The 253,134-nt window shown below is 39.7% G+C and overlaps 2 protein-coding genes across 8 annotated transcripts; both read right to left on the bottom strand.

The window, feature by feature from the left end:
• Window positions 1–14,191: 14,191 nt before the first annotated feature.
• Window positions 14,192–128,859, bottom strand: FLT4 (fms related receptor tyrosine kinase 4). The gene is made up of 30 exons (XM_083352287.1): window positions 128,706–128,859; window positions 88,850–88,946; window positions 84,790–85,061; window positions 75,514–75,626; window positions 74,165–74,327; window positions 72,544–72,683; window positions 70,883–71,054; window positions 68,577–68,694; window positions 66,749–66,903; window positions 66,067–66,229; window positions 62,055–62,193; window positions 52,429–52,537; window positions 50,150–50,509; window positions 48,417–48,563; window positions 46,302–46,433; window positions 45,886–45,992; window positions 44,882–45,017; window positions 44,188–44,292; window positions 40,188–40,301; window positions 38,993–39,081; window positions 36,879–37,035; window positions 34,832–34,926; window positions 33,295–33,417; window positions 32,025–32,136; window positions 31,109–31,208; window positions 30,750–30,855; window positions 22,504–22,643; window positions 20,948–21,068; window positions 18,351–18,436; window positions 14,192–14,528 (listed from the first exon to the last, which is right to left on the bottom strand). Exons 1-30 carry the CDS (start codon window positions 128,827–128,829, stop codon window positions 14,309–14,311), a joined length of 4,215 nt encoding a protein of 1,404 aa, XP_083208413.1. The 5' UTR covers window positions 128,830–128,859; the 3' UTR covers window positions 14,192–14,308.
• A 31,999-nt stretch (window positions 128,860–160,858) lies between these two features.
• Window positions 160,859–183,346, bottom strand: LOC310635205 (nuclear factor 7, brain-like). 7 transcript variants are annotated; one of them, XM_083353898.1, is made up of 9 exons: window positions 183,119–183,346; window positions 181,899–182,173; window positions 179,729–179,824; window positions 174,600–174,833; window positions 170,283–170,302; window positions 168,785–168,897; window positions 168,356–168,687; window positions 164,892–164,935; window positions 163,824–163,992 (listed from the first exon to the last, which is right to left on the bottom strand). In XM_083353898.1, the coding sequence occupies exons 2-9, from the start codon at window positions 182,169–182,171 to the stop codon at window positions 163,956–163,958; spliced, it is 1,149 nt and encodes a 382-aa protein (XP_083210024.1). In that variant the 5' UTR covers window positions 182,172–182,173; window positions 183,119–183,346; the 3' UTR covers window positions 163,824–163,955. The 7 variants fall into 7 exon arrangements, with proteins under 7 accessions (XP_083210025.1, XP_083210022.1, XP_083210023.1 ...); XM_083353899.1 differs by lacking the exons at window positions 163,824–163,992; window positions 164,892–164,935 and adding an exon at window positions 160,859–160,952; XM_083353896.1 differs by lacking the exon at window positions 164,892–164,935 and having other exon boundaries at window positions 163,811–163,992.
• Window positions 183,347–253,134: the final 69,788 nt, after the last annotated feature.

Here is a 253,134-nt window from a genome sequence, read left to right as displayed (position 1 = left end):
AAAAACTTCCAGTGTTAGAGCATTCACAGCTTCTGGAAGCAGGTTGTTCCACTGGTTAATTGTTCTAACTGTCAGAAAGTTTCTCCTTAGTTCTAGTTTCCATCCGTTGCTTCTTGTCCTGCTTTCAGGTGCTTTGGAGAATAGCTTGACTCCCTCCTCTTTGTGGCAGCCCCTGAGATATTGGAACACTGCTATCATGTCACCACTTGTCTCTCTCTTCATTAAACTAGACATACCCAATTCCAGAAACTGTTCCTTATATTTTTAGCCTCCAGTCCCTAATCATCTTTGTTGCTCTTCTCTGTACTCTTTCTAGAGTCTCAACATCTTTTTTACATTGTGATGACATAATATTGATAGTGTCAGTTTATAATATCTAAAATTTCCCTTTCCTCTCATCGGGGAGGGTTCTTGGCTTTGGGCATTTGTTTTTCCATGAAAGTAGTGTTAAGGTCATAAAAAGAGGATAAAGTCTCACCCAGTTCCATCCACATTGCTCTAAAATAGCTAGTTAGTGATTATCTTTGGTTGTCAGCAGCTTCTGACTGGCCACACGAATGTAGCCAGTCTTTCCCCCGCCAGTTTGGAGGGCTTCCTTGGATCCAGGAGAAGGGCTGCTGCCCCTTTGCATTCGATGAGGGTCCTCTCCTTCTTCATTGCCTCTCCGGGGCAACTTTTGACCCTTTTTTAGGGTCCCCAGTGGGATGAAATCGAACATGGAAGATGGAGCCCCATCTTCCTGTGCCCATCACCCCGCGATGCCTAACCGGAAATCCGGACAACATCTTAACCCCATCTTAACATGTATAGATCAAAATGTAGAACTGAGCATTATCAGCATATTGATAAATTCTGATCTTTATCAATAATTGATGTCCCTCAGTGGCTCCAGAAGCTCTACAAGGACCCTAGGATTCAACTACTCCACTACCTACTGGAACTATTCTGACAGAAATTAGCAGAACCATTCTAAACAGTGTTTTTCACTCTAAAATTCTAGAATTCATAGAGAAGGACACCATGACTGATAGTATCAAAGGCAGCTGAGTGACCAAGGAGGTTCAAGAGGACTGCACTCCCGCTATCCTGCTTCAGCCACAAGACATCAACATGAGGGACCAGTATGATCTTGATACTCTATCCAGGCCTAAATCTTCTCCCAGAAAGGTCTGGGTAATCTCTTCCATATTCTTTCTTGGCTGTTATGAAAGCTATGAAAGAAAGTTGGTGACTAGTTGATGGTTTCCAAAGTACCTATGTCGAGTGATGTCTTCATGAATACACAATTGCCTCTTTGAGGGTTGGTGATATCATTTGCCACAGCTCTAAGTCAGGTTTTTATCACCTCCCTGGAGGTTTTTGCCAACAAAAAAATATAATGTTCTGGAAGTAGGGTCATACTTATAAGATACTTGGAGCAGGTTATATTTTTAAGAGTAGAGATGTAGTGGTTAAGCATTAGGCTGAAATGAAGAGACTGTGAGTTATAGTCCTGCCTTAGACACAAAGCCAGTCTCTTTGTTCAACCTTAGGAAGGAGGACCTGGCAAGCTACTTTTGAAAAATGCTGTCAAGAAAACTGCAGGGAACAGTTGGCAGGAGTCAAAACTGACTTGACAGAACAATTCTTTTTCTCTGTCACTGCTGCACTGATGCCAACCACCAATCAGCTGATTGGCACACAGGGAGCAGCCACTCAAGTCCATACCCACCACTAACTGCTTCATTATTCAGCAGCACTGCCCTTATTGCTTGTACCTGGGCAGAGTTAATGTCTTCAGGGCTAACAGATTCAAACCATTCTAAATAATCTCATAGGATGAGATTTTCTTCAGCTCAGTTTGAGCTACACAGTTAGTGTCTAACCTTGAATGGACCTAAGCAATATCCACTGAATGCTCTGCTAAACTCTTTACAGCCACTTTTTACAGCTTGATACTCTGGTGCATCCTTTCACCAAAAGTTCAAGGTTACTTTTTAAAGAAAGCTGCCAAATAGCATCTGAAAATGTAAAAAGAGTAGAGAAGTATCGACATTGCATTGCTCTTAACCCCACAGAACAGCTTGAATCTGAGCTCTTACTCATGCTTAGTAAATTTCATTCCTTGTCTTCTGCCATCTGCCATTGTCACTCTAGGTGTTCCTTTGCAGCATCTACCAGAACTTCAGTAAACCAAGGAGCTCCTTTAAATCAGTGAGCTAGAAAAAGCTACTCAGGTGCATTCTTGTCCCAGGCTGCTGCTATCTCTGCATTCCAGCAAGCGCACCAGGAGTCAGCACAATTGCCTACCAAATTCTTGGGAAATTCACCAAATTCACCACAGAGCACCTGAAAAGGTTCTTTTCAGCTCCAGGTCAGCCAAAGAATGATTTAATCCTAACAAAAATGAATATTAATTCTCCAAATTCAGGTCCTGTTGCCTCTGAGGTAAAAAGCAAATCTATTCTGCATGTCTTATGAATTATTGGTGCTGGAAGGGATTGATTTATATAATTTAGAGGCACTCAACTCCAAAATGACCCTGGCTTACACTTCAAAAAAAAGAAGAAGGAAAAATTAAAAAAGCAGAGAAATGAAGGATACAGAGGCACATAACTTCTAACAAAAAAAACAACAACAAAAACATCCAGAGGAGCTCAACCGCCACTCTGCCCCAAGGCTTGGGAGACAGCCAAATTTTCAGTCATTTTCTTAATGTCATCAGGATAGGAGCTGTCTAAGTCTCTCTGGGGAAATGCTGTTCCAGATGCAGGCACCACAACAAAGAAGCACGTTTCCTAAGTCCTGATAAAGATTAAACAGTTTAATCAAAGGTACCTGAAGCACATCCACTTCTGCATGAACACACTTTACTTTTTTGGAAAATCTGCAGGCTAACATATTGTATCTCATCAAATAGAACGCATATGTTTTGTACCTAGAAACACTCAGAAAATATTCTTACTCTTCATTTACTCTTTATTCCAAATAAGGAAGAAAAATGTCATTTTCTTGGATCCATTTTCTTCCATGAATCCCTGTTCAACCTGCTGCTTCTCTCCTGCTTAGCCTGGCTTTATATGGTATATATTTAAAATGTGCCATCCAAGAATCTGTCTTTAAGATCTTTTCTCTGACTTGCATAAGGTCAGATTCTCTGTGCCTCATCTTTAGTATTGTTTTCACGAAACATGAATGCATCAAAATATGCTGATATCACAATGTTGGGATACTTGGTAGTTATAAAAATGGTTTGTTTTCACCATGATTTGCTCAATATAACTGTGGCTGAATGGTCAAAAGCTATGGCTCAGAACCACATTGGCCTTAGCTGATTGTACAAACTACGCCACTAAGTTGGGTTATACTTGCCTAAATGCAGAAAGATTTTTAAAAATGAGTTTCAGTTCTTGCCTAATTATGGATAATGCATAACTCATTTTAACCAGGTGGTTGATCTCTGGTGGACAATCCCATTCATAGTGAAGCCACACTGAATTAGAGAAGCTTACTTACAAATATGTAGATTTATTATTGTAATCTGAAGCAATCTTGTGGTACATAAGGCTCACATAAGAAAAGTCTCGTAATGACATGGGATAGCTACCAGCCTGCAGCTGTATATCTGAAACAATTAAATGGCTATAAATATGCTTAAAAACAGAATGCGTTAGTGTGGATTTTAAGGCCTTCCAGCTCCAGAAATTTCCCTTCTTTAACTCTGCCTGAGCTTCACTTCCATTTGGAATTGGTGCGTAATTTGGGAATCCTGCAGGACTCATTGCTCCTGCTGAAAGATGAGGTGGCACCTATGGCTAGGGAAGCCTTTGCACAGGTTCATGTTCATCTTATGTACTAATTGTGTCTGTTCTGGATTAAGAGGCTTTGCTTACAGTGTCTCTCATTCCTTAATCACTTCCCATGTGAGTCACTGCAGTGGACTTTACATGGGCCTGTCCCTGAAGAGAATTTGGAATCTGCAGCTACTATAGTCCAGAATGCAGTAGCAAGGGCAGTTTCTATGAGCTGCAGTGGCTCACCGTAGCCTCTCAGGTGTGATTAAAATTGTGGGTTATCACCTATATTGTAAATCTTACATATGGGGTTTTGTATCAGACCAATCCATTTGCACAACCACCTGTATTCCATTATCTCTGCCCAATCCATCAAGTCTAGCAGTGAGGGTATATTTCGGATCCATTTCAAGCTCCCCTTGTTAGGGATTTAGTTGAGGGTGAGCATGCGGACCTGGCTTGCATCACGGAGACTTGGTTGGGCCCAGACAGTGGGGTCCCTTTGGTTGACCTTTGCCCACCAGGCTTCCGGGTGCTACACCAGCCTCGAGCTCAGGGTAGGGGTGGGGGTGTGGCGGTGATCGTTAGGGAGACCTTATGTCCGCGGGAGGCCACCGTTCCTCAGATAGTCGGGTGTGAGTCTCTCTTTATGAGATTTGGCTCTGGGGCGCAGTTGGGCTTGCTGCTCGTGTACATTTCGCCTAGTCGCGTAGCGGCAGCCCTGCCCGAGCTGCTCGATATCCTCTCGGGGTTGGTGGTTGAGTTCCCCAAACTTATAGTTTTGGGAGACGTCAACCTACCATCCCTGGGAGGTTCATCTGAGCTTGCTCGGGAGTTCATGGCTTCCATGACGGCCATGGACCTGACGCAGGTAATTTCTGAACCAACTCATGAGGGAGGCCACACCCTTGACCTGATTTTCTTATCTGGACGGTGGTTGGATGATCTTGGTGGGGGCTTTCCATTTATTATGCCCCTGTCATGGACCGATCATCACCTCCTGCGGCTGGTCTTCCATTTTGCCACCCCCCGCCGTGGGGGTACGGAGCCAACTAGATGGTACCGCCCCAGACGCCTAATGGATCCTGATAGATTCCAAGCGGCGCTGGGGTCCCCACCTGCCTCCATTGCTCACAGCCCGGCGGATGCCTTAGTGGAAGCCTGGGAAAGGGCAGCCACTGAGGCACTCGACTGGGTTGTACCCTTGCGGCCCCTGACCCGGCGCAGATCCCAGCGAGCTCCATGGTTCTCTGCGGAGCTCCGGGAGATGAAGCGTCGGAAACGGGGCCTAGAGAGCTGCTGGAGGTCCAGCCGATCTGAACCCGACCGATTGCGGTTAAGAACCTACATTAGGTCTTATCTCGCTGCGATGAGGGAGGCGAGGTGTAATTACTTCTCCACCCTCATCGCGTCCGCAGATAATCGCCCGGCCGCCTTGTTTAGGGTGACTCGCTCCCTTCTTAATCAGGAGGTGAGGGAGGATCCCTTGCAGGGTCGTGCCGAGGAGTTTAGTCAACATCTGTCGGATAAAATCGCTCGGATTCGGACCGGTTTGGACTCCAGCTGGGCAGAGTCTGGCGATCAGGACGCGGGCGGTCTTGTCAATGTTATCTGGGAGGAGTTTGATTCTGTGACCCCTGATGAAGTGGACAGGATTATGGGGAAGCTGAGTTCCACCACATGTTTATTGGATCCGTGCCCTTCTTGGCTGGTTTATGCAGCTAGGGAGAGGACACGAGGCTGGCTCCAGGCGGTTATATCTGCTTCTTTGAGCGAGGGTTATTTCCCCACCATCTTGAAGGAGGCGGTGGTGAGACCTCTCCTCAAGAAGCCTGCCTTGGACCCAGCTGTATTGAACAACTTTAGTCCAGTCTCCAACCTTCGCTTTCTTGCGAAGGTTGTTGAGAGTGTGGTGGCGCATCAGCTCCCTCTGGTCCTGGATGAAGCGGATTATCTGGACCCTTACCAATCGGGTTTCAGGCCCGGGCACAGCACGGAGACGGCATTGGTCGCTCTGGTGAATGATCTCTGGAGGGCTTGGATAGGGGATATTCCTCTGTCCTAGTCCTATTAGACCTCTCGGCGGCTTTCGATACCATCGACCATGGTATCCTGCTGCAGCGTCTCAGGGGATTGGGAGTGGGAGGCACGGTTTTTCAGTGGTTCTCCTCCTATCTCCTGGGACGCTCGCAGTCGGTGTTGGCAGGGGGGCAGAGGTCGACCCCTAGGACTCTCGCTTGTGGAGTTCCTCAGGGGTCGGTCCTCTCGCCTCTCCTGTTCAACATCTATATGAAACCGCTGGGTGAGATCATTCGTGGTTTTGGAGTTGGGTATCATCAATATGCTGATGATACCCAACTTTTTATTTCGACCCCAAACCACCCCAGTGATGCCCTCGCTGTGATGTCCCGTTGCCTGGAGGCGGTTTGGGTCTGGATGGGGAGGAACAGACTTCAACTCAACCCTGACAAGACTGAGTGGCTGTACATTCCGGCTTCCCGGGACACCTGGGATGTTCCATCTCTTTCTATGGGGGGTGAGCTTTTACCCCCTGTGGATAGGGCTCGCAACTTGGGAGTCCTCCTAGATTCACGACTCACTTTGGAGGATCACATAGTGGCCGTGACTAGGGGGGCTTTTGCCCAGGTTCGCCTGGTGCGCCAGTTGCGGCCCTATCTGGACCGGGAGGCCTTATGTACGGTCACTCATGCGCTCGTGACCTCTCGCCTAGACTACTGTAATGCTCTCTACATGGGACTTCCCTTGAAGACTACTCGGAGGCTCCAACTGGTACAGAATGCGGCCGCGAGAGTTGTCTTGGGAGTTTCCCGGTACTCCCATGTTACACCTTTGCTCCGTGAGCTGCATTGGTTACCAGTTGTCTTCCGGGTAAGGTTCAAGGTTTTGGTTATGATCTTTAAGTCCCTACATGGCATGGGTCCGCGATACCTCGAGGACCACCTGCTGCCGGCGTCGACTCCCCTCCGCCCTGTGCGCGCCCACAGAGAGGGCCTCCTCAGGGTGCCTCCTGTCAAGGAATGTCGACTGGTGGCCCCCAGGGGGAGGGCCTTCTCTGTGGGTGCTCCGGCGTTATGGAACCAACTGCCGGTTGAGCTCCGGATGGCATCAGACCTCCGATCCTTCCGTCGCGGGTTGAAGACCCATTTATTTGAACTAGCGGGTCTGGCCTGATGGGGGTACATGGGTTTTTTATAGGCTTGTTTTATTATTCTTGTTTTAACTTGGGCATTGATTTAATTGTCTTTTAATGTTTGTATTGTTATTTATATTTATGCCCTGTGAACCGCCCTGAGTCCCTTTGAGAGAAGGGCGGTATAAAAATCTCAATAAAATTAAATTAAAATATAGATCCAGATTGCCCAGGTCTTGTTAGCTTTTGTAATGCTTTAAAACCTGACAAGCTTTACTAGTAATTTGTTCTTTTAGATATCGGGGTTTTTTTTGTTTTAACATTAGATATCACATATTATATCTTGTGTTTTTAATTCTTGTGCAGGTCCAGAGTCACTGTTGTGAAATAATAGAAATAATTTAAATAAATAATACATAAAATTCTTACTCTTTGGTTGGCCTCCCACATTGTGTTAAGTCAGAGTTTTCCAATTTTGGTTTAAATCAAAAGTAATCAAACTAATTTGCAGCTTATGAAATGTAAAGCCAGTTTTTAATTACACTTACCCAGCTAACAATGCAGAGAGCAGATTAAAATATGTTTAGAACAGGCTGTAGCTGAAACTGTCTAGACAGGTTTCAGAATAGAACAAAATCCTGAACGATAAAAAAATAGTAAGAAATAAGACAATTACAAAAATTATTTCTCCGCCTGGTTTGTTTAGGCATTTGTTTCAGGTATTAAAAATTATTTGTGCAAAACTTTCCCCCTTTGCTTTTCTTTCACATTCCCCAAATGATTTTCTGTAACAACTTTCCTTCATTCCCAATGCAAGAAACCTACATTTCATGATGTCCCCTAATTTTTAACCCAGTTAAAATACTAATGTGCTTTCCTTGCTACTACCCATGCACCAGCAGCTTCTTTAATTCACATATGAAAGGGAAATATTGTACTTCTAGTTGATTTTGGGTAAAACCCTATACAATCTTCTGAGTGAAGTTTTTTTTATTAATAATTTGGATTACCTTGTGAAAACATACTTAGGTAAAGCTGGCTTGCTGCATCTCTCACTAAAGTGTAGATTGAGTTGACTATGTGCTTCAGAATGCATAAATAAATGTCAGAATTCTGGTCAAGGAAAGCTAAAAGTATAGGATAGATCAGCTTTCTGGAAGCAGCTTTCCAAGATTGCCCATAAGGACACCATGGCACTACATCTCTAAAATCATTCTGTTATTGCAGAGTTATCATTGATAACCCTGAAGAATTATTGTTTAAAAAACACATATGGAAGTAAATACAGAACATTCTCAAGCTGATCTTTGTGTTCTATTAAAATAAAGGTTTTAGACTGTGGATTGGTGCTTCATAAGAAAAAAGTCTTGGATAGTCACAAGCCTAATACAGGTAGTTTTTGACTTATGACCATGACTGAGCCTAAAATTTCTGTTAAGTGAGACAGTTAAGTGAATTTTGCCTCATTTTACCACCTTTCTTGCCACAGTTGTTAAGTGAATCACTGCAGTTCTTAAGTTAATAACACAGTTCTGAAGTGAATCTTGGCTTTCCCATTGACTTTGCTTGTCAGAAGTTTCCACAGTGTCCCTGGGACACTGCAAATTTCATGAGTCAGTTGCTAAGCATCTGAATATTGATCAGATGAGAATGGGGATGCTACAATGGTCGTAAGTGTGAAAAATGGTCATAAATCACTTCTTTTTCAGTGCTGTTGTAACTTTGATTGGTCATTAAATGAACTGTTGAAGGTCAAGAACTACCTTTATCAGAAAGCGTTTCTTGTATATTTTATATTAGGACTTGAGACAAGAAGAGAATTATTTTTGTCAAAAGAGTTTCTGAAATCGTAAATGATAATGTGTAAATAGCTCATTATGCAAAAATAATTCTTGATTTATGCTGGTTCATATTTTTGTCAGGTCAAGGATCATTTATACATTTCAGCTGAATAAAAAACTATTATCCCAATCAGAGAATAAAAATTATTTTGGTGAGCTAAATTGATCTAGAACATTTTAAAGGATTTTTGTCATCTAAAGTGAGGTTGGAAAATTCATTAGTGAGATTTGGTTCCATATACTTTTCTATAAAATAAATGAATATTACCATTACATTTTATTTCTTGAATATTTGGAATTTTTTTTTGTCAAAGGAGAGTTTTACATGATGCCTCATTTTCTTTTTGTATCATTTGAGTTCTAGAGTCTATACAAAGTTTAATTATTTGCCTATGCAGTTCTCCGATTATCTCAAAATGATGTGAATCTTTTCAAAGAAAATGCAAAATGTAGAAATGCCACAGCAACTTTTAGTGACTCAATACCACTAAATTAAAAACTTGAAGCTGTACTTCATAGAAGAAACGGGCTGTTTCCTAGAATTAACAACAGCACAAGTGCATATCAAATAAGAGGTAAGTTACAAACCAATTATCCTATGCCATCTCATGCCTCCAAAAGATATACTTCTGCAAAATGACTCAGCCAACCAGCAACGTCATGGTTTCAAAATATATCAAAGCCTGGGAAAAAAATGATGTGGATCTGGAAGATTGTACAGGTAGTCCTTGACTTACAAATGTAATAGAGCCTGCCAATTACATTTGTAACCTGAGGAATTCGTTAATGAGATCATGTTAATTGAATGTGATCCCTCCCTGATTTACCCAATGCATTTGCTAATTGAATGCTCAGGTTGTTAAGTGCAAGAGGTATCTCAGGGTGGAGAAGATAATGGGGGGCCTAGTGCTTCTGCCCACCTAAGGCATCCCTCAACCCACTGAGATATTTCATGCTTCCCCCTCCCATCCTGCCCCACTGGTTCTCCATAGGCCCTGGGACTGTGGAGACTCACCTTTTGAAGATCTCGATGATCAGGTGAGTTATGTCCTCTCCCGCCTCTCTGCCACGGTTTCTTTACCGGTGTCCCTACAGGCTCCTGTCATCTTTGGTGCAAAGAATGGAGGCCGGGAGGGGCATGCGTGCTGCTTCTGGCCTCCATGCTTGGTGGCAAAAGCCTTGAGGAAAGCAAGCCGAAGCCTTCAGGGACACAATCTCTTGCCCTCCTGGCTTCTGCAAGCTTTTTGCTAAGTTTTTGCTGCCAAGAATGCAGGCAAATTTTGCAAAGACAACCGGAGCCTTCAAGGATGCTATCTGTCACACCTGCAGGCTTTGGCAAGGAAATGGCAAATGGATGGAAGGCCTGAAGAAATGTCTATGGAGATTCTCAGTCATCCAGGTCATAGTTATCCCAAAGATGTTTTTCACGAGGCAACTGGACTTTCTTGTTTTTCCTTGAAGATGTTTTGCTTCAAAGGGGTGGGGTGATGCTATAACTTCAAATGGTCACTGTGAACTGTTGTAACTCGAGGATTACCTGTATATTCTTTAAAAGTACGCTTTGAAGGACATAAACACACACACACTCACACAGAGACTTGTATATACTGTATGTATACAATGTAAACAATTGTAGAACTGAGAATTTGAACAGAATTATAACTAACAAAAATAATAAATGTAAAGAAAAGGATTTCTAGTTTTGGTAATCTCTGCATACTTTCATTTTTATAATTGTTTTAATGAGCTACTGTTCTGAGAGAAGTTCTTGAGAGTCAATGTATGTGCACCTAATTGCATGTTGAAGTAAAAATTGGATAAAGCAAAGCTAGATTAATTAATTGCATCAAGAGAGGATATAGGATTTTTATCCCTTTGGAGAATTCATAGATACGAATTACAGTTGTTTCTCAGTATTTGAATATTTTATATTGTTGTATTGTAATTTTTTTCAGTTTTGACTTTATTATTAGAGGTTTGCAAACTAGTTAAAGTCAGATTATTTGGAGCAGTATACAAGCCTAGTGAACCACCTCCTCCTCCTCCCTCATCTTTTTCAGTAAATATACAAAACAGGTATGTTCATAAACATATTGTTAGTACACAGTGAGGCAAAATTGAAGAGTAATGAATTAGGGAGGGTCAAGTCAAACTTTGTATTAACTATGTGCCACAGACAAGGAAAGAGATCCCTATTGGGAAGGGAGTTGGCAAGCAGATAAGCAACTTTGAAAATATTATGTTATGTATACTCTGCTTCTTTGTTCACAAATTGGTTGAAATAAGAGACATAGTTGTTACAAATTCCCAATTTATCAGGATTTTCCTTATCATGCAAAATGGCATGTTTGCTATCTCTATTATCTTACCTTTTTTTGTGTGTGGGCAGTAGGTTTGCTTCCAGACAAAGCACTTACCTGTCTCTACTCTTTTTTTCTTTACTGAAGAAGCTTATTTCAATCAGGCAATTTAATTATAGGCTTAATTTTTCTGGCTGCCCACGTTCCATGACTGAATTTTGGAAATGTAGTATACCAATTTCCCCCATTTTTAATAAATGTAAATGTCAGATAAAAAATGAAGTTTGACAGTCATGCATGACATCTTGGGTTCAGAGTGCTATTCAGCATTTTCTGCAATGTTTTGGGGTCTTAAAGAATGGTTTCTTGGTGTGCATGTGTGTGTGCAGATATACAGAGTATTGTATTCTAAAACAGGGCTTTTCAACCTTTTCACCCATTGTACCACTTTTAGGATATGGCAACATCTGAGTACCACCAGTTGCCTAGCTCCAGCCATCTCTCACTTAGGCTTGTGCGGTGCTACCACCGGTTCAGCTCATTCCCCTCCCCCACTACCACTTTTCTAGGATGGTCACGTACCACCTGCCAGGTGCCAATGTACCACAAGTGGTACCCGTACCACTGGTTGAAAAGCCCTGTTCTAAAACAAACAATAGTCCAATATTACATGGAAAAAGGTCTAAAGAGCACGATATCTAAAGCTAAGTGAGGGACGTCATTCACAAAGCGATTTTCTATAGTGGGAAATTTTCAAATAATTACACCGGGTAGCTGAAATTCCAAATGACTTAATCCTTAAAATTAGGTGAAACAGCGCCAATAATATAAGTTACAAATGAATTCTGAAAAAGCATGTAACCCAGTAATTTCAAAATATCCTTCATTTGTACATTTTGAAGAAACATTAGTATTCAGCTAAATGAAGAAGCTGTAATCTCATCTTTCTGCTTCCCGTTACTGGCTGCTAGAGTAGATCAGATTATGAGTGTTTTTGCATGCAGGTTATGTACAGAAAACATAGGAAACTTTATTTGCATGTGAACATTACAGTGTTTGAAATGGATCTGTTCTGTGTTGCTGTCAACTGTTTAATTCAATGGAAATTCAGGTAACAGGAAGGAATTCTGCATTTCTTCAGTGACGTCTTTCCCACTGTATCATTTATATGACATTTTAAATTTCATAAACTCTTTGACAGAAAGTATTGTTTAAATCAATCTTTCTGTACAGAATGACAACCTTTTAAATCTTCTGGAAATAATTAAGGTCACAGTTATATTCTTGTATACATAAGAAATGTAATAAACAATATATCACTGAGAGAACTTGCACAAAATACAAAATGATGTAGAAAAGACATAGAGAAAAAGTTACAAAAAAGTAAAACCATAAAACTGCCTTATGGAAGATACACACACACACACACACACACACACACACTCTACAAAAATATGCCCAATATGGAAAGTAAAATAAGCAAAATTCAGGTTTTTTTAAACAGAAGCCTGGCCTGCAAGCAGAAATTATTTGATGTTGAAACACTATCAAGAGTGGCAGCAAAGACTGTCCATGATTCAAAAAGGAAGTATACAGGCTGATCAAAACCCATTTATAATGCCTTCATTAATATTTTTGTAATGTTTTCTTATAGCAATATCCTTCAGAACTGGAGCATAGATAGGAAGACTGGTAGATTATGTAAGGCATCATGAACAAGCATATCAGATTGGATATATCCGCATTGTTCCTACAAATGTGAAAACAAAAGTGTCCAAGCAACAGCTTCCAAGTAAAAATAGGAAATTTAGCAGCGCTAAAGTTTGTGTCTTTGATAGCAGGCAAGCACCTGCATATGCTCAGATATTCCCAAATTCTAGTATCAGAATAAATAATGCAAATTAGACAAATCTACATAAATTAATGTTTGAAATATTTATTCTGAGTGTAAAATTTGGATTTTTCTGTCAGGAATAGGACATATTATTTTGGAAAGCATACATAAATGAATAGAAATAGGAAAGAAAACCTACAAATGACAAAGGAGGAGAGAATTACAAGTTCATCAGATTCCTGCTGAGTGCTGCCATATTTTTCCCTATTATCTTAACAAAGAACTATATCTCTTGTTCTTAAGTAATATATAGATTTTACAAGGACAATACCAACTTTTCGGTAGGATCATAGATTATATTAATTTTCTGATCCCTTAACAGAAGTTACAATCAAAGAAAGCAAAAGCATCAAACCCAGAAAGGTAGATGTTTAGATGACAAAGATCCAGTACAGAATACTTTAAAAGATTCAGATTTGGACACATAAATGGATTGTGAATTTTTAAAATTTCATTCTCTATTTTTAGACATATATCGGTTATGCAATTTCTGTTTCTCAGTGAAAGTTGTATAATTCACATCAGGCCTCAAATGTTATGTAAACTCAGACAATTGTATTTTATTCAATAAATAATGGTTAAACAAACTATAGTTTCTTGCAGCATGTGAAACTAATGAATGAAAATAAAATTCCCTTAAATTACCAAATTTCCTAACACACATACATAAATGAAATATTTCCCTTTGGCATTGTAGCAGTTTCCACATGTCTAAAACAGGGAAAGTATGGAAAATATTCAAGCTGGGGGACTACCTTGGTGTCTAATATAAATGAAATAAGTCTATGTAAGACTTAAATATAGTTACACCTTGAGTTGTTTATAGGAATGTCTATATCAAGTGAAGGATTATCCAAATTTGGGAATGTTGCTGCTTCACCATTGCCTACATTAATTTAATGGTTCTTTATTCCACCTCTCCTAATAGAGGGGAAAACAAGAGCAGAAACAAACAAAACTGCATATCAGGAAAAATGCTCAGCTGAGACACATCTATTTTTATCTGACCTGAAATAAAGCTCATTATGGCAAACTATTTCAATGGAGGCGGAATACTGAGCAGTGATTGAAGCTCTCAAAACAGATCCCACAGAACTGCATCTGAGATCTCATCCTTAAAAGATCATTGGAGCAAGGATTTTCATTCATGTCAAAGGCAAGACTAGTGTTTAGTATGAAAGGCACAGCATCCATCTTCTTAACCAAGGAGCTCTCCATCTGTTCCACAGGAATCACCCTTGTGGTTTCTTCTAGGGCAAAAATATGTATTCTTCACTGAAGGGTACACTGGTACAGAAAGAGAAGAAGTTGCGTCTCTCAGCAAGGTGTGTCCATGACTGTCTTCCCCTTTAGCATTGGTCTGAAAAGAATGAAGCATGAAGGAGGGAGGGACTGGTGCCTTCAGCTGGTGGAGTGCAGCTGCCTTCCTCAGACTGTTCCGATAGTTCCCCGTATTCACTATTATAAAAAGTCTGACCCCGGAGCTCTGAATGATACAATGGCCGACCTCTGCCCCTTGGTTTGGATTGATCCACTGTTGGGTCTGCGCTTTGATTGGATCCTTTACTACTGTTGGAGAAAAAAGGCCAGGAAATCAGTTCCAACAAAGACATATTCTAACTTAAGCTTCCTCAAAAAGCTTCTGAGCAACAGAAAGGTCAAAACAAGAACAAACCATTTTGCAGACCGGTTGGTCTGGAAGATGTCTAAATTTAGATAAGAAAAAGAAGGAGGTTACAAAGTACAAAGGTTATAAAGATCTTTCCAAAGCCATGCTGTAACAAGCCGTAACTGGAATATTTTTCCAGTTACATCCATGTCAGCTACAGCCTTAAGCAATATTCTGACAGCTTTTATGACTACCTTTTCATCATTTTTTGGGAGGATAACATTTATAGCATTTGTTTAAGTTCCACTCTTCAACAAATCAAAATCATTTCCATAAACATGCCATAACTTTTATCTCTAACTCCATGTATCCTGCTAGGTCTTCTTGTTTAGCCTTTTTTATTCACGATTCTTTCCATCAAAATTACTCTGCATTTTCTCTCTTTCTTTTTACTACATCTGTTCAATAATCTTTCCATGTTATGTATACCTTTCAACCTTATTTTTTTTGTAGCACTAATTCTTTTATATGCATGCTTTTTTAACTGCAACCTGTTTCACCAAATGGCCTTCTGCACCCTTCCCATTATCATAACTCCATGCACTTCTGTGGCATTCTGTAACTTTTCATGATTTTATTTTATGGTTTGTGATTTTATTATTGGTTTTATTGTTAGCCACCCAAAGTTATGTTGAGGATGGACAGCCATACAAATCTTTTAAATGAAAAAAAAATCTATTCCGGGAAGCTTCCACATCCATGGTCCTTACATCCACTATTCACTGTTGGGAGATTAATGCAGTTTCTGGTATTTTGATATAAGACTCAATTTACTTTCTACTTGTTTAATTTTATTCCTTTTCACAAGAGCCATTCTTGACATTCAAAAAAAAGCCTATCTACATTCTTACCAGCTCTTATCAGCCTGGTATCATTCACTAATTCTCTCACATTTTCATCATAAACTTATTTTGTCAATAAATCAAAACCTTAGATTTATATTCATTATCTTGCCATGTCTACGTATGAATAGACTTATGCTTAAGCCACACATTCCAAACAGACTTTTTTCCTAAGCACATACTCATCAAAGAATCACTATTCTCTTCATAAATGGCCCAGTCATTTTTTCTGTATCACAATAAATACTGTCTAAACAATTTTAGTAATGTATCACCACTTCTTAAAATAAAATCAATGATCTCTTCTTCCCATATCCCATCTCTTATCTATAAATACATCCCTAAAGCCTCATCATTTCAGTCCTGATCAGCAAAAATTCATTAAGTTGGTTGGTAATGAAAAATTGTGTACTTTTACTATGATCAAATAAACTAACATTATATTGCTTTGTTTTAGTTTTAACAATTTTGATCTTTAATCCCTTCAAATATTCTAAAATTTGATTTCTTTCCTTTTTTTCCCTTTGTCCCTTCTTACAAAATTCTTCAAAGTATTAACAATTATTATAAATCCAATATAAGGAAATTATCAAGGTCACTCTTGGTTTGTTATTAGTGTATCCCTTTTACTGTAAGTATTAAGATATCAGCCGGTGTAGTTTATATGTTCAGTATAGCATCTTTTTCCATATCATTTTTAAATCCTATTTTAAATCAGTTTCAATCTTGTCAGGTTAAACTTGTTTCTCCTTCATACCTTCTTTTAAACAGAATATTATTCAAAGCAGACACTCTTAAAATTAAGTTTAGATCCATTGTTCAAAAATATCCTTCAAAATATCTAATATTAAAATATTTTGCTTCATTCTCTATCAGTAAGTCAATTTTAGTATTAGATATTTTGAAGGATATTTTTGAACAATGGATCCAGAAGTTAATTTTAAGAGTGTCTGCTTCTTCTCCAATTTTTTAAAAATTGTTCTTTTTTATTACAAAAGTACAGAAGAAAACAGTAGAAAAATAGGAGAGGAAAAAAGGAAGGGAAAAGTGTGGGGCAAAGGGAAAAAAGAAAGAGAAGGCATTGACTTCCGATTCCCTTTGATGCAGTAGAATGAAATAATAACATCAAACCTCAACTTCTTACTTTTACATAATAATATAAACGAGCCATTTCTACAACAACAAATATTTGGAATTAAAAAGAACCGGTCTACTTGTTGGCTTTTCATTCCACTGCTCTCATTGGCTCTGCTTTTAATGGAGCTCTTCAGTTTGCCATTTCCCCCGCAAGAAATCACATCTTATACGTCTTTATCAACTTCATTCTACAGGATAGACTAGTTTATTCAAATACTTCACTATTTTCTTAGTGCCATAAGTATATAATTTTCTTTTCTCCCTCCCTCCCTCCCTCCCTCCCTCCCTCCCTCCCTCCCAACTTACAGTTTTTTTCATATGCCATAGTCATCACCAGATAGACCAGTGGTTATTGACTTCCACTATCCACTATGGCTTTGATCCAAACCCAGAACAGGATCATTCCATTTAAAAATCATGCCTTTGCTTGTTGTGTAAATGGCATCGTTTTCTGAGATTAGGGTTTCTTTCTTTGATTCTCATGTTTGTCCACTTCTAGAGCTCTTCTGCTGAAAGCATTAGAACTAACTAGTGGAAAGGAAGTGGGCAAGCGGGAGAAATCAAAAGGATTTTGCACAGCAGTAGGGAATGGCACAAGCAAAGATGCCTAATTTCATTTCTGGTGAAAGAGTTTATGCAAACTCTTGTCAATTTTTAAATATCCCCTCTGAACTGTGTCCCTCAGTCCACAGGCCAGGGAGCTTCTAAGCTCTTCAGTTCATAAATAAGTCAGTGTCTCCATAGTATTCCATCAGTATTAACCCTGATTTCTTGCCCCTGGATAGGTTTTCTGTATTAATAAAGAGCCTGACTGCAGATGCAATAAAGAGATCTGATCTTTTGGCCAGGATGAAGTTTTTCTATATTCCTGAGAAAGGAGAGCACTTGTGCTGCAAATATATTCTATTTTGTTATTATTGATTTGGTCAAATTAAACATGTTTAAAATTTATTTCAAAGGAATACTAATTCAATTATTTCTACTGAAAATACTGAGTCCAAAGAATATCTATATGCAGATAATGTAAATATGTGTGCGTGTATATGTGTATGTGTGTATAAAATTCTTTCTCCACACACACACGTATTCTGACTATATGTGCTTTGTAAAACAAGATCACGACTAGAAACAAAACTCTAATATACCCTAATATAAATAAAATCAACCCCCTCTAATCAAAACAATTCTAGTTTTCAAGGGCAGTGTAAAAGAATGGCGCCTTGGCAGATTACAAGCAGTTCAAAATATGAAAGATTGTTCCACAGGATGGGAACTACCTTGAGAAAGCTCTGCCTTGTGCTCTCACACCCAAGGATTTCAGTGCAGTAGTCATAGCTACTATCTAATCGGTTTGTTACATACACACAACCACACTGCACAAAGTACAGCAAAGGTGCTACTACCCAGGAAAAGTTCAACCTTTTCCCTGCGGTTTTATCCTGAGCACTGAAAACATGTCCCGTGTCCCCAGGAATAGCAGTGCCATCTGTGTTGCCTTTAAGCAGTATTCACGATGACTTCGTTTTCTTTGCAGAATTCAAATACCATAGCTCTTTTCAAAAACCGTTCCATTCAATCACAAGTTTGCTTTAAGTGCGCCTTTAGCAATGCTGCCACAAGCACCAGTTTTCAGGAGGACATATATTTTGGGTCTCCTAGTCCACTGGCAGAAAGCATCATCGGGCATTTTGGATTACCGAGAAGAGAGAGAAAATCAATTGGGAGAGCAAGATAATGAAGTACCTGAATGCACCTTCTTTTCTGTGTCTGTTTTCTATCCTTTCAAACTCCTCTGACGCCAAAACCATCCCACTGTCTGTCTGATTATCCTGCAAGAAGTAAAAGCAATTGTTAAATGCATACACAACATACAGAATGCAATTATCTGTTTCTTTTTGCACTTTTGCACATCTGCTAATGCAGTTCTCTCTCTCTCTCTCTCTCTCTCTCTCTCTCTCTCTCTCTCTCTTAAAAAAACATATTAGGGAAATGTTATACACTGGGAAAATCATTCCCAATATATAACTTATCATATTTGTGCATATGCAAATGACAGATTTCAATGCAGACTTTATAGAGAAATAAGATGGAATAATTTTGTTCTTAAAAACAATCAGAAAAAGTGCACAGAGTCTCCCAAATCTAGGGAAAAAACCATTTATCCCTAGAGATGCCCACATTGGTCTCTGTATATGTTTCCAAACTGCAGAAATGGCAAAGTGACTGGCTATAACTTGGTGGAACAATTGCTGATGGACATTGATGAATACTTGAGAAGAGCACATGATGAAAATTATACTGTAAATTTGTGGTGCATGTACCATCATTTTTTCATCATTGTGGATTGTATCACACACTTAATGCTGATGAACAGGAGCAGAAGCTTAATTCTTCCATTATCTATTGATATTTCCTCCAAATTTATTTTTTGTAAGTATTCTATGAAAGGTGGCAACACATTACAGGACAGAAATTATAGGCACTGGAAGGAACAAGTACCTTTCGTAGCTGTGATTCTACCTTATGAAAATGCCCTATCATTCCTCTATTCACATTGTCTTGGCTAAGCCTCTCAGGGGGGAAAAATGTGAACCTTCCCAGGGTTTTTAATTCTCTGTCTAAAAGGAACCATTTTTTGCAGCTTTGGGATTACAAATCGGTGAGAAAACTCATTGTCTGAGGGTTTCTTGCAAGTAGGTGAATACACATGCACACATGCATATGTGCACGCACGCACACACACACACACACACACATTATTTAGATATATCCCTGCATATGCATTGTCACTGACAGACAAGACACATCCAAACATTTTGCAATTTCTACCACTCCCAAAGCACTTAAGATAATTTTGTGGTGCCAGAGGAGCATGTGTAGAATGGAAATGGTGAAGATGGACTCTTGTGCATCATCCTCTGCATGTAGATTATTCTCCCAACCAAATAGCTGTCAAGTGTGCCAGGAAACTGGCATATCAGTTTGGTCTAGAGCAGAGGTCCACAAGTTATAAAAAGGCCATCATTCCCCACTCTTGGTCTAGGCAACAGGCTACAAAATGATAGACCATGATTTCAACTCCCTCTTTAGCCATGAAAATTGGCTGGATGACTTGGGCCCAGCCCAACCCATCTCACAGGGTTGTTGTAGCATGGAAAACAGGAAGAGGAGGAGGGTGTGTTGAATATGTTTGCTTCTTGAATTATTTGTAAAAACAGTAAATACAGAACACAAGCAAAAGAACAAACAAATGGAGCAAAAGAACAAACAAATGGAGAAGAGTTATATATGTTTCCATCCCCATTTTCAATTGTGCTGTCTACTGAGGGAAGAGTCTACTGGGATAATGTTACCATGATACTCATAAACCAGAAAGGCATCCTGGAAGATGTGGGTCCTGAAGTTATTATTTCATCAGCACTGAAATCATATATTCCACGCTTTCTGGCCAAAAGTTAACCTTTTTTTAATCCCCAAAGTGCAATTGTGTCTAGTTGAATATAATGGGCCTGGTTAATGCATCTCTTCTTTATTTAGAAAGCGTCTTGGCTACCCAGACAAGCTAGTTGCAATTTATTTGAGTATTGCCTTATGGCAGAAAATGAAACGTGCGCATATATCATTTGAATAAATCTTTAGACTGTTGTACAAATATCTGTCACAGCAGATGGCAGCACCTAACTGATCTTGACTGATTTAGAGAAAGCTAAGCAGAGTCTGATCTTGGTTGTATTAGGATGGGATATCCCAGGAGTAAATTGGGAAGTCAAGGCCAGGAAGAATGCAATAGCAAGCTAATTTATTTATTGATTTGATTTGTATAGCTGCCCATTTCATATATGTGACTACATAAAATAGATAAATAAAATTCATAATGTAAAATTAAAACATATAGCAACTGAGCTTCATAAAATAATTGTCAACAAATCTAGGAAACGGGGATCTATCACAATTCAGTATTTAGGACCTTGTGAAAGTCCAACATGGTGGTGGTGGTGGAGTAACATAATCTCAGGTGTAATGAGGTATCACAGGGCAGGCACCGTGGCAGAAAAGGACATCTTCTTAAGCACTACCAACTGACATTCCATTGTTGATGGCACCAGGAGCATGCCTCTTCTATTGGACCAGATGGGACAGGTAGAAACAGTTGGGGAAGAGATGGTTCCATAAGTAGCTGAGTCTAAAGCCAGCAAGGGTATTGTTTTATATTGTTGAATATTTCTATGTAGTCAAAAGGAGTCACTCAATTTGAAGACATCTTTACTTTTGCAGAAAAATAAGTACAAAGTAAATGGCTTTTGCATTTCCTTTTCTTACTTTTAAAAGTATCTACTCACCGGATGTGCTTTATACATAGTTTGTGTCATAGGAAATTCTTCAAAAGTCTTTAATCTGGATGGACATCTTATTTGATTCCCGCCAGTCAAACAGCCAGGGAAAGACACACAATTATAATATCTAGGAGAGAAAAATCAGAAAAGATATAGAGTTCAGCTATGGTAGCCTTCATTTTATGTTCTTCCTTTGAATCAAACGCTTAATTACAGATACTAACTCTGCAGCAAATTATCAGCTTCGGCTGAAGGAATTCTTTCTCCAGGTTGCAAGATGTACCTGTACACCACATAATTATGTTTGCGGCAATCCCCTTTTTATGAAGTATACAACCTTAATGTGCTTAGGATCAAGAAAGGAAGATCAGCATGGAAGAATCAGTGTTTAAACTTCCCAGCTTACCAGGAGAAGAGCAAAACATTTTGAGCAGAAAAATGAATGACAGAGAAGTTTTAAAACCTCCCTCCTCCCCTAGCTACTCCTCCAAGGCTGCTTTTCATTTTAAAATATATGAATATATGAATTAGTATTCCAACTCGTATTATTTGTCCATCTTCTTTATCTTTATCTTTATTAGACTTATATACCGCCCTTCTCCCGTAGGACTCAGGGCGGTGCACAAGGTTTTTAAAATAACAATACAACAATTACAAAAATTAAGAACAGTTAAAATGATTACATTTAGACCTTGAATAAATATAAAACCCCAATTAAAATCCAATTAAAACCCCAATTAATACTCTCAGTCCAGGCCAGAAAGCTCAAAGAGTCAAGTCTTCAGGTCCCGGCGGAATGAGCGAAGGTCAGGGGCAGTCCTAAGCTCTATATGGGAAGCTGGTTCCAAAGGGCAGGCGCACCCACAGAGAAGGCCCTCCCCCTGGGTATTATCCGCCAGCAATCTTTTACCTAATACTGAATTATCTATATGTAATTGTATAGATAAACGATATTTCAGTCAATTGCCATCTAATATTGGATAGAGATGCCAAGGATTTTATGTCATACTTTTGGCATGCAAAGGATTATTTTACTTGTCATGATCCCCTTCCTTATATTAGGACACTTTCATACATGTTTTCAGCACCTCAGGTGTCTCTTGTTGATCTTCTAACAAATGACATAGAAAATTAATCTCTTGGCACTGGGAACATATAATCCTTTGACTGGAAATAGTGAATTTCTTTTTCTGGTAATGATTCTTGTCACTTTGTACTTTCAGTTGGCAATTTCCTTCTTAGTGCTTGAGGTAGCCATCTTTACTAATACAGGGAAAATATTCAGTGTCCCACAGGAAGTAGGACATGATAACTGTTGACTTGCTACAAAAGCACCCCTCTGCATATACATAACCCAAGTAACTGTGGGGTGTATTTTAAATAAACAAAATTAAAAAGTCTCCTTGGAAATGTTTCAGATGTGATTGGTAGTATTGAGGAAAGTTTTAATGCTATGAGAAAGACACACAATCCTTCTAAAATCTTTGTTCAAATGTTGGCTGACTTTTGGCTATTTCTGATTTCCTGTCATTTTTTTCAAAAACCAGTACCAATTTACTTACCTTGCTGCTACATTGTGACAGTGTATCTTCATGTCAAATTCTTCTTCATCAGAATTCTGCTGGATGGAGGAAGCCACCTGGGAGAAGCCATCATCTTCAGAACTCTGAGAGTCATTTAATGGTATATAATCTTTCCCCTCCTAACAGAATCCAGATAAATGTTTATGAGCAATGAGGATAGAAGATTTTACAAACAGGAAGCACAATAATGGATATAAATACAATTTCAGTATCCTCTTAGTATCTTTAATAAGATGTAATTGAAGAACTTATGAAGAAGAAAAGAGTTGCTTATGCTTCTGTGAAATATAACAGACAGAAGAATTTTCTGAGGAAAGTAATTTAAACAATAATTTATCTCATAAAGATGATATATAGCTTTTAAAATTTAATTATTTGTATAATTTGGTATCAATTCCTTGGAATTTCATTTCTGGGAGGGGCCATAATATAAAATACCTAAAAAAAGCAAGACTAGAATATACAATGTATATCAATTTCTAGTTTTAAGCTTCGTAACATTTGAAACTAAGGCATTCCATCCCAATCTTGTATTAACTGCTGATAGAACAACTAAAATTTGTTGATAATGATCTTAGTTGACAGATTGAAAATAATTTTGCAAGAATTTATTCATGAGGACCAATGTGGTTGGTCTGGATATTTTGGAATATTTGGAACAAGATACCAAAAACATGCTGCACTGATCTTTTTAGATGCAGAGAAGGCTTATGATAATTTGAACTGGGCTTTTTGTTTACTTAATTTTTTAAAAAATATGAATTTTGGAGAGAACTTTACAAAACGAGTGAAATTGATTTACATTTCCTGGACAAAGAGCACAATAATTGTTAATACAGATTTAACCTGCCTTAAGTTGATTTAACCTGTTATTTTTATTTCAGATAGTATCTGTTTTGACAACTGATGTTTCATTTAAACAATGGCAGAAGTACGTATCTAAAATTGTATGGCGGTAGGGAACCCCCCTCCCAAAATAAGGTATTTCAAGATGGAAAGGAAATAGGAGGATTTCTACCAGATTTAAAATTATAGATTCAAATTGTGCTGCTGAGAAATAGTAGGTATTGAAATTAGAAGCTGAATTTTGGGTGGTATGGATAACTGTGAAATGACAAAGCTATGGTTAATGTAGATTTTAAGAATTATTACATGTACCATTTTGAGAAAACGGAATAAATACAAATTTAGGTCGTGCTCCAAAATATCTTTGTAACTCTCAATACAAAAAGCATTTTGTAGTCAAGAAACTATAAAAAACATAAATGTTTAACTCACTGTAATACCAGTATTTTAGAATGTTCCCAAGGGGAATGTAAAATAAAATCAAGAGAAGACTTTATAATGAAAAAACATATTTGTCAATAGTTTTCCTATGTACAGATATCAAAAAGATTTAAAGTGAATAAAAGATCTTATGTTTTTGAACAATGGAAGCTGGAGTTTGAAAAGAAATTAGGTACTAATGAAGAATATGTTATTGCTAAAATGTACAAACTTTTGCCGAAATTTGAGACAGAAGACGTGAAAGTATCTATGATAAAATTTATATTTTTTATTATAATATTCAAATGGACCAATGTGAAATATGTGGTTGAAAGGATTGAAATTCACAGTGTGTTTTAGTCTTAAAGAGAATTTGTATAAAATGGGGCATCATTGATTGTTTTCACCAGAGAATTTTTTTTAGAATGTGTAAAGGTACTCAAATTTATCTTGGAAATGTGAGCAACATGCAAGAAAATTTTATTATGTCGTTTGGATATATAAAAAAGCCAAAAAACAAAAAAAAAGATACAAATGCATACACCAATTCAGAAGATTTTAAAGACCAATATACAATTAAAACCAGTGGCTTTTCTTTTGGGACTCATAGAAGACAGCTAGAAAAAAAGACATAGAACTAGGCTGTGATATATGACAACTTCAGTGAGATTATTAGATGCTCAAAAGTAGAAAGCCTTAGTATACCAACAACAAAACAACGGTTGGTGAGGATGATGGAATTTGCAGAGATGGCTAAATCAACTTAATTGATTAAAGCAGGGCTTTTCAACCTTTTCACCCATTGTACCACTTTTAGGATATGGCAACATCCAAGTACCACCAGTCACCTAGCAAGTGTCAAAAACTTGATGACCAAAAAAAAAAAGGAAAAAAGTGATAAAGTACAGGTAGTCCTCGACTTACAACAGTTCACTTAGTGACTGTTCAAAGTTACAACGGCACTGAAAAAAGTGCCCCCCAAGCCACAGCTGAGCAAGACATCTGCCTGCCCGCACAGCGGCACTCTTCCTCCTGTCCGAGGTTTTCATTGTTGTGAACATTTCTGTTGAGGATTGGCAGCAGGGGTGGAGTGGGGGGTGGGTGGGTTTGGTTTTTATTTCCCCCATCTGCTGGGTGGTTGCAGCAGGTTTTGATCACTTCACATGACCCTGGGACACTGTGTCCGTCATAAATATGAATCAGTTGCCAGGCATCGGAATGTAAATCACAAGACCCTGGAGATGCTGCAACATTCCAGCTGATCGGTGCTTCTTCTTGGCTCAGAAGCGCCAGGATCAGCACCGAGGTCCAGCTGGAGCCTGGTGCTGATCCTGGTGCTTCCGCTGAGCCCTGACAGCCCTGCAGCTCCAGCCATCTCTCGCTCAGGCTTGTGCGGTGCTGCCATTGGTTTAGCTCATTCCCCTCCCCCGCTACCACCTGCCAGGTGCCAATGTACCACAGGTGGTACCCGTACCACTGGTTGAAAAGCCCTGGATTAAAGAAAAGATAACATACATTTATGACTGATTGGAAACCCCTTATAGGTTATTGCATGAAACGGAAAATGTGTACTTATGACTTGTAATTTTGATGATTAGAAAAAAGTTTAGATAATAGAAAAAAGTGAGAGGTTTTTTTTTTGTAACCATAGAGTTAGAGATAATTTTGTAATCATACTTGTATTTGCTGCAAAGGAAATCAGAAGCTTCTTTCTATTTCATTTTATCTTTTCTTTCTGCATGTTTGTTTTTCTCTTTTCTTCTTTGTTTTCTTTATTCTTTATTATATTACTTTTTGTTAGCTTTTATTTTCTCTTTAAAACTTTTAATAAAATTTACATAAAATATCATCTATCAGTTGAGAAGGCTGGTAAAATCACAATGAAGAGAGAAAGCATGTAAATTCTTTTGTGATACAAATAAGCCACCCAGTATGATGACATATAGCATCTGGAGTGGGATGGGAAGAATATCAAAAACAGGGTCACAAAATCTGTGACTTGTAAGTCCAGGGGGTTATCACTAGAAAACATACTGCATGATCTGATGGAAATAAATAATGTGGGTACATGAAGAGGGGAGTGGAAAAAACCCCCTACAAATAGTAGGCAGTCTTTTAAAATCATTTCCAAATCGCAGTATCCATGTAAGTGGCTCAGCCAGAAAGTAAATAGATTACAATAATAAAACTATAAATTATACAACTGAACCTATTCAGAAAACCTGTCATCCATGGATAGCAATCTGGAATACTGTAACAATATCAAAAATAATACTAATAACTTGGGTGGATTTATAAAAACGGAAAACTGTCTAGTAAGTTTCAGAGGCTTCAAAATAGCATTACTCTAGTATCATTCAACATTTCTGATGCCAAGTACAGCCTAATGCAATTCTTATCCTCTGTCTGCTTCCAGTTGCACGTTCTGCAGTATATAATAAACAACTATAATCCGAAACTAAATATTGAGTATAGCCAAGATACAGTCAATGCATTTCTGGTCATGATATTCTTGCACACAATTTACTAATACAAGGTCTAATTGTTTTCTGACTTTCTTAGCATGGAAGGAATCAACCTAGTACTACCACGAGTTAATTTTTCACTTTGTGCTTGCCTTCTTTGCACAAATCATTTTAAAATATGTGTATTTTAAATACATCCCCTTCATGGATTACTGCCTTGTCGTGGCGAAGGGGCTTGCGTAATTCAATGAAGCTATGGGCTATGCCGTGCAGGGCCACCCAAGACGGACAGGTCATAGCAGAGAGTTCTGACAAAACGTGATCCACTGGAGAAGGAAATGGCAACCCACTCCAGTATCTTTGCCATGAAAACCCTATGGACAGTACCAAAAGGCAAAACGATATGACGCTGGAAGATGAGCCCCTCAGGTCGGAAGGCGTCCAACATGCTACTGGGGAAGAGCAGAGGGCTAGTACTAGTAGTGCCAGAAAGAATGAAGCGACTGGGCCAAAGCCGAAAGGACGCTCAGCTGTGGATATGTCTGGTGGTGAAAGGAAAGTCCGATGCTGTAAAGATTTTTTCTCCATAGGAACCTGGAATGTAAGATCCATGAATCAAGGAAAGCTGGACGTGGTCAAACAAGAGATGACAAGACTAAACATTGACATCTTAGGTATCAGCGAACTAAAATGGACAGGAATGGGTGAATTTAATTCAGATGACCATCAGGTATACTACTGTGGGCAAGAATCCCTCAGAAGAAATGGAGTAGCCTTCATAGTCAATAAAAGAGTAGGAAAAGCAATACTGGGATACAATCCTCAAAATGACAGAATGATCTCAGTTCGAATCCAAGGCAAACCATTCAATATCACAGTAGTCCAAGTCTATGCCCCAACCACCAGTGCTGAAGAGGAAGAAATTGACCGGTTCTATGAAGCCCTACAGCACCTTATAGAACTAACACCCAGAAATGATGTCCTTATCATCATGGGGGATTGGAATGCTAAAGTAGGAAGCCAAAAGATAACTGGAATAACAGGCAAGTTTGGCCTTGGAGTACAAAATGAAGCAGGGCACAGGCTGATAGAATTTTGTCAACAGAATACGATGGTCATAGCAAACACTCTTTTCCAACAACCCAAGAGACGGCTTTACACATGGACATCACCAGACGGTCAACACAGAAATCAGATTGACTATATGCTCTGCAGCCAAAGATGGAGAAGCTCTATACAGTCAGTAAAAACAAGACCAGGAGCTGACTGTGGCTCAGACCATGAGCTTCTCCTTGCAAAGTTTAGGCTTAAATTAAAGAAAGTAGGGAAAAGCGCTAGGCCAGTCAGGTATGAATTAAATCATATTCCTGTTGAATATACAGTAGAGGTGACAAATAGATTTAAGGAATTAGATCTGATAGACAGAGTGCCTGAAGAACTATGGACAGAGGTTCGCAACATTGTACAACAGGTAGCAACCAAAACCATCCCAAAGAAAAAGAAATGCAAGAAAGCAAAATGGCTGTCTGAGGAAGCTTTGCAAATAGCTGAGGAAAGGAGGGAAGCGAAAGGCAAGGGAGAAAAAGAAAGATATGCCCAATTGAATGCAGAATTCCAAAGAATAGCTAGAAGAGATAAGAATGCCTTCTTAAATGAACAATGCAAAGAAATAGAAGAAAACAATAGAATAGGGAGGACCAGAGATCTTTTCAAGAAAATTGGAGAGATGAAAGGAACGTTTCATGCAAAAATGGGCATGATAAAGGACCAAAATGGCAGGGACCTAACAGAGGCAGAAGAGATTAAGAAGAGGTGGCAAAATTACACAGAAGAATTATACAAGAATGAGCTTAACGTCCCTGATAATCACAATGAGGTGGTCACTGACCTCGAGCCAGACATCCTAGAATGTGAAGTGAAGTGGGCCTTAGAAAAGCTGAGCAACAACAAAGCTAGTGGAGGTGACAGTATTCCAGCTGAGCTATTCAAAATCTTAAAAGACGATGCAGTAAAAGTGCTACACTCAATTTGCCAGCAAATTTGGAAAACTCAACAGTGGCCACAGGATTGGAAAAGATCAGTTTACATTCCAATTCCAAAGAAAGGCAGTGCCAAAGAATGTTCAAACTATCGCACCATTGCACTCATTTCTCATGCTAGTAAAGTTATGCTTAAAATTCTACAAGCTAGACTCCAGCAGTATGTGGATCGAGAACTACCAGAAGTACAGGCAGGATTTCGAAGAGGCAGAGGAACTAGAGATCAAATTGCTAACATACGCTGGATCATGGAGAAAGCTAGAGAGTTCCAGAAAAACATCTACTTCTGCTTCATTGACTATGCTAAAGCCTTTGATTGTGTGGATCATAACAAACTGTGGCAAGTCCTTAAAGAGATGGGCATACCAGACCATCTTATTTGTCTCTTGAGAAATCTATATGCGGGCCAAGAAGCAACAGTGAGAACTGGACACGGAACCACTGATTGGTTCAAAATTGGGAAAGGAGTCCGGCAAGGCTGTATACTGTCGCCTTGCCTATTTAACTTATATGCAGAGCACATCATGAGAAAGGCAGGGCTAGATGAATCAAAAGTTGGAATTAAGATTGCCGGAAGAAACATCAACAACCTAAGATATGCAGATGATACCACTCTAATGGCAGAAAGTGAAGAAGAACTAAAGAGCCTGGTGTTGCGGGTGAAGAAGGAGAGTGCAAAACTTGGGTTGAAACTAAACATTAAGAAAACCAAGATCATGGCATCTGGCCCTCTCAATTCCTGGCAAATAGATGGGGAAGAAATGGAGGTAGTGACAGATTTTATTTTCCTTGGCTCCAAGATCACTGCAGATGGGGACTGTAGCCAAGAAATTAAAAGACGCTTGCTCCTTGGGAGGAAAGCCATGGCAAATCTAGACAGCACACTAAAAAGCAGAGACATCACCCTGTCAACAAAAATCCGTATAGTCAAGGCTATGGTCTTCCCAGTTGCAATGTATGGCAGTGAAAGCTGGACCATAAGAAAGGCTGAGCGCCAAAGAATTGAAGCCTTTGAACTATGGTGCTGGAGAAGACTCCTGCGAGTTCCTTGGACTGCAAGGCGATCAAACCGGTCAGTCCTAGAGGAGATCAACCCTGACTGCTCTTTAGAAGGCCAGATCCTGAAGCTAAAACTCAAATACTTTGGCCACCTAATGAGAAGGAAGGACTCACTGGAGAAGAGCCTAATGCTGGGAAAGATTGAGGGCAATAGAAGAAGGGGACGACAGAGAATGAGGTGGCTGGATGGAGTCACTGAAGCAGTAGGCGTGAGCTTAGATGGACTCCAGAAGATGGTAGAGGACAGGAAGGCCTGGAGGAACATTGTCCATAGGGTCGCGATGGGTCGGACACGACTTCGCAACTAACAACAACAACAAAAATTTTAAATACATATACTGTATATGTATCAATGTAAAATACGTATTTCTACCTGAGGTCTGCCTATGGCACACAGCAGTCTAGACTGAATAGGATATTTGTGGGATATGATAAGCTGCATTTGTTAAAAGGGCCAGAGCAAAGAAGGTTCTATACCAAAATGGCTGGAGCATAAAGTGGTTTCTTCCAAACTGATGGTTTTGCCTAGTTTGCAGCAATATATTAAACAGTTTTTACTTCTAGCTTTTTTAAATATAAGGACTATGAAAACATTATGTGTCTGTCCAGTGACATTTCATTGAGAGCTATAACATTGCATTGGAAGGTATGCCACATATTATGTAAAGACAGACTCGCTTGAACATGGGAGGTTTCTAAATATGATAAAATAAAAATAAAATGTGTGTCATTCTCACAAACTAATAAGCAGCCTACATGCCAGACCACACTAGGTACGTATGTTTACTCAGTAATAATAACATCTGCCTGCAAGCAAGAACAGGAAAGACCAAAAAATAGAAAAAGTAATGGAAAATGAAGATGCTGAAGATCTCTGAGACTTTAGAATTCAAGCAGATAGGCACCTGTGACATAACATCCCAGACTTAAATGTTGATAAGAAAGATAAAAAAAGTCTTGATAGTGGATGGGGCAGTACTTGGAGACTGCAGAATAGAAGGGGAAAAAACTGGAGTAAATTAACAAAATATAAAGACCTGCAAATAGAAACAAAATGATTGTGGCAAAAGAAAACAAACGTAGTGCCAATAGTAATAGGTGCTTTGTGTGCAATCCCAAAACAACTGGAGCACCACTTGAATACCACCAGCACTGATAAAATACCATGAGTCAATTGCAAAAGGCAGAATTACTTAGAACAACTTACATCCTGTAATGACACCTTTGATACCATTAAACATCAACATAGGATCATCCCAGGTCCCTGAGAAGGACTTAATAGATGGAGAAAAATGCCAAATCCATTCTGAACATCTGGCTGACTGTGCGACAAAACCATAATAATAAACTCTTTCCAGATATTGCTTTTGTGTTCTGATAATAATTGGAAACTGACCTGCTGAACATTCTCTTGAAGAAGATCTCCCAGGATCTCAACCAAATCAGAGAACGTTGGCCTTTCTTTGGGATCTCCATACCAACAATTCAGCATTATTCTGTAACTGCAAAGAATCAATTTTTGCATAGGGTTAATCAGGTAGAGACGAAATGGAAAAGCTCTATAAAGGAAAAACCCAACCATAAGCTGGATGCTATACTTGAGACCAGTTGTGTTACTACAAAAGAGATGTAAGCAGTTAAGACTATAATTCACCTCAGTCTCCCAAACAAGAAGCTCTGAAACCTCCCGCAGATCTATAATTTGTTGATTTAGTAACTTCATTGTTGGCTATATATTGAAGTACTTTGACTCACATTTCTGCAGTAGCATATTCTGGAGCTCTCATCCTGGTGCCATCTTTTAGTCTTTGGCAAAATTCCTCATTGATTTGTACTCCAGGGTAAGGGGAGGCTCCTGATGAGGACGCAGTGGTATAAAGAGAAAGAGGAAGAAAAAACATATAGATGAATTCTTGCAGCTGTACCTATCTACTGTTTTGATACAATGCTGTACAGTAAAATACAGGCATTTTTTAAATTAGTTCTGTAATGGAACTTATTTCACAATGATCGTTTTGCAGCTACTCAGAAGCCATTAAACAAGCTAAAACATCCTCTATGAAAGGGTCAGAATCACAAGATTTGTTTGCGGTTGTTCAATAACTACTCAAGACATTTTCAAGCCTTAATTTCTAAAATTGGCATATGGGAACGTTACAAACATTCTCAGAATTAAAAGTAAAGTGCACTTCAAACTAAGTTTGACTCCTAATGACTTTATGGATTATCCATGTAATTTCCTTGGCAAGAATATTAAAAATGGCTTGTCCCTGTCTTGCACAATGTTTTTTAATTTCAAAATCTAGCTTATAGTGCTGGTACCTCTTATTGGTCTCTCATCCAAACACTGACTCTGCTTAGATTTTTGAGATCAGTTAAAATCAGGTTGCTATTTTAATTATAGCCGGACCATTATTAAAACCAGGCTTATTATTTTTGAGATAACAGATCATTGACATATGCAGCATCCAGTCATAAGTTTTGCAATTATGAAACAAGTAGACTGGCAGATGATTTTTGCAATTGATCACTTAACTGTAGCAAATACAGGTGGTGGAACACCCCCCTCCCTGTCCCTGAAATATGGGGAATCTTGCAGTCTACTTTTAGAATTGTATGCTCATAAAAACCATAGCTAATACCACGAAGAGTCCAAATATTTAATACTTACCTAAAGAGAAAATCTCCCACAAGAGGACTCCAAAGGACCAGACGTCACTCTGAGTAGTGTAAACTTTATCAAAGATGCTTTCTGGAGCCATCCACTTGAGTGGAAGACGGGCCTATAGGACAGCGATATCAAGCTGCGTTATATATTACAGTGCAAGAAAAACAATATTTTTTTAAAAAACAACAACAGGACAGTCTCCAGAGATTCTATAATACTGTTTGAAGATGGACAGAAAATATGATAAATAAGAAATCTTCATTTTCAAATAACAGGAAGTTGCAATCTGGTATAATCTGATCTGCCTAGATACTATAGCTGCATTTGCTGTGAGTTCCAGAACAAGGCAAATTTGGCTCACATTTAAATTCAAACAGTACCGATTACAAAAAAACAAAACAAAAAAAACAAAAAAAAACCAACCCAGAAGTATTTCAAGATGATGTTTAAATGTTATTTACTTGTTCCCTCCGAGCAGTTTTGTAAACTATGGAGTTGCAAGAAAAAAAGTCATATCTTCTACTTCGTCTTTTTTTTTTAAAAAAAAGTACCAAGAGGCTTTTATTGATAAATGGAGATCATGCTTGACTCCCAGACTGCATCGAAGCCCTGCTAAAGGCTATGGAGTGGTGGGAAGCAAAGTGGCTTCCAGTTGATGTTGACTTCCAATTCACATCAGCCCCAAACTGATGTGAATTGACAGTGGCCAGGAATTGTGGTACGGCAGCTCAGAAATACCCATGAGGGCTACAGATTCTTCAAAGCAGGCATATTTTCCATCTTGTATACAGAATCAAATATTTAGTTTATATCAAGAAGTTACACTAGATCAGGGGTCTTCAAACTTGGCCATTTATGGCTTGTGGACTTCAACTCCCAGAATTCCTTAGCCAGCATGCCTGGCTGAGGAATTCTGGGAGTTGAAGTCCACAAGTCATAAAAGGGACACGTTTGAAGACCCCTGCACTAGATAAAACATTTGTCTGCCTCATTCCTTTAGGAATCGTTCTTGGGACAAACATTTCCTCTGCATTGGGATGCCCAAAGGTCATGGTAAAAAATAAATAAATCCAACATCCATAGAGGCAATATCTTCATTGGTCTAATTAACTATCTACACAATAGTACTCATTCCACTATAAATTTTGGATTTTTCCCCTCTCGTGTTTGACATACCTATATTGATTTTCATACCATAACACTGAAAGATACTGACTAGCAACTAACTTCTGAAACCAGTTCCTTTTTATCCCAAGTACAATCCAGAACTCACACTGCCCTTCCTGACATAGTCAGGGTCCTTGTAGATATCCCGAGCCAGACCAAAGTCACAAATCTTCACCACATTGTTCTCTGACAATAAGATGTTCCGAGCTGCTAAGTCTCTATGGATACACTACAGGAAAATGGAGAAGGGAGCAGGGAGAAATCCCAAATAAATTAAATTTTAATACAAAAGGAAAAGGACAGAAAAACTGAAAAAAAGAAAAATGTTTAAATCTTTTTTCAGGCCTCTACTCTCAATGAAGTATACTAGTAAAAGAAGAAGTAATCATTTCCAGAAAGTAGTAAACACCTTATGTTCTCTCTCATTTATTTGCAAAACCATAGATATGACTGTAAGAAAAAAAAAAGTAAGAAATGCTATTCTGGATCAGATCAAAGGCAATCTGGTCCAGTATCCTGCATCTCAGGGTAGAATGGCAGGTGCTTCCAGAACTGCATAAGCAAACATAAGTAAACCTTGCTCTTAATAGCTTTGGGCCAGGGGTAGGCAACCTCGGCTCTTTTATGACTCATGGACTTCAACTCCCAGAAATCCTGAGCCAGCTGGCTCAGGAATTCTGGGAGTTGAAGTCCATGAGTCATAAAAGAGCCGAGGTTGCCTACCCCTGCTTTAGGCTGTCTCTGCTTGACCAAGCAAATGAAACAAAGTGGCACAGGTGGGACCTATAATAACACTGCAGCATGACGTACCCCTGTTCAAGCTGTGCATTTCAAGGATGTTCCATTTCCCATTGCTACTTACACATTTTAGAAAACAGCTGGACAAATGATAAAAAGTGCCCAACTGACTATTTCTATGGGAGAGCAGTGTTGGCTGCTCTTGCTTTAGGCATCAATGCTCCACCATGTGAACCAATAGACGCACAGAAAAATGTCCTGACACCTCACATGGATGGGTTTCATTGGTCAAGCTGTCTGCTGAGTAGTCATGTCTAAAAATGTATTTCCCAACTGAAAGTTAGTTCAGAAGGGGGACCAATGTTGAACTGCAATTTACTGGTTAAGTTCTCTCACTTCATTTTGCGGATCCTGACCGGCTCAAGGTTGACACCATCCTCCTAAGGTCAGTAAAATGAGAAGATTGTTAGGGGCAATGTGCTGATGTGGCAAACCTCTCAGAGTCTGTAAAGCAATGTGATACAGTATATAAGTCTAAATGCTATTGCTATTGCTATCAGGCCTTACATGTGATCTGTACAGTGGGTAGGAAAACAGTGTCTCTCCTTTATTGGATAACTCCTACCCAATCTATAAATCAGTATTGGTTGAACAGATGGTTCAACCCATAGTCAGGCTTTTTGTCAAAATTTGCATCCTACTTTTGCTCCATTCCTGCTCTCACACCATAAGGAAAACAGATTTGCTTCCAGACAGTGGAATCCTCTGCTTTCCCTATCTTTTCCCAAAGTTTCTCTATATTTGTTTTCATCCTGCATCATCCTGTGGATTATTGATATTTCTCCCCAATCATAATTACCAAGAGAAGAAACATATTGAGATGGATGGACAGATAGATCACTTACCTTTCTAGAGGCTAGAAACTCCATTCCACGAGCAACCTGAAAGCTGTAGCAGATCAGATCTTCCATTGTCAGAGGGCTTTGCCATAAATCATCCACTGTATAAAAGTACAAGTAAGAAGGTTACATTCTGTAGGCTGGCAACGGAAAAGAAAAGGTTGCTTTTCCTCAGGCAACAGGATATATACTGTACCACAGCATCTGGAGGAGTGGGGGAGATGTCTCACAGAAATTTTGCTAAGTAGAAAAAGATAGTGCAGGGGTAGGCAACCTTGGCTCTTTTATGACTCGTGGACTTCAACTCCCAGAATTCCTGAGCCAGCTTGACTGGCTCAGGAATTCTGGGAGTTGAAGTCCACGAGTCATAAAAGAGCCAAAGTTGCCTACCCCTGAGATAGTGGAATAAGTGGGATCAATGACTATTGTCCAGGACAAAGTTATTGTTGATTATTTGTTAGTTAAAACAAACTAGGTGGCTGACAACCAAAGAACAAAAGCATCCTGTCATACAGCATCACAGTCTGGTTTGGAAGCATCACTGCTTCAGACAGGAAGTAGGTGGAGAGAGTGGTGAGGAGTTATTAGATATCTATCCATTAATTTAGGTAGATCTTTTATCTGCCAGGACTCAACAGTTTAATTATGAGTTAAACATGAGTTCTGTCAAAGAAATTGAAACTGAATTGAGTATGTCTTTTGGGGAGGTTTTCGGCATCTGTTTCCTGATTGAAAAAAGAAATACATGAGCAGTGAGATAACAAAACTGCTTGCCTGCAGGAAAGCTGTGTGTTTCTTTTTGCCCAGGTGATGCAAATGATTAAGCCATGGAATGATACTGATCTTTTATAGAATCATATATCTTTGCCATGTGTTCTTAGCTAAAATGATAAATACTGTATTTCTGGAAAGTTTTTTATATTCATGAAGTAACAGAAAGTGGTGCGCCCGGAAAGACGGGAGACTGTTTTGATAAAAGAGAACTGTCTCATACAAAATATTTGGGTCTCTAAGAAAGAATGGGGAGGGGCAAAATGTTGGATTCCTATGTTTGAAACAATATGAAAGCAAATATATTTTTATGACTGCAAACCAGCTTCTTATTTAATGAGTATGTTAGCATAATGATTATAATTACTATTCATATTGGTGAAATTTCTCAAAGATATATTTGAATAAAGTTGCTTCAGTTCTACAACTAGTAATAATAGTATTCATTAATAAAAACTATTATCAAACATAATTATAAAACAGGATGAGCACAGAGGTCTTTGTCAACATTATGCATATACTCTGATCCAAATAAACACACACACACAAACAGATTTTTTTCTCAAATTAAGAATACAGAAAGAAGCAAAGGATTATCCACAAGATATTTCTGAAACTACATTTAATACATACAGTATATCTTAAATTCATTCAGTGCTCAATATTCTGAATTAATCTGTTTTTTTCCTAATTCTGTCTCTTTCAAATACCTTGTTCAAATATTGTTTCTGGTTGTGCTGCCCCTGGAATTCTAAATCTTTTTCCTCTGAATTTTGAAGACATATTTAATAAAAAATAAGGAGGGCTTTCAAGGCGATACTATCAAAAGCTCTGAGGAAGCACATGCAGTCAGTTTCATGAAATCCTCAATCCTATTACAGGCATATCTTCAGTCATTTTTATTTGACGGCATACACTATATAAATTACATAGCACATAAATCCTGGGTTTTTCTTGGCTTTATTGTGACCTAATTCTTATGAAGAAAATCTTTAAATAATGACTCACTATTTCTCCCTATCCTATAAACTGCCAAGAACTCATACTACCATTACCATCTACCCTGATGGTGAATAGTCCAGTTCTTCAGGCTCCCTATGCAAAGCATATAAAACATCGAGTTTCTTGCTTGCCCATTTTTTTCTAATAGCTAAGGTTAGGATAAATAGTAACCACATTAATTACCATTAGCTTTCAAGATTCATTAGGACCATGATTTAAGAAACCCTGCACAATTAATTATAGTCCTCTGAAGGAAAAACAGTCAGACACTATTTTTTACCTTCTTGTATGAAATGTGTTGATGATGCGGTCTGACTCTTGCTCATTAGAAGTCTATTAAGAATTGCACTGTCACGGGTGCAAGACCGGCTTCTTTTGTCTGCTCGAACTGCTTCCACAATGGAACGAACTTGGATGCGCAACCTTGGGGATTTTTCCTGGGAGGATGACCAGATGACAAAAGTTACTATTAGGAGACAAATTACTCAGTGATTCAGACACTAGGGAGATTTCTTCTTATATTAGATCAAACAGTCTAAACACGTTAAACTTTATTTAGCATATAGAAAGGTAGAGCAAACATGGGGATAGCAGATATACAAGTCACAATACAGACGAGCCATACAGCTTAAAAGGTGGTGGTGAAAATAAGAAATCCCTATGTGTATCTTATAGTGCATTTATATGCCAGTCCCAAGCCCAGACAAATGGGTAGGGCTAGAGAAAGACCTGGTGGCCTATTCCTATTATTATGTGTGTGGCAGCAGTACAAAAAGCTAATAAAATCCTTGGTTGTATAAACAGAGGCATAGAATCAAAATCACGTGAACTATTAGTACTGCTTTATACTGTAAATCTTTAGTAAGGCCACTCCTGGAATACTGCATCTAGTTTTGGACACCACATTATAAAAAAGATTTTGAGACTTTGGAAAAAGTGCAAAGAAGAGATGAACTAAGATGATTAAAGGCCTGGAGACTAAACATATGAAGAATGAGGGTGAAGGTTCGTTTTCTGAGCTTGTGGGTTAGGAACTTTTAGGAAATTCCAGGTTGCTTCTTTCCTTGATTAATTTCCATCCATTGTTTGTGCCCTGCCCTGCCTTACCCTCTGGTGCTTTGGAAAATAAGTTGCCCCCCCTCTGAAATACTGGAATACTGCTATCATGTCCCCCCCCCAGTCTTTCTTTTCTCTAGACTGGCCATCCCCAAATTCTGAAACTGTTCTTCTTCATATGCAATAGTGGTGAATATCTGTAGCTCGGGTGTAGGATGAAGATGAAGATTCATTCTCCAAGCTTGTGGATTGGTTTCTGAATGTTTCATCACCAGGCTAGGTAATATCTTCAGCAGAGTTTAGGGGATGTCAATGTTCTTCTGTTTATAAGGGTTTCAGTTGTGGATGGGTCAAGTGAGGGTCTGTGATGGGTCAGGTATGAGTCATCAATCGATCCACCAGAATCAATCAGAATAGAGCTGGGAGGGACCTTGGAGGTCTTCTAGTCCAGCCCCCGGCTCAACGACTCTTGTGATGGGTCTTGTGATGGAGAGTTTACCTCAGGTGAGGGTCATTGGGAGGTGAACTGCTGGTGGAAGGGGGAGCTTGCATGGATTGGTTGAGGGTTGATGCTGTCTCTGCCTGGCTTTGCAGTTGATTTGGATTCTGAGGGGTTCATAGGCTGGTTATAGGTCAATGTGTTTATTGATAGAATTGCTTGTGGAGTGCCAGGCTTTGATGAACTCACGAGTGTGGCAGGTGATAGTGTAGACAATGATTTTAGTGTTGTTCCAATCGAACTGATGCTGTTCAGTGTTGGTGTGGGTAGAGATTAAGGATTTGGGGTCATGGCATTTGATTGCCAGCCAGTGTTCGTGGATCCTGATTTTTAATTGATGTTTGTCCCACATAGAATTCGATTGGAGCAACACAAAAATCATTGGCCGTGCTACCACCCATCATGCTCGTGAGTTCAAATACATACTGCTTTTGAACCTGATTGAGGAAGAGGGCAATTTAAAACATTGGAGCAGTAAATGAAAAAAAAAATTGTGTATTCTTCTTGCTTCCATAAGCCGTCCTACTTTGCCACATCAGCTGATTTTTCTTTTTGCCAGATTCCCAGATTATGCAAATCACAACTAGGGAAGGCAATTTGGAAGTGAAAGTTATGCTTTCTCAATAGAGAAACATCATTATTATCATAATCACTATTCTTCCAACAGGACAGTCACAAAGTATGTCCTACTCACGTAGTTAGTTTCCCATACGAATATCAAACAACAATTTATACATGCAGCATGCTTCCAATTTCATTGTTACATTTTCTTCAGAAAATCATCATTTTCTCAAAAAGTGGGCATTACAAACAGTGCTAAGAAAACACCAATTACATACCCTGTAAGGGCTGAATCCTTCCCGTTTGGTTCGCAAATAATTGGAGAGGTTTCCATATTTGCAGAATTCAACAATTACCATGAGGGGACCTGCAAAAGAAAAGCCAATGGAGAAAGGAAGGAAGGGAATTTACACAGAAAATGTCAATCATCCAGGTCACGGTGCTGGACTTTTGCTTCTCATCCAAGAAATTTCTTCAGTTCAATTTCAGAACTGAAGAAACTTCTTGGATGAGAAACAAAACATTTTCAAAGAAAAAAAAGCAAGGAGGTCCAGTTGCCATTCAGAAAAAGCATCTTTGGAGCACAGAAAAAGTTATAAACTGTAACTGTCTTTCAAGGGGGTGGTCAGTTGGTTGAGTTAAATATTACCAATAATAGTTAGCAGCAACTCTGCAGAGTTTCAGTTTCAATGATTTATTTATTTAAAATGTTTACATAGCCACCCATCTTATGGCAACTCCTGGTAGGATCTTATATCTAAAGCAATTATTTTACTCTTGAATAGAGCAGCGGTCCCCAACCTCTCCAGCTTGGTGGTCCAGCCTGATTCAGCGAGGGGGCATGTAAGTGCCAGGCGCACATGTGTGTGCACAGCTCTATTTGTGTGAGTGGCCCGCCATGCTCTCCACGCATGCGAATGGAGCTTTCCATGCGAGAGGAGGATGCTTGTGCTCGCATACAAAGCTCCACTCGCACGAGCAGCAGGCACTTGCGCTCGCACACGAACCTCCACTCGTGTAAGCGGACGGCGCTTGAGCGGAAGGTGTGTATGCCCACGCACAACGCTCCACTTGCAAGAGTGGATGGTGCTCGCATGCAAAGCTCCATTTGTGTGGGTGGACCTTCACGTATGCGTGCTTGCCTATTTCTCCCAGCCCGATTTCAAACAGGCTGCATCCCAGTAGTGGGCCGCAGTCCAGGAGTTGGGGACCCATGGAATAGAGGATACTACCCATCAAATCTTCATAAGTGCAATATTTGACATTTATGGAGATTCTCAGTCATCCAGGTGACTGAGAAAGTGCTTTTTCAAGAGGCAACTGGACTTTCTTGAGAAAGTCCAGTTGCCTCTTGAAAAAGCACCTTGGAGACAATATTTGACATCAGAACATGTGCTTAATCAAACAAAAGGATTTTGTAGCATTGCTTTTATTTTTCCCATTTGGCACTCAATACTGATGAAGCATATTTACCGTTAGGTTTGGTGCAAGCACCCAGGAGATTTACCACGTTCAGATGGTTTCCTATGTGAATGAGGATCTTCAGTTCTGACATGAGAGCCTTGTGCTCACTTGCAGTAGCTCCCTCTGAAACAAGTCTGGCTTCAGTTATACATAATCAGTATTAGTCTTTCAATCATGCAAAGCTATTTATATTTTAGTTTCAGACGAAAGGATAAAAAACTTCTGCATTATACAGGGAGAACAATTCATAGCAAACAAAAGATCCCTCTCTTCATGCATCCTGTTTTTAAAGCAGGTCTTTGCAACTGCATGCAACTTATTGAAATAAGGCCATTCATTTATATGGACATTGTGCCACTACAACAAAGCCTTTTTCATACAGATATTTTACTCTTGCATCAGAACCTTAAATGCATGTACTTGGGACTAAGCCCCACTATATGAGTTGGGATTTGCTTTCAAAAATAGAGGATTGCACTGGAAAACCACCCTAGCACTGAGATCTGTACTTGTAAAAGCAGTTTACCTGATGGTAGTTATTTACTGCAGCACAAGTCAATAGAAATAAATGTGTGTGTGTGTGTTCTGATTCTGAATTTAGCCACCACCTTTGCTAATCCTCCTAAATGGATTTTTCTCATGCATCAATGACTCTTCACAGGCAAAAGTGTTTTTCCTCCCATTACCTAATACTGCTCTAATGATGAGTTCCTTTGACCTGAATGAAAACATTACTACATCGAGACTGTTGTGCATATCTTTGTTCCATATTTATAGGAAAAATAGGGACATTTACAAATTTCCGTAAAAATTAATTAAGCATGCAAGTTCATGATATTCTCAGTGTAAAAACATGTTTGTCCCTGGGCTATAAAATATTTTAAAGAAAATATATACTGTACATTTACTTACTTTTAAATTAAGTACTTTAATATTTAGAAATAAGGAGGAAAAAATTGTCCTACGGAACCTCACCCACAAAAGTGAAGGAGTGACAAAACATGTGTTTTGAATATGTTTTTTATGCTCTTAAATTACTTTTTAAGCTTTTGTTGGGCACTTCACAAAGAATTTAAAAGGGTTGCCTGCTATCCTTATTAGGGTTGACCAAAGGGACACTTATGATATGATATGCACACTATTGTCCCATCTTGATTTTTTGCTTTTAAGTTTCTTAATTGTGGTTTGGGCAAGATTAGTACAGTTTAAGGTTGTGAATGTGAATCTGAATTATAAGCCAATACTTTAGAATTTATTATTATATGAAACAGTATATAATGTTACTCTTTTATAAGGGAAGGCATCTGTCATCCTGGATTTACTATCTTGGATTGATGAAATATGGTCACTTGGTGCTTATGAACTGAATATATTGATATAATGGAAAGACTGATCAATATTATTCTGTGTGATTGAGGTTTAATGCTGTGTTGTTTTCTCTCTATATATATGATAATAAAATTCTGAAGCATATTGCTTCAACCTAAGGCCATGATAAATATATTATGACAACTCAATACCTACAGGGGCAGCTACAAATGGATGGATGCATAAATAAATTGAAATGATTACTTCAAAATCTAGTTCCATATCAATACTATTTATAAAGACATCAAATTTCAGTTCAGATCTCTGTGACTCAGTAGCAATTTGCCACCATCTGAGCTCTAATTTCAAATCAAAGCAAAACTAATCAAAATAATCACTTATTATGTATATAATGCCAGTCATCAATAATAAATAAAAATTATATCAGCTAACAGGTAAACACCTGTAAAAGTTTGATTTAATTTCTGATTATTATTATTTTTTGCATAGAGGTGGAACATTAACAGAACAGAAGCTCGAAGTAGAGTCTAAATTGTCCACACAGCTTGGAATTCTAACTATAAACCCTAGGACATAAAAAAATAAAATAAAAAATTCTTCTGATACACACTGAAGCAGATAGAATAAAAACATCTTCCTGAGTCATAATCTAGCAATGCTGGTAAACAGTACTCTGTTTTTTCCCCAACAACTGCTGTACAAAAGATGACACTTGAACCTGAGCAAGACCATAATGTTCTACTGAAGCAGATGCTGATACTACAAACACTGAATTGCAGTATGTCTTATTTATTCTCGACGACTGAAAGTTCTGAGTTGATGATGCTAACGCTGTCCATACTATCCCAGACACAATCTTCGATCATGGAAGATGCATCAGCATTTTATGGTCAACTCTAATATAATATATAATATTCAGCGCTTAGCTCTTTCCCACAGAGACTAGCAGTGTTACTTTAGTGCGGATTTTGGACTTGATTCTCTACATGACCTCTTTCAACTCTATGATTGGTTACTAATTAGTATTAGTAAATTTTGTAATAATAAGAGCGGTTAATGCAGGCAGACAAGATGATTCTTTCACAAAGAAGCGCTCAAAACTCCCAGAAAAATTAGAAGTATCGCAGCAAGGAGAAAAGTAGCCCTCTGCTGACTCTTATCTACAGTAGCAATAACGCTTTTCTAATTTCAGTGGAACAGCAACTATTTCTGTACAGTGGAGAGAGAATGGCTTTAAGACCAAACGCCAATTACTAAAAGGGCCTGATTCTGTTGTAACAGCTATTACTCAATGCTTAGCATTTTGAAATATTTTCCTTGGTTTTCCCTACCCTAATTCACTTTGAGGTTAGTTTTAGAATCCCCACAGAGAATTAAAATGAACAGAGATGTAAAAGCTGCAATTTAAAATGTTAAGTTGATTAGAAAAACCTGTTAGCACTTTCAAGTGCCATAAGCCTTTTTATAAAAGGAGATTCTCCACCGCTATCAATATTCCATTATAGTGCTTAGGGGCTGAAAACATTAATCAGTTGTATTAACAGCTAAGCTACAAGTAAGATATTCTGTTCTGTTAATTAAAATATTAAAATCCCTTGTCTCCAACCATCTTTCCTTCATGTTTTTTTAAAAAACTTTTAACCTGCCAACAATTATTTCTGGTGGTTTTACGGCATACAAACCTTCAATGTACACTATGCCACATTTAGGATTTTGAAAAACAGAAAAGGATTTATCTAGTTCACCTGCTCCTGAGCAGACAGGTCCAAATAGAACACAATGTTTGATCTGTGGCCCCAGAACTGCTCGACGCTCCTCAGAAGTCAAGTCTCCCTGTTGGTGTAATTCAGGGTCTTCAAACTTGGCCCTTTTATGACTTGTAGACTTCAACTCCCAGAATTCCTCAGCCAGGCATGCTGGCTGAGGAATTCTGGGAGTTGAAGTCCACAAGTCATAAAAGGGCCAAGTTTGAAGACCCCTGGTGTAATTGAATGACCATTTCTCTCCATTCTGAGATGGGAAATACTAGAACACCTAATATAAGCATATAAGTTTAAAACTATGACACTCAAGTTGGCTAATAATTTAGTACTTGCCTGATGGTAAGCTACACTCACTTCTTGTTCAGAATCAGACTATGTGTTTAAGGAATTGCTCTCAATTGAAGTGTTTTGCTGTCTGAAATCTAGCACTGTAAAGTGTGATTTCCACAGCGTTCTGGGACATGAACATTATTTTACCTTGTAGAAATGATGAACTCGTGTTTTTTTAATGAAACACCCAGTAATCATTATCCAAACATCATCCATAGTATTACTTATTTCAATTAATTCATTTTATTAGGTATTTATAAGTTGATTAGTTGGCTACAAGTGACTGCTTCCTGACCAATAATTGAGAGCTCAGTTAGGGAGAATGTTTAACAGATATGAAAAGATTATTATAGTTAGATGCCAAAAAATGGAATGTTCACAAAAAAGATAGCCAAAGATTATTTTAGTCCAGTAAGTTCAGATTTGTGACTTTTCTTGATCAAAGCACAGTTGAATATTCAGGAAGTGATAAATGATCGTTAAAATCATGGGAAAATTGTCTTCCAGAGACAACTACTAGCTTGATGGTTATTTCCAGATAGAACACCAATATGCTCATATTTATATAATCTATTTATTTTGCCTACCTTTCAGCATTTTAACTGCCACAGTTTCACAGCTATTGCTTTTGTTAATTCCAAATGCAGAGGCTTCCATTACTTTCCCAAAAGCCCCATGGCCTAGGACTTTACCTGAAAAAAAAGGAAAAAAAGAGGGTGCAAAGCAGGCTTAAAAAAAATCTAGATTGCATTTGGAGGAATTTATGTAACTATTCACAATAACTTGAATGAGACCCACACAAAACAGGAAATCAAGACAACAAAGAAATAAAGGTATGAAAAGGAAGAAGAAATAATGGCATTTTCACCATTTACAGGTGGTGTTGCCTTTTCAAAGTAAGGGTAAGGAGAGGAAGTGAGAAAGAGGCAGTGTCAACAAAGCAAAAGGAAGGAAATCGCTAGCTGAAGCAGGATGTCATGTCTTGCTTTTGAAAAGAAAATAGGTACCAGAAAAGTGAGGGCAACTTTTTGAATTAGACTGGAAAAGATAATTGCTGTATCCACTGTCCCTATACTTTCTGGTAGATCTACCATGTTGTATGCATACTGCAATCCAGAACACAATGGATGTTGGGTTGGGGCAACAAAAACTGTAGATCCTATGAGCTGCTATTACAGTACAACTCATACATACCATTATCAGCAATCAGAGCCCCCATGATTGCTAGAAAGTGTTTACAACTATTCCTCTCCCACCAGCAAGCACAATGTTTCTGTGTACCTAATCGAAGTCTCTCCCGAGGAAATTCCCATTTGTTGGAATCATAGGGCAGGTATTCACACTGTTCTTCCAAAGGGACTTCATTTGGATTCATGATAATGGAAAGATAGCCCGTCTTGATATCAGCATGAGCAGGCTGCAACACAAAGAAAGCTACTAGATTGTGGTCATTTTGCAAAGGACGTGTGTCATTGTTTAGTTTTCTTAGAATCCTGATCCTTGACACTGGCTCTGTTTGTCTTAGCAAAAAGAGAAAAATGGTTCTGACATCCAGTCACTCTGTATAACATCTGCTAGAAAACGATTCATTGTGCAAAACGTTTTTCCTATCAGTGTGCTACACTGCATGAGCAAATGATAGACTAGGGGGTTCTATTTGGTTCTTTTCCACAGCAAGGCCAACATTATTCAGTCATGGCTGCCAGCCATTTTTTTTCCTGATAAAAAGCAGATAGTTCTTGCCTGAAGGGGAAAAAAACATAACAGTACTGGAATGGGACTACAGAAATTGTTATCCTATGTTATCTTCCCCAACGTGATGCCATTCAGATGTATTTCCCATTAAGTATAGTAAAATACAAGGGACGTGGTGGCTCAGTGGGTTAGGATGCTGAGCCTGTCAATCAGAAGGTCGGCAGTTTGGCGGGTTGAATCCCGAGTGCCGCGTAACAGAGTGAGCGCCTGTTACTCGTCCCACCTTCTGCCAACCTAGCAGGTCGAAAGCACATAAAAATGCAAGTAGAAAAATAGGGACCACTACGGTGGGAAGGTAACAGCGTTCTGTGCGCCTTTGGTGTCTAGTCATGCCGGCCATATGACCACGGAGACGTCCTTGTACAAGCGCTGGCTCTTTGGCTTTGAAACGGAGATGAGCACCGGCCCCTAGAGTTGGAAACGACTAGCACACATGTGCGGGGGAACCTTTACATTATAGTAAAATATGATTCTGTTTGCTACTACACCAAATCAAGCTTGTTAGATGGAGAATGGAAAAGAAGTCTTACTCTCTTAATATTACAGAAGATGAGGATCAAGAGAATCCAGAAGAAGATGGCGATAACCCCAGTTCCGATTAAAATTACAATTTCCACATTGGTTCTGTCATCTGAGCCTATATGTGAGGAAGAATATGAACAAAAGAAATAGAACAAAGATTATAATAAGTATATTACAAATCAAGAATACATGCAGAGAGAGCCAAGAAGGAATTGTTGGAAATTTTATATATTTTCTTTTGATTGGGCTAGTTAGGAATAACTTTTTAGGATGTTAATGATGGAGAATGAAAATTGTTTTACTGCATCAGCATGGCAAAAGGACTTTCTTTCTTCCAAATTGTTTACCTTTCCTCTCCTGATACTTTCTTTCCATATATACCTCTCTCTCTATAAAATCAGAGGACTGTAATTAGTAATAGTACCTTCCACAGAAACGCTGGCGGAGGAATTCACACAACCTTTGGCATTGCAGACACTACAAAGGTAAAGACCAGCATCTTCTTCTCTCACCCTTTGGATACTGAGCCTCTGATTGGAATCTGCCAAGTCAATCCCTGAAACATGAGGGAAGAGAAATGTATTCAGTTATGCATAATAGCATGTAAACTGACACCAGTCCCTTTGACCTTCATTCCTGAATTTATATACTATTTCAGGCAGCTGATTTTAAGCAACACTGTTCATTGTTGGATCTTTCCTTCCTTCCTTCCTTCCTTCCTTCCTTCCTTCCTTCCTTCCTTCCTTCCTTCCTTCCTTCCTTCCTTCCCTCCCTCCCTCCTCTCTCTCTCTTTCTCAAGTTTATATAGCTGCCAATCTCATGAATGTGACTTTGGGTGGCATACAATAAAAACCAAACAATTAAGAAATAAGTATAAGTAAAACAATGGGAGGGTATCTTCAAGGTCCTACATGTAACATAGTCATTTCATGGACTCCCTAAGTCCAAATTTAAGTTAATTTTTGAAAAATCAGTAGTTGAGTCCAATCTCACTTGGGGATGGGGTGTGTGTGTGTGAGGGATATAATGTTCCACAGGGCAGCTGCTTGCCTCCCCTGTCCTGTCAGATGCCCCTCCTGCTTAATCTGATGAGATAGGTAAATGTATCTAGGAAAGGGGGTCCCTAATATAACTTGGTTCCATGCCACAAAGGTTGCAAAGGTCAAAACCAGGATCGTGAACTGAACCTTAAGCAGACTGGCAACCAATGCATCTTTGGAGCAGTGGTATAACATATACAATGCTGGAAGCACGCCTAACTACGTGCAATGCCACATTTTGTACCAGTTGAAGCTTTAAAGCTCCAGATATTCTTCAAGGGCAGCCCCATGGAGAGTGCATTATAATTGTCCAGTGCTTCCAAAACTTTTTCCTTCATTATCCAAAACTGCTAATCAGAAAGTTCTTTTTACTTAAGTAAAATCTTTTAAGTCAATTTAAATATCCAGTTTGTTGTGAATGGATAATAGGTTTGTGTGTCCCTTAAAAACCCCTCACTTTTACGCAGGTTTGGGAAACACTGAAATAGTCTGTTTAGGATGTGACCACAGCATGAATAACTGAGACAAAACCTTATTATTATTATTAGTAGTAGTAATAGTAGTAATAGTATTATCTTTACTATTGGCACTTGGACAGTTTTAAAAACATATGTTCCCATACTAAAGTAATATCTATAAAAACATTAAGATCCATCCATTTGGATGTAGTCAGGAAACAATTCATTTAGAAGATAGCATTTTTTTAAAAAAAATATAGTAATATGCACGTAATAAATTACATTCATAATGTGAGGCTCTATTCTCAAATGATCAGAGGAAAACAACCTGAAAAAAACTGCCAAAGTGAGAATAAACGGAATCTGGATCTTGCATCTAAAAGAGGAGGTCTTTCTCAAACTTGGTGCAGATTTATTTTCTGTTTTGTCTATAGATCACGTACCCTGAAAGCATCAGGTTGGTGAATGCTGCTTTTATGCATGCCAATAGTCTATTTGGATTGCTGCCCATATTTTAAGCATGGACATTAATGTGTTTGTGGGAAAGGGGAGGTTCAGGGCAACTGAAGGAATAAATTTTGAGTTGCCTGTTTGTTGCTTGGAGGTAGACGCACACTCTTCACAATAATTTATAATTTCTGCTGTTTGTTCAGATTCTACCTACTAATTAAAGATTTTTTCTATACATTATTGTATAAAGCTACAGGTATAGGCAAACCATTCTGAGGATACACGGTAGCACCAGATGTCTGTCAGTCCATCCCTCACTCACCCACCCATTCATCCAATCTTGAAAGATTTGAAACTTTCAAGCTTCTGCACTCCCAGTCATAGCTGGGCAATTATTTTGGCCATGAACGTTCCGTTCCTTAAACCAGGGGCCTTCAAACTTGGCCCTTTTGTGACTTGTGGACTTCAACTCCCAGAATTCCTCAGCCAGGCATGCCTGGCTGAGGAATTCTGGGAGTTGAAGTTCACAAGTCACAAAAGGGCCAAGTTTGAAGGCCCCTGCCGTAAACCCATAAAACTAACCAACCATACCTGAGACTTTTTCAACCAGCTTTTCATCTTTATACCAATTGATGTTTGGAATGTGTACACCATCCACCTTGCAGCGCATCTCTATAGAATCACTCACATTTACCAGGATGTTTGACAGATTCTGTTTCAACCTGGGCATCTCTAAAGCTAAAGCAATAATATTAAGAGAACATAGATGAAATGCAAGAAGTGTGGGAATAAAGAACAGGTACCCTGTATGGTGGGAGCTGAACACTTCCTTGAAGACAGCATGTTACAAACTGCGTAAAAGTAGAAAATCAAAAATGAACCTTGGCCGTGGCAAATCAAAGGAAAGATTGCTCTTATTCCATAAAGCATTTGTGCCATTTCTAGTATACTATGTGATAAAAAGAGGCCAATTAAAATAAATTTCAGGTGATCAAAATCTTAATTTGCTTTGAAAGCCAGTGGAAATATAACATTCCTGAACCCTGTAACAGGGTGGATTTTTCTTTCTACTAATCTGTATAGCATTTTTTCCCTAAAAACTGGAATATCTGGCTGATTCTAATTATCCATGCATCACCCCCCTGGCATTCTTTCAATCTCAATATGTAATTTTTCCTCTCCCAAACTCCTTTTGGGATTGCTTTTTTGGTGACTGTTGTTCCTGTGCACAACTGGCTTATGTTGCTCCAATCTAGTAGTAACATTATAATTGTTACCAATGCAAGTGGCAAGAAAACAGAACCTGTTTTACAATATTTTCCCTTATCTTCTCTTTTCACCAAAGAAATTCGCAGGGAGGAAATCCATGGCTGCTCTTTTTTCACTGTGCAACATGAACGCACAGAGGAAAATTAAAAAGTCATTGGATTCTTCTGCATGCCTAAGCATCGGTTATCCAACTTTAAAAGAAAGCGAGAAAAAAAATGGTATTTTCTTCTTTTCCCCCTGCAATTACTGCCTTATAGGCAACCTATAGCATGTGCACATGCTATAAATACAAATTTTGAAATACATACCACATATTTCTCTCTCATACATGAATAGTGTCCATTAATGATAATGCAATATTATCGTTATCATGACAAAGATTGAGCTGATTTCACTGTTTGTGATTTCTTAATATAATAACATATGTTGACTCACATCTTATAAGTGTATATTTTCACCAGGGTTTCCTCCTTCAATTAGGATTGATAATCGACTTTGGATTGTGATTTTGTGAAGCAAAAATTCTGGGTTGTCACTAACATTATCAAAGAAGTTATCGTACTTAAGCTTTTTATGAAATAAGATTTGAATAAGAAATTTAATGAGTCTATTACCAAGCAAGTCTCCTCAGAAAAATCTGAATTTAAATGACTGCCAATGCATTTTGGGAAATGGTATAATTCTGGACTTTTAAGATCACATCAATTCGCAAGACTTGCTTTGAAATAATCAGGGAGACATATACTGTACTTGGACAGCATTTTATTTGTCATTTCAGCCGTTACTTTTTTCCTCAGCATATCTACTTGCTATGAGGCCTCAGATTATTTCCATCATCAGAAATCAAATTCCATCTGCCTCAAGTCTCCAAGAATCATCTATGTTCCATAAAGAAGTATTTGGAGAGAGATTGGTAAGCCAAAGGTTATCTTCTGGCCATTTCAATCCCGAATGAATCTGATTGGTTAGAATTCTCCACAGTGTTATCTGTGGCTAATACATCTTTCAGCATAACAAGGTTTTCCTGTAAACATGACTTTCTCAGTGGTCCTTACCATGTACAGAGATGTATCTTTTGTGGCAGTGTTTTTCATTGTTTTCTCTGTTTTGCACTTCACATACATAGTCTCCTTCATCTTCTAGAGAGATACTTGGGATGGTGAGTGTCAAAGCAGCATAATTGGAGTTAGGTTTGAAATTCAGTTCACCTTGCAGCTTCATTGCATAGTGGTGGACATTCTTGCAATCCAGGACCAGAGGGTTGCCCTCTTCATAATTTAATCTTGAGAGATTGAGCCGGTACCACTGCAGGTTTTCATAGGTGTAGTTATCGGCATTGCAACTTAGTGTCAGGTCTTGTCCCTCAATGGGCTCCTCAGAAGGCTCGGACTCAATTTCAAATCCATTTGGTATGGCTGCCAAGAAAACAAGAAAAGAAAACAAATATTCAATCACTAAAACAGTTGTGGGTTCACTAATTCTGCTTACATAATACTGCTGCCCTTATTTATTTTATGTTTCATGTTTTACCATTGTAGCAAATCACTTAGCATTTTACACATTTATTTTACTACATGACCAACCAAAGATCTCTGAAATATGGGCCTCAAATATTCTGGTTGCACTTGGCTTTGCTTTGTACTTGTACACACACACACACACACACACACACACACACACACACACACACGGGGGGGGGAGAGAGAGAGAGAGAGAGAGAGAGAGAGAGAGAGAGAGAGAGAGAGAGAGAGAGAGAGAGAGAGAGAGAGAGAGAGAGAGAGAGAGAGAGAGAGTTGTGGAGTCCTTGGTGCTCTGAACTTGGTTGTTTGCTTGCAGACATTTCATTAGCCAAGTAGGTAACAACATTAATGCTAGTAAGTGTAGGGTTTGCTTCTTGATTATATACAGTAGTTTGCTCCGCCAGTGTTGGTGGAGATGTGGTTTTCTCCTTGATTAGGGTACTGTTTTCTATTTAATTGTATAATGTTAATCCCACCTGATCTGGGTATTAGGGAACAAATCCCACACTCACTAGCGCTAGTGGTTTTTGTCGGGTAATTAGTTGTTTACAAGCAATCAGCCAAGCTCACAAAACATCAAGGGCTCTGCAGTTCAAGCCTGAGCTATATATAGTCTTGTCTGTTGGAAAGATAGAATTGAAATAAATGATCCATAAACAACTCTAATCCAGGCAATGATGAATGAATTACTGTTATATAGCTACAGCTTCACATTGAAATAATGTCAAGTTCTGTGAAACTAAAGGGAAATCCATTTACAGGCATTATAGGGTAGTACTGATTAATAGTTCAGATTAAAATCAAGTCCTACTAACTCATTGGCTAAAATCATATAACATGCTTATCTCAAATCCTAATTATGAAAACACAGTGGTTGTATTCACATAATACTGCAAGCCCAAAGTTCATTTATGGCTTAACATGATTGCCTGCTCAGTTAACATAATGGCGAGCTTTCCACTGCACTCTAAAACAGAAACCATTAAACTACATTTTAGCTTAGCTTAGTGGTTGCACGAACTGCTGTCTGTCTGTCTGTCTCACATTTGTTCCATTAGTAAACAAAGATGTTTTCTAGAAATCCTAGGGGTTCAGTGAGCAAATTTCAAAAGGTCAGCTTCTAAAATCGGAATTATGGAGTTTCTATTCAATAGGCAAGGCACTAGGTGGTGCTACTGTACCAGAAACGCTTGGGAATTGGCAATACCAGCTTTTTAAGATAGATAACCCGATTGTGTGTGTTGATAGAAGAGCAAATCTTCTCTTTCCTTGCTCTAAAACAGGGCTCTTCAAATTTGGCCCTTTTATGACTTGTGGACTTCAACTCCCAGAATTCCTCAGCCAGTGTGCCTAGCTGAGGAATTCTGGGAGTTGAAGTCCACAAGTCATAAAAAGGTCCAAGTTTGAAGGCCCCTGCTCTAAAACATCTGTTTGCTTTTCTACTTCACATGACTTTCAATGTATAAAGCCTTAGAATATTTTGTTATAGATGTTTTCGTTCAGATAAAGCACTTTAAAATACAAACTGCAAACTCAAATGTATAGATTTTATAAAACAAAATTTTCAAAAGTCCAAGTTTTAAAATGAAAATTTCAACAAATTTTGGTTCTGATAATGATTTGGACTAGCAAATAATAAATATATGTTTTAACACTCTGAATTGCTTAATCATGAAGACACAATACCAGACATACTTTGATAAACAATCTCCATTCAGTGGTTTCAAAGAGTTTAAGGAGTCTTTAAAATACTTTAAATCCTTTAAATGTTATATAACAGGTTGTTTAAGTGAATTCTGTTTTAAGATACTCACTTGTTACATAAAAGTAAATCAATCGTTCATCACGACCTACTTTGTTGGAGGCTACACACTTATACATGACAGAAACATTGGCTTCTTGGATGATTAAGTTGCTGATGGTCTGGGGGGAAAAGAATATGAAGAAATATTTTTTAAAATATTTTTTATCTTGTCTTTATTATTAGTTTTTATTTTTTATTTTATTTATTATTAAATTTATATGCCATCCATCTCACTGTTACAGTGACTTTTGCGGCTTAAAGCATAATAATAAGATAACACAGAAAACAAAACAATTGAAATTAAGAAATACAGTATTAATAAAGGATAAAAAACCAAAAGGATGGGCAACATGGGGTGGGGATCTGCTAACTCATCAGCCACCCTCATCATAGTATACTCCTATGGGGCACCTGGTTAACTAGCAGAACCAGGTCTTAAGGCTCTTTCTGAAGGCCAGGAGTTTATAAAGAACTCAAAGTGGCATATGTACCTAAAATTTCTTCCTTCTCCTATTTTCGTCACAATAACTCTGGGAAGTGAGTTGGGCTGAGAGAGAATGACTGGCCCAAAGTCACACAGGTGGCTATCATGATTTAAGGTGCGGCTAGAACTCGCCGTCTCCCCTGATGCCTTAACCACTAGATCAAACTGTATTGTAACTTCAAGTTTTTAACTTGGAAAGATATAGGGCTTTCACCATTTCTTACACATTTTTAAAGAAGAAGTACATCAGATGGTTGAAAAAGAAAAAATGGCTTTGGAAGAATATCTGTAGGACAATGATGAAGATGCACTGAAATTAGTATATCAGTATATCAGGAAAGCTTACTGACTACTGGAGAGACCAAACTGGCCTACAAGAAAGACCAAATGAAGAACAGAATAGAAGCATGGGAAGACAAAGCACTACATGGCCAGCCCATTAAAAAAATAGCTGGGAAAGCAGCTGTCAATGGCTAAGAGCAGGAAAGTTGAAGAAAGAGACTGAGGGACTAATTCTGGCTGCACAAGACCAAGTCTTAAGGACAAATGCATACAAAATCAAAATTGAGAAGACAGCAACAGACAGTAAGTGCCGCCTATGCAAAGAAGCTGAAGAAACAGTGGACCACCTAGTAAGCTGTTGCAAGAAGATTGCACAGCCTGACTACAAGCAGCGGCATGACAAAGTAGCAACAATGGTGCTACTTTGGAAGATCTGCAAGAAATATCATTTGCTGTAAGCAAGAACTTGTGGGATCATAAAATAGAAAAAACTCATAGAAAATGATAAAGTTAAACTGCTCTGGGACTTCGGAATTAAAAAAAGACAAGCACCTGCAACATAACACCCTGGACTTAACAATTGTCAATAAGAAAGACAAAAAAGTCTGGATAGTTGACGTGGCAGTACCTGGAGACAGCAGAATAGAAGAGAAAGAACTGGAGAAGATAACAAAATACAAAGTCCTACAAATAGAAATAGAAAGACTATGGCAAAGCCAAGGAGGATAGTACCAATAGTAATAGGCGCCTTGGGTGCAATCCCAAAATAACTGGAGCACCATTTGAACACCATTGGCATTGACAAATTCGCCGTAGTCAATTGCAAAAGGCGGCCTTACTAGGAACTGTTTCCATCCTGTGACAATATATGTGTTGTGATTCAGGGTCAGCCTGTGGGTTCGGCAGTTGGGTCGGATGACTCAGATGAGGGGGAGGAGGGGGGTGTTGAAGACCTTGCTGATGATAGCCCTCAGGCAGGCCCCTCCCACTTGGTCACCATGGAGACCCAGCTGTGTGAGCCTGACAGTGTGGATGAAGATGACCCACAGCTGGCCCTGTTCAAGGACGCCCGACGCAGGAGCCAGTCAAGTAGGAGTAAGCAGAGGAAGGCAATGGGGCTTCTCAGAAGGAGGGAGAGAGAAGCCACGCCCTGAACTCTTTATAAAGGACTTGTGTGGGGAGGGCTGGTTTGCTGAAAGCAACCGCTCAGATAGTGTTTCAAAGCTCCGGTATCTTGGTTCGTGTCTTGTTTGTTTTTGTAATAAATTTGGCAGACGTATTCCAGCCTCTTGCCGTCTGTAAAGGGGTTGCCTTTTCTGCAAGGCCGGTAGCAGGCTGGTACAGAACAATATGTAATACCATCAAACATGCACATCTCCCTATCCCAGGTCCTTGGTAAGGACTCGATAGGTAGGTAAAAATGCCAAATCCAGTCTGAACATCTGGCTGACTGTTGTTGTTGTTGTTGTTATTATTAATAATAGTTGGAATTTTTTATTGCTCAGGCCCAGAATGAACTTCTGGAAGCGACATCCACACAGAGAACTGGTTGTTCACATATTTGAATCCCACCACTGACATTAATCATTTGTTAAATTTATATGGTTGTCCATCTCAAAATACATTACTCTGGGCAGCTAACAACACTTAAAAAAATAAAAGCAATATAATAAAATTATTTGAGGGATAATCTGTAAGCCAGAAGTTTACTCCCTTTCTTTCCATTCCTCCAAAGAAATATACCTTTCATTACATCACACTAATAAACATATTTTCTTCTATACCACAGTATTAACAATGTAATATAATGTCAAAATAAAACAATAAGACTGGAAAATCCACATACTAATAAAATTCTCCTGTTTGTCTGATTGTCATCTTCAATTAGCCAAAAGAGTGCATCATATGGGAAACAATTTTAAAGCCAGGTACCTTAAGTGGAGTTACTTAAATAATGTGTCCAAATCCAAAAAGGACCCATTACTCCTGTGGAACTGAAATCTGAAGGAACTTCAAACCAACTGTATTCACAAACCTATAACCATTAAGATCTGGTATGCTGCCATGGTCAGCTGTGGTCAGGTGATTGTGATTTCTAATCCTGTCAGCATCCCACAAGTAAAGTCAGTGGGGAAGCTGGCAGGAAGTCAAAAGCTGATCCTGGTCCCACTGCTTTTTCCCCCATCTGTGGTCATTCTGTTTAGGTAAGGAAACAGCTATGAAAGAATGATCCAGCAAGTCATGGGTCATCTTGTTATAACTTAAAAACAACTGCAAACTAATTTTGGCCAAATTGTTAAAAACTATTTTTCCTTTCTATTTTGTAAAAAAACCCACACGAATAAACAAGTCCTAACAAATAAAGAACCTCAATGCAAATGTTGGAAAACAATTTAGATCATCAAGCTATTGCTAGAGATTGGGTGTAGTTTTCTCCTTTCAAGGTCATATACTATTTTTTATACAATGTTATGCCTCCAAGGTCCTGATGTCTTGCTAAATTGCAAATGTGTGCATCAGAATTGCAAGATATTTTCAAATCTTTATGCATCTGCTTTTTTTCACTTTCTGTCGGTACAGGATGGAAATGTAGACACTACAATATGCCAGCTAATTATTTGGGACAAATAAAAAATTGAGAAGAGAAATGTAGCAAATGACTATTCAAAGTAGTATTTCCAAATCCACTTCTTTTTTTCTTCAGATAAACGTTGGAAAACTCGGCATAAATCAATTTGAATTTTCCTTGGCATAATTCAAATCGAAGCAGAACAAGAACATGGTTTTTTCCTTCCTATCATCATTTCTCACCTTTTTGTGAGGAATTCATGACTGTAGTACTTGAACAGGAAGTAATCATGGAGGGACATATGAAAACAGGAAGTGACTTGAGGAAACTGTTCTTTTGCCTGCATCACTAACCTGGGCACAGCTTGGTAGCTGACACTGTCACCTAGAATAGGAAACTACTCACAGAAAGGCATGCATGATCCTAGCGCTTTATTATATTTACCAGCATAGTGGAAAGAAACATGCTGGCTACTTTTTTAGAAAGTAATAGATAAAATTAAAGATAAAATTAAAACCTCCCTAAAAGAAATGATGGTTGACGTCCATTGGAGATTCACTGGAATGTCTCATATTCCAAAATAACACCTCACCAACAAACCATTTGTTCAAAAATATATTGGCCAAGATGATGGCAAATTAAAATCAGTTTTAAGGCCGATGTACATTAAGCTTATGTGTAAGTGCGATATATAGAACAGTGGAGAATAATAGACAGGAGGAAGTGAAGAGCTGTTGCCTGTGCTTTTCACTCCTTAAGTAAACAGAAAATAATTTTCTGTATATAATAGATTTGCTTACGTTGTATTTGCCATAGAATTCTATTGTATTGAGGAAGCAGGTTACAACTCAGTGAATATATATGCTGCAAACATAAAGAAATGGAGGTAGTGACAGATTTTATTTTCCTGGGCTCCAAGATCACCGCAGACTGGGACTGAAGCCAAGAAATTAAAAGACGCTTGCTCCTGGGGAGGAAAGCCATGGCAAATCTAGACAGCACACTGAAAAGCAGAGACATCACCCTGCCAACAAAAGTGCGTATAGTCAAGGCTATGGTTTTCCCAGTTGCAATGTATGGCTGTGAAAGTTGGACCATAAGAAAGGCTGAGCGCCAAAGAATTGAGGCCTTTGAACTATGGTTCTGGAGAAGAGTCCTGTGAGTCCCTTAGACTGAAAGGTGATCAAACCAGTCAGTCCTAGAGGAGATCAACCCTGACTGCTCTTTAGAAGGCCAGATCCTGAAGTTGAAACTCAGATACTTTGGCCACTTAATGAGAAGGAAGAGCCTGGCGAAGAGCCTAATGCTAGGAAAGATTGAGGGCAAGAGAAGAAAGGGACGAGAGAGAATGGCTGGATGGAGTCACTGAAGCAGTAGATGTGAGCTTAAATGGACTCCAGAAGATGGTAGAGGACATGAAGGCCTGGAGGAACATTGTCCATGGGGTCGCGATGGGTCAGACACGACTTCGCCAGGCCTTCAATACTATTGCCATGGTATCTTTCTGGATCAGCTATGGAGCTGGGCACTGTTTTCCATTCTTCCTCAGTTATGCGGTTCCAGTTGGTAGTGACTTGTCAGCCTTTCAAGGTAGACCAGCTAGGAAACCAAGTTATGAATACTAATACTACTTTTATTATAAGCCACTGGGGAATAGCCAGCCGTTTGATGTCCAGAATCATCAATATGCTGATGATTCTCAATTGTACATCATGACTCCAGATCACGCTGGAGAGGCAGTTGAAGCTTTGTCCTGTGGACTAAAGGCTATGAAGATCACAATGGGGAACAGCTTGAACTAAATTCTGACAAGGTAGAACTCCAGTTTGTACATTAGGGTTCTTCTCTGTCCCGTTCGTCTCATACGGCTCTCTGTTGGGAAATTTCTGTTGGTGCAAAATGTAGTAGCTCAAATGCTTACAGTTCAGCACATATTACTCCTGTTTTGCAGAGTCTGCACTAACTTTCTATTAACTTCTTTAACAATAGAGCAAACTGTCCACTACTTTTCTATAAACATTTGGATATCTTATGTGCCCCCATCCATTTTATTCTTCTTGCAAATGATAATAATGGCCTACTGGGACTAGCATGACTGATTAGAAATCAGCAGATAATATTACAATATTTTATAGAGATGGGACAATTGGAGAAATTTCTACAAACTGTTCCTGGCCAAGGACCAGTACTAGTGTTTGCTAAACAAATACCTAGACAAACAAATTCCTAAATAAATTGTTGTGAGCCACCTAGAGTCATTATGAGAGGCAGCTATGTTAAGTCTTGTAAAATGAATGAATGAATGATGATTAAATCCTGCAATAATAAATTAGCAGATCCATCCCTATCTTGGTCTTTGACAAATTTATTTTCAGATCCACAATCTTTATTACTTTATACAATATATCGAACATTTGCTGTGAATCATTTGAATTCTCCATCTTATGCCTGGCTCTTCCATTATCACTATTCACCAGAGCACAAATTTTAATGAGCATCAATGTCCCGTTCATATTTTTGTGTCCGCAACAATTTAGAGCACACCAATTCATTTTTTTCTTTACACAGTATATAATGCTTGAGTAATTCCTAAAGCTCACAAAATGTTATTGAAAGTATATTTGAAAGAAACTATGTTAAGAGGAAGTTAAACATGTTAAAAAAGATGTGTTAGAATTTATTGATTTTATAAATATTCTTAAAGAAAAAAATAGAGTTTTAAAATGGATGTAATTTTTTTCCCTTTAAAGAATCTGAAAGTATAGTGAATTTTCCTAAGTACTTAGGAAGTACTTTGACTTATATACTGCTCCTTAGTGCTTTATAATACTCTCTGGACATTTTTCAGAGTCAGCATATTGCTCCAACAATCTAGATCCTTATTTTACCAATCTCAGGTATATAATTTTATTTTCCACAGTGACAAAAAAAGGAGAGATGGTTAAATTGATTACCGGTACTTTATTACAAGAAAATAATATATCTAATTTTGTTTTATTTGGAAACCACTTCTGGATTTTGTGCTTGAGATGGAAAAAATAAAACTTTGATTTTGGTTTTGCTAATTAAACAGACTTGTTGTTACAGAAATAGCTAGTATATATTATTGCATAAAAATAAAAAGTCGGGGTTGTAATTTTATTATCTTCTACTGTGCTAAACAGAATTGGAAGTCAATGGCATTTTTCCTTCCCTTCTACCCTACATTTTTTTTCTTTTTTCCCTTTTCCCTTTCTTTAGTTCCCATTGTTTTTATTTTTCTTTGTATTTTACACTCTTAGAAAGTAATAACATTTTGATACAAAAAAAAAGAAAAATAATATTTTGAAAGTGGCACTTTAGGAGACCTGGAACTGTTTTATCAGAAAAATCTATTCTCAATGTCTTTTTTTAAATTAATGCACAGAGGTGTGGAAAGAGCAACAGAAAACTGGCAACTGAAGAATTTAACTAAAGAGTAGGTACTATTTTTCTGGCTCAACTTAGAAGAGATAAGCAGAACGTTTGTGTAACATAAGGCAGTGCCAATTTCAATAATCCTGGTACTAGATAATACCAATACTAGATAATTATATAGCAATACAGATTTTAAAGGGATTAAAAGACAAAGTCATCCTCCCACTGAATTTAACTCCTGTTGATACAACCATGTCATTTCATCATTTAATTTAAAATGTGGGTGATTTTTAAAAATGTTTTGTTGGATATTATTTCAACACTAGCTCTTTTTAAAGAACAGCAATTCCTGGCTTACTCATTTTTAAATGGAACATTCAAATGAGGAAGTTTATTGAGATTCCAAAGTACATAATGGTGCTTTGGCTCTGGTGTGGCCACCTCTCTCTATCTATTGGCTGCGCTGATGGGTGCCTGTAGATGTATTGACCCAGGGGATACACATCTGAATAGAGTCACTGCTCCCTTACTTCCTCCTTCGTTCAGATGCATGCTTTCCTGAGCTCATGGGGCCACCACTGTCTAAGCATAGGAATAGGCATAGTTTCTTTAAGAAGCACCTTACAAATACAGAGGTGATGACACTAGGTCTGAGACAATTCTGCCTACTCTGGATAAAAATTCTGCACATTTCTACCATATTTTTCAAAAGTATTAATAATAATGATTATAATAATTTATTAAATTTATATGCTCTGGGGAGCTTACCCCCCCCAAATGAAATTTACAATAATAGACAAAAGACATATAAGGGATGACAACGATGACAAAAAAGAAAAAAACCCTGACAGGAATAAAAAGGAATCGAACCCATACAATCCAAATAGGGCTTCACTCAGGCCTTCAAAGGCCTGGGCAAAAGGCTAAGTTGGGGCCTGAAGACCTGGCTCTTCGAGCTCTCGGGCCCAGACTGAGGAGAAATTTTTAATTTGGGGTTCTTTTTAATTGAGTACAGGGTCAATTTAATATTTTTTAATTTGGTTCTTAATTTTTGTATTTTGGATTTTAATTCCCTGTAAACCGCCCTGAGTCCTCAGGGAATAGGGCGGTATATAAATATAACTAAATAAATAAATAAATAAATAAGTCTTCATAGCTCTTTGAAACATTAGCATGAAAGGAATCGTCTGGATCTCAGAGGAACCTCATTATAGAGTGCATGTCTTGCTAACAGAGAAAGCTTGTTTCTGGAGTCCTGATAGATGGCATTATTTAACTGAAGGAACTGGAAATGCATCAACCCTGCCAAATCAAATTGGCCAGGCAGATACTATGGGAAACAGGCAATCCCTCAGTAAGTTATGCCATGTAAGGCTTCTTAGGTAATAATTGGCACTTTGAACTGACCCAGGAAACAAACTGACAACCGATACAGGTCATGAAGCAAAGGTGTTACATGGGCATCCTGAAGTGTACCCATCACTGCCTGTGCCACCACATTCTGGACCAACTGAAGCTCATTTCAGTGGCAAGCCTATGTAGAATGTGCTACAATAATCAAGTCATGAGGTGACCAGGGCGTGCGTGATCTTCTAAAGAACCCTCAGTCTAGGAAAGGCCCAACTAGTGCATCAGATGAAACTGTACAAAAGCCTTCCTGGGCACAGTTGCTACTACTTGCTAATTGAGCTGTGAGTTAGACAAAACCCCAGATTGTGTACCACTCTTAAATGGGGGAACTGAAATTCTATTCATGTTCAGAGATGGAATGTCCCCAGATCTCGGTAGCCCAAACACACAACCACTTGGTCTTCATTGGATTGAAATGGACGTGGTTTCTCCCTATCCAAACCAGCAAAAGTTTTAGGATATGAGTTTTCTCACTGTTGAAAGGTATAATTGGGTAGCATTAGCCCTACTAATGCTCTATATTTTTTCTTTTACATGCAACATTTTTCATACTTTCCCTTGCCTTTTCTCTTATCTAGTTTATATTATTTCATATTTATCTTTTATTACTTTGTAAATCTTTAATTAAAATTATATACATAAAAAGCAAAGCCATCTCAGTACTCAGTATAATCAATTTCGGTCAGTTTGGAGGGTTACTAAGAATTTCATCTGTTTATCAGCATATTTGGCATACACAGGCAAAATATTCTAGTACTTTTGCATGTTTCTTAATTTTAGTAAACATTTCCTGTATTAAGATCTAGTCTTATAAATTGCTTTTTATTGATCCCAGCTACAGAGTTAATTATGGATATGCCATGCATTGTTTATTGTAAACACTAAGCAGGTAAAAATCTTCAACTAGCCATAGTAAAGTAACACCTCAATAATGCCAAAGGGCTGTAGTATGAAAGCATCCTTGTGGGAATCCTTTTTGGGAAAGAAAGATAGGTTGATTCTCAAGACTTCAAGAACATGCAGGATAGTTCAGGAAATATACAAAGCATGGGTAGGTGTAACTGTGCATTGGTCTGATCAAATTCAAATCTTGAAAACATTCTTTTTTATGGGTGTATTCACTAGTGCTCTATGAAACCAATTTCATCACAAGATTTTTCAGTAGATAATTTCATGACATTAGTATTCTTTTTTCATTAATCAATATGTTTGTTCAATCAAAAGACTGAATGATTGAGTTTAGTTTTTCAAAGCAAATTTGCTCAGTTCATTTCTCCTTCCTCAATTCTTCTCCTTCAACTTTGCTTTGGATGTAGCATTAGTCTGTTGAAAGACTTGTTGAATGAACCGTTATACCAAAAAACTGATAATATGGGAAAGCCAATACAGTTTGAATTTATGTTAAAAAAACAAGCTAATACTCCATTTTGTAAGTCTGAAGTGTTTCTCTTTTACCTCTTTCCAATGGAGAAAGAAAACAGGGAAATGGCCTCACCTTGTTCCTTCCTTCCACAAACTCTGTCCAGGTGTCAATGCTTTCTATGGGGTTCACAGCATCCATCTGTGACACATCCTTCCAGTCCTTACACTCAGGCATCCGGTCCCTCTGATGGCGTTGTACAGCCCTTGGTCTGCTTCAGTTTACAGTTTATGTAGTACCCACCAAAGAGAAAGAGATGGAAAAAAATAAGGAGCCCTAACAAGGAAACAATGCTTTACAGGGAAAGCAGATAAATTTAGCAAAACAGAACATGATAAAATTTTGTATGCATATACCTAAAAGGGGTATTATATTTCCCCCCCCCCTCTTTAATGAAGCCAGAATGTTGGGAACATCCACTAACTTTGAACAGTAACAAGAAAGGAAGAATACAAGTAGACTTTCATATAACGTATCATTTGTTATAAAATTTCTCCATATTTATTACGATGGCTGTTAAGTCAGGCAGTTTTAATAGGAGAATAACAAGTCTATGGCAGCTGTTAAAAGTTTTACAGAATCTTGATATTTTGGGGCAGAAAAAGAAAAAAAACATACAAACAAAGAAGATAATTGAGAGTACTGTACGTGGGCAGAGTCCTTGGATAATTTGAACAAACCAAGAACATAATGGTTATATGTGTTCATTAGATATGATGAACAGAAAACGACTTCTTTGTACTTCAGTACATACCTAGAATGAGAACCTGTTTTTAAAAACAGGAAATCATTACAAACTGGGATAAGCAGAAAAGTTGTGGCCTTGGAAGACAGTGCTTATAAATCACTAGCTCCTCTTCCGTTAGACAGAGCTACAAAGAATTCTGGTGGGACTGGAAATGCCCTGATTTCCTTAACCAGTCAAACTACATAGTTATGACATCAGTATTTTTATAGACGCTCCACTTCCTTCTGGGTCAGTGGCACTTGCTATCACATTCCTTTCAACTGTAGAGGCCACTTTCTGTCTCAATAATAATAAATGTTTGCTGCCCATTGTCCTAACTGAAGGAAGAAGGGGACAGTTTGATTCCTGTGCATTAACCATCTTGAGAGAGAGAGATCCTATCATTGTCTTTGTTCATAAAAACCTTCAAAAATGAATTTCACTGTGTTGGGGTCTAACGTGTATTTTCAAACAATGCTTCTATGTGAATCAAAAATCTATTAACTGGACAACCAGGAAAAACCGTGGACAAAGCTAAAATATAAGAGAGTCATAAAGAACAGGACAATCACTACAACATTGAGGCTAAAAGGTAGCCATTACAAAGTGGCATTATCCATATATCTGCTTATGCTTAACTGACCAGAAAAAAGGGTGGTTAACCTCTCTGCTTCTCAGCCTACACAAAGTAGAGTATGAAAAATCATAACATTTCAGGAGCTTCTCTTAGTAACTTCCTGCCTTTCTGATTTATTTGATTATTTCAGTGTCAGTTCTTAATAACTACTCAGTAAATCTCTAGGATTAACTATTCCCAAGCTGGCCCTTCAGGTCTCCCGATGCTTCTCCATCACCATTGTAATCAAGACCATCCATCTTGCTACTGGTTATCATCTTCTTTTTCTTCTCACTTCTTCTAGCAGTATGGACTTCTCAAATAGTCTGACATTTGGTTCACACACACTGTGCTAAGCCATATGTTCCTGGTTTGGAGCTTATCAAACTATGAAACATCAGCCCTTTATTTACTTAATAAATTATAACACAGCAAACTATGTGTTAACACAATGTATGTTTGTACCAAATAGTGCTTCTCAGCAAAATTTAATTTTTTAAATACTGACTGTTCAATTAGTTTCTTTTTTCCAAAACTGTTTTCCTCCATGTATCAATTTGTGGAGCTGTTTAGTTCCTAATATTATTCTATCTTTTAAAAATTATTTATTTTCACTCCTCTTCTTTGCTTTAGAAATAGTTATTTATTATGTTTTCTTCTAACTCTTGCTTTCTGCTTTAAATACACACATCTCTGGGTCCAAAACCATTTTTGAGTTGAGATTTTACATTTCCTTTTGACAGGTAGCAACTGAATTTCCATCTACAAAAGCAGTGAAGACTTTCCATATGTATTTCTATTTCTCTTTTTACTTATATTTTTAGATATTATCCAGCCCTTAATATTGCAATTAATCATTGTATCTTTGCCTAAAACGTGCATATGAATGGAATCTTCTATAAGAACCCAGATGAATCAATCTAATTCTGATTTCAGCTTCCCATTGTGGCAAGACGAAGAAGCCCAGCCACAGAACACAAGTTGCTGCGATTTCCCAGCAACTGATATTAGTTTTGTTGTGCAATAGATTAAATTACAGTTCTGTATGGTCCATTTAAGAGTTCCTCAGGAATGTTTGTAATATCTGAATTATTGTGCTTTGCCAATTTGACTGAGAAACAAATAGGCTTGATGAAGCAAGAACAAGAACATTTTTCTTAAAAATGTCTTAAAGTCTCTGGAGAAAAACTCTTGATTTACACAAATTCTCTTAAGAATTTCATCAAACCACATTGAAGATTAACTCCAAATATCGCCTTCCATTTACTCATATAAAAGTTTTATCTATTAATACTAATGGAATCTTTTAAAGTACATGAATCACAAATGGCATGCATGGATTGGGTTTCATGCATTATTTTGGTGAATAACAAAGCTACTGAAATACACCTCTGAAAACCTTCCCATTAATCTTCCAAGTCTGCTTTTAAATCGAACACTAAATCAAAACCATTACTTTCTATTTAGTAATCTTCAGTCAGCAGTGTGAATTTTCTATAAATATTTTTTTAAAAAATCCTACAGATCTGCCATTTCTCCTTTTTCTGTTGCTAAGTACAAACAATTAAAAGACTGTTTTCTCCAATTAGAAAATAGCAGGGTGCTGTATTATTTTGGACAAGAAGAAAAGGTGCAATGGACTACATGGGGTGCACACTTAATTGCCAATTGGCAACTCCGTAAACCTGCCACACCAACTTGGCAAAAGACCTGTTGGGTTTAAGAGCCTGATAGGAGGTGTTAGATTTTGCCCTTGATTGGAGGTGTTAGATCAGGGGTGTCAAACTCAATTTCATTGAGGGCTGCATCAAGCATTGCGGTTGCCCTCAGGGGGCCGGGTGGGTATGGCCTGGGTGGGCGTGGCCTACTGGGTGGGTGGGGCTAGAGTGCTTATGGCCTACTGGGTGGGCGTGGCCAGCTCTACATCGTTCGCATCAAGGCTGCCTATGGGGGCCTGGGCAGGAGTGGGACAGATCTGAGGGTCTCTGGTAGAAGGAGGGTCTCTGGGCCAGGGCCAAGGCAGTGGCGGCCGTTCCTTCACTATTTCCAGGATGGCTTCGCGGGCCACATGAAACCACTTTGCAGGCTGGATCCGGCCCCCGGGCCTTGTGTTTGACATGTCTGTGTTAGATGATCCAAAGCACCTTGTCCTCTCTGAATCGAAATCCACAGTCCTAGAAATAGGATGTTTAAGGATGGAAGAAAAACTAAAATCCCCCGTGTCAGCAGCACGCTTTCAGTTCCAATCAAAAACTATTGTAGATATGTCACATTTTTTTATCTTGTATGGCTCTGAGCCATTTGGAAAGCATACAATTCACACTTGTAAGAGGAGCCAACGGACTTCGTCTATAGTCATGTACAGATTTTGGTCCAAATTTCCATAAATATACCAGTCTATTTTATACACATACAAAAAGAGTCAAGTCTTTTCCATGTGAGTTTTAAACACAAAAAAGAGACCTGAGCTAGCTCTTGATCAATATTAAGATCAAGATCAAGATCAATATTAAGCCACGGAAAGATTATATAATGCAAGAGTATTCCAGTATCACTGTCCAAACCTCTTTCACACAACCCTCATTACATCCAAATGGCTTACTGTCCAGCCACGTGATACAACTGAAGTGGCTTCAACATGGTTGACTTAGCACATGTGCACTAGCCTGAGCAGACCTGTCAAAATTTTCCATCTTGTGCGGTATTGAGAATTCAGTATATATTTTAAAAAGAAAGACATTTACAGACTGTGCTGGGGAAACATTCGGCAAGGTGTCCAAGGCCTCCACTGCCATTGTATCTTTTCTGGAGCTGGAATGCCGTAGACAGTGCAGGTGAGTACATGCCGGTTTTTACGAGAATAAATGTTTGGTGAAGATGCTTCTTTCTCAAGGATTTGTGGAGGAACTGAAAGCATAATTGTGATAAAGTTATCAGCCTTATGATTTGCCATTTTGGGTGACTGCTTATGCCCTTCTTTTCGATTCACATGTCAAAACCCCTCCAGGCCAACTCTCCCTATTTTTGAAGTGTTGCTACTGCTTTTAGTCATCCATATTCTTCTCTTGGGAAGAATTAACTCCCAGAAACTTATAAATATGCTCTCACACTACCCAGTAAAAAGGCAAAGTACCCTGGTAAATCCAAAATAAAACAGAAATAAAAAAGAATATAGATAAAAATAGTAAATAAAGAAAGAAGATAAACCTATTTGCAGCTTTCATATAAAATTTTATTCTATCCAAGAGAGAGAGGAAATGGCTTAGCAGCAATCAACTCCTCCTAGTCCAACCTCAGCATGCCATGCCTAATTTGGTAGATCTGGGAAAGCATTTTTGTGGAATAAAACAAATCAGGAATAAAGATAGATTTAACTGCTATATGCCTGAAGACTTTCTTCTCGTAAGTCATCTGGTTCTTCCTCACCATTGACCACCAGTTGAAGGTTAATGCTCTTCTCCAGTCCAGCTAACCCATTCTTCAGGACCAGTGTATAAGAGCCAGAGTTTTGCTCTGCCACATCCTTGATCTGGAGGGAATATTGAGATTGCCTGTTGGAAATTAACTTTCCATCCTTAAACCTGGGCAGAAGCAGAAAAAGAAGGTATGTATATAGCTTAGGCTTCTAAAAAGTAGCCATGGGACTTCAGCCAATTCACTCATTTTCTCCTAAGAAAAGCTTACTGTGAAATCTGCTGAGAAGCACCATCAAGGGGCAATATATATATATATATATATATATATATATATATATATATATATATATATATATATATATATATATGCACTTGCTTAGGCCTTAAGACGCAGTTGGCCCAGGTTCGAATCTCAGAAGGGTATGGCTGACAAGAAATAAGATTTGTCCCGTGTTTGGGGCCCAAGCAAGTGCATTCTAAATACTTAACAAACATTTAACACATATCTCCCTTGCTTCTCAGCTAACAAAGAAAGACAGAGAGCCTGTGGCCTAGGGGTTAAAACAACTGCTTAAGACGCAGTTGGCCCAGGTTCGAATCTCAGAAGGGTATAGCTGACTGATGGGAACAAATAAGTTTGAAATGATCATATCTGTCTCCCTTTAATTCTTTGTTAGCAATCCAAAAAATTTACACACACACGTATATAGGTTGCTGAATGAAATAATAAGATGCCTATGTTGCTCGTTTACTTTGTATCTTGGTCAACACTGATAGAAATGTCTGAAATTCCTTAAACCATCTGAACTCCCCCCTCCTCTCCCAAGATCATGTAGCTACAGTCGCTCCTCCAAAACACACAATGAATTTAAGTAATGATAAGGAGTTACTACGGTAGGTTTATGCACCTCTGCTCTCTGATTATTTTTTTTAGCCTTCAAATCTGAAGTGGATCTATAACTGTAAATTTTGTATCACCTTATCTTCAAAGGGTCATTTAAATTTGACTGGCACCTACGTTGCTGTTAGGAAGTACAGGCTGAACCTGGAACTGTTGCTGCTTTGGTATTATTTCATTCAATAAGAAATGCCTCTGACTTTTAAATGGTGCTATAGAGCCATTTCTTTTCTGTGGGCTCATATATGAGCAACCGTGTGCTTTCATATGTTTGGCAATGGTATGAATAAAAAAAGAATAATCTTTCCACCACCTGAAATATCTTCCAGAAATATGGGCTGAGAAGGTTTATGTCTCTCATGACTTTCTTCCTTATGTAAGATATTAAATTATATTGGTAAAGGAGATCCACAGGGAACAAAGATTTTGAAAATAGACATCCAAAGCTAAGTCTTCCCATCGCAGGAGGAAGCATCTCCTCTTTTAAAATAGATATCTGCACAACCTTTATGACAATACAAGTAGTCCTCAACTTGTGACTGGCCGCTTAGCGGCTGTTCAAAGTTACAATAGACCCCCTCCAAGGTACTCATCATCCTGTTTCAAAGTTCTGATGGCTGCCCCACCCCCCACAGTCACATGACTACATTTCAGGGGCTCGGTAATTGATCTCATTTACAGCCACTTGTAGCCTCACATGGCCAAGTGACCATAATTACCGGTAGTTAACCTTTCACTTTTTGTCCCATAATGAACAATAATTTGATTAGTGACTGTAGATTAGCTTAATGATAGTGGTTACTCACTTAATGATTGCCAAACACACAAAATTGTAGTCAGGTAAGTTGAGGTACTACCTGTAGTGGTTTTTCTCTTTTCTAATTCCCTCCTCTGCCTCTAAATCCAAAAAAGACTTTGTGTGCTAAAAAGAATGTATTACCACTGGAACTCAGGCTGGGGATAGGCAACCACCTTTACTGGTAGCTTCACAATTTCATCTCCCACCGTTGCTTCTATCACTGGGCCCTTTTTCCTTTCCACGTAGATAAATGGCTTCTCTGTAAAATCAGTTGGATAAAGAAGAACAGGGGAGAGAGGTGAACAGAATAAGAATTGTTAAACACGTTTGCTGATGCAAGAGTAGAGATATCTATTCCACAGGAAATTTTTAATTTTATGGATGTAGACCAGGGGTAGGCAACCTTGGCTCTTTTATGACTCGTGGACTTCAACTCCCAGAATTCCTGAGCCAGCTGGCTCAGGAATTCTGGGAGTTGAAGTCCACGAGTCATAAAAGAGCCAAGGTTGCCTACCCCTGATGTAGACCCACTCATTAGATTTGTACATCTTTGTTTTTATCCAGATATAAAAATGATACACCAATTTACATTTCACGCCACAAAAACACAGTGCTACACTGACTGCTTTTTAAAAAAATATATACTAGGAATGCTAATGTACTTATTTATCCACTAAGAAGCTCCCAGTTATTCAGATCAGGAGAAAATGACCTTTGAGGAATGCTCCCAGAGTAGTGCCAGAAACTTTGTTATTGAGTACATGGAAAACAGCCTTCTCCTGTCTGATTCCCATTTGGTACCTGCTGTCCTAATATTTAGGAAGATAGTTAAAATTCTGTTTTGCTAAGGTTTACTATTAATTAATTGACTGGAAGATTTTAGTTTTGATTTTTCTGTTATGATTTGTATCCTACATTTTTTTATTTATTTTAAGCCACCTTATGTATTGGAAAAAATAAAAAAGGGACATTACTTTGGTAATTAATAAATAAATATTATTTCATCATAGAAGTTAATTGAATGCTTTATACTTCTTTTGCCAGAATGTTCCTGTTCAAGCAAAGAAGCATTTTTGAATGGGCATTTGTGAATGATTAATCTTGCACATTTCCTGCAATAGTGTGCACAATGTTCTTTGGGCCAAAGGTTATCTTCAGTTGTATATGGTATGCTCAGCAATGTGCCAGTCATAGATACTAACAGGAAAAATGGGGGTTGTCCAAAAAGGCCATATTACCCTTAATAAATTAAATACATAAATAAATATACTATCTGCAGCTCTTGGTCATGTAGATTTTTTTTTTAATCCCATTTATATCCTGCCCTTCTCCGAAGACTCAGGGCGGCTTACAATCTAAGAAGCACAAATCAATGTGCTTAGCAATAGCCTTCATTCTATGTATATGCCTGCTTATTAGGGCTTTTGCCCCCCCCCCAAGCGGCATTATTACAAAGTCAGCTTAATTGCCCCCAACAATCTGGGTTCTCATTTTACCTACCTCGGAAGGATGGAAGGCTGAGTCAACCTTGAGCCTGGTGGGATGCCAACCTGCACTAATTGCAGGCAGCTGGTGTTACTTAAGGAGGCATTAGCCCACTGCTCTACCAAGGCTCTTATAGATGTTTCCAAGACACATAAGCCTTAACTTTCCTACTTTGGCTGCACCGTTATCCAATATGAGTGCTATATACAGTATGTAAAACTGAAGATAAACTGTTTTAAAACTAACAACATGGACGAAAAACACCAGGAAACTAATATACTTATTGCTTTTTGACATTAAAATGGGTACTTAATTATTCAAAAAGACATTGCACTCAGTTCTCTGTAAAGTATGATGCACATACCTTCCCACTCCAATCCTAGGACCATGGAGGGCAACTCAACAACTTCTTGATACATTAGATACCAAGCAATACATCCTTTACTGTAGGAGATGACCAGGCTGAGCCTGAGGGAGGGGTCAAATGTGTCATCAATCATGAGTCCCTTCATGCCCACAGGAGATTTAAGTCCAGCCCACCTTGAATTCCTTTCTATTTTTAACTCCCACTAATTGCCCTTGACCGTAAGTAGTTCAAATTCTTGTAGAAAGCTTAAGCTTACAATGAATCTTTATACACATTTGAACTGCCTGGCTCTCCTGATTTCCCCGGTGACTGATATTTACTTAGCTACTAGACAAGAATAGTAATCCTGTACTGATGTTTCTTCTTGTAAGGTTATCTCATTAAATCTTATGTGGAGAACAACATGTATGGCAACATACCACCTCAATTCCTTCCCAGGGTCACATTTTTTATTTCTTCTAGCCAAAGCATTACATACTTGCCCAGAGGTTAACTGTGCTGTGGGGAATTATAGTCCCATCACAGTTCTGATGGGGGCTAACAAGAATCTAAAAGAACTTAACAGGTTTTCTTAGCCTGAGTTAGTGGTTTTTACCATGCACGATGACATCTATGCTCTCCTTCAAGTTCTGCTCCCCACTGCTAGCCTTGCATGTGTATTTTCCCAGGTCCTGTTGGCTCACATTTTGGATGATCAAGATGCTGGAGAGTTCAGTATGGGTCTGCTGGGACCGCCTCTCAGGCAATTCTGACACTTTCCGATTCATCTGCCAGAAGAGATAGAGGGGAAAACAGAGCTGATATTAGAAGAAATGAAATTCAGAGGCATAAAAACACAGCTTTTCCCGTTACAAGATGGTTTGTATCTCTCAAAGGATTCACTCAAGATAAATTAATTAAACCAGTTGATACTATAGTTGGAAACTCATACGAATATTACTATCTACAAAATATTTTTCCCAAGATGTCAAGGAAAACTATGTCCTTATATGTTAACATTCTATTTGGTGAGTTTTTGAAGTGTATTCTTTTAATTATGTGAAAAATTGCCCAACAGTAAGGATATGAAATTCTAGCACGTATTCTGTAAGCTCCCCTATATAACAAGAAGTCAAGAGGAAATAGGAATATTGAAAAAGACAATGAGGGATGAGTCAAAGGTCAACCAAGGTGCCCAAACTTGTCAGAGGGTGCTCTTGTCTTTTTTCCTATTCAGTCACCATCTTCTGTTGCTCCCAAAGAACTTTGATACATGAACACTCACCCACCCACCCTGGAGTTATTTCATGGCAAGTCCAGCCATATTCCATATTCAAAGTCATTATCTAAACAGAAATCACAAGGAACATAGTAAAAATGTGGATAGCATAGCTTTAGTGGAGTGAGTTCTTGGCCTGACAAATAAGACATTTAACTTGTCCTCAGTTGTGGCTGTACTTTGGAACATGTATTAAATGCTACAAACCAGCCAGGTTCACACTGAAAATAGTGGAAGTAGATGAAGGTGCAGTTTAAGAACTCTTTAAAAACTTAACCAAGTTGCTCTTGTTCTTGTTTTTACCTAGTTAAAAAAAAATTAGCATCAGAGGCTAAAATGATGTAGTTGGATAGCTGCACTTGTAGACAAAGCTATACCCTATTTTAGTGAAATATGCCCTCATCCTGAAAGAGCAGTTCAGCCATTGGGAGTGCTACTCATTCTTCAGCTCAATGGATTTGCAGGTGATGGCTATGATGAAGAGCACATTTCACAACATTATCCAAGCCTTGACTATTGTATCGTGTTCTACATGGGGCTATTCTGAAAGAGAATTTGGGAGTAGAAATTGAATGCAAAACTAGACCACCTGTGGCCCACTGAGTCTTTGTTTCAGAGATATTTCCTTGACTAAACAGAGAAACAGAAAGAACACCACACTTGGGCAAAAAAGCAATGGGAGCAAGAGCAACTTTCGATTTCCTGCCAGCTTCTCCATTGAGTTTCTCTGTGGGAAGCTGGCAGGGAACATTGAAAACTTTTCCTCCCTCCCTCCCTCCCTTCCCTATAGACCACAGGTGTCAAACTCGATCGTGTGACATGACATATCACAATGTTTTTTGCCTCTGTGGAGCCAGTGTGGGCATGGCCTGCATGTGATGTATCCAGCCTGTGGGCTGCCACTTTGACACCCCTGCTACAGACCAATAACAAAAATGAGTTACGACATATTAACTATAGAGGCTAAAAAGAAAAGAAAATCAAATGTTAATTCATACCTGTTTTGCAGGGTAATCCCACTGGAAATCAACTCCTGAATTAAATTCAGCCCATACCGTGCAGTTAATAACTAGTTTTTCTCCCACCAATAGCTCCATGGCCTTCCTTGGAAACAGCTGAATGTCATAAAGCTCGTTCCCTGGTAGAAAATGTAGTTAGGAAAAAGACAGCTATTTAAACAAATAGAGTTCAACTTTTCCTTGTGAAACAGAATTTTTGCTTTAAGGGACTAAAATGTCACTATGTAAGCAAAATCACACATTGCAGATTCACTGGCATTCTAGGCCCGCTTACTTACATTTGATAAATTCTTTGCCATTGAACTGCGTTCTCATGCTATTCTTGGAATGAATGTGTAAATTCTTGCCTAAAAACAATAATCTCTTTCTTATATAATTATCATCGTCCTACAATTGTCCAAAAGTTGTAGTGGCCAAAACCAGAGAACAAATGCATTTTGGATGAGGAATATGCCTTATAAAGTATGTTGCCATGAAAAACAGTGATGAGTACCACTGTATTAAAAATATGTATAAAATTTTATTTGCCCCAATCCTTTTCTTATTTCCCTTCAATTTTAATGCTATTTTACTTTCTTCTAATTCTGCAATAATTTCTGTCAGCAATAGTTGTTTACTCCTTAAGGTATGCATGCTTTTTTGTGTGTTTAATGTATAAGTCTCTATGTTAGTACAACTGTATGGTTGTGGCAATAGGCAAAAGTTAAAAATATGTGCTGTTATGGAAAAGTGATAGATTAATGATTGGGATAAGATGAGATGCTTCTTGGGAAGAGCATGTATTGGAGAGAGAGGTGAGGGACAGAGAATGAGAATGAGAGACTGAAAATTACAAATGCTCATTTGAGAAATAGAAAAAGAGGGCAAAGAGTTAAGAGAAAGCGAGTTGTGAAGTTATACGTGCATTACCTCCTTAAGGAACATTCTGGGATAGAGGTATATGGAGAAGTAATGGAGGTGGGGTGAAACTAAGAGTGTGAAGGTGTCAGTGCCTATGTTTACAAGCATGCACTTCACCACTGAACACTGTTACCGCAATCTTTATCTGGAAACAGATAAATTTGGAGTTCTTTGTTGTTCTTCAGCATGAGAGAGAAGTATCTCTGCCCCAGAGGTTCTGGTGATCAAGTTCTGGACTGGGATTAGTATTCATGCTTGACGTTCCTCCTCTGAATCAATGACCTAGCCCAGTGATGGCGAACCTTTTAGAGACCGAGTGCCCAAACTGCAACCCAAAACCCACTTATTTATCGCTGGGTGCCAGGTGGGCATGGTCTACTGGATGGGTGTGGCTGTGGTGGTCATGGAAGATTGGGTGGGTGTGGCCAAGGTGGGTGTGGTCACCTCAATGTTGCTCGTGGGGAGGGACACATCTGGGGGGCAGCTGGTTGAAGAGGGACAGTTGCCACCTCCGAAGCATGGCGCGGGTGCCCACAGGGAGGGCTCTGCCTCTGGCACCCGTGCCATAGGTTCACCACCACTGACCTAGCCACTGCTTAAACCACAGTTATAACAACATGCCTTAAAGAACTTCTTATTATGCACCTTATTAGTTGCAATTTTATATACCAGTTGCAAAACAAACAGTTCCAAAACTCACCTGCAATGTGGACAATGAAGAAACTAGATTTGAAAGATTTCTTATCAATGAGAGTTTCACACTGCACAAACCAGGAATCCTTGATCAGGAGAGTGGGGACTAGCATTCCTCGTTTGTTGTCCCAGAGAATGTTCTTTCCATCAGGATAGATGACAGAAGTTGTCTAGAAATAACATTTTGGGAACTCTGTTTAGAAATGCAGGGATAACTTCCACAACTTCACCAAATGGCTGCTGCAGCCAGTTCCTGTTTTAGGGTTTGTCTTGTTGATGAAATAAAGCATCATTTATAGTTTTGTTCATTCTTTGCTCTGCCATTATGTCCACAGAATCTCCCTTTGTGAATTCTATCTACAGTAACTGTAATGAATCATTTATCAAGCAATTTATTATCTCAATGAACTGGAATTGCTTAGAGCGGGGATCTCCAACCCCTGGTCCATGGACTGGTACCGGGCATGCCAGCAACTGGGCCGCACAAACAAGCAAAGCCCCATCTGCGGGATGCAGGCAGCACACAAAACCACGCACTCTCTGGTGCGCAGAAAAACCTCTCTCCACATAACCAGTCCCTGGTGCCCAAAAGATTGGGGACCTCTGGCTTAGACAACAAAGCATTTTTTTAAAAAAAAAAGAAAGAAAGAGGAAAAGTGAAATATTTAGTGTGATCTAAATATTATCAGCAGATAGCAGTAATTCCTGAGCAGGAGACTAAAAATGAAAGTACTACATGGGTTGTGAACTCATATCCTTGGCTTCGGTCCGACTATCATTTAATATATTTGCCAATGAAAATTGGCTAACAGAGAACCTGAGTTTGGTTTTTGAGTTATAAGAAATAAGGTCAAGGGTTGTAAGAAATGGTCCTTATAACCTTCTCAGAAACACTGCAATTTCTAAAAACTGCCCTTCTTGCATTGCTGTGTCAGGCACTGCAGCACCCCCCTCCAAAAAAACAATACTAATGAAATATTTTTCTTGCTTCCAGAAATTTCTTCTCTTTTACTAAAAAACCTCTGTGTTGTGGTTTTAGGCTTCTCCAGGAAGATCATTAGCATAGTAACGTAATCCACAGAAAATCCAAAGGCAGCAATGCAAAAGCAAACTAAGACCAAAGGAAAAAGAAAAAGAAAAATACAGTATCTGGGGCAGAAATTTTTAAAGGTCATAGTTTTAGCAGACTCTAGAACTTTTCAAAGGCCATCATTTTAGCAAGTTTGCTTTTCCCCCCACTCTATTTATCTCGAGGAGGTTTTTTTTCCCCAACTTCTGTTTGTGCTGGAAAGCCTGCCAATAAGGTAGGATCCTGAATCTTTCAGAGAAAAAACCCCAAAACAAAACATTGCTTACCAACAGCAAAGTGATGTTAAGATCTGGAACAGATACCAGGCATGGGACACAGATACTTTCCTTCTTGTAGATAAGAAGCGTCTCCGGTTTATTAATGAAAGGCTGGTCAAAATCTGAGAAGAGGAGAAAATGTGGAGGGTGGAGAGAATTGCAGCAAAGAACAAAGGAAATGTGATCAGTGTCTAGAAACTGTTTTGGTTTGTTAACTAATTGCTATGAAGAATGATACCAAAGTTGGAACAAATAAAAAAGATAAGAAAGTAAATGCAAAAGCACTTTTATAAAACATGATCCGAACTGTGGATTAAGAGTGTTTAGATTTTATTCATATTTATGTTTGTGTTAGGCTCAGTATAATCTTACATTCTATGTCTATAAATATTGTATAGGGTTTATGCTAGGTTAGGTTAGGCTAGGCATATCTTCATCATACCTTCTCACATTTCATAGCCAAAGCACTTAAAACTCAAGTGAGATCATAAGAGATTTCTCTATAGTCAACTTTGCTTGGACCAAACCAAACTATTTTAATTCGTATGGGTTATGCTAATGCTTAGTGCTTGAATTATGGTATACAAGTTTCAGATGGTTCTCACAAATATACCGTCTCATGTGTCATCATCTTGGACTCAAGATTTACTTATAATATGGATTATGTGCTTGTTCTTATTTTGAATTAAATCATGTCTTTTCTACTATTGCCTTGGTTAGTGCTAATAAACAAAAATCACGCCCCCCAAGGTGAGGCTGGCTCTAACCCTGTTAGCCTTCTGGAAGATAGTCAAAACATGGTTTTGCCAATGAACTTGGGAATGAAATGTTTGAGTGAAGCCTTTAGATGGCTATATGATAGTTGAGAGGTCACCAACCTTTCTCAGTTGGTGGACCAAAGGGAAAGGGAGGGGGAAGCATTTATACGTATGTATGCATGTGATGCAAATGGGGCGGGGCTAGCATCCATGTGATACTAACCCTTCCCCCGTTCTTGGGTGGTGCAGGGCCCCATTTTCGCGCCCCATATCGCAGCAGCGTCCTGTTTACGCACCCCAAGGCACTTCATTGTCCCATTTTTGTGCCCCGCAGTGCAGCAGCATCCTGGTTTTGTGTCCCGCAGTGCAGGGGCCTCCTGTTTTTGCACAGCACAGTGGCATCTCATTTTTGCACTCTGTGGCCATGGTGCTACTATGAGTTGGGGTGTGTGCACGCACATGTGCATGTACTGGCCAGCCTGTCCTGTGGCCTGGTGGCCAGCAGGCCATGGCCTACTACTGGACCATGGCCCACAGGTTGGAGACCCCTGTGATAGTTAACCAGATGCACTCTTGTATGATTTCTTGACATGCTGTATCTTTTGTAGTTTTTACCTTCTTTTTATTATTAATTGAAATTGTGGTTTTAATATTTTTTATGTACTTTATTGGGTATTTCCCCCCAGAGTCACTATGTAAAATGGATGCCTATACAAATGTAGATAAATAGATAAATGGCAAAATCCATACTGTGCCCAGTTAAAACAACTAGACAATAGAAAAATCAGGCATTTCTGAATGGAGAACCTGAATGAAAATGCTTTTCTGAATGAAAAAGGCTTTTCTTAACATTTCAGAGTTTTGTTTAGTATTTTGCATACAGGGGTTACAGGTTAAATAATAATTCTTACTGCACAGAGTACATTTTATGCAGATATAGTAAAAAGACAAAGAAACTCAAACACCTCACAATTGAAAAATAGTTATTTTTTTATACATTGCTCTCTATAAAACACCACACACATGGGCCCTTTTATAAAAAAAATGATGAAACATATACCGGAGATTTTTTTTTTAATTTTAAAATGGATATTTTTTCCGCTAACAACCTGAGTACATATGTTCCTACTAGCTGGTGGCTTGCTTGCAAGGAAATCTCCATAATAAATTATCCAAGCTTACCTAGAGTAATAATATTTTTATTTATAGTCATTGACTAGTTGTATATAGCATACAAGATACAACTAAAACAACCTTGAAAATTAAAAATAACACTATAAAACATAAAATAGCAGAATCACTACTGAGAAAATGGAAAATAACATTCATCTGACAATTTTATATAAATAAATTAATTTGGGCATATGAAATTTCTCCTCTGATCCTTGGACCACAAATCATTTATCATTATTATTTTAAACCTGCAGAGATGGTATTATCAGCAAATTGAATGGTTTTAAAGCCAGATAAAATTCAAATGTGTTTTCTGATAGCTTGTAAACAAAATTTGGCTATGGAATTTTTGGTGTTCTGACAGTCTGATAGGAATGCAAACACACCTCAACTTCTGAGTCTGATTAATCTTTTCCAAGAGACTCATGTAATCTATAGAAATTGCAACACATTAATATATGGCCTATGCCCAATCATTCAGAGTAGAAGCTCTACCCATCTTCAACAACAGCTCAAATACATTTATCAAGCTGGCTAGAAAGAGCTTTCAAGAAATAGGGTGAGCATACTCAAGAAAAAAAATCAATTTTGGTTGTCGTCATGAAATACTGGCCAAATGTGCCAAAACTGAACTCTAAACTCCAAACTGGAGGTCAATATCTATCACCTTCCTCGGGTGATGATCATGACTTTAGAAGATTACAACACAGAAGAATAGTAATAATTGTAAAGAACCTGAATTAAGGAATAAAATAAAGAAAAATAACTAAGTTGTGCTTTTATAAAACTAACAAAACCAAAATGTTGTAACAGAATGGAATAAAATGATGGTCTGATTTTTTGACAGTTGATAAATATATTCAGAGAAATAACGATGTGGATGTATGTATAAAAGGGCTAAAATGTATGTCAAAATGTCAATAAATTATCCTTGTTGTGGTGCTACTGTAAATACTGTAGGACTTCACAAGCAAATGATAGAACATGTGAAATTCCAGTTGAATACTGACAATGGAAGAACCAGAGATTACATTTGGGGAAAATTGTACAAAATTTTGAACGAATGCTATCCAGCAGGTGTGGGGGATGGGAATCAACTAAGTGACATGAATAGATGGGTAGGAATAAGATGAGAGAGTAGTGGGCTGTTTGGAGACCAAAGAATGAATGAAAATGGCTGAGTATCTGCTTAGAAAAAAGGTTTTATTGGAGTATGCAGTAGTTTAGGCATCACTATCATGTGGAGTATTTTTACTTTACTACTGAATCAAGTCCTTTAAGCAGAAAGAAAGAAAGAAAGAAAGAAAGAAAGAAAGAAAGAAAGAAAGAAAGAAAGAAAGAAAGAAAGAAAAGCATCACTGCAGCTAGTGCTTCACTCCCTCCCTCTTCTTCTTCCCTTTCTTACTATGAATTTATTTATTTATTTATTTATTTATTTATTTATTTATTTATTTATTTATTTATTTATTTATTTATTTTCTATACCGCCCTTCTCCCGAAGTACTCAGGGCGGTGTACAGGGCAATAAAAGCATTACATACAAAAGTTAAAATAAAATTAAATTAATTAAGGCCTAACAATAAATAATTAAAAAATGCCCCAACCCCTTAAACCACTCATCTTCACTGAGATCTGGCAAACTGGGAGGAAGAGGATGGTGACGCCAAGGACCAACGAAGCATTGACTTCAGAATGGGTGGGTGGAATTCTGAGGAAGCAGAATAAGGCAATCGTGTCTACCAAAAGGAACCTGTCCAGCACACAGCTCTACGGAAAACAGTGCAAAACTATCTTCACAACTTTTTCTCTGGAGCAGCTAGACTAGAAATTAATTGGCTTAGGTAGCAAAACCCTCATAAGCATCAGAGAATTTTGGGGAATAGAGGAATAGAATGCCAATCCCAGATCAGCAGAAAAGAAACTGTCCAAGGCCTCCTCTATCCTAAACCAACCTTCAAATTGCTCCCAAGTATTCATTTTTACATTTCTTTTCCAGAAGCTCATTATATCCCCGAGCCCTCAGCTTACTCTTTGATTACACTGACAAAGAGCAAAATGGATTTATAAGCTAAGAAAACAAATTTACTTCATCATCCTACAATTGCGCAAGGTTAATTTAAGGCATTCCCCTCCCCCCCATTGCCCTCATAGGCATTGCTGTACATCAGCTTCTTGGTTGCTAAATGCTCCTGACTGGAGGTTTTGGATTTTATTCCATCTCTGTGTTTTTATATAAATATTCCTCCAGGATGTATTTGAAGAGCAGCCACAGATGTTCATAGCAAAGACCAAGGGCAGATTAGATTAAGCGAGAACTAACATTTGTGAGGGGAAATTCCTGCCAAACTTCTAATGCCTCTGGCTATTGTTATTTTGAGTTTGTTATTGGAGAATGGTTTATTTTAACATACCAGCAACAGTTGCTCAGTGGGCAAACCACAGGGACTCAGTATTAATTGGCCATATTAAATTTAGATTGGTTTCTAAATACCCAAAGTCCATGATCTAGACCAGGGGTCAGCAACCTGAAACAGTGAAAGAGCCACTCGGAACCGGTTCCCTCACAAAAGGAAAAACTGGGAGCCGCAAAAAAAATGTGTGCACATGCGCTTACATGCACGCATGCACAGAACAGGGTTTGACTAAAGAGTGGAGCCAAGGCGAGATATGCACCTACCCTGCATATTTGAATTGATTGGTTGAACTTTTTTAGTCCCACTTTTTTTTTTGGACTGCACATGGGCAGAGGACTGGGAGCCGCAGGAGATGGCTGAAAGAGCCGCAAGCGGCTCCGGAGCCGCGGGTTGCAGACCTGTGATCTAGACTAATACTCAGATAATTCAAAAGCAGTAGCATTCTCCTTTAAAAAAGTGAGCTCTTGTTTTCTAAACATTGTGTTACCTCTATCCAAAGGAAGGGCGAGATGTTGGTATGTGAGGCACATGAAAGGGATCTCGAGAGGTGCTTAAGGCTAAGGGAAAGAGATTCCATCTTGTGTATGGGAAGAAGTGGTAGTTAACATTGTTAATGCCCAGAATGCTTTGGTGTGGTTCAAAATTTGAGGGCTTCAATTTCTAATACTCTATGGCGATACACTGGCAATATCTGATGTGGGTTCCAAAATTAAAGTACCGGTAACCTTGAGGGAAACGGGAGGTCTAGAAACATGAAATACGAGCTGTCCTCGGTGCTGTCTGAGCTTGGTTCTTTTCTTGCAATGTTTTGTTACCTGAGCTAGGTAACATCATCAGTGCTACTCAGTGATGATGTTACCTAGTTTGGATAATACAGTAAAACATCTGCAAGAGAGCACCAAGGACTCCTCATTTCAACCCTGATCTACAAATATTCTCCTTTACTGGTAACATGAAATACAAACAAACAAACAAAACAATACATTTTTCAATGTCCTTTTCTCCCATTATAACTTATGCTCAGTTATACCTTAAAAGATTTGCTTCCTATAGTAATAAGACTGTTCTTCTGCTTAGTCCATAGCACTGAAGGTAATGTGCTAGTTGGCTCGAGCAGCATGAGAATCAATCATATATATGTGTGACTTCAAACATGTTTTTATCACATAATATTTGGCCTTGACATAGTTCCAGTGTGGCAATTTTGCTTCCCTCCTAGATATATAGAGTAGTATTGTTGTACAATAACAAACACATATATGTGGACGATGAGTAATGTGACCACATATTAGCTAGGTCCACATGAATGTGACATGAATATCCTTGTTTCATCACTTAACTATTCCAAATTGCACCAAGATATTTTCTCCTCTAGAAACAATAGAAAAATAGCACATGGAAGGGAAGCCACAGTTGCAGAAAGAGGATTTCAAAGAGAGAAGCGACAGGCAGGGAAATCTTCCCTTTTTTATTATGAAATAACCCATAATTCTTACAAAACAAAAACAGCATCTGAGCTTTATTACTAACTGGTTAGTAACTAATTAAAAGTAATTGGTAATGAATGAGATTTCTTAGGTTACAAGAAACTTGGAGAGATAAATACATAAGACATCACATTTGTCTCTGCCTTATTATGGACTCTTGTTATGGACACACAGAGCCTTCAGATGAATGCAGAGTTTGTACAGGACATCATAACTACATTATACATAAAATATGTATCTGGTTGTTGATGCTTATCAATGCTGCTAGTCTGGATTTGAGAATAGAGAACCCCACTGAATTATGTAACATATCATCTCAATTGTCTGCAAGAAGTACTCAGGTTAGCAAAGGATATGGAAAGAAGTTCAGTGAAATGAAAAACCTTTGGCAAACATTTTATTAAGATTAAGTAACCATGTTTGTACTTTGCATCATTAAGTTGTCACTTCTTATCATTGTATATATTCATCTGTGGTTTATTTTTCTGATGCTTTCCAACATAGGCTGACTATTTGTGCAGTAACCCTTAGACGAAGATCTGCAGCAAACACAGTCATTTTAGTTAGTTTTCAAAGTTCAAGCGAATAGATATGTTGGTATTTTTAGAACTATATTATATTTTTCATTCCATCTGAATAGCAACAGTGGTAAGTTGCATTATTTAACTAGATTTGATCAAACTAATATACATATAAGAAAATAATTATTCCTTCATGTCAAAAAACTATGTGTTTTAGAGAACAATTATAAAAATACAGATATGTTTTCCACTAATCCTATTATTATATATTATATTAGCAAGAAAGTTATTACAAGTTTACATACTGAAAGAGCTGCAGTGCACATTCTTTCTTAATTTCAAACTTGGATACTATTTGAGTGATACCTAGTTCATTGGGCATGTTAACATGGATAAAATTACAACATACTGCAAATCTTGAAACATCTATCATAAATTACTATTATTCAAAGCAATGTGTAAGAGAGGGGGAGGATAGAATCTTTCTTTAACATATCTAGCAATGCATTATTTCATCTCTTTTTGTTTCCATTTTTATCAAAACAACTTACTACTCTATATCCCAAACAATGTGTTTAATTTAGCAGCCAGTAAGCTGGGCCACTACTGTATTTGTAGGGCATCACAGAAGCAAAAGCTCCTGAATTCCAGGACAACAGAAACATCCACCCCAGGCACCAATGTAATTCAATCCTCCAGACGGGCTATGGCTACAACAGTACCATACAAGAGGATGGATACTGATTTGTTTTTAAAGCTTCGCCCTCCCTCTTTACTCCCCCAAATTTAACTAGTTGTATGCAGTTGACAGAGGGATATGGCACATAAGTATTTAGAATGCACAGAGGAGGAGTGTAGTTATACATAGGAGCTATAAGGAAAGGAAAACTGTGTTTTCTTGCAACCTGGGATTGTGGGCAACAGTTCACCTTTCTTCAAATACTGCTTACAAATATTTCAAAAATTTCAGAACAATCAACAGCTATTTTGTGGTTTCGCAATCAACTCCCATGTTTTCTTTAGTTAGGCAGAAAGGACTCCACAAACACAAATTACAGGATCAGATAACGGGCTATATCAGGACCAATAAACGATTATCTCTTGTGTTTTTAAGCCATCCAGCAAGTGAAGTTCCCTATAGAGTACAAAATGAAACTGAGATATGACAAGGCTGTGACATTCTGATTAAGTGGTTCTTGGGTCAGAAAAATGTTGTATTGAATGGGGGGGCACTCCCTCAATTCCCCTTAGTCAGTGGAGGCAGATGTTCAAGCTTCAAGCTTTGGTTGATCAACCAGTGGGGCCATTTGTAGATAAAATTAGTTAAGTACTACAATTTCTTCTTTGGTAACTTCCTCTTGGAGGAATATAAATGTGTCATAGTGGGTAAAAAGTGGGATTAGTAGCAGGGAAATTGAGCTTTAAGTTCTACATTCAACCATAGAAACTCAGTGGGAGATTTGGGGTCAGTCAGTTTAGCCTATTTCACAAGAATTATTTTCCATGTGGGAAAAACTGGAAGATGGAACAAAATGTATGCCATCTTAGTACCTACAGAAAAAAGTGGAAACTAAATTCATGAAATAAGGTATTTTTCATTAAGCTTTCCTTGAAGACTATCTTAAAAACTCTAATTAGTGAAAACCTTACCTGCCAGAATTTTAACCACTGGGCTTGATGTTTCATATAATTCCAATATTAAAATAGTGCACTATGGTAGCTGCCAGTTTGTTTTCAGGCCTTTTCAGTATGTTTCATATCTCATAAGTATACAGCAGGGTATCTCAAAAGGCTACACCCAAAGTGCTCTCCTTATCATAAGTGCCTTTCTTATCAGACTTAATTACATTAATTACTACATAATTACAAATTATTCCTGAGCTGTGGAATGCCCTTCCTAAAGAGATATGCCTAACTTTTAATTTACTTTTTTGAAACATCCAAGATATATATTTTTTCTACCTGGGCATGTGTATGTATAAAACAACTCAGTAGATCTTCATAACTGAAGCTGAACGGAGAAGTTATTTATTATCTTTTGTCATCACTATTAGACGTTAGTTTTATTGTATTACATTAACTTTTCTAATCCTTTATTATATATATGTTATACATTGCCCATGAACCTGTTTGAAGAAAATTGTTACTACAATTGAATAAAATGAAAATAGATAAAGGGAGGAATCCAAATATCTGGTCTGACTGCATAATCTGCATGGAGGTTCTGAGCTCCCCTCTTGAACCCTATGGGGATTTCCCTGCAACACAACAGCCCTTACTTTCAAGTCATGATTCATATATTGCCGGGGTCCCCAACCCCCGGTCTATGGATCGAAGTAGTCCACGGCATGCCAGAAACTGGAACACGCAAGCCAGCAAAACCTCATCCACGGGATGCAAGTAGCATACGAAACCACACCTCCTCTGGTCCACAGAAAAACCTCTTTCCACAGAACCGGTCCCTGATGCCCAAAAGGTTAGAGGCTGCTGATATATTGGCTCTGGGGTTGTGCAAATACTGCTTTTCCTTCTGGTGTAGTGCATGCAGCTGTTGTTTTGTTTTTTTTTGAAGTACTTTCTACTTACAAAAGCAACAAAGAAACAAGCTGGCACGGGAATCTGGCGGCGGTGTTGCTAGTTGACAAGTACAATGACGGCCAAATTTCAGGATTCTAGTAAATTTTCCCATGACAATTTCTACTTTGCATTGCTCAAACTGATGCTACATCTCCATTTCAAAAGGCAGGATCATCTCTTTTTTTCTAATTAAAAACTTAAAGTGCAAACAAGTTTTCCTTCATCAATCTACTTTTTGAATAGCGAATTCCCATCACATTGTAAAAAACGTTATTGCAGCTTTTGGCCAAGGAATATATTCACTTAGGAATTTAATCTGCATGGGTTGGCTGAGCAAGTTTTTCCCCCTTCTTACCTCTCACAAACACATAGGTGCTGACAGCAGTGGTGCCTTCTATTTTGGCATTGATGTACTTGTAGTAACAGCGGTAGTAACCTGTATCGTTGGCCTGAGTCCCAGTCAGTGTCAAGACTTTGCAATAGGGCTTTGCATCAGTGCCCTCACAATCTTCTTCCTTGACTATTCGGATGTCGTTGACACTCAGTATCACTGAGTCACTCTCCTTTCCCGTTTGGACAGTGTCTTCTTGAATGCCAGGCCACAACCATTCCAAAGGATGTTGTCCTCTTTATTCAGCCAAAAGAAGAGAATGAGAGTTAGATGGATTACCACATTCCTCTCTAGGACAAATCCTGTGTTCTAATATTTTCCCCTCCCATTCTTTCTGCCATCAAAGTCACATTGGAAAGTTTTCTAAACTGTAATAATGGCCTTGATGCTTTTTACATTTTCCTGTTGCAAAGAGGAGAATAGAACTACAATTTGCAGAATATACTGGAACGAACAGATAACAGATAGAAGGAAGGAAGGAAGGAAGGAAGGAAGGAAGGAAGGAAGGAAGGAAGGAAGGAAGGAAGGAAGGAAGGAATCCATCCAGTCAAGTCTCTGCAGGAGCCGTGGTGGCACACTTAGTATTGCAGGCTGACTCTGGCCATAGCCAGCAGTTCAATCCTGACAGGCTCAAGATTGACTCAGCCTTTCCTCCTTCCAAGGTTGGCAAAATGAGGACCAAATTGTTGGGTGCAGTATGTTGGCTGTGTAAACCAGTACTGTTAAAGATTACTGTTGCTATTGTATAGAGACTATGCATGCCAGTTGGACCAAGCAGCAAGGAACTAAGGCAGACATACAGTAAGTGGTGGTAGTAAAAGAGTCAAGAAAGCTAGATCTCTACCAATACTAGGTTTCCATTTGTGAGGTGGTTTTGGGTTTTTTTTGCTAATCAGATTCCCCCATGTGTCATGTACCAGGCTTCAAAATACTGTGATACTGTAATTCAAGCATTGAGAATTCCTTCCATCCCTCTCTAAATTCTACAGCAGCTTTCCCCTACCTAGTGTCCTTCAGGTGCTTTGAAGCATAAGTCTCAAAATTTTTAGCCAGCATGGTCAAAGTTATATTGAACAATATTCATGGAGGATATCCAAAACTGTAAGACACTATAGTGCAGTTCAGTATTTTTTTTATTTTAATTCCATTTATATCCCGCCCTTCTCCGAAGACTCAGGGCGGCTTACAAGCTTAGCAGTACACATATTATAAACTTTATAGGCCTATTTCCTAGTTGTCAGCTAGAACAAAAATTGCAAAAGTTGGGTTCGCATCCCACCAGGCTCAAGGTTGACTCAGCCTTCCATCCTTCCGAGGTAGGTAAAATGAAGACCCAGATTGTTGGGGGCAATTAAGCTGACTTTGTAATAATACCGCTTGGGGGGGGGGCGAAAGCCCTAATAAGCAAGCATATACATAGAATGAAGGCTATTGCTAAGCACATTGATTTGTGCTTCTTAGATTGTAAGCCGCCCTGAGTCTTCGGAGAAGGGCGGGATATAAATGGGAATAATAATAAAAAAAATTACAGTAGGTATCCAGGGTATGATCCTTAGGAAGGGAGGGAGGGAATGAGGAAGAGAGAGCAGTTAAAGGCTCCTTGCTTTATAATTTTGAATACTGACAATTGCTCAGTTTTTTTATAAGCCAGAGTTGTCCCAAACTTTCATGCTTCTAATAATATTTGGTTGCTGTCTATCCATGAGAAGTAGAGAGAGGAGACTGGTCATTTTTTTTCTTCTCTGTAATGACAGCCACAAGCTGCCATTGCCGTAATATTATCAAATTGTAGACAGAAGTAACTTGCACCTCTTTTGGAGTATTTGCTGATTTGACTGACATGTGAAGTTGCATAAAACGAGAGATTGGTAGCACCAGTTTCTTCTGCTCTCAGTTTCCATAAGATAATTACATGGAACTTTGATATTGAAAGATATTTTCATAAATACTTTTACCCAGCTTTAGAATGTCATGAAGTTATCTTCATCTGAAATGCTTTGAAGATTCAAGCCCTATTTGCATGGTATTAGAATATTTTAATACATAAAACCCTATTTTTCACAGTGTCAACCAGATGCCGAACTAGGATCAACAAGAAATATATTGGTGCCTCTGCTTATGTCTCCTGGCAATCAACAGTGGCACCATTTTAATTTATCATGTTGCATAACCCCAGGCTCTATCGTTAAGTTATGTATATCATGCAAACATGGAAAAGTGTTTTAATTAAACCATTGTACACATCTATGGAGATTCTCAGTCATCCAAGTCATAGTTGTCCCATTTGGAAAAACCATGCCTCAGTTTATGATGGATAAAAATATCATGTAAGACCAGCTACTGAAAGGCTGTTTCATTTCTAGAGGCAGTCTGTGCTGATGGACAACTTCTCCATAAGTCCTCCTTTAATATAATTGAAGTTAAGGTCCATCACTATGCCTTATGCCAGAGAGCAATACAGTGAGCCAGATGCAATTACCAGAGTCTTTGTTATACCATTTAAATAATTGCAATTGCAATTTTAAAATTAATTGATTGATTTTATTTCAATGCTTATAGGTGAAATCAGAGCAGAAAAGAATTCTGTGCCGTTATGGTGTGGCGATTTTTTTAATGCAGTAGTATAATCAATGGACAGAATAACAAGAGTTGGAAGGGATCTTGGAGGTCTTCTAGTTATACCATTCTAGAATGTTTTGGGAGTAAAGAGATGTTTATATGTGGCACTTCACAAAGCTTCAGTATGCACTGCACAAAAATCTCAGGCTGGGGATACAAAAAATAGATGATTCTTCTGTAAGTGTTTAGAGAACAGGGGATCTGAACTTTGTAGGAGGCAAGACCTCATGGGCATAAATAATTCTTTCTCAGCAAATTTATAGTTTGGAAGCACAATGTAATCATATTTTAATTTTGTCTTGATCCGAGCATATCAGGTTATTATCTCTGGATGAACTGGATCAAAACAAAGGGAGTGGCGATGCTCTTTGAGAAGATTTAGAGAACATATCAGCCTCTTTACTTTGGCAATAGCAACTTTTCGTATGAGATTCCAGACTGGAAATTAGAAACTTTCCTGTGTCCTCTGAGACTTTGTCATGTAAATTATTGCTTAATGCAATTTGGACTAAAAATATGTTCATATAAATGTTTTCTCTTCTTTGGAGGAAATATAAAATAAAAGGGTTTGCTCGGTCAGGGGATAAAAAATGTTGCTTTACTTTTGCTGATGTCCATCCAAACTTCCTAATACAATGTAACTGCATGACCACCATTTGGTAACTAATTATGTATATACTCTGATGAACTCTGATTTTTAGGCTTGTCTAAAGCAGGAACTAATCAGTGTTAATACTATACCCATACTGCACAAGAAGTCTCTTATTGAACAATTCATAATTTTTTAAAAAAACAGAGCAAGTATGTATGTAGTTCTTGCTAATAAACAGGTCATGACTATGCTGACAAACTCTAAAATTCAGATACAGTATATACAGTTTTAGATGCCTTGACATGACAAAAATCTGGCAGGTCAGTGTGCTATGCACATTAAGAATCCAGGTTTTCTCAAGTGGAAGGCCAATCCATATATCTTCATTATAAAATGCTATAGTGAACTACAAAATGTTATTCTTTGTTTTACTCAAAGTGCCAAATTTTGTTCGAAACACGAATACATGTGTTCCCTCCCTCTCTCCTACATATGTAACTTTCCCTGTTATTCTATCATTATGCTTTGAATCTATGCAGTGTTCAAAAAGAGTTATTTGCATGGAAATTTCAGTAAAATTAACACTGTCTATATCTCCTTGCTGCCTCAGTTTTGCAGACAGATATGGCAGTCCAAATTACAAGTCTATTTCAGGTATTCCTAACAAATCAATTTATATTCAGTCTTTTCAGCAGTGCTAAAGGTAACGAGATCTCTACCGTTTCAAATGCCTATGAATACTCTTTGAGAAAAAAAATGACCACATCACCCACAGATGAAGCCACATGAAAAACATTCTTATTTGACTCTTACCTGCAAGTAATATTTAAGGTCTCCTTAGCATTGATAATATATTCCTCTTCTGTGATACTGAGAATGGGTGGTGTCATAGAATAGCCACTAACCAGATCTGGGGAGAGAAATAAATATATATATATAAAAATTCACGATACTATCTAAATAGATTATCCAATAATGTACTCTTTAACATTAGTATTTACTGTTAGTAAATATGAATACATTACTGATACATTGGTATCAGCTCTATCACACACGTCATGGAATGGCTTCATTTTGACCAGGCCTCATATGCCTCAGCTTCTGAGTCCAGGCAGAATAGGCCAGATGCTGCCACATATCATGAAAAAGTTTTATGTAGAACTATTATAAAATACAAGCAGCATCAGGTTGACTGAATAAAACACCCACAAATTGTGCACATTCTTGCGAGTTTTTTTCTTTTTGGCACACAGATACACAAAGTGTAAGGGGGGATAGATATTTGTTTCAAATGACAGTCACTCAGAATATTTGATGACTAAAGAATCTTTTTATGCACAAAGATGGAAAGACACATTAATTCCCACAATGGAAGAATGGATGGTAAAGACAACTGATTGTTTTAATTAAACAGAAGAATTTATCTAGTTTGGTTTCTATTTGGAAACCGTTTCTGGACTTTTTGCTTGAAACTGAAAAAAAATAAAACTTTGAGTCCAGGTTTTGATTATTAGAATGATTTTGTCATTATAGAAATAGCCTAAAATGTTTAGAAATGCAAAACAAAAGGTTGAGGTTATATATATTTTTAATTCTACTGCATTGAAAAGAGTTGGAAGTCACTACTTTTTTCTTTTATTCTCTTTGCACCCTTCTTTCTTTTTAAAATCTTTCTAACTTTTACTTCTTTTTGTAATTTTATCTTATAATAAACTTTAATATATTTAATGTTTGATGACTAGTTTACTATTATAGATGGCAGAAATATCTTAAGTACTCTAATAATAGCAGAAATCTTGCCTCAATATGACCCCACAATGCCAAGTACCAATATCAGGGATCCTATATTTCTATGTGTGAATAGTGTGGATTTGATTTAGTGTATTTTGTAATTGCAGTCACTGTGATTAATAAACCAATTTGACTTATTGTTTACAATATAACTATACCTACATGCCTATGCATTTGACTAATTTTGGCTTGTTTAACAGTTAGGTTAAACATTCCCAGCTATCATGTGTGAACCCAACTATATTCTTCTCTCATCAGTGGAAAGGTTACTAAGCCGTTTTCTCAAACTCTGTTTGTTTTTATAAATATATTCTGTCAGCCCTGTAATACTGTATCACACATGTTATGGTCCTAGAATGCTCTTAATAAATTAGTTCTTTTAGGCCAGGGGTGTAAAACTGCTGGCTCATGGGCTCGTTGCGTCATGTGGAGGCCGTGCCCACCCATCTCCGGCAATGCAAAAAAAGTTGTGATACGTCACAATATGTTATGTGACGTGGCGAGTTTGACACCTGTGTTTTAGACCTTTGGCAAATGGAATCAAAGAAGAAAATGAATCACCTAATTCTGCTCTTTGCCTCTGACTGCCTCATGCTGTTAGAGAAAGTATGGAGGCAGGCTATAATCATAGTTGCCTGATTATGGTTACAATTCTCCATGCAATCAAAGATCTCTGTGAAGATATCTGCATTTTTACAGGAAACAAATCACTCAAATTTAAAGACAATTAATCTGCTAATCTGCTCTGAACTCTAAAGACCAGATTACAAAATACCGTTTGAGCAGAAAATAGAGTCCTGTCTTTATATACAAGGGTATTGTGGCTTCTGTGTTGGAAAACACATAAGGTACTAAAAAAAATTCCTTCTTTCTAGCAAGGAAAATTCATGAGAATGAAACAGCCTGATATTAAAAGTTCTGGAAGATCAAAACTTTTAAATGGGGATAAAATAATGTAATATTTATAAATATAATAAATAAATAAATAAATAAATTGTCAATTACGCCATGGCCAAAAGAACTTTAAATATTTGCACTTTTTGGCCAGAGTATGCTTGCATGTATGAAAATGGAAGTTGATGGAACAGCAACGTCAAAGAAAAATACAGTTCCTGTCTCTACCCAAAATCAAAATGAATTGCAATCTGGAAAAATAATTTAAGATATTTCTGAGAAGCAAAATAAAGTGCATTTATTTATTTGGAAACTAGAATCCCATACATTAGTGCAGGGGTGTCAAACTCAATTTCATTGAGGGCCGCATCAGCATTGCGGTTGCCCTCAAGGGGCCAGGTGGGTGTGGCCTGGGTGGGCATGGCCTACTGGGTGGGCGTGGCTAGAGTGCGTATGGCCTACTGGGTGGGCATGGCCAGCTCTACATCATTTGCATCAAGGGTGCCTATGGGGGCCTGGGCAGGAGTGGGACAGATCTGAGTGTCTCTGGCAGAAGGAGGGTCTCTGGGCCAGGGCCAAGGCAGTGGGGGCTGTTCCCTCACTGTTTCCAGGATGGCTTCGCGGGCCACATGAAACCACTTCGCGGGCCGGATCCGGCCCCCGGGCCTTGTGTTTGACATGTCTGCATTAGTGAGAAATGTAATATGTATGTATGTATGTGTGTGTGTACACATACAACAATGGTATTAAAATCAAAGCTATTTAATTAATGTTGATCCACTTTCTATAGATACATCATCAATCTTACATGCCTTTTCTGACTGACCTACTCATCTCTCAACGAAGTTTTTCTTGTAGTAAATGTTGAGTATTGCAGTAATAATGACAGCAGTAGCAGCGGCTAAAAGAATATGAAATGGTAGGAAGGAGGCAGACACTTCCTGGATGGTTACAGTGTTGGCTAGCTATTCTTTTTTTAATCCTTTGTTCAAGGCATTTAGAATCAAGGTTGAAGTTGACTTCCCAAAAGGAGCAAACCAACAGTCTGTTAAAGGAGGTAGAAATACTTGAGATACATTAAAGCCAAATACTAGGACATTTGCAGATTGCTGTAGTTTAGGTACTTGATTGGTAATTGACTAGGACTCATAGAGAGCAAATACCAGTTGAAATATTTGAGCTTAGATTGTCACAAGGGATGCCAATTTGTCTAGGGGAACTAAAGAGTGATATAAAAACAAATGACACTGTTAATAAAGCTACATGGACCCCAGTCTGTCCATTGCCTTAAGAGAAGAGAGTAAGCTGCTTGCAGTGCAATATAAATGTAACAACAAATATAAATGTCACAAGAATTCATTTTTCCTGACTAGTTGTACTTAATACTATTAAATTTGGAGCACAGGAAGTTGTGATGTGGAAATATCCTCAGAAGCCTATCTGACTTAAAATGTGAATCAAGCATGCTATAAAAAGTATTAATGTTAATAATTTCAGCTGATCTAGCTACAGCATAGGACAGACCAGTTTGACTTCCTGTGGCACAGCACTGCATACAAGCAGACAGCTGACAGCTAACATGGGCTGTTAAGCAGAAGTCTCTTTTTGATTAGACACTGATTACATCATGGGAAGATTAAACCATTTTTCTTTTCATCTGAGAGCTTCCAATGGGTCCATCTGAAAACTATCGGTATGTTGTGAGATGAATTAACTTTTGAATTAACTACATGAAGAGAATATCCAGATGATATTGTGTAATCTCCCTGCCTCCTTTGCAGAATGTTGTAAGAGAATCCAGATGTTGTCTTTATAACTCTCCTGCACTTTCCCACCTTTTCTTTCATCTTTTTTCCCCCATAAATATGCCGAGGAAAAGATGAAGCACTTGCACAATGTATTTACCTGGAAGCAGCCTAAATCTAGTGTTTCCTGTGAGCAGATGCATGGTTTATTCTTTTGATCCTCATTAAAAATTATCACAAACTTGAGCATGTAGACATTTTCAGAAAATACCTCTACTGACATATGTTAGGGAAAGCAGAAATTCTGGACCAAGAATTTTATAACTTTCTGGACCAAACACAAAGGCTGAATCCATGGATCGAAAGACACCTAAAGCCTAACAGATGTTAATTACATCTTTCAGTATCCATCAACACTAGCTATGCTGACTCCGGCTGCTGGAAAGTGGAGTGCAATAACATCTGGAAAGCCATACTTTGCCGAAACCTATATTTATTTGTACTGTAATTGCAACTATAAAAGGAATACTATCACTTGCTAGGAAGAGGAGGGCTACTGAATGAAATCACTGCCTCTTTCAGAGGAAGAATACCAGAGAAAATCTTAAAACTAGCTTAGGCTAAGTCATTAGCTAAAGAAAGATCAAAGGTTTGACATTGTTTTTTATCCTCCAAACAGTAATCTTTTAATGTTGATTTTTTTTACAGTGTTTAATTTGAGAGAATTGTTTCTGAGGGGACAGACTTAAAAGCTGACTAATTAAATAAATAAATTAAATGCACTTCAGAATGAATTCATTTGCCAGCTATAATATTCTGCCAGTGGTCAGTATAAGGCTGTTAATTTTTTTTTTTAAATACTGAAATCATAATTGATTTCATGAAATAGACATGAATTGTATACTGATGACAGATCCTGCAACATATAGATGTACACGTACATCATGTGCATCCATACATATGCTCATAGGTCTATGAATCTTGCAGTGGAGATTAGATTAAATTAGATTATTATGACAGTGAAAAAAGAAAATCACTATGTGTATGTGTGTATGTATGTGTGTGTGTGTGTGTGTGTGTGTGTGTTTTCTGAGGTTTTCGCGGGTGTTTGTATATGGATCTTTGGTCATTCGGGTTTTTTCCCCGCATAGAATTGAAGGTGTAGGAGCAACGTTTCAACGGAACAAACAAACAAACAAACAGCCACTACCACATGCTTCTCCCAGAAGAAGGAAGCTGAAGCCACCAGCCTGAGGATGACGGATGGGATTCCGTCGAAACGTTGCTCCTACACCTTCAATTCTACGCGGGAAAAAACCCAAATGACCAAAGATACACACACACACACACATATATATACACACACATATATATGACAAATGCTTGTTAACTATTTTTTAGATTACCTTGCTAGGCCCCAAACATGGGACAAATCTTTATTTCCTGTGTCAGCCTATCCTGAAGGCCATCGACAGGCAGTAGTCACACCGGTGACAGCTCATATTTGTGTAAATTTTAAATTGCTAACAAGATTTTAAATTTTCACCCTGCTTTTAAAGTTCTTCAGGATAAAAATATAGGGTGTTTATAATTAACTTCTATTTTTCATTGGTTGCATCAATAGTAAAAGCCCTACCCAAGCCAAACTTCTGAAACTAGAAAAGGAAACTTTAAGCACAATAATGTTGCTCTATTGTTTATAGAGCAAAATGTTGGCTTCTGTATTCAGAAACTTGTCTGCTGAGCAAGCTGAGGGTGAACACTTCTAAACCCTTTCACTAACCACATGTAAACTCTGAGAGTCCAACAAACTAGTTTAGTGCACAGAAAATCCTTCCCTTAATTCCTGGTTGAGATAGAAATGCAAATAAGAGAAAAAAGCTATTTCAAACTCCCAATATGAGAGAGAGAGAGAGAGAGAGAGAGAGAGAGAGAGAGAGGATAGCTATACAAATGAAAGGGTTAAGTATCACTTTATCCCTGCAGCTATCACTTAACAAGTCTTAGAAGAAAAGAGACCAAACCTTTGGATGTCGTACAAAAATGCATTCTTAGCAATGAAAATAAATGAAAACATTTTTTAGAAATCCCTTGAAAATATAGTATTTTTAAATCAAAGTATTTCCAATTCATTCTGAATACCAATCTCCACTCCTAATATACTGCTCTGGAGATATTTTCTTCACTTGGGGACCAATTGTGATGTCTAGAACAGAGGTCCCCAACCTTTTGGGCACCAGGGACCGGTTCTGTGGAGAAAGGTTTTTCTGCAGACCGGAGAGTGCGTGGTTTTGTGTGCTGCCTGCCTCCCACAGATAGGACTTTGATTGTTTGTGCAGACCGATTGTGGGCATGCTGTGGCTTGGTACCGGTCCATGGACCGGGGGTTGGGGACTCCTGGTCCAGAAGAGTCAGAACTTTGGGTAGTTGATTATGCCAAAGTAAATGCTTAACCGTGACCATTTTTGCCATTGCAGTCTTCTTAAGAGACATATTGTCACAGCAATAGTTGGATAACAATATAAATTTTCAGAGTGGAAATGCATATGGAAATTTGTAAATAAACTTCAATAGGGAATGCAGAAAGGATAGTATTTATTATAGTATTAGAATTGCATCTTGCCCTTTATTCAGGACTTCAAGATGCCTACATAATACTCCATCCTTGATTTCTCTCCACAACAATGCTGGGATGTAAGTTGGGCTAAGAGTAATGTTACCCAGTCAGCTTCTGTGGTGGAAAACATCAGTCTTCCTGTTCTGAATATGAGCCTCTGACTACTACTGCATCATACTGGCTGTCATGGTACTTTAATATAATAAAATATTGTGAAAAATAATTTTGTGATGACCTGTTTCCTCTTATATAAGGCTGGATTAATGTCTTCCTTCCTGCACTCATTTATACAATTGACAGGTCTGTGCCCTTCATATATTTCCCAGTTTTGCTGCAATGGCTTCTGTAGTAATACTCCTTAAGAGAAGAATTAGATCAGAAAAACAATGAGACAAGTGTTCACAACTTTCTTCTAACAGAACAGATTTTGGTTTTTCTACCCCTTTTAAAAAATAGCTCAGAAAATGTGTTCAGAAAGGCAACTGAAATATATATGAATATATATTTACATTCTCTTTTTTCTCATCGGATGTGGAACTTGAAAGTGAGCATCAATTTTTGTTTTGTTTCCATTTTGGAATACACCTCCCAAACCTAATAAACTATTTCCTCTTGATATCAAGCAGGTTCCATGTCCTTGATCGACTCAGCTTCAAGCATTTACAGGACTGGCTGTAAAAGCTGTTTCACCACTTCTTGCTTCCTTTAACTAAAGGCAGACCATGAAAAACAATGGATGCTGACTGAAATAAGTGTCCCTCCATTCTGTTCTGAGAGATAATGAGATAGGTTACTACGGAGATGCTTGTCAGATACGGAACTGGGTGTGGACACAAGGAAGGATGCAAAGTAACAAAGAAATATATTTATCTCTCCCTCTCCCTCTGCCTCTTCCCTCTCTCTGCTTTTATGACCTGTTAGTCAACAACATCATGATAGCATGTGCAGGTTTAGGCTCTAGGATTCCTGCAGATGTATCCTGTCTAATGCTTTCCAAAAGTACAACAGGAAAAGGAACAAACTCTCTATTGGAATACACCATGTGCCATTTGGGTGGAGAGGGGGGTAACAAAGAGGAAGGAGAAGAGTGTAAACAAGCGTAGCATTGAGGGTTTAGCTTAGAACTCTCTCCTGTCGTTTAGCTCTATATAGTTTCTTCCTTTACAGCTGCAAAAGGGACAAGTATTTCAAAGACGTATGTTCCCCAGTATCTAGTTTCCTTACTAGATGCAACAGCTAGAAGGAAAAGCACCCATTACATTTAAGTTCCTGGCGTAAGTTCATATGAACCTTTTTCCAATACAAACTCATCTTCTGAATATTTAACAAGTGAGTCTGGTCCTGAGGCTTTTATTTACTGTCTTTCTCACATGTGTGAGTTCAAAGAACCCTTCCCTGTTTGTTAAGATCCAGTTTTCCTTGGATGTTATTAACATCAATTAGTTTCCATCAGAATAGACTCAAGTCAGAAATCACAGGAGCCTGTGGGGAATGTCAGGAAAAGGACAGAGTGCTGGAGGTAACCATACATTGCCACTTGCATCTGGGGTTTCTCAACCTTAGCCATATTAACTTCCAACTTCCAGCAAGCATCTAGAATTCTGAGAGTTGAAAGCCAAACCTATTAAAATGGCTAAGGTTGAGAAACAGACTGTAAATGTGACTTTTCAACTGAGTGAGAAGCAGTCAGCTCAGAGTAGAGATGTGAAGGTCTGAAAACATCTTAGAAGGAAATTTAGTGTAGCATAGTGAAGAAAGTCCAGATTTTATCTCTCCATGTATGTGTATCCCTGAAAAATGGCAAATTTAAAGTGTTGCCAATAGTTATTGCATTTCTATTTCCCCAAAATAGATGTTTCCTCAAAACATCTCTGAACATTTGGAGATCAAATCCAAAGTGCAATTTCAATATAAATATTTATTGAGTGCATGTTTGCCATTCTGACTATAAAGTTATGATGGTGGAGCGCAGGTTAATTTATATCACTAAGCAACGTGTAACTTATGCACCTTTGGTTTAGAGCACGGGTATCAAACTCAATCACGTCACGTGACATATTGTGATGTATTGCAATGTTTTTTGCCTTTGCAGAGCCAAGATGGGTGTGGCTTGCACGTGATGCATCCGGCCCACAGGCCACCAGTTTGACACCCCTAGTTTTAGAGTATCCAAGTTTTAAAGTAATGTCATATAGGTGCTGGATTTGGAGATCATCTTAGCTTTAAAGTGACAGCAATATTGTAAAAGAGACTTCCCCAATAGAGGGCACTTCAAATTTCTTTGATTACAATCCCTCTTATTCCACCCAACAAGAGCACGTAGGATGGATGGGAATAGTCTGGTGGATCTATGTTGCCAGGCTGAAGAAGGTTATCTTAGTGTCAAGGTACATGACCTTATGCCTAAGCACAACATACAAAGCTTCCCCCCACTCCTCCCCAAATTTGTGTGAAGCCCCACGCAAAAAGTTCATGAGAAATGATAGACCGGGTTAATAAAAAAATATCTCATGAGCAGAATAATCACTTTAACAATGTGAAAACTTTCCTTTTTTTTAAAAAAAAAATCAGTCTTGATTCCTGGAATCTGCCCCAAGAAGACCCTGCAGATTTTTTTAAAATTAGATGTTTGCCACTGTTTTTTTCCTAGGGCAGAGAGAGAGAATGACTGGCCCAAAATCACTAAACTGGCTTTGTGCCTAGGGCAGAACAAGAACATAGTGGTTTCCAGCCTGGAGTCATTAGCCATTACATTCAGCTAGAATCTAGGAAATTAAAAATCATTGAGCTTATGCTACACAATTACTATGCATGAAACTTAGAATAAGCAATAAGTACAGTCAAGAATGAGACAATTTGTTTTTGTGATAATTTTTCAGTTAATGGGTACCTATAGGTAGTCTATAGGTAGTTCTCAACTTATGACAGTAATGAAGCCCTGACTTTTCATCATAAATCATGATGGTCATGAATTGAGGCATTCACATGACCAGGTTTACTTTTTTTTGCAATGATCATCAAGTGAATGCTAGTGTTGTAAAGAAAACTGCAGGTTAACCCCCTACATTGCCTTATGCCTCCAGTTCCCCTTAACCTTCTTTTTATATTTAATCTTGTTATAAAAAGTTCTTGAAAAAATTGACCCCATTGGGTTGCACTTATGACTTGTGTGTAAATTGGCTAAGCCCAATTCCTCCCTCCTAAGAGTAGATTCTGGCAACAATCTCTATTATTGAACATTACTGATGGATGTGTAGATAGTCTGTGTCTCTAGTAAAAATCCCAATGTGTGGGATCTTTACTAGAGACACAGATATCCAAAAGTGCATATATGATTCTAATTTTCTAATATTTGCAGAGTTAACATGAAGAAAGAATTGCCATAATTAAAAAATCATGCTGCAGTCTCAGCTATCCTTGTTTTTTCAAGGTAAGAACTGGCAGCAGCAGGATATTAAAATCAACAGAAGTGAGTTGATGGGATACTGAAAAAAAAAGCAGAATTCCACAGCTGCTCACGCTCTATTTTTGGAAACCTGTATTTCTTATGTATTGGTTTCTCCTATCTTTGATCTTCCATTTTATGGTTATTTAAAGGGAAAACTGCAAGCAAGGGATCTTTTACAAACTATAGTTTGTCATTATTTAAATATCCCTGTTGCCAGCATTCTTCAATTAACAGATGTTGCTGATTCAGCATATATTCTGCAGTGACTATTACTACTGTATTATAAGCCTGGGATGTAATCCCTACTTTTTTTTGGGGGGGGGAGGGAGGGACGGGTGCCTTTGAGTCAATTTTGGTTCCTTGGAGCTGCCTGGAAAAATTCCTGCAGGTTTCTTGGCAAGATTTTAGATGTGATATGCCATTGCCTGCTTCCTAGGACTGACAGAATGTCTGGCCCAAGTTCACCCAGCTGGCTTTGTGCCTAAGGGAGGATTAGAACTCATGGTTTTCTGGTTTCTAGCTGGTATCTTAACCACTGTACTAAAAAGGCTCTCAATCACTACTTTACTCAATCCTTATTATACAATATTTGTTACCTGATTGCAGCAATATATAGTAGAAAGGGTTCTTGCTGTTCTGACAAATTGTAATACGACTTTTACTAAGACATGCACTGGCATTCCCCTGCAGTTACACATTTTCTAAGTGGCAGTTTTAAGTTGCTTAACTGACCGGAAATAAAGGTGGCAGAATTACTCTCTTTCCAGATCCCAATCGATTTTTTTGCTATTTGATCCACATTGTGCTTACCACCACCTCCAATGGGTGGATTCCGCCCCTTCTTTTTTTTTTACCCCTCCTGGGAAAATAAGCACCAATTGCTTCCCTTTCCAGGGGAAGGATTTTAAGAATATATCATTTCCACTGATAGACCTTTCTTCCCCTCATAGCTGACCTCTTCCCATCCGATGTCTCTATTCATGAACCAATAAAACAGAAAGGAAATGTTGGGAAAATTTGTCTAGGCCTGGGACATTCTGGGAAGTGAGTAGAGGGTCATTAAGGAAGACTTTGTCTCATCAGCTCAAGGTAGCAGCTCATGCCCCTAACAACATTTAAAAACTTAAAGAAGGGAAGACCTTTTGGGGACTGCACAACCCCCGAGAGGCATGTAGACACAAAGAAGGAAAAAAATAACATGGCAACCTGCAAGGTATTTGCCATCTTTGTGTTTCTGCCTGAGGAAGATGCCAACTACGTCTGCACCAAGTGCAAAGTTACTGTGTTGCTGGAGGACAGAGAGGCAGGAAGCCCACTTGGCCACACTCAGATTTATCAGGGAAGGTGTGAGGTTTCTGGACAAGGGAAAAGGACGTCTCAAGAAAACATCATAGGAAGGAAGACATTACCTTGAAGGAGGAAGAATCGCAGCATGTTTCTCGGAAGAACAAGAAAACTAGGAGAAGGTCCCTGTCAATGGAATTGCACAACCCGTTTCAAGCCCTCTGACTGGAGGAAGACTCACCTATTTCTAGAGAAGAGATTTCACTCAGCATCCTATTAAAAGTAAAGAGATTGGACTGCCACAGAATCAAGGAAAAGACATATAATGGTGATGGGTGAATCACAGCTCAGAGAAACAGACCTACTGTTTAAGCAGCCCTACTGATCAGTATCTATTTCTCCTGTTTCATGTTGAAACAAATGGCACTGCCAGAAAAGATGGAGGAGGTTTATCTACAGACTACAAGGGTGAAGGTAGGAGAGCACTGGTGGCATTTTCAGCCATACTTCCAAGTAAGGGTCATGGTCCAAGGATGGAGGTTTCTGAAGATGAACCACTGGCTCAAAAAATTGTATTGTTGAGAAAATTTTGTTTTCATTAAAATGCAAACATCATCAATAAGAAAGAGGAGAAAAATGACACCTGATGAAACCTGCACGGTTGTATCAAGAGTTTTCTAATAAACTAAGAAACAAAAAAGACAGATTTGAAAAACGGAAAGGCAATATATCAGGAAATAGCCTAAATTTGCAAGGAAGGCGTCAGAAAGAGTAAGGCTGAACATGAGCAAAGGTTTGCTGTGAATGCCAATTCTTCCTTTTCTTTTCTTTTTTAAAGGTTGTTTTGGTATATCCAGAACAGGAGGAAAATCAAGGTGGTCCACCTGGGAAAAGTTGGCAAGATGGTGACAAGGCAACAAAGAAAAAAAAGTGAACTACTTCATTCTTATCTTGCACTGTATGTACTGTTCACAAAAGGGGAAAAAAAGTAATCCAGCTTATCGGAAGCGACATTATGGAGAGCAGAAGAAAAATGCTGATCATAATAGGTAAGGAATTGGTGAAAGGACATCTTATTGCTCTAAGTGAATTCAGTATACTGGATCAGATGGATTATATCCCAGATGTTGAAGGAACTGCTGGAGTCATCTCAGCAACTGATTAAAATTATTGAGAAATCCTGAGACTGGAGAAGAGCCAGGAGTGTTCCAACATTTTACAAAGGGGGAAAAAGTGGACCCAATAAGCATCAATACCTGGAAAAATCGTAGAAAAAAATAATCAAGCAATAGGCTTGCAAACACATAGGAAAGAATAGGGTTATCACCAGAAATCAACATGGATTTTTTAAAAAATGGGTTGTGCCGGACAAATCTTATTACTTACTGTCTTTGACAATGTGACTATATTAGTTAACTAAGGAAATGCTGTGGTCGTAGTGTACTTAAACTTCAGTAAGGCATTTGATAAACTACAGCCTCCTTCTTGATAAACTGGAATAATGAGGGTCCTACAACCAGATGGATTCATAGTTGGTTCAACAACGTGGAGACTTTAATGAGTCTGTGTCCACATGGAGGAATGCAGTGGAATACCTCCAGATTCTGTCCTGAGCTTAGTATTCTTATCACAGAATAAAAAGGATGGTCATAAAATTTGCCTACGATGCCGGGATGGGGTGTGGATTGTTAACACTCCAGAAGACAGGCTCAGCGTTCAAAGGTATTTTGATAGACGTGAACACCGAGCCCTATCTAGCAAAATATTAGTTAATTGTGAGAAATGTTAAGGTTCTGCACTTAGGCAGGAAAAGTCAGATGCACAGGTACAAGACGGGTGGAGCCTGGCTTAGCAGTAGTTAATTGCAAGAAGATCCTGGATTTCTTTGTAGACTACAGATTAAGCATGGGCTTGCAATCTGCCGAAGCTGTCAAATGAGCCGATGGAATTTTGGGCTGCATCAATAGTGTCAAGATCATAGGAAGCCATAGCTCTGCTCTTTGCTCCACTGGCTAGACTACACCTGGCATACTGTGTTCTGTTCAGGTCACTACAATATAAAAAGGGCACTGAGGACTGGGAGAGAATATACAAAAGAGTGACAGAGACCTAAAGGGCCTGGGCGTCTGAATCCCAAAAAGAATGGCTAAGGATGACAGAGTTCTTCTTCTTGAGAAGTAAGAAATGGCCTGCGTTCCCACTGGGACAAGTCTTGCACAGCAACTCTAAATGGGTGTCCATAATTTGTGTTTATTATAGTGAATAAGCCAAACAAGAACACAGCTGGTTAACATTACAAAAATACCATTATAAAGTAAGTTATATGCCAGTGAGTACAACCTTTGCATATTTTAGGATTAACCTTGTCACTGAAGCTTTAGGAGTTCAAAAATATAGTGATCTAGTTCATATCTCTAGGGTTTGTAAATCACTGCTTAATGTTTAGAAGGTTGTATGAAGCCATTAATGAACAATAGTTAAGCAAACCTTTCATTAAGTGATTTGCATACTCACAGTTTCACCCCTGCTCCAAATTCAAAGCAGATTACATTCAAGTACTGAATGGAGGTAGCAGCTGTATTGTAAAGAAGAATTTAAAAGAGTTCCTTGAAGGATTGCAGTATAATTATGTGAAATGGAAAAGAGATGTATTGTTTAGTTTTCAGATAGGTGGCTGAGAGCTCAGAACTCAATGCTTATCAGGAATACAGACTTCAGAGAAACTTCAAATTCTGACCAGGCCCAGAATTTCACCACTGTAAGTGAAATTTTGAAAAAGCATTTCTATTCATCAACATAGCAAATAAACAGAGGTTACTTCATGATTTGATGGAGGATTTGAATATACTGAAGATCAAGAGGGTTGAATTTTTAATAACAATTAAAAATTACTGCATGTGGAAAGACTTTATAACTGCACTTTTGTCCTCATCCCATTAATTTGATTTATTGGAACTTCTGCGTAAGAAACAGGTGGTGATAAACCTGTTTCATAAATGTTCTTGTGAAAATTTTGCACCATATTTTAGAATGTCTGATATTTGATTCTTTCACTTAAATTTGTGTATAATAGAGAATTCCTTCAGCACAACAAATCTTTTCTGAAGATAAATCATAGAGTTATTTTATACTGATCCAGGTTACTAGCAGTCCACAGGGATTTGAAATTTTATACTGATCAGGTTACTAGCAGTCCACAGGGATTTGGTTCAAACATTATCCTATGGTATGATTTAACCATGATTTGTTCAATAAATCACAACTGGCTTAGTTTAGGCCACATACTAGCAAAAAAGAAGAAATTAAAGTGCGTGGAATTTGTATATGTTCTTTCATGTTTCTTGTAATGCAGTGGTCCCCAACCACTGGGTTGCAGACCGGTTCTAGTCCAAGGCCTGTTAGGAACCTCATCTGCACATATGAGGATCTTCTAGGACTAGGTAGTGTACAAAACCATCCCCATCCTGCCACCATCACCCCCTCCGGTCTGTGTAAAATTCAATTTCTCAGAAACTGATTCCTGGTAGAAAAAAAGTTGGGGGCCGCTGTTCTACTGTGCTCCACTTTTTACTATAAATTTCTCCTATCGGTTCAGTTCCAAGCTACACTGTTTTCCCCTATAGCAGGGGTAGGCAACCTCGGCTCCGAGGTTGCCTACCCCTGCCCTATAGTGATTGCAGAAACATCTCGTTCTTCCTGGGGCCCATATCAGCCCTAGCAGCTCCATGTGCTTATTCCCAACAGCTATTATAATCTATGGCCAGTCACTCAAAGGATTTCTTCTGCTGGCAGGATATTTCAGAAACAGAGTGACGGAAAGGCCCTATTTCCTTGACATGCTCAGTAGGGCCAAGTGGGTAGCCAAGCTCAGTCAAAACGTCTTCCTGGTGGTGTAGGCTTCCAAGTGTTTTTAAAAGCTTTTCTTCCAGCAGGAAATCTCTTGCACCTTCCTTCCTTGCTGTCTGTATGCTTCAGCATTTTTCACATTTCCCTACCCCCAAATAATTTCTAGAATTGCTGATTAACAAGGTGTCCTCCCGGCAAGGTATTTACATTTTGTCCTTCTCACTTAATACCTTTCCAGTTCCCTAAAAATTGAAACCACCAGCTGATTTTGCTCCAGAGTTAGAAGAATAACATGAATCTAACAATAATTTGTTCAAGGTTCCTCATAGGGGCTTGAATTTTCCTTGACATAGTCTATGGGGGTGCTGGTGGTGTAAGTAGCTAGTGTATTTTTATAGCTAATTTTCCTGTTACAGCTCCAGTTGTTTAAAGAAATAAACTTTGCCTTAGAATTATGAATTTCATAAACAACCCCTCGTTTCACAGTACTCTGCTTGATTCTAAAATTGAATTCATACATCACATTAAATTGCCATTTACTCAGAGAAACTCCACATTATGTGATTGTTGCTCCGAATTTACACCGATAAGCAAAATTTTCCAGATACTACATACCATATTGCTTTCCTGTTTGGTGCTTCACCCAACTCTGGAATGTCTGACTGTCTCAATCCATCTGCTCTTACAATGATTGCAGTAGGTGTAGCTGGATTATAGTTGATGTCTCAAGCAGCAATAGTACTTAAACAGTGCTTTACAGCTTTCTCTAAGTGGTTTACAGAGTCAGCCTATTGCCCCCAACAATCTGGGTCCTCATTTTACCAACCTCTGAAGGATGGAAGGCTGAGTCAACCTTGAGTTGATGAGACTCAAACTGCCAAACTGCTGGCAGTCAGCAGTCAGCAGAATTAGCCTGCAATACGGCATTCTAACCACTGCACCGCCATGGCTCGGTGGTGATAAACCAGTAGAGAATGGCGAACACAAATTATTGTCCATACTCAGCAGAGAGAAAGGGTGAGCATGAGGGAGGCGGAGCAGTTTTAGTAATGGGAATAAAATCCATTTAAAAAAATTAAACAAGGGAAATGGCGTTTCCTTTCTCAGTTCTCCCTTTCCCCTCATTTTTGCCTCCAAGTTGATCTCTGAGCACTTTCAGATATTAGTGAATAAGTTGGCAGTCAACTCAATGTCTAGACAGCCCTTTGGGTTAGTTCCTTGTGTCAACAAGAACAGAGGTTATTGCTGACTAGTGATGTCAGCACCAGGAATGTCAGGACAAGGCCACAGATTTTGCTTTCCTGCTTCTGAGCTTGTGTGCTCTTCCGTTTCTCCTTTGCAGATGTAGTAACTGGAACTACACTGCAAATCTGTCTCCCGCCAAGTTACTGGTTCAACGTTTTCCAGAGTTGCATTTGGTCCTTAACATTTTACACCGGAGAAGAAAAGGAATAAAATAAACACCCCAGTTAGTGCAAAAAGCCAGTTTGGTGTGTTGGTTAAGGCATTAATCATATTACAAAAGAGGAATTGTCACTGAGGAACAAAAGGGAAATGTAAACGCATGCTGAGGAAAATTTAAGATTTCTAAACAGGTGTATTCTTGCACAGGGAAAAGGAAACAATCACTGTACAAATATTTTATTTATCTATCAATCATACACAACACATAATTTTAGAAGGCTACTAGGCAGTAGAATAAAAAGGCAATGTATCTGAAGAAAACATTGCAATCATCGCACTAAGATGGGCTTACTCAGCAGCCTGGCCCAGCACTCAGGGAAAAAGCCAGATGTTTCATGCCTTATGAAAGGACAGCAAGGTTGGGGTTCAAACCTAAGTGTGTGTGTGTGTGGGGGGGGGGAGAAATGCTGCTCCAGTAGGGAAGTGCCTCAACAGAGAAGACATGCTTCCAGCCATCCATTAGATGGCATTAATACAGAGGATCTGAAGCATCCTCTTGTGCTGAAATTCATGGGATATTATTGGACCATATATAGAACGTTTAGCTGATATACTGAAGCATTTACCGTAACTGCAGTTCCGTTTGTACATATATTTCACAACATATTGATGGAAAGAAGTGGAATCAGACTGTCCAGCATTCCTTAATAGAGATGCTCACGTAATTTCTTGCCATTATCCCATCTTACTTATTTGTTGTATCCATAAGAATAATGCATTTTGAGACATGCAGCACTGGAGCAGAGAATGCAGCAATATCTGACTGAAAGTGAAGGTCAGATCAGCAACATAAAGACAATTGTTACATTCTACATCTGAATGTAACACAGTGAATACAAGTCAGTGAAATTTCACTTCTAAATAGCTGTTTTGCACTTGATTCACACTTAATAGCGCCAAAGTAAAAAATAAAAACTGGTGCGCCAGTTGCGGCCCTATCTGGACCGAGATGCCCTACGTACAGTCACTCATGCACTCGTGACCTCTCGAATAGACTACTGCAATGCTCTCTACATGGGGCTGCCCTTGAGGACCACTCGGAGGCTTCAGCTGGTGCAGAATGCGGCCGCACGAGTTGTGATGGGGGTCTCCCGATACTCTCATGTGACACCTCTTCTCCGTGAGCTGCATTGGCTCCCAGTTGCCCTCCGGGTGAGATTCAAGGTGCTGGTGATGACCTATAAAGCCCTAAATGGCATGGGTCCGGATTATTTAAGGGAACACCTGCTGCCGGCGTCAACTTCCCTTCGTCCTGTGCGCTCCCACAGAGAGGGCCTCCTCAGGGTGCCATCAGTCAGGGAGTGCCGGATGGCGGCCCCCAGGGGGAGAGCATTCTCTGTGGCCGCGCCTGCCCTTTGGAATCAGCTGCCTGTAGAGCTCCGGATGGCTCCCAACCTTCGCTCTTTTCGCCGTGACCTGAAAACCTGGCTATTTGAACAGGCCGGCCTGGACTAAGGGTTTGGGGTTTATTTTTAACTTAATTTATTGGTTAGGGCTAATTAATGTAATTTATTTTTAACTTTTGTATTTTATATTTTAATTGCCCTGTACACCACCCTGAGTCCTTCGGGAGAAGGGCGGTATATAAATCTAATAATAAATAATAAATAAATAATAAATAAAAATAAAAATAAGCATTAGAACTAAGATAAGTTATATATTCAAAACATTTAACATTTACAAAGTTTTAAGAAAACATTTAATACCCTAGAATCAAATGCATGCACCTCAATGCTGCATATATTATATAATATAATAGCATATATATTGTATAAAATACTTCATAATTTTGTTTTATATCATATACAGTATAATATTTTATATAATATTTTGATGTGTGTATGTGTACAGTGTATGTGAATGCATACAATATATGTATGTGTGTGTGTGTGTGTGTATAAACAATATTTCATTAAATGAATTTTAGAAACATATAACATATATGCTGATGTCTGGCAGATTGAATGTCTTTCCTAAACCAGTGCCAGCAACCATGCTGGGTGAAAAATAGAAGGTGTGTCTAAATTCACCAACTTTATTAATAAGGTTTCTTTTGGCCTTCTGAGACATTTTATAGGAAATAGATTGCTCTGAGGGTGAAGGTTCATTCTCTGAGCCTGTGGGTTGGTTTCCAAACATTATCAGGCTAGGTAACAGTTTGAGGGACGCGTCAGTGTTCTCTGTTTATAAGGCTTCAGGTGTGGGTGTGTCAAGTGAGGGTTTTCTGATGGGTCTTTTGATGGGCCAGGGGTGAGTCATCAGTGAGGGGCTTCTGATGGGTAAGTTACATCTGGTCAGGGTCATTGGCAGGTGAACTGCTGGGGGGGAGATGGGGCTTGCGTGAGTTGATTGAGGGTCGGTGCAGCCTCTGGTTAGCTGTATGGTTGATTTGGATTTTGAGGGGTTCATAGGCTGATTGTAGGTCAATGTCTGTTGATGGAACTGCTTGTGAAGTGCCAGACTTCGATGAAGGCTTCATGAGGGTGGCAAGTGGTAGGTGGATGATGATTTTTGTTTTGCTCCAATTGAACTGGTGTTGTTCGGTGTGGGTAGAGACTAAGGATTTGGGATCGTGGCGTTTGACTGCCAGCCGGTGTTCATGGATTCTGATTTTTAACTGATTGATTAATAGATTGCTTTCACCAACCAAATTATATTCAATTTGGCCACTTTAAATTTTGCAGGTATTTTACATATTTTTTCCAATTTAAAAAATGCAATTTAACAACATATATGGCCTGCTAGCCCACCAGTTCAGTTTGGATCTGTTTATATCTTACATTCACACATTTTGATTATCTGAAACAGAGGGGGCACTGTACTTCCCTAAATTTGGCATGGATTAATGGAAAGCAGCACTGTAATGCATAGCCTTGAATGGTCAAATAGGTATGCTCACCTAGGGGCACAGTGTTGCATTTCAAATATCTGGTCCTGACTCCAGGCGTTCTTGGCATATTCTCAAGTATGGTATTATGAATAATGCTTTGTGATTAGAGGAAAACATGGGGGTGGGAGCAACAGTGACTTTGGTCTTGAGTATGTTTTTTTGCTGCTGTGTCCAAGATGCTGAAACCCCTAGGAGTTGTCAACGTAGCAGCGCCCTCTAGGGTTTGGCCCAGGAAACAGCATAAGTTCCTTTCGCCTGCATTCTCTTGCCTGTTTATCTTTCTGCATTTCTTTCTGGCCTCTCCAGGAAACTCCTTCTCATCACACCCCTCCCCACTTCACTCCAGCCTTGTTTCCTGAGTTCTCTGGCCAGGTTTAGCCTTCATCACTGCTAGCCTATGTTTGCATTTCACGCTGTCAGCCTTCCTTTCCTTGCCGCCAATGCCTTCCCCCTGCCCCTCCCCCACTCCATCCTCTCAGAGATGCCCTGAGCCAAAGTTAGCTTGTCAGGTAGCCACACATCCGGTCTGAAGCCATCAGGTCAGCTAGAGCCACCCTCCAGATCTCCTCTTGGACTAGAACTGTCAGCAGCCTTTCTGTGTCTCGGGAGTTAGGTACGTCCTATTTCAACTGTTGTGGGAGGGATACCCTTTACTCACTGGAAGCATTTCCTTTGGATCTGGCCTGCCAATAACTGCTACTCAAGGGGGTTTGCCCTTCTTTTTTTCCATCCCTGTCAGTTTCTACAAGCAATCCGTTTGCCTGAGAGAAATTCAACAGGTGGGGCGTTCTCCTTTGCTGCACAGCCCTATTGGGATCCGTGTCCAGTTTGGTTCAGGCTAGACAAAAGCCAGTGAAAGCTTTAACAGAACAGAACAGAATAACAGAGTTGGAAGGGACCTTGGAGGTCTTCTAGTCCAACCCTCTGCTTAAGCAGGAGACCCTATACCATTTCAGACAAATGGTTGTCCAGCCTCTTTTTAAAAACCTCCAGTGCTGGAGCACGCACAACTTCTGTAGTTGGATTTCTTCCTATCATATAGGAGTTCTACATTATCTCTCAGAGATACAGGTAGTCCTTATTGGTCATAAAAGAACTGTTTGAAGTTATCACGGTGATAGAACGAGTGTTTTTTGCCCAGTCAAGCACCCCTGGCTGCCATAAATGTGCTACCACATGTTGAGCGATCAACTTTACCACCGGTTGCAGCACTTCACAGTCACATGACCATGATTTATCTTGGGGGTTTTGGGGTCAGTTTTGGGCAAAAATCACTCCTTCAAATGAATGGATTTGGTTAACCACAGCAGCGTTTACTAAACAACTGTCACAGATTCTGCCACTAGAAAATTACTTCTGGTCATGTGGGTGCCTTGACTTACAACTGTAATGACTTACAAGCATCATTCCAGGCTCAGTTAGGTTAGTTATTTGAGGATTATCTCTAAAAATTGCTCCCTTTCTCAGCTCTATGATTCTTTAGGGATAGGTGGCCAAAACCATTTTCTTCTTTGAAATAGATTGTTTTCCTAATAGACATGTTTGGCCTTTTTTTTTAAAGCTTAGTAAACTTATTGCGTGCTTGTCAAAAAATTTGTTTTGTGCAACAGTTACGCCCTTTCCGGTCACTCATGGCTTACTCACTTCCCATTTGGATTACTGCAATGCGCTTTACATTGGCTTGCCCTTGGAGAGCAGTTGGAAGCTACAGCTGGTCCAGAAGGCAGCACAACATGTTGGGTGTTCCTAGGTTTGCACTGGTTCCCAGTTTCCTTCTGGGTGCTGGTTATCACCTTTAAAGCCCTATATTGCACAAGATGAAATTATTTGTGAAACTGGGAATATCTACATGTCCTACCAGGTTAGATTAGACACTTCCCTCATATTTTGCCATCAAGTGGGACCTCAGAAGCGTGCCTTTTCTGTGGCTTCAGCTACCAGTATTTTATGGAATACCTCCTCCAGTGATTCAGCAGCTCTCTCCACCCTTTTAGCCTTTCTGGAAGCTCATCAAGACCTGGCTTTTTTCTTAGACACTAAATTAAAGTGAGGATATTGGGACTTGGTAGTGGGGCCTCTCAAGGGTCTGATTGAGGTTATGATTTTTTGGCTTTGTGGTTTATGATTTTATAATTATTGCTTTATTGTTTCAAATTGTGTTTAAGATGGGCAGGCCGTAGAAGTCTTTTAAACAAATAAATAAATTTGGAAGAATAATCAGACATCACACAGTAAGAAACCTTAATTTGAGACAGAGATAGAATCGTTCATGTAGTATCTTCTGAGATTAGTGCTGTATCCTTCTACGCTTTTCTCCCTCAGCCTCCAGGTTGAAGGCCTCCTTCATAGATTTTCCTCATGAATAAAATAGTAGAAATAAGAACAACAGATTTCACAATGTTAAAAAGGATGGTAGATGACCTGATAGAGATATCCTGGGCATCAAATAGCTCGCAAAAAATTTGCATGCATAGCAAATCTCCCCCACTGTGCTTAAAAATATGTTAGCCAACATGCTACATATGACTATCTTTGTAGTCTTACTAATCAACTGTAAGCTAAAAAGAAATATTAATAAACATTTGTCAGATTGTTCCCAGAACATCATCAATCTTCTAACCACTTCTTTTAAAAAAAGACAAATCAACAATTGTTATTTTCCTTTCTAAAACTATTAAAAAGATCACTCAAACTCTAGCAATACTAAAAAAAAAATACAGAGCAATAGCAAGAAAATGTTTATATACACTAATTGTTTCCATTTTAGGATAGCAGTTACTATTAAAGATATAGCATTTAATAGTTGAGTAAGCTTGACACAATTCAAAAATCATTTAAACTAGTTCTGTGTATATGTTTACATTGTAGCGGAGGTACAATGCACAAATGCAAAGGGGCCAGAAATTTCTATACTGAAATGAATTTTGATGAATAAGACAGCATATTATAACAAGAAAAACCTGTTGAAGTATGCATGTTTCCTTATTTGAAGATTTCTAAATAACTTTTTTCTAAGTATTTAACTCTACATGTTGCACCATCTAACTCAAAAAAATATCCCCTTGGGACGTTGTATAGATTTTATTTACAATGAGGTAAGGACAAGAAACTGATTTATTGAATGAGCCACATGAATTGAGTTCAAAGTAAATCAAAGTATACTCTTTATAAACTATAGTTCTTGGATTCACAAACCCAACTCACATTTTGGCTTAGAGTAAAATATGAACCTATTCATAAAAAGCATGTAATGAGGCTATTCCCATATCTATGAGATGGAGATTATGGAAGGGTGAAAACACACATAAAATAAAAATAAAATAAAAAGTGCAGTCAGACAAGGTAACAATTTCCAAATTTTCAGATGGCAAAAAGAAACATAACTATTTTCTCCTCTGAATGAAACGTACTACATTTTGGGTCAACCCAAACAAAATGACTGAAAAAATAATTAAATGGACCTGGCAAGAGTTTTAGAGTTGGATTGTACAGAGCTAGCTTTAATAATAACAATAACAATAATAATAAAGTTGAGGGGACCTTATAGGTCATCTAGTCCAACCCTCTGCTCAGGCAGGAAACCCTGTACCATTTCAGACAAATAGCTGTCCAGTCTCTTCTTAAAAACTTCCAGTGTTGGAGCATTCATCGCTTCTGGAGGCAGGTTGTTCCACTGGTTAATTGTTCTAACTGTCAGAAAATTTCTCCTTAGTTCTAGGTTGCTCTTCTCCTTGGTTAGTTTCCATCCGTTGCTTCTTGTCCTGCCTTCAGGTGCTTTGGAGAATAGCTTGACTCCCTCTTCTTTGTGGCAGCCCCTGAGATATTGGAACACTTCTATCATGTCACCATTCTGAGAAGGTGACTGTAAGCCAGCCTAGAAGGGTCCATGGAGAGTGGTCAAAAAAGTCAAGAATGGGGGCACAATTGTTTTGATTTTTTTATCCTCCTTGTAGACAGCCTTGGACTAGCCACTCCTTAACTTAACAAGCTAAAAAATAAATAAATAAAAATCCCTCTCTTCCAGATATGTTGGACAAAATTCACATTCTATTTTCTGTTTCAAATAACATTTCTGTTCTCATTCCTTTTGGCAATGCTTTCATCTATATAGTTATTTCCAAGTGGAAAAGTAAAGACTTACTTGATTCGAGTTTGACTCCTAACAGCTACATGAACATATCGTCGAAGTTTTTTTAGTGACAGTATGGAAGGGGATCACCACTGCCTTTTTTAAGAATGTTTTTTCTGTCTCCCAGGTAGCCAACAATCCTGGCATTTTATGGAAATTCTCCCATTCACGAATTAAGCTTACAAGTTGAAAAATCTTGTCTCAAGATAAGAGCTGCATAATACACATTCACAAACAATTGATTGATTATATATAGTCTCCCTTTAATTCTTTGTTAGCAATCTAAAAATTTACACAAATATGAGCTGTCACTGTTGTGACTACTGCCTGTCGATGGCCTTCGGTTAGGCTGAAACAGGAAATAAAGATTTGTCCCATGTTTGGGGCCTAGCAAGGTAATCTAAATAGTTAACAAGCATATATATATATATATATATATATATATATATATATATATATATATATATATATATATATATATATATTGTTGTTGTTAGTTGCGAAGTCGTGTCCGGTAATCTAAATAGTTAACAAGCATATATATGGACCCTATGGACAATGTTCCTCCAGGCCTTCCTGTCCTCTACCATCTTCTGGAGTCCATTTAAGCTCACGCCTACTGCTTCAGTGACTCCATCCAGCCACCTCATTCTCTGTCGTCCCCTTCTTCTCTTGCCCTCAATCTTTCCCAGCATTAGGCTCTTCTCCAGTGAGTCCTTCCTTCTCATTAGGTGGCCAAAGTATTTGAGTTTTAGCTTCAGGATCTGGCCTTCTAAAGAGCAGTCAGGGTTGATCTCCTCTAGGACTGACCGGTTTGATCGCCTTGCAGTCCAAGGGACTCGCAGGAGTCTTCTCCAGCACCATAGTTCAAAGGCTTCAATTCTTTGGCGCTCAGCCTTTCTTATGGTCCAGCTTTCACTGCCATACATTGCAACTGGGAAGACCATAGCCTTGACTATATGCAGTGTGCTGTCTAGATTTGCAATGGCTTTCCTTCCCAGGAGCAAGCGTCTTTTAATTTCTTGACTACAGTCCATATATATATATATATATATATATATATATATATATATATATATATATATATATATATATATATATATATATATATATATATATATATATGTTTTCTGAGGTTTTCGCGGGTGCCTGTATGTGGATCCTTGGTTTTTTGGGTTTTTCCCCGCGTAGAACTAAAGGTGTGGGCGCAACGTTTCGACGGAGTCTCATCCGTCATCATCAGGCTTTAGCTTCCTTCTTCTGGGAGAAGCATGTGGCTGTTAGTTCCTCTTTTTTAAACTGCCAGAGGGGGTGTGTTCTGTGGAGGTGTGCTCTGATTGGGTAGGGGACCAAGTGTGTTCTGATTGGGTGGGAGTGTGTTTTGAATGGTGGGTGTGTTCTGATTGGGTGGGGGGGTGTTCTGAGTGGATGGGCTGGTCTCAGCTGCCAGCTCCAGAACTGAGCTGGTGAGTTGTGCTGCTTTTGTTCGGCTTCGTGTTTGTGGTGGTGCCATGTTTTTATAGTGGGTGTCAGTTTGCTTATTGTGTGGTTTGGAGGGGTTTAAAGTGGCTGATGTTGCAGCTGTAGTTGTTTCTGTTTTGTGGTTGTGTCTTTATCGTTGTGGGTTCGGATTTGCTTTTTGAATGGTTGTGTGGTGGTGATGTCATGTGATGTTATCATGAGTTTGGGTCTGGTATCATTCTTGGTGGTTGGGCCTCGTCTGTCAATCAAGGCGGGTTTCCAAATGGCTGGTAGACGAGAGGTATCATCTCGTGTATTCATGCTGTGGGGGCGTTTTTCTATCTCAATGGCTTCTCTGATTATTCTGTTGTTAAAATGTTCAATTTTGGCGATAGTTTTGGTTTTTTTTAAAATCAATTTCATGTCCCGTGGCTTCAAAGTGTTGGACCAGGGATGAAGTTTGTTCTCCCTTTCTGAGTGAGTTTTTGTGCTCTTCAATGCGTGCACTTATTCTTCTGTTGGTCTGTCCGATGTATGTGGTGGGGCAGGTGGTGCATGGGATTTCGTATACTCCTTGGTTTTCTAACCCAATTATGTCCTTGGGGTTTCTTAGGATGGTGGATATTTTTCTGTCTGTGTAGAATGCTGTTTTGATGTTGTGTTTTTGGAGGACCTTGCTGATTCTGTCTGTGGTCCCTTTTAAGTATGGGAGGAGGGCTTTGCCATTTTCTTGTTCTCTGTCTTGGGTTTTTGTGGGTGTCTCTCTTCGGATTAAGTTGGTAATCGTGTTTCTTTGGAATCCATTGGCTGTTAGTACATTAGTGAGAGTGTGTAGTTCGGTTTTTAGGTGTTGTTCGTCAGCTAGGTGTTTTGTTCTGGAGATGAGTGTCTTGGCTACGGAGTTGATCTGTGCTGGGTGGTGGTGTGAGAGTGCGTTCAGATAGCGGTTTGTGTGTGTTTTTTTATGGTAGATAGTGTGTCCTAGGGAGCCGTTGGATTTCTTGTAGACTAAGACATCAAGGAAGGGAAGTTGATTGTTAGCTTCTGTTTCCATGGTGAATTGTATTTTGGGGTGTAGGCTATTGAGGTGTATGAGGAAGTCATCCAGTTTTTCTTTGCCGTGTGGCCAGATTACGAAGGTGTCATCTACGTATCTGAGCCAGAGTTTGGGTTTGTGGTTGGATTTTTCTAGAGCGAGGGTTTCAAAGTGTTCCATGTAGAGGTTTGCGATGACAGGTGAGAGGGGTGATCCCATGGGTGCTCCTTCCATTTGTTTGTATCTTTGTCCATTGTAGATGAAGTATGTGTTAGATAGTATATGTTAGATGTGTTACAATTCACCATGGAAACAGAAGCTAACAATCAACTTCCCTTCTTTGATGTCTTAGTCTACAAGAAATCCAACGGCTCCCTAGGACACACTATCTACCATAAAAAAACACACACAAACCGCTATCTGAACGCACTCTCACACCACCACCCAGCACAGATCAACTCCGTAGCCAAGACACTCATCTCCAGAACAAAACACCTAGCTGACGAACAACACCTAAAAACCGAACTACACACTCTCACTAATGTACTAACAGCCAATGGATTCCAAAGAAACACGATTACCAACTTAATCCGAAGAGAGACACCCACAAAAACCCAAGACAGAGAACAAGAAAATGGCAAAGCCCTCCTCCCATACTTAAAAGGGACCACAGACAGAATCAGCAAGGTCCTCCAAAAACACAACATCAAAACAGCATTCTACACAGACAGAAAAATATCCACCATCCTAAGAAACCCCAAGGACATAATTGGGTTAGAAAACCAAGGAGTATACGAAATCCCATGCACCACCTGCCCCACCACATACATCGGACAGACCAACAGAAGAATAAGTGCACGCATTGAAGAACACAAAAACTCACTCAGAAAAGGAGAACAAACTTCATCCCTGGTCCAACACTTTGAAGCCACGGGACATGAAATTGATTTTAAAAAAACCAAAACTATCGCCAAAATTGAACATTTTAACAACAGAATAATCAGAGAAGCCATTGAGATAGAAAAACGCCCCCACAGCATGAATACACGAGATGATACCTCTCGTCTACCAGCCATTTGGAAACCCGCCTTGATTGACAGACGAGGCCCAACCACCAAGAATGATACCAGACCCAAACTCATGATAACATCACATGACATCACCACCACACAACCATTCAAAAAGCAAATCCGAACCCACAACGATAAAGACACACAACCACAAAACAGAAACCTAACTACAGCTGCAACATCAGCCACTTTAAACCCCTCCAAACCACACAATAAGCAAACTGACACCCACTATAAAAACATGGCACCACCACAAACACGAAGCCGAACAAAAGCAGCACAACTCACCAGCTCAGTTCTGGAGCTGGCAGCTGAGACCAGCCCATCCACTCAGAACACCCCCCCACCCAATCAGAACACACCCACCATTCAAAACACACTCCCACCCAATCAGAACACACTTGGTCCCCTACCCAATCAGAGCACACCTCCACAGAACACACCCCCTCTGGCAGTTTAAAAAAGAGGAACTAACAGCCACATGCTTCTCCCAGAAGAAGGAAGCTAAAGCCTGATGATGACGGATGAGACTCCGTCGAAACGTTGCGCCCACACCTTTAGTTCTACGTGGGGAAAAACCCGAAAAACCAAGGATCCATATATATATATATATATATATATATATATATATATATATATATATATGTATGTATGTATGTATGTATGTATGTATGTATGTATATGTATATGTATATGTATATGTATATGTTTTAAATGTTTGTTAAGTATTTAGAATGCACTTGCTTAGGTCCCAAACACGGGACAAATCTTATTTCCTGTTTCAGCCTAACCCAAGGCTATCTACAGGCAGTAGCCACAGCAGTGGCAGCTCATATTTGTGTAAATTTTTTGGCTTGCTGTCTCCCTTTATTCTTTGTTAGCAAGCCAAAAAATTTACACACACACATATACATTTGCAGTAGTGGGATTCAAATTCTCTGTGTGGATGCCACTTCTGGAAGACCATTCTGGGTCTGGGCAACAAAAAATTAGCTAACGGTTCTGCTGAAGTGGTGCGAACCGGCTGAATCCCACCACTTGACATTTTGTATACATTTATTGTACTGTTGGAAGAATAACTTATAAGCATAAGCCTGGATGACATAAAAAGCAGAGGAGGAATATGTAAAGAACCAAATATGTAAATCTGTGGTATTGGTCTGATGTAAATGAGAAGTTCAGGCTGCTAAAGTATCTACTTATCTGGCTGGAAGTAAGCCCTGTGAACTCAATGAAGCTTACTTCTCATTAGACACCAGTTACTTATTGCACATTGCGAGATAGCTGTAACAGACCACAGATGCAATAATTACATTGTGCCACAAGGTGCGCTTCTAATATATAAGACTTGGCAATTGCACAATGACACCAGCATACGTGTCATCATTTAACTTCCATTGCTTTCCCCCATGGATGTTCAGTGAAAGCACTGAGAACAGGGGCCTTGCATATCCCATAAATCACACAGAGCTCTGGCAGTTCACATATCTTTGTTTTGCAATAGTTTTCCCAAACCTTCCATCCTCCAGAGAGTACCAAGTCAAAAAACACATCTGGAGGATACCAGGGCAGAGAAAGCTATTCTACATCTTTGGGATTATACAGGTTCTTCCTGATTTTCTCCTTAAGTAAAGAAAAGTGTAATTTCTATAAAATTTCTGATCTGCCAAATGTTTTGGGATAGGCCAAGCAATTCTGGAGTAGGTCTTTGAAGTAATTTTTGGAATTTTTATTCCCAGTTTCAATCAGACAATATTCCCTAGGAAGTCATTGAGTAAAGAAAAACGAATTTAGTATTTAACCCAGTAATAAAACTTCCTTCCTTCTTTCTGAGGCACACTTTACAGGACCCTGCTCTTTTTCTTTATGTCTACATCTCCGGAGACCACGGCTATTAGCTATTCTAGTAGTACAGCCACCATCTGCTAGATTGTCTTTATTCCTTCCTGCAGATGCTAAATGCTACAGTGGAAATGTGGAAAGCTTTCAGCTATGAGCAAGGAAAACAGATTAGACAGAGGGCTGAAATAAAGGGAAAGGGCACTGAACAGGCAGGAGTATCTTTCAAGGTGCATGGTCTGACTTAACAAACATTTATCTTCACACTTCCTTTTGAAGGTTATTTGCAGCAACACCCCCCCCCCCAAAGTCTGATACATTATTAAACAATCAGGATGTAAATACAGGGTAACTCAGCAAAATCTGCCAGTGACATAAGCAGCGAGCATACGTAGGGACAAATCAGTGAACCAAAATGCTTATTTTTCCACCGAATTTCTCCCTGGATTGATGCTTCAGCCACTTTGGGACCAATCTGACATTAAAATACTAGCAAAAGCAACCCATTAATAATGGCTGAGTTATGATGGAAATGGGAGGATGATTTACAAAAAAACAAAACAAAACCTGGCACCCTTACCCAGACAGTATCCCATTTGAAAGCTCCCCTGTCCCAGCATTGAAGCCAAAATATGATGCTAATATTCAGTGGTTGTCTGGCTAAGAACTTGACAGGCAGAAATTTATACTGCTTTAAGCTGCAACATCTCAATGACTCCTAAAGGTTTACAATATCATCTAAAACATCCACGGCAAAAGAAAGTATATCAATACAACCACTATAGATGTTACCATAGTTGATTTTCATGGCCCTTCAGAACTATTATTTTTAATAAATTTCTAAAACCAATCTTGCCTTCCAAAGGTTTGATTTCAAGAGACACCCCCCCCCCACAAAGACCACGATGGAAAAACAACATTCTGGGCCTTGGCATCTTGCAATTCTACTGATTGAAAATATTTGCATGACTCATTTAGTTGGGCCATGAATTTGAGGGTTAATATTGGTGGGGAGTAAGTGTGTTATGTATTTGTGTATTTGGTTTTCTTTTCTTTATTTGTTTAGATTTATTTAACTCTTTGTTTAGAACTCTGGTTTTTACTTATTAATCACCACGTCAAACCACTCATGACATGTCAACCTTTACTTCTGATTTTCTCAATTTGAAGCCCTCCAAAAGTATCAGGCTGCAATGACTAGATGTCCCGTTCAGAATGGATATCCTGGAGAAACCTAAGATGTGCTAAGTGCGCAAATGGATTGTGTTAGCACAATATGTTACTACTGAATTAAGCCATTTTCTGGATTTTCACAATATAGTATACTAGAACAGAGTGGCCAAACAGGTTCGGATCACCCAATATACTGAAGATAAAAAAAAACTACCCAGTTTTACCATTAGCCAAGCTTAGCAACCAAACATGCATTTATTTGGTTGACATATTATAAAACGTATTATGTGATTAAAGTCATGTTGCCTGACCTGCCTGTAGAATCTGTGAGGCATGCTGCTCCATAAGTAAATTCCAAGTTAACATACGCACAGTGGATACACATATTTAAAATATTTTTGTTTCTTCTCATATGCATTTGTAAATCAGTGTGTGGGTCTTTGCAAACAGATCCATGCTGAACATGTCACGAAGGGTTTTTTTTTTTTAATGCTGCTTGGTTATAGAATTCTGCCTGACCTCCAGCCAAAAAACCCTCCGTCACTAGATACCATGCCATTGTTAAGTGCTAGCTTACTAACATAAGTCAGTGGAAAACTTTGCCAGGTCTGGACACCTGCCAAGAAGCTATACTATATTTCAGGACTCTCCTCTTCTCTCCCCTAGCACTCCCCCACCCACCCACCCCCGCATCAGCTGACTCAGCCCCTCCACCAGAACTTCCCTGGACAACGTCATCAGCTCACAGCCTCGATGGCTTTCTAACAAGAAGGCGAAGTGAGTCGCATACGTACAGTATGAGTGAGTAAACCAAAGACCTCGAATGTACATGCCTCCTCCAGTGGAAAATGCTATTCATTAAATGGTCTACTTGAGCAATGCCTAAATGAGAAAACATGGGGAAGATAAGCCAGTTGTGTGGCTCTTCTGTCCCATCCAGCTATAATGAAAACTAACCCTTTGCCTGCCGTAATACCTAACAGCACCCATCAGAAAGAGGTCTCTGGGCTGTTATCAGGCTAGGACAGTTTCCGCCACTAGATTTCTCCTGCCTATCAGGAAAGCTAAATAAGGAACGTAGTTCAAGCGGCTGCAGGAAGAGGGGAAATGCAGGATATCCGGCCCAGCTGCCAATTTTTCCTTTCCCATGAACCACTGCTGACCTCTACCACCAAAGGCTCAGACATCACGCCTGGCATCACAGCTAAGCTTCTTTATTTAACTCTTAGGAGGCTACCTATTAAAGAAAGAGTCTGTAGGTATGAAGCTTCATTACAGCTACCTATTTGAAATCTACAGTAGTGTGCCCCCTGTGCCAGTCGGTTTTGGGAGAGAACTATACTGCACTCAAGAATTTTCAGCAGCTTACAATCATACCATGACTAAACAGTTAAAAAAACAGTCAAACGTTACACAGAAATATTCCACACTGAGCAGCTTAAAAACCCACATATTATTATATTCCTACACAAGAGGAATCTTTCTCACTTCAAATGCCTCTAAAATGCCTGCTGAGGTGGTCACGTTCTGACTGTTTCCCTAAATCCTGGTAACACTGAGAGAAGTCAGTCTTCAAACAAGGGAGGAGGCCAGCCAAAAAGACTCTTTTAGGTAGGAACATTTGGGATCATGTTACAAAATGGTTGCTAGTACAGTACACATTCATTAATTGGCTAGAATGGGAAATGTAAATTGTTACGAAGCATTTCTTTACACTGTTTTACCTGCTATCCCTCTATCATACATCCTGGAAAATAACCCTACTATCCTTGCTTGGTTTAATAATGATGGACATTACAGCAATATATAGTTTTTGTCTTTTAGTATCAACTGTGAACAGTAAGGGAACGAGCGGTGTAAAAATACGCCATGGACTAGGACTTGGTAGAGTAGCAATGAAGTCTTTATAAAAGATATTCAGATGTCAGGAGGTACCTATATCTACATGTCGGCAATGGTTTTCCTGGTGATATTCTCAGCAGTGAAAGTTGGAAAAGTTGGAAAGAATATTGATGTCAAATTATCATGTATTGAATACATTAATTGCGCTTCTATGTCACCCCAATCATGATTCTAAGCATCCTACATATGCTCATTCCAAGAACAACAGACTGCAATTGCCCATATTTTTTAAATAAGAAAGATTTGAATTCTGAGACATTTGTAAACGTAAAGATGATGCTGGAACATTTGCAGCATTCTGTACACCCATTATTTTTACTGTGAGAAATCTGATGAGGTGAGGAACCTAGTGGTCTATCTCAATCATTTTCTGTTAAACAAGCCACAATTGCTAGTTTACATTACACTAAACCACGGAGAAGCTATTATCAGAACAATTCCTGGAGTAGGACAATGCGTGCATCAAACTACTTAATGGGACTCACGTTTCCAGAGTTTCAAACCAGAGTACTCCCAGTCCTTGTTGTTGGGTTGTTGCATGGGTTGTTTTGCTACAAAGAATACATTATCATTGAGCTATAGCATATTTTTCAAACTTGCTAACTCTAAGATATGGACTTCAACTTCCAGAATTTCTCTTGGGAGGCGATAGCTTCAGTTTGAAGCTACATATATTATACATAACCTCATATATTCAAATCCTGAATTGCTCCACAACTGGTTCATCCAGCAGCCCATTGTTTCATCAGATCATCAGCCAAAGAGACCATTTTTATCTGAGGTGGAGCCAGAGTTAATAATGGAGGTGGATGGCTATCTTGAATGAAACGATGAAGCACTTAAGAAAGTAAACCACACTCTTTCAGCAGCAATACAGTTTTGACCTTCTGGAAAATATAATCACGGCACTAACTTGAATGTCCTCCTCATTGGCATGAAATAAGTTCTAAGATATCCACAGACCATAAAATTCTAGGATTAATTTTACTAGTCACTGGATAACTAAGCAGCTGCAAAAGTTCTTCAACGCCACAAAGGAGAGATTAGGACTGTATCGCACTCCGTAGGAATGCCTAGCACCAAGTCACAGGCTGCAGCCAGGAAGAACTTCTATAAAGCACAATATGTTAAGTATCTTTACTGAAGCAGGTGCCATAGCACTTGGGGATCTATCAAGGAAGAGGGAGGCAGTTATACTGTACATTCCATATGCCTCTGCATCGTATCAGTATGATCCAGTATGTCTGCTGCAAGGATTTGTCTGCCTCCGTCAACTACATTCTTAGAAGTGGAGGGCTTGGATTTTACTTGGCCTTTTGCCAAAGGATACTTTTAGAAGTTTTCTCATTATAAATGGAGATCTGATCCATAGAACTGGGCATGTCAATCAAATTAGTATACCTTTAATCATGTGGCTAGATTGGCTAGTAGGAAAATGAATTCAAGTGATGACTGCAGATCACATTATTTAAATATCAGATATCAATCAACTTTGCCAGATTGTTCAAATTAAAGAGCCATTTTAGAATAAATTTTGCTAAGCGGATTGTTGAGAAAAAGAGCAAGGAATCTTTTGAAATTACAAAAGTTACTATCTTTTTATAGAATGTGTACTAACTAATGATATTTTTAACACGTCTCCAAAGCATTCATGGTAAGGTATGCTGTATGGATTCTTTTCCAATATACAGTTTAATCTCACAGTAAAATGAGGCAAATTAGAATGTTTTTGCAGGTAAGTGAACAAGGCTACCCAACAAACTTCATGGTTTGAAAACAGATTGGAAACTGAGCCTTCCTAATCCAGGATAATAGCAACAGAAATAGCACTTAGACTTATACACCACTTCACAGTGCTTTACAATTCTCTCTAAACTGTTTACAGAGTCAGCATATTGGCTCCAATAATCTGGGTTCTCATTTTACAGACCTTGGAAGGCTGAGTCAACCTTGAGCCCCATCAGGCTTAAACTCCTGGCAGTGGAATGCAGAGTTAGCCTGCAACATTGCATTCTAACCACTGTATCATCATGGCTACAACTTTAATTCCTCCCTCTCTATTTTCCACAGAACCCAAGGTGACTAATATGAGAAATTTAGTTATTTCATCCCAACAATTCTGTGGAGTTCACAGACATCAACAAGAACCAACCAAACTAGTCCCCCCAGGCCCTCCCACCCAGTGAGGTCCCTGGAGAAATGAAAGTGAATTTGTATCTCTCTGATCTGAGTCTGTTTACCTTAACCACTGCAGAGTTATATTTGGGCTGCAGTCTAAGAAGTTATATGGCTCCAGATATGTACCTCTAGTCCAGGGGTGTCAAACTCAATTTCATTGAGGGCCACATCAGCATTGCGGTTGCCCTCAAGGGGCTGGGTGGGTGTGGCCTAGGTGGGCATGGCCTGTTGGGTGGGTGTGGCTAGAGTGCATATGGCCTACTGGGTGGGCGTGGCCAGCTCTACATCGTTCGCATCAAGGGTGCCTATGGGGGCCTGGGCAGGAGTGGGACAGATCTGAGGGTCTCTGGCAGAAGGAGGGTCTCTGGGCCAGGGCCAAGGCAGTGGGGGCTGTTCCCTCACTGTTTCCAGGATGGCTTCGCAGGCCACATGAAACCACTTCGCGGGCCGGATCCGGACATGTCTGCTCTAGTCCCTCATTTTACAGTCAGAATTTTGGAATAAAAATCAATCTTCATCACTCTTCAGAGTGTACAGATTAGCCAAAAATAAAAACAATGAAACACTACAATGCAGTTTGCGTTTCATAGAAGCCAATCTAACTAACAAGACCATGTAACTTATTGTCATTAACCAGGAATGGTGCTGCCCACAGATTCATCATGATTAATTATAGGTAATTCACAACCTTGGTTGAAAGGAAGTGAGGGTGGTGGGGGAGGGTGTGGTATGGCAGTGATATGTCCATTTTTGCTAACTGGTTTGGTTGGCTCAGCATTGGGATAGTTAGGAATCCACTACTGTAGAAATAAACATAATCGATTGAATACATTTGACAAGCCCTTTTGACTTTACAGTCAATGATTGCATAGTCAATAGCACCACTGTGATTGGCTCCTTTTGGACTGTGTCCCACCAAAAAAGTCAAGCTTATTTCCACGTGCATTATCAGACTGTACTGTGAAACTCTTGCCCGTAATTTTGCTGCTTTAAAATATTTGTGACAACTGGAATGGAATCTTCAGAAATAAAACCCGTGTCTGATGCCAACATTTTTAACAATAATTGTGCTGTACAAGATAGTTTGATTCTATACAGATTTACCTGAAATTATATTTGATTAACATCCTATCACATAGAAGGATTTAAGCGTGTACTGTCAATTGCAGCTTTTCAACAAACATATAGTGTCTCGAAAGGGTACATTTTATCGCCATCTATCATAATTCTTCTTGCACATCCCTAGACAAATAACATTACAGTCAGTACAAGAATTTAAATGATCCATAAAACAACTAAAAGATGGACATAAGCCACAAATAGACAGCTAACACATATCTCAGTTCAAGTTCCAGAACTGCATTAGGAAGGGAAAATGACTTGTTTTAAATTTGTAAAATATGAAGTGATAAAAAAACCCACATTTTTAAAGAGAATTCAATCAGTGGAAATACTTCTTTAATCACCACAGAATGGACCATTACCACAGGCAAGACTTTGGTTAGGACATGACTTATTTACATTTTTCACGTGCAAAGCTAGACTATTGTGGGAAAGTACATACTGAACCAGCTAAAGTTGAGTAGAACCATTCCTTATCCTTAAAACCACCATTTTTATGAATCAAGGAAGATTCTTGCACTGCACACAGTCTCATCAAAAAACCTATCCATTGCACCACATCTCATCAAGAATCAGCTTTACTGCATGTACTCTCATCAAACTGATCATTGCTCCTAGTTTCAGCTGGGTACCTGCAAATCCTCTATTATTCAGCTGGAATGCAAAGATAGATCATAGGGTATCATCAGCATGACACTATATTCAAATCCCTAGCTAATAGTTTCAAGAAGATTAATATGGGCATTAACAAGCAAAGACAAGAGAACTCGGTAGGATACATAACCAAGAAACTATGGGGGAAAGCAGAAACCTTTGGTGGCAAACCAGAAGATACAAATCCCCCAATTCCCACAAAATTGTTCTTCTAAGGAATTCTGTCCAATGCTATCAAGTAACCAAGGGAAATCCATGAGGATCAGAAAGACAGCAATCTCTCAGTTCCTGTCCCAACAAAAGTAATTAATAACAAAGCTGTTTTAATGCATTAAGGCTAAAGTCTGATTTAAATGGGCTTAGGTATTTATCTAAGTTTTATTTATTCATTCTGCAACCTTTTATGATCACCCATTTACCAGAAGGAGACCCTGAAGACCCACTTATTTGAATTAGCTGGTCTGGCCTGATGGGGGAACATGGGCTTTTAAAATTGTTGTTTTTAGCATTGTATTATTGTTTTTTAACTGGGCATTGGTTTAATCTTATTTTAACTTTTGTATCGTAATTTATATATGCCCTGTGAACCGCCCTGAGTCCCTAGGGAGAAGGGCGGTATACAAATTAAATAAAATCTAAATCTAAATCTAAATGTGAAACAAGAGTAAAACAATATTTTTTTAAAAAAATTGAAACAAACAAAAACAACATTGTGGCCACCTGCAATAAAACTTGCATCCATCAATCAACCACACCAGATTTCATTGCTTTCTTGAAGGCCAACAGAGTTGAGGTCATCCATATTTCTAGGAGAGCCTGTTCCACGAGGCAGGCACCATGACAGAAAAAAACTTATTTCTTTATTATTTCTGAAATAGATTATATGGAGACCGGCTTGGTTTATACATTACATTAAACCTTAGGGTCATTTAGATGCTTTTGGCTTAGGGTGTTATGAAAACCAACTATCATGGTATGTAAATGTGATCTACAGTTAAGTTCATTATTAAATACATGATAGTTTAGTTTAAAACTATTTCTTATGTAAGTAGCCAAAGCTATGTTTTACAATTTAACTCTAGGTGCCTAACATTTATCAGCTCAAGGGCCACATTATATTTTGTGTGTCCTGTTGAAAATAGCATTTCAAAAGTCGGCAGAGCCTGGATTTTGAAAATGTTAATGGACGAAATGGGAGCCTTAACTGCAGAAACTCCAATTTTGCCCCTTAAAACTGCCCCAAACTTATAAAAATTCAATACACAAAATAATACATTTTCTTTTGGCCTGCTCTCTTTTGATGAAGAGGGCTCACGTCTTGCACTCCTGTTCTAACGCCAATATCCCAATGCCTCATTAGTAAATTATCTTATTTGAATATGACAGCATGCACTCTGCATTCAAGACTGATATCATTCTTGCTATATATTACCTGCCAATTCCTAAGAAATGTTGGCAAAGGTATCTAAATTCAGTCTTCGTTGTAACATTAATTAAAATGTATTTTAATATTGTAGCTTGATCACTCAAATCCAGAGTATAACATCTATGGTATATACATTAAGCTAGTATAAAAAAGGCAGCAGCATCCTCACATAATACACCCTTGGATTAAATTCCCATATGGCAGTGATCATTGTATAGTATCATAGTGCTGCATTCCATAGACATTTCAACTATTGCTCATTTAAGGATCCTGCTTTATATCACTTTTTGATACAATAGCAATAAATAATACACTACAATCATGATGTTTCTAGAGCTGAGAGTATCAAAAATGATCTTACGCTGCAAAAATTGATCTTACCACATATAAAGCTTCCTGCAGTAAGATTTTTCTGTGGTTTCTCTAGCTCTTTATGGCCTCTCAGCTGAACTCTAGGCAAATCATGTATTAGTCTGCTACAAAAGCATTTTCTCCATGTCAGCAAATGCAGCCTACAGATTTATTTTATTGTTCATTCCTGCGCAGACAATCTATCCACTTTCAGGTTTGTCTGGCGGTTTACAGGGCTAGATCCAGCTTATGTTTATTCAGACCCAAGTAGCATTTTGCTTTATTGATAAGTGCTAAAATCACCAGAAGCAAGATAGGCACAGATTGTTGCAACATGCATCTGAAATAGCTATTTTCACCCATGTACACCTACTTCTGTCCAGTTTTAAAATTAGTCAGAAAGCATAGATGTAAAAATGAACTTTCAAGAAATTGGACTGAAATTTTATTTTTCCACAACATTTTTCTACTTTAGAGAATTCTATAGCTTATTCACCAATTATTAAAGCCCAGTTATATTGCCAATCATTGAACTTGGGAATGTTTTGAGTCCCCTCTCCTATGGAAGTACATCTGGCAGGACCCAGAAGAAGGGCCTTCTCTGTAGTGGCTCCCTTCCTTTGGCACATCATCCCTACATAGACCAGCCCCCACTTTTGACACTCTTTCGCAAGGTACTGAAGACCTGATTTTGCCACAGGTTTGAGAACTCAGACTTGTGGGTTGTTTGACTGATTGCCGTCTTTGGTGGGATGGGGTATTTTTTGTTATTGTTGTATGTTGGGTTTTTATTTTTGTAAGACTCCCAGGGTCACTGAGAGTGATAAATGTGACAAACTTGGGAAAGCCAAGTTTTATCAGAGGCTTAAGTATGAAGTTTAGGTGGGAGCAGCTGATCCTACAAGGACTATTTTTTTTAATCTTTACGTTATAGGGTCACTTATGGTTTTATTTTATTGGGAACAGGCTAGAATCCATAAGGGCACGTGACATATACATAACAAATAAGAGCAAAACCTCATCTAGTCCCTTGAAAAAGGAAATACAAATGGATCCCTTCCCTGCAAAACTTTTTTCAATCCCAAACGTATTCCTTTGGAAAGCCCATTGAATTAAATTAGACCAAGCAGCAATCTTAAGGACCAGACTTGTACTTTAAAAACGTATCAGGTACATATAAACACAAGAGGCAAGGTAACTCAGAACAGGTTCTCGGAAGAGATTTCCTAAGGAACCAGCACCCGGTTCTTCTTATCCTAAATCGACAAAGCAAATCATCCTCATAGCAAGATTGATAAGGAGGCGTCCTTTCCAAATCACCTTTTCTAAGGAATTGGGGCGACCTGGGCGAGAGGGGGGAGGGAAATAAAACACCCGAGAGCGCCCTCTGCCGGTGGAATGAAGTACAGTTGTTCAACGTCGTCGAAAAAGATAACACGCGCTGGAAGAAGCTTCGGTTAGCTCAGGGGTAGGCAACCTCGGCTCTTTTATGACTCGTGGACTTCAACTCCCAGAATTCCTGAGCCAGCATGGCTGGCTCAGGAATTCTGGGAGTTGAAGTCCACGAGTCATAAAAGAGCCGAGATTGCCTACCCCTGGGTTAGCTGGCAGCTGCCGTGCCCAGAACGGTGGAAAGAAACACCAAGGGGAAGTCCAAGAGGAACGGAGTATAGGGAAGGCAGCGAAGAAGACAGAAGCGGGTGTTAGAATCCAAACTTTGAGCGGCCCGACACGTTACGGAGATACCCCGTGTAAAATTAGTTAGTTAGAACAACTAACCAGTGGAACAACCTGCCTCCAGAGGCGGTGAATGCTCCAACACTGGAGGTTTTTTAAGAAGAGACTGGACAGCCATTTGCCTGAAATGGTATAGGGTTTCCTGCCTGAGCAGGGGGTTGGACTAGATGACCTCCAAGGTCCCTTCCAACTTTATATTATTATTATTAATTATATTATTATTATTATTATTATTATTATTATTATTATTATTATTATTATTATTATTATTATTATTATTATTATTATAAGAGAGATGACTCACACGGGGCGAGGGGCGAGAGAGAGCAGGAAAAGAGGCAGCGCTGGGCGAAGGTGCTCAGGCAGAGCTAAAGGGGGACTGTCGGGGAAGCCTCTACTCCGCCCCGCTGGATTCGGATAGGGTCGACTGGAAGACAGCGGTCTGTCTCTCTTCTCCCCACCCGCGCGAGTCCTTCCATCCCACCTCAGCTTGCCACGCACGCTGCCACCCGGGGCCGTCCAGCCCGTCTCCGTCCCTTCCCGCCCCACCTGGCGCAGCCGCTTGCCGGCGCCCGCGTGCGCTCCGTCGACGGCGCGCCCGCGCTGCCTCACCTGCTTCCCAGGCGACGCCGATCCAGAGGCAGAGGCAGAGCGCGCCCAGCCTCTTCGTTCGCGGCGCCGGGGCGAAGGCCCGTCGGGGTGGGAAGGCGGCGGCGGCGGCGCGAGACGGACCCATCTTTTTCGCCGGCCAGCTGCTGCAAGGAGCGGCCGGTCTTGGCCAGCGCAAAAAACGCCGCTCCGTCCGCCCCAAGCAGAGCTGACGGGGCTGTCGGGAGGTGTGGGGGGGCGGGAAGGGGAAAAAAACAAACAAACAAAAAAGGACGGCTCGGCTCCGCTTCCCTTTCCTTTTCCTCCCCTTTGCTGTCGCTGCCAGCGAGTCCTGGCCTGGGCGGCTCAGCCAACTTTGCCGGCGCGGAGGAATTCGGCCAACGGGCTCCTGCCCCCGGGAAGGTGCCGAGCCGGTGTGAGCAGCAAAAAGTGAAGGAGAGAGGAAAGAAAGCGAACGACAACAACAACAACAACCACCAAAAAAAAAAAAAAGGCGGGAAGGGCGGCGGAGGTGTTAATCGACGGCTGAGGGAGGTCGAGTGGGCGAACGGCAGGGTCGGAGAGGCGAAGAGCAGAAAGCGCGAGGTCGGGTGGAGGCGGCCACGGATCGGTGGGGTGGGGCTTGCTGGGGAGCGGAGCCCAGCCGAGCTGAGCCGAGCTCGGGGCAGAACGCATTGAGGAAAGCGGGGGTGGGGGGTGGGGGTGGGTGGGGGGAGAGGATGCTTCGAAGGGAGCTGACAAAGTGGCGCGGGATGTTGAGAGAGGAAACGAAGCGTGTCGGGAGGAAAGGGGAATCGGGGTTCTTAGCGGGAGACCGAGGTAACGAAATGGCTGGCGGGGCGGGGGGGGGGGAAGAGAAGGAGCAGAGAGGTGGAACGGAGTAAAATAAGGCACGCGAAACGCCGACCCAAAAGAGCCCGAAGCGAAGTGCAGCTGAGACTTTTCCCCACCAGCCCTGCGGATTCCCGAGGCCTCCAGCAAACCTCAGAAAAAGCCGCCTTGCGTGTGCAGGGGGAAATAATCTTAAGATTAAAATTCAAGAAGTCAGGGTTTTCCTGACACGAACGTTGAGTTAAAAGTGGCTTTGTGTTGCTAAAACATTTCGAAGGGTGAAAAACGACCACAAGCATAAAAATCACCAGGCTATCTATCTATCATCTATCTATCTATCTATCTATCTATCTATCTATCTATCTATCTATCTATCTATCATCTATCTATCTATCTATCTATCTATCTATCTATCTATCTATCGAAAGGAGGGGACTGTTCATTTAATAATAATAAAAAAAATAAGACGATCCTTTTGGTTCTGTTCATTTCCTCTCTGCACCCGAGAAGTTGCTGCAAGTAATTGCGAGACTGGTGTGGATTGATCTCAAACTGAATCTCTCAGAACCTTTGATCACCCTCCAGCAAGTCATGAACAACGTTATAGAGTTGGAATTGATCATTTAAGCTTCTTGAAGGAAGGGGAGAAAAATTCATTGTAATAGTAAGATACCACAACTACTTTGCTATGTATTCCTGTATTTGTGAATTTTGACCAAATTGACTTGGAAATCCTATAAAATCAGGCTGGTATGCATTTCATATTAATAAGCATATTCACATTCATTTCAGACAATAAAAATGGTTAACTAGAACTGTGGGATCACACGCTCTCCCAATATATTCAAAGCTTTGGAATACACAAACTTGCATTTATATGAGTGTATGGATGCACATACAGCACGTATAATTTCTTACACTGTATAAACATTTTAAGCACACGAGAGTAACTTAACTGCAAACAACGGTGTCTGGACCTGCTATTTCCTCTTCTGTTTGTTGTTTTGTTTCCTTTATGTTTCTTACTCAGCAAAGCCCACTTTACGAACTGCACAACAAAGTTTTCAAACAAAAAAAACCCCTCTCTTTTTATGACCCATGTAAGTCCCTCATTTGGGGTAGAGACAGGGTGACTGAAAGGTAGCCAAAAATTCAGATATTGGTATCTTTTACTATATAGTTTTTTTTCTTCAAGTCATTATTTTGCTATGAAATGAGCAATAGGTTCAATTGCCTTTTGCTCTAGCCCTAATTCATGGAGGTGCTGACAGCCTACAAAATGCTAGATTTATTTGCATTCTTATAGGATGAGTTCTTGTAGATGGTCTGCAGAGAAGACAATTGTTCTAAGTAGTTTGCTTTTTAAAGGCTCTACTGTATTAGACTGTTTGATAGTCAGGCATGTTTCCTTCTATATAGGGATTGTAGTTTTATCTGGAGAAAAATGCATGTCTGTAAGGGCATAAGAACAAACAATAATTTTGCAGTGGTTGGTTACCAGCTGCAATGTGTGTTTGCAGGGTGCAAACATCTTCAAACTGAATGGCTTGTGTGAACAAAAGGTGAAAGCACATTTAGAACTGACATATTCTTCACTGATATAAAAGCAGAAAATGAGAACGATGCAGAAATTAAATTGCATTATTGACTTCTTTGTGTTAATACATTTGAATCTTTCCTTGCACCTTAGGAATATTATTGAATCCTTTATAACATATTACAGTACTTACAGCTCATCTTTTCTCTGCTCCCTAGAAAGCACCCAAGTATTGGAATTGTTCTGAAAATAGTACTCTGTTTCAATTTTTCAATAAAAATGGGTTAAAGTTTTAATATTCACATTTAGAAATGTATGTAAATACATAGTATGCTTTGATGAAGTTTAGAACTAGTGTGTCACTAGATGTAAACATATGAATCCTGCAAGTTATTGGGGAAATGTGTCAAACTAAGTAAGAATGCATAGACTAAATTGCTTGTCTTTTACATCTCGTGTTTATGTCTGTCTTGGCAGGATTGGTGGTAATTCAAACATTGCATAGTCTGATTTTTAAAAGTACAGTAACATTTGAAGTGAAGTTAAATACTCAAGTAACAGCTGATGTGTTTTGAAAATGATACATGCATGGATAATTTAACACTTTCACCACTACATCTCTTCTAACCAAAATCCTATCAAATTGCTGAAAGCTGCCTGAAGATGCCCAAGTACAGGAAATAATGTTTAGGAATAGTGGCAGACCTTGGGCAGTCTAGGATCTACTAGGCTGTCCCCTTTATCACAGCTTTGATCTGTTTTAACTAATCTATTTGAGGGAAATGTGGAAGGTGAAAAAAGGAAGTGGTGGCCAGGGGAATAAATAAGCATAAAATAGCTCCACTGATTTCCCCACCAAACAATGCTTAGGAAGTGTATCTTTTTCTCCTGCAACTCTCAGGTAGACCCCACAGAGTTTGATGTAGCCTATGATTGCGCTCTAAGACTAGGCAAACTTTGGTACTTCCAGCATTGCTGAATTACAACTCCCAACATTTCTTTATCACTGGAACTGCTAGAAGTTGTCGTTCAATAGCATTTGGAAAGCACTACCCAGAATTGCATTAAAGTCATCTGAATAATGGGAGTAGAGAGGTTGTATCATAGCCCTGACATATTGTGCCCTCCCTCCCAGTTATAATTGGAAAGAGACTGTAAATATTGCACTTAAGAAAGAATCAGCTGTTTACATTAGCTCTGCCTGGCAGATTTGTTAAATGCATGTACCAACGTAGCACATGCTTCCTTTTATTCCCTATTGTTGGATGTATGTTGCTCTAGTCTAGAAGACTGCCAGAGCAAGGATAGGATTCTGATGCAGCTAAAGAGCAAAGTGGGTTATGATAAAGGGAGGAAAGAAACAAGCAAACATAAAAATCAAACAGAAATATGCAAATAGTGCTAATTTATCCATTTGTAAAGTGAGGACTTTGAAAAGATACAACATTATATAATTTCAAGATTAAAGTTGATTCAACAGGTAGGCAATTGGGCACCTGCCTTTTCAGATCAGATAGTATCTTTCCTAGCTTCAGTTGAACATATTTCAGTAAGTTAAGAGAATGGGTTGTGCTAGGAAAAACCTGCAATTTTGCATTTTTACACAGAAATATGTGCTCAACATTTCTGGTGATGTGTACTCAATTTCCTTCCCTTACTATTTTGAATATACATAATGTCCTGTTTCTAAAACCAAATGGCAAGGAATTAATATTACAGGAATTTTTTGAGATTCTGGAGCAAAATTCTGGAACCTAGTGATAAAAAACCTACATACTGTGGAATTTAGTGTAATCATAATTTTACATAGCTGATTGAGTCAATTAAAAATTTAAATATGTCCCATCATTTGGGTTGAAATAAACATGTTTAACCACTATTGCCTTAGAGAAAGCATTCGTGATAAAACATATTAATACATTATCTAAATGTAGATAAAATATTTTTGTCATTCAGTTACTGCTTTATTCTCAGCAAAATGTATGCAGTCTTAATTGTTTAAAACTATTATTCTTAACTCTTGTCAAAAAATTAATAAGGACAGTTTGCTTGGGACCAAACTCCATGTGAGTAAATGTTTATAATACTGTAGTTAGATATTTCCTAGCTTTGATTACCAAACTTGTACAAATTTTGTTTTCTGTCATTTTTAATGCAGGCATTGCATAAACTTCTTTTATTAAAAAAAATCTCCCTTTTCTGTCCTGAAGCTCTATTATTTAAAGCTACAATTTATATCTATCATTTCAATTTTCCAAAGGAAATATAGTTAAATTTCTGAGTCTTATGAAGTGTAATAGCTGTTACTATATGCGTACATACTTACATATATACTTACAGGTACATAATACCTGTTCCTATATATATAAGAGCCATGGTGGAGCAGTGGTGAGAATGCAGTTTTGCAGGCTAATTCATTGCTCACTCCAGGTGTTGGATTCTGACTGGCTCAAGGTTGACTCAGCCTTCCATCCTTCCAAGGTCAGTCAAATGAGGACTTGTTGGGGTCAATATGCTGACGTTGAAAGTCACTTAGGGCTATAAAGAATTATGAAGTGGTATATAAGTCTAAGTGCTTTTGCTATTGCTGCTACATTCGCTCTGGAATTGTGAAAGTTTGTGATGCTAAGTGAAATTATCTGTGGATCACACTTGAGTTTTTGAAGAAGCTTCTTAACATTCTTTATGCTGAAACTATTTCACAAAACTATCATACGAGGACATACAATTGATTAATTGATTGATTAGGTGCCATCAAGTCATTTTTTACTCCCACAGTATTGTTAGTTATCTTCAAAAGCATCAAGGTATAAAGGCATTACTCTTCCCATCTTGCTTCTTTAAAGTATAATTTTACTTTCATAGAGGGTCACAGGGAATACCATGGCACGCACTATTATCATCTTTGTAGACATAAACTTATCATGGCATAATCCAATCCAAGGACTTCATGGCTGCTCTACCAGTCTGCAGTGTATTTCTTGATGGTTTGTTCCTTTACTGTTGATAATTTATCTTAAAAGGCAGAAACTATCCTTCACTACAGTATCTCCATTGTCAGTTGCAAGGCTGGTTGTTCTAACTGTTGTCATTAATTTGGTTTTCTTTATAGTTGGCTAGTATAGTTTGGCCCCACAAAACGCTTAGTGAAAATCTGGAAATCAAAATAATATCGGAAAGAGGACCAGATTTTCAAGGAAATATACATGCAGGTAACCTGGATTTGCGAAGACTAAAGTTTGTAAGGAGGTGAGGTTAGTGATGAATAACAAGAACAACAAAAATACATACTGTACTTCAGATATATATAAAAGATTACTCGTTCAAGGAAGACAATAACAGATAATAAAGAAAAGGCAAAATTCAATCAGAGCTGGAAGGGACCTTATAGCAATTCTAGTCCAACCCGCTCTCAAGCAGAAGACCCTATACCATTTCAGACAACTGGCTGTCCAGTCTCTTCTGAAAGACCTCCACTGGATTCCGATTTTGGCTCAGTGATTTTTGAGTAGAGAATATGCATTCCACCAGGCAACTGAAAAAATCAGTTGAAGATGTTCTGTCACGTTTGGTAGAAACATAATCAGAAATGCCTGTTGATCCTGAAAGAGCTGAAATTTCCTGGGTAGATCAGTCCTATCCTATGCCTCTACAGGAACTTGTGATGATTTGGCTATACTTCATTAATTTGTCAAATTTGGAGAAAGAAGTATCAAATGAGTGGAATGAGCAAACTCCAAAAAAGGGAAAGAAGAATTTGGGAAATTGTAGATCAGTCAAGCTAAAATCAGTAACAGGGAATGTTGCAGAACAGATTATAAAGTGATAGATCTGAAAATAATGCAATGTAGTTACTGGAAGTTAGCATAATTTTATCAAAAGAATCTCATCATAATTTCTCTTAACGGAGAAGTTTAATTTTCCCTTAACTATTTCTATTATAGGATATAGACAGGACAAATCATAGGATAAGGTCATATGAATGTTGCTTGTAAAGCAGGAAATACTTTTAGGAGTAAAACCTAAGATTATAGGAAAATTTTCCAACAAGGCTTGAGTCTCAGATTTAAATTTAACATCTTCGTTTTGTAAACATTTTGATAATAAAATGACCCTGATTATGGGAATTATATTACACTTCCTGAATCTGTCAACATGCCCAAATGGAATAGTTAAACACTAAAAGCTTGTCAAAACAAGTATATTTTGAAAGTGTGTCTCAAATTAAATGGAGGGGGCAATAGAGTTTCCCAGCCTTCTCAAATCTGGTGTTGTCTAGAGGTTTTAGATTACATATGGCTTCATTTTCTAGCTAGAGTGCTCAAAGACTATGATGGCTTGTGATGATGGCTGTCCTAATTCAATATATCAGCAGGTCTCCAAGTCTCCATATTTGGATGTTCAAATAGCGAATATTTCAACTTACTGATATTCTTTTTCCAAAGGGGATTTCTTCCATCAGTCAGTCCAAACAGAACAACTAATGATCGTTCAGCATTCTGTTAGCACAACTTGACCCATGCTTAGCTTCCAAATAAGATAGACTCAGTCTCCCCCATGAATAATAGCATATTGTTGGCAGGCTTACCCTCTGCCATAGTTGACTGTGTGGCTGAACTACCAATTTAGCCATTTTAGCATTTGATTGAATGCTCTGCCTTTTGTGATTCATTTAGCTGAGACAGTGATGGATTGAAATGGCTAGTTATTTCTACTTGAACTTGAGTTTTCATCTCTTTGTGTTGCCAAAAGCTTAAAGTACTTTTCTGGAAGACAAATAGCTGTAAAAAAGTCCTTTTGCTTTACTTAGGACAGGGATGAGGAATTGGTTAAGACTGAGCAATTGCAAATAGGAAATAGAGTTTCATTCTACTTTAATTAAATATTCAAAATTGTCCTTTCTGATCCTTTATCAGTTTCTTCCAGATGTGTTAGATTAGAGTTGTGTTCCAAAACCTCTAAAGAACAAAATCATCAATTTGAGGAAAACGGATAAAGCTGCTGATTTTTCCGCATTTTCTGTTTTGCTTAATTGGTTGTTCAAGTGTTTAGCTACTGCTTGGTACTGTAGTGAGACAATGTGTTTATAAACAAATGCTAAACATTTCTGAATTAATATGAGATCAACCACACTTTAATACTTCCCAGTCCATCAAAATGTCAGCGTCTCTTAGAAGCTATTGTCCCACAGTCAGTGAAGACATTGAATCTGAAAACAGGTTAGCTATTTCAGTAAGACAACAATCTGACTCATACCTTCAAATAAATTAAGAATTATTTACAGGAAAGGAATAGTTTTAGATTAAATCAATTCTTAGATTTGAATATTACCAAAATTTGTGAGATCTCAAACATGCAGTATATGCAAGGAAGCCTTGGAATATTTCTCAATTTAGAAAGTACCGCAAGGAAGAATAGGAAGAGAGAGAGAGAGAGAGATGGAGGGGGAGAGAGAGAGAGAGAGAGAGAGAGAGAGAGAGAGAGAGAGAGAGAGAGAGAGAGAGAGAGAGAGAGAGAGAGATTGTTATACCTGGCCACAGAAAACATTTAGAAACCATTGCTTCAATCCGAACAAACATTAAAAGCAACAAAATCTCCTTCAAAAGGTAGAAGTCTTCCTCAGGTGAGGTGAATAAAACAAAATATTTTCATGTTTAAAACAAACAAGGATAGTGTAAAGAACATCATGACCAACAATAAACTTTAGTTCAACAAATTTGATGCAAGAAATTGATCACACGAACCACTTTATTGGGAGATCTCAGTGCCTGAACTGATTTACTGGAGGGAAATCTGAAAAACTGACAAAACTGGATTAATAAGTGATGGAGTTGTGGATCTCTTGACAAACATAAATAAATCATGAGGTCTAGATAGCATCTACCTGAAATATCTTGAAGAATCTACTATAAAATTGCCAGTTTGTTAACAAAAAAAATTAACTTCCCCCTAAAATTGGTATCCTTCCCTGAAGACTAAAAACACCAAAGCATTTTTAATTTTTAAAAAAGAATGTTGGGGTACGAGGGAGGGGAATTCAGGCAATTGAATGCCCATTAGTTTGTTTGGGGTAAACTGATAGAAAATATTCTCAAACATATATATATATATATATATATATATATATATATATATATATATATATATATATCTTTGGTTATTCGGGTTTTGCCCACGTAGAACTAAAGGTGTAGGGGCGACGTTTCGACGGAATCCCATCCGTCATCATCAGGCTGGTGGCTTCTGCTTCCTTCTTCAGGGAGAAGCATGTGGCTGTTTGTTCCTCTTTTTTAAACTGCCAGAGGGGGTGTGTTCTGTGGGTGGTGTGCTCTGATTGGGTGGGGGAGTAAGTGTGTTCTGATTGGGTGGGAGTGTGTTTTGAATGGTGGGTGTGTTCTGATTGGGTGGGGGTGTGTTTTGAGTGGATGGGCTGGTCTCAGCTGCCAGCCTTAGACCTGAGCTGGTGAGTTGTGCTGCTTTTGTTCGGCTTCGTGTTTGTGGTGGTGCCATGTTTTTATAGTGGGTGTCAGTTTGCTTATTGTGTGGTTTGGAGGGGTTTAAAGTGGCTGATGTTGCAGCTGTAGTTAGGTTTCTGTTTTGTGGTTGTGCCTCGTTATCATTGTGGGTTCGGATTTGCTTTTTGAATGGTTGTGTGGTGGTGATGTCATGTGGTGTTATCATGAGTTTGGGTCTATCATTCTTGGTGGTTGGGACTCGTCTGTCAATCAAGGCGGGTTTCCAAATGGTTGGTAGGCGAGAGGTATCATCTCGTTTGTTTATGCTGTGGGGGCGTTTTTCTATCTCAATGGCTTCTCTGATTATTCTGTTGTTAAAATGTTCAATTTTGGCGATAGTTTTGGTTTTTTTAAAATCAATTTCATGTCCCGTGGCTTCAAAGTGTTGGACCAGGGATGAAGTTTGTTCTCCTTTTCTGAGTGAGTTTTTGTGCTCTTCAATGCGTGCACTTATTTTTCTGTTGGTCTGTCCGATGTATGTGGTGGGGCAGGTGGTGCATGGGATTTCGTATACTCCTTGGTTTTCTAAGCCAATTATGTCCTTGGGGTTCCTTAGGATGGTGGATATTTTTCTGTCTGTGTAGAATGCTGTTTTGATGTTGTGTTTTTGGAGGACCTTACTGATTCTGTCTGTGGTCCCTTTTAAAACCCGAATAACCAAAGATGCACATACGAACACCCGTGAAAACCTCAGAAAACAAATATATATATATATATATATATATATATATATATATATATGTATGTATGTATGTATGTATGTATGTATGTATGTATGTATGTATATATCCAGATATTTTTTTATTTTTTAAAATTAAATTTAAAATGTTAATTTTGGTTAAACCATCCAGTAAGAATGACCATATGAGTGTTGTGTACTACAAAGTCCAAAGTCTCCAGAATAAATTTAACATCCAAGTGCAGTTTGTTTATAGATGCCTTCAAGTTGGGCACGAGCAAAAGTTCCTTCCAGCTTCAAACCTAACATGCAATGTAACAGTGTGAAATTATGTTTTTAATTTTGCATCTGCTTCTTTCTATATAGATGCATCTTCTTGGGTGAGACATATATACATGTACTTTGTACTTGGGCATCCAGCGGAACTTGACTGATCTTGGCAGTTAAGCAAGGTAAGCGAAGGTTAGCATTTGAATCGGGGATCACTTCAGATATCAGGTCCACTGATTAGATAGATGGATCATATTTTTTTTAAAGTCCTTGAAGATTGTTTCTACACACTGCCCAAAAAACTGCATGGATGCAATCACCAGCTTGATCTGTAGAGAGTTTGGATTTCATTGAGAATGTGCCATCAGGTGAATATCGACTAAGGAATCACACAGATCTTCTCCAGAATGATCTACCCACAACCTGCCCTTAACCTTGGCAGCTTAAAGATGTGGGGACTTCAAGTGCCCAAGGTTGAAGAACACTGCAAAAATAATAACTGATCAGTTTCAATATGGAGAGGTTAGCCATACTGAAAATTAATATGCTTCAATTATCTTTGTTTAAAAATTACTGAAATTCCTGTCTTCAAAGAATATATAACTCAGTTATGAAGAATAACAGTGAACAATTCAAAAAATATTTCCTGTTCATCCTTTAAAAGCTGAGTCATGTTAATTTGATTGTGCGCCCTCCAGATCTAGTACATTCCAAATATAAAAGCTATATCTCAGCTTGCTTTTTAAAATCTTTTTAAAACAAAGAAACCATTATTCTGTGGTATTCTGTTTCCTCTCCCAATTTGAAAACTTCCTAGTGTGACAAATGAACAATACTTTTCACTGCATTTTCACCAGTTTAAGTTTATTATCATTTAGAAATGTGCATGAACCATGAACTAGTTTAATAAACAATAGTATTTGCAGTAGTTTGATTGATAAGAATGTTATATTACTTTCTCCTTTATTGCTTCTAATTTATGTTCTCCAATGGTATCAGAGTTCTCCAGGAGCTAACCACTGTTAAATTATAATCTGTCTTCCAGGCTTGTACTCATCATAGAATCAGAATTACCGGTATGTGTATGAAATATTTTTACTTTATCATTTCCCCTTTTAAACATGAATATTTGCCTTTTCCCAGTTTAAAAGGACTTTTCTACCATTTTTCCTATTCATTCTTTTTCTAAGTCCTTAATGTGTTTCTTCATCCATCATAGTATGGGTTACGTTATTGTATTTAAAGAAGGAATCTGCTTATGTCGATCCAGTTGGCAGTGGAATTCTACAGTTTTGAAACCGAAGAGAGCAGCATGATGGAACTTTAATAGGGTTACCATTTGTCTTTGAAAGTGTTCTTTACATTAAGATAACCACTTTAGGAAATAATGTTCATTCTGCAGAGGAAAGGATATTATTGTCCGGCTGTTGTATTACAAAATGTCCCATCTAAAAGAGCAAGTTTCTGTACTCTAGATACCTTTCTAATTTTGTAGAAAAAAACCCTACAATATTTACAATATAGCCATTTGTCACACATTAGATAGTGTGCAATCATGATTCCTACCAGATGTTATTAGGCTATGTACAGATAGTTCTCCAGATGTGACTATAATGAAGCCTGCCCATTATGGTCACATGTCACAGTCATCATTAAATAACGGTCTCACTTAATAATCTCCCCATCCTTCTCTCCCCAATGAATTTTTAAATGAATGTGTAGGTCATTAAATGTAACATGGGGTACCTCTGGGGTGGGGGAAGTGCTTGGAGGCCTAGCAAAGACCCAGGCTCACTTGCCTGTGCTCTCCCAAGGCCTCACCCTCACCCTCAAGACACACTATGCTCCATTTCATGTGGCTTGGTCCTCACAGGCCTTTTCCCACTCCCACTGGGTCCCACCAGGCCAAATACCCTCCTCCTCACTTACCTTTTGCACAGCTCCAGAGGCCTTCCAGAGTGCTGTAACAGATCACCATGTGGCACGTCTCCAAAAGTGGTAGCAATATTTACACCATCCTGATGACGGACAAAGCGATTCATTCTGCTTCCTTAACGTGATCTGCATAGCCTTTCAGAAACTTCTACCTGTAGATCATTTGAACTGGTGTGAGTCATCAAGCCTCTTCATGGATTACTGCCTTGTCATGGCAAAGGGGCTTGCGTAATTCAATGAAGCTATGAGCTATGCCATGCAGGGCCACCCAAGACGGACAGGTCATAGCAGAGAGTTCTGTCAAAACCTGATCCACTGGAGAAGGAAATGGCAACCCACTCCAGTATCTTTGCCATGAAAACCCTATGGACAGTACCAAAAGGCAAAACGATATGACGCTAGAAGATGAGCCCCTCAGGTCGGAAGGCATCCAATATGCTACTAGGGAAGAGCAGAGGGCTAGTACTAGTAGCGCCAGAAAGAATGAAGCGACTGGGCCAAAGTCGAAAGGACGCCCAGCTGTGGATGTATCTGGTGGTGAAAGGAAAGTTCGATGCTGTAAAGATTTTTTCTCCATAGGAACCTGGAATGTAAGATCCATGAATCAAGGCAAGCTGGACGTGGTCAAACAAGAGCTGACAAAACTGAAAATCGACATCTTAGGAATCAGCGAACTAAAATGGACAGGAATGGGTGAATTTAATTCAGATGACCATCAGGTATACTACCGCGGGCAAGAATCCCTCAGAAGAAATGGAATAGCCTTCATAGTCAATAAAAGAGTAGGAAAAACAATACTGGGATACAATCCCCAAAATGACAGAATGATCTCAGTTTGAATCCAAGGCAAACCATTCAATATCACAGTAGTCCAAGTCTATGCCCCAACCACCGGTGCTGAAGAGGATGAAAGTGACCGGTTCTATGAAGCTCTACAGCACCTTATAGAACTAACACCAAAAATGATGTCCTTATCATCATGGGGGATTGGAATGCTAAAGTAGGAAGCCAAAAGATAACTGGAATAACAGGCAAGTTTGGCCTTGGAGTACAAAATGAAGCAGGGCACAGGCTGATAGAATTTTGTCAAGAGAATACGATGGTCATAGCAAACACTCTTTTCCAACAACCCAAGAGACGGCTCTACACGTAGACATCACCAGACGGTCAACACAGAAATCAGATAGACTGATTTGAGATGGAGAAGCTCTATACAGTCAGTAAAAACAAGACCAGGAGCTGACTGGCTCAGACCATGAGTTTCTCATTGCAAAGTTTAGGCTTAAACTGAAGAAAGTAGGGAAAAGCACTAGGCCACTCAGGTATGAATTAAATCATATCCCTGATGAATATACAGTAGAGGTGACAAATAGATTTAAGGAATTAGATCTGATAGAGTGCCTGAAGAACTATGGACAGAGGTTTGCAACATTGTACAAGAGGTAGCAACTAAAACCATCCCAAAGAAAAAGAAATGCAAGAAAGCAAAATGTCTCTCTGAGGAAGCTTTACATATAGTTGAGGAAAGGAGAGAAGCGAAAGGCAAGGGAGAAAAAGAAAGATACGCCCAATTGAATGCAGAATTCCAGAGAATAGCTAGAAGAGATATTAATAGAACAATGCAAAGAAATAGAAGAAAACAATAGAATAGGGAGGACCAGAGAAAATTGGAGAGATGAAGGGAACATTTAATGCAAAAATGGGCATGATAAAGGACCAAAATGGCAGGGACCTAACAGTGGCAGAAGAGATTAAGAAGAGGTGGCAAAATTACACAGAAGAACTATACAAGAATGAGCGTAATGTCCCTGATAACCACGATGAGGTGGTCACTGACCTCGAGCCAGACATCCTAGAATGTGAAGTGAAGTGGGCCTTAGAAAAGCTGAGCAACAACAAAGCTAGTGGAGGTGACAGTATTCCAGCTGAGCTATTCAAAATCTTAAAAGACAATGCAGTAAAAGTGCTACACTCAATTTGCCAGCAAATTTGGAAAACTCAACAGTGGCCACAGGATTGGAAAAGATCAGTTTACATTCCAATTCCAAAGAAAGGCAGTGCCAAAGAATGTTCAAACTATCGCACCATTGCACTCATTTCTCATGCTAGTAAAGTTATGCTTAAAATCCTACAAGCTAGACTCCAGCAGTATGTGGATCGAGAACTACCAGAAGTACAGGCAGGATTTCAAAGAGGCAGAGGAACTAGAGATCAAATTGCCAACATACGCTGGATCATGGAGAAATCTAGGGAGTTCCATAAAAACATCTACCATATTTTCCAGCGTATAAGATAACTTGGCGTATAAGACGACCCCCTACTTTTAAGAGGTTTTTCAAGGTTTTTTGTCTTATACGCCAGAAAATACTTACATGCCCTGCCCTCCTTGTCCATCGCAGAGGAGGCGAAGGCCCGACTGGCCCCGCCGGCCCTCCCGCTGCTCCCGCGCTTCTGCCAGCCCCCGAGGTGCAGTGTTTCCTGGGCGGCAGGCAGCGCCGGAGGGCAGCTGCCACCCTGCCACGGCCAGCGCCCCTCCTGCTTCCCCCCCAGGCTTTGAACTTCTCCCATTTGGCGCAGGGCGGGGTAGCCCAGCGGCCGCACTCTCTTAGACGAGGCCGGCCCCTCGAATCAGGCGCGCATAGCTGACCTACCACCAGCCCCAGTACCTGCTGCTGCGGCCGGCTAAAGAGCCGGCCTACACGGTACCAAAATCCTTCTTGGGCCCAAGGCGCGCACAGGCGCCTCTCCCTCTATGCAAGGCGAAGCCGGGTGCGAAAAGCGGCAGCGCGCAGGCGCCGTTGAGCCAGCCATTTGGCGCAGCTTCCGGTCCGCCTGTACGTAAGTAAGTCTAGGGACAGAACCGGGCCGTAGAGTTATGTTTCTGATGTGATCTGGAGCGGAGGGTTTGTACGGCTGACCTGCTGCAGGGGGGCAAGAAAGATCCCACATAAGTCGTGCGAGAGGCGTAACGGTCGTACGAATGAGCCGTCTCTTTACCTGCTTCTAGTGCGGAAAGTATAACCGGGCGAGATCCATCGGTTTGCTCAGCGAGCCACTGAGGTTGCTGCTCCTTTCTTGGTGTATGCGCGTTTCGACAGGGCAACTAAAGCCAGCGGGGTTGCCCACAAAGAAGAATTCACAAGAAAAAAAAGGCGGCAGATGGGCCATTAGCATTCCTAATGACGTTGATTTAAAAAAGGAAATCCCAAAAGCGGATTTTTGGGGATACCTTTGGTGCAATTTTTTGGGATACCTTTGGTGCGCGCGCGTGTGCAGGACTTCCCTTCCCTCTTGAGGCAGCTGCTGCCTCTTCCCTCTTGAGGCAGTAGCTGCCTCAAGAGAGAAGAGCGTCGGACGGGAGTCGGCAGGGAAGTCCTGCGTGCGTGCGCGTGTGCAGGACTTCCCTGCCGGCTCCCGTCCGACACTCTTCCCTCTTGAGGCAGCATCCCCGAGGACTCCTTAGGAGCCGGGGAGCAATGCTGCCTCAAGAGGGAAGAGCGTCGGGCGGGAGCAGGCAGGGCAGTCCTGCACACGCGCGCACTCCCCAGCTGCTAAGGAGCAGCCGGGGAGTGCGCGCGTGCGCAGGACTGCCCTGCCGGCTCCCGCCAGATGCCACCCACTGATTTTCCGGCGTATAAGACGACTGGGCATATAAGACGACCCCCCCAACTTTTGAGGTGATTTTCAGGGGTTAAAAAGTCATCTTATACGCCGGAAAATACGGTACTTCTGCTTCATTGACTATGCTAAAGCCTTTAATTGTGTGGATCACAACAAATGGTGGCAAGTTCTTAAAGAGTTGGGTGTACCAGACCATTTTATTTATCTCTTGAGAAACCTATATGTGGGTCAAGAAGCAACAGTGAGAACTGGACACGGAACCACTGATTGGTTCAAAATTGGGAAAGGAGTCCGGCAAGGCTGTATACTGTCACCCTGCCTATTTAACTTACATGCAGAGCACATCATGAGAAAGGCAGGGCTAGATGAATCAAAAGTTGGAATTAAGATTGACGGGAGAAATATCAACAACCTAAGATATGCAGATGATACCACTCTAATGACTGACCATTTATGTCATTGTACTTGGGGATTTATGCTATATTTCCATTGACCAATAGTAAAAATATTCACTAGTCATATCTTAAAATGTTTCAGTACTGTTGTCAGAACTACCACCTCACTGCCAGTCTGCCATGAACACTGGGGAGAGAAGATGGAGCAGTCTGTTTGTATATGGTGGCTGGGGAATTCTGGGAATTCTGAGAGTTGAAGTTCACAGGTCTTAAAGTTGCCAAGGTTGGGTACCCCTGGTCTAGACTTAAAAACATGCTGAAGGACTGAACTATTGTTCTTTTTTCCCCTTTTCAAAACCTTTCATTCATATTTTAATGTACATGTATATTTTTACACACTTTCTAACTGTATTGTTTTGGTTTGTTAAATTCACTAATAAAAAAACTTTCCTTATTAAAAAAAATACTGGCCGGTAGTTATCCCAGATCGGGATAACTTGATGTGGGTTGGTGCATTGTGCACTGTCACCTTAACAGCATTATGAACAGTAACTGGGTTCTCCAGCTCAAATCGTCACAAGTGTCATACAAGACTTGTTCGTTAGCCTAAGTGCAGCAATACTGAAATCTTGTCACACAGGGAAGCAAAACTCTTGAGTGAGTCAGAAACAAAGGAAACAAGGCATAGTGTAGTATGCCATCAAACATAAACTCATTAAGGAAAGAAATCTTTTATCAGCAGCTTATGAAATAGAGCAGTGTTTTTCAACCACTGTTCCGCGGCACACTAGTGTGCCGTGAGATGTTGCCTGGTGTGCCGTGGGAAAAATTGAAAAGTAATTATAAAATACTTTCTTTGTGTTTATTTGATTCCAATTCAAGAGAATTAATTTATATATAGTCAATATAGGCACAGAGTTAAATTTTTTAACATTTTCTAATGGTGGAGTGCCTCGTGATTTTTTTCATGAAACAAGTGTGCCTTTGCCCAAAAAAGGTTGAAAAACACTGAAATAGAGCTACAAAACACATTATCTTTTGGCCACTTAGCCGACAGCATTTTTTTATTAACTAGAACACCAACATTTGGATTTACGACTGGGCTGATACATAATATTTATCCCAGGATTATATCTAGGATGATAAAGTCTAGGCAACCATCCCACTGGGACCTGCCCAAACTGCTTTTCTTTTTCTCTTCTCTCCTTATGAGAAGAGAAAACTTTTTCTTTTCTCTTTTTCTCCTTCTCTCCTCTCTCCTTGCATCATCATCATCGTAATAATAATAATAATAATAATAATAATAATAATAATAATAATAATAATAATAATAATAATAATAATAATAATACCACCTGGGATGCAAAATCAACAAAGAAGAAAAACAAACAAACAGCGCACCACAAAAATGGAAGGTTAGACTAGAAAATAAGATCAGCAAGTTAAGATCACATGCAAGCAAGCTAGAACAGATGAAAGAAAAGAAGCTGAAGAACAAGAAGACCAAAGAATACCTAATCAAGAAATACCACTTAGAAGCAACGAAGATCAAGGAAGCACTGGAAATAATAAAGCAGCAAATAACAGCTATAGCCAGGAAAATCAGTAGATACGAAGCTCGAATTGCAAATTATAGGCAGAACCTTTAATTTCAATCCTAGCATAAATGTTTCTACCAATCCATCAATGGAGAAACTGCAATGAATCAGTCAGTACATGACAAGGAAGAAACAGTGCAGTTCTGGAAGCAGGTATGGGATAACCCAAAGAAACACAACAAGGATGCGGTTTGGTTAAAAGAGTTGGATGCAAATAAAACAGAAGTTGAAATGAAAGAACTCGTAATAACAACAAAAATGGTAGAAAAAAGAGCAAGGAAGACCAAAAATTGGTCAGCACCAGGTGAAGATGAACTGCATGGGTTTTGGCTGAAACATCTGTTATATACCCACTCATTGCCAAGGAGTTCAACAATATACTACAAGGAAGAGAAATTGAAAAGTGGCTAACAACTGGGAAAATCTACCTAATAATGAAAAATCCAGCAAAAGGGGCAACACCAGGCAACTACAGGCCAATTACCTGCTTACCAACAACTTTCAAATTGCTAACTGGTGTGGTAGCTGATGCAGTACAACAGCATCTAGTTGAAAACAATCTCTTTCCACCCGAACAGAAAGGAAACCGCCCCAATAGCAGGGGAACAAAAGATCAACTCCTAATAGACAAAATGATCTTGGGAAACTGCAAGAAAAGGAAGACCAACCTGAATGTGGCATGGATTGACTACAAAAAGTCATTTGACTTTCTGCCACATGACTGGATAATCAAGTGCCTAGAAATAACAGGAGTCAGTAGAAACATCAGAAAATTTGTGCAAAGATCGATGGCACAATGGAAGACACGGAGGTCAATGGTGGAAGACTGGGAGAGGTTAATATCAGGAGAGGAATATTTCAAGGAGATTCATTATCACCACTACTATTTGTTATTGCACTGTTTCCTCTGTCAACAATACTGAATAACTCAGGACATGGCTATCAAACATCAAAAGCATCTGCCAGACTATCCCACCTCCTCTACATGGATGCTCTGAAGCTGTATGGAAAAACATCATCTGAAATAGAATTGCTGCTGAACACTGTCTGTATATATAGCCAAGATATTGCAATGGAGTTTGGCTTGGACAAATGTGCCACACTTACTCTCAAATAAGGAAAAATAGTGAAAACTGAAGGAATAAGGATGCCCCACAAAAAGAACATTAAGAGTCTGGATGAGGAAGATTACTACAAATTCTTGGGTATCCTTCAAACTGACAAAATCAAGCACACTGAAGTCAAGAAAAAGAATAGAGGTGAATACATCAAGAGAGTGAAGAAGATCTTAAAGTCCGAACTGAATGGAGGAAATACCGTGAAGGCAATCAACACCTGGGCAATTCCAGTCATTAGATACACAGCTGGAATAGTGGACTGGACTCAAGCAGAACTAAAGGCAATGGATAGGAAGGCCAGAAAAATAATGACAGTGAATCATGCCCTTCATCCACGCAGGGACATTGACAGACTCTATCTACCAAGGCAAATAAGTGGATGTGGAATGCTGCAAGTACCTCAGATGGTTGAAGAAGAAAAAATGGCTTTGGAAGAATATCTGAAGGACAATGAAGAAGAAGTACTTAAATTAGTATATCAGGAAGGCTTACTGACTATTGGAGAGACCAAACTGGCCTACAAGAAAGACCAAATGAAGAACAGAATAGAGGCATGGGAAGACAAAGCACTATATGGCCAGTACATTAAAAAAATAGCTGGGAAAGCAGATAATAACAAGACCTGGCAATGGCTAAGAGCAGGAAAGTTGAAGAAAGAGACTGAGGGACTAATTCTGGCTGCACAAGACCAAGCCTTAAGGACAAATGCATACAAAATCAAAATTGAGAAGACAGTAAGTGCCGCCTATGCAAGCAAAGAAGCTGAAGAAACAGTGGACCACCTGGTAAGCTTCTGCAAGAAGATCGCACAGACTGACTAAAAGTAGCGGCATGACAAAGTAGCAACAATGGTGCATTGGAAGATCTACAAGAAATATCATTTGTCTGTAAGCAAAAATTGATGGGATCATAAAATAGAGAAAGTCATAGAAAATGATAAAGTTAAACTGCTCTGGGACTTTAGAATTCAAACAGACAAGCACCCTGCCACATAACACCCCAAGCTTAACAACTGTCGATAAGAAAGACAAAAAAGTCTGGATAGTGGACGTGGCAGTGCCTAGAGACAGCAGAATAGATGAGAAAGAACTGGAAAAGATAACAAAATACAAAGACCTACAAATAAAAATAGAAAGACTGTGGCAAAGGCAAGCAAGGGTAATAGCATTAGTAATAGGCCCCTTGGGTGCAATCCCAAAACAACTTGAACACCACTTGAACACCATTGGCATTGACAAATTCGCCATTAGTCAATTGCAATAGATCGCCTTACTAGGAACTGCTTCCCTCCTGTGACGATATATGTAATACCATCAAACATCCACATCTCCCTATCCCAGGTCCTTGGTAAGGACTCGATAGGTAGACAAAAATGCCAAATCCAGTCTGAACATCTGGCTAACTGTGCGATGATCAATAATAATAATAGAGTTGGAAGGGACCTTGGAGGTCTTCTAGTCCAACCCCCTGCTTAGGCAGGAAACCTTATACTATTTCAGACATATGGCTGTCTGGTCTCTTCTTAAAAACTTCCAGTGTTGGAGCATTCACTTAATAGAGAGCTCTTGCATTCTCCTCTTCTTCCCATTTGCTGTCCCTCTTCCTCCCAGCCACTTCAAAGCAGGGCCTACCAAGGTGCCTGACAGCAAGCAGGCACAAGAGGTCTCAGGGCACAGCTTGCATGACCTGGCTGGAAGACCCTTTAACTGGACCTCCACTCCACAGCCTGTACGTCTACAGTGGTGTTCAGTTTTCTGATCTTGCTGGCAGCATCTTTGGCTCTGACAAAGTCTTGTAGAGATTCTTGTAGGACCTCATGTTTGAGAGCCTGAAACGGTGTCCTTATTCATGGAAGATACAGTACAGGTGGTCCTCCACTTACAACCACAGGAACTTCCTGTAGAGCTTGCTAAGTGATGCGATCTTATGTTAGTCGTGCCCAATTTTACAACTCCCCCCCTAGTGCTTAAGTCAACCACCATGGTCATTAAGTGAATCCAGCTTCCCCCACTGACTTTGCTTGCTAGAAGAACCTTAGGATGTTGCAAAAGGGAGTCATGTGACCCTGGGATGCTGCAAGCATGTAAGTACATGCCAGGTGCCAAGTGCCTGAATTATGATCACATGACCACAGGAATGCTGCAATGGTCGTGTTGTGATTCAGGGTCAGCCTGTGGGTTCGGCAGTTGGGTCGGACGACTCAGAGGAGGAGGGGGGTGTTGAAGAGCTTGCTGAGGGGGTTGGAGAGCTTGCTGATGAGAGCCCTCAGCCAGGCCCCTCCCACCTGGTCACGACGGAGACCCAGCTGTGTGAGCCTGACAGCGTGGATGAAGATGACCCACAGCTGGCCCTGTTCAAGGACGCCCGACGCAGGAGGCAGTCAATCAGGAATAAACAGAGGAAGGCAATGGGGCACCTCGGAAGGAGGCAGAGAGAAGCCACGCCCTGAACTGTATAAAAGGGGAATGCGTGGGAGGGCTGGTTTGCTGAAGGCAACCGCTTGAATAGCTCCTGTTTCATGGTTCGTGTCTTGTTTGCTTTTGTATCCATAAATTTGGTAGGCTTAGTTCCAGCCTCTTGCCTTCTTGTAAAAGGGGTTGTCCCTGCCTTTTCTGCAGGGCCGGTAGCAGGCTGGTACAGAACAGGTCTTATAAGTGTGAGGACCACTTGAAAGTTTTTTTCCAGTGCCATCTTAACTTGCAACAATCATTAAATAAATGGTGGTAAGTTGAGAATTATCTGTATTTTCAACATTTGTTAAGATCTATTGCAGTAGATTTTATTGTCCAGAGTGGAAAAGTTCATTTCATTTGTGGACTCCTTTAGCAATTAAACTGTTCTTTATGTCACATAATGTTTCCTTTCTGCCAACTATTGGTTGCCTGGATTTTTGCAGCCCAGATCTGGTACCTTTAATTAAATCACCTAATTTCATTCAGATACTTCATTCGGACAATCGGTATTATAATGTGAGTATGTAAGTATGTGTTTTGTATGTATTTGGTCACAGCCAGTCTGACTCTTTAACAGCTTGTTACACATTTTATTTTTTATGGAAATTGATGATGTTCTATAAATTAATCCATTGCTGCAGAGACTAAAGGTGTGAAAATAATGGAGTACTTTTATGAATACGTTTATTATTTAAGTAACAGGAATAGAAAAATGGCATTGAAAGATATTAAACACAGAAGGAAACAGTGACATTCCATTTGAAAGAGTGGTAATGGGAGTGGAAAGGAAACGTGGGAATCATGAGACCTTGGCTTCAGCTCCACATACAGTATTTATTTGATCCCTTGGGTGTGAGGAATAGTTGATCCTTGGCAGTAATGTTGTGGTGGGGAGAGATTTGTATGATACCTGAAGAACAGAGACCATGTAAGTCACGACCCAGTTTGTCATTTGGCATTGCCTTCTGTGCAGAACAGTCCTTGTGACCACCAGTTACCACACTGCCACCTAATGGTAGGAAGTGAAGTCTGAGAGTTTGGGGGTTTTGTGCAGGATCTTAGCTGTTCATAGCACTGCACTCTTTTGTTGTGTGCTACACATGTTGTTCCTGGGATCTGTTGGAGCCATTCTCCCAGCTTAGGAGTCACAGCCTTGAGTGCTCTACCATCATTTCGTCTTTTACTTTCCACATCGGGTCTAGTTCCTCCTTCAGGCCCTAGTACTTCTCCAACTTCTCGTACTCATTCCTGATGTTGCTATGTCTACATCTATCGTCATTGCTGTCTTCTGGTCCTTGTCTGCTACCACAATGTCTGGCTGATTGGTCAGTACCTGCCTGACTGGATTTGGAAGCCGCACAGGATGTTGGCTGTTCTGTAGTGAGTTCTTTGGAGGCAGGAAGCGAGATGAGAGGTTTCAAACAGGAACATTGCTTTATTGAGGCAAACAGGAACAGAACTGAATCAGAGGCTTCTGCGCAGCTACTTACACAGTTGGCCACTAGGCGAGGCCAATAGGTTTAAAGGAACCCATTCCCACCCCAAATCATCCAATGATCTTCTTGGAGACTGCATGTCTGGTTAGCCAGCGACTGTTACACAGACACCTCAATTGAGCAACCTTAAACTGCATTCAAAAGACACGTGAAAGCAGTTCAAGTAAAATCCCAATAAATTACATTGGCCTTCTTATTCTATACAAACTTCTGTGGAATCTCCCATTTTGTCTTGGGAGGGTCTATCCCATACACTCTGCAGATGTTCCTATACACAATGCTTGATATCTGATTGGGCTGGTTAGTACATGCCCTTTCTGCCAGCATCTTTCATACTGCCTCTAAGCATTGGACTGTCTCTGAGGCCTCTATGAATAGTCTGCACCTTGGGTTCTGTTTAGTGTGGTAGATCCCTTGGTGTGGAAATTTCCATACATTGTGAGGAGCTTTCAGGTCTTCACATCAGCAGCCTCTATGTCCTCCTTTGTCCACACCATGTTGATGGTGTGGATCTTGTTCTTCTCATTGAACTGGTTGTTCACGGCCTGTCTTATCCTTTGGTGGTTCTTGGATATTGTTGCCTTCCTTGCCTCCTCATTGTTGTTCCTATGTGATTGTGGGATACCAAGCTACTTGTAGCTGATCTGTATGTTTGCTATGTGGCCTCCACCTCATCAGTCTTAAATGTCTTCTCTCTCTTGACTACTATCCAGCCATTCTTTTCCAGTCCAAAAGACATTCCAATGGACTCACTGTAGATCTGTGTCAGATGGATCAGCAGGTTGATGTCTCACTCACTCTTAGCACACAGCTTGATATCACTCAGGTAGAAGAGGTGTCTGATGGTAGTTCTACTCTTGGACTTATATCTGTATTCAGTCCATATGATTAACTGACATGGGGTTTCAATTATTTGAAGAACAGTAACAGTACATCACATTGGTGCCACACTTGATGACTGCTTGTGTGAGCTGTCTTGAATTGACTTCCAGTGTTGTTTTCCACACTCCAATTGAGTGAAGAAGATCTTTAGTGTCTTGTTGACTATGTATTGCACCAGGCATTCACAGATCCATGTGTGTGGTACTGAGTCATAGGCTTTCCAGTAGTGTGTGTGTGTGTGTGTGTGTGTGTGTGTATGTGTACTTGCTATCTCTTCAGATTTAGACATCTGAGTATGTCCTTCAGAAGACCTGAAGTACCTGGTTTGGAAAAACAAGGCAGAGAGAAGAAACAACTGCCCAAATTGAGCAATCAATTATTTAAAATATTGTACAAGCTGCATCACTAAATAAGAAAATATTTAGTATATTTTGAGCAAAATAGAAAAATTTTATAAATCATTTGATTAAGGGAGTTTCCTTAAGAAACCAAGTATTTTTGTACAGTACCTAGTAAGAAAAATATTTATTAAGTTGTATTATATCTAGATTGATAGAAGGCCATGGCCAGAGATAGATAGTGATTTGATTAAATAGATCATGGTAGTCTGGACTTAAGTTCAGTTTGTGTGAAAGGTAATTAAAGAAAAATAAGGAAAATTAATTTAGGCATATTATTTTTTTATTTCAAAGTTTTAAAATACATTTTCACATACAAGAAGAAAACTCCCTCCCCTCCCCCCTCCCGGACTTCCCAGAGCTGAATACAGGGTATAACAATGCAAACATAAGCTAGAATATGCTAACAACAAAAATAAAACATTAAATTATTTTTTCCCACTTTAACTCTCCATAATCATAATATTAATAAAATAATAACTAACTAATAATACATCATAAAAATCCACTAACTATTCAAATACTAAATGAAACTTTTTAGTCCCATATTTATTTATTTAGGCATATTTTGAATGGGCCAACTTGAGTGTGTGTCAGTATATTATATTGCATTTAGTATCAAATGGGAGAGATGAAGGAATCCATTTGCTTTTGCAATACAGAGTTTTAATAAGATATACTAATTTGCATAGTATAGTGTTAGCCTTTCTGTCTAGGCTTTTATTGCATATTTTGTGGTATAATTGGCCAAGATTGACTAGTAATGTCTTTACTGTTAGCAGGGAATGCTATGTAGATATACATTAAGAACTTGATTTTTAAAAAGATGAGATTTAGAGAAAAATGTTGTACAATGTCTATAAACAGAAAATGATAAGGATGTAGACAAAAAGGAATAGTTAAAAATAAAAGAGACAAAGAAAATACAGAATGATTTTGAGGGAAGTAAAAAAAAAGTTTGGCAAATGATTGAAAAGGGCTAAAAAAGAAGCCACCAGGAGGCTACATCAAATTTAAAGTACAGTGATTCTCATCATTTGCTGTAATTATATAAAGTCGTTGCAGACACCCAATTAGTGAATACTGAATCATTGCTCCTAGAACACCTGCTTACAACATGAGAAAAGAAACAGGAAGAGAGAACATCATTTTGTTTGATCACAACTAGGAATGTGCACATCGGGTCATTCAATTTTTTTTTTACCAATCTGTTCATTTCTGCAAATAAATGCAAAAGTGAGTTTGGATTATGGATAAATTTTAGCAAGTAGGCAAATTCTCAAATATGGAATTCATAAATAATGAGGATTGACTGTATTTGAAAAAAATGAAAAAAATGATATGCTGAAAGGTGTATTTTAGATATTTATATGGAATGGTATTTATATATTGAAGAGTAGAACTGAAATGAATGATATGCATGTTAGTTCTGAAAATATTGATGAAAAGGAAGTCATAAATGTTAAGAGAATTATGAAAAATTATAAAGCTGCAAGTAATGAGAATGTACTTGTATAATTGTCAAATTATGGATGTAGTTTTCTTGTTGAGTTTCTGTGCAATTTGTTTCATATGTGACTGAAGTCTGTATTTCTTTCTTTATAGAAAGTGTATAGAAAAGCTACAAGACGATTAGTTTAAGCCTAAGCCTGCTTGGAATATGTTTGGCAGAATTCTGTTTGAAAGTGTACAAGAAGTGACAGAATTAAAGAAGTACAGTAATGTAGCTTTATGCAAATGATGTGTTGTTGGTTGAGAACTCAAGTAATTTAGAGAGTGTTGTATAATGCAATAAGGAGTATGGATCTAAAAAATTAATGTGTGAAATATCAAGGAAGAAAATTAGATGACCGTTCACAAGATATGCATGAATGGTGAATAACTGGAACAACTAGTGTACTGTGGTAGAAAGCACGCTAAAATAAGAAAACGGAGAAATGTTAAGATGTGCAAATACTTGTAGAATTATAGTGAGTAATAGGTAGCCTATTGTCATGAATGAATATTTATGAATATTTTCTGCCCATTTTGCTATACTGAAATGTTAAATGGAAGTGAAAGTTGAGTATGTCTGGAAAAACATAACAGTAAGTTGAATGTAGCAAGAATTAGGTACAGAAGAAGCTTGTGCAGAAAAACAGGTGATGTGATCATCTTGAGCTGGGTAGTGAAGTAAGGTGGTGAACAATATGAAATTCCTATGGTTTGGTCGCAGAATAGTAAATGGGTTAAGAGGAAAAGGAAAGAAAATACTTGGATGGAGAGGTTCAGATCATGAAAAAGAGGGACATAAGAAGCTTGGTGTAGTCGTTAAAGGCAGCAGACCAAAAACTGGAAGATTGTGAACTTGGAGTCCTTGGTGCTTTCTGAGCTTTCTGATTTTCTTGCAGATGTTTCATTACCCAAACTAGGTGACATTTTCAGTGCTAGTAAGGGATGGGGTTTGTTCTCAATTTATATTCTAGTGGCTTGCCATGGCAGTGTTGGCGGGGGTGGTCTTGGTGGTTCTTTGGTTGTGTTGTGTACTATTAGCTTGTTGGGCAGTTCCTTGATTGGGGTATTGTTTACTTCTTGATTGTGAGTTCTTGTCCTACTTTAGGCATGAAGCCAACTGGATGACTTTGAGCTAGGCATTCTCTCTTAAAGTTGTCAACAATGCTTTAGTTTCCTTTTAAAATGTGTTGGATAACTATGATCTAAAAATGGTTTATTCTGCTTGATTCCTATCCCTGTCCATAATCTCAAAATCCTAGTCTGATTGGCTGCATTTGTTCTCTTTTGTGCACAATTTGTCCAGCGTATATCGTTAGTTGCATTCTCCCACACATTACTAACTTTGAAACAGAAGAACTGACTGGCATAATACTCTTGATCACCTGGGGACGACAAGTTAATGCATGGACATTTTGACATGTGAGGGTTTTCTTTTAAATGCTTGTCAGCAATTCATTTCCTGACTGTGTCCCTAGCAGGGGCTTCAATGTGCTTCCTCCCCTCCTGACCCAGGAGGCAACTGGGTCAAGGTACATCCAGTGAATCAAAGCAGGTCATCCTGAAAGTGGGAATCGGTCTTTTCAAGCCCATCACACTAAGAGGTTGTGATATTGTTTAAAACATCCTTTAATCTCCCGCTCAAATAACGGCTAAATCCAGCACTGTGCATATTCAGCGAAAATCAGTAAAGTAAAATCTTTTAAAATAGTCTCAAGCTTGCTTCAGGGATTTAAACACTCATTTTGGGGGAGGGGTGGGGAGAGAGATTGGTGAATTTTGCCATAATCAGAGTTTCTAATCCCTGTGATTTTGCTCCATAGATATTTATGCTAAATCTATTGATCCTGCAGCAAGCAGAGAGGAATTGGGTAACAGAAAGAAATACATAGAGATAATCAAGACAAGGAAGAGAGGAAGGAGATCAGAAGTGATGAATTGGAACTTATGTGAGAATGAGATGGGAGAGAAACAGGGGAGGGAATGAGTTACTTGACATTTGTACATTCTCAGCGTTCAAGAAATGTTCGAGATAAGGTGGATATGATGCAACAACAGAATACACCATATAGCTATATTGTATTATGTCCCTAGGACAATTAGTTTGCTGTAGTAGTTAAGGCATCAGGCTAGAAACCAGAAGAAACGTGAGTTACACTTTTGCCTCAGGTACAAAGCCAACTGGATGCCTTTGGGCCAAGTTCTGTCTTTCTCAGCCTTAGACTATATATTAACATCATTGGCAAAATTAGGCCAAACCCTAACTTTCTCTACTATAGGATCCATGCATGCTTTTACTGTTTTGGACTGGGAATCCCATCAAAGAATATAGTAGTGTGTTTTGGTTGAAAGGGAGGAAACTGAATCAGATGAATGGCAGGCAGGAAGAGATCAAACATATCTTAGCTGCTCGCTGCTAGCCAATGGAAAAAAAATGCCTTGAAGATTATTTTCTCATCAAAAAACCATCCATTGGGGTTCGATGTGGGCCACCTGGATGGTCATGAGTGCATGTAATAATTCCACTGAAAGGTCTTGTATTTGCAGCTTTTCAATACCCATTACATGGATTTCTAAACAGAGCTAAACTATCTTTTCAGCCTGAATGACTTTACTCAGGGCCAAATGGAAGGTCACATGTAGACTTGCATTTGTGTACAAATGCCTACATGTGAATTATACATGATTGCATGTTTAGACAGACCTATAACTTTGGCAATAGGCAGGATATTGGAACAGTGCTACAGCACAAAGAGGCAGACACACACAAAAAAGTAGCGTAAGATTTGATTTGAAGCTAATTCAGCTGAATCTCCAAAATGATTGATTTTCCAAGTAAAATCAGAAAAGCCAGTTTGGTGATTGAATTGAATTAAATACTTGAGACTGAACCTGACAGTTTGATCGTACAATCTAATTGAGGAAATGGAGTCATTTTGATTTGAATTGTGGTGTCAACATTATAACCTAGTAACTATTTGGCTAGATACAAAATGGATTTTATATCTGCAAAATGCAGCTTAGAATCCTGAGGAAGCCGCTTTGCATGCAAGACTTAGAAGAAACCATTCAAGCATAACTGCTAACCTATATCCCTGAGGCAAAGGTGCAGCCAAAAAAACTGCAGAAAAGGATTTTTTTCCTGATCTAGAGAGATTAGTTGTTTCATATGGGTCAGACCTCACCCTTTCTTATGGCCTGGCTATGGACAAAACATCCCCAGGAACTTCATTTTTTCCCCCCTCCCCACAGGAGATCTCAAACAAACAACCCTTTTTCTATTCTGTTTTCATTTCATCCATGGCCAGCAGGCTGTGAGAGAGCTGTTCCAGGATATCCGTGGAGAAAAAAAAACCTTAAATGGATTGAGCAAATTCCCTGGGTCCAGCATAAGCAATGTTGGGTGTTGGTTAAGAATATTTAAGAGCTAAAAATGGCTTCAAGCACTGGAATGCAGGGATAGGCCAAGATTCAGGGCCTCTGTTAATATTTCTAAAGCTGATTCTTGGAAGAGTAACTAATATATGACCTGTGAAGATGATAAAATCAAATAAACACTTAGCACAAAGATTATCCCATACCAAGTGGAGCCTCTTGTTTCTAATGTAGTTGACACTATAATTTTGGCAAAACCTTTGTACATTGATGGGAACGATTGTCTATTGCATGGGGCTAAGCTTGAAAATATCCTATGCAGTGGGAGAAGAACTGTTGGATTTCATTAAGGCTGAAGGTTATGCTTCATAAGAGCTGAAAATTATGCTATTTTAATATAGATCATTTCAGCTGTGTCAAATGTTTTCCTGCTTCAAAAGGATGGAGTAACTGAAGAGAAGCTTAACCTTTCTTTTAACTAAGTTGCTTCAGACATTCTGTGTGCCAGTTACTAAGGCTTTATTTCAGAGCTAGATGGCTTGTTGAGTGTACCACTAGAGCTTGTTCAACAAATCATGGTTAAAGCAAACTGCAGCATGGAAATTGAGAAATTTCTTATCTATATAGAGACTAAGACTATATTCTTTCTCTGCGCTGTTACCCAATTCTTTGTCTTGACTACAGCATCAAGAGTTTAGCAATGCAGCTTGCAAAGTGTTGGCCATGAGCTTCCAGCCAGAACATTTCAGTGCCTTTCTGAGCCTTCTCCTTTCAGTGCCTCTGCCACCACAACCCAGTGTGCAAATTGTGACCTGCACAAGAATGCCATTTGGGAAGTGCGACACCACTTGCAATTAAAAATAATAATAATAAAAAAATCAAGAGCCACGTGGCACAGTTACAGTATGTTGAAAGACATAATCCAAGAAACAGAAGGAGATACAATATTTTAAATGTATATTTTCACAAGACATCTATCAGTTTATGGTCATTCAATGAATCTGGAGGACATCACATTAAGGGAAGTTGGACTGCAAGAATTACATCTACAAACTTTGCTGATGTTGAAACCATGGCTACAATATTCAATAAGCCCCAGACACATCATAGTATTAAATAAAATGCCAACTGGCTCCAATAACCAATTGGATATGGATATCATCCATTCTTATTCCCTGTGATTAGGAATTATGTATTATTTATGTATTTAAATCTATGTTCATGTTATTTAAAACTTTATAAAAGTTTTAAAAGTGCTTGTGAGAATGGCATGTTATATCAATTTTTTGTACATAAGATTCATCAGCATTCTTATTAATCTACTGCTTCAAACAGACCTTGATCTATTATAACTATGCAATCCTTTGTGAGTTGTGATAAAAATGGAAAAATGACTTGTTTCTGAATAGCCTACCTCTCTTGGCTCTCTCCCAACAACCCGGGCAGTTGCTTAGCTGGAATTTGGTCCTTGATTCCCAATCATTTGTTTAGTGGCAGTTCAAAGTTTCAGCCACACTGAAAAAAGTGACTTATAACCAGTTTTCACACTTACAAACGTTGTAGCATCCTCATGGCCATGTGATCAAAATTTGGATGCTTGGCAACTGGCAGGTATTTATGACGGATGCACTGTCCAAGGCCATGGAGTCACCATTTGTAATCTTTCCAGTCAGCTTCCGACAGGCAAAGTCAATGGAGGATGGCAGATTTGCTGAACAAGTGCACCACTTAACAACTTCAGTGATTCACTTAATAACTGTGGCAAAAATGTTAATAAAATGGAGCAACGCTCACTTAACAATTCCCTTGCTTAGCAGTGGAAACTTTTGGCTCAATTGTGACCGTAAGTTGAAGACTACCTGTATATGGAATCCCAATTTTATCTGAGAAACGTATGTTTGGAAAATGCTGATGTCAGCAGCAAATCTAATTGCTATGTATTTCAGTTTCTATCATCTGAAAGTAACCAGTAGAAATGGATGAATCCAAGTTAGGTGCCATGATTAAAAAAAACTATTGCAATTATTGCAAGCCTAGTGTCAAACACCAATCACAGATTACTTAGATGAAAAAGCTATAGTGATGGAGCCAGCAAGGAGGATGTGATAGCCTGAGTGTATCATTGGGTTTTGACAATGCCTGATTGTCCAGCTAAGATACATTTTGCCCAATAAAAATAAATAACTGATGCTTAAGACTGGATGAACCTAATGTAGCAGATTCCAATAAGAGTAACTTTTTAAAAATTTACATTTGAGGATTGAATGTGATTAGGACATACTGTAGTACCTGTAGCTTTTATTCTATTGCTAGAAGCCAAAATATCTGGGAATAAGATATATAGTTCTGTAGTGATTTAGAATAAGAGAAGAAGCAGGGTGGGAGGCATTTTTAGGCATCTGTGAAATAACCTTTGGTGAGAATAAGCCATTTATGAGCTTACCCACAAAAATAAATATTGGAATCAGTTTCACCTCCTTGAGGCATTGATTTATTGTGGAAGTTCATAATAGTATCTAAAATCTCTTTTCAACAAAAGTTTGAAGAAGCATTTTTGCTCCCTGAGGCATAAGGTAGAATCTCTGCCAGAAGGCATAAACTAACCTCAACTCCTTGAAACAGTCCAAAATCCTGTGGCCAACTGTGGTTTGCAATCTGGAAATCCAGAGATATCAACAGGGTCATACTCCCACTGTCTCTTTCTAGTATAGATCATCTGTCAGGATCATCAAGTCTGTCTAAATGCAAAAATACACTTTTTGATCTAAAAGCTCTAGGCACTGCAGGACTATCAAGTTTTCTACCAACCTGGACTGCATGTGAAAAGCATTTGAGAGATTATTAGCAAAATGGAGTTCCTACAGGACTTAAAAGCCAAATTGAAGGGGTTTGACATAATGTATACCTAATGATGCAAACATATCCAGGAATCACATTTCCTTCAGGCAAATTTTAATAAATAGTGCTGTATGTCACAGAGTTAGAAAGTCTATTTAGGCCAGGGATAGGCAACCTCGGCTCTTTTATGACTCATGGACTTCAACTCCCAGAATTCTGGGAGTTGAAGTCCATGAGTCATAAAAGAGCCGAGGTTGCCTACCCCTGATTTAGGCCATCAGAACGAAATCCTGCTCAATGCAGGAATCTGAATTTTAGCATCCCAGATGATCCAATTAAGAGAAGCTCACCATCTTTCTGGATAAATGGTTGCATATCATTATTTTAAATTTTATTTACAATACTTTACCCTGTCCTACCAACTGGAGGAAACCCCATCTCTTTATAGTTTTCTGGTAGGCAAAAATGATAGAGACCTACTAGATCACTGGAGAAGCTGAAATGTCTTTTAATTCCTATGTTCTGCTTGATGGCAGCATTTAAATGATATGGCCTATTTAGCCTAGTGGAGTGGGTAGATACCTGAAGAAGAGATGGTCCTGCAAATAACCTGATCCCACACATTGTAGAGCCCTAAGGTAATAACCAGCAACTTGAATTACATCAAGAAAGAAACTCAGACTCTGTGCAGTTCACACAGCAGTGGTATAACATGGATATATACCTATTTTATTTTCCAGGTGACAACTTGAACAGGGTTTAGTTTTGATGGCCCTGTATCTTCAAGGACAGTCTCATGTAGAATGCATTGCAATAGTCTAGCACAGAAGTAATCAAGACATGAGTTATCGTGAGCAAGATCTCCAAGTCCAGGGATGGGTGCAATTGGCACACAAGACCTAACTGTATAAAGGCCCCCTCCTTGAGCAGAAGCTGCAAGTCCAGAAAGACCCCCCCAATTATGCATCAGCTACCTGATGCTACCCCAATAACAGTCAAAGATAACACCTCAGTGGAGACAGGAAGGGGGGCAAAAACCCAAAGGAAATTCATCTTGATAGGGTTGACTTAGATTTGGAGTTGGTCCTTCCCATCCAGACCCTCACAGTCTTCAGGCAGTGGGTCAGCACCAAAATAGTATCGCTTGCCCAACCAAGTGTGGAAATGAATTACTGCATGCTGTTATATGAGCTTAGGTTTCATGTAGACCTTAAAGAGAAGTGATGAGAGATCCAAGCCCTGAGTCATCCCACATTGCAAGGGACTTGGGCTAGACCTCTCCCCACCAACTAGAACTAGCCACAGAGAAAAGAAGACAGGCACACAAAACAGTGGCTTCCACTTCCAATCCCTGAACCCAGTCCAGAATACCATGGTTGATAGTATCAGAAACCACCAACAGATCCAAGAGTACCAAGACAGCTTTACCAGTTCCATCCCAAGCTTTCCAGATCAGCCACAAGTGAAACCAGTGTCATCTCTGTTTTTTAACCTAACCTGAACAGGTTCCAGATAATCCACTTCATCCAGGATCCTTTGTAGTTGAGAGCTAATCACTCTTTCCAGAGGGAAGGTTGAAGACTGGATAGAAGTTCTCCAACATGCTCAAGGTCCAAGGATGGCCTCTTGAGAATGGGGCATATCATTCTTATTCTAGCCTTTAAGAGGTAAATGCTCTTACTTGTCAAGGTTTTTTTTGGTAACTTTCAATTGGACTTTGTCTTCCAGTAATTGAAAATCTGATATTCTGCATCCTGTACTCTGGAACAAGAAAGAACAAGTCCTAGCCTTGTGTGCGAGATCTTTTCAGGTGTCTGAAGAGTGTTGCAGTCACTTTTAATTGTCACTTCTTAAGACTAAACATGCCAGTTAATTCAGTCTTTCTTCTTAAGACTTAGTTTCTTATCCACTTATTCTCTTCATTGCCACCTAACCTCTGAAGCGCAGCATCACTTATGTTAAAAAAAAAATCAGATACTGGACCGGTATATGTCCTCAGGTTACAGCTGGTCACAATATGATCTACAGTTTGATGTGGTTACCCTGCAATCATACTGAGGGGAGGATACCATGCCCCATTTATACAGAGAGAAATTATATATATATACATATATACATATATATGTATGTATGTATATGTATATGTATAATTTACATTTAAATTATATTTCTGTTGATGCAGCCTGTAACTGCATTTGGTTTGCAGTCACCTCAGACTTTGCAATCCACAACTGTTCCAAGACTCTGTTTTACAATTACCATTATCAAGCCAGATATTTCCCATCCTACATGAGTTCAGCAATGCCCAGGTATCATCAAGGTCACCATGGCTCCAAGTGACAGCTTTTAAACTGCACACATTGGAACTGAGATGGTATCGGGATATTGGCAACATCCGGGAAGTTCATTTGTCTGGATCTTCACAGCTGCAACCCAGGAGCAAATCCATCATGTTGTCTGCTCCCTGATTGTTAGGATGATGCCTCCTTCATGCGCAGCAGGATTTGCTCTGGATCTGTGCCAGAATCACTCCAGCTGCCTGCCATTAAATGTCATTGCAGATAATTGCTGTTTATATAGCAGACCTGTAGATGGACCTGGGTCACTTCTGATTTCACCTTCCCATCAAGGGAAGAAAGTAATTTTATCATTTTGAGATGGAAGTTTTAATCATAATGCTTAGTACTGGAAAAGCACATTTAAGCATTTGTGGGGGCATTTGAATGGTCAAAACAGCTACTGTATTTCACAGCACTGAGTGAAGATTGTAGTAAAGATGAACCTTTAAGAACCTCTTGAACTCCAGTAGCTCTTTGTAGTGGCTCAGTGGTAGAGTTTGTGCTATGTATGATATCTCCTTTCTTTCTTTCTTTTTTTAAAAAAGCAATTATATTGAAATGTTTCATCTTGGTCTGTTTTTCTGCTATACACTACACAACAGACAGAAAGTTTAAACCTGTGTGTGTTAGTGACACAAGCTAATCTTACTTCCTTTCCTAATGCCTTAAAATGATTCTAAATTTTACACACACACACACACACACACACACAGAGAGAGAGAGAGAGAGAGAGAGAGAGAGAGAGAGAGAGAGAGAGAGAGAGAGAGAGGTCTATGCATGCATACATGTGATGGGGCTGGTGTATTGTTTGAACAGGAAAATCCAGTCAACTTTGTGGTTAAACAAAATGTCTTCCCTAAACAGTTCTGGGATACTTCTGCATTAGATCAGTCAGAGGGGTCATGCAAATAAACAAGGAAATACAGTATTAACAGAGGAACATTTCTGTCTTCTGGCTGTCAGCACAGAGACGAGTGCCTAGATCAGCTCTGCAAAAGCATGTCATCTCTGGGAACACCCTATTTTCTGTTTTTTTCACAGCGATCCTGGCTGGTGATCATGGTGAAAAAAGAGCAGGAGGGGGTGTGGGTGAGCAAGCTATCCCCTACTCTATGTAAAGGGGTTCTGCCTCTCTCAGGCCTAAGTGGACAATTTTATATTTGTCCTTTGCAGAGGCTGGACTTTCTCCAAAGGTTGCTTTTGGGGGTGGGAGGTGGGTTGTGCATCGTTGGCCCTCTGCCACAAGCACACTGAATGTTTATCCAAGGATAGCAGCAGGTTAGGTTAATTCTTTCACACAATGCAAGCCTTGAGTCTCACAATTGACAATTATTACATCCGCACACTTGCCTGATCTTTTAATTCAAACACAGTACTGCATTTTAATTTGGACAAATGGTAAATTCTATGCATGATTTTGCAAGAGATTCGCATCCAGCATTCTTCTGGGCTGAGCAAATGTACAGAGAGCCTGGAAGGGTGCTATTTCACAAAGGTCTCTCTCTGAGAGCTTGAGCTTCTGAGGAAGAAAAAAATATATCTGTCATTCAGTGCAAATGCAAACCAAAGTAACATTGGCTGCCTTTGGCTTCTGTAAGATTAGATAATGATGCTGCTCTGTTGGGTGAAGGGCAATGTTGTTAATTGATAGGAAACATTGAGCTCTCAAAGGTGAGGTACAAAAAGCTTCTGAAGGTTCAGGAGATGAAGCCAATGGTTTTGGAGAAGTGCCTTGGTTATGCAAACCCAGCTTACATCTATTGTGGAGACACGTCTGGTACCCATTTTTGTCTGCAGTTTTTTTGGCTGAAGTCCTTCCTCCATACAATAAAACTGCTCTTGGTTTGCTGACAGCTATACAACAGAGGCCAATCCCTGAAATTAACCCAAGAGGAAGTCTGCTTAATCCACTTTTGAACCTCAGCTCTAAAGGTTTTGGAAAACCTGCAAGTGGCTTGCAATAAGAGGTATTATCCATTCAACTTTGGAGACAGGAATAGCAATTTGAACTAAGAAACTTGACATTGTAATTCAGTGAACTAAGGCTTGCAACAAATGTCAAAAATAATAATAAGTTTCTTTCAACATATAGAGACATGGTGGCACAGTAGTTAGTATGTAGTATTGCAGGCTAACTCTGCCCTCTGCCACTTCGATCCTCACCAGCTCAAGGTTGACTCAGCCTTCCATCCTTCCAAGATTGGTAAAATGAGGACCTAGATTGTTGGGGGCAATATGCTGACTCTGTAAACTGTTTAGAGAGGGCTATAAAGCACTATGAATCTTTTAAAGATCCTGGAGCACTAGGGAACTACCAGAGACCTGGAAAACAGCTGATATGGTTCCCATCTTAAAAAAAAAGGGGGGGGAACCCCACAGAGCCAGGAAACTACAGACCAATCAGCCTGACATCAATACCTGGGAAGTTCCTGGAAAAGATCAAGCACCACATCTGCGAATACCTAGAAGCAAACAGAGTTATATCCAGAAGCCAACATGGGTTTGTCAAAAACAGATCATACCAAACAAATCTTTGACGAAGTGTCTAAATTAGCGGACCAGCAAAATGCTGTGTAACTAGTATACTTGGATTTCAGTAAGTCATTTGACAAAGTACACCACAACCTACTTCTTGGTAAGCTAGAAAAAAGTGGGATCATCACCAGATGGATTCATAACTGGCTGATAAACCCCACTCAGCATATAACCCTTAATGGAACTACATCTACATGGAGGGAGGGAAGCATGGGGTACCACAATACTGTCTGAGGCCCAGTATTATTCAGTATCTTCATAAACAATTTAGATGAGGGAATAGAAGGGGAAGTCATCACATTTGCACATGACATTAAGCTGGTGGGAACAGCCAACATCCCAGAAGGTAGGCTCAAGATCCAGATGGCTCTCAACAGATTTGAACGCTGGGCCCTATCTAACAAAATGAAATTCAATGTAGAGAAAAGTAAGGTTTTATAACTTAGGCAAGAAAAGCAACCTAAGACTAAGGAGAAATTTCCTGACAGTGAGAACAATAAACCAGCGGAACGGCTTGCATCAGAAGTTGTGGGTGCTCCATCACTGGAGGCTTTTAAGAAGAGACTGGACAGCCATTTGTCTGAAATGATATGGGTCTCCTGCTTGAGCAAGGCATTGAATTATTGAAGATAACCAAGGTCCCTTCCAACTCTGTTATTCTGTTAAGCCTTATCCAAGTTTCAGAAACACGATTTAATGCTCACATTCAACACTTCTATCAAGTTTTCATCCAGATTTGCAAATGGATTTAGTCATTTTTAACTTTACTGATTTACTGTAGGTTAGAGGGATTAACTGTCCAAAGGAGGCAGCTTGAAGTAAAGGAAATCACCTATTTATAGGATTTGTGGCCTTCTAAAAGCAGGGCCCTAAATACGTGAAGCAGAGTTAATGCAGCTTCCTCCCTAGAAGGCCAACTGAATGTCATTTGATACGGGGGTAACTGTTACCAGCTATTTGAGTTTGAAGGTTTGACTAAGTGAAGCTATTAATCAACTTGCTCTGTTTATTTAATCAATGTCACTGAAAACACCCAAATGATTAGCTTCGGGGCAGATGCTCCTTTTATGTGGCACTACAGAGGCATAAAGCCCCCCTCCCCCCCCCAAAGCAACAAAACCTACTAGACCACAAGGATGTTAGTAGGTAAGCAAATTCATCCTCTCAAAAGCCTGGCCAAGTTCATTTTGGCAACACAGGAGAGGAAAGCAGCAAGTTTCCTGAGTTTCCCCTTTTTAAGATGGTTAGACCTTTTTTTTGAAATATTACCTTGCCTAGTGCAAGGATTAGGGGCATGTCTGGAAAACATATCCACCGAGGACTGGGAAAACATTGGATCCTCTAAAGCAAAAAGGATTGGGTGGTTTTTTTTTTGTTTTAGCCAATTTTGGATTTCTGAGCCACCAAAGGGGTCCCTGGAAGAGAGACATTCTTCTCTTTAAAAATTGTTCCTCTTTGCAATTGTTTGAACTTGGAATTTTTTTTTAAAAAAAAGTAAATCCATTTTGCAACCAAGAATGACAGGTATGAATCAAATAGGAGGAAGATTATGTATGTTTGCTGCCTTGAGTTATTTATAAAAAATATTGATAGTGGGATATAAATAATAGTTCAGGGCCCGTTAAAATGTTCTATTGGCAGACACTACCCTCTGCTGGCAACTCCAGAAACTACACAAAAACTGGGAGAAAAAAAATCAAAAGGAATTCTACTCTTCTCATGAATATTCTTTAATGTCAATCTAGACAGAAAGCTGATTTGTTAAAACTATGTACCCTCTTGCACAAAGTGGTAGAAATAGAGTGTGAAGTGAAAAATTCCTGAACAATTGGCAGAAATATACATTTATGTTTATTTTAATATTGTATAGCAAAATGGTTCATTTGACTTTATTGTAAGGAAAATATGTAATTGTACAAAAGTACTACTCTGTACTAATTGTGCAGATGCTAGGAATAGCTTTTTATACATTCCTTGCAAACACTAATCTATCTGTGAAATTTCATCACATAGCCTCAAAATTCCTCCTTTCAACTGTGCAGAGCTGCATCTCCCATTTCCTAATGCAGCAACCCTCTCCTGCAATTGGCTGTTATTACCAAAATCAGTTTCTGCTGCTGTTCTGAATCGCATGTTGAAGAACTACAAGCTGACATACTGCTTCCGGTTCATAGTCCCCCATACATTGATCTTGTTTTCATGTCCATAAAACACACATGTACAAAATGCTCTTTTAAAGTGATTTTCAAAGAACTTTTTTAACATTGCATTTTGAAATAAAATAAAAATGCCTTATTTTTTTTTTATTTGAAAACTGTACAGCAAAATTGGGAAAATCTTCCTCTGCACTATAAGATGTCCTTCAGTCTGGGACCTGTGAATCTGGCTGGTTCCTTTAAAGATAACAGCATAATCTAATTCTTCAGCATCTTAGCCCCGCATCATGGAAAAGGCTGCTTTCAATCTTTGACTGACTGAACCTCCTCAGAATCCAGGACAAGATGTGATATTCTCATGCCTGCTGGTTTTATGCCCGTTGTCTAATTTGTGGGTTATTTTAAAAAAGCTTAGAAACCATTTCTTCTTCATGTTCTCTCTTTAAACTTAAGCTTCCTTCTGAGACCGATTTTTGTTGTTGTTGTTCTTAACTCAGAATATAAATGAAAATTAATAGCACTTTTGGACAACTGAGTCTTCCTAACAAGGATTTTTTTTTCTTCAGGCGTGTGTGTGTGTGTGTGTGTGTGCGCGTGTAAGAAACATATTTACACTTGGAAAAAGTGGTAATAGGAAATAGAAACTTACACCTATCATTTTTTTCTGATACATAGTCAAGATCTTTTGCTTTTTGCAAGGTTGAACCTTAAGTGAATAGCAACCACCTTGTTAGATTAAAACAAAAAAGAAAGCCCACCTTAGAAAAGACAATCAGGGACCACTTTAAATAAAAATGGTCAACATCCCTTCATTTTTCACTACAGTTGGCTGGATCTATATCACAAACATAAATGGTTTGAAATCTCAACAAACCTTTTTCAGTGGCAGTTACGAGGACAGAGAAACAGCATTGTAATGCTGCAAAGGCAGAAAAAAAAGGAAAGTGCCATCAAATCTTGTGAAATGAGAAGATTTCAGAGCCTGAGAGGGTGGCAGATCCTCATGGGCTCTGCATTCTTCTCACCGTGACTGAAGCCAGTACTGAAGAAAGGATAGAGTTTGCCAGCCCACAACTGGTGGAAAGTAAAGAGGAGTGACATCTCCTCAGCGTTATAAAAAGTCAGCTTTTTGGCCTTGCAGTCCAACAACACCCCCACTTTCCTCAGCAAGTGCTGGGGCCTCAAACGTACCCAGGGAGTTGCTGCAGCCCAATACTCGGAGTCGTTCCACAGTCTTATTGTCCAGTAGCCATTATCTGGGCACAGCCGGACTCTTGCTGCCCGGTCCACATTGTCTGAAGCCACTCCCAATTCCCACTTGGTCTTGTTGCCCACCCAGACTTCCCAGTAATGCTGCCCGCTTTCAAAGGACTCCATGGCCAACACATTCACGCTCTGCAGGAAACGTCTGGGACTTCTGGGAACTGCCTGAGGTGACTCCTTCTCTGTCACTGAAGCCAGATCTTTGGAGAGGATGAGGTTGGGGTGGGCCGATTCTGGATCCAGGGTCAGAGCAGTAGGAGCTATGGGAACAATGCATAGAATTAAGTGAGGGCTTTGCTATCTGGGAGCTCTGTTGTATCTCTTTATCCCAAGCTTTCTTGAAACAGGGAAACACACCTGGGCTGATGGATTTCAGCATCTTTTGCCAAATTATGTACTGCAAGGGTCCGTCACATAGCTCCTTGTACTGTTTTAGACCCAAGGCCAATGTTTCTAGTTGCACTGCTGGTCTGGAATAGAAAGAAACTTAGCTAAGCAAGACAAGAGTATAGAGACATCACGGCATTCCTCCATTATCAAGTACATTGTCTCCAGTCTCAAAGCTTTCCAGTCAATTTACCAGGACACTAAGCAGTACTTTTACTGAGCACAACGTGCTCCACACTTTTATGTAGCAAATCACTGTGTTCCCATTTTTATAAAGAGATGGCAGTAAAACTATTATAAAGTGGTTCAGCCGTATCGGTTTGCTGAGTCCACATAACAGATGGAATGAGGGGGATCAGGACGAAGTGGTGTTTTTAATTAAATCCACCAACCCTACTGCTTCTTCTCCAAGATCAGGAAACCATGCAACTCCTTATTGCCCTCTGAAAGCAATGGCTAAGGAAAGAGGCCTGGGTTGTTGTTTCTGATCCCAGCACTACTAGGAAACCATACAATTCATCGACACCTGCGATTGCAGATATTTGAAGAACGAAGCTTCCTTGGAAAGTGCCAAATTCCCACAATGTCTGTTCAGCTTAAATCAGAAGGGAAGTTTCTGACCTGGGCCTTCTGCTTCCTTTTCTCAGTCAAAGTGGTTTATTGGCCCACAGCCTGGATGGCCAGGAGAAAGTCCTAAGCATCATGCAAGAAACTAGTTTGCAGACAAACAGAAACATGCACAGTAACGGTGTACAAATGGACCTAATAAAAAAAATAAGCCAAATGCTATTAACAAATTGATTTTAAACTCTTGGTTCCACAGAAAACTCCAGCCATTTCCTTACACGTAAAAATGTCTCCCTAGCTCAGTGACGATGAGAACTGCACAAGCACTCTTTCCCTGTCACCAGTTAACACGAAGGAAACGGATGTCACACCAATTTAAACATTACAGCAACTTGGCAGCATCACAATAAAGCAGAACCGCAAGGTGCACATTGGGATCCAACAGGACCTTGATAAGTGAGAGATTTGTGTGTCTGTGTATGTTTCCTGCCCAAATGGGTGAAGCTGGAAAGCTCTCCAGGATTGGCAAAGCAAAAGCAAAAACAGATTAACTGAGCTCATATTGGATCTGATATCCTGCCAATCTGGCAGGCTAGTCTTTAGTCCATTTAGATTGCTAATCGGTTCTGAAGAATTGCAAGTGGAGCTCACTCAAATAGCTCAACCATTTCACAAAAGCTCCTCCTAGCACATCTGTGCAACTGTGCCTAGCATGCAGAGGATACAGATCTACCTGCACATCCTTGGGCTATTCACTGTTTTCCTCCAAACTTTCAGTGCTTTGAATACTAAGGTGACGATACCCCAGTTTCCACCCTGCTGAAATCATCCCCTTATCAGAGCAGGTGAGAGAAGAAGAAATTGCAAAGGAGCTTTTTATGTTTCTTTCCTGGACACATACCTGACAGGCACAGTTTCCACCTGCAAAAAAAGAAGCAGAGAAAATTTAAGAAATATCTCACTTAATTTTGTGTGGACTAGTTTCAGTAGATCCTACAGTATTCAATCCTGAAGTTGGAGAGAAAGACAACTACGATTAAGTGAACATTAAACACAACTCCAAAGGGAAGCTAAACGCTAAAGGAATATATTCTGGAGTTGACAAATAAACATTTCACAAAATGAGTGAGGAGATGAGTTAGTTTAAGCTTTCAGTCTTTTATTATTCAAGAAACATAATTTTTGGTGTCTTTCTGGCTCTCGGTTGTGAAGGAAACCTATAGTAGGTCACCAGCAAAGCAGAAGAGCTTCATCCCTATCTGTACATTATAACTTTAAATTAAACTGGAACCAATTTAAAATACAAAGATGGCTACGTGGCCGTCTGCTCTGTGGCCGTTCCGCCGAACAGCTGATCGGCACAGGGAAGCAACAGGTCAGCCAGAAGCTTGCAGCATGTCCAAGCCCAGCTGGGTGCACGCTGGATGCTAGTTAGGTGGGTGGGGCCAGTGGCGTAGCGTGGGTTGTCAGCACCCGGGGCAAGGCAAGTAATTTGCACCCCCCCTCCACAGTGGGTGGCGACCCGGCGGCTCGGATCGGATTCGCACAGCCAGCACTGCAGTGAGAGTGAGTGAGCGAGCCAGGCAGGGGCAGAGAGCTGCGAGTGCGAGCGCCCCCCCAGATGTTGTGCCTGGTGCGCCCGGCCCCCCCTGCACCCCCCATGCTACGCCACTGGGTGGGGCCAGTTGGGAGACACATATGTACAGCGCTGGGAGGTGATTGCTGCCAGCGCTAACTTTGTTTGCTGTTTCTGTGACTAAACGCATGCCAGAACGCTCCGTGATTAAACCAACCACCTGTGAACTCATCAGCTTGTTTCTTGTTGGAGCCAGGGGTGTGGTAAGGACATCTGACACAATCATTATGAAAATACCTGGAAAACAATGTTGTAAGTATGGGTTTTTGAATAGCCTTGCCAGATTATTTTCAACTAATTTTTAATCAGAAATCTCCCTTTAGTAAAATTTTTAATACTTTATTGCATAACCACCAAGAGTCCCTCTTTGAGGGAGAGATGTGATTCAAAAATGTAATAAATAAATAAATGAGAAAGATTGTGGGAATTCTATAGACATATCTTGATTTCAGCAAAGCATTTAACAAAGTGGCTGTGACATTCAGATTAGCAAGGTACCGGTAGTCAGGTTGGGTTGGATGACATGACAATTAAGTGGATATTTCATTGGCTCAAAACCTGCACATAACAAACATAACAGAATGGGACAGCTCACCTGGGCCAACTTGCCATGAGACAATTCAATGTGGGAAAACTCACGAGGGACAGGTAGAACTGCAGCTCACCCCAGCCTCAAGGACTTCTAACTTAAGGTTAAAACCTAAAGCAAGACAAGCCCGGCTACAATTCAGTATTCCAGTATTTGAGGGGCTGCCACAAAGAAGAGGCCATCAAACTATTCTCCAAAGCACCAGAGGGCAGGACAAGAAACAATGGTTGGAAACTAATCCAAGAGAGAAACAACCTGGAATTAAGGAGAAACTTCCTAACAGTGAGGACAATTAACCAGTGGAACAGCTTGCCTCCAGAAATTGCGGGCGCTCTATCACCAGAGGTTTTTAAGAAGAGACTAGACAGTTACTTGTCTGAAATGGTATAGGTTCTCTTGCTTGATCAGGGGGCTGGACTAGAAGACTTAAGGTCCCAGCTTCTATTCTATTCTTATTCTAAAAGTATAAAGTGTTATCCCATGTTGAATTGTCCTGCAGCAAGTTGGCTCGGGGTGGTGGTGTGTGTGTTGTCGAGTTGTCCTACACTCCAAATATAAATGATTCCTCATCAAACTGATATATTTCTAGGTCCTGTAGTCTTCAGTTTTATATTAATGGATGAACAGATGATAGGAATATTTTTATAATATTTGCAGGTGGCAAAAACTGGATAGAACAGCTAGAAGAGATAAATAAAACTGAAAATAATCTTGGCAGACCAAGAGAAATGGGCTGAAAGTAATGGAACAGGAAAGAGAAATCAAATCCACAAACACAGCGTAGGGGACAGATAAACGGACAATAGTATTGGAAGAAATTATATTGGAATAACACTTGATATATGGTAGTTGCAAAAAGAGGAAAATTTTGCTGTATTACTAGTACATGCAGACTTTGACCTACAACCACAGTTGAGCCCAAAATTTAGGTTGTTAAGTGAGACATTTGTTAAGTGAGTTTTGCCCCATTTTACGACCTTTCTTACCACAACTGTAAGTAAATCACTGCAGTTGATAAGTTAGTAACCTGGTTGTTAAGTGAAGCTGGCTTCCCCATTGATTTTGCTTGTCAAAAGGTTGCAAAAGGTGATCACATGACCTTGGGCCACAGCAACAGCCATAAGTATGAGTCAGTTGCCAAACATCTGAATTTCGATCACATGATCATGGGGATTGCTGCAAAGGTTGTAATTCTGAAAAACGGCCATAAGTCACTTTTTGCAGTACCATAGTTAACTTTGAATGGTCGCTAAATGAACTGCAAACCTTTAAATTAAGGTTGACTCAGCCTTCCATCCTTCCGAGGTAGGTAAAATGAGAACCCAGACTGTTGGGGTCAATAAGCTGACTTTGTAATAATGCCGCTTGGGGGGAGGGGAGCCCTAATAAGCAGGCATACACATAGAATGAAGGCTATTGCTAAGCACATTGGTTTGTGCTTAAATTGTAAGCCGCCCTGAGTCTTCGGAGAAGGGCGGGATATAAATGGGATTAAAATAAAAAAATAAAATAAAAAATAAATCACATTGGCCAGCTCCCGCCTAAGTATTATATCTGGTTCTGTTACCTCACTTTAAAAAGGATTCAGAAAAAGTTGGAATATTCACGCAAAGGTTCAGATGAAAGGAGCGAAGACTAATCCCATGATCAGGCTGAAGAAATTGCTTCACTGCAAGAAGAGCAAAAATATGGAGGGGGAGGAGGAGATGTGACTGCAGTCTTTGAGACCCTCAAAAGGCAAGCATCATCATTCCACAGGCAGGATGTAAAATAATAATGAAATATCTGGTTGCATGCTGAAAAAGCTTCTTAACAATAGGATTACCTCAACTGTGCCTGACTGTGCTCTAATTCTTACACTGCACAGATTTATAATCTGGTTGAATGTGACACAGGAATGTTTTATGAATCCATGGCTAATAGATCAATCGTTGCAGCTGGGTCAATAATCCACAATTAAAATAAACCATGCTTTACCGCAGTATGTAAGTTTAGCGCTAGATTATTTTCTTGTGTACTGATAGCGGGTAGATATTCTCCAGGTTTTCAGAGAGGAGCTTTTCTCAGTTGTCTGGGACGGCAAGGATTAAACTTGTGGTCTTTTCAATACAATGCCTGGGCTTGAACCTCCGAACCTCCGCCTTTTCCCTCATCATCAGATTATTGTCAGGAGACTTTGGGGGCGATCCTCCGGTTTTTCACCTCCAGTATCAATCGTGATTCTTTCCTTGAACAGCTTTGCTGGATAGAATCCGGAGCCAACGTGGACTCTTTGGGCAGTACAAGACTCAAGGTCTTGGTATGGCAGAGTTTGCAGTAATTTCTCAAGGCAGACAATTTCCCATACGATTTGTATTAGAGGGAGAGTCAGCCATTCGTTTTAACAATCCTGCCACAGTAGCCATAGCAACTTACTGCGATGTAAAAAGATGGCATTAAAACCATGGGTGATCAATCGTGTTACAGGAAATGGAAATGAAAAGAGCAAAAGCTCTCACCTGCTGGGGAGGAGGAGGAGGAAGGGAATGTCAGGTGAAGTTTACCTTGCCATGTTTGTCAAGACTGCAAGAAATGAGACAGGGAGGGAGGGAAGGAGAGAGGAAGGAATCCTCATTGATCACCCTGGAGAAAAGGAGAAGACAGGTAGAGGTAGCACTACAGATGCCATTAGACAGCCAAACAGAAATTTACCTGCTCTGGCAGCATGCTGCGAAATGCCAAGTCTAGTGACGGACAAAGACAGTAAGACACACAAGTCAAAAAAGACAAACACTTTCAGGTTGTAAATTGGTACATGGGGACTTCTGGGAGCCCACGTTTCTCTCACTCAGGAGATAACCCACTCCTCTGACTTGCCCCACGCCCTCCTGGTCTAGCACTTTCCCTGCACCTCGGTGTGTTTTTGTAGCATGAACAAGACCGAGGAGGGGTAAATTTGATCTGGACTCCTAAGTTCAGCCCTCGTGTCTCAACTGAAGTGTAGGAAGTTTCACCTGCAGCACTGACGAGTTCCCCAAGTTGTCGAGTCGGCGCTCTGCCTGCTCCATGCTCTTCTTCAACTCAGCAATCTCTTCTCTGAGTTGTACAGAAGCGTTTTTCAGTCTCAGCATACACTGTCCTTCTTCTTTAGCCAGTTCCGCCAGCATCCTTCCTTCCTCCTCTTGGAGGATCTGATGCAGATGTTGAAATGCTGCTTGGATCTCCGAGTTCAGTTTTCCAGATGTTTTCTGGACAGAGATCACAAGAAATAGAAATGAGGTGTATGTTTGATATATTCGACAGCTATCTACGTTCCCAAAGATATTACATTGCATACTACATCCATAAAAGTTTGTGGGCAGCGTATCATCACTTTGTTCAAGGGGAGAGCAAAGCATGCTTTTAAAGCTTTCAGCTATCTTTCTAGTGATCTGCACAGCCACAGGGCAGCAGTTCTATCTATGCCACTGTTTAATCTGGAATTGTCCTCTCACTTTTACAGAGAATCCAGATGTTGCAGTTAATTCATCGCACCACAATTTCCCCAAGCTATTCCTTGGCCTTCTTTCAAGCAGACTTGAAGAATTTTCTCATTTAAAGGCAATTATGGTGCTATTCTTTTAGCATGGTCTGGCAGAACACTATTGAGTCTTTTCAGATCTACTGCAACTTTAATTTGAAGCTTCTTTTTTGTGACTTATTTCTCTAATTGCTACTTGTTCGGTGTAACTGCAAGATTACTTTGTTCCTTGATTGGTCTTTATGTGAACAGTTCCTTTCCCACATGGTATAGTTATAATAATTTGACTCTTCTTGTTTATTTTCTCCTATCTTTTATTGAAAAATATTGCTGTATTCTTACATTAAAAACAGTCCTATCACAACAGGGTATGACAGAAACGTATAATAACCACTTATCCAGCAATTAATCAGTAATACTATGTTAACAGTGAACAAGAGGCAGAAGCTGAATGTATGCATTTTTCAAAACACCTGGAGGAGGTGGGCCTTTTCTGCTAAATGCTTGCATTTATTTGGGTTTTTTTAAAAATCAGATTTATTAAAGGCTTTTTACCATCTTTTGTATGCTTGTGAGCATTTTATTTGCCCCTCTCCAATTTTCTGTAAACACGGCAGTCCACCTGTTTTGAGGATCCAATACAGTGATAAAAAAGTCTTGTCTAGTTACATTACTACTGACCTCCTCTCTCTCCTGCCATTTAATTTCATTCTACACAGAATTATAAAAAGAGATTACACAATGCTTAAATTCAGGGGCATCAAAACAAGCCCCAATGTTCATCTGTCTTGTATTATTTGATTTCTTTCTTTCTTTCTAACACTCCTCTGGTGTACACTGATTGTGAGGCCTTCTATAATGAGCCTCAATGGGCTCAAAATGATTAGAGTTAATTTTGAATTCTAATTACTCCTTTTGAAGTGAACATTACTTGCTACTTACTGTCATTTCAAACTAGCAACAATTAGACTACCAAAGCCTTTCAAACACTGTCATTATATATTATATATATAATGAATGAACAGCTAACAGAATGATTACAGAAGCTTCCATGAACTTAAATCTAATGCTTCTGATATCTGCCTGCTTCCAAACTTTACCCTAAATTTTGTTGAAGGTGAATTAGATGTACTGTTTCTCTGATAAACTGGAAGACTATTATTACTTATCATGTTCCTTCACCTTGATGACTTCAAGGGTAAATCATAGTCTTTAATTTTTAAAAAAGCCTATTTAATGATTACTTAGCTATTCAGAAACTGCTGCACAATATTTAATATTATTTCTGACAAGACATCAAAAGGAAAACTAAGATGGTTTAGCAAATATCTCTCCCACACCCAGAAGTATATGTGTTTAGATTCCTTGGTTATTAAAAAAAACCTTAATAAAACGTTGGAGTCAAATTTCAGTCCAGAAAGGGCATTTTCAGATGATGTACAATTTAATATTCTAATATATAATATATCTGAATGAAGTACATGAGAAAAGCAGAAAGTTGAGTGTTTCTATTTCATTTTAATTTTTAAATTATTAGTGATTGCTGTATTATCAAGGTGGCCAATGTGGCACAGTCATTAAGAAGATCCAAGTTCAAGTCTCATTCACTCTCAGAATTTGCAATTCCTGGCAAATCATCATTCAGAGGGTTCTGTTACGGATAAAATGGATACCCTACATATCTTGGTACAGAACAAATGCAAGATCATAATAAGCACAAAGCAAGCCAACCAATATTTAATATTTTACGTAATTAAACAAGAATATACCCCCTCCCATACCAACTTAGTTTTCTTGGGAGTAGGACATAAACAATTTGTGAAAGTTCATACAAATCAAAAGTTCATGCAAACCAAGGCAGTTCTTTTCCATCAAGCTCAAGTTTAGGGGTGTTCAATGACAAGAACCAGCATTTTTAACTGGACTTAAAACACAATGAATGGTAATGCCGTTAAAAGGGTAGAGTAATGTTATCAGCAAACCACATGTCACAAAGAATCAACTGCAAATTCTAAATATTCTATATTTTAGTAGTTTAAAAGAGAAATAATCACAAGATGAAGAAAGTGGACAAATATGTCTCCTCTGGTAAAGGGCATACTAGTAGACAATGACATCCTGATCACAATAGCCTCATAAATGTCTGGGATGAACGCTAAAGCATACCAAGCTATAAACTTGATTCTTCAAAAGGTGTCATATCTACTATTGCGCATTAGGTTTAATCCATATTGTCGTGAGCTTAATTCTGTTAATTTATCTCTGATGTATCACTGCATCTAGACACCAATAAAGGACATGAATACTGACTAAGAGGGGAAGAACTGGGTATCATCAAGCACGACGTTTTCTCAGCTTCGTGTGGGTCAGATAAAAGCATAGGGAACAAAACAGCCCCATAACAACCTGTCAGGTCCCCAAATCCTTATTGTTTTCCTTGCCTATATACTCTTGTGCTTTTGTTTTGGGGACTGCCATTCTGCTGGAGGAAGGGAGGATATTTGCTTTCACTTGGGATAACTTTCGCTTTCTGCTTTTCTTCTCCCGCCTTTATCCAGTTGAGAAAGGAATATGTCTCCCTGATAAAGAGAAATAAAACTGGAGAAGACCTTGAGATGCGCGCCAACTGTGCCAGTCACCCGCACATCGTGCCACCTGTGGATTGGCTGGATTTCAAATGGACATTACGACTTTGGTGGGAGGAGGAATATTGCCTGGTTTAACTATACTGTTTAAGCAGGATTTCCCCTAGATCTCGCCTTGACTTCCCTACTGTCACTAACCTCTAATGAAAGTTTCCTCTTGAAACAATGCCTGTTTCAAGATTTCTACTGTCTCAGGTGGTTAGCTGAGATGGGTCCTTACACAACCCCTGACATTAAGCAGCAGCCTCTTCCCTAGCAAGGTTTCAAAAACCTGATGAGCCCCCCCAAAAAGGGAAAAAGTGATGAAGTACAGGTAGTCCTCGACTTTCAACAGTTCGCTTAGTGACTGTTCGAAGTTACAATGGCACTAAAAAAAGTGCCCCCCAAGCCACAGCCGAGCAAGACACCTGCCTGCCTGCCTGCCCGGCAGTGCTCTTCCTCCTGTCCGAGGTTTTCATAGTTGTGAGCAGTTCTGTTGAGGATTGGCAGCGGGGGTGAGGTGGGGGTGTTTGGTTTTTATTCCCCCCCCCCCCGTTTGCTGGGTGGTTGCAGCAGGTTTTGGTCACTTCACATGACCCCGGGACACTGTGATCATCATAAATATGAATCAGTTGCCAAGCATCTGAATGTAAATCACAAGACCCTGGAGATGCTGCAACATTCCAGCTGATCGGCGCTTCTTCTGGGCTCAGCAGAAGCACCAGCATCAGCGCCGAGCAACAGCTGGAGCCTGACGCTGATCCTGGCGCTTCCACTGAGCCCTGACAGCCCCGAAGAAGCGCTGATCCTGGCACTCTCGCTGAGCCCTGACAGCCCTGCAGCTCCAGCCATCTCTCACTCAGGCTTGTGTGGTGCTAACACCGGTTCAGTTCATTCCCCTCCACTGCTACCACTTTTCAAGGATGGTCGCGTACCACCTGCCAGGTGCCAATGTACCACAGGTGGTACACGTACCACTGGTGAAAAAGCCCTGGTTTAGAGAATCCGCATATTTTCCCCAACAATCTAGGTCCCCATTTTAATGACCTTGGAAAGATGGAAGGCTGAGTCAATCTTGAACCAATCAGGATTGAACACCTGGCAGTGAGCAGAATCAGCTGTAATACTGCATTCTAACCACTGCGCCACCAGGGCTCTACCAATTTTTTCTTTCATCTGCACATGCATGCATGCATACATGCACATGTGCACAGACACACACAGAGAAATAATTTTAGGGAGATTTGAGAAAGTTTGCTCTGCTTTTATCCCATTATTATTTATAACACTATTATCTCAGCGTTTGTTTTAAAGGCTTTTCTTTGGCAAATGTATTTCAGTAGTACAATATTATTTTTTCTTTTAAGATGCCATCACAATCAAATGTCTGTATTATTTTGTATGCTACAGTTTAAAACTTTGACATGGAAGAGCCTTCTCCTCTGACTTATTTTTGTTACTTGGGAGAGATTTTGCTGGTTTTCTTCACAGAAATCATTTTGTGAAATATGACTTCTACGCCTTATGGCACAAAGCAGGAAAAAGACTGGCTTAATGGGGTTAAGCTCTTTTTCCATCTGCTACTCTCCCCAGTAGTTCCCCTCTTGCTTTGCGCAAAATCCATAATTAGAGGTATTAATCTTCTATTCTGCTGAGGCCTCAGCAGTTCAATAATTATCTGGGCAGATGATTAGTTTGCCTTGTGACAACCCAGAAGCAACTGTTCTTTACTGACTGGTTTATCTTCTTTTGTAATTTAAGAATAGTATTAGGAGGAAAAAGCCGTACAACGCAAGGAACCCAGCTCTGGTCCTGTTGATTGGATAAGTCTTACAATGCTCAATCCTTTTATATATTTTCTGCAATTAAGGTTGTCTGATTGTTCAATTTCAGTGCTTCCTGGCAGGTGGCCAAAATGCTCCATCCCTCCCAAACCCCAAATGTCCCACCTCTGACATCATCTTAGCCATTTGCTTCTGACCCTAAACCAGTATATTACCACCAAGTTCTTGATATTTTCCTCATTCTTTTGCTTCATCTTCAACAGTTGGTTGCATTTCATCTGGTAGGCCTGAAGGACCTTTTGGAACTCCATCTGAAAGTGAATGAATAAATAAAGCATTTGCCTCAATACGTATGAATAACTTCCAATATTAATTTTGGAGTCAGTACAATAGAGATTTGCAGCTTTATCAGAAAGGAAGGGTTTTCCCCAGCCTCACCTATCCCATGAAGTTGCTTGTTAGAATTCCTGACTCTCCCTTCATTTTCCTTAGAGAAACAATGATATGAAAATAGTGGCATGCTGTTGTTTTTTCCCCTCTTTATACATTTTATTTCCAGCCACTAACCTCTCCAAAGGCATCCAGAGGTGGGAAGGAATGATAAACCATGTACAGTGACATTGTGATACAAACCTTGCAACCCTACCTCTTTGTATCCAGTGCCAGGACACAAGTATGAAAAGGGCGAGATGTAAACATGGAAGCTCCCACTTGGTAATGACAATGGATGCAAACATTTAAGTTGCAGAGTGGCACTGTGGCTATGAGCCCCACTTTAGTTGCTTTACCACTGTTCCCTAATCAATAATTATTATCACCATCTTTTTTATTCATTTGCTGGAGACCTCTCTCTCTTGCTTCCTCCACCCACCCCACCTATGAGCTAAAGCAGAGGTTCTCAACCTTTTGGGCACCAGGGACCGGTTACGTGGAGAGAGGTTTTTCCGCAGACCGGAGGGGGCATGGTTTCGTGTGCTACCTGCATTCCGCGGATGGGGCTTTGCTTGTTTATGCAGCCCAGTTACTGGCGGGCATGCCGCAGCCTGGTACTGGTGCACGGACCAGGGGTTGGGGACCCCTGAGCTAAAGGACCATGCCTAAAGGGCTTTCAGACAAAATGTCGGCTGTGCTCTTGTGTGTGGAATTTAACAAAGGTTTCTAATACTGTTTTCTTTCACTTGTGACTTCTTCTTCCATCTTTTTTTCTCATGCAAAAAGAAGAACCAATTAGTAAAGAATGATGTGCTACCTTTTCACTGGGAGTCATGTCCTGACTATAAAGAAGCATCTTTACAAATCAATATTGGTCAAACGGTTGGGAAATCAGATCCCAGAAACATAAGAACCTTAGTCCCAAACTTTTCCTCAGGAATTTTCCTTCTAACCTTTGTTTGTCCCAATGGCAGATCAGGATGCTAAACAAAATCTTGTTCTTCAGTATTGCGCTGCAAAGAACAGCATTATGAGGTGAGGTGAAGGAAATTAAGCAAAAGATTAGAACTTCAAGTTAAAGACAGGAATAGAGCAAAATGCAGCGTGGGGGGAGAAAATACTTTTCTCTCTCAACCCAACTCTCCCAGGGTGGTTATTGTGGGGAAAATAGGAGAAGAAAGGAATATTAGGTATGTTTGTTGCCTTATTTATGAAAAATCATAAAAATATTTAGAAATCATAAAAATACCACCTGTTGCCAAAGTAGACTGAAAATGGGATAGGAAGGATGGAATTTAAAACAAAAATATAAATATCTTGATCCAAAAGTTATCTGACTTTTCTTCTGCAACTTCATGGTTAAGTATTTGCTAGAAGATAGCAGGCATACCACGGAACACTACACTTCAGAAATGTGTGATATGTCCATGGACAGTGTTTCAGAACATCTGTTTGCTCAGTAACATCCTTTGATGATTCTATATGTAATGGATGTATCTATCTTTTCATGTGAATAGTTCTGGCTCGTCTTCTCCAGAAGCCATACAAACCAAGAACAATCCATGATGAATTTGTGAAAGAGGAAGAAGCCACAGTTCACTGTGATACAGACAGATAAATCATAGATGGAACTAATCAAGTTCACTGATCATGCCTGGAAGAGGCATATTGGCTTATTGCAGGCTTTTTCGGGTGGCTTTGAGTCACTGTTGCCTGCCTGCCCTGCAGTTTTCTTGGCAAGGATTTTCAGATGTGGCTTGCTCTTGCCTGCTTTTTAGAGCTGAGAGACAGCACAGTGATTGCAGGCTTTGTGCCTAAGGCAGGACCAGAATTTATAATCTTTCAGTTTATAGCCAGAGGCCCATACTGAATCTCTATTGCAATGTGCCACATGTTAAATATGCTACTTGCCAAATGGCCGAGGAAAATTGATTTCATCACATGGTTACTTACTTTGGTTTTCCTTTTGTGCTCCTCAGAGGCAGATCTTCGAACTGTCTCTGCTATATTAGATACAATGAAATTGGGATGAAAGGATCGGGAAGGAATTTTTTGCCGACACTGAGGGCAAGTGGCAATTCTGGGGCATCTATTCCAATATTTTTGGATACACTCTTTACAAAAATGGTGCATGCATTGCAGCATGACAGGGTTCCTGAAGAGGTCACAGCATATGGAACAGGTTAATTCCTCTTGAATGGTCTGCTCCTGGCTCTTGCCAGCCATTTCTGCAAAAATATAAAATAGGGCCTAAGTTTCAATTCTACGCAGAGTTTTACAAGTGGAACATACTGAAAATAATGCATGATTAGTTTAAATACTTCCCCCAAATACATAAATAACCATTAAGCGGGACTGCATATCCTCCCCTTTGTATAAAAGTTCCACCTTTAGGCAAATGTAATCAATAAAAGCATTTCTTCATATAAAAAAGTAGCAAAAAAAATGCAATACCTTTTGATTTTTTTTTACAGGTAGCAGGTATCTACTTAGAATCTGATGCCCTCCCAGTGAATTCAATCTTAACCACAATACATGGGATCTCAAAACCGCCAATTGGCAGGGTTTTTTCCCTCTTTACTGCCCGCTGGTGGCCATTTGGAGTTTTGCAGACCAGATTTGCTTGCTCTAGTCCAGGGGTAGGCAACCTCGGCTCTTTTATGACTCGTGGACTTCAACTCCCAGAATTCCTGAGCCAGCCAAGCTGGCTCAGGAATTCTGGGAGTTGAAGTCCACGAGTCATAAAAGAGCCGAGGTTGCCTACCCTTGCTCAGGCTAGTCTAAACAGAAATTACACTCTGAAAAGACAGTCCGGCGTAGCAAGCTGCCTTGCCATCAAAAAACAAACAAACAGACATGGCATCTCGGAGACCAAGTTCACATCTCAACAGCCGCCCGCACAGTTTCTTTAGTATTTTCTCTCCAAAACAACGCGATGCCGAGAATAGTGCCAAGAACACGGGGACGGAACAATTCAGACAATAGCCTTAACACTTAAGGTTCCCTAAAGAAAAGCAAATGCACCTCCCAACCGGCCCGTGGAGCTTAACGCCTGGCTGAAGGGGTACCCGTTGCTGAGTCGAAAGGGGGCTTTCCCACCCCGGCTTTGCTCACTACGGGCCGAGGCAACGACTGGGCTACCACCCCTTCTCAGCGCCAACGTTTTCACTAACCCGCCACGTCGCGCCTTCGCCGAGGGACTCGGGCAAAGTCCTCAACTCTTGACTCCAACCTGCACTTCAGCCTGCTTGAGCGGTGGCGCTTTCCACCAATCGGGACAGTCCCTGACGGCCGACCTCGCTCTCTATTGGTCAACTCCTTTGTCTGGCCCCGTCGGTGCTTCGGGGCTGCTTGATGTTGCCGCGAAAGGCTTCCGGGCGCTCGCGGTTGCGTCTGCTCGCCTCTTCCGTCTTTAGGTATTTGCTGCAGAAGAAAGACGTTTGCCGCGACGGGCTCAATAGTAGGGGCTTTTTTCTGTTGGCTGCAAAACCCGAGGAAGTTTGCATTCAGGACTTAATTCTGTGAACTCTTTTTAAGAAGGGAGGAGCATCTGTGGAAGCCTGCGATTGGTCATTTTCCAAACAAACAACTTCTATCTCTTGCGGAGTTGACTATATTGTACAGTCTGATGCAGTACTGTGCCGCGCACCTTCACCCCATTTTCTTATGTAAGGGGCAAACTCAAATGACGGCGCTGCAATCTTTCTCACGGGCCAACATTTTGAAAGACCTCGGTAAATCCTGCCCTTTTTCTGTTCTTCTCTATTGCTCCACTAAAAATGAGAAATATAAATACGGCAAATAACAGCTTAGAGGGCTTGTTTTATGCATTGAAGTAAACTTTTTTCGATTTGCATACCATCCGACATGTTTTATCTCTCTTAGCTACCAAAATGATAACTTTGCATGCCGCCTTCTTGCTTGTAAAGCTTTGAGCTGCTAGTTGCAAAGCTGACAAGTTTCTCATGGTGACGTAGATGTGTTTTTTTTACTAGGTTGGCTAAACTGTTCCTCCCCCCACCCCATCAGTTACAGGTGTCATTAGAAGTACATGCATAGCAACAAAAGCATTCGGAAAGGGGGGGGGGCAGAATCATCATCTTTGTGCTTCCAGAACAACTTTCGTACTAGTCCTGCTGAAATGGATCTTAAAATGGCTTCAGTTCACCATTCAATTCATTTGTGCATCAGATGAAAATACTGTCTCTGTTGGTTTGTTTTTTTAGTGTACTTCTTCAGAAGTAGAGAAGAATTTGGGAATATTGTTGATTGATGTGCCATCAAGTTGTTGTTGACTCTTAGCAAACACAGATTTTTCTCCAGGATGATCTATGACTAATCTGGTCTTCCTACAATGCACTCATCATTACTGGAAGTGAGACTACCTACTTTGCTGCTGGACATACTCTTTCCTTCACCTTTTCTAGCATTAGAGTTTTCCACAGAGCTGTTTTTTCCCCCCTATAATGCAGACATGTCAAACACAAGGCCCGGGGGCCAGATCCGGCCCGTGAAGTGGTTTCATGCGGCCCGCGAAGCCGTCCTGGAAACAGTGAGGGAATGGCCCCCACTGCCTTGGCCCTGGCCCAGAGACCCTCCTTCTGCCAGAGACCCTCAGATCTGTCCCACTCCTGCCCAGGCCCCCATAGGCACCCTTGATGCCAATGATGTAGAGCTGGCCACGCCCACCCAGCAGGCCATATGCACTCTAGCCACGCCCACCCAGTAGGCCACGCCCACCCTGGCCATACCCACCCGGCCCCCTGAGGGCAACCGCAATGCTGATGTGGCCCTCCATGAAATTGAGTTTGACACCCCTGCTATAATGTATCCAAAGTAAGATAATTTGAGCCTGGACATTATTATACCTTGAGTGAAAATTCTGGGACAATTTGTTCCATGATCCATCAATTTGTTTTCTTAACTATGGAATATCGTATAACAACCCAAACATGGAAGCCCTTGAGCTACAGCTGCTTAGCAAATTTAAGTCATTTTTATTTATTAAATTTATTTGCTGCCCATCTTGCCCAGAGGTGACCCTAAGGCAGCTTACAACCAAATAAGAACAACACAGAACATTCAAATAATAAATATTAACATTAAAATTGACTTAAAAATTAAAATATGACACCCACATTTGAAGGTGATTCTAAAGTGTTCTTGGCATATAGTGTTCAACTCTCTGAGCAATTCACACGACTTCACCAGCAAGGTTTGGAAATTAAAACTGGACCTGGATGAGACCATGGTTTCTGTGATGTGACTTCCCTCTTCACTTGCATTCCAACAACTGAAGCTGTCATGGTAGTGAACAAATGACTGATACAAGACAGCACCTTAGATGACAGAACCAACCTCAATCCAGACTACATATGTGCCATGCTGGACTTCTGCCTGACCACTACCTATTTTAAATACGGTGAAGGTTTCTACAGACAAAAACACAGATATGCCATAGGTTCACCTGTGTCCTCCGTTGTGGCCAATCTACATGGAAGAGGTAGAAACCAAAGCCCTAAACTCCTTCACAGGAATTCCACCCATTCCTTGTATAGGTATGTGGATGATACTTGGTGTTATGTATGGGGTAGGTGCAGCAGCTCTGCAGGTACCACCAGGTGGCGCTGTGTTGTGGCTGGATTGGCTGAAGGGTTTTTGGCGGGAGATTCGGATGGATGGATTGGCCAGAGTGATACCTGGCTAAGTATATAAGGGGTCCAGGTAACCCCTTTTGTTCAGTACGCGCTTACCACTAATAAAGAGCTGTTATGCGGTACTCATCCGTTTCTTCCTTGCCATGAGGTCCAGAACCCACTACACAATACTTGGGTCAAGATCAAGATAAAGGAATTGGAAGCATTCACCAAACATATCAACTCGGTGGACAGATAGATCAAATTCACATGTGAAGACGTTAAGGAAAACAGTCTAGCCTTCCTGGACTGGGCAATATACATTAAGGAAGACAGAAGCCTTAACTTTGAAATTTATAGAAACCCCCCCCCCCCCACACACACACAGATCAATATTTACATGTTGATTCTCACCACCCACTGGAGCACAAAATGGGGATTACCGGAACCCTACATCACTGAGCTGAAGGTCGCTTACCGGCAAAGATGGAAAAGAAAAAGAAGTAAGACACAGCCAGAAAGCCCTCAGAACTTGTGGCTATCCCAAGGGGTCCTTCATCAAATCCCAAAAAAGACCCAACAGAAGTTTCTCCATAACAGATAAAGAAGAAAAGAATAAACGAAGCAATGTAGTCATTCCATACATTGCAGGAATATCGGAAAAGCTCAGGAGGATCTTCAGCCAACACAACATATGTGCACACTTCAAACCCAAGAATACAGAAGCTTGTCCATCCCAAGGACAAAACACCCAGACACAAACTGAGCAACATGATATATGCAGTACTATGCAGTGAGCCATGTGCAGATCTGAACATTGTAGAAACAACAATCACTTCATAAACATGGCACAACATAGGAGAACAAACCCAACAGGACAAGATTTATTGCCCTGTTCACCACCCTGAGTCCTTCGGGAGAAGGGCGGTATACAAATTAAATTATTATTATTATTATTATTATTATTATTATTATTATTATTATTATTATTATTATTATTATTATTATTATTATTATTATTATTATTTAGCAGTCCATCTGCATTTAAAAAACAAAGGACAGAGAGGACCATTGGTTTGAAAGAGGGGTCAAAGAGGCAATCAATGTCAAAACTGAACAGCCTTCTTTCAATAGAGGGGGAGGGATACGACATAATCTAACTCCAGTCTACAACACAGTCCTTTCAATATTTCGAAGAAGGCTCCACATCCATTTGCACTACTCAGGTGACCCTGATGACACAGATAAGACTCCAGGTGGCATCAATGACTCTAAAAGAATGCAAATGACCAGCTGTCCGCAAGGAGTATTAATCCTGCCATTCCCCACTATCCAGTCAGAGCTGAAGAAGCTTCTTGGATGAGAAGCAAAACGTCTTTAAAGAGAAAAAAGAAAGTCCAGTTACCTCATGAAAATCACCTTTGCGACATCTGTAAGCAATTCCATCTTAGGTATTTATAAATAAAAGGTATTTAAAGTCTAGTGCTCTGACAGACGAGCACAATTCAAAGCACACTGAAGATGTCCCCCCCCTCAAATGGAGACAAAATGTTTGTAGCCAAATGGCCAAGCTCAGAAACCAAACCAACAGCCCAATTCTATCTTAGTTTGGAGGTCCCAAGACAAAAGGCCATACAAGATATGTCTACATTGGGCCTCTCTCATAAGCATTAGTCCTAAGCACGTGAAGTTGTGTAGTCAGGGCAGACTTCAATAAGAAGATATTAACATTGGATCGTAATGAGTGTGGGACAGATAAATTCCTAGAGCTTTCCAGTTACACTACAGGGTAATAATATTATATTCCCATTCCAATAAATTGTGAGATTGGGATGTACAGTTTCATTAATTTCAACATTATTGTTTTTCAACATACTATAGAAGTGGGAAATATAAACCCCACTAAACTGCAAAGCAATATATTCCTCTCCTACTTTACTTTCTGAAGGTTTATTTGCAAACCGATTTAAATGTGATTTCAAGTTTTATTTCTCTTGATCTCTGCAAAGAGGGTGAAATGTGCTTTTTCTAATTGCTTTTACTTGGCAACAGTGGAAAGAAACAAATAATGACAATTATTCAAACCCCGTGAGACAGAGAATCTCCGTTGTACAGAGAAAAACTACCCAGAACCACAGAAAGTGCCCTTCACAAATAAATTTAAGAATGTTATTGCTTTCTACTACTTAAAGCAGTGTGGTTAATAGGAAAACCATCTGGAAAAAGCAGATCCAGAGATTTACTTAGGCACAGAGGTCACTGATGCAAGAAATTATAATTGGCTTTGCTTTGAAGACGATACTAAATGATTATTTAATTTTACATTAATTAATATAGGCAACCCTCAACTCATACACTTTCCTCTTCTTTCACCTCTTCTGACAGTGGTTGTAGGAGCGCAGAAGTGCTTGCTTTCTGCTTTCCAATTTATTCACAGTACACTGAATTCTTTTAAAAATGCAAATCTTATATCCAAGAGAGGCTAGTCTCTCTCAGCCTAACCTATCTCATAAAATTGTTACAAGGTGCTAATGAATAAACCCCATTTAGGATATGCTGGGTTATAGAAATTAGGACATGGGAGTTACAGAGTTCGTTGATCCACTATAGCCCAAGATTACTGATAGTGAATCAGTTTCAATAAGCTTTCAAACAGGGTATGGTGTTGAAATTCCTGTGGTCAGCTTGGTGAATTGACCAGTGCTGGAAACTGGATATGACAAGCACAGCATTGCCAGTTGTACTTGCTATAGGTTTTTTTTAAAAAAAAGATGTTTGTAGCCTTTCCTTATAGGGAAATTGCTTTAGCTCCAGTATCACTTCATCTACCCATCCTCGCACTTTCCTCACTTTCCTAATATTATTTTACAGAGATAATTATCAGAACTGTGCTTGTTGTTGTGTTGTTCTTAGCTGCGAAGTCGTGTCCGACCCATCGCGACCCTATGGACAAAGTTCCTCCAGGCCTTCCTGTCCTCTACCATCTGCTGGAGTCCATTAAAGCTCACGCCTACTGCTTCAGTGACTCCATCCAGCCACCTCATTCTCTGTCGTCCCCTTCTTCTCTTGCCCTCAATCTTTCCCAGCATTAGGCTCTTCTCCAGTGAGTCCTTCCTTCGCATTAGGTGGCCAAAATATTTGAGTTTTAGCTTCAGGATCTGGCCTTCTAAAGAGCAGTTAGGGTTGATCTCCTCTAGGACTGACCGGTTTGATCGCCTTGCAGTCCAAGGGACTCGCAGGAGTCTTCTCCAGCACCACAGTTCAAAGGCCTCAATTCTTTGCCGCTCAGCCTTTTTTATGGTCCAACTTTCACTGCCATACATTGCAACTGGGAAGACCATAGCCTTGACTATACGCACTTTTGTTGACAGGGTGATGTCTCTGCTTTTTAGTGTGCTGTCTAGATTTGCCATGGCTTTCCTCCTGAGGAGCAAGCGTCTTTTAATTTCTTGGCTACAGTCCCCATCTGCAGTGATCTTGGAGCCCAGGAAAATAAAATCTGTCACTACCTCCATTTCTTCCCCATCTATTTGCCAGGAATTGAGAGGGCCGGATGCCATGATCTTGGTTTTCTTAATGTTAAGTTTCAAGCCAGGTTTTGCACTCTCCTACTTCACCCGCAACAAGAGGCTCTTTAGTTCTTCTTCACTTTCTGCCATTAGAGTGGTATCATATGCATATCTTAGGTTGTTGATATTTCTTCCGGCAATCTTAATTCCAATTTTTGATTCATCTAGCCCTGCCTTTCTCATGATGTGCTCTGTGCAGAATACCCCAAATTATGCTTCATTGTAAATTTATATGAAAGCATTATTTTGGGGGTAATTTTATTTTTTGTTCTCTCTTCCTAATGATTCCAAGCACAGATTTCACACTTGTTAGATCTACATACTGAGTTGATCTTTCCCCTGAGATATATGCCATGGTTCTAAGATTTCTTAGCTTGGTCATTTATATACATGTGAAATCTTAACATACAATATTTTATAGCTGCTAATTTTGAAGGTCATTCTGGGAAAGTCTTGATATGAAGTGGGAACCCAGGGCATAGCTAGTCATGTGTCCATGTCATATGTTAGTCTGTAGCTAGTTTGGAGAATGTACTGGTTTTCATTGGCCTGTAACCTAGGTTTTTTGCTGGCAGCTGGGTAGCTCTGATCCTAATACCCAGTGGATATGATTGCATAATATTGTCAGCCTCGTGAGGTAGTCCAGACAAGAAGCATACCAAGGAGTACCAGCTCTATTTTTATTGCAAGGTTACATCAACAGAGTTTTGCACATCTGAAAACACATCCCTTCTCTCTTGCCTTTACAGCCAAAGAAACTAGGAAGGGTTCCTTCTGAGATGTTTGCCATGCCTAAATTCCTTCTGTGAGCTCAGCTACCTCTTATCTGACCATTGTCTAGTCCAGGGGTCTTCAAACTTGGCCCTTTTATGACTTGTGGACTTCAACTCCCAGAATTCCTCAGCCAGGCATGCTGGCTAGGAATTCTGGGAGTTGAAGTCCACAAGTCATAAAAGGGCCAAGTTTGAAGACCCCTGGTCTCATCTGTGTCTCTTCCTCCTGTCTCCCAAAGTCATTCCCACATATCATTATATATATACAGTCATGGCCGAAATTGTTGGCACCCCAGAAATTTTTCCAAAAAATCAAGTATTTCTCACAGAAAAGTATGATGTGGCTACTAGCATGGTGACTAGCCAGTTGTCGAGGCGGGGGGGAAAGATGCCTCTTTCCTCCAGCAAGCGATGCCATCTCCTAGTGACTTTCAGCTCTTAAGGTGAAGCAGGATCCCACCTTCATCGCCACTGTTGTGTAGTGGGTTCTGGAGAGCAGGAAGGACGCTGAGACGATGAGTACAGAATGGCAGATCTTTATTCGGTGGAAGTGACTGTACTGGGGAATAGGGGTTACCTGCCCTCCTTTTATAGCTGGCCAGGTGAGCAGCCGGCCAATCGGTTTGAACCTCTGTTTCCCGCCGAAACTGGGTTCCCGCCAAAACAGTTACAGTTCACCGCCCTCTGGTGGTGATTGCTATGTAAGTGTATATGTGTTCTCTTCACCTGGATACATAACACTGGTCATGCTTTTTTTTCTCTTTCTGATCACTGGATGATATCCATTGACACAAATTATCTTCAGGTATATGCATTTCCGATAGGATTCCCCATCATTTCCCCCTTTGAAAAATAATAGGATACTCAGCTACATACAGAAGACCATTAACGCTCCCAATCTATTTCTCATTCTGTTGCTGTGCATCCTTCCTGCTAAGCACTATCTCAACACAAAATTGCCACCAGGAATGTACACAAGGTATGATAAAAAATGATGATGCAATTAAAACTGTTTTTTATGGGTGCTGAGCAGGCAATGCATGTAAAAAGCAGAGTTATGTTTGTACAGTTGCAGATGCCATTTTGACTTTTGTGATCACATTCTGCAGGATACTCTGGACTATTATAACATATCTCAGAGAAAAATCAGAGGGAAAAATAAGCATTTCGAAAAGGCCAAGTTTCTTTGGCTTTCTGAGGTAAGAATAATCAATTTGTTTTTCAAGCACACATGTGAGACTTTAAGCACAAAAATATTACATATTGGTTTATGACCATGATAAATCCACCCATCCATCCAACCACCCATCCATCCATACTACAAATTTAAAATAAAATTGAGGAATAAGAATGGGGATGACAAACAGTGGTGGATTTGCATAGAATTGAAATGGTGCAAAGTGAAATGATATCAGAATGAAGCAGTCCCATTCTTCCTTGTTACAGCATCCTGATTTGTACATTTATTTTGTGTGGACAGGTGATGTTGAAGAACAGAATATCATTGGGAGGCGGGAAGGGACAGGGAGAGAGCTGTTGCGTGTTCCTGCCCACCAATGAAGAAAGCACAATTCAGCTTCAAGATACTGCAGAACCATGGTGGAACCAATGATTTTGACAAGTCAGCATGGGTGGTAGTGAGAACAATGGAATCTTTTCATGTAAAAAACTTTTTTTTAAGTCAAATTCTATACACCGCTATATAAATATGTAGATTCACACACAAACACAATTCACAACATGCAATCATAGAGAGAGCAATCCATCTCCATGGTGATGATATGGATTAACAATTGGAATCAAGTATATGATTCAGTGATGGGTGCACTGCTGGGGATAGATCATCCTGAAGATGGTCTGTGTATGTAATTGCCACTATATGGCACATAAGCAATAGTCAATTATGTGAACTCCAAATTATCCAAGATATTGATAAAAACACAATTTGAATAACTTCCCTTTTTAAAATGAATTATTTCCTCTTTTAAAAATGAATTGCCTCGACTGACTTCCGCTGGCGGCGCGGCGCCGAAGACAGCCTCCCCTGGCTGCCCGCGGCTCAGCTGTTTGTTTTTTCGCCCGAAACAGCGCCGATCAGCTGTTCGGGCGAAATTGAAGCCCCCTCCTCGGGAGAAGAGGAGGGGGTGAGGCCCCAGGTAGGGGTAGAGTTCTCCGAGGCCGCCTGAGCTTGGAGCTTGGGCGGCTGAAGGATCGAACTCCCCCGAAGCCTGGGTTGCTCCCAGCTGGCCGTCGTCTCTGCTCCAAACTTCCTGGAGCAGAGCCAGGCGTCTGCGAACCATCCCTGCCTGAAGAAAGGACTATGATTTAAAGGAGCAGGCAGAGCGGTACAAGAGGAAAAGGTGAAGAGGACTATTTTACTGTACTCTCTAACTTGTTGGACTTTTTAAACTTTAATTGAAAGTGCGTCATAATTGAGGATTAAAAGATGGCGGCTAAACCTCCCTCTAAAACTCTTCGGAGTGGAGGATCCTCGCCGGTGCAACAATCATCACTACAGGCATTGCACCCTCCTGAAGTGCTGACATCGAAGGATTTGCGAGATGCCTTGGATAAACATGCCCAGGTACTTTTGGAATCAATTAATCAATCAATTGCTGATAAATTTGCACAGATGGAGGAGAAATTGGAGAAATTTGAGGAAAGAATGGAAGAGAGGATGGAACAGAAGTACAGCGTGATGAAGGTAGACATTTTGACTTCAGTGCATAAAGTGGCGGAATGTGTGGAAGATTTAGATGAAAAAGTGGATGATTTGGCTCAAAGGAATGCTATACTAGAAGTAAAAGCACGGGAGAATGAAATTGAAAGAGGCAAGTTGGAAAGGGAGTTAAGCCATGCCCAATATTACCAGATGCAGTTTGCTGTCAGAATTAGAGGCTTAAAAGAGAATGTTAAAGAAGATTTAAAGCAGCTGATCTCTGAGGCTCTCGAAGGGGTATTGAACCAGCCAGCATCTGAAATAAGAGCAGCTATGGATAAAGTGTTTCGGGTGAATTCATGGATTGCCAGACAGAGAAAGTTGCCTAGAGATGTGGTGGTTTATTTTGCAAAAAGAGAAATTAGAGATCAAGTTATACAAGCTGCCTATGATGCTAAGGTTGTGATTGCTGAACAAGAAGTCTTGGTTTTAAAAGAAATTCCTCCAAGGATTTTAAGGGGAAGAAAGGACTATACATTTCTTGTGCAAGAGCTCAAGCAAAGAGATATAAGGTTCAGATGGGAGATTCCAGAGGGGCTGATGGTGATGTATGAAGGTAAAAGGTATAGGCTGATTACTGTGAAACAAGCACGTGATTTCTACAATAATGTCTTAAAAGCAACCCCATTAACGCTCCTGGAAGCTGGAAAGGGATCTGGAGAAGAAGAACAACAAGAGGAGGAAACAGAGGAAAATGGTGCTGGAGGAGATCAAGCTACAATCTCTTTGGATGATCCTAGAGAGCAAAGAGTGACGCGTGCTGCTTTAAAACGAGCAAAGAAAATAAAAGAACATGATCAGCAAAAGTCTTCAGATTCTTCACAACGCATTCATAGCCAAGCTGTGGGAGGAGCACGGCCTAAAGTAACCAGTCCTATCAAAGCTGTGGTCCAAGAGCTTTTCGGGGATATACATGGCAACTAAATTTTTAACCTGGAATGTTAATGGACTAAACTCACCGCAGAAGAGGAAGAAAGTTTTTCAATATTTAAAACAATTTAAGATAGATGTTATATGCCTGCAAGAAACGCATATTAGAGTTTTGGATCAAAAGTATTTATTGAACTCGAGGCTGGGTATGCAATTTGTTGCTTCTGCAGAGAATAAGAAAAATGGAGTGGTTGTTTATGTTAAAAGTGCCTTAACAGCGGACCTAATTGAAGCAGATAAGCATGGAAGATATGTTATGATCGAGCTGTTGTTTGAAGGTAAAAAGACGCTTTTAGTTGGATTATATGCTCCAAATCAACAACAAGCTGACTTTTTTAGTTTACTTCATACAAAGCTTACCCAGTTGGATTATAAATCCTTTATTTTTATGGGGGACTGGAATGGAGTTATGGATGTACAGTTGGATAAGGCTGGAGTCTTTAAACGCATTCCAAGTCACGCTAGACTGCCTAAATCTTTTTTTGAAATGAAGGATGACCTGGAATTGCGAGATATTTGGCGTGAGAGACATTTGCGGGAGAAGGATTATACATTTTATTCTGATAGACACCAATCTTTTTCGAGGATTGATTTTATTTTGTTGACTAATGATCTTCTTTTGAGAACTAAAAAGGTGAAAATCTGCGCAAGAATTATCTCTGATCACAGTCCAGTGTGGTTGGAGATTGATAAGGAAAGAGGAGATAGACGCTCATGGCGCGTAAATGAGAATTTGTTTAGAAATCAGAGAAATGTGGAAGAATGCAAACAGCGGATGAAGGATTTTTTTGAGATGAATATGAATAAGGGTACCTCTATGGATATGGTTTGGGATGCTAGCAAGGCCTATATGAGAGGGGTGTTGATATATATGAATAATAGACATAGACGTGCAGTGGAAACTAGAAGGAAAGAACTGGAGAATGAAATAAAGGAAAAAGAAAAGGCTTTGATTTTGAACCCAGAGGAGGTGAAGATCAAGGAGGCTATTAGACTGTTACGAGGACAATTTGATAAATTAATGGCTGATCAAGTGGCGACCAATCTGCGGTTTGCTAGGCATAATACTTTTTGCAATGCTAATAAGCCAGGCAGATGGTTGGCTTATAGACTGAGGAAAAAACAAAGGGCATCTAATATAGATAAGATTGAGTATAAAGGAAGGGTTGTGTATCAACAGAATCTTATTAAGGATGCCTTTGTGGATTTTTATTCGAAATTATATACTAAAGAGGACATTAATGCAAAAGATATTGATACGTATTTGGAGAAGGCTAGCATCCCGGTTCTTACGCAAGTACAAAAAGAGGGGATTAACCAACTGATTACAGAAGAAGAAATTTTTACAGCTATTAAGGAACTGAAGGTGGATAAAGCACCAGGCACTGATGGCTTGACTGCGGCCTATTATAAAAACTTACAATTAGAGATGATAAAACCGTTAAAGGAACTGTTCCAGACAATCCAGAGGGGGGGAAAGGTGCCCCCGTCTTGGAGAACAGCTTTTATCTCTTTGATTCCGAAGGAAGACCAGGATGCTACTTTAGTTAAAAATTACAGACCGATATCGCTTTTAAATACAGATTATAAGATATTTGCTAAGGTTTTGGCTAATAGACTGATGAGGGTTCTGCAACAGGTGATTCATGGGGACCAAACGGGGTTTATTAGTGGAAGACAAATGAAAACTAATGTGAAACATATAGTTGATGTGTTAGAGTTTTTGGAAAGGCACAACCAGATCTCTGCTGCGCTAATCTTTTTAGATGCTGAAAAGGCTTTTGATCAATTGAACTGGCAATTTTTGTTGAAAGTTTTAGACAAAATGGATTTTGGGGAAAATTTTTTACAACCGATTAGGGCATTATACCAAAAACAAACTGCCCGAATTATAGTTAACAATAGTTTGACAACAGTATGTAATATTGAGAAGGGCACAAGGCAAGGGTGTCCGCTATCGCCCTTGTTATTTATATTAACATTAGAGATATTATTGGTTAAGATTCGGAATTCGGAAAAAATTAAGGGGATACAAGTTGGCGATCAGGATTACAGATTGAGAGCATTTGCAGATGATCTGGTTGTTACAGTGACCCAGCCAGAGAACTCTGTTGTGGACCTGATGGAGATAATAACACAATATGGGAAGGTTTCTGGATTTAAAGTAAATATACAGAAAACTAAAATTTTGGCTAGAAATATGACAGTTTCGCAGAAGGCTCTCCTAGAAGGATTAACTGGATTTGAGATTGTTAAAAGGGTTAAATATTTGGGGGTGATTTTGTCGCCCTCTAATACAAAGCTATATAAAAATAATTATGAAAAGTTATGGGGGAAAAGTTATTGGAAGAAAGAGGAACTGCCGACTATACAAGAGTGGATTTTAAAGGTTTCCGACTTGGCAGAGATGGCGAAGATTTCGGCCTATTTGAAAGATTACTCGCAAGAACATTATATTATGGAATGGAGAAAATGGATTGAGTTTATCCAGAATAAGTATAGGGTCAAGAAGTTTTATCTAGCATTTGAATAAGTCTTCTTTCGTTTTCTTTTTTCTTTTTTTATTTTGTCTTCTATATATATTTAATAATGCTAAGTTTTGTTTGATCCTATATAAGTTAGAGAGTGATGGATTTTAGAATTTATAGTTGTTAGTATATGGTTGTTTATGATTGCTTTTTTATATATATATACCTTGTATTTAGCTCTGGGAAGTCCGGGGGGGGAGGGGGGTTGGGGGGAGGTGGGGGGGGAGGAGGGAGGGGGGGAGGGGGGGGGGAAGGGGGGAGGTAGGGAGGGGAGGAGGGAGGGGGAAGGGGTTTTTTTAAAGGAAAACTGTATTTTTAAAACTTTTCAATAAAAAAAAATGAATTGCCTCAAAAACTCTCTAAAAAGGACATTCTCTGAAAAGAGAACTGGTTTAATGAAAACTACCCTAATCCTTTTCTGGAAAAAGATCCATATTTTGGTTTTTTTTAAGTGAGCAACACACTTTTAAAAATATACTGTTTTCAAAGGAAGTGCTTCTAACAACTGCAAACCCATGAAACAGTCTTAGACAATGGCATTATTTCCTTTTCCCATTCTCAAAGCACATGTACTTGTTTGACTTCAAAATTTTTGTACTTGTGTTGGAGTGTTTCACAAATATTAATTTTTGTGTTTGCAATCAGTCAGTGGAATTGCTATTTCTCAGGTGACTTCTTCTCTCTTTCCTTCCCAGATAGAAGAGTTCTGAGCAAATGTGGCTTTGTTAGGCATTTGAAACTGTCAATCTTACTCAAATTAGGGAACAGAGTCAAAGAGTAAACATTTATTTTCTTTGAATGTTTGTGCTGGTCATGTCCAGGTATATCCTATGCTAGGCATAGTTCCCAGAACAGAGTCCTTCTTATGATTTATGAGGCTTATTCCAAAGGAAGTTGATGCAGAATTGCAGCCTTTAAATGAGTCGTTTATTTATCCTGTCATAGCTAATTTAAGCCTCACTGAAATTGATGAGGCAGTTTTTCTATTTGTCCTGGATCAGGCTACAGACTGTGGTCACATGCCACATGACATGTTTACTAAATACACTGCAACAGCTACTAATTTCATTCAGGAAGTGGTAGCGGGCTTGGAGGCAAGGAAGAAAAAAATATAATTGCTTCTTAGGGTAAGACAGTATATGGTTTGTACATTAAATATGATTTGCTTCACCTACCTCTAGCTGCCATCATAATGAACCTAGCACCCATTAATTGTCTTGTTTAACTCTGGCGTAGGCTAAATTGGCATATTTATTCTATTTTTAATTGATCTGCCCTTCTTTCAGGCTGAATTTTTCCTAACGTTCAATTCAGGAATCTCTTATTTGGCATGTGATGGTGATATAAAAAAATTAAAGTAGTTCCCCTGTTTGTAGTCTGTATTTTGTTTTATTGTTGAAATACAGACTATATGACATAGGATGCCTTCTCTTAAAGCAGGTGATCTACAATGATTTTATTAATGTCATGGTATGCTTTTCTTTCTGCAAAAAGACTAATGGATAACACATTAATGCGACTATCGGGCTTGCCTCTTTAATTCTGTGACAAACAAAACACTTGTCAAAACCATTTGAAAAAATCACTTCAGTATACCACTATAAAATTGTCACATTGAGCAAAGTAAGCTTTTGAGTGATCTGAATTGACAATCAAGTCATTGATGTATTTAAGACACTTGTAAATAGCAAATAAAGTCAGGAGGGTTCATTTTCCTCTAATACAGCATTATTAGCTTTGAACAATTTGTTCAGATTCTTATTTTTCAAAGAGAGGCATTACCTCCACATGTACACAATTTTGGGACTGCAGATGACTGGGTGGTAACTCAGAGTTAGCCTAAAGCTCTGAATGATAGTTGCAGAAGCGGAGACGAGAGAAAGATGATTACAGCTATCATTAAGAAAATGACAGGGGTCCTAGTATTATAGAAATTAGATAAAATTGGGGAAAATAACTATATGATGGTTGCTTTAAAAAATAAGGGTAGCAGCCATTAATGTGGGTTAGTGACAGTTGCAGTCTGTTTTAGGGATAAATGACAAGTAATATGTTACCATGGGAACTATATACTCAGGAGCATTTGGGAATATTCTGGATAGAATGAAAGAGCAGATTTATTTTTTGTAAGATGGAAAGTTTAACCAAATCCCGGGAAATAGAGCTGAATCTTGTCTGTTGAACTTCATTATAGTACTGGCTATATTTTTTACTGATCTGATAGAAAAGCAGGGCATTATTTGAGAGATTTAAGCAGTATCAAATGTATTTGTCAATAAAGAACAAGTGTTACAAAAATCATTTTGAAAAACCTTTAAATAGGCTTGTGTGTTTTTATTTTGGCCAGGCATTTTAAAAACTCCATAGGAGTTCACTGTAGCAGGCCTGTCTAGCAGCTGGGATAAAAGCCGGGACAGGATTTAAAAACTCTTAAACTGTCAGATTCAGTAATACTTTATTAAAAAAATGGACAAACAATTGGATGATGCAGGTTTGCATTTGCGAGAAATTGGCTTTGTCATTACAATTTATGTTTTCACTCAAACATGTTTACAAAAATAAACCCCTACTGAGCAATAGCTATTTAATTGCAGTTTGGGACAACTACGTAATTCAGTCATTTGTGTTCTGTCCTTATATCTCACTGACCTACAGGATAATGTGAGCTTCCTTGCATTCTTCTCTATTCAGGGAAATACTCAGCAGAGAAATTTTCTTAAATCACATTTTTCTTAATTATAATTGGTTTGTTAGTTGCAATGCAGCCTTGTAACTATGTCAAGGAATAACTGGCTGTGAAAAATGCCATGAGTTCTGGGTTTATTTTGAATCTCAACCAACAACTAAATATCAAGGGACCGGAGCAAATTTTATCTTCTGTACTAGTTCTAGGCCTCCTTTTAAGGCTAAACCAAAATAAAGATTTTGAAGCCAGGCAATTTTGAGGCTAGGCAATGTCTTCGGTAGTGGAGGGTGGGGGTGGGGGTGAGGAATATCTCTCTTCAGAAATACTGGTGTTAGTGTTGATGGCACATAACAGAATAAGGGAACATGAGATTACTTCCCTCAAGTATTTATAACCTGATTTTCAACAGCATGAAAACTAATAAAGGTAGGAAAAAATCACAAAGAGTGAATGTAATATATAATTTGTCCGTTGGTGGTCCTCACCATTTTCTTTCTATTCAGAAATAATTTCAAATGCTCTTTCCCCTTGTGTGCATACATCTCAAGTAAACCAATCTATATTCAAAAGAGTAAATGACGATATTTTGAAAGAAATGGCAACGTGAGGGGATCTTTTCAAACTCCAGGCATTTTATACCTCCATGGCTCTTAGTGTAAAAAAGCCATTGCATAAGTATTACAATTTGTCCCTCTTCAACTTCCTTTTCTAATTAAAAAACCCCCAAAGCCTGGCAACAATGAAAAAGTGGGCAAAGAGCTGAGAAAACACACGAGCTTGCAAACGAAACAAAATTCATCATTAGATGAAGTTCAGCGAGAAGCAGGAAGATTATATGTTTGTTCAGAAAAGTGTCTGTACAAGGGCCCTTCGCTTGCCAAAGGGCATGGAAAGGGCAGCAGTTTTTTTAGCTTCAGCCAGATCCAAGTTTTATTTTTATTTTTTTAAAACCTCTCATTAATCAGCTTTAAAACTTTGGAATGCCAGCGTGGAGGAGAAAAGGTACAGGAAAGGGCAGCCCTAATAATTGGTCAGCTGCTGTTGCTAGTAGCTCTTCAGAGAAGAAAGGCGACAAAATTATGATGTTAGCCTAGCAAAAAGGCAAATGAGTTATATTGCTATTAACAAGAGTCACTCAGCAAAGGGTGATAAAAACATCCAGGACAGAGAGAAGGATTTTTTTTTATATGATACACAGGACAATTGTGAAAATTGCTGTAAAAAATGTGGTGATAACTACTATTATTGATGGATTTTAAAAGGGGAATCACACAAATCCATGATGATTACCATTGGTCTTAGGTAAATGGGCTCCTATCTGTTCAGAGATCCAGAGTTGCATGATTGTGTGTGTGTGTGTGTGTGTGTGTGTGTGTTTGTGTATAATTTGTTGGTGACCTATCTTACCACAGGGTAACTCTGGGTGGCTTACAATATTAAAAAAGATTAAACTATATAAATAAAATACTACAAAATACAAAACACAATACATGGCCCTAGCTAAAAGATGGGGAGGAGGGAGGGAGTAGGATGAGTGGGGGTGGGGGGGGGGGGCGGGGAAGATGGGATCTGATTTTAGTTTATCAGCCACCTCAAATGTAAAGCTCATCCTTTGGAGCCCCAAGTTAACTGGCAGAACTAGGTCTTTAAGCTCTTGTGGAAGGTCAGGAGGGTTGGACCCACGCTCGCTCTGAGGGTAAGAAGTTCCCAAGAGCAGGTGCAAGAACAGAGAAGGCTCTTCTCCTGGACCCCACCACCCAGAATACCTTGGCTGATGGAGCCTGCAGTATGTCTCCTCTGCTGACACTGGAGGGGCAGTCCAATTCCAGTAGGTTGAGTAGCCTGGACTTGAAAGGCTTTAAAATTGATTACCAACACCTTGAATTGCATCTGGAAGCAAACCGGCAGCCAGTGCAGCTCAAGGAGCAGTGATGTTACATGGACTACTCTTGGGGGACAAGAACTGCCTGTGTCATTGCACTTTGTACCAGCTATAGCTTCCTGTTGATTGAGCTGTTATTTCACTACATGCTGAATGATGTGTATATGTGCAGAATTAGGAGGACTTGTCCTTAGGGACACAGGAAGAGGTAGTGGAAATGTGTCTGATGGATCTGATTTGTGGGAAGAAACATGCTCCTGACAAACTACGCTGTAGTTAAGCAGGGACACCACATGCTTATTCTCTCTCATGTATTGGGGGACATACAAAACGGATTGCCTGATTCTACTGCTTTTTAGAAAGTCCTTGGTTACTGGGAAGCTGTTGGCAGGAAATCTCCATTCACACATTTAAGTCTTCCTAAACATTTTAATTTAAATGTTACTGCTTCTTGATAATGGTCTAAGACTATGGTCTATGACCTCTTAGGACAGGAGTAGGCAACCTTGGCTCTTTTATGACTCGTGGACTTCAATTTCCAGAATTCCTGAGCTAGCATAGCTGGGTCAGAAATTCTGGAAGTTGAAATCCATGAGTCATAAAAGAGCCAAGGTTGCCTACCCCTGACTTAGGAGATCAACATCTACTAAGAGCTGAGGTTTATTTTATTTTTAAAAAGGGGACTACTTGCATTTACTATGAATCATTTTGCACCTGCTTCTTTTTCTTAAAACAGGTACAAACTCACCAACAGTACTGTATTCTTTATTATTTGTACTGAAGACTGCTATTTCAATAATATGATTGAAATTGTTACTAGTAATATTAAATCTAATTTAAAGTTTCATATTTATTTGTCTTAAAAAGTTTACATTTATCTATAAGTCTGTCATTATGTAAAAATACTGATAACTCTTTATAATTTGCATTGATCAAAGTGTAGTGTATTTTGTGGATTGGAAGTTTTAATGCAACTTAAAATACCTCATTCATTTCTAAAGAGTAGAATAACTTTTTAGACATTTACTGACCACTGTAACAAATAATTATTTGATTGTTTGGCACTAACTTGCACTAGCTATTAAGAGTGAGTTCAGCTTGTCTCTTAAATATTCATGTGTTTCCAGCATTTCTGTTGGCATGGCATATAATAGTATGATAGTCTTTTACAGATATGAATATCTTTTACAGATATTCCAAGATAGTCTTTGGAATATCTGTAAAAGAGAACAGATTGGTGAAGATAAGTATTTTTCCTACTTGGTAATAATTTACTTACCACAACCAAAGAAAAATAATTCATTAATGTCTTTTCCAACTCTTGTTTCAAAACAAAATTCCTGATAATGTTGTTTCCTCATTTTCTCATCCGTGTGCAAAATGTATATGAGTATGAGCCAGTTTGGTCTAGCGATTAAGATACCAGGCCAGAAACCAGGAGACCATGAGTTCTAATTCAGCATTAGCCATGAAAGCCAATTGAGTGACCATGGGCCAGCTCCTCTCTCAGACCGACTCACCTCACAAGGTTGTTGTGGGGAAAATAGGAGAAGGAAGGAGTATTAAATATGTTCGCCACCTTGAGTTGTTTATAACAATGATTAAAAAAAGGTGGGACAAGAAAGAAAGAAAGAAAGAAAGAAAGAAAGAAAGAAAGAAAGAAAGAAAGAAAGAAAGAAAGAAAGAAAGAAAGAAAGAGAAAGAAAAAGAAAGAAAGAAAGAAAGAAAGAAAGAAAGAAAGAAAGAAAGAAAGAAAGAAAGATTTAAGAGAAGGCTAGGAGCCCAATGATTTCATTTGTAATATTTTATTCATCCAAATCAAGGATTTCTATAGTTGTTGCTATACAGAACCAACAGAGATGACAAACAAATAATGAAGAAAAAAATGATAGCAGCTATCTAAAACCCAGATTGCAGGAATTATAAAAAAATCGAGCAAGCCCAACCTTTCTATTTAAAATGCACATTAACATTTTGTGGACTCACATATTGGAAAATTTGCTAAGCCCTGCTTTATGGGCTTGGAAATATGTGCCAGAAAATGAACTGTTGGCTGTAACTGAGTGAATGATTGAAAATAAGTCCTTTACTTTTAATAAATAATATTATTAACAAAATCTGGTTGTTTTTCAGGATAGGATAGAGCTTGTTGTAGGAGCTGTTTGCATGAACATTGTAATATTTTCCTATAATTTTCCTTGTATTAAGCCTTCTTCAACATAGTGCCTCAGAGGAAATGAGCCTCATGGTGAATGGATTGATAGATCAAGTCTAAGGAGGGCCCCTAAACCACCCTGGGGAAGATATTCTTGTATTTCATCTAGCTGTTGTTATATTTTGAGTGCAGATATTGACAGGTGACAGTTTGATTTCTTTGTTCTTTATGCACCTTCGTTCAGTCTCTAATTCAGTTGAGCATATTACATCTATTATATAACTCTTTCCCTGAGATATTTCCTGCTCCCCAAAATAATACTTTCTATATTTAAATACAAATGCCAATCTCTATTATTGCCTGAAAGAAGCTTGGCATTTGTCATAGATGGAACATGGTATTTTGGGGGAGGGAGATGGCAGCAGGGGGCCCCTTTGGCATATAGAGAGATTGGAACAGTTTGCAAAAATTGTCAGATGGATCATTTTTTCCCCTTTTATCTGGTAGCTTTTCCATTTCAAGATAATGAGATTAAAGGAGTCCTAGATCTTTGTTGTTTCAGGCTAAGGTACCTGAATATTCTTCCAGATGTGCAAAGTGCTAATGAGTTGTGCTGCAAGCTCACCAAATTATTTGAGAATGCAAGGAAGCCAACAACCTTAATTGTATTTCGCCTTAGCCAATAGCAAGTGACTATTAACTTTATAATTTTGCATGGATCTTCAAGTATGTTGTCTGTTCTGTACCAGCCTGCTACCGGCCCTGCAGAAAAGGCAGGGACAACCCCTTTTACAAGAAGGCAAGAGGCTGGAATAAAGCCTTCCAAATTTATTGCTACAAAAACAAATGGAACAAGACAAACCAAGAAACAGGAGCTTTAAGAAACAGGAACTATCCAAGCGGTTGCCTTCAGCAAACCAGCCCTCCCACATATTCCCCTTATATAGAGTTCAGGGCGTGGCTTCTCTCTGCCTCCTTCCGAGGAGCCCCATTGCCTTCCTCTGTTTACTCCTAATTGACTGCCTCCTGCGTCGGGCGTCCTTGAACAGGGCCAGCTGTGGGTCATCTTCATCCACGCTGTCAGGCTCACACAGCTGGGTCTCCGTGGTGACCAAGTGGGAGGGGCCTGGCTGAGGGCTCTCATCAGCAAGATCTTCAACCCCCTCAGCAAGGTCTTCAACACCCCCCTCCTCCTCCTCTGAGTCGTCCGACCCAACTGCCGAACCCACAGGCTGACCCTGAAGCACAACATTGTCATTTCTGCATACTTGTTGGTGGATTTGTATATATGTGTTGTTTGCCACCCTTTGCCGGAGGTCAGTTGTAGTGTGCCTTTCCACTTGCACAAGGAAGGGATTCATTATTTTGGTATTTTACTTCCAGAGCTCATTCTGAGAGAGAATGGTGAGCTATCCACAAACAGGGCTTTAGAAATCAATAATTTATGGGATATTCTTGCATGCTTCAGGGTGCCAACTTTATGTACAACTGCAGTTTATCCAAGATTTTGCAAACAAGCAAGTATATTCAGTCAGGAACTCACACACGTCATACAACCCGCCTTGCCTACCCTACAAGGTTCTATCCAAAAAAGGTGCCGGAACTCCGTTCTGAGCGTTCTATGAGGAAAAAAAGCCCTGTATTCGGTAAACCAGTGGGAAGGCTGCCCTCAAAGCTGAGTGAAACTGCAGAACCGATGAGCTATTAAAAGGAACCTGAAACGTACTGAAACTTTCTTATCAGCTTGGCGTTTGACCACCTGTTCTATACGCATTGGGCATGTTTTTAAAGAAAATTTCATTCTCCCTCACTGTCGCTTTCTCTGAATGTATTGTAGGTGGTACATATTGTTAAATCTTTCATTAACCACAACATTATCCAGAGAATTTGTGTAAGAAATGAAATCTGTTATTAATATTGTTTATTTTTTTTAAAAAAATAAGAGTGATAGTAGCAGCACTAAAAAAGAAGGGATAGGAGCATTTGTGGTAATCCCTCTATCTCTGTGTAGTAACATAAATATTTCCTTCTGTGAAAATCGAGTCAGTTTCAGTGACGGAACAATTCAGCCAAAGTAGAACAGGGTAACGAAGATCTTTGAGGGTCCGAAAACAAGGCCTCATGAAAACATCTGAAAGAAATGGTTATAGAGATGGGCAGAGATGACTGAGCAGGATAGGTTAGTAGTCTTCCATTCCCTGATAGGATGTTACATAGAAGATCAGGACTGATTCTTTCATTCCAGAGTACAAGACCATGGATTAATGGGAAGAAAGAGTTTGATTGAATGTTAAATAAAATTCCCTAATATCCATAATAACAGCAGTTCAACAATGGAACTGATTACCCACAGAAGGATTTAGATTCAGTGCTCTAAATCAGTATTTCTTAACCTTAGCAACTTTAGGACATGTGGACTTCAGCTCCCAGAAATCCACAGTCAGAATTCTGGCTGAGGAAACAACAACAACAACAACAAAGTTGGAAGGGACCTTGGAGGTCTTCTAGTCCGACTTTCTGCTCAGGCGAGAAACCCTATACCATTTCAGACAAATGGTTGTCCAGTCTCTTTTTAAAAACTTCCAGTGTTGCAGTATTCACAGCTTCTGGAGGCAGGTTGTTCCACTGGTTAATTGTTCTAACTGTCAGGAAATTTCTCCTTAGTTGTAGGTTGCTTCTCTCTTTGATTAGTTTCCATCCATTGCTTCTTGTCCTGCCTTCAGGTGCTTTGGAGAATAGCTTGACTCCCTCTTCTTTGTGGCAACTCCTGAGATATTGGGGGTTGTGTCACCCCTAGTCCTTCTCTTCATGAATGAATGAAACTTTATTGTCAAAGTACAACCATGTATACATTGAGATTGGCTGAGCCTCCCTTCATGCCCCCCCAACTCACAGTGACGACAAACCCTCCATCTTATTACACCATGTGAGCAAATTGCACAACACACCGGCCTCGCAAGTCAATCATACATAAAGTTTATAAAATTATTTCCCATTCAAGACCCTAACAGCCCATGGATAAAAGCTGTTTTTCAGCCTGTTGGTATGGCTGGCTATACTCCTGTGTGTTGTGATTCAGGGTCAGCCTGTGGGTTCGGCAGTTGGGTCGGACGACTCAGAGGAGGAGGAGGGGGGTGTTGAAGACCTTGCTGAGGGGGTTGAAGATCTTGCTGATGAGAGCCCTCAGCCAGGCCCCTCCCACTTGGTCACCACGGAGACCCAGCTGTGTGAGCCTGACAGCGTGGATGAAGATGACCCACAGCTGGCCCTGTTCAAGGACGCCCGACGCAGGAGGCAGTCAATTAGGAGTAAACAGAGGAAGGCAATGGGGCTTCTCGGAAGGAGGCAGAGAGAAGCCACGCCCTGAACTCTATATAAGGGGAATGTGTGGGGAGGGCTGGTTTGCTGAAGGCAACCGCTCCGATAGTTCATGTTTCTTTAAGCTCCTGTTTCTTGGTTTGTCTTGTTCCGTTTGTTTTTGTGGAAATAAATTTGGCAGGCGTAATTCCATCCTCTTGCGTTCTTCTAAAAGGGGTTGTCCCTGCCTTTTCTGCAGGGCCGGTAGCAGGCTGGTACAGAACACTGTGTCTCCTACCCAATGGTAGGAGAGTAAAGAGATACCGACCAGGGTGTGAGTCATCCCTGAGAATTTTCCTCACTCTTCCAAGGCAGCGAGCCCTGGCAATGTCATCCAGTGGTGTCAGGGGACAGCCCAAAATGTCTTGTGCTGTGCTCACCACCCTCTGTAATGCCTTCCTATCCGCAGCTGTCAGACCAGCATATCAAACCACAATACCATACGAGAGGACACTCTCTATAGTAATTTAATTTAATTTAATTTATTGAATTTATATACCGCCCTTTCCCGAAGGACTCAGGGCGGTTTACAGGGTATAATTTTAAAACATTAATACAAAAATTAAGACCAATTTAAAAAATATTAAACTAAGTCCCTGCAACATGTAAAACCCCAGTTAAAACCCAATTAAAACTCAGCCTGAGCCGGAAAGCTCGAAGAGCCAGGTCTTCAGGTCTCGGCGGAATGATCGAAGGTCGGGGGCAGTCCTAAGCTCCACAGGCAGCTGGTTCCAGAGGGCAGGCGCCCCCACAGAGAAGGCCCTCCCCCTGGGTGTCATCCGCCGGCATTCTTTGACCGGCGGCACCCTGAGAAGACCCTCCCTGTGGGAGCGCACAGGACGAAGGGAGCTTGATGCCGGCAGCAGGTGTTCCCTCAAATATCCTGGACCCAAGCCATAGTAGACCAGTAAAAGAGGGTCATTAGCCGTTGTTCTACCCTGTTCTTCCGCAAGACCCTGAGGAAGTGGAGTCTCTGTTGGGCCTTTCTGGCCACCTGGGTTGTATTAACCTTTGAGGTAAGAGCTTCACAGAGGTAGACTCCCAGAAATTTAAAGGAGGAAACTCTCTCCACACAGCCCCCCCGATGTAAAGTGGGGCAGGTTCCTCTTTTTTCCTCCAGAAGTCTAGCACCATCTCTTTCATCTTGCCGATGTTCAAGTGCAAGTTGTTCTTGGAAGACCATATGGATAGTTTTTGTACCTCTCCCCTGTATGCTGTCTCATCCCCACCTGTAATAAGATCCACTATGGTAGTATCATCCGCGAACTTAATTATCACAGTAGATGGGTTGGACGATACACAATCATATGTTTACAATGAGTACAGATAGGGGCTAAGCACACAGCCCTGTGGCGAGCCGATGCAAAGCTTCAGGGGGGTGGATAAAACAGACCTGATCCTCACTGTTTGTAACCAGTCCCTGAGAAAGTCTTGAATCCAATCGCAGATGGAAGGGGAAAATTTCAAGTCAGTCAGCTTTTCAATGAGAGTGCTCGGCAAAATGGTGTTGAAAGCCGAGCTGTAATCAACAAAAAGCATCCTGACATAGCTTCCAGGTTTCTCAAGATGGCTTGCTACAGAGTGTAGAGCATACCCAATTCCAGCAACCCTTTCTTATATGTTTTAGCCTTCAGTCCCCTAATCATCTTTGTTGCTCTTCTCTGTATTCTTTCTAGAGTCTCAACATCTTTTTTACATCGTGGTAACCAAAACTGGATGCAGTATTCCAAGTGTGGCCTTACCAAGGCATTGTGTTGGCTTTTGGGGCAGCTGCAGCACACTGCTGGCTCATATTTAAGTGATTGTCCACTAGGACTCTGAGATCCCTCTCACAGTTATTACTATTGAGCAAAGTACCACTTACTATAACTGTGCATTTGTTTTTTCTTACCTAAATGTAGAACTTTTCTTTTTTCACCATTCAATTTCATTTTGTTATATAGCGCCAATGTTCAAGTCTGTCAAGATCCTTCTGTACAGTATCTTAAGCCTGTCTTCTGGAGTGTTGGCTATTCCTGCCAGTTTGGTGTCCTCTGCAAATTTGATGAATTCTCCATCTATCCCCTCATCCAAATCATTGATGAAGATGTTGAAGAGTACTGGGCTCAGAACAGAGTCCTGGGACACCCCACTACACACTTCCTTCCATGTAGATGCAGTTCCATTGAGGACCACATGCTGAGTACGGCCAGTCAGCCAGCTACGAATCCATCTGGTGGTGATACTGTCTAACCCACAATTTTCTATCTAGATTGTGTCTATTTTATCACATGCCTTACTGAAGTCCAAGTAAATTATATCCACAGCATTCCTCTGGTCCACTAATTTTGTCACCTGGTCAAAGAATGCAATAAGATTTGTCTGGCATGATCTGTTTTTGACAAACCCATGTTGGCTTTTGGTAATGACTTTGTTTGCCTCTAAGTCAGACATGTCAAACACAAGGCCCGGGGGCCAGATCCGGCCCGCGAAGTGGTTTCATGTGGCCCACAAAGCCACCCTGGAAACAGTGAGGGAACGGCCCCCACTGCCTTGGCCCTGGCCCAGAGACCCTCCTCCTGCTAGAGACCCTCAGATCTGTCACACTCCTGCCCAGGCCCCCATAGGCACCCTTGATGCGAACGATGTAGAACTGGCCACGCCCACCAAGTAGGCTACACCCACTCTAGCCATGCCCACCCAGTAGGCCACGCCCACCCTGGCCACACCCACCCAGCCCCCTGAGGGCAACCGCAATGCTGATGCGGCCCTCAGTGAAATTGAGTTTGACACCCCTGCTCTAAGTGTTCACTGATTCATTGCTTGATTATCTTTTCCAGAATCTTTTCAGATATTGAGGTCAGGCTGATAGGTCTGTAGTTTCCTGGATCCATTTTCCTCCTTTTTTTGAAAATGGGAACTACATCAGCTCTTTTCCAGTCCTCTGGTAGTTCTCCAGTGCTCCAGGATCTTTGAAAGATATAGTTCAGTGGGATTTCAATTTGGGACTTGAGGTCTATACATCTTAAACTTATGGTTTAAGGTTGAGAACCACTGGTCTAAATGACCTCCCTGTATCCAGCTCCATCTATTTCTGTCTGTCTGTCTTGTCTGTCTGTCCATCCGTCTGTCCGTCTGTCCGTCTGTCCGTCCATCCGTCCATCCGTCCATCCATCCATCCATCCATCCATCCATCCATCCATCCATCCATCATCTATTAAATACAGAAGGCTAGTCAACTTCATAAGACCCTGGGGGTATCCAATATTAAAGTGGTAAGAACAAGAAAAACAAAAACAAAAAACGAAAGAACAAGAAAAACATTCCTTATAACAGCTAAAATCCTATAAGGGGCTTGACACCCATGCTAACCCAAGGCCTAGGAAAACAGCCAGGTTTTCAAGGATTTCTTAAATATCATTGGGGTGAGAGCCATGTGGATCTCAGCTTTGACTGGGACCATTAAAAAATAGCAAGAGTTTATGACAGATGATCTTCTGCATTATGTGAAAACCTAATTTCCACTAAGTAGCAACCCTTTAAAAAAGCCAGGAAAAGGGAAAAAGTAGCATGGTTGACTTATATAGATAAGGCTTTCATTTCCACAAGAAAGTAACCTTTAGATAATTACTCTTGCAAGCAGAATAGCTGAAAGAATGTTAAATGAGTCTAGTTTAGACCAGATTAGCATAAAAAAGGGTGAAAAAGGGGGATGATTTTATGTTACTTGCTTTACTTTAAGCGCCTGTCAGTATGATACAAATGACGGCAGCCATTTGCATTGGAAATGTAACATGGATCTTGCCCAACCATTGAATTCTGCAGTTATTTCCAGTGTTTTTTCAAGAGTTCAAAATCAACCCTAATTTGTGATTCTGTCTCTGGTGAAAATAATTTGTAGCTCATTAAACATATTATATATTAACTTACATTAACTTTGCACTGATAAAATTTTCAATTGTAAAATATGGAACTATATTATTTAAAGCATTGGGCTCATTCTCCTACAGCTACTGTTTCCACTGTGACATTCTCCTACCAACTATACATTTATGCAAGTATGCATATTTAATTCTGCTTTTAATTAGAGCTGGCAAATCTAGCTATATCATCACTACAGAATAAAGCCCAACATTCCGCTTTGAATCTTGCTTTGTTGTGTCATTGTGACTGGTATGTGTGTATCTCTGGAAGGGACAAAGAACACAGGAATATACGCCAAGAACAGGGTCACCCATGGCAAGGAGATTATCCCAGCTTCCCAAATTCAATTCGACGCTGACAGAACATGCAAGCAAGATGTGCTGCTTGTGAGTGGAGACTGGAATGGCAGAGTTGGAAACATAAAATAAGAAAATGCAGTTAGATTGTATGGTTCAAGAAACTGAAATGAAGCAGGAGAGCAATTTATCATATAAAGATATTGAAGATGGAAACAGACATGGAAAAATAAGGAAAGTCTTCCAAAAGATCCCTGAACCAGAATTGGTATGATAAATGACACTCGTTAATTCATATCTGTGATCCCATAGCTGCCAGAATCCCCAGATTAAAAAGTCAGTGAGGAATTCTGGGAATTATATTCCCAACGGATCAAGAAATTATCAAGTTGAGGATAGCTATTTTAGGCAGAGCACCTCAGATGAACAGCTACACTATTAAATTATTTTGAAGTTTGCAGAGAACTTATAGCAAGGAAGTTAATATTTGATACTGTAAAGTAACAAGGATGGTGCTAGAAATTACGATGTGGAACCTAAAAATATGATGAAACTTGAGGGACAATTTTTAAAATGAGAATTAGCAATGTACTTCTAAGGGTAGACAGAGTTGGCAAATGTCAGCTTCAGGGGAAGGGGAGGGGTTGAGGAGCTAAAAGAGCTTTGTGCTGGGACTAAAATCCAAAAATGTGGGTATTCATTAACTGTGGAATTCTGGGACTCACATATAGCTTAATACTTGATCCCATTTTTCACTACAAGTAACGTTTGTTTATAGAGCCTACAAAATATAGAATCTGAATCCAGCCACCAAATGGATCTATTTGTAGAACCACTTTGGTCCATGTAACAACACTTTTCTTTCTTCACAAACAAAGGGCACAAACATCCCTAAAAACAATTCTGAAGGTCTTTGGTCCCAGGATTCATAAGGGAAAGGATTTGGCTGAATGTGGATGGATTTTATCCCAAATCCTTCAAAATTATTTGCCCTACATACGTAGTAAACAACCTTATAGGAGCTATAGATCTCTATGCTGTGGAGACTAGCATGTAAAAAAGAATGGCTTTTGCCTTCTAAAAACAGGCAAAACTAATGCTATATGCAAGGGTCTCCTCTCTTAATAATCATAATCACAACAATAGTCACAGTGCTAACGATGGTGCTCTTTGAGAGAATGATAGATTTGCTCCCTTCCGTAACATGGCATTCCCACGTCAGAACTGCTCTAGCATCAGTTGCAAATAAAACCTTTTATCCTTTGTATAACTTTAGACCAAAGTAAATATTAAAGCCTTGTTCACAGCCTTGCTTGGTTGCCCAGCTCCATCAGCCCAAAAGAGCTTTTGTTTGTATGAGTTATATTTACTGATATTTACCACATTAAAAATTAAAACCAATGCATTATCTGCCACTACTGCTTCTTCCAACTGTTTGATGGGATTTTAATATTGTATTCTTTTTTTAAGATAAGCTGCCAAATAATTTTGATTTTGTGACCCCTGAGAGGGTCTTAGGGAAACACTGCAATAAACCAGCATTTGCAATGTCAACAAGAAACCCAATTTTATTATTACAAGAATGGATGCCAATTTCTCTGTCTCCATGTTTTTCCCTGTAAGTAATTCCATGTCTGGGTATGCTGCTATGGTTGCCAAGAGAAAAAGTCCTGCTTTTGATTGATTTGCATCCCTGTAAATATAAATGTTCGGACACGCAAGCCAGAGCATCTTCAGACATAGCTGTTAATCTAATTATTCCCTTTGAGTAGGATTGTGCACATTTTCACATTTTCTTTTTCATATGCAACAAATCATGATTTTATTATAGTAACCTGAAGAATTTATCATTTTTATTTATTATTTGTTTTAATGATTTACTTAATTTTTTTATATTCACCTACATTTATTAGTTGCTATGGATTGGTTTGACCAGCAATGGGAAGATAGAAACATTATAAACAACAACTAAACATTCAGTGTGAGTTTGAGAGAGAAGAGAGAAAACACGATTTTGATGCCATTTTATGTGCTATTTACTTTATAGAATCATTTAATTTCTCCCCATAACAAATTCTCTACCTAATTCATTATATGTTGTACAAGGAAAAAGTAGAGAGCCATAGAGGATCTTGGAGAAAGTATGCAGGGATAGTTTCAACAACATATGCATAAATACATTTCAAGCTGTGGAAGTAAAATCTTAGGAAGAAACTCAGACTGACTTAGCCTTCACTCTCTGGAATATAAGAGGGAAGGAAGGAAAACACCATCAGATTATTCTACTTTAGTCTTTCTTATTAAAGTAATATTCCATTTAATTTAATGGAGTCAGTTTCCTGGTCTGGCCTGGCTTGAAGGGCTGACAGAAAAACTGAGTGAATATAAATTACATTAGTGTCAAGTCAATTTGTACAATTTATTCAAAACTTTTCATTCCAAAAATTAATTTACACATAGAAATAGCTTATACTGGATTGCTTGGTCTTCTATCTTATGTTTGCATAAATTCATGAGATATGGAGGCCTCCACAGCTGACAAAGTTTCACCAAAATGACAAAACATGGAAGTCATCATGAGAGGAACTCAGCCTCTTACATTTACTTGTGGGCAATGTTGCGATGCAAATGTAAAAGGGGCAGGGCTTGTATTGTGACATCACAATATAAGTTTTGTCATTTGGCCACTTGCTTCTCCTACCCGTCCCCAACAACCATGTCAAAAAGGAAGTATGTTACGCTCTTGGGGAAAAAAAAGTCAAAGGAGGAGTGAGAGGCATTTTTTTTAAGGGCTGCTGCTTTGGGTTGCCAGCCTATTTTTGGAATGTGTATTTCTATCCTTTTTGTCGTTAAGTATTGAACTGAAAAGTTACAGGTCTTTTGCCTGGCATGGCTTTTCTTCTCCAACAATCACAAAATGATCTGTCAAGGATTTTGGCACATTAAGGAGAAAGATTTGCCTTTCCAACTCTTGCCTGGATAACTAGACATTTATGTCTGTATTCCATGTGGAATCCTCACAGTGCCTTGATCTCAGCCACAGAGTCAATATTTAGTATTGAGAGTATTATATGAGAAAACCTCCTCACTATCTATATATTTTTTCCCTATGTTGCGTTATTTCCTAGGTACCATTCAAGTTAAATTGGACATTCTGGGTTAGGCTTCGCCAAATTCAAACTAAGAAACCTGGGTAGGCTCTCCTTAATCTTGCTGCACCCAAGTTCAGCAAGATTTTAGGTTTAAGATTATTTATTTATTTATTTATTTATTTATTTATTTATTTATTTATTTATTTATTTAATTTCTATAGTTGCCCAGCTCAACCAAGTGAGTCTGGGTGGCTTACAGTTTTAAAATTATAAAACAATGAAAACAATTTCAAAGACATTAAAACAATAAAAATACCCACAAAATAAATAAGTATAAGCAGCAGCCATGATAATTAATTGACAATGCAATTTAGGATTGCATTGGCTTTTTTGGCTGCCGCCACACACTATTGGCTCATATTTTAATTGTTGTACACTAAGATTCCAAGATCCCTCTCACAATTGCTGCTATTAAGCCTGATTTCACCCAATTTATATGTGTACTTTTGGTTTTTCTTGCCTAAGTGTAAGACTTTACTTTTCTCTACATTGAATTTCATTTTGTTAGATAGAGCCCAGTGTTCAAGTCTGTCAAAATCCCTCAGGTTCTTGAGCCTATCATCTAGGGTGTTGGCTATTTTTGCCAGTTTCGTTTGCAAATTTGATAAGTTCCCCTTGTATAACTTATCCCCTTTGATAAGTTCCCCTCATCTAGGTCATTTATGAAGATGTTGAAGAGTACTGGGCCTACAACAGAACCATGTGGTACCTCACTGCTTACTTCCCTCCATGTAGACGTAGTACCGTTAAGGACTACTCTTTGAGTGTGGTTTATCAGCCAGTTAAAAATCCATCTGATGGTGATGCTGTCTTTCCAAGAAGTAGGTTGTAGTCTACTTTGTTGAAGTCCAAGTATACCATGCCCACAGCATTCTGCTGGTCGACCAATTTAGTCACCTGATCAAAGAGTGAAATAAGATTGGTTTGGCGTGATCTGTGCTGGCTTCTAGTTATAACTTGTTTGCTTCTAGATGTTCATAGATCTGTTTTTTTATTATCTTTTCCAGTTTCTTCCCAGGTATTGATGTTAGGCTGATTGGTGAGTAGTTTCCTGGGTATGGTTTTTTCCCCTTTTTTGAAGGTGGGTAGCACATAAGCTCTTTTACAATTCTTTGGTAGTTCCCAGGTGCTCCAGGATTTTTGAAATATATGGTACAGTGGTTCTGAGATGACATCTGCCAGCTCCTTCTGGACTCTGGGGTGTAGTCCGCCAGGTCCTGGTGATTTATGTTCATTGTGAAGAGAAGAGGAGAGGAGAAGAGAGGAAAGGAGAGGAGAGGTAAGGTGAGGCGAAGAAAAGACGAGAAGAGAAGAGAAGAGAAGAGAAGAGAAGAGAAGAGAAGAGAAGAGAAGAAGAGAGAGTTAATGTGGGCTAAGTTCATAGGTTGAATAGGTCAGCAAATATTTGGCAAGAATTCACTAGGACCTTTTAATTATTTGTTTATCTGACACTTCAGTGCTTATTTATTTGCATTCCTTTGATCCCAAACAAGATATGCTAAATGCAAGAATATTTGTTATGCTTTCCCTCTCTAGCTCTAGCTGGAGATGACGTTTCTACCTCTCTTGATTTCTTATAATCACAGTTCTCACTGTCTGATTACTCACAGAAGATGTGAATGGATTGTATCAAAAGGCTTTATTTATTAGAGTTTAATCCCATCTTTATTACTTTTATAAGTAAGTCAAGGTAGCAAATACAGTATACATAATACTCCCATTTTCCATTGTGGTATACTCTAGTGTGGTTTTATTTTACCTGTGTGGTGAGTTGGACTGAGAGAGGAGCACCTGGCTCAAAGTCATTCAGTCAGCTTTCATGCCTAAGGCAGAACTAGAACTCACAGTCTCCTGATTTCTAGGCCAGCAACTTAACCACTGATTTTACAATTCATTCCATAAAGTTTGTCTTTGGATGGTTTACTCATATATAGAATAGTGACTTGCACAGCAATTATTGACAAAACAAACGATCTGAAATCATGATAAGCTGTGAAACATGCTTTGGAAAAACTGTTTAGAAATTTTGCCTTTGTATTTTTTTTAAGAATACTTCTGAGATATAATTTTGGCAAGACCTACAGCACAGCTAGCAAATAGTTGGGGCAGATCTATGTAGGTGTCTTAGCATGTCCATGTGCTATCTGTTCACCTGGCACAAGATCCCACCTTTTCTCCTGATACCAGTTTTCTTGACTGCTTTTATGGCAGTTGTGGCAATTACAAGACCCATGCATTAGTTAATGCAATATATTTCTAAGCTGTGGCATTCATGAGAACCTCTCTGTGGAAGATGCATGCTAAGTATTTAAGCAAGGAAAATAAGCTGGGCAGTTTTGTAGCGGGACTTTGTACTTCACTCAAAACTGGTAAAAATCCATTGCAAAATTCACTAATAAAATAAGGGAAGAGTGCAGACTTCCAGTTTTGTGCCGTAGTACATGGCTGAGGGATTGCAGAGCTCCACACCCCATGGTTAGTTTCGCCCTGCCAGGGGACCCTAAATGAGTCTAAAGTTGCCTCAGAGAGGCAACGAAGAAAGAGGGGCACCCTGATGATCGCAGAATGATGGCGGTCATCCCGCTCTATCCGGGGGAAGCCCTCTAACCCAAGAGGAGAAAGGCTGGCCACACCTCGGTGACCAGCCCAAGCTACTTGCAGCCAAAGTCCAAAGGCACCAACCAGAACAATGGTGAACAACGTGTCTTGAAACTGGGTGAGGAATTTGACCTTCTCTCTCCTATTTTGTACTGATTTCCTGGAAAAGATCTTCAAGAAGCAAAAATCCTCCCAAAGTGAGAAGGGAGTGAACTATATACCCACCCTCCCATAGACAGAAGAGGTGAATTAAACCCTTATGGAGAACAAAAATATATTGAAATGAGGTTAGAAATACTATAGTCTGGACAAACTTGAAAACTAAGAAAACTTAAAATTCCATACCTGAAAAAGTATTGATGAAATTATAAATAATAATAACTCTTTGCTTTAAAAGTTGGAAAATGAACAGCTACTGACACCTAGTAGAGGACTAGATTAAACTATAGCTGCATTGACTCAGAATTTGGCAAGATGCCCATAAATAGCAAAAAAACAGCTGGGAACAAAGCATTGGGCTATCTAATACAGAGTGAAACTATATACATTTAGAAACTGTTGACCTGGGATTATAAAAACACTGAGCTGCATTTCTAAGTTTAAGAATTTGTTTGCAGAGAAAAAAAACACCTTGGCCTTTGGCTAATCTTCTAAAGAGGAAGTCACTAGAAAGCTTTAAGGTGGTTAAACACTTTGGACTGAAACTCTTGACTGGCTGATAATCATAAGATCCCTGGAAAAAAAACTGTTACAAAACACTGTTTTTAGTGGTGCTTTGATAATTGGAATGTATTGGATTACAAAAACTATATATAAAGATAAGAACTACACAAGATTTGGTTGTTTGAATTTTAAGATGGGCTGGTTTGATAAAGCTAATTAACGAGACTATGGCACCAGTGAAAGACTACCTAGAGGAGGGAGACAAAATGGATGTCATATATTTATCTAAAAGTGACAGAAAACCACACCTAACACCTCCTCCTGAAGACCCCAGCATGGAACATTAGAAATCTGCAGGAATAATGACACAAAACAAAGCAAATAATTCCAGGAGAAAATATATGCAATGCTGCAACAGATTAAAATGACAATTGTCTTAAATCATGATGAGATTAAAAACAACTTTGATAACATAAACAAACATATCTCTAACCTAAACTCACAATTAAACAACACTCAAAAAATGACAGTAAAGAATGAACAAATAAATCAGACAATAGAACACAAATCAGAGGATAATGACTTAAATAGGAAAGCTACAAATGAAGAGAACTGCAACTTAATATAAACAAAAGAAAATCTGCAAAATTTTGCCACAACAAAAGAAATAAAAAAGGTGTTTTATCTTCCAGGACTTCAAAACAAACATGAGGACAAAAAGAAGATTTAATAAAATGGATTAAAGTGCTGTCAGGAGAATCATTAAAGTGTGGGAGACAAAAAATGCATATTGTATTCAATTTGTCTTTTTTATCCCCAACAATATCTACAAAAATATAACCTGGCAAGCTAAACCTACTGATTTGGAGAGCGACCTGGCAAAAGAAGTTTAGAACTAGATTTAAGAGATGTGATTCAACATACCAGATGGAATACTATATGACTAAACACCTGTTTGAATATGGTTAAAAAATATAAAGTTTGGATATAAAGAAGCCCTATAGTAAGATTGCTAGATGGTGTATTATATGATTAAATACTTGTTGGAACACGGTCAAAAGAATAGATAAAGCTTGGACATAAAGGGGCCCAGTAGTAAGAGGGATAAGATATATAAGTAGTATAATATTTTTATAATATATGAAATGTAAAAATATTGAGATGGTGTATTTGAATAAAAAGTTTGGATATTCAAAGGTAATGAATTTTGAGAAAATTATGACTGATAAGAGTGGTTTCAATACCGAGGGGAATCAAAGCCTAAATAATAGGATATATAATGACTTAATAAGATGACTTCTATAAATACAATTAAAACAAGCTGATTAGAAAAGAAATTATATGCTAAGGAGAAGATTAATGAAAAAGACATTGATGTATATTTGGAGAATGCTAGCATCCCGGTTCTTACGCAAGCACAAAAAGAGGGGATTAATCAATTGATAACAGAAGAAGAAATTCTTATAGCAATTAAGGAATTGAAGGTGGACAAAGCGCCAGGTATGGATGGTTTGACTGCGGCTTATTACAAAAATCTACAATTAGAGATGATAAAACCGTTAAAGGAACTGTTCCAGACAATTCAGAGGGGGGGAAAGGTGCCTCCGTCTTGGAGAACTGCTTTTATTTCTTTGATTCCGAAGGAAGACCAAGATGCTACTCAAGTTAAAAATTATAGACCGATATCACTTTTAAATACAGACTACAAGATATTTGCTAAGGTGTTGGCTAATAGACTGATGAGGGTTCTGCAACAGGTGATTCATGGGGACCAAACGGGGTTTATTAGTGGTAGGCAAATGAAAAATAATGTGAGGCATATAGTTGATGTGTTAGAGTTTTTGGAAAGGAACAACCAGATCCCTGCGGCGCTAATTTTTTTAGATGCTGAAAAAGCTTTTGATCAATTGAATTGGCAATTTTTGATGAAAGTTTTAGATAAAATGAATTTTGGGGATAATTTTTTGCAACCAATTAGGGCATTATATCAAAAACAAACTGCCCGAATAATAGTTAATAATAGCCTGACAGAAGCATGTAATATTGAGAAGGGCACAAGGCAAGGGTGTCCGTTATCGCCCTTGTTATTTGTGTTAATATTGGAGATATTATTGGTTAAAATACGGAATTCGGAAAAAATTAAGGGTATACAAATTAGAGATCAGGATTATAGATTGAGAGCGTTCGCAGACGATCTGGTTGTTACAGTGACCCAGCCGGAGAACTCTGTTGTGGACCTGATGGAGATAATAATACATGGGAAGGTTTCTGGATTTAAAGTTAATACACAAAAAACTAAAATCTTGGCCAAAAATATGACAGCTTCGCAAAAGGCTCTCTTAGAAGGATTAACTGGTTTTGAGATTGTTAAAAGGGTCAAATATTTGGGGGTGCTTCTGTCGCCCTCTAATACAAAGTTATATAAAAATAACTATGAAAAATTATGGGGGAAAATTCAAAAAGAAATGGAGAGCTGGGAAAAATTGCAATTGTCTTTGTTGGGGCGAATCGCAGCAGTGAAAATGAATGTCCTGCCTAAATTCTTATTTTTATTTCAAATGATACCGGTTCTTAAGAAAGATTCTAATTTGGAGGAATGGCAGCGAGGTATCAATAAATTTGTTTGGGCAGGGAAAAGGCCGCGAGTTAAACTTAAGATTATGCAGGATACTCGTGAAAGAGGTGGTCTTAAAATGCCTAATTTTAAATTATATTATGAAGCTGCTGCGTTAGCAGGAATAAGTGATTGGATCAATTTGACACAAGAGAGATTATTAAATCTTGAGGGCCACGACTTGTTGTTTGGCTGGCATGCATATTTGTTGTATGATAAGAAGGTAGATAATGTGTTTAGAGTGCATATTTTAAGACAGGCATTGTTGAGAGTTTGGAAGAAGTACAGACATAAGCTAGATTGTAAGATACCATTGTGGGCAATCCCAAAACACGCAATAGAAAATATAAATGTTGGTTTTAAACATGATGTGACTACGTACAAGGAGATTTTAAGCCTGGAAAGAAATGTCTGGTGTTTGAAACCATATAGCCTCTTGCGAGATGAGAAGATTGTTCAAACTTGGTTTCAATATACTCAGCTACGGGCCAGGTGGAAAGAAGATCAGAAAAATGGTTTTACAATGACTGATGAAAATCTGATAAAGCAAATCAGAAATCAGGGTCCAGCACATATTAAACGGATATATCTTGCTTTGATAGAAATTGACTCAGAAACAGAACTTGTTAAAGATTGTATGATTAAATGGGCCCAAAACATCCAAGAAGTTATTACAATGGACACGTGGGAAAGGATTTGGGTGAGGAACGTAAAATTCACACAAGCTCAAAATTTAAGAGAGAACTTTTATAAAATGTTTTACAGATGGCATTTAGATCCTAAAAAGCTTGCAAGTATGTATCCAAACTAGCAGCCTAAATGCTGGAGGTGTGGTGAAGAAGATGCAACATATTTTCATATATGGTGGACTTGTAAAAAGGTTAAGGCTTTTTGGATAAAAATTTGGTGGAATATGCAGAAGATTTTTAAGCAAAGGATAAAGTTTTGTCCGCAACTTTTTTTGTTGGGAATAATTACAGATGCTACGGTTGTGGACACTAAGCTGATGTTGAATTTAATTACGGCAGCAAGACTCTTAGTAGGTCAATATTGGAAGAAGGAGGAACTGCCGACTATAGAAGAATGGACTTTAAAGGTTTCTGACCTGGCAGAGATGGCAAAGATCTCGGCTTATTTGAAAGATCACTCGCAAGAACGTTATGTTATGGAGTGGAGAAAATGGATTGAGTATATCCAGAACAAATATGGGACTAAGAGGTTTCATGTAGCATTTGAATAAGTCTTCCTTTCTTTTCTCCTTTTTTTTCTCTTTTTTTATATATTTTATATTAATAGTGTTTGTAGTTATCCTATATGAGCTAGAGAGAGATAGATTTTAGAGTTTATGGTTGTTAGCATATGGATGTTTATGATTGGTTTTTTTGGTTTTTTATACCTTGTACTTAGCTCAGGGAAGAGGGGGGAGGGGAGGGGGGAGGGGTAGGGAGGGGGGGAGGGGTAGGGAGGGAGGGATAGGGGAGGGGTAGGGGGGATTGTTAAAGATAAAATGTATGATAAAACTTTTCAATAAAAAAAAGAAAAGATGTTATATGTTGATGTTATTGTTATAGGTATAAATACTAGAAAAATGTTTATACTCAACTCTACCCCGACAAGACTGAGTGGCTGTGCATACCGGCATCCCGGGATATTCAGAATATTCCATCTCTTTCTATGGGGGGGTGAGCTATTACCCCCCGTAGATGGGGCTCGCAACTTGGGAGTCCTCCTAGATTCACGGCTTACTTTGGAAGATCACATAGTGGCTGTGACTAGGGGGGCCTTCGCCCAGGTTCGCCTGGTGCGCCAGTTGCGGCCGTATCTAGACCGGGATGCCCTGCGTACGGTCACTCATGCGCTCGTGACCTCTCGTTTAGACTACTGCAATGCTCTCTACATGGGGCTGCCCTTGAGGACCACTCGGAGGCTCCAACTGGTACAGAATGCAGCTGCGAGAGTTGTGTTGGGAGTCTCCCGATACTCCCATGTTACACCTCTGCTCCGTGAGCTGCATTGGCTCCCAGTTGTCTTTCGAGTGAGATTCAAGGTACTGGTAATGGCGTTCAAGGCCCTACATGGCATGGGTCCAGAGTACCTCAGGGATCACCTGCTGCCGGCATCAACTTCCCTCCGCCCTGTGCGTTCCCACAGAGAGGGCCTCCTCAGGGTGTCACTGGTCAGAGAATGTCATCTGGTGGCCCCCAGGGGGAGGTACTTCTCTGTGGGCACCCCGGATTTATGGAATCGGTTGCCGGTCGAGCTCCGGATGGCGCCCGACCTTCGCTCCTTCCGACGCGATCTGAAGACTCACTTGTTTGAACAAGCCGGCCTGGCCTGATGGGGGATGGGTTGGGATTTTATTGTTGTTTTTAATATATCTATTTATTGTTTTAGCTTGTGCATTGTGTTTAATTCTTTTTTAACTTTTGTATCTTTGTATTTTTATACGTTTGCCCTGTTCACTGCCCTGAGTCCTTCGGGAGAAGGGCGGTATACAAATAAAATTATTATTATTATTATTATTACATGTATTGAAAAAATATTACGAATTATGTTCCTTTAATGTAGACAAAAGGAGAATATTGCTGGAAGAAGAGAGGATCAAGGAAATATATTATCAACTAACATATTGATCAACTTTAGAAATTAATTGTTACTGATTGTTTTTAAATATATGAACCCAGACAACATATTGTTCACTAAGCACTAAAGATTGTTATTGTAAAAATTAATAAAATATATTAAAAAAAACATGGGGAGAGTGCCAAGAATATGATAACTAAGGGGGCTGCATTGATTCTTCCTTCAAGGACTGGAGCTCCAAAAGTTTTCATTTCCTTTTTTAAAGAAAAACATAGTTAAAATGAAAGCACAATGGCGTCTGTGTCCATCCGCAAACATAAAATTGGACTAAAACCAATGTACTGAGAAACAAGCAGAGCCAGCTTTCAATCACTGAAAGCATATGATCTTTTTAATAGCTTTATTTCTGCTATTATTACAAGGGGTGAAACCTGCATGCATGTACTGATCTACTCACAGCAGATATCTGGACTATTTGTCATGTGCCTATTGAGCTGCTACTATCACTGCAGTTTCTCACACAGGAGAATCTAATATAAAACCTGCCCTGGATCAAACTCTGGGTTACAGCTGGATAATTGTTCTTGTTGCTAACATTGTTGTCATCATCATCATCATCCTCATCATCATTATCATCATCAACAACAACATCTTGTCACCATCATTAATTAGACTTGGATGACTTACCATAAGAACAAAGAAAAAACCCATCAAACTAAGTTAAAACTAGGAATATTATACAGAGCGAGAGGTATATTTCAAAACATGGGACAGCTACAGAGAAGGCTTGGTCCCCAGGGACATGAGAGAAGCCCACAGCAGTTCTAAGTCAGCTTTCTCATCTGCAAAGAACAAACATAGTGGTCTCCAAGGTTATCATAGATATTCTGCATTAATGCTTAGATATCTCCATAACAGGGACGCGGTGGCTCAGTGGGTTAGGACGCTGAGCTTGTCGATCAGAAGGTCGGCAGTTTGGCGGGTCAAATCCCGAGTGCCGCGTAACAGAGTGAGCGCCTGTTACTCGTCCCAGCTTCTGCCAACCTAGCAGTTCGAAAGCATGTAAAAATGCAAGTAGAAAAATAGGGACCACTACGGTGGGAAGGTAACAGCGTTCCGTGCGCCTTTGGCATCTAGTCATGCCGGCCACATGACCACGGAGACGTCCTCGGACAAGCGCTGGCTCTTCGGCTTTGAAACGGAGATGAGCACCGGCCCCTAGAGTCGGAAACGACTAGCACGCATTTGCGGGGGAACCTTTACCTTTACCTTTACCTTTATCTCCATAACATCAAATGATAGTTCCAGAGTTTGAAAAACAATTCAAAGAACAATAAATGGCCTTTTCAGGAAAAGTAATTCTATTTCTAACTTATAACAAACAGAAAGTTTTATGTCACATAGACATTATGGTCAGATGAAGTGCTTTCTTTGGGTGAATTCAAGGCAGCTGATTCAGAAAGCAATACAAAAATTCAGCTCAAGGTTTTCCAAAAATAGGGTTGGGAGAGAAAATGTACAGTTACAGAACCTACAACTATATGTTATTCGAGCGATCACATTGCTAAGTTGTACACCAATTGTATTTGGCCATTTCCCCCAGGACACCGGTTAGACCCTGCAATTACTGGCTGACATCAGCAGAGTCTCAAAGCCACTTCCCCAGACTGTTTCCTAAAGTGGTTTTGCAAAGGGATCTGTCAATCATTATGTGGCCTTTTGCAAATGAGGATGGACTGACCTTCTGGAGGTCAAAGGGTGCTGAATTTGATCAACATTTGAATCACTGATAAATATGCTTTACAAATGCATTGTGATTTTAGACGGTAGAAAGGAATCTGTTCCACTCTATAGAAAGATAGCCCATGAAGACAGCCTAGGTACATTTCTATTTGTTGCCTTAGGAAAAAAAAACCTGTAAACCTACATGTGGCAGGATTCTTGGTTTCATACGAATTAAGTCCAGAAATTATTCCAGTAGTCATGGGAACCAGAGGTCATCACATATGCTAAAGACCTGTTTTGTTCCTTTGTGGTGTTATACTTAGAAGACAGGGCAATATACCAAGAAGCAGTGCTTTTTTTGTAAAAGAAAAAGGTGCCGGAACTCACACATGTTATACAACCTGCCTTGCCTACCCTATAAGGTTCCATCGAAAAAAGGTGCCGGAACTCCGTTCTGAGCGTTCTATGAGGAAAAAAGCCCTGCCAAGAAGGTACATTCTCTGAATTTGCAGAAGGTGAAGGTGGGTGGCTAGAGAGAAAGTAAGTTTTAACGTGCTTGGCTGAGGAATTCTGGGAGTTGAAGTCCACCAGTCATAAAAGGGCCAAGTTTGAAGACCCCTCTTCTAATCTATAAGAATAGAATCCATTTATAAGATCTTCTTTACTGAGCTATCTTTAAAAGTCAACACCTGGAAAAAAATATGCTAACCAACCTTTCTACAACCTTGGCTGGCGTATTCAGATGAACTTGAGTTGCAGAAGGCTACATTAAGATGTTGGGGCAAATTGTTCCTTCCCTTTGTCATGCAGTGTATATTGTTGGTTGTTACTCTATTAATTCAACAGATGGACCCTCCATTGATATGAAAGGTTTCAAGGTTGTTTCCTATGTCCAGATTCCTATACTGCATGTAGCATATCAGAAGTATTACAAATTTTAAGAAAAAGGAAAAGGTTTTGCTTTTCATCTTGCAGAAGCCTTTCAGGGATTTTTCCAAACAAAGCAAACTCATCTGTTTCCTGTGCTTTGGAGGAAATTCTGTGCCAAAGCAAGAAGGAATGTCTCTAAGGCTATTGGATGTCAAGCACATAGTCCAGGATTAATTCTGGAAATGGCTTTCCTTTTACTAGCATACCCTTCTGAATAAAAAAATGGTTCAATTTGTTATTGCAGAGAAAGATCAAATCAAGAGTGAATTTTGTTATATAATACTTAACAGAAAGATACATCCCTGTTTTTTTGAACCTATTAGTGCATCTTTCCATATTTACAGTAAATCAAAATATGTTGTAATGCTACATGCTTTTTTCATGCAATTTCTATGAAGAGCTTTTTTTTGGTTCCATATATTATGAAAGCATGAAAACTACAAATTGCTGTTTGAAAAATAGGTGTACTTTTCACAACCCCTTTCCTAAGTTTCAAAAAAGGTGTGTGTGTGTGTGTGTGATATATCCAACTTTTGCTTGATGAGCTTCCTAGGTAGCAGTTTTTAAAAATGGAGAGGCTCTGATTCAACTGAAGTTGGGATGGAAGGGGAGAGAGAGAGACAGACAGACAGACAGTGTGTTCGAAAAACTGATGAATTTTACCAGCTCACTTATTTCTCTCCCCATAGTTTCAAGCACTACAATCTCTTCCAGTGCAGACATTTTATGCATAGGAATAGTATGTGTAGATGGAAACCATACTGTAGCCATTTCTTTCTTATTTCACAAGTATCTGTTAATGTGTTTTCAAATTTGATTCGTTTAATGTACATCTGCTCTGCTTCAGAGATACTTGTTTTCATGAAGTCCAGACATGTTTTTTCCAAGTTATAACCTTACTCTGTCCATCATATCTTTTGTTTCTTTTCACAGAGTAATCTAGAATGGATTACTAGCTGTCTGTCTGTTTATTTGTGTATCTATGCACCTATGTGCCTATCTATCCATCTGTCTATTTGTTTGTCTATCTGTCTATCTATAATCTATCAACACTGGAGGTATTTAAGAAGAGTTTGGACAGCCATATATCTGGAATGCTACAGGGTCCCCTGCTTGAGCAAGGGGTTGGACTAGAAGACCTCCAGGGTCCCTTCTGGCTATTATTCTGTTGATCTATTATTCTATTATTGTTATTCTCTTATCTGTCTACCTTTCCTCTCTGTCTCCCTCTCTCTCCCCTTCCTTCTCTTTCTCTCTCTCTCTTCTTTGTGTATCACTTTCATCCAAGACCAGTGTGCATGTATATTTGTGGGCATTTGTGTGTCTTTTTTGACAGGTGAAGCAGAAGGTCATAGTATTTTGTCATCTAGCTGTTCTGAGAATAGTATTACTGGAACTGTATTAATGATAGATCTAAGCTGGAATCCAACAGATAGTGAAAACCTTGAAATTTTTAATAAAGAGATAAAGAAAAATGAAATACAATACTAATCAAATCAAATCAAATTTTTATTATGGTTACAGTATAGACTAGCATGCTATAATACTAATATATTCATTTGCATATTATAGATATAATTGTTTCTAGGTTTATTAGAAAGGAACAGTCTAAGGAGAAATTTGCCATCTAACAAACCTTTCAAAACAAGTATTGTATATTGCCATATCTACAAATGAGTTTTTGAATCCAGTTTGTTGTAGTGACTAAGGCACTGGGTGAGAAATCAGGAGACTGTGAGTTCTAGTCCTGCCTTAGGCACAAAGCCAGCCAAGTGACCTTGGGCCACTCATACTCTCTTAGTCCTAGGAAGGAAGCAATGGGAAAACCACTTCCAAAACCTTGTCAAGAAAACTGCAGGGACTTGTTCAGGCAGTCTCCAGGAGTAAACAGTGTCTCGGAGAACCAAAAAAACCCTTGGATAAGTTTGCATGTATGTACACTGGGAAACAAAAATTTTGAAGATCAGTTACACTGGAAATTAATAGAATGTGCTTCTTTAAAAATGGTTTCCTTGCTTGCTGCATTTAATGAATACATTTGTACATAATCCTAGTTTTCTTATTTGAAATCCATGGCTTTCTAGCTGGGTAGCTTTCCATGATAGCCACCAAAAGACCAGCCTTTCACTGGGCACCTGTTCATTAGCAAGTGCTGATGCAAGTCCTTGAAGCTCCTTTTCAAAAAAAGCCCAGCAACAGGAAACCAGGCTTTTTGAGAAATAACCCTCTCTCAGTCAATCAAGCAGTCTTCCTGAGCATTGCATCTGAAAGACTCATCAAGTTCCACTTCATGTCTAATCATCCCGACTTTATATGTAAAACTCTCTTTCTGATAGGGTTTCTGCCAGCACAACCTACTGCCAGCGTTCCTGTTTATCCATCTATAGTGTGCCATCATGATCTGTTGCATGGAGCAGTTGACTTTGCTGTCCAAAAAGTTATCAGGGAGTCATAAAGTCAGCTTTCAAACTTAAGGGAATGACTGTGATCTCAGTCAGTAGATACAAGACAGATCTCTACTTTGTTGGAAGAATTAAAAAACTTTAATTCTTTAGACTTTAGAAATACAACTTCATAAGAAAGCAAGTTGGGCATCTGGAAGAAATAGAACTCCAGAAATAGAACATTTTATTCTGAAAAGTTTGGTATTCCTTTAGAACATTTTGTTCTGAAAAGTTTGGTATTCCTTTATTAATGAAATATCTACTGAAGTTCTCAATTATAGATAAATATTTAAAGAGTTGGAAACCCTGTTGAAGTATGGAAAATTTGATTTATTGTAAGGTCTTTAAATCAGTGTTTCTTAACCTTAGAAAATTTAAGATTTGTGGACTTCATCTCCCAGAATTCTTAGTTGTTAGGATTGGAAACAGTACTTTAAGTGGTCTGTGATTACAACAGATACCCAGCATTGTAGCAACGGGAGCATTGTGCATATTCATCCTGATGTGCAATTTGGCAAATGACCTATTAAGAACAAGCCCAGTTCAATTTTTTTTTCCTATGGTTGCCTGAAAGGCCTATCTTTTCACAAGATCCTGCTACTGGTTTGTTTAACAGATGACTAAACATGAGATCCAGGAAAAAGCTGATGGGACAAAGAAAATAAACTCTTACATTTTGAATCTTTCAGAAGGATCTGAAAGGGTCAGGTACTGATACAGTTTAGATGAACTGACAGAGCCTTCAAAGAATAGAATCCAGAGAAACTCCTGTCTGGACAGAAATAATTTTCGAAAGGGGATATCAGACCCAATCAATAAATCAACACATAAAGAGTTGAAGTTGACTATCCCAAAGTTGCTTTTCAAAATACAACTGGATTTTCTTTGCTTTTTCCTTGAAGATGTTTTGCTTCTCATCCAAGAAGCTTCTTCTTCTTCTTGGATGAAAAATGAAACAGCTTCAAGGAAAAAAGCAAAGAAAGTCCAGTTGCCTTTGGAAAAGCACCTTTGGGACAATCATGACCTGGATGACTGAGAATGTCCATAGACATTGAGGTAGACTACCTTATCGCAAATCTACCTGTAATACATGAATCTCCCTAGACTGTTTGCCTTCCCTTAGGAATAGATAGATAAGGTTCCATGGAGTTGGGGAGGAGGAAACACCTGGATCTCCTACAGCTGCACAACAATTGTAAGCTAACTCCTCACTTAATCCCTCCTCCCTAACTAGTTGGACATTTTCCAACATCCCACAACTAAATGTGAATCTGTACTCTATCTAGACATCAAAAGAAGAGCATGGCCTAAGAGCCTAGGTGTTTTTTGTTTTGTTTTTTTGGAGATTTTTTTTTTAATCCCATTTATATCCCGCCCTTCTCCGAAGATTCAGGGTGGCTTACAATCTAAGAAGCACAAATCAATGTGCTTAGCAATAGCCTTCATTCTATGAATATGCCTGCTTATTAGGGCTTTCACACACACCCCCAAGTGGCATTTTTACAAAGTCAGCTTATTGCCCCCAACAATCTGGGTCCTCATTTTACCTACCTCGTAAGGTAAGTCAACCTTGAGCCTGGTGGGATGCGAACCTGCACTAATTGCAGGCAGCTGGTGTTACTTAAGGAGGCATTAGCCCACTGCTCCGCCAAGGCTCTTGAGATTAGTATCCCAACTGATGGGTAATTGGATGATGTGACTTGTTATTTTCTGCGATAGGACCAGATCTTCATGCAAGAAATTGCTGTATTGTCTGACAGCTTATCTACTGTACTGCAATTCAGAATCAGTTTAAAACATGAAGCTTTGGAGATCACAGCTGTGAGTAACCAAGTAGCTCTTCTAAGTTAGCTTCTTCATTCTTGTGCTTGTTATTTTAATGCTATGAAGGAGTCTCTTATCTTCTATACCAGCTTCCTTCCCTCCTTCCCCCATCTTCACTGATGCAAAGCAGTAGCAGCAGGAAGCGAAATCCTAATCTATTATTTCCTTCTTATGCTGGTTGCCCCTGCAGATAACCTGGGTAATTGCAGTACATTGCAGAAAATGAGTTTCTAGTATGGATTGTTCTGCATAGGACCCAGTTAAACATGTTCCAGTTAAAGGCCTATGAGATCTCCAGGCAATATTATAGAAGTGAAAGGAACCAATTGGAATTGATAATCTATTTTATTTTCTTAAAACAAAACAATTTCTATCACCTTAGGCATTTCCTCTGAATATTTGTCCAATATTTTCTTTTGTAAGATTTTACAATTTTACAACATATTTCATTGATGAATTGTATTGTAGACAAAGGTAAGAGAGCAGGGAGGATAGCAGAGTTAGGACATTTCAAGAATATTTTGCTAGGATAGCTCAGTTTACAGCAGCAGTGTATAAGTCTGTTGAATCCTGAAGTCTCCTGGCAGTTTACAATAGTAGAATGGATCACACAGATAACACATAGCGAAGTCAGCTGCGAAAAAAATATTAGCCATTAACAATGGCTAAATGAAGTTGAAAACAAAAAGCTAAGGACACTTCCACGTAGCAATATTTCTGTTCTCCAGTCCCTAAAATAATTTTGAATTTGGCTGTGAAACTGTCCCAGACTTTGAAATGTGGAGAAGTGGGAGAGGATACAGGAACATTCCCTTTTCAGGGCTCCTTTCCCCCCCCTGACATGTTGGAACTAATTAAGCCAAATACCACATTCTAAGCTATTTTGCTTTGCAAAAAAAACAACAACAAAGCAACAACAACAACAAAAATCTGAGCAATTGCAATAAAGGGAAACTGTGAAGTTTATTCCACTTTTGTATTTAACTGCTAGCTGTGTAAATGAAAGGAGGCCGTGCTGGCAATTTTGAAGCTAGGCATTTTTCTCAGCATTTGTAACCATGGTTGCACATTGGTACAATGGTTGGAGGTGAGGAAAATGAAAGAGACATTCTAGACTAGAGAATGCCTGTTGATAAGCAGTATGAACAAGTCGCCAATGGGTATGAGAGAGACAATCCCAAAGTGATAACAATCCCTACAACTCCACTGCTTTCAAAACAGGAAAAACAGTTGCTTGGGATGGCAGAAATAGACAGAAGTATGGCACTTAGCAGCAGACTATTCCTCTGAAGAAGAGATGGGGAAGATTCTTCTCAATTTCACACCTGGCATTTTTGTTTGGGCATAATCCTAGAAGTCTGTTCTATTTCCTTTCCCTGGTCCACCAATGAATGCACTAGGTGGAAGTGCCTCAAAAAGGTGGAATCATATAAAAGATCTATCAAAGGGAGTCAGTGGAAGAAAGCTCATTCTAAATTCTACTGTGCCAAAGAAAGTGCCATGCCCTCAGAGACCTGTCCATGGAAATCTTTGCTTTCCTGGCACCGGGCAAAGGGTAAAGAAATAGAGGAATTCATAAATTAGAGCTGTGATAATTGCAGTCTAGCTAGAGCACTTGGTCAAAGCAAAGAAAGGGGATGAAATCTAGAAAGAAAGTTCTAAACACGGCTTCAGATGGAGTCAAACATGGGAATCAAGCAGCTTAAGGATGTTTAGAAAAGTCCATCATCCCTCTAGAAAAAGATCCCTTTCTTCTGAATATGTGGTTTAAGGGTGCATACAAGTGCCAACATGAATAGAAATCTAAAAGCATGATTGATTTGATGGTTTGTGCTAAAATCTGCTTCATTGGCTGCTGATGACAATAGGATGCTTGGTACTGATTCTGGATCTTAAGGTGATACACAATATTAAAATATTGCACAGATGTAGATTATAACATATCAAAGTAGATCATAATAATAGACTTCAGTCAATTCCCAGATATAGTAGTTGATAGAAGGATTGGAAGTTGTTAAGCCTTTCTCCCTTCGGTGCTATATTGTATGTCACGGTCCCCAACCCCCAGGCCATGGACCGATACTGGGCTGCACAGCTGGAGGAGAGCAGCGGGTGAGTGAGTGAAACCGAAACCCTCCCCCCCATTCGTAGAAAAATTGTCTTCCAGCAAACTAGTCCCTGGTGTTGAAGACTGCTGTTGTATGTAGCAGTTTTTCCATATTTTTTTCTTTCAATACAGTTTACATTTTCTTTTTCTTTCCTTTTGTATTGTTCTTTTCCCTTCCAACATCCTTCTTCATTAGGCATTGACTTCTCCAATTCTGTAATTTTTAGGTTCTTTTAACAAGGGAAGTAATAAAATAAACCCTTCAAACCAAGTCACAAAAGACTCTCTCTCTCTCTCTCTCTCTCTCTCTCTCTCTCTCTCTCTCTCTCTCTCTCTCTCTCTCTCTCTCTCTCTCTCTCCCTTATTCTCTCTCTCTCTCCCTTATTCTCTCTCTCTCTCTCTCTCTCTCTCTCTCTCTCTCTGTGTGTGTGTGTGTATGTATATATGTTGCTTTTCTCCCACACTGGAAATGTGATGGGATTGCAACTCCCAAAATTCCTAGCCAGCATAACTTTTACAGCTAGGGTTCTGGCTGGGGAAAGTCGGGATGCTTATATATTGTTAGCACATACGCCATTTTGTAACAAAAGATTCTGCCATATTGTTTTATCACAATAGCAACTTTTTGCATCTGTGGGCAATTTGCTTAAGAGCTAGAACCAATGAATTATTTGTATATAACTATTATGTGTTCTCACCAGAAATATATGATGTAATTTCTCCTTTTCTGGACTAACTCTGAAGAATTCAACATTCTAAACATGCACACAACCAAACAGATGTTTTAAAATGGAGAGGATGCTTTAAATAAATTTCTATCTCACATAGTGCTGGAATTTGATTTCTGCAGGCAGAGCTGTTCTGAACTGATCCAAAAATCTTGCTAATGAAAACAATATGGGAAATTCCTTGAAAAACAGAAATATTGCCTGCCTTAAGGCTTAAGATTTGTCACCTAGAACTAAGATTACCTATTACTGCTTATTGAGCACTATAGAGTTCAACCTAATTTAGATGAAATGCCTTATGGGAATTAAATAGAACCCTTGTGTTGGAAGCAAAGGTAGGCAGAGGAGTGTAGTCCTTCAGGTGGCTATAGAATCATAGAAGGTAAGCGTTGAAAGGTCCAACTCCAGGTTAGATCAGGAATCTCTTACTACAATTGATCACCCAGCTTCTCTTTAAACCCAGCTAGCTAGGGGAGAGTTTGCCACCTCTTGGGACAATCTGTTCCATCATTGAGCAGCAATTACTGTCTGAAATTTGTCTTGATATCTGTTTGAAATCAACTTCCTTATAATGGAAATCCCTTGTTCTTGTCTTGGAACAACTCTGAACCAATTCTGACCTTCAGAGATGGCTATCATGTCTCCTCAGTCTTCTCTTTTCCAGTCTAAACATACCCAAACTGTTACTTGTATGCTTTTTTCCTCCCATGTTATTTCTCATTTGGGTTGTGTTCCTCATGGCACAGTTTATCCATGCTGTTCCTAAAAGAACTAGAAATAGTTAATTTAGGTGCAATCTGACCAATGCTCCATAAGGAGGTTCTTTGGAGCATGACATTAAACGTTTGTCCAAGTGTATTCCACATGCATCGCACTATTAGGATTTGTTTAGTTTGTGTTCCAGCAAGATACTTTAACTGTGATGGAATTTAGTGAGGAGGTGGATCCCCAGGAAGGAGGGGGTGCCTTCTAGGCAATATAGCTCAGATATTATGCGTAAAAGAGGATAAAGAAAGTCTCTACCTAATAGTTCTTGGAATACATTCTAGTTGCAGATAGTAGAGACCTCAGTCTGGTAAGATTTTGTCTATAGGTGTGAAACAATAAAGAATTTGGCTTGGAAGGACATCAACCCTTCTTATATGTGTAACTGCTCAGTGTGGCTCCCACTTATTACTGTGCTCATGCCTTAGCTCTTTCCTGCCTGAATGTAGGACTTTGTATCTTGCTATTTGAAATTCAACATGCTATTAAACTTTAGGCAATGTTGCAGCTTGTCAAGATCTTAAATCTTGATACTGTCCTGTAAGATGTTTGCTATCCCTCGTATCTCTGTATCAACTGCAAATATGATAATCTTATCTTCTAACTCTGTATCCATATCCAAGTAATGTTTTAATTTTGTCTTTAAGCAGAGTAAACAAAACAGAAAAGAAAAAAGAAATATAGGTATTTCATGCATGTATATATGAAAATAGCGCTGTGTAATTGGGTATACATAATCCACATCTATAAGTAACCCTTTGATACTCCTTTGAACTAAGGAGAAACTTCCTGACAGTTAGAACAATTAACCAGTGGAACAACCTGCCTCCAGAGGTGGTGAATGCTCCAACACTGGAGGTTTTTAAGAAGAGACTGGACAGCCATTTGCCTGAAATGGTATAAGGTTTCCTGCCTGAGCAGGGGGTTGGACTAGATGACCTCCAAGGTCCCTTCCAACTTATTATTATTGTTATTATTATTAAGTCACAAGGCATATTAGGTCTTCATTCCGTTGGGTGAACAAAACATATATTTATCTTTCCAATGTTGAAAAGCAACTCATTCTAAGGTATGTTGTGGTTTGCCCAGTCTGCTCCCAGAGTTTTATGAAGTGACACTGCATCTAGGCTATTTTAGAACAAAACAGCTATTGTCTTAAAAACTCACTACTGACACTTTTGGGACATCAGGGAGTTGAAGTATCATTGCTAAAAAGATTGCGGCATAAGTCCTCTGTTGCCCCCACCCAACCTGGATGTTACCTGTGGTTTCCCCTGAATGTTGGGGGCACGTTTGTCATATCAGAATTACCACACAGATTTGATCCCTTTGTTGTCAGTTCTTGAATTTCACATCGAAGAACAATTGTGAACCAAGTGAGAGCAATTAACCAGTGGGTTATCCTATTTTCCAAAGCACCAGAAGGCAAAACAAGAAGCAGTGGTTGGAAACTAACCAAGGAGAGAACCAATCTAGAAATAAGATTTTTTTCTGACAGAACAATTAACCAGTGGAACAGCTTGCCTTCAGAAGCTGTGGGTGCTTCATCACTGGAGGCTTTTAAGAAGAGACTGGACAACCACCACTCTGAAATGGTATAGGGTCTCCTGCTTGAGCAGGAGGTTGGACCAGAAGATCTACAAGGTCCCTTCCAAATCTGTTATTCTGTTATAAATGTAAATTTTTAGCTTAGTTCTAACGTAGAATTAATTCCACAGATATCTATGGAGATTCTCAGTCATCCAGGTATGGTTGCCCCAAAGTTGCTTTATTCACTGGACTTTCTTGTGTTTCTTTGAAGAAGTTTTGCTTGTCATCTAAGAAGCTTCTTCAGCTCTGACTAGATGGTGGGGAGTGGAAGGATTTATATTGCTTGCAGACAGCTGGTCATTTCAATTCTTTTAGAGAGTCCTTGATGTCATTTGAAGGTTTACCTGTGTTCTCAGAGTCACCTGAGTAGTGCAAATGTGTGTGGAGCCTTCTTGGCTGCAGGATATTTTTCCACAGACATTTTTTTTCACCACAAGGTGGCTGAAAGTTGACTTACTGTTCCACTTTCTTAAGGGATGGTTTAGTGCAGAGAAGCAGTATTTGCCCATTGTTGAACATTGCCATCTGTAGGACAAGTGTGTGTTGTGTTATCTTCAGCTTTGGCTGTAATGAAGAGAACTTGATGCCACAATCGATTTGGTATTTTTTTAAGGGGACACAACACTCTACTGCCTTTAGTGGAAGCTTGCATTCATTTTCAGAGTACAGCATGTTTTTTTAAAAAACAGAGTAGTGGGCCCAACTTATTACAAGGATGAATGTTCTGCACTTAAAGGAATGTCAATATTTTGCTGACTAGAATTCTAATGAGATTTTGGGGACTGGGATGGGAGACCAGGCTGGCTTTGACTTTTTACATCAGTCAATAAACTGGCTTTCAGACTTCAAAGGCAAGATTGGTTTCCAATTTTTTTCTAGTTTTTCAACTCCCCTAGTTCATTTCTACTGGTCAAGAAACAAGACTAGAATTCTACTTCTGGTTACCGATGGCATAGGTATTTTTAGGGTTAATATAACCAATTAAAAGCACAAGAGGTTCTAGCATTTTCAGCATGAGAAGGAACATATTATTCAGTCATAATTACTCTACCGTATAAAAAGAGGTGAAAGAGACTGACATTTCGCCCAGCTCCAGACTGAAGTGAGGATGCAAAGATCTATAGAAACATCAAAACAGAAGCTTTAGACTGACATTGTCCCAGCCTTCATCTTGAATTGCTTGCAGACGATATGTAGGGGTTATAAGGGCTGGGACTCTAATCCATCTAAATAGCTGGTTATGTCTTGTGATTGAATTATGATATTCTGACCTAACTTGTTTGTTTCTTCCAAGCATGACATGCTTGGTGAGAAAGTGATAATTCAGTGCAATTTAAATGACATAGATTATGTATAAAGTCAGATAGATTCTGTATGTAGTTGTTCAGATACCCAACATATTTTTTAACCTCTAGTCAAAGTGGCTTGTTCAGTAGTATCCTTCCAAAAGTGAAACTGGCTTTCTGGAAGAATGAACACAGTTTGGGAATGTCCTCAGTGGACATTTTATGGGAAATACAGGATCTGGTCTGTAGTTCTGAAAAGACAGGTGGAAATATTGAGTATATCTGGATTTCATGAGATCCACAAACGCTGCCTCTGTCTTCCCCTCCCATGTTTGTTAATGACACAGTCTTATTCTGAATGACAAAATGTATGTGCCGTCTTTCAAGGTGACTTCAGCTAATTAGACAGTAACTTGATAACAAGAATATAAGAAAAAGTAGCAGCATGTAGTAACTTCAACTTAACATGATTTTTAAATCATCAAATTATAAAAAGCCTTGGAAAATAACTTTTTTGCCTCACCTAAAGTTAGTGTTGGGTAAGTTAACTTCAGAAGAGCATTGCAAACTTTAAAAAGACCCTTGCGATCATTTTACACAAATGGACAGTGGTTTTGAGAAGAGTCTTTGAGGATGATGATAAAAATATATTACTATAGAATTCTTGAGGTGCCTTGCTCTCAAGCCATTTCCAATCACTAATTCATTTCTATTCCTTTGCTTAATATATTCCATATACTATATTCTGAGCACATAGTGCTGGGTGGAACTGACTCTAGGTTTTGGGCATATGACATATGATACCTTGAAATTCTATTCTCTGTATCTGATTCTGGAATCTCAACACCTTGATCTTCATGGGCCACTAAAAGAATTAAGTATAATCAGAACTGGCAGGGTCATGTGATCTGGTAAGTATGTTCTGAGCGAGTGCATTGTATCATATGTTCTACTGCATTATTCATTCATATTTTCACTCTCATAAGGTATGACTTGAGGAGTTTAGTGCATATTGCAGAAATAATCTGATAATCATAAATCTAACTTTTATGAGCTGAGTTAAGGGAAATTGGGTATCCCAGTGGCTGATCAGGGCTTAGTAATGATCTAGGAGTGTCTAGATCATTGGAGAACAGCAAGGTTATGGTAGCACTGAAATTTGAGTAGATTTCTGGTGCTTCAGGCAATGTTAGAGAGGATTCCTTAGGGAAGCAGTTGTTTTATTTTTTTATTCCTAAACTGGGTTTCTTTAATTTGCTGGGATAATGGGCTGTGGGCTTCTGCACAAATATGACAAGGATTAACCCTATTGGGAAACACTTGTCCTTTTTCCCGAAGGCTTTTCTGGATGGCCTGTGATCATGGTGGAGTTTGTGTTCTATCAGGGCTCCATGGGGATTGTTCAATCTCCCAGGCTCCTTGACCTTATTTTGCTGTGGGAGAGGTAGAAACTTTCTCTGCCCCTTTGATTAAGCAACTCAGAGTCTACAGAATAATATTAGCTGTTTGTTGTCCAGTAAATTCCAAATTTGTCCCTTCTTCCAGCAGCTAATCTTTGGGGGATAAACTCTCCACAGGGACCTGTGTTAACTGTGAGAGAAGAGGGAGGATTAATGTCAAGGGTATCTGGCATTTGGCAGAGGTCTCTGCATCAACTATGCTGACATTCAAGCTGTCGATATGTATTATTTTTTGTATTGCAACATTGCCACATTCCCAAAATTAACACTCTTTTCCACATTTTAATCTCTTTAATTTCTTACTGTCTTAAACTCCTTTGGGGAAATTATTTTCTTCTTGCAAGTGGGGTTCACAATGGAGGGCTTTGCTTCCTTCATGTATTAATTTTGGTGCTGCAGATAAATAGCTTTGGATCTCACTTGCACAGTAGAATGGCATCATCTGCAATAAAATGATGTCATCCACAGAGCAGAACAATGTAATCCACAATAACTGCATCTTTTGGGGAGGCATGAGGATGGCTACAGATTTGTATTTATTGATATATCAAATTAGTGTCCCAAGCTGCCCACTTGCCATTTATTCTAGGTGTCCTACAGAGAATTCAAAAGAGTTGATAAAAATAAATACATGCATCTTTGATAATATTCAGTGTTAGGATTTAAACTGATAATTCTTTTAAGAGGCTAACCTCAAGTTGATTTTAGTATAATAGAGAATATATTTGTCAGATTTCCAGACTGTTGGCACTCTCAGCTACTAAGACCACCTGTCATAAGAACAAGATGGAATTGTTTGTCCAGAGGCCATCTGGTTCTCTGCAGAATAGAATAGAATAGAATAGAATAGAATAGAATAGAATAGAATAGAATAGAATAGAATAGAATAGAATAGAATAGAATAGAATAGAATAGAATAGAATAGAATCAGAGTTGGAAGGGACCTTGGAGGTCTTCTAGTCCAACCCCCTGCTTAGGCAGGAAACCCTATACCATTTCAGACAAATGGCTGTCCAGTCTCTTCTTAAAACCTTCCAGTGTTGGAGCATTCACAACTTCTGGAGGCAAGTTGTTCCACTGATTAATTGTTCTAACTGTCAGGAAATAATAGTTATTAACTTGTTATTCTGGATGGTACTACACATCCCCTAAAAGAACAGACTTATGACTTGAGTGTGCTATTGAACCACGGTTTCACCATGCTGGCTGGGGAATTTGGGGAGTCTACACATTGTAAAATTCCTGAGATTGAAAACACAGTTCTGGACTCATACCACTGTGGGTAGGTACGATAACCAGGGAACCTTCACTCTCTTTTGCTTGGTTTGCCAATCATGGCTCTATCTGAGTGAGAAACCTGGCAAAATCATAATTCATGGGATCCTTACATTAGAACAGACTGCCATAATGCCCTCTATAGGGACTTATCCTTGAAGAAATTAGAAATGTGATTGGTACAAAATACAATTGTTCATGTGCTGGTGGGTAAAAGCCATTTCAGCCACATGATATCTAACTACAATTTGCCATCTACATTAAGGCTCAGGAAGCTGGACTTTTCTGTGGTGCCCTCCCTTCTTTATGGAGCAGCCATCCTCTTGAGGTGACAGCGGTATCAACCCTGGCAATCTTTAGAAAATCTGCCAATATGGAATTGACTTCAGTCATGTCACGCCGAACTTTTATCCAATTTAAAAAGCCATATGTATTCAAGACTTTTCTCATAAGGAAATTGTGTCACGGTCACTGATTATTTAAATCGCCCTTTTGCCTTTTTGCATTTTATTATATCCATTTTCAACCTGGCCACCAAACCTGCACAGTTTTCCACATATGGATAAACCATGGATTTGCACACAGTGATGGCAGTTTTACTTCCAATCCTTTCCCAATGATCCCTCGCATGGAATTTGCCTCTTCACAGCTCAGTTCACATTGAGTTACAGTCATACATTTATTCGCTGCCAATCAGGAACTCAAGATCTTCTTCCTGGTTAGTCACAGACAGCTCAAACCCTGTAAATAATTTAATTTAATTTAATTTAATTTAATAATATTTGTATACCGCCCTTCTCCCTGAGGACTCAAGGCGGTTCACAGGGCAGAATAAAATACTAAATACAAACGTTAAAACAAGATTAAATAATTGCCCATATTAAAACAGTTGGAATAAAATAAGTCAGAGGTTTTATGCCCCAGTGTGCAACTCTTTACTCATATTTAAATGGAAACACATTTACAATTGGCTGATCATTTCCCTCACTTAAATAGCTCCTTGGACTTTGCAATCACTTTGCCTTTTCACTGTCCTAGTCCTCAATGTAGAACCATTTGTTTAGCAGCTGTTCATAGTTAAATGTCACTGAAAAAGTGATTAAGTCCGATCCTAACACTTACGACCATTGCATCATTGCCATGGTCACATGATAAGTATTTGGATGCTTGGCAATTAGCGTGCGAGTTGCAGCTTCCTGGAGTCATGTGATCACTATTTGGAACCTTCCCAGTTGGTTTCTGACAAGCAAAGTCAATGGGGGAAGCTGGATTCATTCAATGACCGTGTGATCGCTTAACAACTGCAGTGTTTTGCTTAACAACCATGTAAAATGAGGCAGCTGTGATTGTAAATCAAGGACTATCTGTAGTTGGTATCATCAATTACCTTGGCAGTGGCATTAGTTACCTTAAAGAAAGATCAGGTGTGAAAATGTTTAAAAGCACCACTTCCCACACGCTTCCTTAAGGGACTTCGTTTTTTATTTCCCATAATTATTTCTATTCCTTATTTTCTGCTTTTAATCTATTGGCAATCCCTAAAAGGACATGTCTTCTTATCCAATGACCACTAAAATTACTCAAGAGCATTTGATGAAGAATTTGTCAAAGGTCTGTTGAAAATTCAAGGATATAATGTTAATATTATGTTAATGTTCTATCTAGGTTCTATCTAATGTTTAACTATCTATCTATCTATCTATCTATCTATCTATCTATCTATCTATCATCTATCTATCTATCTCTATATCTCATATGTATATGTACAGTATGTGCATGTGTGTATGGTATATAAATTTTCTTTTTAGAGCAGGCATAACATATTGTCACAAAAAAAAGTGACAATAAATCTTCTCTTCTCTTCTCTCCTCTTCTCTTCTCTTCTCTTCTCTTCTCTTCTCTTCTCTTCTCTTCTCTTCTCTTCTCTTCTCTTCCCTTCCCTTCCGCTCCCCTCCCCTCTCCTCTCCTCTTCACACCTGGTGGCACTTTTAAAAACTAATTCTTGGTTGGTTTGATGGGACGTGCCTTTACCAAATCCATTCTTATGTTCTAACTACAAGACTTCTTTCTCTGTATCTTTATTTTTTCTTTTGATTACCATTTCCACCAATTTTTCATGAACCAGATGTTAAACTGAGTGGCTTATAATTTCATAAATCTTCTCTGGGTCATGTTTAAAAATTGAATACCATGTCGGTTCTTTCTCGTCTTTTGGCACAAACTTGATTTGAGAGCAAAACTACATATTTCACTAGGAAATAATTGCATATTTGATTTATTTAAGTATTGTCAGATACAGTAAATGCTATCAGCACCTAGTGATTCATTTTCTATATAGTTTCTCAAAATATCATTGAATATTTTCTAGTTGCCCTGATTTGCTTTAGGTGTTCTAATCCTCTGGCTGCCTGAGAAAGTTAATTTTGGTTCAGATGCCTGTCCTGTATTGTCTGTTAGATATAAAGAACTGTAAAGAACATGTGGGTGGGTTTGGGGTGGGGGGGATTTGGGGATATATTGTAAAAAATTGTTTTTGTAAAACTCTTTAATAAAAAAAAGAACTGTAAAGAACATGATCTTTTTCTCAGCAATCTCTGACTCTTCCTTGCCATTTTTTAAATTATTTTTTTCTCAATTAGCAGCCAAATTGCTTCCTCGCCCAGTTTTCTAGGCTGAATATTTATTTTATTTTATTTATGTAATTAAAACATTTATCTAGCTACCCATCTTCTAACCAACTCTGGGTGGCTCCCAATCATGTGGGATTATCCCAACCGTGTGGTAATATATGTTTCTAAAATTTCACATTTTTTTTACTTCTCTTTGTGCTTTCTATTTACTAAAAAAAAAAGCTTCCTTAATTTTTATAGCTTCCTGGATATTAGAAAACTATGTTGGCATCTTGGACTTGGCTGACTTTTTCTTACAATGTGGAATACATTCCATTGAGTCTCAATTATTGTGGTTTTAAATAACTGCTGGCATTATGGATTGATCTGGCCCTTTTTCATCAGTTCCTTCCTTTTTTAGAAGTTTCGCCTTTTGTAGTCAAAAGTGACTAGTTTGGACCTTGATGGCTATTTTCCACTGGAAAACATGCTACATTCAGTAGTATCTTTATCAAGGTTTTATCTCTGTTTCATTACACTTGTATTTCACACCACAATACAGCCATTATTTAAGATTACAACTCGATCTACTGCATAACCAATTTCCTATATGTATGTTACTGATAACTATATGTATGTTACTGAGGACCCAGATTGTTGGGGGCAATTAAGCTGACTTTGTAATAATGCCGCTTGGGGTGTGTGTGAAAGCCCTAATAAGCAGGCATATACATAGAATGAAGGCTACTGCTAAGCTTGTAAGCCGCCCTGAGTCTTCGGAAAAGGGCGGGATATAAATGGAATTAAAATAAAATAAAAATAAATAAAAGAAATGTTTGTAGCCCAGGGTTGAAGTGTGGGGTCCTTGGTGTTCTTTGAGCTTGGTTGGATAACCTGAAGCTGAATAGGTAACATCACCATAGATCATAGTTTGATAATGAAATGTCTGCAAGAAAACCACCAATGACTCCACATGTGTATGTGTATAGAATATCTCTATCTCCAAGAAGCTTCTTCAGTTCTTCAGTTCATCAAGAAGCTTCTTGGATAAGAAGTAAAATATTTTCAAAGAAAAACCAAGAAAGTCCAGTTGCCTTTTGGAAAAAGCGTCTTTGAGATAACCATGACCTAGATCAGTGATAGCGAACTTTTTAGAGACTGAGTGCCCAAACTGCAATCCAAAACCCACTTATTTATCGCAAAGTGCCAGGGCTGCATCAGCATTGTTCTGCCCTCGGGGTGTGTGTGTGTGGCCAACTGGGTGGGCATGGCTGCAGTGGTCATGGCAGACTGGGTGAGCATGGCCGGGGCCAGTCCCTTGCCATCTCCGGGGCATCCCCAGGGGGCCAAGGCCACTTGCTTGCTTACTTCCTACCCTGTTGCATCACTACTCTGGCGAACTCTGCTGGGGCAACAGCATGCATGCCCACAGAGGGCTCTGAGTGCCACCTCTGGCACGTGTGCCATAGGTTCGCCACCACTGACCTAGATGATTGAGAATCTCCATAGATACATATCTCTGGATATCTGAGAAAGCCCAAGCAATGCAACATATGTCATGCTGTCACAATACAAAGCCCCTACTTGTGCCACATGCATCTAATGTCAGGAAGGAAGTCCAAAAGGCAGTGTTTGTGTGATGACATCACTATGCTTGTTTTGACAGATTTTTGCCTGGGGATAGAAATAGGTCCCTAGGTCAACTTAAAATATATATTCTTGACAAATATCACAAGCTGGAACTAAAGCTCAAATATGTTCTTCACTCAATATACAAAAACATTCAGTTATTCTTAGCAATATGCTTATTGCCTGCCATATGCAGAGGAATAGAACATTAATATTGTGGTGCATAATCCAGGTATTGTCAGATAAAAAGTATATTTCCTTTCCTGTATTCCTGTGCTAAAAACTGGTCTGTAGGAGTATTTTAAACCAATGAGAAAGCATCCCAAGTTTTCATTAGAGACCTCATATATCCATATATTATATAGCTTTGGGAGACTTCAATCTACCATCCCTGGGAGGTTCATCTGAGCTAGCTCGGGAGTTCATGGCTTCCATGGCGGCCATGGACCTGACGCAAGTAATTTCAGAGCCAACTCATGAGGGAGGCCACACCCTTGACCTGATTTTTTTATCTAGACGGTGGTTGGATGATCTAGGTGGGGGCTCTCCATTTATTATGCCCCTGTCATGGACCGATCATCATCTCCTGCGGCTGGTCTTCCGCTTTGCCACCCCCTGCCGTGGGGGTACGGAGCCAATTAGATGGTACCGCCCCAGACGCTTAATGGATCCTGATAGATTCCAAGCGGCGCTGGGGTCCCCACCTGCCTCCACTGCTCACAGCTCGGCTGATGCCTTAGTGGAAGCCTGGGAAAGGGCAGCCGCTGAGGCACTTGACCGGGTTGTACCCTTGCGGCCCCTGACCCGGCGCAGATCCCAGCGAGCTCCATGGTTTTCCGCGGAGCTCCGGGAGATGAAGCGTCGGAAACGGGGCCTAGAGAGCTGCTGGAGGTCTAGCCGATCCGAACCCGACCGGTTGCGGTTAAGAACCTATATTAGGTCTTATCTCACAGCGATGAGGGTGGCGAGGTGTAATTACTTCTCCACCCTCATCGCGTCCGCAGATAATCGCCCGGCCGCCTTGTTTAGGGTGACTCGCTCACTTCTTAATCAGGAGGTGAGGGAGGATCCCTTGCAAGGTCGTGCCGAGGAATTTAGTCAACATCTGTCGGATAAAATCACTCGGATTCGGACCGGTTTGGACTCCAGCTGGGCAGAGTCAGGCGATCAGGACACGGGCGGTCTTGTCAATGTTATCTGGGAAGAGTTTGATTCTGTGACCCCTGATGAAGTGGACAGGATTATGGGGAGGCTGAGCTCCTCCACATGTTTGTTGGACCCGTGCCCTTCCTGGCTGGTTTATGCAGCTAGGGAGAGGACACGAGGCTGGCTCCAGGCGGTTATATCTGCTTCTCTGAGTGAGGGTTATTTCCCCACCGTCTTGAAGGAGGCAGTGGTGAGACCTCTCCTCAAGAAGCCTGCCCTGGACCCAGCTGTTTTGAACAACTTTCGTCCAGTCTCCAACCTTCGCTTTCTTGCGAAGGTTGTTGAGAGTGTGGTGGCGCATCAGCTCCCTCTAGTCCTGGATGAAGCGGATTATCTGGACCCCTACCAATCGGGTTTCAGGCCCGGGTACAGCACGGAGACGGCATTGGTCGCTCTGGTGAATGATCTCTGGAGGGCGCGGGATAGGGGATATTCCTCTGTCCTAGTCCTATTAGACCTCTCAGCGGCTTTCGATACCATCGACCATGGTATCTTGCTGCGGCGTCTCAGGGGATTGGGAGGCACAGTTCTTCAGTGGTTCTCCTCCTATCTCCTGGGACACTCGCAGTCAGTGTTGGCAGGGGGGCAGAGATCGGCCCCTAGGTCTCTCGTTTGTGGAGTTCCTCAGGGGTCGGTTCTCTCGCCTCTCCTGTTCAACATCTATATGAAACCGCTGGGTGAGATCATTCGTGGTTTTGGAGTTGGGTATCATCAGTATGCCGATGATACCCAACTTTTCTTTTCGACCCCAAACCACCCCAGTGATGCCCTCGCCGTGATGTCCCGTTGCCTGGAGGCGGTTCGGGTCTGGATGGGGAGGAACAGACTTCAACTCAACCCTGACAAGACTGAGTGGCTGTGCATTCCGGCATCCCGGGACATTCAAAATGTTCCATCTCTTTCTATGGGGGGTGAGCTCTTACCCCCCGTGGATAGGGCTCGCAACTTGGGAGTCCTCCTAGATTCACGGCTTACCCTGGAAGATCATATAGTGGCCGTGACTAGGGGGGCTTTCGCCCAGGTTCGCCTGGTGCGCCAGTTGCGGCCCTATCTGAACCGGGACGCCCTGTGTACGGTCACTCATGCGCTCGTGACCTCTCGCCTTGACTACTGTAATGCTCTCTACATGGGGCTTCCCTTGAAGACCACTCGGAGGCTCCAACTGGTACAGAATGCGGCCGCGAGAGTTGTCTTGGGAGTTTCCCGGTACTCCCATGTTACACCTTTGCTCCGCGAGCTGCATTGGTTACCAGTTGTCTTTCGGGTGAGGTTCAAGGTGTTGGTTACGATCTTTAAGTCCCTACATGGCATGGGTCCGGGATACCTCAGGGACCACCTGCTGCCGGCATCGATTCCCCTCCGCCCTGTGCGTTCCCACAGAGAGGGCCTCCTCAGGGTGCCGCCAGTCAGGGAATGCCGACTGGTGGCCCCCAGGGGGAGGGCCTTCTCTGTGGGCGCCCCGGCATTATGGAATCAACTGCCGGTGGAGCTCCGGATGGCACCAGACCTCCGAACTTTCCGTCGGGGCCTGAAGACCCACCTGTTTGAAATAGCTGGTCTGGCCTGATGGGGGATTATGGGTTTTTAATTGTTTTTTAAATTTGTATTACTGTTTTAATTGGGCATGGGTTTAATCTTTTTTTAATTTTTGTATTGTCTTTTTTTATATATGCCCTGTGAACCGCCCTGAGTCCCTACCAAGGAGAAGGGCGGTATATAAATCAAATAAACTATAAACTATATATGTCGCTCAAGTACTCTCTGGAGATTCTCTGAGTACAGATTGCTTAGTACATTAACCAAGAAAGTTATGCTTGGTTACTTCCACTGAATATGCTCATTTGCTGAATGGCTGGAAGCTGCAGGTGATTTGAAAAGGGATGCTAATGTGCCAGAAGGAAGGGCTGAATTTTGAATATGCAGCTGCTTTTCTTTCTCTCCCCACCCCCCAACTATCTGGAATGCTTCAGACAGATTCCACTTGGAACCAGAAAATCAATCTGCTTAAAAATCCACTTCAGCTTTGCTTATTTTGATACTTGTACCTTGCAAGATGCAAAGATTCAGCTGGAGTAGCACTGGTGGATTTGGATCATCTTTGGAATCAACATTGCTTCGAATTAGGAATCCACATGACTCACAAGTACTACTGTGTTTCCCCAAAAGTAAGGCCTACCCCTACTGCTAAGCTTGTAAGCCGCCCTGAGTCTTCGGAGAAGGGCGGGATATAAATGGAATTAAAATAAAAATAAATAAAATAAAATAAGACCTAGCTTGATTTTTGTGGGTCGGCCTAATATAAGACAAAGTCCAAAAATAAACCCTAGTTTTGGGGCAAGGCACACACCTAAAAATTGAACTAGAACAAGGGTTGGGGTATGGAGCTGCCCCATGCACCCTACACCCACTTACCTTGCAGCCAGGCCTCTCCTCACTGGCCCACTTCTTCTGAGGTGTCTTCTGCAGCCAGACCTGCATTTCTCAGTCACAGGCCTTTCCAGAAGGTCTCTGCAGCCGAGAACCAAACTATGGATTCAATCCATAGCTCAGTACTCGGTTGCAGTGGACTTCCAGAAAGGCCTCTGACTGCGAAATGCGGGCCAGAATGCAGCTGCAGAATGAAGCTGCTCCTTCGGCTGCAAAAGAAGTGGACCTACTAGGTGGGGCTGTTGGTGCCGGAGGTGAGTATAAAAGACATCCCCTGAAAATAAGACCTGATGCCCCTTTTGGAGGGAAAAAAAAGACCTGGTCTTATTTTTGAGGAAACACAGTAGTCATAGATTTGTTTTTAATGGCTTCTCTTATTAGAGGGCAGGACAAGAAGTAAGCTTATTAAAGAGAGATCCAACGTAGAATTAAGGAGAAATTTCCAAGCAGTGAGAACATTATATTGCTCTATTACTAGAGGGTTTAAAAAATAGGCTGGACCAGACTTCCGGTTTGCGCTCGTAGCGGATGGCTGTGTGAGAGCGGATTTTTGCTCCCCACGGCTAATTTCGCCCTGCTAGGGGAACCTTAGATGGGTCCAAAGTCACCCTGTAGAGGTGACCACAAAGGATGGGCACCCCTTTGATCACTAAGTGATAGCAATCACTTTGTTTGATCCGGGGAAAGCCCTCCGAACCTGAAAGGAGAAAGGCTAGCCGCATGCCAGCATCTAGCCCAAGCTACTGCTGCCGCAAGAGCACTACCAAGCACAATGGTGAACAGCGTGCTTGGAACTGGTGAGAGTATTTGATCTTCTCTTCTCTATTTTACCAATAGTCACTGGGAAAGATCCCCAAAGCAAACAACTTTTGAAAGTGAGGGGAGAGGACTACATCCTCATTCCCCCATAGACGGAAGCAGCAAATTAATCTTTAAGGAGGAAAGCACCTTATTGAAATTAAATTCAAAATACTACATTCTGATCAAAATTAAAAACTAAATTAAACTGCTAAGATTATATTCTAAGGATTTTGATTGAATTACATTAAAAATTATAATAAGAACTTTTTGTCTGAAAGAACTGGAAAATAAATATTTGCTGACATCTAGTGGACAATGAGAATATAGCACATTAAAGACAATGCCCAGAAACAAAGGAAAAAAATCTGTTTCCATGAACTCTAATAACCTTTAAGAAGATAGTTGCTAAGGAACTTAGAAGGGATTGCATACTGGGCCAGCTATAAGATTGGAAAGTGTTTGAAGGAAAAAAATTACTTTGTGGTTTAAATTTATGAACTGTTTAAAAACTTTGATCTATGACAAATTATTGAGAAGGGAAGTTACATGAAGGATTTAAGCTGGCTAAATATATTGAATTGTTATAAAATTGTTATAAAACATTGATTTTACTGTGGAGACAACATGGATATGACATACTCAACAAAAATGTTAGAAAACCACACTTAATATCTACTTCTGAAAGATTTAGCCTGAAAGATCAAAGACCTTTAGAAACACTTCAAGACAAGACAAATACTTTCCAAGCATTTATGCAATGTTATGACAGGTACAAACTACAATAGACTTAAACCAAGAGGAGATTAAACATAACTTTGATATTATAAGTGAACATACTTCTAACTTAAGTCTACAATAAAAAAAACATCGAAAGAATGATGGTAAAGAATGAACAAACAATCCAGACAACACAATGTGAATTAGAAAAAAATGACTTAACTGGTGAAGTTACAAATGAAGGGAATTATAACTTAATACAAACAAGAAAAACCTACAAGACTTGGATACAACAACAAATATGGAAAAGATACCTTATGCATCAGAATGTCAAAATAAACTTGAGAAGAAAGAAGACTTAACTAAATGGACACTGCTAGTAGAATCATTGTTTGGGAGACAAAAAGCATGCATCCTATCTAACATATATCCTCTACTCCTAACAATAACTACAAAAGTTGAACAAGTTGAAAATATTCATTAGGAAAACAATTTTGCAAAGGAAGAAGATTAGAGACGGGCTGAAGAGGCTGGATTTGCCCTACCAAATGCAATATTATATGAGTAAACACTTTTTTGAATATGGCTAAATAATCAAATAACTTTGGCCATAAAGGGACCTTAGAATAAATGGGATAAGAGATATAAGTAATAAAGTATTTTTTGATAAGATACAAAATGTAAAAATATTGGGATGCTGTAAATGAAGGAAAAGTTTGAATTGTAAAGACAAATTAAGTTTGAAAAGATTTAGGATTAAGGAATGATTGAAATATTGAAGGGAAATTAGGCTTAATAAGAACTCTGAAAAAAGGATATATAGTGATTTAGCTAATTTTTACAAATAGAAGTGAAATATAAATTGACTAGAAAGATGTTATGGATAGAAGTTATGATAGATAAATAGTATATATAATATATGAAAGATGAAAATACTGGGATGATATATTTAAATGGAAAATATGGATATTCAGATGTTAAATACTAGGAAAAATATGATTGATAAGAATTGTTTGAATATTATGGAGAAATTGAGCTTAAACAAGATTTATGAAAATAAGATACATGGTGAATCAATAAGATGTCTCTTACAAAAATAACAAGCTGATAAGAAGAAAATGCTATATATGGACACTACTATTGTTGGTATAAATATAGAAGAAAATTTTCATTTAGTCATTTACATATGAAAAATATCAAATATTAGAAATTATATCTGTTTAATGTTGTAGAAGGAGAATACTACTGGGTGAAGAGAAGATCAAGGAAATATATTATTAATTGATATACAGGTGAAACTCGAAAAATTAGAATATCGTGCAAAAGTTCATTTATTTCAGTAATGCAACTTAAAAGGGGAGACTAATATATGAGATAGACTCATTACATGCAAAGCAAGATAGCTCAAGCCGTGGTTTGTCATAATTGTGACGATTATGGCGTACAGTTCATGAAAACCCCGAATCCACAATCTCAGAAAATTAGAATATTACATGCAATCAATAAAACAAGGAGTGTACATAGAACAATATTGGACCTCTGAAAAGTATAAGCATGCATATGTACTCAGTACTTGGTCTGGGCCCCTTTTGCAGCAATTACTGCCTCAATGCGGCGTGGCATGGAAGCTATCAGCCTGTGGCACTGCTGAGGTGTTATGGAAGACCAGGATGCTTCAATAGTGGCCTTCAGCTCTTCTGCAATGTTCAGTCTCATGTCTCTCATCTTTCTCTTGGCAATGCCCCATAGATTCTCTATGGGGTTCAGGTCAGCCGAGTTTGCCAGCCAATCAAGCACAGTAATCCCACAGTCATTGAACCAGGTTTTGGTGCTTTTGGCAGTGTGGGCAGGTGCCAAGTCCTGCTGGAAAATGAAGTCAGCATCCCCATAAAGCTCGTCTGTGGAAGGATCTCCAAAATCTCCTGGTAGATGGCTGCATTGACCCTGGACTTAATGAAGCACAGTGAACCAACACCAGCAGATGACATGGCTCCCCAAATCAACACAGACTGTGGAAACTTCACACTGGACTTCAAGCATCTTGCAGTGTGTGCCTCTCCATTCTTCCTCCAGACTCTGGGTCCTTGGTTTCCAAATGAGATGCAAAAGTTGCTCTTATCAGAAAAGAGGACTTTGGACCACTGAGCAACAGACCAGGTCTGTTTTTCTTTAGCCCAGGTAAGATGCTTCTGACGTTGTTTGTTGTTCAGGAGCAGCTTGACAAGAGGAATACATTTGAAGCCCATGTCCAGGATCTGTCTGTGTGTGGTGGCTCTTGATGCACGGACTCCAGCCTCAGTCCACTCCTTGTGAAAGTCCCCAACACTTTTGAATGGCCTTTTCCTGACAATCCTCTCCAGGCTGCGGTCATCCCTGCTGCTTGTGCACCTTTTTCTTCCACACTTTTCCTTTCCACATAACTTTCTATTAATGTGCTTTGATACAGCACTTTGGGAACATCCAACTTCTTTTGCAATTACCTTTTGAGGCTTTCCCTCCTTATGGAGGGTGTCAATGATGGTTTTCTGCACAACTGTCAGGTCAGCAGTCTTCCCCATGATTGTGATTCCTACTGAACCAGACTGAGAGACCATTTAAAGGCTCAGGAACCCTTTGCAGGTGTTATGGCTTAATTAGCTGATTAGAGTGGGACACTTTGAGCCTAGAATATTGCACCTTTTCACAATATTCTAATTTTCTGAGATTGTAGATTTGGGGTTTTAATTTAATTTAATTTAATTTATTGAGATTTTTATACCGCCCTTCTCCCAAAGGGACTCAGGGCGGTTCACAGGGCATAAATATAAACACCAATACAAACATTAAAAAATAATTAAATTAATGCCCAAGTTAAAACCAGAATACTAAAACAAACCAATAAAAAACCCAAGTACCCCCATCAGGCCAGACCCGCTAGTTCAAATAAATGGGTCTTCAACCCGCGACGGAAGGATCGGAGGTCTGATGCCATCCGGAGCTCGACCGGCAGTTGATTCCATAACGCCGGAGCACCCACAGAGAAGGCCCTCCCCCTGGGGGCCACCAGTCGACATTCCTTGACAGGAGGCACCCTGAGGAGGCCCTCTCTGTGGGCGCGCACAGGGCGGAGGGGAGTCGACGCCGGCAGCAGGTGGTCCTCGAGGTATCGCGGACCCATGCCATGTAGGGACTTAAAGATCATAACCAAAACCTTGAACCTTACCCGGAAGACAACTGGCAACCAATGCAGCTCACGGAGCAAAGGTGTAACATGGGAGTACCGGGAAACTCCCAAGACAACTCTCGCGGCCGCATTCTGTACCAGTTGGAGCCTCCGAGTAGTCTTCAAGGGAAGTCCCATGTAGAGAGCGTTACAGTAGTCTAGGCGAGAGGTCACGAGCGCATGAGTGACCGTACACAAGGCCTCCCGATCCAGATAGGGCCGCAACTGGCGCACCAGGCGAACCTGGGCAAAAGCCCCCCTAGTCACGGCCACTATGTGATCCTCCAAAGTGAGTCGTGAATCTAGGAGGACTCCCAAGTTGCGAGCCCTATCCACAGGGGGTAAAAGCTCACCCCCCATAGAAAGAGGTGGAACATCCCAGGTGTCTCGGGAAGCCGGAATGTACAGCCACTCAGTCTTGTCAGGGTTGAGTTGAAGTCTGTTCCTCCCCATCCAGACCCGAACCGCCTCCAGGCAACGGGACATCACAGCGAGGGCATCACTGGGGTGGTTTGGGGTCGAAATAAAAAGTTGGGTATCATCAGCATATTGATGATACCCAACTCCAAAACCACGAATGATCTCACCCAGCGGCTTCATATAGATGTTGAACAGGAGAGGCGAGAGGACCGACCCCTGAGGAACTCCACAAGCGAGAGTCCTAGGGGTCGACCTCTGCCCCCCTGCCAACACCGACTGCGAGCGTCCCAGGAGATAGGAGGAGAACCACTGAAAAACCGTGCCTCCCACTCCCAATCCCCTGAGACGCTGCAGCAGGATACCATGGTCGATGGTATCAAAAGCCGCCGAGAGGTCTAATAGGACTAGGACAGAGGAATACCCCCTATCCCGAGCCCTCCAGAGATCATTCACCAGAGCGACCAATGCCGTCTCCGTGCTGTGCCCGGGCCTGAAACCCGATTGGTAAGGGTCCAGATAATCCGCTTCATCCAGGACCAGAGGGAGCTGATGCGCCACCACACTCTCAACAACCTTCGCAAGAAAGCGAAGGTTGGAGACTGGACGGAAGTTGTTCAATACAGCTGGGTCCAAGGCAGGCTTCTTGAGGAGAGGTCTCACCACCGCCTCCTTCAAGACGGTGGGGAAATAACCCTCACTCAAAGAAGCAGATATAACCGCCTGGAGCCAGCCTCGTGTCCTCTCCCTAGCTGCGTAAACCAGCCAAGAAGGGCACGGGTCCAATAAGCATGTGGTGGAACTCAGCTTCCCCATAATCCTGTCCACTTCATCAGGGGTCACAGAATCAAACTCCTCCCAGATAACATTGACAAGACCGCCCGTGTCCTGATCGTCAGACTCTGCCCAGCTGGAGTCCAAACCGGTCCGAATCCGAGCGATTTTATCCAACAGATGTTGACCAAACTCCTCGGCACGACCCTGCAAGGGATCCTCCCTCACCTCCTGATTAAGAAGGGAGCGAGTCACCCTAAACAAGGCGGCCGGGCGATTGTCTGCGGACGCGATGAGGGTAGAGAAGTAATTACACCTCGCCTCCCTCATCGCAGCGAGATAAGACCTAATATAGGTTCTTAACCGCAATCGGTCGGGTTCAGATCGGCTGGACCTCCAGCAGCTCTCTAGGCCCCGTTTCCGCCGCTTCATCTCCCGGAGCTCCGCGGAGAACCATGGAGCTCGCTGGGATCTGCGCCGGGTCAGGGGCCGCAAGGGTACAACCCGGTCAAGTGCCTCAGCGGCTGCCCTTTCCCAGGCTTCCACTAAGGCATCAGCCGAGCTGTGAGCAGTGGAGGCAGGTGGGGACCCCAGCGCCGCTTGGAATCTCTCAGGATCCATTAGGCGTCTGGGGCGGTACCATCTAGTTGGCTCCGTACCTCCACGGCGAGGGGTGGCAAAATGGAAGACCAGCCGCAGGAGGTGATGATCGGTCCATGACAGGGGCATAGTAAGTGGAAAGCCCCCACCAAGATCATCCAACCACCGTCCAGATAAGAAAATCAGGTCAAGGGTGTGGCCTCCCTCATGAGTTGGCTCAGAAATTACCTGCGTCAGGTCCATGGCCGTCATGGAAGCCATGAACTCCCGAGCAAGCTCAGATGAACCTCCCAGGGATGGTAGGTTGACGTCTCCCAAAACTATAAGTTTGGGGAACTCAACCACCAACCCTGAGAGGACATCGAGCAGCTCGGGCAGGGCTGCCGCTACGCGACTAGGCGAAATGTACACGAGCAGCAAGCCCAACTGCGCCCCAGAGCCAAATCTCATAAAGAGAGACTCACACCCGACTATCTGAGGAACGGTGGTCTCCCGCGGACATAAGGTCTCCCTAACGATCACCGCCACTCCCCCACCCCTACCCTGAGCTCGAGGCTGGTGTAGCACCCGGAAGCCTGGTGGGCAAAGATCAACCAAAGGGACCCCACCCTCTGGCCCCAACCAAGTCT

Source organism: Vipera ursinii (genome assembly GCF_947247035.1).
Source record: "Vipera ursinii genome assembly, chromosome: 2".
Taxonomy (NCBI): domain Eukaryota; kingdom Metazoa; phylum Chordata; class Lepidosauria; order Squamata; family Viperidae; genus Vipera; species Vipera ursinii.
This window is presented reverse-complemented; position numbering and strand designations above follow the sequence as displayed.

Coding starts and splice junctions, on each gene's coding strand:
- FLT4 (XM_083352287.1), bottom strand. CDS start 128,829: ATGGGTCCGTCTCGCGCCGCCGCCGCCGCCTTCCCACCCCGACGGGCC. Junction 74,328..75,513: donor TTAACATCACTTTGCTGTTG/GTAAGCAATGTT, acceptor TGTTATTTCTAG/ACAACTTCTGTCATCTATCC. Junction 66,230..66,748: donor CCTTCAACTGGTGGTCAATG/GTGAGGAAGAAC, acceptor TTATGCTTTCAG/TTCCTCCACAAATCCTTGAG.
- LOC310635205 (XM_083353895.1), bottom strand. CDS start 182,171: ATGGCTGGCAAGAGCCAGGAGCAGACCATTCAAGAGGAATTAACCTGT. Junction 179,825..181,898: donor AGCACAAAAGGAAAACCAAA/GTAAGTAACCAT, acceptor ATTCACTTTCAG/ATGGAGTTCCAAAAGGTCCT. Junction 168,898..174,579: donor GTGAAACTTCCTACACTTCA/GTTGAGACACGA, acceptor TTTCTATTCCAG/ACCAGCAGTGCAACTAGAAA.